This window comes from Pongo abelii, chromosome 1, assembly GCF_028885655.2.
Source record: "Pongo abelii isolate AG06213 chromosome 1, NHGRI_mPonAbe1-v2.0_pri, whole genome shotgun sequence".
NCBI classification, from domain to species: domain Eukaryota; kingdom Metazoa; phylum Chordata; class Mammalia; order Primates; family Hominidae; genus Pongo; species Pongo abelii.
The window spans coordinates 41,252,079-41,540,436 of NC_071985.2; the positions used below are offsets into that span (position 1 = coordinate 41,252,079).

The 288,358-nt window shown below is 47.2% G+C and overlaps 1 protein-coding gene and 1 long non-coding RNA gene across 3 annotated transcripts; one reads left to right on the forward strand and one right to left on the reverse strand.

Annotated features, from left to right (window-relative positions):
• Positions 1 to 22,180: 22,180 nt before the first annotated feature.
• PLXNA2 (plexin A2) lies at positions 22,181 to 241,963 on the forward strand. 2 transcript variants are annotated; one of them, XM_009238345.4, is made up of 33 exons: positions 22,233 to 22,929; positions 24,547 to 24,622; positions 48,584 to 49,851; positions 56,087 to 56,269; positions 123,807 to 123,941; positions 162,984 to 163,084; positions 167,271 to 167,394; positions 169,317 to 169,470; positions 170,074 to 170,170; positions 173,295 to 173,409; positions 181,576 to 181,776; positions 183,617 to 183,713; positions 186,617 to 186,807; positions 205,280 to 205,431; positions 214,342 to 214,459; positions 216,410 to 216,546; positions 217,453 to 217,620; positions 217,774 to 217,867; positions 222,741 to 222,980; positions 223,645 to 223,788; positions 224,113 to 224,347; positions 225,651 to 225,793; positions 226,487 to 226,755; positions 228,797 to 228,863; positions 229,088 to 229,234; positions 229,872 to 230,031; positions 230,381 to 230,484; positions 234,233 to 234,332; positions 235,318 to 235,508; positions 237,028 to 237,197; positions 239,745 to 239,957; positions 240,618 to 240,768; positions 241,449 to 241,963. In XM_009238345.4, exons 3-33 carry the CDS (start codon positions 48,619 to 48,621, stop codon positions 241,542 to 241,544), a joined length of 5,730 nt encoding a protein of 1,909 aa, XP_009236620.2. In that variant the 5' UTR covers positions 22,233 to 22,929; positions 24,547 to 24,622; positions 48,584 to 48,618; the 3' UTR covers positions 241,545 to 241,963. The 2 variants fall into 2 exon arrangements, with proteins under 2 accessions (XP_002809562.2, XP_009236620.2); XM_002809516.6 differs by lacking the exon at positions 24,547 to 24,622 and having other exon boundaries at positions 22,181 to 22,929.
• LOC129048121 (uncharacterized) lies at positions 40,673 to 52,868 on the reverse strand. Its single transcript, XR_008510192.2, has 4 exons — positions 51,995 to 52,868; positions 49,868 to 49,951; positions 41,905 to 41,963; positions 40,673 to 41,113 (listed from the first exon to the last, which is right to left on the reverse strand). It is a non-coding gene; the product is annotated as an uncharacterized LOC129048121 (long non-coding RNA).
• Positions 241,964 to 288,358: the final 46,395 nt, after the last annotated feature.

Here is a 288,358-nt window from a genome sequence, read left to right on the forward strand (position 1 = left end):
ACAAACAGTAGTCAACACTATATATACCTCAATTGGTTCAGCTTACACAATTCTAACCAAAAAATTAAAGTTGAGCAAACTGACTATTGATGGGTGTCAAAATCGTTGCACCCAGATTAGCTGCAAACAAGTGCAGAGCTTTCAATGGAAATTGTAAAGCTCAGTGGATCTTGATCCCCCTCGTTTCTTCAAAGCATTTCTTTGAAGAGTCTTAACTAGGGATAAAACATGGCTTTACCAGCACAATCCTGAAGACAAGGCACACTCAAAACAATGGCTACCAGGAGGTGGAAGTGGTCCGGTCAAAGCAAAGGTGGACTGGTCAAGAGCAAAGTTTATAGCAACAGTTTTTTGGGATGATCAAGACATTTTGTGTGTTGGCTTTCTGGAGGGCCAAAGAACAATTGCATCTGCTTATTATGAGAGTGTTTTGAGAAAGTTAGACAAAGCTTTAGCAGAAAAACACACAGGAAAGCTTCACCAGCAAGTCCTTCTCAACCACAATATTCCTGCTCCTTCCTCTCATCAAGCAAAGGCAGTTTTGTAAGAGTTTTGATGGAAAATCATTACATATCCACCTTATAGTCTTGATTTGTCTCCTTCTGACTTCCTTTTGTTTCCTAATGTTAAAAAGATATTTAAATGGCACCCATTTTCTTTAGTTAATAATGTAAAAAGACAGCATTGACATGGTTAAATTTCCAGGGCCCTCAGTTCTTTAGGGATGGACTAAATGGCTGGTATCATCACCAACAAAAGTGTATTAAATTTGACGAGACTTATGTTGAGAAATAAAGTTTCTATTTTTTATTTTTATATTTAATTCCATTTTCCATGAACTTTTTATTTTTATTTTTTTTTTTACTTTAACAGTTATATATTTATTTCTTTTTTTTCTTTTATTATTATTATTATTATTATTATTATTATTATACTTTAGGTTTTATGGTACATGTGCCCAATGTGCAGGTAAGTTACATATGTATACATGTGCCATGCTGGTGCGCTGCACCCACCAACTCGTCATCTAGCATTAGGTATATCTCCCAGTGCTATCCCTCCCCCCTCCCCCCAACCCACAACAGTCCCCGAAGTGTGATGTTCCCCTTCCTGTGTCCATGTGTTCTCATTGTTCAATTCCCACCTATGAGTGAGAATATGCGGTGTTTGGTTTTTTGTTCTTGCGATAGTTTACTGAGAATGATGATTTCCAATTTCATCCATGTCCCTACAAAGGACATGAACTCATCATTTTTTATGGCTGCATAGTATTCCATGGTGTATATGTGCCACATTTTCTTAATCCAGTCTATCATTGTTGGACATTTGGGTTGGTTCCAAGTCTTTGCTATTGTGAATAATGCGGCAATAAACATACGTGTGCATGTGTCTTTATAGCAGCATGATTTATAGTCCTTTGGGTATATACCCAGTAATGGGATGGCTGGGTCAAATGGAATTTCTAGTTCTAGATCCCTGAGGAATCGCCACACTGACTTCCACAAGGGTTGAACTAGTTTACAGTCCCACCAACAGTGTAGAAGTGTTCCTATTTCTCCACATCCTCTCCAGCACCTGTTGTTTCCTGACTTTTTAATGATTGCCATTCTAACTGGTGTGAGATGGTATCTCATTGTGGTTTTGATTTGCATTTCTCTGATGGCCAGTGATGGTGAGCATTTTTTCATGTGTTTTTTGGCTGCATAAATGTCTTCTTTTGAGAAGTGTCTGTTCATGTCCTTTGCCCACTTTTTGATGGGGTTGTTTGTTTTTTTCTTGTAAATTTGTTGGAGTTCATTGTAGATTCTGGATATTAGCCCTTTGTCAGATGAGTAGGTTGCGAAAAGTTTCTCCCATTTTGTAGGTTGCCTGTTCACTCTGATGGTAGTTTCCTTTGCTGTGCAGAAGCTCTTTAGTTTAATTAGATCCCATTTGTCAATTTTGGCTTTTGTTGCCATTGCTTTTGGTGTTTTAGACATGAAGTCCTTGCCCATGCCTATGTCCTGAATGGTATTGCCTAGGTTTTCTTCTAGGATTTTTATGGTTTTAGGTCTAACATTTAAGTCTTTAATCCATCTTGAATTGATTTTTGTATAAGGTGTAAGGAAGGGATCCAGTTTCAGCTTTCTACATACGGCTAGCCAGTTTTCCCAGCACCATTTATTAAATAGGGAATCCTTTCCCCATTTCTTGTTTTTCTCAGGTTTGTCAAAGATCAGATGGTTGTAGATATGTGGCATTATTTCTGACGGCTCTGTTCTGTTCCATTGATCTATATCTCTGTTTTGGTACCAGTACCATGCTGTTTTGGTTACTGTAGCCTTATAGTATAGTTTGAAGTCAGGTAGCGTGATGCCTCCAGCTTTGTTCTTTTGGCTTAGGATTGACTTGGCGATGCGGGCTCTTTTTTGGTTCCATATGAACTTTAAAGTAGTTTTTTCCAATTCTGTGAAGAAAGTCATTGGTAGCTTGATGGGGATGGCATTGAATCTATAAATTACCTTGGGCAGTATGGCCATTTTCATGATATTGATTCTTCCTACCCATGAGCATGGAATGTTCTTCCATTTGTTTGTATCCTCTTTTATTTCCTTGAGCAGTGGTTTGTAGTTCTCCTTGAAGAGGTCTTTCACATCCCTTGTAAGTTGGATTCCTAGGTATTTTATTCTCTTTGAAGCAATTGTGAATGGGAGTTCACTCATGATTTGGCTCTCTGTTTGTCTGTTATTGATGTATAAGAATGCTTGTGATTTTTGCACATTGATTTTGTATCCTGAGACTTTGCTGAAGTTGCTTATCAGCTTAAGGAGATTTTGGGCTGAGACAATGGGGTTTTCTAGATATACTATCATGTCATCTGCAAACAGGGACAATTTGACTTCCTCTTTTCCTAATTGAATACCCTTGATTTCCTTCTCCTGCCTAATTGCCCTGGCCAGAACTTCCAACACTATGTTGAATAGAAGTGGCGAGAGAGGGCATCCCTGTCTTGTGCCAGTTTTCAAAGGGAATGCTTCCAGTTTTTGCCCATTCAGTATGATATTGGCTGTGGGTTTGTCATAAATAGCTCTTATTATTTTGAGATACATCCCATCAATTCCTAATTTATTGAGAGTTTTTAGCATGAAGGGTTGTTGAATTTTGTCAAAGGCCTTTTCTGCATCTATTGAGATAATCATGTGGTTTTTGTCTTTGGTTCTGTTTATATGCTGGATTACATTTATTGATTTGCGTATATTGAACCAGCCTTGCATCCCAGGGATGAAGCCCACTTGATCGTGGTGGATAAGCTTTTTGATGTGCTGCTGGATTCTGTTTGCCAGTATTTTATTGAGGATTTTTGCATCAATGTTCATCAAGGATATTGGTCTAAAATTCTCTTTTTTTGTTGTGTCTCTGCCAGGCTTTGGTATCAGGATGATGCTGGCCTCATAAAATGAGTTAGGGAGGATTCCCTCTTTTTCTATTGATTGGAAGAGTTTCAGAAGGAATGGTACCAGCTCCTCCTTGTACCTCTGGTAGAATTCGGCTGTGAACCCATCTGGTCCTGGACTTTTTTTGGTTGGTAAGCTATTGATTATTGCCACAATTTCAGCTCCTGTTATTGGTCTATTCAGAGATTCAACTTCTTCTTGGTTTAGTCTTGGGAGGGTGTATGTGTTGAGGAATTTATCCATTTCTTCTAGATTTTCTAGTTTATTTGCATAGAGGTGTTTGTAATATTCTCTGATGGTAGTTTGTATTTCTGTGGGATCGGTGGTGATATCCCCTTTATCATTTTTTATTGCATCTATTTGATTCTTCTCTCTTTTTTTCTTTATTAATCTTGCTAGCGGTCTATCAATTTTCTTGATCCTTTCAAAAAACCAGCTTCTGGATTCATTAATTTTTTGAAGGGTTTTTTGTGTCTCTATTTCCTTCAGTTCTGCTCTGATTTTAGTTATTTCTTGCCTTCTGCTAGCTTTTGAATGTGTTTGCTCTTGCTTTTCTAGTTCTTTTAATTGTGATGTTAGGGTGTCAATTTTGGATCTTTCCTGCTTTCTCTTGTGGGCATTTAGTGCTATAAATTTCCCTCTACACACTGCTTTGAATGCATCCCAGAGATTCTGGTATGTTGTGTCTTGGTTCTCGTTGGTTTCAAAGAACATCTTTATTTCTGCCTTCATTTCATTATGTACCCAGTAGTCATTCAGGAGCAGGTTGTTCAGTTTCCATGTAGTTGAGCGGTTTTGAGTGAGATTCTTAATCCTGAGTTCTAGCTTGATTGCACTGTGATCTGAGAGACAGTTTGTTACAATTTCTGTTCTTTTACATTTATTGAGGAGAGCTTTACTTCCAAGTATATGGTCAATTTTGGAATAGGTGTGGTGTGGTGCTGAAAAAAATGTATATTCTGTTGATTTGGGGTGGAGAGTTCTGTAGATGTCTATTAGGTCCGCTTGGTGCAGAGCTGAGTTCAATTCCTGGGTATCCTTGTTGACTTTCTGTCTCGTTGATCTGTCTAATGTTGACAGTGGGGTGTTAAAGTCTCCCATTATTGATGTGTGGGAGTCTAAGTCTCTTTGTAGGTCACTCAGGACTTGCTTTATGAATCTGGGTGCTCCTGTATTGGGTGCATATATATTTAGGATAGTTAGCTCTTCTTGTTGAATTAATCCCTTTACCATTATGTAATGGCCTTCTTTGTCTCTTTTGATCTTTGTTGGTTTAAAGTCTGTTTTATCAGAGACTAGGATTGCAACCCCTGCCTTTTTTTGTTTTCCATTTGCTTGGTAGATCTTCCTCCATCCTTTTATTTTGAGCCTATGTGTGTCTCTGCACGTGAGATGGGTTTCCTGAATACAGCACACTGATGGGTCTTGAGTCTTTATCCAATTTGCCAGTCTGTGTCTTTTAATTGGAGCATTTAGTCCATTTACATTTAAAGTTAATATTGTTATGTGTGAATTTGATCCTGTCATTATGATGTTAGCTGGATATTTTGCTCGTTAGTTGATGCAGTCTCTTCCTAGTCTCGATGGTCTTTACATTTCGGTATGATTTTGCAGTGGCTGGTACCGGTTGTGCCTTTCCATGTTTAGCGCTTCCTTCAGGAGCTCTTTTAGGGCAGGCCTGGTGGTGACAAAATCTCTCAGCATTTGCTTGTCTGTAAAGTATTTTATTTCTCCTTCACTTATGAAGCTTAGTTTGGCAGGATATGAAATTCTGGGTTGAAAATTCTTTTCTTTAAGAATGTTGAATATTGGCCCCCACTCTCTTCTGGCTTGTAGGGTTTCTGCCGAGAGATCCGCTGTTAGTCTGATGGGCTTCCCTTTGATGGTAACCCATCCTTTCTCTCTGGCTGCCCTTAACATTTTTTCCTTCATTTCAACTTTGGTGAATCTGACAATTATGTGTCTTGGAGTTGCTCTTCTCGAGGAGTATCTTTGTGGCGTTCTCTGTATTTCCTGAATCTGAATGTTGGCCTGCCTTGCTAGATTGGGGAAGTTCTCCTGGATAATATCCTGCAGAGTGTTTTCCAACTTGTTTCCATTCTCCCCATCACTTTCAGGTACACCAATCAGACGTAGATTTGGTCTTTTCACATAGTCCCACATTTCTTGGAGGCTTTGCTCGTTTCTTTTTATTCTTTTTTCTCTAAACTTCCCTTCTCGCTTCATTTCATTCATTTCATCTTCCAGGGCTGATACCCTTTCTTCCATTTGATCGCATCGGCTCCTGAGGCTTCTGCATTCTTCACGTAGTTCTCGAGCCTTGGTTTTCAGCTCCATCAGCTCCTTTAAGCACTTCTCTGTATTGGTTATTCTAGTTATACATTCTTCTAAATTTTTTTCAAAGTTTTCAACTTCTTTGCCTTTGGTTTGAATATCCTCCCGTAGCTCGGAGTAATTTGATCGTCTGAAGCCTTCTTCTCTCAGCTCGTCAAAGTCATTCTCCGTCCAGCTTTGTTCCTTTGCTGGTGAGGAACTGCGTTCCTTTGGAGGAGGAGAGGTACTCTGGTTTTTAGAGTTTCCAGTTTTTCTGCTCTGTTTTTTCCCCATCTTTGTGGTTTTATCTACTTTTGGTCTTTGATGATGGTGATGTACAGATGGGTTTTTGGTGTGGATGTCCTTTCTGTTAGTTTTCCTTCTAACAGACACAACCCTCAGCTGCAGGTCTGTTGGAGTACCGGGCAGGCCGTGTGAGGTGTCAGTCTGCCCCTGCTGGGGGGTGCCTCCCAGTTAGGCTGCTCGGGGATCAGGGGTCAGGGACCCACTTGAGGAGGCAGTCAGCCCGTTCTCAGATCTCCAGCTGCATGCTGGGAGAACCACTGCTCTCCTCACAGCTGTCAGACAGGGACATTTAAGTCTGCAGAGGTTACTGCTGTCTTTTTGTTTGTCTGTGCCCTGCCCCCAGAGGTAGAGCCTACAGAGGCAGGCAGGCCTCCTTGAGCTGTAGTGGGCTCCACCCAGTTCAAGCTTCCAGGCTGCTTTGTTTACCTAAGCGAGCCTGGGCAATGGCGGGCGCCCCTCCCCCAGCCTCGCTGCCGACTTGCTGTTTGATCTCAGACTGCTGTGCTAGCAATCAGGGAGACTCCGTGGGCGTAGGACCCTCTGAGCCAGGTGCGGGCTATACTCTCCTGGGGCACCGTTTCCTAAGCCCGTCGGAAAAGCGCAGTATTCGGGTGGGAGTGGCCCGATTTTCCAGGTGCCGTCTGTCACCCCTGGAAGGGGAACTCCCTGACCCCTTGCGCTTCCCGAGTGAGGCAATGCCTCGCCCCTGCTTCGGCTGGCTCACGGTGCGCCCACCCACTGACCTGCGCCCACTGTCTGGCACTCCCTAGTGAGATGAACACGGTACCTCAGATGGAAATGCAGAAATCACCCGTCTTCTGCGTGGCTCGCGCTGGGAGCTGTAGACCGGAGCTGTTCCTATTCGGCCATCTTGGCTCCTCCCCCCCGGATGTTCACATTCTAATCTCCATGAACTTTTTAAAGTCCTCTGGTATATCCCAAATATTTCATGAGACATATACTAAGTAATTATGTGTTGTTTATCTGAAATTCATATTTAAGCAAGGGTCCTAATGTTTTTGTTTGCTATATCTGGCAACCCTAATTAGGGGGGTTGCAAAATTGTCACATTTTAATTACATTATTCCTTATTTGTGTGTTAGTTGAAATATTTTTATAAAGAGCAACTTCCCCTCATCTACTTGATCATCCCAAGATATAGATCATATAAGAGAATCAAAATAAATGCTTGATTTTTTCTCCTTTTACTTAGTTTTTAAAATAATGAAAGTTTTTTCAATGACTAATAGAGGTATCATTATAAACTCATAAAGTGAACATATTTATTGTGAATTTCAATCCTTTGCAGTTATTATCCTTTCTTATGCTCAAAGTATTTCATGTTTGATCGGTAAGAATCTATTCAAGTACATTCCTGAGTCCTTTTGACATGACAGTAGTGTTTGATACTTACTCTGTTTTCTGGTATGACAAGACTTTCCAGACTTGTATATTTCTTTCCATGAATCTGGACTCAGACATTTCTTCAAGAAATTCTGGTTCCTTTTAAGAGAAAATGGTATTTAGAAAACATAGTCTGGGAGCTAGAGGTGTTCAGTACGACTAGGTTGTTCATTATTTTTGTTCTTTTTGGTAGATAGAGCCAGTAAACACATATTTTTAAAAAATAATATAGAGCTCAAGTTCATAATGATACTTCCAGTGCAAATGCAGAACCACAGGTTTTTCTTCACTTTGTCAATCTCACATCTGTATCTTTCGCCCATAAGAAAAAAATCCCGGCCAGGTGCGGTGGCTCATGCCTGTTATCCCAGAACTCTGGGAGGCCAAGGCAGGCAGATAACCTGAGGTCAGGAGCTCAAGACCAGCCTGGCCAACATGGAGAAATCCTATCTCTACTAAAAATACAAAATCGGGTGGGCATGGTGGCGCATGACTGTAATCCCAGCTACTCGGGAGGCTGAGGCAGGAGAATCGCTTGAACCACAGAGTTGGAGGTTGCAGTGAGCCAAGATTGTGCCACTGCGCTCCAGCCTGGTGACAGAGCAAGGCTCCATCTCAAAAAAAGAAAAAGAAAAAAATCCTCCTTCTCTGTGATGATCATATGATTACTCATATATAACACATGCACATAAAACAATATACATACCTAACATACTTCAAAACACTATCACTTCACTACCACCAACAATATGATTACCAAGAATAGCTTAAGATTTTGTTTTGTTTTGTTGTTGTTGTTCTTAGAGTATACCCCACTAAGGACATAAAAAAATACTTATTTTTTTACAGTACTTGAAATACTTCCCTGGTATGATTAAGCTGTAACTGGAAATACATTTAAGTACTTTATTTTTGCTTTCATTTTACTTTATAAATTTTTAGGAATTGCTTTTTTGTTCTTTGTTACAAAATTATGTAAAAATATTTGTATAGCTTCAAAAGCAAATCTATAAAACATGGTATATTTAAAGTCTAATCTCTATCCTGGTCTCTATTCCTTCTCTCTTTCTGAGGGTAAACTTGTTATTTTTATGATTTATCCTTCAATGGTGTATTCTTCCACACGTCACTCTAAGCAAATTCAGAGATATATTTGTATCCTTCTGACTCTTCGAGGTTCAGTTCCAATGTTGCTCCTCTGAGGCGTCACCACCATGAATGGAGTACTCATCAAACTGATTACAGCCAGAGGTGTACCCTGCCTGACAATATACTGGAATGGACACATTAATTGTTCATAGTTACCCTCCATTTTGATTGTTCACTCCTCTCTTGTAGTTATTGGTGCCTGAGTTTTACCCGATTACAATTCATTGCATTCATGCCTGCCTCCTTTGGTAGCAAAAATTGCTAGGATTTCCTAGAAAGCCAAGACCAGACCAGCCCTTACACAGTTTTTACATTCCACACAGCCACAGCCTCAATGAAAATTTGCTAAATTAAATGCATAAATCAGTGTCTCTCAGCCCTGGATAAGCATCCAAATTACCTTTACAGCTTTTTCAGATTTGTTAAAAGTGCAGGTTGCCAAATTATACCCAAAACTCAGTAAATCTTCAAAAGTGATCAACAAGAATCCAAATTAAATAATAAAGCATGCTTCTATTATGCAGCCAGTTTGAGCACCATTGATCAAAAGCATAGCCACTCAGCATAAATGCACTGATAGAGCACAGGCGCCTGCAGTGGATGTTTCTAAATAGATTCTCCCCTCTGCTGCTTGAGATGGTGCAATTCTGCTAGCACAGCCCAAAGGAAAATTTAGCTTGTCATTTTATTTTTCCTGATGGTTTTCTTCGGAGAAAACTTAAGAACTGTGGAGGGTGTGGTTTCTGCTTTTGAAAGAGAATTAGTCACATATAAAGGTTAACTACATTTTCAAGGTCAAACAGTTGGTCAATACTTGGGATGAACCCAGCTTTGTGACCCTCTGGCCCGGAGCTCTGTCCACCATTAGAGAAGCAGCTGCTTCCCTTTCCCAATCCTAAGATCACCCTAGAGCAGAGATGATACCAATCTTCCGATCTCTCTAAGGGCACTTTCTCCATCCACAGGCAGGACTTTAGAGCCAGAAGGAACCTTGGGGATTTCCCTGAATCCCTAAGGTAAGAAAAGTGTGGCCTGACTCAGAAAGACAGTTAGAGGCAGCAATAGGACTAGACTCAAAGTCACCTGCCTCCCTGACCAATCAGGCTTTTCACTTCCTGTGCTGCAGCAGTGTCAGTCTCACCTATTCTCGTGCCATCAGAGCTGATAGTGCACTGAAGCCTTGTGGTAAGAATGAAGCCAAGTTAGAGTTGCTGGCGTCTAATCGCAGCCAAACAGCCTAATATCACATCTCTGCAGCTATGTAGAAGGCAAGAATCAGACTCAACTCTGCTTGCCTAAGCTTTAGTGACAATGGCCATCCCCAGACCTGGGTCCAGGACATTACATCCAGTGCAAGTTGAAAAGAGGGCGGGGAGTGGGCTAAGAAAAGATTATCTCCTCCTACAACAACAACTTTAAATGAGCTCTCTCATTTGATTTTTCTTGATCATCCATCTAGCAGTGAAAGGAGGCAGTGGGTGGATGGGACGGCTGGGGGTAGGGGGTCCCCAGGAGTAGCAGCACTGTTGGCTTCCTCCAAGTCTGCCTTTTCACTCTTTTCACTTTTATCCCCAGGACTCGATAGGCTAGAGATTCTTTAATTGGTGTCCTGGTGGAAAGAGATGGCAGTTGGGTTCTATAGAAAGAAGGCTTAAGTTTTTCTTCCATTGTGCAGGTCCACATAATCCTCACCATTCCCTGTGCCCCTGCCTACAGTTTGAGCCAAAGGCAAAAACTGGAGGTGGTCCTCCTGGTACATCTGACTGTTTTGGAAAGCTCCAGGGAGGGAGTCATCATGGTAATCAAATGCATCCATTAAACCCAACAGACCCTTTTAATCATAGGCACTGTGCACGTGTGTGCATGCACACACACATGTGTGCGCGCGCACACACACACAATTGCCTGTCTCAGTGCACTCTCTCTGGGGCTCACTCTGGTCTCCCTGGCTTCCACAGTGTGAAGCAGGGCAAAAAACTATTCAGGTCACAAGGCCAAGGTTATGGGGGAGGAAGGAAACCCAAGGGGGTGGGCACACATGCTTGAATGTGTGCCAAAGAAGGGGACTGAAAGGCTTTGAAGGCAAAGAGTCCTATAGGGATGCTAATCATAAGTATTTTATTGTGATAATGCAGGGTCTCTTTCTCTCACTGGGATGCACACAAAACTGCAACGGGGAACAGGAGCCTCCCAGCTGCTCACTGTATTGCCATCAGAAAAGAGGTCAGTGGTAGAGAAAAGCCTTTTGCCCAAGGCTTTCGGAGAAATCATTGCTTTCACTGGATGAAAGTTCATAAGAAAAACTTAGCCTAGAATTTAAGAATCTTCTTGCTAAGAGAACTGTAAAACTATGACAGTATTCAAGGTTATTGGTAATATATTCTAGACCCTTTAAAAGTTATAAGGTGGTGAATGTCCTATTATCGGATGGATCCAAGGAAATAAAGAATGATGACTTGCTGAGTTGATGTAGGAGATATTCTTACAGAGGGTGGAGTGGAGTTGAATCGCGTTCTCTGAAAAGTTACACATGTTCAAATCTAACTCCTGGTACCCCTGCATGTGACTTTATTTGGAAATAGGGTCTTTGCAGACAGACATAACCAAGTTAAGATGAGGTTATACTGGATTTGAGTGAGCCCTAAATCCAACGACTGGTGTCTTTATGAGAAGACCATGTGAACGAACACACACACACAAACACACACACACACACACACACACACACACACAGGAAGATGGCCATGTGAGGACAAAGGCACCAACTGGAATGAGACAGCTCCAGGCAAGGAATGCCAAGGATTGTGGACAACCACCAGAAGCTGGAAGAGGCAAGGAAAGATTTCTCCCTAGAGCTTTCAAAAGAAGCCTGGCCCTGCTGAAACTGTGATTTCTGACTTCTGGCCTCCAGCACTATGAGAGCAAAAACCATTGTTTTAAGTTACCCAGTTTGTGGTCGTTTGGTATGCAACCTCGGAAACTAAAACTGAGGGTAAGACTAAATGGCCTGAAGGTTTTTTCCAACTATGTTAAGCTATAGTCCTAAATTGGTGGGGGTTCCTTTTTTGGGAGTTTATACAGAAACGTCTTTTTAGACTGATCCCCACACTGTCCTATCATGAGAGAGAGAAGTGTGGCTGTGAATGAGAAGTAGGGAGGAATGAAAGCCATTGTAGGCCCTTGAGGCAGAGTCCCAACCAGACCCTCCCTTCCTCAAGAAGAGTGCTGGTTCTCTCCATGTATGCTGCCTTCTCCTACCCCCGTGAAGAATAATTGCACACTTTGTGCTGGCTCCTGAGGCAGAAACCAGACCCCAGTCCCCAGGGTTGTCAAGTGGCATTCCTGACTCAGGAGCTCCATCCAATTCCAAACAATTAGATAATTTAATCAACATCGCAGAAGGCACACACTAATGCCATTAGAGGCAAGATCTCCCAGGACAGTCTGGGAGGAGCAGAAGGGGAGACAAAGCAGAGTGGACTCAGCCTCAAGGTCTGTGTTCTCCTCCACTGGGTTGCCTGAGAGGGATGGTTCTGAGGCAATGCTGTTGTTCCCAGGGGTGGACAGCAGTGCCCCCTTCTCTAGAAACCAGGGTCAAAAACCAAGATGGAATCTGCCCAGTGGACAAGAAATCATCCAGAGACTTGTAGAAGAAGCCCTGCATCTTCATGAATGGTGCATGGGATTAGGAATCAATAGATCTTGTTTCAACCCTGGATCCATCATATATCAGCTGCATCACCTTGCACAAGGCACTTACTCTCCTAAGCCTCAGTTTCCACATTTGAAAATAGAGACAATTGGCCTGGCACGGTGGCGCATGCCTGTAATCCCAGCACTTTGGGAGGCCGAGGTGGGTGGATCAAGAGGTCAAGAGATCAAGAACATCCTGGCCAACATGTTGAAACCCCATCTCTACTAAAAATACAAAAATTAGCTGGGCATGGTGGCATGCGCCTGTAATCCAAGCTACTTGGGAGGCTGAGGCAGGAGAATTGCTTGAACCACAGAGTTGGAGGTTGCAGTGCGCCAAGATCATGCCACTGCACTCCAGCCTGGTGACAGAGTGAGGCTCCGTCTCAAAAAAAAAAAAAAAAAAAGAAAAGAAAAAAGAAAGAAAGTAAAATGCCCAAATTAAGCACACTGATTAGCAAAAGGAGAGGTCAGAGGGAATTGCAGTCAGAATGCAGCATAGCAGAGGAGAAAGAATGCTGGACTTGAAATTAAAACACCTGGGTTCCAGTAACTTCTCTGCCATTTCCTGGACATGTGATCTACAAGCCACTTATCCTCTCTGAGTATCCTTGCTTCTTTCATTTCTGAAATGAGTTTCTTTTAAAAAAGCAGATACCACTAGTGAAAATATTTCAACATATATTTATAAAATGACTTATCTGTTACAAGCTCACAATGAAAAGAAGCTAGTGTACAAATCCTTAAAATTCTGTATGAACAGAAAGCGCCATGGCATCTTAAAAGAGATGGACCTTGAGAAGGTCCTAAAGATTGTTCAGGCATTGGATGACTGTGGGAAGGGAGGCAGGGGAATGCCACATTCCAGACTGCAAGATTAACATGAGCGTAGGTTCAGGGGAGTGAAATGAACTTAGTATCTTCAAGGAACCACTACGCCCCGGGGTGGTAGGGAGGGGGCTGTCAGAAATAAGATTGAGCACAGAGGTTAGTGCAAGATTATGAGAAACTTTGAAAGATGGCCTTTAGCCCTCTGATATTATGGTTATGGAGTGTAATTTTTATTCAAGGAGAAGGAAAAAAAAGAAAAGAAATGCATGCTGCTCACCCAAACATCAGGACATTCTGTTCTGTGATTGTGCTTCGTGAAAATGTTCTCCTGCAAAAAAGAAAGAAAAAGAATGATAAAGGCAAAAAAAGAACTAGAGCCACATTCATTTCAGCTCCACTGAAAGCACAGCAGGAGAAAGTAGCTGTGTTTGCCAAACTCCAGAAAGAGACACAATTGATGGGGGGTGGGGAGAGGGGAGGGTGAGGCAGGGAGTGGGAGATGAGGAGGAGCGGTTCTGCGTTGTTTTATTCCCCCAAGAAGATATTGTAAATAATGGAGAAGTATAGTACATGGAAGGGGAAATTACTCTGACAGGGCCCTTTTAGGGAGGAAAATGGAACTAAATACACGTTCCATTATTCCTGATCTTTCATTCAACTCCCCATTTACATGGGGGCTCCCCAGAGCTGATGTTTCCCTTTTGCTGTCATAAGTAGTCATTGACTGGAGCCGATCATTTCGAAATAACGGCCTGCAACTCTTCCACTGTCGTGATTAACACAGGGTAATAATTATTAACCACACTGATAACTGCAGAGGAGGGGGCAGCTGCCAGGTTGCCCTGCTTTCCTGAAGCCAGGAAACTTCCCTGTCATTCCACTAGGGGCGGGTGATGTCCTGGGGAGACCACAGAAGGCTTTCTGCGGGCTTCTCCAGGAGACCTGGAGCTGGGGCACCCTGGGCAATCGCCAAGGCTGGGTTTGCTGTCATATCAGGACCTTGTGCAACAATGCAAAAGTAGGAATTCCACAAGAAAAAGTGGAGGCTGGAGCTTGAGGGATGGGGGAAGAAGAGAGAAGGTAAAGAGACACTACGGGATTGTCCTAAGCTCTTGGCCTTTGAAACATCAGGAAATATTGCCAGCTGAATGGATTGAAGGGGCTATAGCCACCCATGACTCAGAAAGATTCATAACACCAGAGCCCTGAATGGGAGCGTTTATCAAAGACAGGCAGAGAGAGAAATCATCCGACTTGAGACAATTCAAAGGCAAAATCCTATTTCTCAGCTCTGTCCCTGGATTGCACTCCCTCGTTGATTTTTTAGGCAGTGAGTTTCTTAGGCATTAAAAGAAGACTTTTTTTTTTTTTTGGCGACAACATCCTTCCTCCGTTCTCCAAGGAGAGTTGGAAGGCCAGCAGTATGGCAGGCTGGCGGTTGTGCTGGGGAGTAGAGGGTGCATCAAAGCTAATTCCTACTTTTTACAGGTGGGGAAACCAAGGCCAGAGGAGGGAAGGTGACCTATGTGACGTCACACTGCCAGGGAGTGCAGAGTCAGGAATCAAACCCCGATCTCCTGACTTCCAAGGTGGAGTTTTTTTAGTTCTGTTGTTGTTGTTGTTGTTGTTGTTGTTAATGGAGATAGCAGCCCTCATCCTACCAGCATTGATTCTAAGTCAAAAGAAGCCATTCCAGAAAATCAGTGCTGCAGCCCCAGAGGGAAAGAGGAGGAAAGCCAGAAGGGAATGATGGAAAAAGAGAACTACTTTTGCTGATCTTTCTTTTCTGTCCCATATAGCGCTCATAATCCCCGGCAAGAGAGTATTTCACAAAAGGAATCATAATGAACTTAATATTAAACTGACTAAGAGGGGAAACCTAAACGTGGGCCTTTCCTTCTAGGAATTCGAAACTCAGAATATGGAAAACATTGTTAATGTGGTTATTAATTGTTTCATGATGTCAGCGCTGATGCAGTTGATCCCTGTCTGCCCAGCACTTGTGCCACTTCTGGATTTTTCTTTTCAGATGCTAGTAATTCACACCCTGTCCTAAATTTATAGCATGGGGCAGGCACTGTGGTTTGCACCTGGATGTCAGGATATTTGATTTGCTTAAACAGTGTGTTTGTTTATTTTTGCATGGAGTGGTGGACTTCACTCTCCCAGCCTCCTTCCTGGGCAAGTTCCCACCCACCCCTGCAAGGCCCTGGACCAGCCTTCACCTGTCTGGCTTGAGGCCTCCCAGATCCCCCCTAGGCCGCCACTCGGCATTGCCTCACAGTATACCGGAGACAGGCCCCCAGAGCAGGGACTGGCTCTTCAAACCAGCCCCTGTTCATCACTCTTGTCACACTCGGGGCTATAGTCCCAGGGAGAACCTGGCACCGTGTTAGGTACTCCAGATATGAGTCAGGAAAGAGAAGTTGGCGGCTGGGGGCTTAATGGGCTGTCCCTGAAGAGCTTGCAGTCAGAAGCAGGAAGAAATTCTTCTGCTATCATTCTTGTCTTTCTTTCTCCCCTAATTAGGAGGAGCTGTGAGTTCAATTCTGTTGGGGTTTGTAGGGCACAGATGCAATCAAGGCAAAGTCAGACACTGGCATTTTGCTCACCCGGCTCCCCGTGGATTTCCACAAAGACCGACTGGCATGCTCTCTTTAAGGGGTGGGGGTGACACGCGTTGCACCCAATTATCCTATTATTTTGAAAGGCAGGCGTGGCCACATATGTGGTGTTGTACAGGGCAGAGGTGACAGAAGCTAGTAGAGATTTGCATGTATTCGCAACTTCTTTCCTACAGGCCAATTCCCACTGTTAAACACACACCCACTATAAAATAGAGGAGAATTGAGCTCATTAGTATGATTGTTTAAAAAAATCATGAAAACAATTACAACAACATGCTCTCGTGTGTAAGAGAAAATGAGACTCCTGACCCTCAGCAGAACTAAAGCTCTGCAATGCTTTGCCTGATTCGTGATGAGTCTGGGGGCATTCTCCTGTGGCAGGGGCTCCAAGTCTTTGGCGGGGAAAATGCTAAGAAGCAGGATGAGGCCTGTTGCTTCCCACTTACTGGCTTTTGAACTCCCACATTGATGGGCCCCCACACTTTCATCACTTTCTCCTCATCAGAAAAGGGCAAAATTCGAGAAAATGGGTGCCAGATCAGCCTGCATTTACATTCTGGCCATACCACACACTACCTATGTGACCTTAGGACCATCATGTGACTTCTTGATCATCAGTTTCAGCATCTGTAAAATGGGATGATAAACCAGTCATGGTGGCTCACACCTGTAATCCCAGGGCTTTTGGAGACTGAAGCAAGAGGATCGTTGAGCCCAAGAGTTTGAGGCTGCAGTGAGCTATGATCACACCACTGCACTCCAGCCTGAGCAACAAAGCAAGACACTGACTCAAAAAAAAAGAGGCAGTGGGTGATAATAATTACTTAATTACCTTGTAAGATTAGAGTTGTGAGGATTAGGACTAGCACAGAGTAGGAATTCAATATATTTTAACTTTTACCATTATATTTTGATAATTATGGGCAACTGAAGAAAAGGTATTGTTTTGTCTCAGTGAAGACGCTGGGACAAAATGATTACTTCCTATCAGTTCTGTGAATTTCTGATCTCAAAGAAAATAAATGGCACTGATTTTGTCCAGTCTTATCCCCACCCAAGAAAGCCCTGGCAGGCCTGCCCAGGAGATATTGAGCGCTCGGAAAGCCTTAGAACCCAACTGTAGTTCTGGCAGCAACTGTCCTCTGAACCAGGCTATGCAGCAAAGACAGGAGGTCAGTGACTCAGCACAGGCAGGGGCTTTCTGGCCAGTGAGGGCTGCTGAGCAGGGGTGGACCCCAAAAGCACATTCGCATAATACATCTCAGCCCAAGAGGAATGGGACCAAGCTAATTTCTATGCAATCACAGCATGTTATCCGAGGCACCTCAGCCGCCCCTCTCTTCTCTTGCTCCCTGGGAGGGTGTGGGTGTGTACGTGGGCTGCTTAGTAATGAGGACCAGCTCCAGCATGAGTGTGCTTTGTGATTCCATAGTAGAAGGTTGGTGGACAGAATCTCTTTTTCTCTGCAGCATTTTTGAGTGGAAGAGTAGGAGAGAAGGAGGGACCCCGAAGTGATGGACAACAATGACCCCATAAGCAAAGGGACATTTCTGGTGAGCCCAGCTGTTTTTCCTAGAAAACCAACCAAGAGAAGAACTGCAGTTGTACACTTGGGAAATAGGTTTGCCTCCGGATGGAACTTTCAGGTTTTAAGAGAACATTCCCATGGATTTGTATAATGCTTTCTGGCTTGTGAAGCTCTTTCATAGTCAGCATCTTGCAAGATATGAAATACAAGGGATATTATTCCACTTTATAAAGGAGGAAACTGAGGCACCAAGAGATTTAGCCAGGGATTATGTGACCAAATGATTAGTTTCTCCTTTGGGGGGATTCTTTTAGAAAAAATAAGAGAGGAAGGCCCTTTTCCTGACCCTTAGTGCTAGGAATAGAGCAAAAAAAAGTCCTGAGCCTCAGCCTTCACCTTCCATGCCTGGAGCCCAGTTGTCCACACTCCCCTCCCCCACCCTTCCTCTGAAGCCTTCTGACCTTGCAAATGCCAGAGCCTTGCAAACTGTTCCAGGGACCTATTTAAGTAGGTTTGGGACTGCAGTTGCCTGGGCTTCACAGAGAATATTCTTCTCCCAGAGCAACACACTAGATGGATGGAGGAGGAGAGGGAGGGTTAGGGAAAGAGAACGAGGTATACAGGGACATAAGCTCTGCTCGTGGGAGGTTTAGTGAGAAAGGAGTGAAATCCTGCCTTGTTTGATTTGGAGCCTTAACAGGCTTGCTACTGTTTAAAGTACACAGGAAAGTGGGATTTGTGAAGGGAGGAGAGGAGAGGGGAGGGGAGGGGAGGGAAGGGTGACGTCTTTATGAATGGTACTGAGAACCCCGGAGCAGGTGCCCTGTTCCTGTGTCCTGGGCTGCCGGCCCCATTGCCTGGGCTGAGACCCACCACTCTGGCATCCCACAGTCTCTCTCTTCCATTCATAGGACTTGGCCCACACACTCCAGTCTGGCCTGTCAGACCAATCCCTTTGTTCCTAACAATGTAGGGGGTAAGGGGAGGCTGCTGTGCTGCTGGGGTTGCCTGACAGCGTCTGCTGGATGAAGGTGAGGTACCTGGTAGGGAGACAGAAGGGACCATATTCCTGCCTGTCTATAGTGGCAAGCCCAGGCTCAGGACAAGTGAAAGATGACATGCATCTTAGAGCAGAGACCAGTCAACTTGGTGGTGGCATCAGTGGTCTCAGCTTTGGGAGCCAGGTACAAACCGGGCAACAGCCAGTGCACCACCCAAACATTGCCCTCTGACACCGGCAAGCAGGAGCCCCCTTGGCTCCCAAGCACAGGTCCAGGCACACATCCTCCTGAGCCCACCTCCCAGCCGACTCAAGGCACCGTAAATATATGCATGCACACACTCGCAGGCAGCATTCCCATGCTAAACACTGATAGCTTGCCACCCCCCACCTCTAAAGGGAACAGACTTGATGCTGAAAGCCTGCCAAAGTGTGGCTGGCTTCCAGCACCAAAAATACCTCCTGTGATCCAAGGGGCTCCTGTACTGGCATCTATTTGTGGGGCTGGAGCTGCTGCTGTGACATAAAGGACTTCCCCTGGGGATGGGCTAGTTGCCCATTTGGGCCCGTGCTCCCCAAAGTCTAAGAGCTTGCTTTCCAGGGCCAAGGCCTGCTCCCAGCCTGGGAAATGCAGGTGGCAGCAGCTTAGCCAAACCTGCCTTCCACAGGAGAAATATTCATTCTTCACAGGAAACATTCTGTGGCATTCCAGAATGTTAGTGCCCTGTCCTCTCCCACTTCTCTAATTCTCTTGCTTAAATAACCCATCTAGTTACTTAGTTTGCTTCTTTGACAAGCAAAGAAGAGGCCTGGGGCCTGGAACAAGAATGCAGAAGTGACAAATGACTTTCTAGGTGAGGTTCCAGGAATATCTTGACTAGGGAAGGTAGGTAGGTTAGGGTGAGTGGAGAACCCTGTTGAGTGTGCTACGATTTTCCAATGAAGAGGATTTGGCATAAGATAAACATTTCCCCATTTATTCATTTGTTCATTCATTTGATAAATATTTGTTAAATATCGACAGCCTGCTCACAAATGTGTTGTACTACGTCTATCCTTCCAGATGGAAATGAGGACGAACTACAGTCCCTGACAGAGGACTGGTCAGTCCCGAGGGCTGTGGGCCTGATATCAGATGGACAGAATGAGGAAGAATATAGTGAAGGGCAGAAACATACAAGAAAACCAGAAACCTCAGAAAGAGATAGATCTGAGGGTATAGAATCTGTAGGGTTATTGCCATGCTTTCTTTAAAAATATGTGCCAAAGCAGTAATTATGGACTGTATATAGTTCCATTAAAGGAAGAAATTTAGTAAATTTGCTCTTCATAAATATTTGCATAATAAATGAATGAACACCCAGATCAAAGGGAGAAGGTTAATGAGCAGATGTAAAGACTAGAGTTTCAGGTGTACCGTTGTTGCCTCAGAGGATGTCAAATCTAAATACGAACCATGAACCCAAGGTTTTTTTTTTTTTTAATTCTCAGAGCATGTTATGATAATTAGATGTTTAGCTAATAAGATCCATATTTGTTCCAGCCTATTAGGACTAAATATAACAACAATCTTTCCGTTTTGATGATACTGTTACTTCTTCCAACACTCTTACATATATCTATTTTAATTCCCCCAGTTGTCTGGAGAGTGAAGACAGAAATTTCCATCTTACAGATGGACAAACTGTGGCCTAGAGAAGTTAGAGGTACTTCATCCACGGTACCTCCCAGTAGATCAAGTTAGCGCTCTTTCCATTGCTATGCTGACCACTGGCTCTTCCTTAGTCTCACAGGACTCAGATCTTAGACCCTGTTCAGTGGCAATGTGGAATCTGGATGGCAGCGTGCCACCCTGTCAGCCACAATGTGTTCTCCCGCCTGTGTTCCCTCTCTCTCCCTTTATTCAGGAAAGAGAGGGGAGGTGTGGGGATAAAAAGACGGGGTGAGGGGAAGAGTCTGTTTCATTTTATGCTTCCTTGCTCTTCATTCTAAGATTTATTTCTGGACCACAGGAGTGGGGGGGAGGGGTGTATGAGAAAATTATTTAAATTGTATCATAATCTTCCCAAGATGTGATTAAATTGAGGAATAGGGAAGAGAGGTGACCTCTTCCAGAGTCAGACAGCACTTTATTTAGAACCAGAGGGCCCTAATTTTCAGCTTGGAGCTTCATCAATTAGATGTCTCCAATCCTACCACTGCTGGTCTTAGGTGTAGCTGGCCAAACTCCATGAACAAACAGGGGAAGTGTTCCAAAATCTTCTAGCATCTTCTTCAAATCATCTTTCTTAATAAATTGTGGTTTAGATTCAGTCTACCCAGAGATAAAAGGATCGACTAGACTGTCTGCATGGGGAGACAAGATCTACTTATAAAAATAAATAAATAATAATACAGGGTAAATATGATAATTTACTGGTGTGTTACCAACAATAAATGCTAAAGAAGTTTGAAGGAAAGAACAGGTATGGATCAGGCAACACAGCTTAGACAGATTCTTTGTGGTCCCACAGGACAAAACTAGCAGTAGCCAGTGAAAGTTACAGGAACACAAATTTCAGCTAATTACAATGAAGAACTTTTGAAGAATTCGCTGATTTCTGCAGATGTTGGAGTAAAGCCTGGACCCCCCAGTCCTGTATTGAATGCGCGATTGTTCGAGATGACTGGTTAGTCTAGATTTCCTTTTCTTCTCCCTCTCTTTCTCTCTCTCTCTTTTCTCTGGCTCCCTTTCTTCATCCCTCCCTCCCTTCATTTCTTCTGCCGCTACTGCTCTAAGAATTTGGTGCAATTGCTTTTAGGTATTCGCAGTGATTTTTGTTGTTTTTTCGATTTATACCACTGAGGACTGTGGCCACGAGAGGGCAGTAGAGGAAGCTTATCAGAATACTTGGACAGGAGTAAACTCCTGTGCGCTCTAATCGCGAGCAGGGACTACGCAGATCCTGCGAACTCGCTGGGGTCCAGCTTGCAGGCCCCTTCCGGAAAGCAGTGTCTAGAGGCTGCGGAGTTACTGAGACTGTGTGGCGAGGAATCAGTGGCCTTGAGGGCACCGAGGCATTGTCATCCAGAATCCCGAAACCTCTCACCTTAGGTTATTAAAATAAGTTATCTTATTGCCACCCCTCTGATTCCCCTGCCAAAAAGATTCTCTGAATTGGATGTAGAAAGCTCTTCTCCTGTCCCCAATGCCCCCATCCAAGTCGGGACTTACCAGATGCCCAGGATCCCTATCAGGGCTGGAAGTTTGAGATTCAATTCAGAGCAAGGTTCATCTTCTCATTGCAATAATAATAATAACAACAACTTCAAGCCTTGACAGCTTGTTGGCCTTTTTTTTTTTTTAATTTACAAGAAGAGGAAATTTGCTCCCACAAATTCCAAGACTCTAGTCTCAAACCCACCAGACAAGCCCCGTTCCTCCCCACTCACCCCTCACTCAAATTAAAGATGAAGAGGGAGGTGTGCAGGATGTGCGCGGTGACAGGTGATGCGAATGGGGGGGAGTCCTGTCCCTACTGCCCTCACCCACTCTTCCTGTGTTCTGAGCTCCCCTCTAACCCCAAAGCTCGACCTTCTATCCCCACCGGGGGCCAAGCCAGCTGGGCTCGCAAGGCCCCACTCGAATTCCCGGGCCCTGGCAGCATTTTCCTTGCCCCCTTGGCTACTTAAGGTGGCCGATGGGTCCGGGCTGAGCTGGGCGCGGGACAGGCAGCCGAGCGGCCTCCGGATGCCAAACCTGCTTCTCTTTTGTTGACAGCTTGCGGAGGAGGAAGTCCGCGCGGGCGGGGGAGGGGGCAGGGGGCTGGCGGTGGCGGGCGGTGCCAGCAGCGGGCGCGGCCCCTGCCCGGGCGGACGCTGCCGGCGGGGAGGGGGTTAACAGGCGCGGCCTCTATGATAATGAGCTGCATGGTAAAATAGGGAGGCCGGCGCTCAGGGCTCCGCCGCCGCCGCCGCCGCCGCCGCCGCCGCCGCCGCCGCCGCCACCGCGGGAGCCAGAGCTGCCGGGCGGAGCGGCATCCGCGCCAGACTGGAGCGGGAGGGCGGTGGAGGGCAGTTGCTGGGAATTTTTCAGCCGAGAGGGCTAGCGATCCGGAGAGAGACCCCGCGAGCTTGGGAGCGGTAGGGAGCGCGAGCGCCGCAGCCAGCGGAGCAAACCTCTAAATAGATCTGGAAAGCCAGGCTCCCGGAGGAAATGGGACTGTGAACGAACCGGAGAGCAAGAAGGGAAGGAAGCGCCGGGATTGCTGATGTCAGAGGAGCCCGGAAAGTCGCGCTGGAAAAATCTGAAGACAGCCGGGGCTCTGCTTCTTCCCCACGAGAGACACCGCCGGTCGCCCCCACACGCCCCCTCGGCGCCTCCGGGTGCCCCCCGCGAGCCGGCGACAGCGCCCAGCAGGGCTGCTGCGGGGCGACGGAGGACTGAGGGGCGCGCGGAGCGGTGACCGAGGGGCGACTTCAGGAATACAGATAAGTGTCTGGTGGCTTGACGTGGATTTTAATGAATTTGGACTCTATGTGGATTTGGTCGTGTCCCTGATTCCGAGCTGCGGGCAGGGAGAGGGGCCTCGCGCCGCCCTCAGCAGCCGGCGGCTGAGGTACACGGAGCGGGGACGGAAGGACAGACCGACGTCGCCGAGCTGGGTAAGCGGCGGCTGGGCCGGGCGCTCGGAGTCGGCAGCGCCCTCCGCCCTCTCCCCACAGGCGCGCACACCCGTGGCGGCTCTCCCGCGCCCGCCTCTTTGGGGTCCCGGCCCCAGGAGACCCGGCTTGGCCGCGGCGGGCGAGTCCCCGCGTGGGCTCGGCGACTTTCGCGGGCTGGAGCGCGGCGTGCGCGCGATCGCAGGCTCACTGGAGCCGCTGCCTCCCGCCCAGGGCTTCCCGGCCGCAGGCTGAGGGCGGCAGCAGCGCTCCGCGGCGCGCCTCCACCGCGCACCTGCCCGCGCTCTGCGGCTCTGGGGAGCTCGGGGCGGCAAGGCTGCCCCGAGAGCTGGAGCCCAAAGAGGGCCTCGGTGGCACCAGCGAGACAACCCAAAGCCACACTGGCCAGCGATCGATTTGGGGGCGTTCACTCCACTGCCGGAGTCCCTGGTGGCCGCCGACTGTCCCTTCCGATCGGGGACTGGAGATCAGGGGAAGGAGAAAACATCATTTGCGCGGGTTCCATAAGGCTCAGGGAGAGATTCCTAGGCACTGAATGGGTCTAAGTGTTTCATCTCCCGGGACTCCCTTTGCGGGTGTATCGCCCAGCAGGGGTCCAGCCCCACAGTCTGAGCACCACAGGAGTGCTGGGGGTTGAAATGGGAGTTTGCTTAGGGTCCCAGAGGCTCCTTATGAACCACTTGAGGATATTACTTTCCATGTGCTCTTTCTTGCCCCACCCCACAAGTGAGGTAGGGATCCTAGAAAATTCTAGCCATTTTTATCCATCCCACAGGTAGTCTCTATAATGCCAATCATGGTCTAGATGCCCAGAGAGTCACCAGAAACTACCATTTTAGGTCCCGGAAAAATGTCCACCTGTTTGGAATGACCCTTGCCCTAGTGGGAGCTACCTACTCAAACTCAGCTCTGCTCAGGAGGGATAGAAATAATGGGGGAGAGGAAGTTGAATAAAAGATTTGGGGCTGTAGGTCAGTAAGGGTCTAGAAATGAGAGCCCCACGAAGTAGGCAATGGAAATATGAACAGGTCTCCTGTAGGAATCTAAGATCTTAGAGTGACAGTGGCACACCAGTAGAAAGTACACAAGCGACATGAAGACAGCGTCAGTTTGACGGGACTGGGATTGCCAGTCGTAGCTTGAGGCAGTCACTTGGGGGCCCATCAGTTTGGAGGAACCCACAGAAATTTGGGGGCACATTCATTTCCTTCCATTCACACGCATAGTGGACAAGGCTTATGAGTGGCAGGCCAAGAGTATCTTGGCCGGCCTGGGCTGGAGGCTTTGAGAGCAGGAGTCAGGTTTAGCTCTCCTCTCTCCCCACACAATAGCAGTCTCCCTCCTTTGCTGGGTTTCTTTCCCAGAACTTGAAACTTCACTCTTCCCTCTGTGTTGGCTTTGGATTCTGGGGCCTTCTACTGAGTGACAGAGCCCCAGGAAGAGATAGCCTTGGCTGGAGGAATTCAGCTATTCCTAACTGAAATGTACAACTTTTATGCAGTCACCCCAGAAAGCTCCCAGAGTTGCTTGCAGCCCTCTCCCCTCTGACCTCCAGGCAAGAAAAGAGAACAATTCATTAACTTCTCTCTCTCTTCACAGAGCACCATTTGAACTAATTACCTGGGATCTCTCCTCGGTGGTGGCCTGGAGGCTGAAGGGGCAGTGAGGAGAAAGGGTAGGGAACCAAGGAAACAGAGTGGAATCTGTCAAAATACCCTAGCGAGGTTGTTTTTCATTCCCCTTTTTCCACCTGGCATCACCACGAACCCCTCCTCATCCCAGAACTTGCCCCTGCTGCCACCAGCCAGCATTACCTAAAGGAGCTATTTCCCTCCACTCCGCAGGCGATCCTCTTCAGGGACCTGCTGATAAAGGGAGGGCAATGCAGACTGCCCTCTCTGCTCCCTCACTGTCCTCAGCAAATTGCATTAGGATGGGGGCAAATTGGCTTGCAAAGCAGTTAAATGGAAATGACATTTGGAGCGATGTGCAGGGAAGATGCTGAGGAGCAGCAGTGGTAAAGTACCAGGAGATGTCTATCCAGGGACCATGAGTCTGCCAAGGAAATCCCAGCTGGTCTTTCTTTTTGGCGGGGCATAAGGACAGGGGTCCCTCAAAGCCTGGAGCAGGACAGGGGGGCTGGCTAGCTTTTAAGCCCAAGTCTAAATGAAGAGTATGGCAGTGTCTTATGTCCATCGCCCAAAACCATGTCATTACAAGGTTGGTGGCCCCCCTTTCAGAGCTGGTCTGAATACCTATCCCTGTCTTCAGAGTACTAGGGAACATTCACCCTGCAACTCTCTTGACCGTCAAAAGCTGCAGATGCGGTGAATGTAAAAGTTCATTCACCATCTGTTTTACTGAAGTCTGCACTTAAAATAAGGTTAAAAAGAAAGCCCTCAAAGAACAGCTACCTGTTTCCTAGGTCCCTTTCCCATTTACCAATACTTCTGATTACTCGGCTGGCTAATCTTTATTTCATGGGCAGGTTACAAGAAAACACAGGAACAGGAGGGAAAACCAGTGACATGGTTAAATATACAAGGCAGCAGCTGACAGCAGCCTAAACTCACCACTTTAGGTGCTATGAAATATTTATGGTGCTGGAGTTGTCACTGTTTGGGGGTTTTATAGTTTCTATCCTACCTCATTTTCTATGATTGCCTCCCTAAGATATAGGGTTTGGTGTGGGGGAGGCAATTCCTGTCTCCAGCAGCACCTCCCCACCACCACCAGCTGTCTCCCTGCATTGCCACACAGCTGTCTCTGCACACACGAACTGAGGCACAATATACTTCTGTCCATCATGGCAAATGGAGAGGCAAGGAGCGCCTAGCCAAGCCCCCACCCCCCACCCCCATTCTGATCATAAAGAGACTGGAGCATTGTGTTACAGTCTGTTAACTAGAAATAATTCAGGACCGTCCATAGGGAAACTGGTAGAAACAGGCTTTGAGGTGCTGGGAGTTTTACAGCTCATGTGCATTCCCCCTTCAGCCCCAATCACCACCGCCCCACCCAGGGGCAGTCTGTTATCAATTCATTATATGTGAATATTCTATTTCTACCCTTCACATATGCTCAGTTCAAACAATGATGAATGGAACCAGTTCCCTGAACAGTTTTTTCACTTCGTTACAAAGATTTCATGCCTGATTAGAGTAAATGAGGGGTGGATGTGCATCCACTTCTTTTTTGGTCATTTCTAAAGGTGAGCCCTGTGGAGACAGAGAGAAAGGCAGTTCTTCCCAGGGTCAAACAGCTGGTCTCAAGTCACGAGGGAGGGATGGCTGGTAAGAAGAGGATATCCCCGTCCTCCTGGGCTTAGCCCTGAGGCTCTCCTGGGCCTCATTCCCTGGCATTTGGGCATATGGAACCTCTTTATCTAGCTCCACACTGCTCCATCTGGAATTGGAGGGCAGAAATAGAGGCGAGAAAGTTCTTTGTTGGGGAGCAGGGTCCTTGCTGGGTAAGAGTGTAAGGGGAGAGGAGGAAGGAAGGGCACAGAGCTGAAAGAAATGGTGAGGCCTGAGCAGTGCAAAAGTTCTCTGCTCCTACAGTTGGTTAACCATTAACCGCCTTCCCTGCTCTGGTTCTGCCTCCCTCTTGGGTGAAAGAATATCTCTGGGAAACTCAGAGGACCAGCAGGTGTTCCCCCATAACCCCTTCACCCCAGCTTAACATTTGCTCTGTCTCCACTGTCCTGCCACAGCCCCAGGCTCAGCCACTGACCCCCACTCACCTCTTCCTCACCTTCTTCCCCTGCCCTAGCATACTCTTCCCACCCACTGCCAGTTGTCCCTTTACCCAGGCATTGCCAGTTTTTTGCAGGGAAGGGCGTGTGTCATAGACTGGGAAGCAGGCAGGGAGGTAGGGAGAATCTATTGAAGGGAGCGACCGGCTTCACACAGGATTCGGAACAGGAGCTCTGAGCTCAGGTTATAGACAGCTCTATAACTACTAGGATTTTCCTAGTGCTTCTCACTGTGGATCTGGCTTGTGGGTGGCTGTTTTGGCCGTCTGAGGTGAGTCCATGTGGTCCAAGGCCTAACCAAGGCATTCCTAGCAAGTCAGACCTGGAATCCTGAACATCAAAGAAAACCAGCAGGTGGATGGAAGATGTAGATCAAGATGCAGGAGCAAAGGCACACGTGGAAAGACAGAAGTCAAGATGTGGGCACAGGCTCAGATAAATGGAGAGAGGGAGGGAGACAGCAAGGGAAGATAAAGACAGAGAGACTGACAGTGTGAATAGGGGTGGACAGAGCTCAGAGCGAACACAAAGATAAAGTGGGAAAGAGAGCCTTGCAGGCAGAAGGGGGTTTTCTGAATCTTCACTGGCCAGGGAGGCTCTGGGCTGAACTGAGAAGCCGAAGTAGCAGGTTGTCTCCACTAGAGGGGACTCTTGAAAGCCAGGCTTGGCCCAAAACAGTGGCTTTTTTGCTTTTTTTTTTTTTTTTTAAAGAAGAAAAAAATATTAATAGATGAGATATATTCGAAACTCCCAGCTGTCACTTCCCAGAGACCACAACTGGTAGGGTCCTATCACCAGGGGGACCTTTGGGCCTCTGTCTGTTTGCAGAGGATGAGAAAGCGCCTGCAGCATTAAGCAGGGGTGCATGGGTTGTGAGCAGCTCTGGAGAGGCCTGCCCCAACAGGTCACGTCTAGGGCTGGGTGGCAGGGAGGGAGTGCATTCTCAACTTAACAGGCAGTCCAATCTGCTGGCTGGCCCACCAAAAGGCCCTTGCCGTTCTTATCAGCAACAGAAATTTCTGGCCCAACCCCGAGGGGCCTTCACATGCTTCCCGTCTCCCAACTCCCTAAATGCAGATTTTTGAGACTCTCAGGTAGTAGTGAAACTGCTCCTGAGGAGACCTTTTTATAAAGAGCTTTCAGGAACTGAATGCATGTCAACATTGTATCGCTGATTTAATCTTTTTCTTCATATTCTCTGTGGGAATCTTTCTCTGAATTATAATTCCCCCTTTCATTTCAGCAGAGGACAATATTGAGAGACAGCAGAGTCCAGAGGCTTTTCTCATCTAAGGAGATAATAACTACCTAACAGGGGCATGGAAAAATATTGAAGTTTTGGGATGGGCAGGAGACCAGAGAGCTTAGCAGCATCTCTTCCAATCTGATAGCATCCCTTCATAGTTCATCTTGGTTTGCTTTAGCTCAGATGTACCTGGAGGTCAGGGCAGGGGAAAGGGAGGATAGAGAAAAGAAAGAAGAAAAACAAGATAAATGTATCGTGTTATGAAAGTTTAATTCTGCTTTTCCTTGGCTAAAATTACTTTGAGGGTGAAAGATAAAAGGTAGTGGAGTTGCCCTTGGAAAGTTCAACTTGTCTTTCAGAGGGAAGAGGAGGAGGGATCCCAGGGCTCCCAGTGAAGAGCTGGTGAATGAGCCTGTCTCCTCTGATCCCCCCAAAACACACATAATCTCTCCGAGGCTTTAAGAAGACAGCAGCTTCTGACAGAGGAACCCTAGCACCTCCCAGCCCTCTTGGAGGAGTTGCTCTCCCAGGCTTTCTCTTGTTCTATCTAAACAGCCTCCCTCTCAACTGTAGTACAGAGGGATAGAAGAAGGAGAGATTCTTGCCCTTTGCACTGAACCAAATAGGATGACACTGAAAGCGGGAATTGGAATTCATTTAAGTTTAAATAAATAGGGATCGATCACCTGTGTGGTGCCAAGAATGTGGTAGCTCCCTCCTAATACAAGGATGAAAAAGTAATAGATCCTACCTTCAGGGCATTTACAGTACACTCAGGGAGTGGAGGAAGAAATTGCATAAGCCAAGTACCCCCAAATACCTTTAGTAAAAGGCAGAATGGCATTAACGGTGTGTACTAGGGGGTCAGAGGAAGTGAGAGCAGACAGCTCCTCAAAGCCTTTGCTTTAAGTCATGGGAGGTGAAGATTTCCAGGAGAGACTCAGAGGTGCTGGAGAACTTCACAGTTTCTTGTGAAGAAGGATGACTATTTAAATGCTCTCGCAGGCTCCAGCCTCTCACAGCTACCCGTACCTACCCAATTTTCCCCTCGTTCTTCTCTGAGGATTTTAAACTGGACAGCGCTGGAGTTGTTTTCTATTAGTCAATATCCTAGAGCAAGGACTCCAGGGTGCACACTCCCAAGGGTTTTCATGTTGTATTCTATGTAAATTGCATCCCTTTCCGGTACTTCTGGAGCTGGCGTGTAGAGGCCAGTGTGGTGCCTCAGGAAATATTATTACTCATCCACATTCACATTTAAGTGTCCAGAATCCTGCTATTATGCATCTACTCTTATCTGAATGAAGTTATTAAATGGAAGGACCTGAGAGGGAAGATTTGGATTTTATCCCTACACCTTGGCTGTCCACTCCTCGGGCTGCCTCTGCCATGTGCTTGCTACCTGGAGAAGGAGCCAATCTCTTTAAAGCTTTCTGTCCATAAAGAGGGTAGAGGGATACTAATAGAGAAAGGTTAGAAGGATGAAGATTTCAACTCAAAGAGAAGGTAGCCATTCTCTTTTAAGCTTTCTGTCCATAAAGAGGGTAGAGGGATCCTAATGGAGAAAGGTTAGAAGGACGAAGATTTCAACTCAAAGATAGTCTCTAATCCTGTAAAGGAAGGTCATGCTCTCCCTGCACCTTGTCTGAGGCTGGGGGAGCCACATCAGTGATGCTGTCAGGGAACTGACCCCTGCACTGGGAAGCGCAGAGCTAGGGCCATACTTGGGCTTCAAGAGGCCTGGGAAACCTTGGAGATTCTATATCTTCAAGAATGATGTGGGTATGTGTAGTCTTGTATTTCTGAAGAGAAGGAGTTCTTGCCCCCTCCACAATGTAAAGAGCCACTAGATTCCAGTCTCTAGAGCCTTTCCTAGCCATCATTTCCGCTTCTGCTCTGGTGGTGGAACAGGGCTTTGGATGAGGAGCTGTAACCCCAGTGCCTCTGAGAGTGGTAGACAACTCACTGAGTGGACAAGAGCACACCAGGGACAGCTCAGAATGTCAGGGGAGCCTATGGATTGTGATTGCTCTGTGACTATGGGCAGGTCTTTTTACCTTTGAGCAGGTGTTAGAGGGAGCAGCCGGCCAGGCAGTGTGCTCCACCCTTTAAGGGAGAGAGGGTGGAAGGTTCAGGGGCAGAGAAAGGGGTGTGTAGAAAAGCCCTGCCTTGCCTTGTAGAGGCAGCAGGACCAGCGGGCAGACAGAAGTGGCAAGAGGGGATGTTGCTGCTTTGAAGTGGTTTCCTGCTTCATAAAAGCGAAAGGCCTCGGCTGGGCTGGGTAAATATTACGTTGGCCTCTGACCTCCCACCTCCCCTGACTGCTCCCCCGGTTTCCCATTTTTTTCTCCTGAGGAACAAAAATACCTGAAGGAGAAGAGCCAATTTTTTGAATTTCACTGAGAACAGGGTTCTTAGTGGGAGCCCAGCCCAAGCCAGACAGGAAGACCCAGGCTCCTTCCCTGTCCACAGACAGGAGGCCCCTCGTGAGTCAGCAAAGCTCTCGTTCCAGGTCTCCGCTCCATGTTTTAGGGCAGTGGTGTTTTCCAGGAGCAGGGCCGGCTGGGGATTTCACAGTGCCCTGATGACGCTGACGCCCCACCCTCACTCCAGCTGCCTAAAACTTTCTAACAAGTCCCTTCACTCTCTGTGACATTAAAACCCAGGCTACCAGGTTTTCTGTAAGGCAAACACCCCACCCCCTGAGGTTTATCTGTAAATGAACAAAATTCGAGTCTACCGTCCCACTCTGAGTGACCCACAGGGGTCAAGTTCTTCAAGTTCTTCAGCTTTCTTGGCCCACAGACTTAGAGAGAAAGATCTGAACTGCATGGGGAGCTGGAAGCCCCTCCCAGTGCCCTCCTGCAGGAGGTTTAGGCCCCACTGAGATGGTTGAGAGCAGATGGTCAGGAAGAGCCTGGTGTCAAAGAATCAAACAGGAACTAAGTGCCTGCCTTCACACTTGTAGCCCTTTCCATTTGCTAAAGATTTCTCACCTGTTGACCGGTGCTCACCCTCCATTTGTTCCCTGGTCCCAGGAGGGAGATAAGAGGTTAGTTACGCTCTGGCAGAATTGGCTCCTGCCGCTTACCCAGCACCTCAGTTTCTCTATCTGTATAATGGAATGAACACTCAAGCACCTTCACTTGTCTTTGTTTCTGGAGCCAGGCCCAGGAAGAGGGTGTTAGGAAAGTTGGAAAAATGACAAGTGCTGGAAACAAGGAAAACTATTCTAAATTTTGGAACAGGTATAAGAAGCGAAACTAGGGTTATTTTCCCCCTCTCTCTCCAAATTTGTTTGGAATTTTCTGAGAAAAGTAAGATTTTATTTAAAGAAAATCTCTATGCTAAAGTATAAAGGGCTGAAGACTTGGTGGAGATGGGACATAGAGAAGAAAGCCAATGGTGGCCCTGCAAAGAGACCACATTCAGGGCTTGTAGTCAGCATTTAGCCAGTGGGATTGGAATCTGAATTCTGACTTTGCTGCCCTTGGGTTTTTAGTGCCTTCAGAGCTCTAAGAGTGGACATGAATGACACTGTCATAGGATTGGTAGGTTGGCATTGCTATGGGAGTCAACACTTCATGGAATAAGAAAATGCAGAGCTCATGGGCGTCTGCCTGGCTGCAACAGGGCTTGCATCTCTCCTGCACAGAGTAGCTTTTACCCAGGCCCACATAGTGGATGTGAAACCCAAGTCCAAACTGGGTAAGTGCATTGCCCTGAATCACACAGCAAGCTGCCATTCACTGTCCTCCAATTGCTAGGAGGTTTGTTTGCCCCAGCCTCACCCACCACACTCTTTTGATCTGCCCACTTAGCTACCTTTTCTTTTCAGTCTTTTGTCCCCTGCACTGTGCCCAGTGACCTCTCCCATCTCTGTCTCTTCCTTGGTTTTGAGCAGACAGGCATCTCATGAGAGCTCCTACGGGCAGGGACATGGATGGAACAGACACATCACAGAGTGTGTTAGCAGGAGTGGAGTCCAGGAGCCCAAGCTGGACCCTGGGGCTCAGGGATCAGATCCTTGGTAGCACTGATCATCGGTCAAAACCTAGCAGGATGTCTGGGGAGAAGCATCAGCTGTCTTCTAGTAGGCCAAGAAGCTCCCCAAGCACCACAAGGAGCTTTGTCCCTGTTGGAAGTGCAGAGTACGGGATGGGGCCTGTGAGAGGAGAGTCCTAAACATCCCACAGCACTGTCCAAGAGCCTGCTGCAGAAAATGGGGGCAGCAAGAGCCCTTGATTTTCCTTTCTAAATAATATTTTTTTAAGAAAGAGTTTGAATTGCAGAATAAATAGGTGTTTGGTGTAGAATACTTGGGAAATGTTTTTGAGTGTTTAATAGTAGCTTTTACCCGGGCCCACATAGTTGATGTGAAACCCAAGTCCAAACTGGGTAAGTGCATTGCCCTGAGTCACACAGCAAGCTGCCATTCACTGCCCTCCAATTGCTAGGATGTTCGTTTGCCCCAGCCTCACCCACCACACTCTCTTGATCTGCCCACTTAGCTACCTTTTCTTTTCAGTCTCTTGTCCCCTGCACTGTGCCCAGTGACCTCCCCCATCTCTCTCTTCCTTGGTTTTGAGCAGTCAGGCATCTCATGATGAAGCAGTATTCCCTGTGAGAACTGACCTCTCCTCTTCTCTTCCCATCTGCCGGCCCTTAGCACACACCACAGCACTTCCATGATGCTGGGCAGTGTGGTGTCAAAAGACCCCCCCCTTTTAAATAGCTCCAACCAGCTTTCCTCCATCCACAGCAAGCCTTGATATTTGCACAGTCAATGGCTCTGGCAAGGCCAAGCTGCCCCTCCCTCCCCGAGAGGCACTGTGGGCACTGTTTGTGTTTCAGTCTCTATAGACTCAGCATTCACAACTTGAAGAGGCTGAGACAATGACCCAAGCAGCTGCCTGCAGACTGTGCTGGCTGGGAGGCGCAGAGAGCTCCAGTCTCACAAGGCTGCGAGGGAATGAGAGGCAGGGAGGGTCGCCCCAGCCTGGATTTGCACACCATGCACCTGGGAGCATTCTCAGGCAGCTGTGGCTGACCTGGAGGAAATGAAGGGGGCTGGGATCCAGAGAACCTGGTCTAGGCCACCCGATTGACTTCCACTGCGAGCCCCCAGCTTCCTTGGCCAAGTTTTCCACCAACTGTGCAGTCCCTGGGGGCCAGGAAGAAAAAGCAGGGCCCTGGGGAAGCAGCCATGTCTGGCCTGGGGATGGGAAGAGGCAACATTTGTCTGCATAGAGAAAAATAGGAAGCTTCACCTGGGAGAAGAAAACAAGATACATTCCTTGCAAGAAATTTTAAAGTTGGTGCAGCATAATTTCATTTGACTGAACAAGTGTTTATAGGATATGCATATACTGAGTATGATAGAGGGGAGACAAGTCATTGTCCAGGCTCTTGAGGAGGTTTCAACCTGGCAAGAGAGGGTATGCACACAAATCATCGTCCTACAAGTCACAAATAAGTAGTACAAAAAGACAGAAGGAGAGAGATTAGCCAGAGCTATCCCAGCCTGGAAAGGGCTACTTAGGGAGGGAATGGGCTCTACAACATTTAGGGAATTCAAGCAGAGGCTAGAAGATGGCCAGGTCTCAAGAAGAGATTCCTGCATAGAGCAGAAAGATATTGTAGCTGATAGCTGAGGTCTCCACCCACCCTAAATCTTCTAAGCTTGAGTTTCCCTCTTTGCTGCTAAGTAAATCCAAATTCAGTGGAGGAAAAGGCTGTGTTATGAAGTGGAGTGTCAGGTCCATACGATTGAATTCCAAAGTAAGTAAAGTTGGTTCTCACACCTTCAGGCCCATGGCAGTCTCCTCTGAGCAGGGTGCGAGGAAGGCTAGGCTGGGATTAGCCCTGGTCTCCTCTGGAGCCAGAATTCTCCTAATCATGTTAAAATTAACACTCCCTCTACAGGCAGGAGCAGACCCCTCTGAACTGAGATTTGGTCAATTCTCTGCTTGCACAGCTCTAACTTCTAATCATTGTCATAAACAGGACGGAAGCAGCTGCTCACTCCAGTCTATTATCAGCTTGGTTGGAGACAGAGAAATTTAAATGACAGTAAGATGCTTAGCAAAGAAACGAAAGTCAGTGTTAAAAATAAAGAAAACAAGATAGCTTGTTTCATCAAAATAGAAGGGTTATTAAACAGGCCTGAATTAATCAGTGATCTGCCACTGTCAGGAATTGAAGAGCAGCAGGGCCAGGGCTGAGAGCTGGGAGGAGATGGGTAAAGAGAGGAGTCAAGGCAGATAGGAGCCTTCTGTACTCTTGGGCTGGCTGCAGGGACTGCAGAGGTGCTTGGTCTTCAGAGGGGTTGCTGGCAGCTGCATTCTTTCCCACAATAAAGGGCCGGCTGGGAAGAGGGAGACTGGCACAGTGGTCTCTCCTTACAGATTTGTGCTTTTGGATCCTTTCCATCTGCCACCACCTGTGCAAGCCCCTGGGGCCATGTCCAGGCCTCAGCCCCTCCCCAGCCCTCCTTCCCACCTGCCAGAACTGGGCAAGAGCCAAATGGCATTCAGTGGATGGCCAGCAGCTCCCAGCCCCAGGCCTTTTCCTCTAAACATTCGCAGGGGGGTCCCCAAGAATTCAACTCTGAGTCACAGCTCCTTAGACCCCACATCCATTTGCAAAGAGTAGTAACAGGATATCCCCAACTATGGTCCGAGTATTGCTTATGTGCAGGCAGAGAGTATCCTCTTGAGTAAGTGATCTCTTCCAAGATATATCTGTTGGTGGCATCTGCAACGTCAGGCAGCAGAGAAGCCAAGTGACATGTTTAACTCCAGGACCCCCCAAGTCCGAGTCCCACTTTCACATCTGGTGCCTTTGCCAAACTATTCAACCTCAAATATACCTAAGTCCTCTCACCTGTAAACTGGTGATGCGTATGCTGCTCTCAACCTCACCAGCTTGAGTAAGGGGTACATTAGCAGGATGATGCATGTGAAATTTTTAGGAAACTATAAAATCATTGCACAAATACTTGTTCATATTACAGTGAGGTCCCTTGCACACTCGGAACCAAACATCAGAAGAAAGGTTTTTCCAAAGGGTGTGGAATGCATCTGGGAGGAGAGCAGACAGACGTGCTCACACCTTCGCAGGGGCATGGAGGGGAGGGCGGGTGGCCAGGCACATCTGTGTGCACATGTGCCTTCATCCGGTGCGGAACATGTTGGATCTTGAGTCAATCACTCCAGGAGCATTTTCTTTGCTCCTTGACCTCCACATTCTTTCTCCTCACCCCTCCCTCCCGCTTCCCTCCTGGGTCCCTCCTGGCTGTTTACCCTTTTCCCGGCTTCTCTCTCACACCCCATTCATCATCCAGGGCCAGATTCTCACTCAGGGAGCTCTTTTCATCTCCTGCCCTAGGTCCTTCCTCCCCGGCCTGCCATTCCCACCCTTCTCCCCATCAGCACATTCTTCTCCCTGTCTCAGCGTCTCTGAAAACTGCGCCCTTCACTCTCCCTTACAGTGGGCTGAGGGATCCGAGAGGTCCGGGGCTGGGCTGATAGCACCTCGAGGGTCTCAAATGTCTACTTCCTATGCTCCTTCACCAAGGGGCTGATGCCACTCCAGGTGCTTAAGGGTCCTTCAGGCCGAGTGTCTGTACATCTTGGCACAGAAAAAGACTAAGTGGTCAGACCTCTGCCCAGAGTTCCAGCCATCCCTCAGTTTCCGCATGCCCCTTTAATCCAGCTCCATGGCACTCCCCTTGCTTGGTGTGTGTAAGTGTGAGCGTGCCTGTTACTTAGGAGAGGCTGTCTGACAGCTAAGGATCTCTACTGCAAGAGCTGGGAGTCTCAGACAAAGAGAGAAAAATAATAGAAACTGCAGGGGGGAAGATACAGGGTGGGGACATAGCCTGCTTAAGAAGCTTCCTCCTGAAAAGGAGTTAGAGCTTTTTTTATTGGAAGGCTGGCTGTTGGTTCAGAAAAGCACTAGAGAGAAAGAGAGGCAGGGAAAGACAAGGAAGGAAGAGGAACTTCAGCCTGTGTACCAAGGCAGACCTGTATGGGAAGGGCCCAGAGAATGCGAGGCCCCAGCCTAAGGAGCTGGTATCTCAGCATCTTCTCCTCCTCCTCAGGACCGGTTTTCCTCTTTCCTCCTCCACGCCCTTCTGTGCTGCCACAGGTGCCTGGATAAACCAGCAAGAGCAACACAAGTGGTCCTAAATCACCCAAGGGCCATGAGAGGTGGGTGGCCTGAAATCGTGGGACCACTGATAGAACTGGTGGGAATGACAACTCAAGACCTCAGGTCAGCACGGGGAGAAGGTGGGACTAGCAGCACCCTGTTTGCTTCTTCCGAGAGGACTGGGTCTGGGGAGGCGGGTGCTGGGTCACCATGTTCTGCTGCACAATGATCACCGCTCTCTTGAGCTAAAACAGAACCCTCAGAATTTGTCACCATCATACAAGGCAGCCAAGGAGATGATGTCCTTGTACAGTGTTTCTCCAAAAGCAGAAACAAGAATAACTGGTGTTTACTTAGAGCTCTAGAGTTTACAAAACAATTTCACATCCATTATCTCATTGATTCTCACCACAACCCTGTGAGGTGTCATTTTAAAGCTGAGGAAAGTGAGGCTTCAAAAGGTTAAATAACATGTTCAAGGTCACCGAACTCGTAAGTGATAGAATGAGACTTGAGCCCAGGTCCATCTCCAAAGGCCAAGGTCTTTTCTCTGCGCCATCCAGCACTGTGAATTTGACCTCCTTGTTGAAGACCGTGTTCTGGAACCTTCCAAGGGGACTTCCCTCACCGCACTCTGTTGATAACTTTATATTGTGAATTTGTCATTTTTTATTATTATATGTTTTTTATGTGATCCATGATATTATATGGTTAGCGGCTCTGGAGCTCTCTTGCAAAGACTTTTCCTGCACAAGTCTGGATTATACATTCTTCAAAGACAGAGCTGGTATCTTCCCATTCTTCTCCATCTTTCTTCCCACCTCACCCATCTAGCCTCACCCAGTGGGTTCAAGGCAAATAATAGCCAGGATCCTTCCTAAATCATTCACCTCCTTCTTCACTACCTCCTGAAGATCAGTCATGACAGATCCCTGATCCAAGTGTATTAGTTCAAATCATTTCTTGAGGCCGACTAGCAGGGACAGTGTCCACTGAGGAAAAGCAAATGAGCACACCTGGGCACCCCCTCTCGCTGCTCTTGACAATTCAGGCTGAGCACAATACTGAGTGAAAGTTATCATGCTAGCCCTGCACGATACCAAGAAGCACGATATATTGTTCCTGCCTTCAAAGACCCTCTAATTCAGTGGGGAGATAGGAAATAGTCACATAAAAAAGACAGCTCAATGCTGCAATGTAGTGTGTGCTAGAATCAGTGTGTGATTCTAGCCTCTCCACCTCCAATCTCCTTTCTCTCCTCCAAAGTCAGTTAAAAACCGGCAGTTTTTAGAGAGAAAGAGAGGCAGGGAAAGACAAGGAAGGAAGAGGAACTTCAGCCTGTGTACTGAGGCAGACCTGTATGGGAAGGACCCAGAGAATGCGGGGCCGAGCCTAAGGAGCTGGTATCTCAGCATCTTCTCCTCCTCCTCGGGATTGGTTTTCCCCTTTCCACCTCTACTCCCTTCTGTGCTGCCACAGGTGCCTGGACAAACCAGCAAGAGCAACACAAGTGGTCCTAAATCACCCAAGGGCCACTAGAGGAAACCATTCAAACCAGCAGTTTTTAATTGACTTTGGAGGAGAGAAAGGAGATTGGAGGTGGAGAGGCCCTAGAGGGTTTATGAGGCTTTGAAGGATGGGCTGGGTTTGGATAGGCAAAGAAGGGAGTGGAAACAAGCATTCCAGGGCAGGGTGTTTTGGGGACTCAACAGACCAACCAGTTTGTTGGAAGAGGAGTCACTCTGGGAGAGGTGGGCAGTGAGGTTTGAGAAAGACAGAAGAGCCAGCTGGGAAAGGACTTGAACTTGGTGATTAGCAGTGCTGAGTCTATCTGGGCAACAGCCCAGATAGAACAACAGAAGGTGTTTCCATAGGTGAATTTCACACTTCAGCCATGTGCCTGGCAAAGTCAGACAATGGGTCTGAGGCACAAGGAATGAGGCAGCACAAGGCACAACTTGCAGATCTGTGGCTGGATCTTGGCTGCCAGTGGGTTTCACCAGGGTCTGTCTCAGAGGAAGGCCTGGATGGTGACAATGTCACTGTCTTACAAGCATTATTTTCAGGGAGGCAGCGAGGGGATTCCTGGTGAAGAGCCCCGCCCTTTGAACTTTCGGGAACCCTAGCTTCTGGAAATGAGCAGTGCTAAAAAGTGCACATCATCTGGCACTAATGGCCACTCTCCCTGAGATAGAGATGAAGCATCAGGGATTGGGAGTGATCCTTGTCCCTAGAGCACTTCAATGGCCAGCCATGTGAGGCCACTGGAGGTAAAAAGGAAGGTCTGCAAAAGAAAGCAGGAAGTTCGCTCACCTGGGTCTCCTGGGAGCCATTAACATTTTTCTTCAAGAAGGAAAAGATGTGGACAGCTTCAAAGGAGAGTAAGTGGGATTTTAGGGTCAGTTCATGGACCGAGAGTTGAGATGAATACCTACTGCTTTGTTCTGGCTTTTTCTTCCTCCCTCATTGTTCCTCCTTTTTCCTCCCAGTAGTATAAATTAGAGCAGTGTCATTATTTTGAAAACATTATGTTTAATGGCAGCACAATATGCCATTATATGGAGTAACTGTAATTTATTTAACCTTTTAGTTGAGTACTTTTTAAGCTTGCTCTCCTGCCCCATTTCAACCTCAAAGAGTCCCTGGCTCTCCCTTGTACAGTGAAGATTGGATGAGAGACATTTCCAGGCTCTTTGAAAATATCATTTGGAATTGCTCTGAAAGGCGGCTGCCAAGCTAGCAAGGCTCCTGCCACAAAACACCCCTGGATTCCACCTGGTGCTTGATAACCACGACTCCTGTGTGCCCTACCCCAGCACTGCCTGGTTACCAAAATAAAGGATCAGCTCAGGGTAGACATAAATGGAACTGTGGAGCCTCAAGTTTTGACCTTTAACATAAAGTACTTGCCAAGTCTTACTAAACATTCTGGTGAGTTCTCCCAGACCAGTGATAAGAAGGTTTGGCTGAAAAATAAGTCTTAAAAATCTAGGCAGTGTAGAATAGTAGGGAAAGCATGGGCCTCGGGAATCTTGGCTTCTTAGCTGATACCCGTCACATTGGGCTTCCTGAGATTCCATTTCTTCATCTGTGAAATGGGGATAGTCATGCTCACCTTGCAAGCTAATCACACAACTATGGATAGCATATACAGGGCATGTAGCATAGCATGCCATGTAGCAGGTGGTTAATAAATAACAATAATAGTAGCTACTCTTCATTGTTTTTTTTCCAGAAAATAAGTGAGAGTTGCTAGTAATTTGCTACTCGTGGTCATTAGAGTATGAGGTCTCTTAACATGAATCTTGACTTGGCTTAGCAAAGCCATATGCCTACTTTTATTTCCTTTTCCTGCCTTTGGAAGGAGCCTGAGAATTCCTTTTTTTTGTCCTTTAATCCCATAATGTCTACCAGAACAGCAACTCAATTGATAAGACGGTTTAAATAGGGTCCTGTTAGAATCAGGGAAGAGGTGGGATGACCTTTCTCGGACTCCCTTAGCACAGAAGGCTGGAGTGCTCCCATGGCCTGCTTCTCCTAGCATCAGAGCCCTGCTAATTTGGAGAAATTCTTTCTGACCCAGTGGGGAGGTGGCCATGGCAAAGCAGGGCTCCTTCCTGACCCTCCCCCAAAGGGGGTTGAAGAGGGCAGAGCCTAAGGAAGGGGGAGCAGGGGATGGGGTGGCAGGGAAGGCAGCTGCTTGAAATTGATTGCTCTTGTAGTTTAGTTTATACCATGCGGCTCTCTCAGCTCTGCCCGGGTGGCGACCTTTAGATAATAAAGGGAATTCTGGGAGATTTCTGACAGGCCCATGACATATGGGGCAGGTCTGCAGGGTCAGGCGGTGTATCTCCCTGCTCCCGGCCCAGGGTAATGAATCTTGTTTTGACTTTGCAAAGCCAGCTCAGCCAGTGCCCCAGAAAGAAACAGAGCCCCCGCCAGCCCCTCAGATGAGTGCACATCTTGGAACCCTTCATAATTCAGGGATACAACTCCAAACTTTTATAGCCTGTGAGTGGAGAGGACAAACACTACATGTTTTGCTAAGGCCCTGGGAGAGCTGGTGTGGTTTCCAGGGCTCGATCAGAGCCTACTGGGAGACCTGGGGAAAAAAAAACAACAGAAATCTCTCCCTGATGTTAAAAGCAGTGGTCCCAGGACAGGGCTTGTGCCTGGAGGAGGAGCTGGGGTGGGAGTGGGAGAGATCTCTCCTTGGGGTCTCGCAAGTGGCAGATTCACTCTTCTGGGCAGGAGAAGCATAAAAAGGGTAGGGTCCACTCTGAAGGAAAAGCAGAAATCAGCACATCCTAATTCGCATCCCAAAGCTATCAGGGGCAGAGCAAGTAAGTTCTCTGGGCTACTGTTTTCTGGGCTGGGTGAAGGCAGCAGGAGTCAGCAGCTCCTGACTGTTGATACCCGCCTATCTCTGCAAATTTGCGTGTGCGTGCACACCCATACCCCTCTTCTTTAAAAGAACAATTCCTGAACCATGAAGTTTGAGTGCCTTTCTCCTCCCTGCTGTATTAGTTTGCCAGGGTTGCTGTAACAAAGTATCACAGAGCAGGTGGCTTAAATAACAAAAATTTATTTTCTCCAAGTTCGGAAACTGGGAAGTCCAAGATGAGGATGTGGGCAGAGTTAATTCCTTCTGATGGCTGTGAGGGAAGGAGCTGTTCCAGACCTCTCTTCTGAGCTTGTAGATGGTCAGATGAGGATGTGGATGTCTCTTTACATCACCTGGCCTCTGTGGGTGTCTGTCTCAGGCTCCACATTTCCCGCCTTTTTATAAGGCTCCACATTTCCCCCCTTTTTATAAGGACACCAGATCACACCGAATTAGAGCCTACCCTAGTGACCTCATCTTAACCTGATTACCTCTGTAGAGACCCTGTCTCAGGGATGGGTGCCATGGCTCACACCTGTAATCCCAGCATTTTAGGAGGCCGAGGCTAGAGGATCACTTGAGCCCAGGAGTTCAAGACCAGCTTGGCCAGCATCACGAAACCTCATCTCTACAAAAAAATAAAATAAAAATTAGCCAGGTGTAGGCATGTGCCTGTGGCCCCACAGATCCCTGTGGTTCCTAGGGCTGATGTGGAAGGATGATTTGAGTCCAGGAGATGGAGGCTGCACGGAGCTGAGATCGTGCCACTGCACTCCAGACTGGGAGACAGAGCGAGAACCCGTCTCAAAAAAACCAAACCAAAACAACAGTAACAAAAGACACCGTCTCAAATAAGAACACATTCTGAGGTACTTAGGGTTAGGCTTCAACACAGGAATTTTCAGGGGACACAATTCAGCCTTTAACACAATCCCTTGCTTTCTTGCTAGTACCCAGCCCCTGCACTTGTGCCTCATTACCCTGCCTCTGTCCACCATTGCAGAGATGGAGGGTCCCTCACTGTTACGCACATATGTAAGATCCAAGGGCCTTGTCCAAAGCTGAGAGCTGCACACAGCTCCTCTCTCACAGCCCCTGCTGCCTCACTGCCTGGAGTATGGGTTCTTTCCTTATTACTGATCGGGATTGTGAGAGCCTCCCCAAATTTCCATCTCTTACTCTTTGGTTATTGGAGCATGGATGTAGTTTATCCTACCTGTGAAAGGAATCACATATATGAAGATAAGCAGGAGATCCACCTTCTCATAGTAAGAGATGGTGACTGGGTAGAAATTGTCACCCAAATTTGTCTTGACACCTCCTGGAGGGGCCACAGTGTCATCTGTGTCACCTTCTCAAAGAAGGCTGCCAAGGGTGCATGCAGGCAGAGACCTGTTTTCCTCCCCTCTCTCCTCTCACCTTCCTTCTTCACTCTGGGGCAAGGTATAGCCACTTCACTTCACATAACCGCACAGAGTCTAGGGAAAAAATGACATTCGATTAATGAAGCAAACGCAGCTGGTACAGAAGTGACATCTAAATTGTTCCTTTGGTCCTGTTATTTTCCGTAGGAAATTCTTTATCTCCTCACCCCCCTCCCCCTTTTCCCTTTAAATCGCGTGCATAAAATATACTAATAACAATCTTCGGTGTCTGTGCATGAGTGACAGCTGAAATAAGAAAAGACTAATCGTACCTCCTGCAGCCCTGTCACATGGAGATTAAATGAGTCTCTCTCCCCACCCTCTCCCTCCTCCCCACCCCCTCGCCCCCACACTCTCCTCTCTCGGTTCTCAATGAGAATCATGGGCATTTGAATAATAATATTATAGACGCCATCAGGGTGACAGTGGGGAAAAAATCAGCTCAAACCCATGATTATTCCTTCACTCTAATAATTATTTAAATACCAGATAACTCCTTTCACTCTAATTGAGGCCTTTCAGCCGTCGGCATTACCCAGGGCTTTTGCGATCGCCCTCTTGCTCACCTTGTGCTACCCAACGTGCCTGGACTACCTCTAAGGTCGGTGTTAGACAGAGCAATGCTCAGAATGCTTACACGTACAGCTGCACAAGGGATATGAAGACAGGTCGTTCAGTAGCATTCCACCCAGGGGGACAAGATGGGGCCTCAGATTCTCACATTTAGACAATTTTATTCTCACAGAAATCTTAAACCAAAAGGAGCCTTCTGAGATCATTGGGACCAATCTCCTGCCTCTAGGTAAACTGATTCCTAGGCAGCTTCCAGGAAAATTCAATATCAGAAAATTTCAGAATCTCCTTGGCAGGATGCTCTGGAGATCTTCTCTAGACAGAATGTCCCCCTTAATATCTAACTTTGGTCCCTTCTACTGTAGCTCTAACTCTTTGGGAAGAAGGAGCTTTCTGTGCATAGACTAAATCTGACCTGTCCGTGGGGTTGTGGCAGAGGACACCATAGCCCCCAAGTTACAGCATAGGTGACGGTCCTGAGTGTGACATTTGCCTGGGCCTGCCTGGGCCTAGAGGAGGACAGAAGCAATCATTCTCCCCAAGGGGGAAAGGAGCCATTCGGACATGTGTCTTTCATTCATTCTGCCCCTTAATCCACTCCTCTTTGAATCTGCCCTGAGCACCACCTCGTTGTCCAGGCCAAATGCCACACTCACTTCTGCGTATCAAGGGGCTACCATCAAAGGTATCTACTTTCCCCAAAACAGGACAGCCTGAAGGCAAAACATAACTAACTCCCAGGACCCTTCCACCTACAATGGAGGGAGTGCCTGCCTTTTTGTCACGAGGTCTGGGTTCTGACTGTGGCCTATTTCTGACTCATTTTGAGTCGCCCTGGTCAATTTGTTTCCTTTCTGTGGGCTGTGGTGTCTTTCATATTAAAAAAAAAAAAAAAAACAGTGGGTTGGAATAATCTTATAATCTCCCTCAGCATTCATCCAAAGTTCCTGCTTTAAAGGCACTACTCATTAGAAGGAAGAGCTGAAGGAGAAGACAGACTCCTCTCCATCATGGGAAAGGAAGGAGGCTAAGTGACTTCCAACAACAGCTGCTAACTTCCCTGATTTCACAGCCCTCATTTTCATGCTTATCTTTTCCCTACCACCATCTGGCTCCTCAGGGTGTGTGAGCTCCCTAGTAGGTGCAGTAGTAATAGTAGGCACCCTTTGCTGTTATTGTTATGAAAACTATCAGCTCCAGGATGGTGCTGGAGGTGATGATGATGTTGATGACAGGGTTGTTAGGAATGGAGTTAGTGGCGACGGTGGAGCTACAGATGGGCCCACGGGTATGAGAGCTACTAACAAGAACTTTGACTCAATTTGGCAAAATCGTATTTCAAATCTAAATTCTCTTTCCACCAGCTCCTTTTGCTATAAGGGGAAGCCAAGTGAAAACATAGAGGCATGTGCACCCAGATCTCCTGAAAAGGGCAATAGGAGAGGGTAGCAGGGAGGAGAGAATCCTCTACTGAGCTGAACTGGAAATGCCTGATTGTCATTTCTTCCCTGCTTTGCCACTGACGCCCGCAGCAGCTGATCAGGAAGGTGTCAGATGCCTTCACTAGCTGTCACTAACACCTGCCTCCTGAATCCTGATCGGGGAGATGGTGTCATCAGGCCCTCCACATAAAATATTTAGTGGCACTTGCTTCCCAAAGAGGCAAGCGTGGCCTCTCCTTGGCATCAGGAACGCTCCAAGTTACATGTTCTGGGAGACTCTGTTGTTCAGGCGAGAGTCCTGGAGCAGCATACCTGGTTTGAGACTTGGAGTAGGAGAGAGGGGAACTGGTAGAACAGAAACTAGGCAAGTTTTGGCTCTTGAGAATGCATGTGACAAGTGACTTCACGCATTAGACAGAGAGGGATGTGACAGAAAGAAGAAAGCATCATTATTAAGAGAAAACTCCTGAGGTTGACACTAGCAGAAAATTGGGGATAGGAGGAAGTCATACTGGGTATGCAAAGTCATATGCATGTTTGTTTACCAGTGTCTACCAAACTGAGGATGGGAAATTCATTCTAAGACAGATGATGGGATGGATGGAGGTGAGGAGCTGGAAATAATGACAAATAAATTGCTAATAACAAAGGCTAATGTATCTTAAACACTTAAGATGGCCATGAACTGTTCTAAGTGCTTTATATGTATTAACTGATTTCATTGTAATAATCCTATGATGTAGCCACTAGTACTAAACCTATTTTATGTAGATAGTTAGATAACATCATAGAATGGCTAAGTACCTTGACCAAGTGTACACAGCTATAGTCTCCATTTGCTTCCAGGCACCTAAGTTCAGAGCTCATGCATTTAACTGTTATATCACACTGCCTCTCACCAGAGGCACAAAGGTGGGCTCCGTCCCCCCTTATTCAGAATGTGGATAGGAGGCCTGATCTTTGCCCGCTGGGCTCTGCTTGGAACAGCCACTTAGTCACATCAATTTGGCATAGAAAGATGAAGGCTCTCAACATGCCCTTGAAGTCAGCTGTCTTTATGAAGGCCACACTTCCAAGGTGGGGTGCAAACCTCCCCTCACTGCAGGAGACTGTGCCTCCTCTTGACTCCAGTGTCCAGTGACAGCTGCTCCCAGGTGGGCGGTCCCTGAGTCCTGTGAGATGAATTCACTTGGCTGGTTATCAGGAGTGGCCTGTCCCAAAGCAAATGCTCCATGAGGGTGAGAGGAAAACAGCCCAGCTGGAGTGGTCTGTTTAGAACTACTGGCCTGAAAAAAAAAAAAAAAAAAAGCTCCTGGCCTAATCAGCCTCTCCAGGTTGGAGCAAAAAACCTCAGCTGCTATTGGAATCACAGACTCCAGGAACTGAAGGAACTAAGCTTCGAGGTAGCATTTTATCTGAAAAAGGAAATCTTATAGGTTGACTAATTCAAATACCTTTTGTTTTAAGATCAAGAAATAGGCTCATGGAAATGCTCGACTGGTCTAAAGTGAGTGACACTGTAATTCATGAGTCACACAGGCAGAATGTGAACCCAGGGTTCCTGAGTCTCCCACCTTTCTTCCTGCCCTGTGACCTCATGCCTTCTAAACATCAGGACAGTTTTCTCATGCTCAGTCTAACTCTCAGGATCATGTGTTTCCACCAGCCTTCCTGCAGTCTGTGGAGAGGCTATATTGGGACTTGTGCAGTAGTATGACAAAGAAGATCACCTTGGATCTATTTCTTTCCCCTTGCCACATGCTTCCCAAACTGAGCTCTGTCACTGGGTCAGGGAGGCTTAGGGATCAAAGGCACACCCACAATGTTCATCTCATTGTGGGTGGGAAAGGAAGAATATAAGCAAAAAGAGAAGTCAAGAGCTGTGGCAGGATTTCAGAAGTGCCATCTCCTGTGGAGTCTTCAAAGACAATAACAGGCCAGGTGCAGTGGCTCACGCCTGTAATCCCAGCATTTTGGGAGGCCAAGGCAGGTGGATCACAAGGTCAGGAGATTGAGAGCAGTGTGGCCAACATGGTGAAACCCTGTCTTTACTAAAAATACAAAAAAAAAAAAAAAAATTGGCGGGTGTGGTGGCACGTGCCTGTAGTCCCATCTACTGTGGAGGCTGAGGCAGCAGAATCATTTGAACCAGGGAGGCGGAGGTCTCAATGAGCTGAGATCATGCCACTGCACTCCAGCCTGGGTGACAGAGCAAGACTCTGTCTCAATAATCGTAATAATAACAAAAACTAACATAAGTTAAGTGCTCACTGTGTGTCTGCAACCATGCTAAGAGGTTGGTCTCTATATTGTCTCATTTACTGTCATGACAACTTGAAAGGTACATACTGTAGTTATTCCCATTCTGTCAGAAAGGGACATGAGACTTGACTTGCCTCAAATCCCAAATTTGTTCCCAAATTCTGTCTAACAACAACAAAAGCCACTCACTATTCAAACTGTGTCTTGGGAGGATACCAAGCAGGGAGGTGAGGTGGCTGATCTTAACCGCATACTAAGTCCTTCCATGTTATCTCTGCTACTAGGACCCCCTTCCTCCCCTCGCGCCTCCTCAAGGAGGAACCACTCTCCACCTGGAACCCAAGGAGATTTTCTTCCCAGAGAAGGGCAGAGAATGGCCTCTTGCAATTCCCCATCCAGCTGGAGAATTTAAGGATTCTGTTATTTCCTTTCCACAGCTCCTCTTCAGGAATTCACGTCCTGCTACCGGCCTCAGGACATAGCTAAAAATAACCTTTGGTTTCCAAACTGAAAGCCCTGTCTGTTGGGAGGCTTTGCCGGTGTGCGCCTGGGGCCGGAAGGGCTGTGTCGGAGTAGCTGAGGTCAGCCTGAGTCTAATGCCGGTGTTGCCTTCCTCTTTCCAAGGAAGCCCAGGGCCTCATGAGTCACCCCGAACACCCTGGGGGAGTCGGGTTGGAGGAGGGAGTTAGGTGGGACCTACTGTGGCCCCACGGTGGCTGCCAGGCCGAGGATGCAGAACTGAACAAGAGGAAGGGTCGTTCCTAAAGAAACTCTAGGGGATTCTCTAAGTGGTGTCTGTTCTAATCATAACCCAATCCAGCCAGAATGGGGAGTTGAGGGAGAAAGGCCTCTCCTAAGCTGCCTTGGAGCAAACTCTTCATCCTTCGGGTGTTTCCATCCCTGCCACCTTATGTGCCCAGAATTCTGTCTGGACTTGCCTGAGAAGGTTGCTGGATGATCTGTCCAGTTGAGAAAAGCTTTCTCTGCCAGACAGCTCGCTACCTTCTCCTGGTGCTGCAGTCACTTCCCACTGTCCCTCTCCATAAGTCAGGACAGTACCTTGATAGTGATGGAACAGGCCCTGCTCTCTGACCTCCATGTCCTGCTCTCTGACCTCCAGGCTCTGCTCTCTGACTTCCTGCCCCTGGCCCAGCCTGCCCCTGGCTACAGGCTGTCCTCAGGAGCCCCACCTTGCCCCTCTGGGCAGCTTCCTTGGAACAGGGAAGAGTAAGCACCAAGGCTCTGGAAGCAAAGGAGCTTAAAAGCCTGGGAGTCAGGAGGCAGGGGAAGAGTAAAGGAGTCAGGGCTAGAGACTGGGCTTTGAGCATGGCCCACTGAGTCCCACTGGTGATTTCATGGATGCTGAAACAGTCAGGAGGCCCCAGCAGTGCCTGAAATGAGACTGAACCTCACCTCACCCCCTTTGCTGCTCCCCACATTCTCCCAAACCTGGTACCCCTGCGCCAGGTGGCTGAAGCTGGACTCAGCCAGCCAGTAACCCCTAGCAAGGAGACTGGTTCTCTGTGTGTCCTGGCTTCCCATGTGCTCTGCCTGCAGAGAGGCAGAGGTTGAAGCAATTTCCTGAGGACCTGGCTGCCTGGCAGCAGCTGGGCGTCCACCTTGAGAAGGATGGGGGGATCTCAGGAGATCTGCCTGTCTCCCGAGGCTTTTCCGGCTCCGGAATGGCACATGTGGGAATCCCAGTCTTGTTGGCTACAACATTTTTCCCTTTCCTAACAAGTTCTAACAGCTAGTGATCAGGGGTTCTTCTTGCTGGAGAAGAAAGGGCTGAGGGCAGAGAGGGGCACTCTCACTCAGGGTGACCAGCTTCTTGCCTCTTCTGTGGATAACAGAGCATGAGGAAGTGAAGAGATGCAGCGGAGTGAGGTGATGGAAGTCTAAAATAGGAAGGAATTTTGTGTGCAATATCAGACTCTGGGAGCAGTTGACCTGGAGAGCCTGGGGGAGGGCCTGCCTAACAAGCTTTCAAAAAACAGGAGCGATTTCCACTGGACTGGGATAAGACGTGCTGGTTGGGTGGAGAAGACTGGATTTAGTCCTGACATCAAATTGACTGGCTGGGTGAACTTCAACAGCCTTTTAACCTCTCTGAGAGATGAAAACGATGGCTTAAGAGGCCAGAAATAGAGATGCTTTGTGAAATAAAATTTTTAAAAAAGCAAGTATTTTATAGCGTAAAGCCTAGAGACCAAAATAGATAACAGGATTCCCTGAACATTCCTAAGAGGGAGAAAGTATGTTAAAAATAGAAAAACCAAAATTCAGAAGGAGGAGACTCACAGAGCTAAACCAGGATGGGGACCCTGGGTCAGGCTAGCCTCTTAGCTCCTCCCAAAACTTATTTTTGGTCTGACCACTCTGCCTTATGTTTTGCAGAATCATGTGAGGGCCAAGCGGGGAAGGTGGAGCAGATGAGCACACACAGGAGCGGTCTACTCACCACCGCCCCTCTCAGCATGGAACAGAGGCGGCCCTGGCCCCAGGCCCCGGAGGTGGACAGCCGCTCTGTGGTCCTGCTGTCAGTGGTCTGGGTGCTGCTGGCCCCCACAGCAGCCGGCATGCCTCAGTTCAGCACCTTCCACTCTGAGAATCGTGACTGGACCTTCAACCACTTGACCGTCCACCGAGGGACGGGGGCCGTCTATGTGGGCGCCATCAACCGGGTCTATAAGCTGACAGGCAACCTGACCATCCAGGTGGCTCATAAGACAGGGCCAGAAGAGGACAACAAGTCTTGTTACCCGCCCCTCATCGTGCAGCCCTGCAGCGAAGTGCTCACCCTCACCAACAATGTCAACAAGCTGCTCATCATTGACTACTCTGAGAACCGCCTGCTGGCCTGTGGGAGCCTCTACCAGGGGGTCTGCAAGCTGCTGCGGCTGGATGACCTCTTCATCCTGGTGGAGCCATCCCACAAGAAGGAGCACTACCTGTCCAGTGTCAACAAGACGGGCACCATGTACGGGGTGATTGTGCGCTCCGAGGGTGAGGATGGCAAGCTCTTCATCGGCACAGCTGTGGATGGGAAGCAGGATTACTTCCCGACCCTGTCCAGCCGGAAGCTGCCCCGAGATCCTGAGTCCTCAGCCATGCTCGACTATGAGCTACACAGCGATTTTGTCTCCTCTCTCATCAAGATCCCTTCAGACACCCTGGCCCTGGTGTCCCACTTTGACATCTTCTACATCTACGGCTTTGCTAGTGGGGGCTTTGTCTATTTTCTCACTGTCCAGCCCGAGACCCCTGAGGGTGTGGCCATCAACTCCGCTGGAGACCTCTTCTACACCTCACGCATCGTGCGGCTCTGCAAGGATGACCCCAAGTTCCACTCATACGTGTCCCTGCCCTTCGGCTGCACCCGGGCTGGGGTGGAATACCGCCTCCTGCAGGCTGCTTACCTGGCCAAGCCTGGGGACTCACTGGCCCAGGCCTTCAATATCACCAGCCAGGACGATGTACTCTTTGCCATCTTCTCCAAAGGGCAGAAGCAGTATCACCACCCGCCCGATGATTCTGCCCTGTGTGCCTTCCCTATCCGGGCCATCAACTTGCAGATCAAGGAGCGCCTGCAGTCTTGCTACCAGGGCGAGGGCAACCTGGAGCTCAACTGGCTGCTCGGGAAGGACGTCCAGTGCACCAAGGCGGTAAGGAGGCACACACCTCGCTATGCTCCTGCTCCATGACACAGGTTCCAACCTTCCTGTCCATGCCCTGGGGCACATCTGCTCCCACACCACCATGGACCTGAAATGAAAGAGGTTTTCAGACTCAGGTTATCAGGTGGTGACCAGTAACGCAGGGTCTTACGTACACCAGATACTTGGGATATGTGTGTTGATTCGTTGTCATTTCAAATATATGTATTGAGTGCCTACATCACATCAGGTGCTATTGTAAATGCTGCAGGCTTCAGCTGTGAACCATACAACCCTACAAAGCTCACTGCCTTCATGGAGATTACATGCTAGTTGGGTGAGACAAATGAACACATTTAGTTTGCCAAATGGTGATAATGGTTATAGAGAAAAATAAACAGGAAAGGGGGAGGAGAGGCAGTAGCTGAGAGGACTGACTCACTGAGAAAGTGGTGTCTAAGCAAAGACTGAGGATGGGAAGAAAGGGAGCCACGCAATTGTCCAGAGAAAGCATTCCAGAGAGAGAAAGGGTGAGGAGAATGTGCAAAGAATTCAGGGCATGCCTGGAGTGTCTGAGGAACAGTAAGGAGGCCACTGCAGCCAGATCAGAGTATGTGAGAGAAAGAGCAGCAGGTGATGGGGTCCATCAGAAGTAATGGGGACCAAGTCATGTACACACAGAGCTGCCACTGTGGTTCCCGGTGAGGGGGTCAAGTGGAGATCGGAAATCTAAGTCAGAGGAGAGGGAAGGGAGTCTGGCTTGACCAATTGATGGAAAACTGGAGAAGAATCAGGAGTGTGGGCAAAGGCAAAAGAGGAGAGGATGAAAAGCTCAGAATCCAGACCTGAGGAAAGCAGAGACAAGAAAATCAGTGGCAAGCACTGCCCTGTCAGAGGCTCATGGTGCTTCCATCAAAGTATTCATGATCCACTCTTCCTTCCATCATTCATTCAACCATTCAACCATCCATTCATTTATCCACCCATCTCTCCTGCATCCATCCCCTTTCCTTCCCTCCTTTTATTCTCCTATCCATCTCTCCCTCCTTCCTCCTTAGCTCTCTCCCTCCATGCATCTCTCCATCCATCTATCCATCCATCATCCATTCATCCATCTATTAATCCATTTACCTATCTCTCCATTCATCTGTCCCTGATCCTTCTCTTCATTCTTTGCTCCATCCCTTCATCCCTCTCTTTATCCACTCATCCCTCTTTTTTCTCCCTTAGTCTATGCCTCTATATCTTTATCTATCCATCATCCATTTCTCTACCTAGCCCTCCATCTATCCATTCATCCCTCTCTTTATTCATCCACCATCATCCATCTACCCATCCCTCCATTCATTTACAAGTAGTATTGAAGATCTTCTGAGTACCTGGCACTCTACTAGGCACTGGGGATGCAAACATAAAAAGACATGATCAGCTGGGCGCGGTGGCTAACACCTGTAATCCCAGCACTTTGGGAGGCTAAGGCAGGCAGATTGCTTGAGCTCAGGAGTTCGAGACCAGCCTGGGCAACATGAAAAAACTCCGTCTCTACAAAAAATCCAAAAATTAGCTGGATGTGGTAATGCACACCTGTAGTACCAGCTACTCTGGAGGCCTGATCATGGGAGGTGGAGGTTGCAGTGAGCCAAGATCGCACTACTATACTCCAGCCTGGGTGACAGAGTGAGACCCTGTCTCAGAAAAAAAAAAAAAAAAAAAAAAGACATGATCACTACTCTCACAGATCTTATAATCCAGTAGGGGGAAGAGAGAGAGAGAGAGCTAGAGACAGCTGGCAACATAATGTAGTGGCTCAGAGTTTGAGCTTCTGAGACAAAAGCCAGGCTTCAAATTCCATCTGTGTTTCTTCCTGCCTTCTTCAGAAGCACCTTAGCATCTCTACATTCTCATCTGTGAGATGGAAATGGTAATGCCTAGCTCATGGGATGATCACATGAGATAATACATGGAAAGATTAGCACCATGCCTGGAAATGTTAGGCTTATCATTACACAGGGAGTTAACAGGGAGTGTGAGAAGTGCAAAAGTAGGTTTCTTGTACACAGTGCTGAGGGCTCTGGATCTGCAGCCTAGAAAAAAATATATGAGACCAAGGGGCCCATGTGGCTACCTTCTGAGTACTCTAAATTGAAGGTACCTGCCATTGGGACAAAACACCAGTACTTGAAGCAAGAAAACGTCATTCCAAGGCTACGCTTCTATTCCTGTCATCATTTGCTTGGTGTGGTAGAAGAGTCGTGGTTAAGGCTTTGAAGTAAAACAGATGGGGATTAAAAATCAGTCCTACCACTTACTCCTTGTGTGACTTTGGGCAAGTTATGTACCTGGTGTGAGCTGTAAGTTTTTCATCTTTAAAATAGAGATAATATTATCTTCTTTTCATGGTTATTATGAGGATCAAATGGAAAATTTATGTAAAGTGCTTAGCACAATACCTGGAACATAATAAGCATTCAATAAATGGGCAGCTATGATTATTAATATTAATCACAGTGGTAAAGAGCAGGTATTTTCTTAGTTATCTTACTGTTGTAAAATGAGGAAGCTGGACTAGATAGTCTCTAGTTTTTTTTTTTAACACCAAAATTTTATGGCCACTGGCCCTAACCAGTGGGGAGAGATGGAGAGGAAATGTAACCCTCTGTAAGGGTTAAACGCTTGCAGAGTCCAGCCTAGTTCCCATAACCCAGAGGGGGCCTTGTCAGGAGGAAACTGCTGATTCCTGCCTGCTTCTGAGCCAGAGGAAAGAGGAAGATGACACTCTTCTCTGCTCCAGAGCAGAGGGACAAGCCTGGGCTAGTTACAAAAGGATAGCGAAGGCACTGGGAGAGAGGTGACAGTGAGTGGGGCCAGGACCTTAGAGTGGAGAGCCCCTTGCCTCCACCCCTTCAGCAGCACACCCTTCTGGTGCAAGGGCTTCAAGAGGAATGGCCCCTTAAAGACACTGACACTCCAAAGAACCAAGACCCGGGGACCCAGAAATATTTTGGTGGCCTTAGAGGGGAATAAGGATAAATGAAGGAAGCTGTGGTCCCAGAGCTTGATTTTAACATGACTCTGGAATAACATGGAAATCTCAGATCAAAAATTTGAGCTCTGATCCCAGAAAAGGGAGGAAGAAGGGGCCTATCACTCATTGAATAGCAGCTAGTCCTAAAGGCTAAGCTTGGCAATTTAAGTGTTATCTCACTTGCTCCTCACAATGACCCCATAAAGCAAGAGTTATCTTCCCCATTTTACAGATTAAAAAACAAAGGCTCACAAAGACTAAGTTGCTCAGATCTCCACAGCTATAAGTGATAAAGCAGGGATTTGAATTTAGTTCGGCTGTATTACTTCTTAGTCCAGTCTCCCTCTATTGAGCCCTTCTGTTTCCAAGGAAAGCCATACCCACAAGCTCTGACCATTTGAGCTAAAGTAAAGGTGCATCAGGTGTTTGGGAACATCTGACAATATATTGAAAAACAACTTGAGGAGAAAAGAAATTCCAGCCAATCCTAAGGGCTTAAGCTGAGAATAAATCTTTTTTTTTTTTTAATAGTTCTGGAGATTCTAGAATCAATAAGACAGTAGCAAAATCCAGGATTACCAGGTTTTTGCTTCTGTCATCATTTCTCAAAAGCTGACTTGGGCTACACCTGTGCCCAGACTCTGTGGCCTTACCAGCCCTGCAGAAAGTGGGAAAGAAATGGAAGCCATGAAATTAAGGACTTTTAGAGCTCAAAGGAAGCTTGACAATTACCTGTTCCAATACTTTTACTTTACAGATGAGAAAACTGAGGCTGAGACATGGTACATGACATATCAAGGTCACACAGCTGGTTTCAGTAGAGAAAGGACTAAAATCTGGATCACTTTCATCTTAGCCAGGGCAGTAGCTGCCTATAGTGTAGGTATGAGATGAGGAAGAGAAGTACAAAATGTAAAAAGTGTAGCTGATAGCTCTGACCTGCCTTTCTAGGGAGCTAGAATTCCCGTGGTTGGCTCCAGTGATGTGCTGGTAAATATTAAATAACTGGCTCTATGCAGGCAGGGGAGGGAGAGGAATGCTCCGGTTTGTAGCCTCTGCCAATTGCCGTGGTATAAATACACCTATCCTGACTGATTTCAAGCATCATGGGATGTCACTGAATGCACAGTTATTCCCTATCAGCTGGCTTCAGCACACCACAGCTTCACTCCCTTTCTGAGAAACTCATTCCTTCTGCTCTGTGGGGCTCCATATTATCCCGGGTTCAAAAGTCATCTTAACCTAAAAATTTGTTTTGTTTCCTGAAGAATATACACACACACAAGTGCAGCACCATCATTCCTACCAGTAACAGGAGCAGCAGCTCTCTACAAAACACTGTGGAACCACAAAAAATGAGCCTCTGCTCCTTTTGGGACTGAGAAGAGAAAGGAAGGGAAGTCCCTGGTCTAAAAAAAAAAAAAAATCACATGCCATAACTTATAAACCAATTATTCCAAAGAAATGAGGCTGTCAACGAGTGATGATGTGTCAGCCTGCTCTTCCCTGGTGAGGGTGAGAGGAGGCTGAAGGGAGCAGGGGGGCAGCTTTCTATGATTTCTACGACAGCCATTTCCTTCCTCCTCTGGGATGCCTTCGCAGACCCAGAAGGAACAGCTGCCACAGGATGCGGGGCTCTTTCTGGCCCAGAGCCTGCAGCCTTTGCCACAGGATTCCACATTGTGCCATTAACGGGGGCATGTCAGAGCACCCATTCTGACCCAGCCCCGTGCTGAGCACTGTGTACAGAATGCAAACCTCTCAGCAGCCCCTGCCTCAGGAAGCATTATGGTCTTTGTCTTTCATTTTTAGATGAGAGACCTAAGATCTTTCTTGAGATCTTAGAAATCATCAATTTAACATTCCCTTTAAGAGCCCTACAAGAGGACCCTACTTGTCCAAGTTTTCACAACCAGTTAGTGGCAGAACAGGGGATAGGATCAAGATCTTCCTAATTTCTTTCCAGCAATTTTTTTTTTTTTTTTTTTTTTTTTGAGACGGAGTCTCGTTCTGTCGCCCAGGCTGGAGTGCAGTGGCGCGATCTCGGCTCACTGCAACCTCCGCCTCCTGGGTTCAGGCGATTCTCCCGCCTCAGCCTCCCAAGTAGCTGGGACTACAGGCACACACCACCACGCCTGGCTAATTTTTTGTATTTTTAGTAGAGACAGGGTTTCACTATGTGGCCAGAATGGTCTCAATCTGACTTCGTGATCTGCCCGCTTTGGCCTCCCAAAGTGCTGGGATTACAGCCGTGAGCCACCGCGCCCGGCCACAATTTTTTTTTCACTTGCTCAAGGTGATCTTCTTTCAAACATGCTCCAGTCGCTGCTGACAGATACATTATGGAGCCACACCACCACTCTCCTTAAAGGCTGGAAATATGAAGGACACCACCTCCAGAATTCTCTCAATTATATTTACCCAAACATTGTTGAAGATCTATAATGCACAATAGTGGAAAGAGTTGGACAACTTAACACAAATCTTTTGCATGCATTATTTCATTTGTTCCTTCACAATTCTATCAGAAAGGTGGGCAGGTATTATTCCAAAGGAAGAAACTGAGGCATAGGTAGATTAACTTTTCCAAAGTATAAGGTACTATTCAATATTATTATGACACTTCTGATATCTTTCCAGTATGGAAAGATAGTAGGGAGCTAGAATTCCCATGGTTGGCTCCAGTGACGTGCTGGTAAATATTAAACAACTGGATAGTTGAATGGCCTAAAATTTCTTGCACCCAAAGGGAGACCCTACAGCCCAAGAAACAAACAAGAAACCCTTTCTGGGCTGGTAGAAATCCTGTAATGTTGCCTTTAGACTGATTATCCACTGAAGGAACTCTTGTCTGAAACAGAAAGATCCCCACAGAATGCCATGGTCCTGAGGGACATTAAAATAAATAGAAAATGAGTTCAGGCACTTAGCTTTACAAATTGATCCTGGTTCTCCTGGCAGAAAGGTAGATGCAGGTGACTCCAGCTGAGTGGAAGGTTGCTGCCTGTTCTTTCATCTGGCTTCATAAGAACCAACATGGAATTTGTGGGTGAGCTGGTGAGAAGTTTTTGTCTGCAGCTTGTATTAGGGCCCCTGAACTCCCATGTCTGCCTCTCTGAGGCCTGGTGTCCTAAGGCTGGAAGTTGGGGATATGGGTTATGTAGAGACTTCACCAAGCCTCCACTGTTACTCACCCCAATTCCTTCCCCTTCCCTCCAGCCTGTCCCCATCGATGATAACTTCTGTGGACTGGACATCAACCAGCCGCTGGGAGGCTCAACTCCAGTGGAGGGCCTGACCCTGTACACCACCAGCCGGGACCGCATGACCTCTGTGGCCTCCTACGTTTACAACGGCTACAGTGTGGTTTTTGTGGGGACTAAGAGTGGCAAGCTGAAAAAGGTAAGAGTCTATGAGTTCAGATGCTCCAATGCCATTCACCTCCTCAGGAGAAAGTCCCTCTTGGAAGGTAGCTATTGGTGGAGGTTTAACTACAGGCAACTTTATTTTCTTGGGGAACAAAGGTGAAATTGGGAGGTAAGAAGGGGTTAATTTTGTGACTTAGCTTCTAGCTACTTCCTCCAGCCATCAGTCATTGGGTATGTAAGGAATGCAAGCATATTTCAATATTTCCCAAACTTTAAGAAAAAACTTTAAGAAGGTACATCTGCAAAAGCAAAAAAAAAAAAAAAAAAAAAAAAAAAAAAAAAAAAAAAAAAAAAATTGCTGTTCGTTCCCAAATCAAGCAAAACTAAGTTTTTGATTATGTACATTATAAATCTCCAAAATCACAAATCCCTCCCTAGAACCTGTAAAGTTCATTATACTGGTCTTTGTTGAATTCAGAGAAGTTGGTTGAAGCAGATTACTGGTCCCAATTCTAAGACCTAGGGCAGACGGTGGGTGCTGCTCTCTGATGGTATATGATGCCTGAAGAAGACACCATTCTCCAGTCTTTCCTCTTCCTACAATCACAGATTCTTCCCTTCCCAGCTCCCCACCCAGATGTAAGCTGCCAGGTGGAAGTAGACATTTTACCTTGTGCCTCCCAGGGCACTTCTGCCAGCTGGAGGGCACAGGCTGTCTGGGGCTGGCAGCGTGGGAGGCCTCTTGTGCAGCAGGCTGAAGCCAACAGCTTGTACCGGCTTGTCTAGTGCCTAGGGTGCAGAGAGGGTGCACAATCTGGTTCATTATGTGGGATTAGAGCAGCCACATTCTTTCCGGTCTCAGCTTATCCCCTTTTCCCAAGCTTACCCTCCTGCCACCTTTCCCTGGTCCCAGCACCTGTGGATCAAGGAACATGCAAGACCTCACTGCATCTCACCCTTTGATGTTGACATCACCCTGGAGCTCTTTCCTCCTAATCCATTTAGAGCCTTGGCAGGGATGTTGTTCGGAAATGTGGAAGGAGGGTAACCTGGAGTGAGCCCAAGGAAGAATTTCCATGTTCTGCTTGCTTGTTCTGAATTACTGCCAGGGGAGGTGAGAAGAACTGGTCTGGGTTCACCTAGCAGTGCTAAACCCTCCAGGCTTCTTCTGGTTCTCATGATACCAAAGATATTTAACCATTTGCTCACTTGCTGTAGAGGTTCCTACATGTTCCTCTTCTGTGCCATCCACTCTGCCTGGGACTAAGGATCCTAGCTTGGCTTTTCGGCACATGGAAGAGAGAAGAATGTGGTCCTTGCATTTGCTTTTCCGAAATGGGAAGGGAAGGAGTTGCTCTGTGAAATTCCGCTAAGATTTAAAAGTGGCTTCTACCAAGAAGCAATTCAGCTTGGAACCCTAAGGCTGGCTACTTCCCTGCTCAGCCACGGTCACCACATCCAGTTGGGCAAATTGTGCCTGGCCTAGGGGGATTGTGTTAAGGGGCCTAGTGGAAGTTGAAATCCAGCCTGAGCTCTCCCTGTCACATCATGTACCCTGTGGTATAAACATGTGCCCAGTGGGACTTCTCTTACTAAGTCATCTACCCATAGGGACCACCTTTTCCTAAATGGCACACAGGCTCTCTAAGGGCCAGCAGAAGCCACACAGGCTTGTGTGAGCACCTTTCTCCTACCTTCAGTCACTGCTCCAGGTCATGTGTGTCATTCTGTCTCCTTGATTCTCTTGAAAGTTCTGTGAAAGGCAGGGGTCATGCTTTTTGAACTGTTCCCTTCTTCCCCTTTAATCCTCTCACCAAGTGTTCACTCATGGGATAGGCTTCAAAACTGCTTTGAAAAATAGAACCATTCTTTAAGGAACCTTAGAGATTGCCTGGCCCAATACTCTCATTATTTGACAGGGAAACTGAGGTCCAGAGAAGAAAATTGACTTGCCTAAGCATAGAGATCTAGGACAAGTTGCTTCTTGCCTTGACACCCAATTTGGCACCATTTTTACTTAAAGAAGCAGCTCTAGAGCCCAGGGAGGGAGACTGAGAATGATCTTCAGGTCCAGGCTTGCTACAGAGGTCAGCTAGGGGCTAGTGCTTTCACTCTCTTCAGATCTAGATATGAATTAAGGAATCAGTGTTTGCTGAATGGACGGATGAGAAGTGAATAAAGGAAAAGGGACCCAACCAGACACAAAGGGACCTTGAGTTGACTTTCCCCATATCTCCATGCATCGTGCACAGCACACACCAGGGGCTGCTCGGCATCTATCCAAGTCACATACCTGAGCTGGCCAAGTTCTCCTGGCCTTATTGAAACCCTGACGGACAAGTTACTGTGGAGACAAGTCAGCAGGTTCAAGGGCAAAGCTGGGGGCGTGGTTACCCACAGCTTGTTCTGACCTGTGATTTGGCTGCTTCTTCTCATTCTTTGCTTGGCCTTTCTTTGGCGGTTTCTATGAGCTCATGACACCCCTCCTTCCTCCTCTGTGCAGCTCAACCTTCCTTCCCACCCACGCTGCTTTGAGGTACTTGACATTCATACCCAGGCCCCTGCTGGCCTCCCGTCTACCAGCTTACTTGCTCCCACCCCTCTCCAGAGAAATAACTCGTGAAGAATTTATGGAATGTCCCCAGGAAACCCTACGATGGTCCAGGCCCCATAGCTCTTTCAACACAGGAAGGAAAATAAAGAAAAAAAATAGCTAAGAGTTTGGAAAGGGAAGGGAAGCCGGGTGCGTCAGAACTACTCACTTCTCCCGGCGTCTGTCAGGCTGTCCAGCCCTCATCTACTGTGGCCTGTAGGAACAGGATGTCCCTGTGTATGTAAGTTTAGAGGAAGCAGAGACTTGCTAGAAGTGATAGGACCACAGGGCGCTCTTATGTGCTGTGTCCACATAGCTGCTTATACACTGCTCTCTGCAAGATGCATAGAGAGCACCTTAGACAAGACCACTGCCTTCTGAGCTGCAAACATGTGGAAGGATCAGACAGAATAAGGTTAAGTCCCCAAAACCTGTATGTGAGGCCAGGCGTGGTGGCTCATGCCTGTAATCCCAGCACTTTGGGAGGCCGAGGCAGGTGGATCACCTGAGGTCAGGAGCTCAAGACCAGCCTGGCCAACATGGTGAAACCCCGTCTCTACTAAAAACACAAAAATTAGCTGGGCTTGGTGGCACGTGCCTGTAGTCCCAGCCACTCGGGAGGCTGAGGCAGGAGAATCGCTTGAACCCAGGAGGTGGAGGTTGCGGTGAGCCAAGATCATGCTACTGCACTCCAATCTGGGCAACAGAGTGAGACTCCATCTCAAAAGCAAAACAAAACAAAACAAAAACAGGAGTTTGAGACCAGCCTGACCAACATGGTGAAACCCTGTCCCTACTAAAAATACAAAAATCAGCAGGGCATGGTGGCATGCACCTGTAATCCCAGCTACTCAGGAGGCTGAGGCAGGAGAATTGCTTGAACCTGGGAGGTGGAGGTTGCAGTGAGCCCAGATCGTGCCACTAGCCTAGGCGACAGGGCAAGAGTCTGTCTCAAAAAAAAAAAAAAAAAAAAACTTATATGTGCAAAGCTGCATAAGCTAAGGGTCAGTGCATTGCAGGTGATAAGAAGACATGCAAAGATTCACCATAAGGGTGGAAAATTTCGAAGAAAACAGCAACTATAGTGTGATCAATCTGCAAAGCTTTACTGAAAAAGAAGATTACCAGGGTCTGCTTATAGACTAGATGAGACAGAAGAACTGATGAACTGATGAGTTGGAGGAGAGAAGGGCATTCTAGACCTTGGGTGCCACACTGAGAAGGTACAAAGCATATGCAATGAAGGTCCAACATGCAGAGGAGCTCAGAAGACTTGGACAGGTAAGAGGGGAGGGAGAGCCCTGTGAGGCTTTAAGCCCTAAGGAGATCAAGCGAAAAGGATCTTGGGATTTTAGCAAACCGTGAGGTTGACATGAGCCAACTATGTGATATATTGCTTCAACAAAGTTAGTCTTCATCATGATAATAGAAGAACAGCTTCTATGTCATGAGACACAGTGACTCCACTTTACCTTGGAGATAACATCTCAAGAGGGTGTTAAGGAAACTCAAGTGCCAGATAAACAAGAGCTGGGTGGATGTGGGAATCATGCTATGTGAAGGGAAAAAGAGTGAATAAAGCAGGACATAGAAGAGCTGTCTTTAGATAACATAATTTACTGAGTACTTATTATGTGTCACATGCTATTGAAGAGCTTTATATCTGTTAACTCATTTACTCTTTATATAACTCTATGAGATAGGTGCTATTATCACCTCCATTTTAAAGATGAGGAAATGGAGGCCAAGAGAGGTTGAAAAATAATAATAAAGCCACACAGCAAATAAAATGGCAAAGCGAGGACTTGAACCATGATTACCTGGTTTTACAATCTGCAGGCTTATCCATTAAGCTATGGAAGATGAATTAGGCTTATTCAGTGTGGCCCCAGAGGGCAGAATAGAGCCACTGGGTAGGCATTACAGCAAAGCAGCTTTCCCCTTCATACAAGGAAGACGTTTTTTACAGCCAGACTGTCCCGTGATGGAGAGAGCTGACTCAGGAGGGAATGAGGTCCTAGTCAGTGGAAATATGCAAGCAGAGACTGGATGGTCACCATCCATGGGTGCTGTCAAGGGGACTCCTGCATCAAATCTCATGATCTTCTCAATGATGCTGCCTGTGTTTCTCTGGCTCTGTCAGCAAAGTGTAAGATGAAGGAGGACAGGCTGAGGCAGAGAAGAGGAGCAGAAAAGGGAAGACCAAGGTCCCCTGGATGTGGGCTTTGGAATGAGGCTGGTTTTGAGCCTGCCCTCAGTGTAGCAGAAAGCCCCTCAGGGTCAGGTAGGAGGGGCTTGGCACAGACAGGGCAAGGCATGGCCAGGATGATGAGGATAGGCAGGCCTGGGGCCAGATGTAGGGGAGAGAAAAGCAGGTTATCCTGGGATCTGGGTCCAGTTCCTCATGACAGCATCCCTCCTGGTTAAGAATAGGCAGTGGGAGTCCGGATGATAGAGATTGAGTGCGAACACCGAAGCAGATGGAGATGGAGGAAGAGTGGCAACAGGAACTGGAAACTCATTTTACATGATTTTCCAGGTTTCAGGGTGGAGACAGGAGGCAAATCAAGCTCATGCCATGGGGCAAAAGAAGGAAGAAGTCAAGCTGAGCAAGTGAAAGATGCCAGGACAATGGAAAGAAGGACTATCTTGGGTTAGGGTGAAGTTCCTTTGGTTTCTTCCTTCCATTTGCAGCTGCTAAACTGCCGCCTCAGCCCAGGTTTCACATCCCTGCAGGGCTCCTCACAGAAGCTGGAGGGTAGTGTTTTGCCAAGGCTCTCTAGCCTCTTAGTCCCAGGGACCTTAAACAGCAGCAGAGGCTGCTGGCTCTCTTTTCCATCCCCACCAGAAACCTCTTCTGCTGCTCAAGCATTGTGACATGTCCTTTACCCCTGTCCCTTCAACCACTATGCATGGCACCCTCCTAGACCCCACAGCATCTGGCAAGGGAGCAGCTGCTAAGGTGTCTACCCCCCTTGAGATTCACAGATCCTTGAGGGCAGGGACCTTCCTTTTCACATTCATCACCCCATCCCCACTGCCAGATACACATTAGGTGCTCATGAAAGTGATCTCAAATGTATTGGGTGCCTATTCTATGCCAGACATCTATTTGTATGAATTGAAATAGAATCAGACACCAACGGTGACTCCTGTTGATGTGGCTGGTTGCGAAGGAAGGAAGGTATGATGTGTTGGGTAGGTTAGTGAGGGGAGGAGGAGGGTTGGCATGGCAGTGGCATGAGGAGTCAAGGAAACAGGACAACTTCTGGTGGGTAACAGGAAGGAGTTTGTTTTCTGGTTAACAACATCTGGAAGAGGGTGGGGTGGTAATCTCAGAAATGTAGGCTGGAAGAAGGGGACAGCATTTACACTGTTGCCTGGAGGGCTCCAGAATAGTACAGACAACCATCTGCTTCACCTGGATCAGATGCAGGCTTGTGTATAACAGGGAAGCAGGCAAGAATGCCCAGGGAACCACTGCTTCCCCCACCAGTCTCTGTTTGTATGACTCCTGGGAAGTTTTTGCAAATCCTCAGAGACTTTCCAAGCTCTGGGGAGGGCCCCGGCCTATTCTGGCACTACCTTATTTCCCATTAGCTAATGGTGGCCGCTGAAATGCCTGTGAAATTCTTAAAGGAAAATTCTTTCTGCCTTTCCCTAAGGGACATACCAACCCAAGGTCTTCAGTCCCCAGCCCACAGGAAGCCCTGACTTCCCAATTCTATTCTTCTCTTTGTAATCACACAAACGATTTACTAAGCAAAGCCAGGAAAACTGTGAGCTTCTTGCAGTAGCAGCTTAGGCATTGGAAAGAATCCATCAGGAGCACCAAAGTATTAACTCTCCTCAGCCCTGAGGTTATTACCAGTTATTTGATAACACTGACTGTTTACAAGATACGTTTCTGTGGTTCTTTTCCTCTTCCTCAAATACTTCAACTGAGGGTGCTGATCGCCCCTGCATCTTTACCCCATTTTACAGATGTAGGAAACTGAGCCGTAGCTATACTAAATGTCTTGCCCAAGGTTATATGCTCACCCCCACCCTCCAATGCCAATATTGACATTGGCGTTTAGACTTTCTCCCCAAACACACTAACCTGTTACTTGGCTCCTCTCGTGGGGTGGAGTTGTCTTGACGGACGCAAGGCCAAGTTGGATGAAAAGCTGAGAAACATGCCTTTCTCTCTGTGCCAGCCCCACCAAACAATAGCCACTCATTCCTCTGAGTGGAAATGATTCACTTGTCTCTCAGTATGAACCCTTGATTGAGTAAACAGCCGGAGCTGCAGGTCCACATCTAAGAGACTTAGTGGCTCTCCTGGGACCTGAGACCGCCCATCTGATACCCTAACTCTCCCAGGCGTCTCAGCAATGCTGGACACTGGGGTGGTGGGGGGTAGAGACCCTCTCCCCTTCCCCAGAGCCTGCATGGAAGGGGTGGGGTGGTGGTTCAGGGAGCTCACCACCACATCCCTAGTAATGAGTTTGGCTCCCTGCCCGGGCTCCCGCCGCCAAGCTCGCTGTTTGTTTTGTTGTTTTATAGGCCTCTTGGGTCCCCAGAACCGGTCTTCTGAAAGCTGGGAAAGGCTGCATTTGGTTGGCACAAGAAAGGGGCATATTTACAGAATGCCCCACTCCCACCAGTCTCGACACACACACTCCGGCCAGCACATCTCCTTGCTTGACCATGGCAGGTGTAGACAGGGGATGTCGGCTCTATCCAGATCCCCAGCAGACCCCAGGGAAGGAGGTCCTGATCTCCCAGAGTCATTCTGAAAGGGGAGAAACTAAAGACTCATTTATTTTTTGTACTTTTTGTGTAGTTTCTAATATACTTCAATCTTGGACAATTCTTGTATGAGGCATCAGGCTGTGTATTCAGCTGGCTGTTTTGCAGTCTTAACGCTGATCTCCTGCAGCTCAGGGCTTTATTGCAGAGCAGGTGAAACTCAGAGAACTGTGTTTTGGGGGCGGGGAGGATGGGCGTAATGATTCAAGCTCACAGTATCCAGGTGACCTAAATAGGCTATGCAAAATTTTCAAGAGGCCAAGGTGCTGGTGTTTACAGAGGTCTTATCTTTAGGAAAATACAGACCCTTTTACACCATTAAGCCTTGCCTGTCTGTGGATTTGGTACATGGACCTAGATCTCTGAGTCAGAAGGGACTTACAAAGACCACCTGGTCCACTCTCCTGCCTTCAAGTAGGGACCAATTTGCATAACAAAGAGTATAGGGGCTTCGGAGAGATTCAGTCCTCACTCCATCCTACTAGCTGTGTGACCTCTGAGCTTTAATTTCCTCAATGTAAAATGAGGACAGTTCTGGTACCTGCATCATAAGATTACAATAAGGATTAAATGACGTAATTCATTATTGAACTGATATTTATTGAATATGTACTGTGTGCCAGGAGCTTGGTATAAAGCAGTAGAAAATAAAACTGTCAAAAATGGCTGCCCTGGCCAGGTATGGTGGCTCACACCTGTAATCCCAGCACTTTGGGAGGCCAAGGCAGGCTGATCACCTGAGGTCAGGAGTTCGAGACCAGCCTGGCCAACATGATGAAACCCCATCTCTACTAAAAATACAAAAATTAGCCGGGCATGGTGGCATGTGCCTGTAATCCCAGCTACTCAAGAGGCCGAGGTGGGGGAATTGCTTGAACCTAGGAGGCAGAGGTTGCAGTGAGCCGAGATTGCACCACTGCATTCCAGGCTGGGGGACAGAGAGAGACTCCATCTCAAAAAGGAAAAAAAAAAATTCTTGCCCTGATGGAAATTATCTTAATGTGGGAAGTCAGACAAACAAAGTAAGTAATCACAATATATATTATGTTTAGTGGGTGATAAGTGCTAAGGAAAAAATAGATCATAAAGAAATAATTCATGGAAGGGATGGAGTGCAGAGCTTGGGCACATGGGCATATGTGCACTTAAATATTACTACAATTGTGACTTAACTTCTGAACTTCGATTTTTTTTCCTGTGGAGTGGGGTAGCAATAAGCACTTTGCATATTTGTTGTAAGGATTAAATAAAATCATGTGTAAAAAGTGCTTAATATAGTGCTTGGCATGCAAGTGCTTTCCATTATTACTGATATCTTTGAGGCTTCCCCAAAACCCCACTTCTTCCCTGGCTCCCTGGGGTGGTGAAACTGTCAGATCAGGCTCCTTTTCAGTGACATGTTTGCAAGGTCAGATGGAGGAAGAGAATCCTGTTCCCTACTCCCAGCCGTGAGTCATGGGAAAAAAATACTTAGAAGACGGGACCAGCTGAGCCGAACTAATCTAATCCTGCTGGACTTTGGCATCCAGTTGCATTAGTCACCAGTGAGAGGTTTCCCAGTCTCATATCACCAAACAATATGTACTGACCACCTCCCCAGGGTGGGGCTGAAGGAAGTGTCAGTTGCCCTGTTGTAGCTTCGCAGAATTAACTAAAACAGGCCCATTCTCCCCCTTTGCATGTCTCCACACCAACCAACCACAATATCCTGTGCTGCACAACTCTGCCTCCGATGAATTATGTGATCTGAGGGGACCTCAGTTTACTCATCTGGATCACCCATGCCTGCCTGGCAAGATTGCTATGCGTATCAGACATGGAGGATATATAATATCTAACACAGATCTTGACATAGGAGATGCTTAATAAATGGCAGTCATTGCTGCTATCACCTCTGTTGCTGCTAGAGTGACTCCTCCTGCTAGTATTACTACTACCACTCCTGTACTATTACCATGTTTTTCTGCCACAGTCCCAAATTCTCTTTGATTCTATTAGTTCGTTAGTCCCATATACTTTTCAGATGATCAAGAAGGATTGGAGGCCAGGCGCGGTTGTTCACGCCTGTAATCCCAGCACTTTGGGAGGCCGAGGCAGGCAGATTGCCTGAGGTCAAGAGTTCGAGACCAGCCTGGCCAACATGGCAAAACCCCATCTCTACTAAAAATACAAAAAAAAAAAAAATTAGCTGGTCCTGGTAGCGGATGCCTGCAATCCCAGCTACTAAGGAGGCTGAGGCAGGAGGCAGGAGAATCGCTTGAACCCGGGAGGCGGAAGTTGCAGGGAGCCAAGATTGTACCACTGCACACCAGCCTAGGTGACAGAGCAAGACTCTGTCTCCAAAAAAAGAAAAAAAAAAGAAGGATTGGGATATTTCACTGCTTGTTGCAGATGGTGATTCTGAAATTCAGAGATTATGGACTTACTTGGGGTCAAGTTGTAAATCAAGGGAAGATGTGGAAATTGGAACCAGAACGACAAATACTTCAGGGTGGAGATGGGCCCAGCATATACCTAAGTCACTTGTGTAGCCCAAGATGATCAAGCTAGGAGCTTATGGCTACTTTAATATCGCTTTCCTTCTTGCTAGCATGTGCCTCTCTGTCCAGGGAGGCAGGAAATACATGGAGATGAATGTGGTGAAAATGAATCTGGATCTCTGGCCTTGTGAGTCTCTTCCTGTGGATCTACCCTTCTCCTGGGCTCAGCCCCCAGAAAGGTTTCTAGGCTCCAAGGTGGGAAAGAAGTTCAGGAGCTGGTGCCATTGGGTTGTCCCAATCAGCCATCCATCCCCGTCCTACCCTGTGTTCTGGTTTCTATGGCAAAGGCTGAGTGTCCCCCAGCTAATCTGGAAGGAGAAATGGCATCAACAGGCCTTAATAACAAATCTGGATTTCCCACACTTGACAATTCAGGGGAAGAGGCTGGGGAATTGGGTTTAAGGCCCCCAGGGGATAAGATTGACACTATCAAGCAAGATCAAGAGTGTTCCCTTAAATGTGTATCATAGATTTAGTAGCTGGAGGGGACCTCAGAAAACTGATCTGGTCTACTGACTTTGGACAAGTAAGATGCGTATTGTTCTGTTTTATGAATGAGATAGCTGAGGCCTAGAAACGTGGAGTGATCTGCTGAAACTCACCCAGGTTCTTACCCACAGAGGCAAGACTAGAACCCAGGTTTTTGAATTCCAATTTTGGGGCCCTTCCCTATGTCATTTTAAAGGACTTTTTTTTTTTTCTTTTTTTTTTGAGACAGAGTCTCACTCTCACCAGGCTGGAGTGTAGTGGCATGATCTCAGCTCACTGCAACCTCCAACTCCCTAGTTCAAGCGATTCTCCTGCCTCAGCCTCCCAAGTAGCTGGGATTACAGGCTCGTGCCACCACACCCAGTTAATTTTTGTATTTTTAGTAAAGACAGGGTTTCAACATGTTGGCCAGGATGGTCTCAATCTCCTGACCTTGTGATCCACCCACCTTGGCCCCCCAAAGTGCTGGGATTACAGGCATGAGCCACTGCGCCCAGCCTAAAGAACATTCTTTCTGCACAAAACATCAGACTGACCTTGGCCTCTCTAGCATGCAGGCATTTCCTATGCAGAACTAAAAATTGATCTAGGTACTTTTTTCCCTGGAGCAAGAATCCAGCTGAGCTTCTTGTACCAGGCCTGACCATACAACCTTGATCTAGGGTGACCAGGATCCCTGCGCCCTCACTCCACACGTCTCAGGGATCTTACCAGAACCTGCCCAGCAGGGAGACCTACTTCACTTCTGGCCTCAGGGCTAAGAAGTTCTGACAAATCAGAAGAACACTGAATAGGGACCCTCAAGTCTTGCATGTTAGTCTTCTCTCTAGGAATGCCACATTTTTGGATGGGAATAGGAGTAAAAGATCCACTATAAATTAAGCACTTACTATATGCTAAGCCCTGGGCTAAGTGTTTTGTTTTGTTTCAGTTAAGCCTCATTAACCCTTGCAAATTGTAAAAGTCATTAGTCTTATTTCCATTTTACATATAACAAGCTGAGGCTCAACAAAACTAAGTAACTTGGCAGAGTCACACCGCTACTAACTGGAGAGCTGGGATTTGAATCTAGAGCTCTCTGACTCCAGACCTGTGCTTTTAACCCCTAGCTTTTTAGCATTCAATTGAACTTCTCTACGCTTCCATTTGTCCACGTGTAGACTACCACTTGCCTGACGGAGAGCTGCAAGAAGATGCACGAGAGAAGAGGGGAAGGGCTACCTCTTTGCACTCTTTTGAGTGAAGGTGCCCTGGAAACTCGGGACATGGCAGCTGTCACCTCGGCACACGCTGTCTTGCTTGTGTCCCTCTCCTCAGGCCTCCTCCTCCACCTTCCCATCCCTCTTGGCCTGGGTCACAATGCACGGGGTGGCAGCCTTTTGTGCCACACACGGTCCCCAGCTGACTCCCCTTTCTCCAAGCATCATTGTTTGCTGTGAGCTTTCTGAAGGAGAGACAAAGGAGTGTTGCTGACAAGGCCAAAAGCTGCTGGGTAAAGCGTGGGGCCAGGGCCCATCACCCATGCATCCCTCGGAGCCCCCGGGCTCTTCTTCAAAGACATTGTCTGGGATCTTTTGTGTGCCAGTCATACCCATTCAGAGCTGGCCAGGCAAAGGTTTCAGTGGGGAGGAGGAGAACACTGAGAAATGGAGTCATTTTGATCTGGCAAAATTGGAAGAGACATTAATGCAATAGTTAACAGCAGACCACTGCTAGGGGGATGGGCCCAAATGCTTGTTCTCTGTTTATGGGGCTTATGCAATTCCATCAATATTGATGCCTGATGCCTTTGATTCTGACACTAATCATTGCTATGAATTAAATTTGCAGCCATATAATTAGGATTGCTATTAATAGGGCCCTGAGCTAAGCACTCCGATGTGGCGTGTCTTTTTCTTGATAGAAAATGGCATCCTTGGAACTCTGCTAATGGGGCGCACCTGGGATTTGCCAAGAATGATGTGAAAATTATACATTCTATATTTGTATTGGGCCTTTTACTGAAATACCAGCAAGCAAAGGTGAGGCTGGAGGGAGGGTTCTCTCCTACCCAGTGCTGTGGGCAGCAATTAGGTGTTTCTGCTGCTCTTTAAAGTCTTTAGGAAAGGATATGCCAGAGCCAATGTTGGTCGCTCATGGTCAAGCTTCAGAGAGCTTGTAGCCAGGAAGTTCTGCTTTATGTCTAACCTAATGGGAGTCAGTTTAGGCTAAGACACTAGCCAACTAAGGGAAGAGGAATTTTCCTCATACCCTAAGCTTATTTGAAAGAGGCTGAGCCAGACTCCTACTGATGGGCCCAGTTGGGCCTCATTTCTAGGTGGATGATTGGGCAAGACCCCTACTGACAACTGATTCCAAGGGTCCCCATCCAGAGAGCTCCCTGGGCCACAGACAACCCGTTAACTTCACACACAAGGGTTAGCTCTCTTTCATGTTGAGATTCTTTTCCAGGTAAATTTGCAGCATATTTAGTCACTGGGAAACCCAGTCTCTTCCTGCAATTAGCCCCCAGTTCAGCTAGGGTGATTGTCAGTGCCCCATTCACCCTCAGCCTGAGTAATCACGTGTCATCATGCACAAGGGCTATCTAACCCTTTTCCAACAATGGCACATGTGGTGACCTCCGTTTATCACTTAGAATAATAATTTTTGCCAGTTGGCACAAGGGATGCACTAGTTCCTGCTCTTTTGATCTTCGGACTGAAAATAATTTTTCTTCTATACCATCACTTATTGGTTTTTTCTTTCATTGTTTTATATCACTGAGATAAGACAAAGGTTTGAGTTCAAGTCCCAACTCTACTATTTACTAAGTACGTGACCTTGGCCAAGTTATTTAACCTCTCGGCAATTCAGAGTTGAGAGTTCTTGTCTTTAAAAAGGTCATAATAATACTTACTTCAGAAGGATTATAATAAGGTTCAATAAGCATCTAAATCTCTTAGCACAGGTCTAGTACACCTAATAAGATTCCCTACCTTCCGCTTTTTCTTTCTCCTCACATATACCCAGATACAGAGGACAAAAGAGATAGCTTTCTTTTCCAACATCTACCCTGGCCCTTGCCACCCCTTCTTCTGCATACCACTTTATTTTCCACCCATTCTCAGGGACAACACACATAAAATTAATTTCTCCAAAGCAAATGGTGCAATGGAATCTGAATTCCAAATGCCTTCAGTCTTTTTCTCCCCACCCACTGCAAGGATGAACAGGAGCTTCTTGCCCCCATTGCCATGGTTTCTACTGTTTCTCTTTTTTCTCGGTTAACCCAGGGTCTTAGGTAGACTGAGTCCATTCTCCATTTCAATTCTCAGGACCCTACCACAAACTCACAGGTGTTCAGCACCTCCATGATAGGGAGAAAGGAGCAAGAGCATCTCAGCACCACCCAAAACCAAGGCTACTTGAACACAGGATTTGCATTCACTTCTGTCATCTGCCCCACAAATACACTGTACATTTACCCACTTAGTGTAAGTGCATGCTTAAAGGCAAGTGTGTGGCTAGAAAGTAATTGGCTAATGGTCAGTATTATCAGAAAACATGGGGTTTTTTTTTGTTTTTTGTTTTTTAACATAAAACCCTAGGAAACAGTGTGTTTGGTTGAGGCCTCAAGTACGTGAACTTTTTGTTAATTACCAAACAGGTATTTTACTTTTCATTCCTGAAGCTGGGCAGGGATGGGATTCCTGTTGGGTGATTGTTGGTGTTGGTGTTGTTTTGGCTCCTACTAAATAGAAAACATTAATCAGTTCCTTCAATATTGGAAATGTGCCTGATGTTGGGCAAGTTCAGGGTTACTCGTAGATGCATTCAGTCATATGCCCAACATAACTATACTCACCCCCTTCAGTTATCTTGTCACTAGCAAGATCTTGTATGGCACAACCAAACCCCAAAATTAGACTCCCCCTGAGGCCATATAATGTACCCCCACCTCCCTTGTACCTTCAGTCTTTCCAGTAGTCTAATGGCTGCCCCTCTTGAAGCAGTAAAATGTTGGGTAATTTCAGTCTCAGACAGATTGGTGGTATCCCCAGAGGAATGGTCAGAGACAGAGAAATTAAGGAAAAAATATGCCCAACCTCCCCCCACCATCAAATCAAAGAAATAAAAAATCTGTCTCCTTGGTGCCTCCCCAGTATTTGTGTCTGAGCTCAGCAGACACCCCTGGGCTGCAGCCAGTCTGTGTATTAGCATTAGTCCATTACGCTTTTTATGATGCATGTTACCCACCCCTAACCCCCCCCAAAAAATTTTATGACTGTCCTTTTCATTTCTGGAAAAAGCTTCACAGAATGGCAGATGCCTGAATCTCCCCACTCTTTGGGGAGCTATTTGTAGGCAGCCTGTCCCAGGCCATAAACAACGGGAGATAAACCACAGCCACTGGCAGTAAATGCAGCTAAGGCCATGGAGGTGCAAAAAGTAAGAGGTGGGATAAGCTTGGTGGAGTCTTGTACAAGCACAGGGCCTGGTGGGTCTGTGGGTCTCCCCTACTCACAGGAGAGTCAAGAGACTGGGGCCAAAGTGGTTGCCACCCTCCCGGATCTCCACAAAAGCTAGAGGGAAATCTTACCACTCTCCCTCATGCCTGTCTTCCCCAGTGAAGCCATGCATCCCTTAACTGTGATCAGAACCTGTCAACTTTCCAGTCAGAAGGAGAAGGTTCGCTTTGGCATCATTTTCTCCTGCTAGCGCATGCTGCTACCTAGATTACTACATGCCACTCATCTCCCACAGATGCTTCTAGATCTTGGAGCAACTTCTTGGAAGTTTCTCTGCCTTCTCCCACTCACTCTTCTTGTGACACCCACCCCTACCTCTTCCTGCTCCACTCTCTAATGCTCTTCTGCTCCCTTGTTGTCAAGCTCGAGTCTTACCAATCCATCACCACTACTTCTGGCTTATTAAAACTTCAGCGTGGACTCTGGTGGCCGTGGTGGTGATATGTATTTTTACCACCTTTTGAGCTGTACCCACAAGCAAGTCACATAGGACACTGCAGGAAACAGCACCTTGAGCCAGCTTTGCTCCAGAAAAGGTGCCCTTGGGAAAAGAAAACCAAATTCTGAATGAATACTAGAACAGTGGAGATTTCCGATTCTTCCTACACACACGAAACAGCAATCGAAAGCAAAGAAGGAGATGGAGGGGCTGGGAGGTGGAGAAGGACAACAGCAAAGCCCTGAATAGTTAGTGCATGGCGGGGTTTTGTTTCTCATCCGCCCTATCTTGGTGGCAGGATGTATAGATAGGATGGAGGTAATGGTGTTCTTTTTCTTTTCCTTATTTGGTTTTGGACTCCACATCAAATGGAGACATGTAGATGAAAGTGGTGTGCATTTAAAATGTATGTACACATCAGACTGCTGGAGATAGTAGCTATTATACTGCATGTATTTTTTTTTTTTTTTTTTTGCAGTAAGCTGCTAAATTATTTATTGGGCACTGGGCTTTAATCTCATAAACCTGCCTTCAGGCCTCAGGCACCGGCAGCCTAAGCACTGCATAAAACACATACATCGGGCGGGCTGCATGGAGCACTCCGGTGACTCTAGGTAGTGATTGTTCATTTTCACTCGGCCTTTTCCCCCAGATCAGCTCATTAACAGCAGGCAGACCCTATAAAGAGCCTTCTAGTTTTCCCATCACTGTGAACTTGGAAATTGATTTGCATCTAGTAGCAGACAGGGGCTCCCAACCTGAGCACAAAGTACCAGGGGAACTGTGGCAAGAGGCTATTCTCACAGTCTCTTTCCTTGGCTGAGGGATAGGCCTAAAAAGATGGAGTAAACGACTCCAGGATTACAAACCATTGCTGGATTGTCCAGAGCTATGCGCCCTAAGCTATGAACCCCCTTAAGTTCCCACCCCCAGGACTCATAGGTGAATGATCCTGGACAAGTGTTTTTTATTTAAAAATAAAAAAAAAATTTAAATAAAATTTTTAGTTATTTATTTTACATTTAAAAAATTTTTTTAGAGACAGATCCCACTCTGTCACCCCGGCTGCAGTACGGTTGTGCAATCATAGCTCACTATAGCCTCAATCTCCTGTGCTTAAGCAGTCCTCCTGCCTTGGCCTCCTAAAGTGCTGGGATTACAGGTGTGAGCCACTGTGACCAGCCCAGACAAATTTTTTATATTTTGGGCATCAATTTGCCTTTTCTAAGTGAAAGAGATCTTTATTATCCTCCCTGGTTCCAAGGCCTGAGAGCAACTCTCTTGATATAACTCTCCTTGTCAGTCTCTTAAATGCTAAGATAATAATAACACCCTTAAACTTATTCATTGGTTTCAGTTATATAAAGAGCTTTCATAAATTTTATATATATATATATATATACATGGCCCATTTTTATCTCATTTTGTAATCCTAACAGCCCCATGGGCTGTGATACTATGGATGAAGAAACTGGCCAGAGTGGTCAAGTGATTTGTCATTATCACTCAGTAATGACACTGAGATTAGAACCTGGATGTCCATCCTTTGTCCACACTAATCATTGCCTAGATGTGTGAGCTAAGTAGCATTACACGAGTATGGAAACCGAGGCACAAATCATCTCTGGCACCAAGGGGCCCTAGGGCTATGAGGGAGTAATGTTAACACCAATGCTCTTGTCATGGAAATGTGAGCACAAAAAGGGTTGTGCTTTCCAAACCCTGGGCCTCTGCTGTCTTTGAGCAAATGAAGCAATGCCAGGACTGTCTGGGTTTCATCATTCACTGTGCTGCAGCAGCCAAAACCTTATGACCCTCCCTTACAAAATCAGTAAGAAGAGGATATTGAGGTAGTTGGATGCACAGCGTTTTTCATCTATGTTCCAGGATTCAGGGGGTCTGTGATCTACCAGAAAAATGTTCTACAAACATTTGTATATTTAGTTTTTTGTGTAGCGGGCCCATTGCTCACATTAGATTCTCAAAGTTGTCTATGACCCTAAAATATTAAGACCCTTTGTCTAATGGTTTTTTTTTTTCTTTTTCTTTTTCTTTTGAGATGGAGCTTTGCTCTTGTTGCCCAGGCTGGCATGCAATGGCGCAATCTCGGCTCACTGCACCCTCCACCTCCTGGGTTCAAGCGATTACCCTGCTTCAGCCTCCTGAGTAGCTGGGACTACAGGCATGCACCACCACGCCTGGCTAATTTTTGTATTCTTAATAGAGACGGCGTTTCTCCATGTTAGCCAGGCTGGTCTCGAACTCCTGACCTCAGGTGATCCGCCTGCCTTGGCCTCCCAAAGTGCTGGGATTACAGGCATGAGCCACCGCACCCGGCCTGTCTAATGGTTTTTAAAAAGTGTGCCTTTGAGCTCTAGGTGGCCACTCCCAACTCCCAACTCCACCCTTCTTCAATCAAAGTGTCCTACTTTCATCTATTTCATCTATTTCTTCTAGTAGGGCTAGGAGTATGGTTTTTTTGTTGTTTAAAAAAAAAGGTTCAAATGGCAGATGATGACATTTTAGGTCTGTTTGATCATCACATGTTATGTACCCTGGGTAATAGGCATACCTGCACTACAGTCACCACCTGCCATATGTGTGCACGCACACACACACACACACACACACACACACCATCCCCAAACCTGGTGTCCATGGCAGCAGGACAAGACAACCCTGGAAGAATTCAGATCAGGGCCCAGAGGTGGGCCAGAGGAGCCAGCGGGCCCAGGCCAGGAGAATTGATCAGGGCACATGGAAAGAGTGGACTCTTGAAGGTTACACTGGGAGACAAAGTCAGGGTCATGGTCTTGGTTGTGACACCAAATCAGGCAGCACGGGCTGAGAGAGGAGGCTGAAGAAGTAGCTCCAAATCAGTATTGAGAGAACCAAGTCAGGCCAGAAGGTAGGAGTCCCATCAGCTGGTTGGGTCTTAATCCCACATGAGGCAAGGGGAGGGAGTCCACTCAGGGAGGGTAAGAATCGCCTTGTGGATCCCTGACCCTGACACGTCTCCATGCTTGTTCTCACCTCGGGGCTTTGTGTGCAGTGTTCTCAGACTAGGAACCCCTCGCCCTGCCCTCTGCCCAGCTAACACCTCCTCATCTTCCACATGCTGATACACCACCTCCTCTAGGAAGCCCGCATGTGCTTCATAGCACCCCAATTATGTGGCTGTCAGAGCAGGAGAGCACCATGGTTAAGAAGGGTCCAGGCCCTGGGGCCAAAGTATCTGTGTTTAACTCTTGATTCTCTCCCTCAATATCTGTGTGACATAGTGACAATAACCTCACCTCTCTGTGCCTGTTTCTTCATTTGCAAACTGGAAGTAATAATAATTTCTGCCTCCCAGGCTCATTGTGAGGGACATGTAAACGAGTTAATACATGTAAAGCACACAGATCAGTGTCCAAAATAGAGTGTGTACTCAGGAAACAGTAATATTATTATTGTATGTACTATTATAATTGTCCTTTTTCTTTTCTCTCTCCCTCCCCTCAGTACATGCTGCGATTTTTAGGATAAGGGCTGCATTCATTATCTATCTATAGTACCAGCTAATGTAAAAGACATTCAATAAATGTTTTAAAAGAAGAAAAGGAGATGAGAAAAGTGAGGAGGGGGAAGAAATCCTAGGACAGGAGCCATCTCTCTGCCCCAATTTTGAGGCACCTTCTTGATGTGAGTCAAAGGCGCTTGCAGGTGTGTGCTGTATTTCCAAGTGAGGTAGGACCTCAGGGATTCCTACCAATGTTTGTTGCTGGCCACGGGCAAAGAACAAGGTTCTTGGGGAGTGCACATGATTCAGGCAGTCACATCTCATACACAGAAATTCAAGCCAGCAGTGCTGCAGCCAAATCCTTTTGGGACTGCCCTTTTCCAGAGGGAAAAATCCTTTAGCCTCACTTAGCTCATAGCCTCCCTCACCTGTCAGTGCCCCATCTGCAAATCCCAGCAGATGCCAGGTCTGCACTGAAAGACAACTACAGAGGATTCCATCAACCTTCTGGTTTCCAGGACTGAGTAGACTGTACTCCTGACACCAAAGGTTCGAAGACACAGAGCAATGCCCATTATTAGTGTGTTCATTCATACAATTATTTACTCACTCATTCAAAAAAAATGACAGTTACATATGGGCGTGCTATGTGCTGTCAAACATATTATTTGTTGCTAATATCTGTATTAATTACATCAAGCTAGTGGTTTCCAACTGGAGGTGATTTTGCAGACATTTTGCAGGATCTGGTGATGTCTTTTGATTGCTATGTCTTGGACAGAGAGAGCTATTGGCATCTAGTGGGTAGAGGCCAGGGATACTGCTAAACATCCTACAATGGACAGGACTTCCTCCCCACAATGAAGAATTATCTGGTCCATGATGTCGATAGTACTGAGGTTGAGAAACCCTGATGAAGGCAACCAACATTTCTGGAGCGTCAACCATGTGCCAACCACTGTGCTAAGCACTCTTCATTTGATCTTTCTAACAGCCCTGCAACATAGGTACTATATTTTTTGAGATAAGAAAACTAAGACTTAGGGAGATTAAATTATTTTCCCATTTATTCACGTAATATGTAGTTATTAAACAACTCAGTAGGTAGTGGATTTGAAAAGCAAACCCAGGTCTTCTAGCCCCAAAGTCTACTCATCTACAAAAGCATGCTAGCTCTCTGCACAAGGTCAGAAAGGAGAAAACATGAAATAAGTAAGTGATGGAGAAGCATGAGTTTTGGGAGGAAAATGCTGTTCATAACTGCCACTGGGAATGAAAAAAAAATCCCTTTTCTGCCTCCTTCCCTCCCAGTCTCCCATCTATACTCACATACACACACATACACAATCGAACAAAATCCTTGAGGCCCCAGTTTGCCTTCAGGGTTACTTTGGTGTGGGTGGAAATTTTAGCTTGAGATTCCACCCTCCTTCCCCCACCCCAAAATGTTTCTCATCTTACACATACAACCACACTTTTGGCTGGGAAGAGGGTGGAGATATTTCTCCTGCTCCTGAAATGTCTTGATAAAGATCTTCTCTCTGCCAACCTCCAGCTTCTCCTCGTGCTGATTTAGTGCCTGCTGTAGGAGGTGTGGGATTTTATTTGTAGCTCCTGACTGGCGGGCTGTTGGACAGGAGCTGTGTGTGTAGTGAGAAGAATATGGACTTTGGCATCAGACTATCTTGGTTCAAATCCTATCATCTAAGGGGATGATATTGGGTAAATCAGTTAGCCTTATTGAGCTTTGGTTTCTTCATTTGCAAAATGAGAATGATGATACCTACCTTGCAGGTTGCTCCAAAAGTTAAATGAGGTCAGTTGTGTTCATCTTTTAGTGCAGTACTTGGCAAAGAGGGAATACTCAGGAAATGCTAGCCAGTATGCTCATCCTTCTGCCTCAGCCCCAGGTTCGCTTTTTTTTTTTTCTCTTTGTCTCTTCTCAGGAGCTCAAAGAGAAGAGAAGGAGGAGTCAGGGTTCCCTTCTGGTGGGCCTGCTGGACCATGCTTCCCTCCCTATTCTGGGCCTGCTGTAGGGCCCTGTGTATAGCTCAGCCCAGGCCCTTGAGTCAACCATAAGATCACTATCTTTGCTCTGCCTCTGTTTAGAGTCAGGTAACACAGACCACAGCTGCCACCACCTCCCCAGGCATGATCATGTGAGTGACAGTCATCACCACAAGACTCTCCCACTTCATCCCTAACTTAGCAGAGATTCACAACATGGCTGGAAGTGTTAAGCAGTGGTGCTGGTTCACCCTGTTAAAAATGTAGCCCGAAATCATTCAGGATCTTGAGGCTGGGAGGAATCCCCAAGATGTTTTGTCCTTGTGATTGTCCTCATGACTGTCTTTTTGCCCTTTTCTTTGTGCTTCTCATAGAGAATGTTTTGGAATGGATAGAGACAGAAGGGAAACTCATTCACAGAGAACCTGCCGTGCATCAGGTCCTTTCCATCCTAAGGTGGCTTATCCCTTTTCCTGGGCACACTACATCCAGCTCATCTGGGGCTGGAGTACATGAGCATTGCTCTACAGAAGAAGAGGAGCTTCCACAACCCTCTGCCATCTTATCTTTGGTGACTTCTGGAACCATAGGGTCCAGAAGATCCAATTTTACACATTGCAGTATGCAGTATACTTTCACATTTCTCCTCTCATTTAGTTCTTATAGCAGCTTGAGAGGTTGGGATTCATAGCTCCATTTTTTTTCTTTTTTTTTGAGACAGAGTTTCATTCTTGATGCCCAGGCTGAAGTGCAGTGGTGCCATCTCAGCTCATTGCAACCTCCACCTCCCAGATTCAAGCAATTCTCCTGCCTCAGCCTCCCGAGTAGCTGGGATTACAGGCACCCACCACCATGCTCAGCTGATTTTTGTATTTTTATTAGAGATGGGATTTCGACATGTTGGCCAGGCTGGTCTTGAAATCCTGACCTCAGGTGATCCTCCCGCCTCGACCTCCCAAAGTGCTGGGATTACAGGCCTGAGCCACTGAGCCTGGCCTATATCTCCATTTTGCAAATGGATTGAACTGAGATTATTGAGTCAGTAAGCAGTGGATCCTAGGCATAAATCCCTAGTTTTGTGGCTCAAAGTTCACAGCCTCCATGAGGGCTCCATACCCTTGTTGTGTCTTTTCTTTTATCTTACCTAAAGCAGGCATTCAGCCTATCTTGCTAGAACCTCTGTGACATGTAATCTCTGTAGGTTTTGGGCTACGGTAGGTGTAAAGGACGATAGGACATGGGTTCTTTCCTCAGGTGCCTAGTTGAAGGCATGAGATAAGCTTGCCTCCTTTGTACTTCCCCTCAAGACATGATCTGGGAGCTCCATTCTCATAAATATTCGGGCGTGCGGCACTGATGGTGGTGCAATGTGGAGCTGGGGGAGAGAAGCCCAGAAATCGGTCAGGCTGAGCTCAGTCCCAGCTCTACAGCCACTGACCTTGGGGAAATCACCCAAGTTCTCTTATCCCTAAAATGAAGACATTGATCATTTCAGTTCCTCCTTCACAGGATGGTGGGGCAATTTAGTGAGATGATACGTGTGAAAGCAACAGTAACTGCACACCACTGCACAAATGTAAGGGTTAGTGCTGCCTTCTCTCTGCCACCTGACCCATCTGATTAGCAGCATCAGAAAGAACCTAACACCTGCAGGTTATATCCCGCAAGTACATGGCCTGGTAATGCTCTGAAGGTGGAGAAAATACTTGCCAGGGACTTTTACAAGATCTTGGTCATTGTGCTAACAGTAAGGGAAACAACAGTCCAGATAGGACAGAGTACCTTGCAGACGTCTTCACATAGCACTGGCTGGTTTGCTGTCTCTAAAAAATTTTTTAGCTTGTGAGAGTTTCAGGTTAGCTTTAGGGAACTAAGCTGAAAGCACAGTGCAGAAAAGATTTCAGAGCTTGAGTGTTCAGGAGCGCATTTGTTGGTGTTCTTTGGAGCGCATTTGTTGTTAAGGCTGTTGCTCCTGCTTCCCTCCCTTCCAAATCCAGCCTCCCTACGGTCTTTCTCTCACACACACTACAGAACCAAGATCAGCCTCTCTGGGCTATGTAACAAAAACCATCTTTCTCTTCCTGGTCCATGACATACCCCTGCCAATCTGGGAGCTATTACCTTTTCCAGATGTGGAATAATTGCAGGGCTAATCACCCCTGGAGACTGCTGGGACCCTTCTCTAAGGGTCTCCAGGTCCTTTCATTTAATCCTCATGACAGTCACTAACAATAAAGAAGAAAGTGGTAGATGCCGAGTGAGGAGCTAAGATATTTGTCCAGAGACACAGCAAGCTGCATGTAATTCTGGTTCAAAATTCTTAGGTCTGTAAAAAAACTGAAAAATGTCTCTTTTCCCTCCCCCTCCCTTCCTACAGGAAGGATTTTGTACAAAATAACATTGCAATTCCCAGGGCAGCCCTTCATTCCTTAGCTACTTCTCTACAGATGTGGGGCCACCTACTCTCCCCGTATCCCATTTTCTCCATCACCGCCTCCTGCCTCCAAGCCTACCTTTCTGAAAGATGTTCTTGACACTGTCATTAAACAGCTGCCAGCAACACCTGCTGGCATTCTCTGTTGCAAAGATAACAACCCAACTTTAAAAAGAGAGAATACAAAACAAGAAAGGCTATGGGAGGTGTAGTTGTGGGTTTTGGTTTTATTGTGTTTTTTTTCTGTTTGTTTGTTTTTTGCCAAATTACATTTTGTACATTTCTCTGATGATTCTCTTATTCCTTTGCATTTTCTATTCTCTATTTATGAACACCCTCTCCCAACCCCCACTTTAAAAATCAAGAAAAGGAAACCTGTTTCAGGATTAAATATGGTGTCAACATGTGACTAGGATCTGAATACCTCAAAGAAAAGTCACAGGGGTTGTCTCCACCTACCCAAGCCTTTAATGGTGGAGAAAGAAAGATGGATGTAAAAAAGATGGAGGAGCCAGCCTTTTCCTCCTACCCTCCTGGGCCTCCTTCCAACAAATGCTGATGTAGGGTGATGAAGATAGCATTCTCAGAATCTGTGCCTAGTGATAACTCCCTCAGAAAGTCATGGGGATGCTTTCCCCACCTGTGCGTGTATACTGGTGTTTCTTCTGTTTATGCAAGGGGTCATTGCAGGGAGGGCTACTGTCATTGCAGGCAGTCTGCTGCCCCAGTGGTTGCTGCCCAGTGGTTGCTAAGTCTTGATAGACACCACCTCTATCCGCCCCGCCCTCCTGCTCACCCACAGAGATGTGGCCCATTCTGAAACCACCAGCACCTCTTCCTTGCCACACCTGTCTCTAAGTGCCATTGGATCCCACTGCACAACTAATTCCCTTTTGTGGCCAGCTGGAGGAACACAAAGCTTATTATTCTCTTAAGACAATAGCTCAAAAAGCGATAGTTTCTTTTTGTTGTTTTTTTTTTGTTTTTTTTTTTTGTTTTCAGAGACCAACAAGGAATAAAGGGGCAGCTTCAGCTTCAGGAAATCGAGTTGTGTTTTGTGTTGCCAGGGGTTTGGGGGCTGGCAAGGGCTGAAGAGGTTGGGTTACTGGAAGCAAGATTCAAGGGAGCTTTGCAGAGGTCAACCCCAAGCAGTCTTTGTGGGAACCATCAAACTGATGACTCTGCTGATTTTCTATAGTGTCATGGAAAAGGATTGTAGGGAATTCTTGCCAAGTCTTTAGAAGAAAAGATATATATAGCTAAAGACATGTATATTTATAGAGAGATATATGGATATATTTATGCCAGTCATGCCAATGAGCTCTGCAGCGAGAAGGAGAGGCCTCTAGAGAAGAGCAGGGCACCGGGATCTCCCTGCAGCACTTTCTGGCCCTTGGGAGAAGGAAATAACATCATCGAAGGTACCTGGATCTGTGGCCTTAATCCTGAGAGGCCCCACCTCCTGGACTGAGAAGGCCTCCTTAACAAGGCCAAGCAAGGAGTTTTCCTTTGAACGGTTCAGTCAAATCCCTGCAGCCTAGAAGACACCTTAGAAGGAAATCTTTCTGGGAGTCTTTGATCCCTGAGGAACCTAATGTTCAGAGCAGAGTGTGAGAGGCAGGGATTCCCTATGGGCCAGTGCCAGGGGTAGGGAGGGGGTTGATGGGAGGGCTGAGCGCTCCATGCCTAAAAGAAGGGAAGAATGGCCCCAAATTCATTTTTGCTTCCACCTGTGGGCAAAAAGCTTAATTGGACTGTTGGGCTTGGAAGGGTCCAGACCCTGCTTTTAGAGGAACTGGGAGGCTGGCCTATTTAGCTGGGACCATCTGCTGGCCCCCCACTTAAGCCTGGGGGAACAGCTGAGGCTTACTGAGAAATTGGGCTAAAGATTCTTTCCAGAAATCTCCCTGGAACTGCATGAGGCATGTGTGTGTGTGTGTGTGTGTACTCTTTGTGATTTCTCCGCACCAGCGGATCTCTTGATGTGAGTAAAGCAGCGCAGGCTCAAGGGTGAGCTGGGCGGGAGGCTTTGCTGGGTGTGCCCAATATCTGGCTTTAACATCTCTCATTCCATCTCCATCATGTCAAGAGCTTTCAAGATTGACTGAAGCATAACTGCTTGCCTCATCCCCAGCCTGTGTGCCCCTTCCATTCCTGCCTACACCTACCCCAGTAGAGGCCCTGGGGTGTGATGAGTAAGGCAGGCTAATGACACCACACCCACCTTATCTAGGGCTGGCCTTGGTATACTTTCTTTGGTTTTTTTTTAAGCTGGGGGTGGAGATGGGAGGCAGAATATGATTGCAAAACCTGTTTGGCTGTAGCTACCACCTGAATTCCTCCTTTGCTACAGACAGCGTCCCCCTCTTCCCCAGGCAAGTTAAATTGCTTAGGACTGGCAAAGAGACTCAGAGTCTAAAGAAAACCTTTGGGTTGGCACAATAAACATTCTTACCCGTCCCTTCCCTCCTCCCTGTCTCAACCCACCCCACATCTATCCTCTGGGCCAGTTAGCCCTCATTCCTAAGGAGCAGGCTATCATGTGAACATTTGGGGAAATCAAGAATGAAAGTTACACTTGAGTAAAAACTTCCTAGAACAGCACTGTCCAAAATAACATTCTGTGATGAGAAAAAACTTTTATATCTGTGCTGTTCAATACAATAGCCACTAGCTACATGTGGCTATTGAGAGATTGACATATATATGTGTGCCTGAAAGGCTGAATTTCTTATTTTACTTAATTTTAATTAATATAAGGATAAATAGCTACCTGTGGCTAGTGGCTATTATACTGGATGGTGCAGTTCTAGAATATGAAGTAGAAATAACTTAGAAGTCTAGGGTACCATGAAAGCCTAAAGGAAAAGTCTCCATCTCTCAGTCCCAGTTGAAAAGGGGGCAGTTTTGTAAGATGCTACAGTGCAATTTCTTTTTCATCTGCCCCAGAATAAACCAAATTCCCAGCTTAAAGCATCAGACAGGCCTCTCTTGGTGATCTGTTTCCCAGGTAAAAGAAACTGAGGGGTGGATAAGCAGGAGTGGGGCCCAGCACTGCCCCCCACCCCCGAAGACCCCCCCTCTCCCTCTCTGGCACCTGGCTCTGGCTTCTCATCTACAGCAGGGACCCCAGTGGGGACGCTGCTCAGAATGGTGCTGCAACTGCGCACATCTGGTTTCCCTCCCATCTCTGCCCCTTCATTTCTTTTCTGTCAGCAACGGCTCCTGGCTGTGGATGGTCAGCAGAGTCAACGAGGCCTGCAGACCTCCTTTCCGGCTCCCTCTACTCCCCCATCCCCTGCTGAGGAAGGTTAAGGGGGAAAGAGAAAAAAAGAGACAGGAAGGCAGGGTGAGGGTGAAATGAAATGTTAGTGACATTCAAGAAAGTGACTTCATGGGGCTCTCACTGCCCTCCCTCCAGATTCAGGATGAACCTTGTCTGGTTTATAAGCCATCAGTGGCTTCTCCCCTGTCTGAGTTGCCCCCACCCTCCATGGCTCACTGCAACACATGTGCCTCCTCCCATGTCATGGCAGGTCCATCTGTGACCTTCGTTCTTCTGACCTCTCCCCTAGACGAGGGGGGAGTCCCAGAAGAACTTTCCCTCCCTATCCCAGACTGAATACATTCAACCTGCCTCTCTGTACAGCCTTCCCCAGTCCCTGTGGGTAAACAGGAGGAAGAGAGAGGAAAAGCTTTCTTTCTTGACTAGGAGATTGGCAGCCCCAGCTAGATTCCACATGGGAAGAAGCTGTTCCTTTTTCTGATCTTGGCTCCTTGGCTTTTACTGTCCCCCACCCCTAGCCAGGGATGTGACCCCCCTGTGAAGCTGCATTAATTCACCGGGTCACTCAGCAGCCAGATTCTCCTCCAGGAGAGGCTGAGCTGCCCGTCCTAGGAATGGGCTAGAACCCAACAGTACTGGATGCAAACTTCACGCACAGCTCTGCCCAGCTGAAAGGCTGCCCTTCAAACCGCTTTTCTTACTCAGAACTGCAGGGGAAAGCAGGAGAGCCCCTGTTTTGCTACAAACCAGCAGAGTGATGGCAAATACGCCTCAGTTTTCCTATCTGCAAAATGAGGAGATGGCCTCATAAGGCCCTTCCGGAGCTCCATTCCATGAATGCAGTGTCCCAACATTGCCACTCGCATGGGCAGAGCAAGACGCTTTCAGTAGCTATGGAACTGCCATAAAATTCTCTTGCAGTTTTTTGGTGATTCTGATTTCTTTTTTCTTTCTTTCTTTCTTTTTTTCTTTTCTGAGACAAAGTATCACGCTGTCACCCAGGCTGGAGTGCAGTGGTGCGATCTGGGCTCACTGCAAACTTCACTTCCCTCGTGCAAGCAATTCTGCCTCAGCCTCCTAAGTAGCTGGGATTAGAGGCAGGCACCACCACGCCCGGCTAATTTTTGTATTTTTAGTAGAGATGGGGTTTCACCATGTTGGTCAGGCTGGTCTCGAACTCCTGACCTTGTGATCCGCCCGCCTCAGCCTCCCAAAGTGCTGGGTTTACAGGCTTGAGCCACTGCACCTGGCCTTTGATTTCTTAAGGAAGAGAGATGAACCCATTGCTCATCTCCTTCTACTGGTTTGATTCCTTGTGTCTTGAGTTCTAAGCTCTGGAGCTGAGCTGAGCTGAGCTAGACTGAACAGGCCATGGTGAAAGAGACAGGAGAGACACTAAGTCAATTTGCCTTTGTATAGCAGCTAGAGCAGGGAGGAGTTGAAATGAGAAAATAGAAAGAACTTCCTAAATGGGACAGGGTCTCAGAGGAGTGTAACATTTCCTTTCCTAACAAAATTTCAAAATAAGAAAGTTGGAGGAGAACATTTGCCTCCCAAAAGCTATTTTTCAGGACATGATTTAAAATTACAGCTTCTCCTCCTATCTCTCTGTATTCCTCTACTTCCCATCCCTGGACCCCATCCCTACATTCATGGTGAACTCGGGCCCACAACGGCCTGGTCTACAGATGGTGGAAAGAGGTGGGCAGTTTTGCCAGAGAGCAGGGGTGAGATTCCCCTCCCAGCCCCTCTCTGACTTCTGACCTCTGCACCTTTCTTGCTAGTGATCCCTAAATTACTGAGCTGTCTAACCCTCTCTAGGGAGGAGGGAAGCAAACAGGGCTGACGGGAGGTGGAGCAGAGAAAGTATGAGGTGGAGGTCAGGGGTCTTTTCACAGTGTGTTTTGGCAAAGGAAGCCTGTGGAGCTGCCAGTGGGATCAGACTTTCATCTCCTGAGCTAGCCCCCTCACTGGGAAAGCAAAAGCTGTCACTGGAGCTGTGATTTGGAGCATGTGCTCTGGGGAACTAGGCTGCACCCCTCAGGGTCTGGCCCCCTGAAGTAAAGACCAGAGAACAGACAGGGCCTTCCCTGAACCCTCCTGCCACCACCCTCCTCAGCCTTAGGAGGTGACAGCAGTGCCTGGAAAGGGGCTTGCTCAGAAGGAAAAGGCTTGGTCTGGCCTACCTGGGTCGGAAAGTGGTGGATGGGATGGTCCTCAGGGCCCCAGCCAGCATGAAGCTTCTCTGATGCTTCTTATAGCCCTCAGTGTGTTCCTATCACTCCAGAGAACCTCCCATATGAATTTGTCTCCCAGCCGAGCAAATTAAAATCTGAAAGGAAGGAAGAGGTCACAGGCTCAGAGCCTGGACACTAGAGGTTTCTCACTGAGTGAGCATTGGAAGGCTTGGAAGGCTGAAGTTTGGGATCACAGAGGAGCCAGCCTCCACCATCCCCTCTCAAACTTGGGCAGGGGGAGACTCCAGAAGCTTGACATGGCCAGGGCCAATAGCGGTTACTCCCTTTCCCTCCTACCTCCATTTCCCTCATCACAGTCCTTTTTACCCCTCCTGGGATATCTTCCATCCCAATTCCCCTCGATTGCTTTAGGGTATGGGGCAATGACAGCGAATACTCATGAGGGGCAAAAACTTCAGACAAAATCTCTGAAGGCTCACCCGTGTCTCCACACTTCTTCCACCCCTTGCTAGCTGTGTAAAGTTAACCACTGTGACTCTCAGTTTCCTCATCTGCCAAATGGAGTAAATAATAGTGCCTTTCTGGGATGGATGCCAATGTTGTTTGGATTCAACATAAAGCAGATGCAGAGGGTGTAACGCAGTGCCTGATACATGCAAGTTAAGCATGAGCTCTTGTGTTTTTGTTTCCTAGGTGTCTTCTCTCTTGGTGGCTCTTTAACGAATAGTGACAGTCCATACCCAGGCAGCCATAGCCACAGCCACTGCCACTGCCACATCCAAGGCTCAGGCTATGTGATGAATTGTTTTCTCTGCCTTCTGCCCCTGCTCCCAGCCATCCCGGCAGAGGTGCCCACTCAGGCCTCCCACCGGAGCCCCTCTCCCACTGCTTGAATGCAGAAGCGTTTCTTCTGCTGACAGCCTGAAGACAGGCCATTTTTCTTCTCGTCCCATATAATGGCCTTTACTCCCCTACCACTCCACCCCCCTTTCCCAGCCTTAATGACTTTAACATACACACAGTTCTTTAAAAAAAAAAAAAAAAAACAAGCCCCCAGTGAGCTGCTCTAAACCGCCTGTTGTGGAGGAGGAACAACCCAAGCACATGTTCACAAGTGACTGCATGTGATGACAGGGGGCCTTGTGCTAATTTCCTCGTGTTTGAAGCCCCAGGGTGGGGGCGGGGCAGGAGGCAGCCAGAGGGGAGAGACCCAGGACTTGGGTATTTGCTTGTTCCCTTTGATCCTCCTAGAAAATGCTGTAGCATTTGGGGAAGTATTTCATCCTGGGAAATCTCAAAGAAGAGTAAGAAAGATGCCTTAGGCAGGGGTTGCGGGGTGGCAGGGGATACTGTAGAAGGAGGATGCTACCAGATGACCTCTTCTCTCCTTGAGATTCTGAATCCCTGCTCTGGCTTCCCTGGGCAGCGGGAGAGAGGACAGGATCTCCAAGGGGAGGCTCCAGCTCAAGGTATTTATGGATTTGCTGAAGCCTCCTACCCTAACACTCACACAGTTTTTGCCTTCCAGTTTCTCTTTGTGGCTTATCTGAGAGAGGCTAATAGAGCCTCCAGGGCCCTCCCTCATCTGCTCCCCCCTCCAGCCCCCTTCCCCCCATAGCATCTAGGATGAGCCTCTCCCTCTGATCTTGACCTCTAGGGCTGACGTGTAGTCTGTGAACCAAGGGTTGATCTGGTGGGGGAGAAGGGGAGTGAGTGCTGCCTGCCTCTTGGCAGACCATTGTGCCAGAAGGGAGGAGGTGCCTGACCACAGGACAGGTCCAGCAGAAGGGAGGGAGGACAAAGAGCCAAAAGCCCCGGCTGCACCCCCTAGCATGGAAATGGAACTGGCTGGGAGCCAGGTTTTCCTCTAAATCAGAAGCAAATGCACCAAAGCTGCAACCTTACCCCTTGACCGAGGACAGGAAAGTGCCTGTCTGACCTCAGGTTATTGGTGCTATTATCATCATTATTGGTAATATCACCATCATCATCCTGTAATTTACCAGCTTCAATGACGAGGATACTTAGGCCTCCTCTGGGCTTTCATGTTAAGAGAAAATGAGTTGTGGCAGCCTCCCCACCTCTCTCCTCCCCATAACCACCCACAGGGCCTCTGCCCCTGTCCTCATCACCAGAGACTCTCAGTAGCCAAGGCCCAGTGTACTGTCATGCTTGTGGGGATGCTGTGTGTCAGGGCTTACATGCTAGGGCAAGGGGGAAGGCCCCTTTGTGTGGTAGCACATGTCCCTCCTCTTTAAAGCAAGAAAAATACTTCAACCCACACCCTAAACTAGTGGTTCTCAAACTTAAGCTTGCATCCGAATTACCTGCAGAGCTTATTAAAATACAGATCACTGGGTCCCACTCCCAGCATTTCTGATTTAATGGATCTGAGATGGAGCCTGAGAATTTGCATTTTCCAAATGCTGATTTTGTAAGTTTCCAGTTGATGTTGATGCTATTGATCTGAGTACCACATTTTGCAAACCACTCCCCTAAGGGTGAGTTATTGGAACTCTTCTTCTCCTCCCATCCTCCTGGATGCAGGTGTTTACATTGTCCCTCATTCGATACCTTCCAAATTGGGTTCCCAACAAGGAGGCCAAGGGCCCAGGTGCAGTGTGAGGTGGGGGAGTGCTAGCTCTCACACATGGGAACCCCTTGGAGAGAAGGCAGAGGCAGGCAACACCCCCGCCCCTACCCCTGAAGATTTATTCTTTCATTTGGTATTTTAGGCCTTCCTCAAGGGGGTGCTGGGGCCAGCCTGACTCACTGTGTAAACCTTTTTCAGGAACACTGGGCTGCAGCCAAGCTCTCCTCCCTCAGTTAGGCCCACCCTCATTCTTCCCCACCTGTTCCTCTAGCTGAGCTTCAGGCTCAGCAGAAAGTGACAATGTCCCTGTGCACACTGTCCCCACGCCCTGTAGGGAACAGGCACCTGGCTGCACATTGTGTACATTAATTTTCAAAGCAAGGCTTCTCATAACTCTTTGCCATAGCTTTCTCCTCCCCTCTACTCCAGAGCTCAGGAATTCCACAAAAACAGTGCCATGGGAGCGTGACCTTTGCTCTTTTTTTTTCTCCTCTTGGTAGGATAAAGAGGAAAGAAGGTAGGAATGGACACTTATTATGCTCCTATGGAATGGCAGAGGCTGTGCTAAATGCATTGCACATTATTTTCTATTATCAGGAGTGTTTTCTGCCTAATGTTTGTTCAAGTCCTCAGGGTAAGGCCCCTGTTTTGCAGTAAGAGGTTTGAAATCTCCAGGTACACACTATACACAGATAACAAGAGATGGGCAAAGTCTAGCCCAGTGATTCTCAAACTTGAGAGTGCATCAGAATCACCTGACTGCTTGTTAAAACACAAATTGCTGGGTCCCACCCCCAGAGTTTCTGATTCATTAGCACTGGACTGGGGCAGGTCCCAAGAATTTGCATTGCTAACAAGTTCTTAGGTGGAGCAGATGCTGCTGCTCTGGGGACCATGGGTTGAGAACCACTTATCTAGTTCTACAGCCCATTGGTTAGACTTTTGCTGGCTGTTGTTTTATGTTTCACTCATCAGAACTGTATTTCCACCTCTAGACCAGATTATACTCTTTCTGAGATCCCTTGAGGTCACTAAGGAAAAATGTGATCAGCTTGCTAATTCCGTGTTGTTTATTCATTTATTCAAAAGATAATAATCATTATAGTAAACACTCATTTAGTGCTAAGTGCCACTGTCCTAGAGCTTTGCATGTATTAACTCTTTTAATCCTCATAAATAATCCTGAGTTATCTGTAATTATTATCCCCATTTACAAATGAAGCAACAGAGACACAGAGATGTGAAGGTTACACAGCTGATCAGAGGTGGAGTAGGGATTCAAACCAGGCAGTCTAGTTCCAGAATTTGTTTTGCTAATCAGTCCTCTGCTTGGTGAGTATCTGTTTTGAGTTAGGCACTATGCTGGACTCTGAATGCATCAGGTAGGAAAAATACAAAAATGTGAAAAAGTCACAGCCTTTCCTTTAACAATTAACAGTGTCTAACAGTTACAGCCTTTCCTTGTATGAACAATTGGAACATCATAGAATAGTACCAAGACAGAAATATGTATCCAGTGCTGAGGCCATAAAGCGGGCAGAATGAATAACTAGGTCTGGGAGAGTCAGCAAAGGCATCAAAGAAAAGTGTGCATGGAGCTTGGTTTGTAATGCAAGGAGTTTTGAGCTGTGAAAGAGGCAAAAGGCCATTCCCTAGCAGCAGCCAAAGCAGTCTGTGCAAAGGCACCGTGGTGAACTGGGCACAGCAGGTTCAGGGGACTATGAGTGTTTCAGTGCTAGAGGAGCCCAGGACTCAAGGAGGAAGGGAGTATGGCAGAAAGGGAAAGCAGCTGACAGGCAGACTAGGGCTACGTTGTCAGCGCTCAAGAGTGTGAACTTTGGTTATCAAGGGGAAACTCTTTAAGGTCTTTGGAGCAAGTGAGGGACGTAATCAGATATGTCATTTTGAAAGATAATGCCAGGTTTTAGCTTTTAGTTCAGCATGGGCTACATGAACAGACACAGCAGGAGCTGGCCTTCCCTTGCATCCTCAGTCACTTATATCTCCCTGGGTAAAATCACCCTCTTTCCCTGGCACTTTCTATCTACCTGGACAGCATCCCCTTATTGTCTGTTTCTCCCTGTGGGACTTTTTCTAGTTGATCTTTTCCATTCTTCTCGAGGCTTTTCCAACCTGTACCTACCTAACTCTGACCTTGTAATTCATTAATTTTGCATCTTATTCTTCATGACCCCAAGAAAAAATCTGTAGCAATGTTGTTCGTAGCCTGGAAACCCATGCTTAGGTTGGCCACGGCTCCTTGCTCTGGTAGGTAAGGGCAGATGTGGATACTTGCATAATTTGAGGAGTAAAGAAGGGGTGACAGCTTCTTCCTACCCATGCCCATGGAAATGAAATGAATGAGTCTAGAGTTAGTTGCAGGCCACTGGGACCCCTCTGCAGGGCTTACCTGTCTAACCCAGCTCTTGTCATCTCATTGGAAAGGCTGATGGGAACCAGTGCTAGAAGCACCATCCTGGGACCTTTATTTTTTCATCTGTGAAGTGGCAACAATTCCTTACTTGTTTATTCCACAGTTATTGTGACCTTAACTCAAACCTGACTTTGAAAACCTATTGTAAACTGTAAAGCACCAGACAACTATGAGAGAGAAGGAGGGTACATAAAGTTGGTTGGTTCCAACAGAAACAGAATGGAGCCATCCATCAATTCACTTCAGACAAAACCCCAAGATACCACACAATGGGAAGCCGGCCCGTGTCCAACCCTATAACCAGCCTAGTGAGTCCCTAGGCGTCATTTAACTATGGTTTGAACCACACTGTCTTCTTTCTCTGGCTGTCAGGTTTTCTTAGGCACTCTCTTAGGAAGACTGCCTTTCTCCAGCCTGACCTCTGCCCACCAGGGCCTCAGGTTGTTGCTCCCAACCCCCGCTCAGGCTATGGATGACCTTTCCAGATTTCCAGCCCATTCCCCTGGGGAGCAGTGATTCCTGTTGCGGAGACAGCTGGCCCCAGGACTCCAGCTCAGGCCTCTCAACAAAGGACTGGACCAAGAAGAACATAGTTCCAATCAGATTGCCTAGACTGTCACAGGACACAAGCAAAGTTTGGTCTCCTTTACCCTAACAGAATCCTTTGCAGGCCATTTTACATTCTTCCTCTTCCTCCAGGCCAGGTAGCCTCTAGCTCTTCTCACTTTAATGCTGGAGCCTTTGTGTCCTTGTTCAGAGGGTGTGCCAGCCTTGGAGGGATACAGTGGGGGAACAAGAAGGGACCTCCCCTGGGAAGGAAGGACTCTTGCCCAGTGACTGGCTGTATTCCATACTGGAGTCCACAGTTCACTGTCTGGTGCTCAGCTGGGATGAGTGGACCCAGTTGGAATGTAGGAAGACTCATGCTTTGTTCTTATCACATCCCTGCCCTCTCCCCCTCCACCCTTTAGCCTTCTTTCTCATCCTCCCTTAGTGGAGCTCCCGAGTGCTCTTCAGGTACAGAGTCTCCAGGTGTTCCAGTTCACTTATCATACACCTTCTCCCCCCAAAGATTCCTGCAGGATCAGCCAGTCTGCTCACTGCTGTTGAGTTCTGTTTTCTAAGGGGTACAGGAGCTCCCACAGAGCTGCTAGTGTGCAAAGTCCTAACAACAGCTGGCTCCCAGCTGTCCCAGCTCCCCCAAAGGCAGCAAATGGCCAGGGCTGGACAGAGAGTTCCCAGCACCAGGGCGGTATCAGATCAGCAGGGGCCAAATCTAATTTCCCTTGCATTCCAGAGGCATTGAGGGAGACCAGGAAACGCCAGCTCATTTCCTCGGGGAATTTCTCTTGTATCCACCACTGTTGTCACTTTGCAGTCATGAACTTGAGGATATACAGGTAGGGGGACACGTAAGGAGGAGAGAAGGCCTAAGGGCTAGTGTGGAGCAGGGGGTGCATTGTGGGGTTTGAGTTTCAGAACTGAAACCAGAGGAACTGGGCTGAGCCTTGAGCAGAAGTGCCTGGTGACCCCTGTGGCCCTGGTGCATGGACCAGCCTATTGGGGGCATGGGAGCTCCTCCAGCTTCCCACTCTGATGTCTTAGGTCAGCAGCCTTCACCTGCCTCTTCTGCTCTTCCCACTCTCCTCCCCTCAGTTTGTCTTCTTCCCCTTCCTGCATACCTCCAGCCCACCTCCTCCATATGGTCTCCACATCTGGCTGATGACCATCCAGAGAGTTTGACAATGCCTTCTTCCCTCCCTCCACAGCCTTTACCTCCTCCCACCCCCACCCGCGGTGTCTCCTTATGACTCTGCCTTCTGTGTTCCTCCCTGCCTCCCCCAGGTGCCTCTGCAAGAATAGAACAAGCAGGCAGGCTTTCCAAAGAGTTAGCCCTTCTCTCTCCAGCCCCCAACCCCACATACAACCATTGGCTACCAAGCCATAGCAAGTCCCCACTCCTCTCTTTTCCATACTCGAAGCCCCTCACTGACAGGAGCTGAGGTCTGCCAGTGGGCAGGACCCCTCCATGACCAGGCAAGTGGCCTAGACACATTTGCAAAAACCAGTCACGTCATGACTCAGAGATTCTGCCTCTGATCCAAATACCCTTCTCAGAGGGGACTTGGCACAAGGGAGAAAACCCACATATTCCACCAACTTCTCTTCTTTTCAAAGCGCTATCTCAGCGGGCTCCTAATTCTGTCTCCAGCATATGTGCTTCTGTGTGAGTGGGGGTGTGCACATGCACCACATCTCAGCATCCTGGTACCCGCGTGGCATTCCCAGGAGGGGCAGAGGTAATGAAAGTCGAGCAAGCAGCAGCAGATGTTCCTGGAGTTCTTCTTCCTGGCTTGGTGCTGCTCATCCTTCTGCAGGTCAGGCTGGTAATGAGAGGATTAATTTTAGTTCTCCTTCTTCTTGGCCCCAATATGGCTGGCCAATGCTAGTTCAGCTGGTAACATTTTCATTGGCAAATCCTCCACTCACCCTTGAGACAGGCTCAGCATGCACAGCCCCAGAACTAGGGGCTGGGAACAGGAGCCTTGGCCCTTATTCTTGGACAGATATGACAGCTTGGTAGCAAAGAACTGATCCTTTGTCCCCTTGCTTGTAGAGTGGAAAGAACGATGGGCTGTACTGCAGGTGAATCCTGCTTGGCCGTGTGCTAGCTGTGTGATCCTGAGAACTTCACTTAGATTCTCTGAGCTCCAGTTTTCTCAGTTCTTAATGAACATAATAACATGGGATGCACAGGGCTTATTGAGAAGATTAAATAAGATAATATATTCATATGTAGTAAGCACTCAGCAAATGCTAGATTAAGTGTGAAATCTAAACGGGGCTCATAGTGCAGGGAAATAGAACCGCAGACTTTTTAAGAGACCTTCAAAGGCTCACTAATCCAACATCCTTGATGTGGCAGTAAAGGCATTAATACTAGTGGCTGTAATACTAGTAAACACAAATAATGTTTTCTGTGCCATCTACTGTTCCAAGTACTTTATTTATATATATTAACTCTTAATCTTGCACCAACAGGATTTGAAATAAGGAAATTGTACAAATGAGGGCATGTGGCTTATAGAGGCTGAGAGCCCTGCTCTCGTTAGTGGTAAAGCCAGGAGTCCAATCTAGCAATACTGGTTGTAGATTTTGCTCTTAATCACTACCCAACACTGCATCTCAGATATGCCAGTGAGGCAGCTCCAGCCTAGAGAGCAGTAACTTGCTCACAGTCACCTCGCTGTTAATCTTCTCCCTCTTAGGCCTGGGCTCTTTCTGTGATGTTGAGCTGATTAGTCATGTTCATTGGGAGCTGCTAGAAGGACCCATCTTCTGCAGCCAGCCAGCCGTCCCCAGAGTATTCCAGTTACCCCTTTCTTCTCTAATGCTGCCCAAGTGTCCCCTGAACACACAAAAAAAACAGCTTTGTGCAGGCTCCTGCAGGGACTCCCAGGTAAGGCCTGAGTACTCTCAGCCCTCCCTTCTGCCAAGATGGATAGTACCATCCAAGGACATGATGAGATCGGCTCCCTCAGCCCTCCAGAATCTGTTATAAAGAGAAGGCAGCTTCCTTGGGATAGTTGCCACCCAAGAACTCAGAAGCCAAGCTTTCCAGCGGTGAGATAAGTGTCAGGGCATGTGCTCGGCTCAGCCTGCCCAGAGCTGAGATCAGACCCTTGTGACCCCCAGGTGTCATCTGCAGATGGGGGCAGTGCTGTGGCCACAACTAGCAGGCAGAGGAGATGGAAGAGGAGGGGGCAGCGATAACTTGGAAGTACTTAGGAGTTGTTTTTAAAAGCAATGTCAAAGTAGAGAGCTAGAAATTGAAGGAAGAACAGAACACACTTTTTACAAAGCAAAGTCCAGGGATCCCTGGTCTTTCACAATATGACCCCACCAACCTTTTCAATTCCACAGTACTTCCTCCAACCCAAAACATTACCTCTGCAAATAACAGAGCCCCAAACAGTGGTTTTCACATAGGTCTGCAAACAATATGTGCATCTTTCCTTTGGAGCCACTCTTCAGGCTGCTGTTACATTGGTGCAAAAGTCATTGTGGTTTTTGCTTGTTTCCCCCCAGCTCTCTATTTTGACACTGCTTTGTGCTTATCTCACTGCACAACATTGGTGCAGAAGTAATTGCGGGTTTTGCCTTTTTTTTTTTTAATGGCAAAACCCACAATTACTTCTGGACCAATCTAATAACTGCTAAGATGTACTGAGCACCTACTATGTGCCCCAGGCACTATGCATCATATGCATTTTCTTAAATTAATTCTCACCACATAATCCTATTAGGGTAAGAGCTATTATTATCATCTTAAAAAAAAAAAAACTTTCTTTTTATACAGGGTCTCACTGTCACTCAGGCTGGAATGCAGTGATGCAATCATGGCTCACTGCAGCCTGGATCTCGTGGGCTCAAGCGATCCTCTCACCTCAGCTTCCCAAGTAGCTGGGACTACAGGCACATGCCACATCATGCCTGGCTAATTTTAAAAATTTATTTATTGTAGAAACAGGGTCTCACTCTGTTACCCAGACTGGTGTCAAACTCCTGGCCTCAAGCCATCCTCCCGCCTTGGCCTCCCAAAGCATTGGGATGAGGCATGAAGGTGTTGGGATGAGGCATGAGCCATCTTGCTAGGCCTATTACCAACATTCAATAGTTAAAGAGATCAGAGGTTAACGAGTAGCTTAGGTAACTTAGGCAAGTTTCTTAAACTCCTAGTGCCCCCATTTTCCTTCTGCTACAATGGGGGACTAACTCAGAATTTTATTTTGAGGATTAAATGTATTTTGAGGATTAAATGTATTTTGAGAATTAAATGATAGAGTACATATCAAACCTTTAAAATGTATCTGGGCTGTAGTAAGCATTTAGTAAAAGTTAACTGTTATTATTATCATTACTGAATTAACCATCTCCTCTGACAGAAAGTACCCCTGCCCTTCCCTAGCATGCTCAAATCTCACTAGTCCTTCAGGTTCAAGCTGTGACAGTGCCAACATGGCACCCTGCACTACCACCACACTGCTCTTCTTTGATAAGGACAACTTGCCTCTTCCCAAGTTTGTCAAATGCTAAGGAAGCTTACCTGCTTACCTTTAATCTATGTCCCCTGGTTCAGATTGGAGCCCATCATGAGATGTTACCACTCGTTACAGCCTGCGTTGGGAATAATACCTCTCCAGGAAGTCTTCCTTCCTCAGCCTCCACTGATATCCCTGAATTCCTGCAAGACCTCCTCTATAATATTCAGCATTTGCTCACTGGCATTACTTCTTATTATTTTTCTTCCTCTGTCTTGACCTCTTCACTGGATTATAGGATTCTTGAGAGCAAGGACTGTATTTTATTTTATTTTATTTTATTTCTGTTTATACTGCCAGGATATTTATCACTCCGGAGGCACTTAAAACACTTGTTGGTTCATGCATCAACCAATAATGGTTAATTGTTCATTTAAAACAATGTAGATTATAGGCTAAAAGGCAATTTTTGACAGTACTTATTCCTACTTCAAAGGCCAGAATAACACTGGGGTCATGAAATCATACCATGAAACCTATTGGGCTTTGATCACATCAAATTCATTCCATTTTCTTGTGCTTGGTTGAACTAGCCCCTTATGAACATGCCCACAGACAGCTCTTGCCTGCTAGCCAGCCTCATGCCCCGGCTCTGGCAGGCATCCAGCCCCACAGGGCCTCCTGCTCCCCTGCCTCTGTGGGTGGCTGTGCCTCTCCTCCTGGCCGTGGTTCAGATCCACCCGCCCCTGCTTCCCCCTGTCTGTCAATCATCAGTCTCTGGAGATGGTCCCCAAGGCCCATGCTAGTTCTCCCCAGCCTCCAGTCACAAATGACTGCTTCAAGGCAGGCTGGTCTTTGTTTAATGCTTCTTTCATTTGACTTTGGGCTAAGAGGAAGATAAATGACACTCTGTCTCTTTAAGGTAAAATAGAGGCATTTAAAAAGGCCTATTTTTTTGCCTTTTAAGAAAAAAAATCCTCCAAGTTATTAGCGGAAAGAAAATCATTTGACTTAAGCAGCCTCTGGCAGTCTGCTGATGCTGAGAACAATATACCTGTCAGCATCTATCAGGTTTGGAAAACAAAGCCATCTGCATATGGGGAAATGAAGGGGGGCTGGGGAGTGAGAAGAGGTGGTGAATATCTAATGAGGGATGCACAGAGCACCCCACTCCTAGCTGGGAAAGTTCTTGGAGATCCTGGTGTCTGTGGTCGTCAGTGACTAGAAAAGTCTAGACATTTAGGGAGGGAGCATTAAGTTTGGACTTTGAAACTTTTTCTTAATAGTCAATACGGATTTTAGAGTTCATCCAATCTAAGTCATCTTTTTTTTTTTTTTTTCATTTTATAAACTCAAGACTGTAGAAGATAAGTGACTTGCCCAAGGCCATACTTGATTTGCACCATAATCGGGGCTAGAATCCAGGTTCCCTGGCTTTCTCGGATTGGTTATCTTGTCTGCTGATAGAAGCCCCTTTTCTCACCTGTTGAACATGCTGTTTCTCTTCTTCTGCCCCAATCTTTCTTCCATTCCGGAATCTCTCCCTGTGGACCCCAGTGTGACTTTCCTATCTGAGTCTTCTGACTTTCTGGTGCTCTAGCCCTTTGTCCACTTGCCCACCAGGCATACCTTCTAGGACAGGGGCTCTGTTTATTCCCAAACAGGGCCACGTAAACCCAAAATAGACTTTTGGGTGCAGCAGTAATTTGCCCTGGGGCTAGGTCCCAGCAACATCAAGTCTGCCATGGAAGACAGAGAAATATTCATGACGAGTTAAAGTTATGCCCACAGACAAGGCTGATGGTCCAGACTTGCTGATCATGTGTGACCCATCTGAAGTCTCCCTGTGTCTTGTCATCACTCTGTTAATCTGCACTGTTTATCAGTTTTTGAATGTGTGCCCTGTCAACTCCTGCCGCCCCTGACTCCCAAAGGTCAGCCTCAGAGCCTCTTTTTCCCTTGAGCTCTCTCTTGGGCACACGGAGGAGCTCAGTGCAGGGAGGAGTCTGCCCTTACCCCAGCCCAGCTGTTCCATGTTCAATAACTTGGTCTGAGAGCATCCACAGGCCAGAGTGAGGACAATCAAGACCCTCTCTAGGGAGTTCATGACAAAGAGTGCAAGCCGGGTGGATGATCAGCTTGGCCTTATAGAAAACCATCGAAGGGCTGAGTATCTTTTGAAATGAATATGGGGGTGGGAATATGGGGGTGGAGATGAGAGTCCATGATCCTGGAGAAGCCTGGTATTCTGACTCCCAGAGGTCCCGCTTCTTGTGCCTGCTGAGAAGTCCTGTTTCTCTGGCCTCATATCCTGGTTGAAATTGGGTCTCACTGGGATAGCATGACCTGGCCACAAATGGCTCATTAGAACTGTGTTGAGCCATCAGTCTCTCAGGAGCACTACCTGTCATTCTAAAAAAAAAAAACAAAAACACGCATACTCTTTGTCTTCTTTTTGTCTTTATTTTCCCTTTTAGAGACTCCCTAGTCTCTTAGGACCTGCTGAAAGCAGCAGATAGAACATTTGAGCCAGACACCTGAGTTTATATCCCAGGCTAGCTGTGTGCCTTGGGCAATGCACTTAAGCTCTCTGAGCCTATTTGTTCTTCGGCAAAGTGGGGGCAATAGACTCCCCTTCATGGCGTTATTATACATATTGAATAAGAGATGGAATATCACTCATTTATTCAGTAAATATTTCATGAGCACCTCCTATGTGTTGGTCACTCTCCTAGATGTTAGGGATACATCAGTGAACAAAACAGATCAGCACCTGTTGCATTCTAGTGCCCTGTTTTAAATTGGAATGTGTGTATTTTAACTGAAATCTGAGGGAAGGTATTGCTACATCCTCATAGTCCATTCCTCTTCTCTGGACAGAATACCTCTACTCGCTATCCAGATGTGGCTATATGTGAAGAGGGGAAAAGAGAGGGAGACAAATATGAACATTTAAGGAGAACCACTTCTCCTAAATTACACCTTTTAGTTCTCATAGATGGTGTAGGTATCACTGTCCCTACTTTCCACATACGTAGATGAAAGCCCTAGAAGCTTGCGGAACTTGCCCAAGGTTTCACAGCCCATGAGTAGCAAAACCAGGATTTGAACCACAGTCTTCTGACTCTAAAGACCTGCCTTTGGGTTCCATCAAGCTGCTCCATATAGCACATTCACTTTGTCACCCATCTCAGTATTAATAACTCTGGGACCCCAAGCCAGAGAGCAATTCTGTAATGGATTTGTGTTGGGTGGGGTGAGGAGTGGCAAATGGGGGGGGTCAGCATGCAGGTGTTTGTGTTTGTGTCTGCTGAGTCTGTGTATGTGTGTGGGGTTTCAACGACAGGGATCTCAGTAGGGAATTGGTATTTGGGCTGCTAAATAACCACAATTTGTATTAAGCAGAAACATAGTCATTATGCACCACGTGCGGGCTGTTGCTGCTCACTCCCATTAGGGAAGAGCGCAGCTGATGGCACTTTGGCCTGTGGTCTTGTGAAAAGCTTCCACCAGGGGTCCTGAGATGGCCTTCTGGGGACAGGATATTGGGAGGAGGTGGTAGGGGAGTAAGAAGAGCAGGGCGCTAGGGCATATGGACCTCAATTTCAGGAGACGTGCTCCTTGCCTCCTACCTCTATGGGCCGCTCATCAGTAAGGCCATTCTGGTTCTCATTAACACAAGTAAATACGCATCCCAGCACTGGGCAGGGGACACATGTGTTGATATTTAATTATATAGTGTGCACTGAGCATATTATGGCTCCTCCAGGGAATGGCAGCTGCAGACAATGAGGTGCAATGGAGTACATTCAAAACTACTTAGTTAATTAATGCATTAGCGGCCTGCTTTGCTGTGAGGGGGGTGTAGGAGAGAGGGCAGAGATTTTCCTGGTGTTCTTTTCTCCCTTCCTGTTCCTCTCTTCCTCTCAGCCTTTTCTTCCAGAAAATATAAAATCGCCATAGTCAGGGGAGTCCTCATTAGGAGCTGTGTTCCAAGATTTACTGAGTGAATAAGGTTAAAATTCAGCACTGAGATAAGTGAAGCTTAGGAATCATACATGGATTTCCTTTGCCTGGTTGATGCTTATCCCCAGCGACCTAGAGATGCTGGCAGTCAGCAAACTGACATTCCAACGTAGCCCCAAGCTCTGCTGTCTATTTTGGGAACTCCCTTTCTCATTCAGTAGCCCCAGGTGCAGACTCAGGTGCAGAGTTGCAGCAACACACAGAATTCCATTGTGCTGGGAGCTTCATGGTTTGGGGTGAGGAGGAAGGAGTGCTATGCCTGAGCCAGGTGAAGTGTGAGGAACCAAAACCAGAGGTTTAGAATCCATCTATTTACAAAGAGACCCTTCCTTCTAGGTTTCTTTCAATATGTGTTCCCCCCTCTCCTCCCACTCCACACACCGCCTTTAATTCTTACATCAGTGCATGAAGTTCTCATTCTGTGTTCTTTGCAGTTTTCATTGTTATAAACTTTGTACATTTGTTGATTTTCCTTTCCTCACCCTGGAACCCACGGACTTTATCTCTCATTCTTTTGAACTCAGAAGCATTTTCCAAACTGCTCCATGTGCATTTGTCATTAAGCCTCATAGTTACCTGTATTGCTCCCTCTCAAAACAAGCTGCTAAGGTCAAAGACTAGGTCATACTCAGCATTCTGTGCATAGCACCATACTTTGCACAGGAGGCATTCAAGCTGTATTTGAATGCCTTCCTTATCGGATCTTCAGGAAGTACCTGCAGGTCAATGATCATGTCTTTTTGTCTTTTGGGATCCCTGCTGCCAGCTCAGTGGGCTGAGCCTGCTGAGGGTTCCAGCAATGCAGACCAGTTGGCTGCCTTAGGTCCAAGCCAGCCTAACGTCTGCTCTTAGGGCAGTCACCTAAGCCAGAAGTCTCTCGGAGAGAAGGTGTGTTGTAGCAAATCTGTGACTGGGAATGGAACTCCCATCACTAGTTGCTGATGTTATAGAGATTTTTTTCCTTTTTTCAAAATCTCACTATTGTGGTTGATTCCTTTCTATGTTGTGTTTAATATGAGAAACATAATCTGCCCTTACGATTTCTTTGTAGAGGTGGGGTGGTGGGGAAGGAGGGGTTCCCTTTTCAGAGTTCTCTCTCCTTGGACCGTTAAGAGATGAGGCCTATGCATGGGAAGTAACTCTCAGTTCATCTGTATGGAAGAAAGAGCCCTCAGCTGCAGCAAGAAGTCAAACCTTAGTGGGGAACTTTCTGAGCAGGAGGGAGGAGTACAGTAAGCACTGAATCAGTTTGCCAATGGGAGTTGTAGAACATTTGTTCTCTCTGATCAAAAAATGAGACCCAGATGTCCTGACCCACGTGGGAGAGGATGAAGTCAGCGGAGGCTTGAGGCCGCTCTCAGTCCTGGAACTCTGTAGTTCTGAGGTGAGGCAGGGACGCCACTGCTCAAGCTGCCTTCTGGTCCTGAGGGAGTGGAGACCAGGGACCACAAGACCAGCTTAGGGTTGGACCAGCCCCAGACCACGTAGGGGTAGCTGGGCTTGTGGGGTTTCAGATGCAGTTGAAAGAGGCTACTGAGGAAAGCTGCCCCATTGGTGTTTTCCTAATGGGAGGGTTAAGGGGAACAAAATCGTGGAGAGAATGGAGGATACAGGAAGAGCCCTAGAGAGGACATCAGAAAGCCCTTACTGAAGTCCACGCTGCCACTTCCTAGATGTGTGACTTTGGGCAAGTCTCATAAACTCTCAAAGCCTTGTTTCCCCAAATATAAGACCGGGGTAATAATCCTCACCTCACAGGCATGCTGTCAGGCTGCAATGAGGTGTTCTATGTAGAAACACTCAGACACAGTACAAACATTCTCTAAACACAGGGTACTATTATTTCCTCCCATATGAGACTTAGTTCCTTTTCCTGGGTAAGAGAACATAAGCTATAAGATGAATGAGGGCTTGGGTGCACCCACCAGAGATCTGCTGGCATGCCAAGGATGCCCAAGCTTCAGGCTGAGAAAGAGGGAGGCCAGGTGACTGCTATGGTCCTCATTTGCTACATGGCTCCCAGGCCTTAGAAAAGAGGCAACATTAATCCCTCCATCTCCACAGGCCTTTGCCAATCGTTGAGGAAAATTCAAATGGAAGGCACAAGAGAAGCGGAGGGTCCAGCAGCTTTGGTTCCGTCCCTGACTTCCCGCCCCAGAGGCCTCTCATCACTGTAATTCCCCTGGCAAGGCCCCCACCTAAGTCTCTTTGCTAACAGAGTATTTTTAACCTGCCACCTCCTTGCAGCTTTGCCGATCTGCAGACAAGGGTCCCAGCGAGATAAGAGAATCCATTAGTGCCGCTAGAGACAGGCAGCGCCTGCTAAGTACATCCTCAGGAGCTCCCTCCTCTGCCCCCAGGGAGCCGCTGCCGGACTAAAGCCCAGGGATCTGAAGGTGAGGAGGGCTGGGTTTGGCGCCTGCGTGAAGGGAGCTCCAGCTTCTTCACTCAGCCCAGCCTCTGAAACAGAGTTTGTATTATCTATCTTACGTGTTTTCAAAGATGGTCCCTGCCCTGGCTTTTTAAGGAGCCAAATTATTCCACTTCTAAGGGTATCAGATACTTTCATCTTCCCTTTTCCCTCCAAATTCTGCGGGGATTTGGAAAGAAAGTGTTTCTTAGAAGGTGTCTGGAACTGGCCCTCAATGGAAGACACCACCAAAAAGCAACTGGTACTAAACCTCCCTATGAGAGGGAAGGGAAGGAAGAAGGCTCACCTCTGCTCTTACCTTTTGCATTAGGGCATGTGGAGCAAAGAACTGCAGAGTCCTGAACAGGGTTCAGGGAGTAGGGGCATAGCTCTTGTTTCTCCTCTTCCGCCTCCTCAGGTGGATGTTGGTGGTGAATGGAGCAGAAGAGGGTTTTGGGGAACAAAGAAGAGGCAGAGGTGGATTGGGCTGGGAGGGGCTTGCCCAGGAAGGGGAATCACAGAAGTCTTCCCCTGCAGCCTGCAGGGCTAAATGTGTCCCCTAACCAAATGCTCTCTAATGGGGCACACACATGCCAGCCCCTTCCTGCTAAGGTCAGTTTCCATGCTAAATTGTTCATTATTGCCATGCGGCAACACTGTATGGAAGCGTCAGAACCCACAAGTGTGGGCAGAGTGGACAGGTGAACACATGAATACATCTGCCTTCCTGTGTTCCATGGGGGGAAGTGGCCCTTTTGTGGGGGGTGGTGATAAGAAGCCCCCCACTTTCTGACATCCAAGAGTGGGAGAAGGGCATCCGGCCCAGAGGCAGAGATCATCAATTTAGCAAGGATTTATGGAGCATCGACTTGCCAGACACTGTGTTCAGCACTGGGGACACCGAACTCAACAAAACGCAGGATGGTTGGGAGAAAGGACACCAGCAAGTGGTTGCACAAATAACTGCTTATTACGTGGCTGGCCAGTGTTGTAGAGATGTCCAAAGTTCAATAAGCAGCATGGGAACCTGTAACTAGGGAACCAGAACTACTGGGAGAAAAGGGATCAGGAAAAGGTTCCTGGGGAAGCAATATTTAAGCTGAATTGTAAATGCTTTGTCAGCCTCTCTGTCTCATGCCTAATATAAACAGTTTAGAGCTCCCTACCCCATGCCCCTTGGGGCCACCCATCCACATTTCCCACCAGCCATCCCAGGCAAAGGTGAGCTCTCTGACTCCCCTACTGCTCCCTCTCTCTCATTTCCCACGTTGAGTTTGTTGCCAAATCTTGTCTGTTCATCTTTTCCCTCACCTGCCCTCCTTTCCACCTCCCTCCCCCAGCCCAGGCTGAGACTTTTATTATCTGTTCTTGAACTTGTGCTGGCTCCTGCCCTGCCTTCTCTAAGTTAGCTTTCACATTTTTTATATCATTTAATGGCTCTCCGCAGCTTGTAGGTAGGGTATAGCTGAGTCTCTTGAGCAAGGTCTTGGCATCCCTCCACCAGAAACACTTCATCCCTCCCTACATCCCTTCCCCATGCCACTTCTGCCACACTCACGCCCTGTTCTTCCAGCTTTGCCAATCCCTCCCTCTTCCCTAAGTGACCCTGTGCCTTGGCTCAAGGCTCAGTCCATGCCTATGCCTTGACTCAAGCTGTCCCTTCCATGCCTCCCTACTCTCTGCCTGAGGAAGTGCCCTGTCCTTTCAGGCTTAAGTTATATCACACCTCCTCAGTGAAGCCTTCCTAATTTGCCCCTCTATAATCCCACATTTCTTATCATTGGTTACAGCAGTTAGCAGAGTCAGCCTTGTATGCGAGTTGCTTGTATGTGAGTTGCTTGTATTTCTTTGTTAGAGGCAGTGTGCACAGTGGTGAATGTCACAGACTTTGGAGTGGGATTATTTGAGCTCAAAACCTGGCTCTGTTCTTACTAGGAGTATGACTTCGGGCAAGCTACTTAACCTCTCAGTGCCTTACTTTCTTCATCAGGCATACAGAGATAATAATAGGACCTACCTCATAGAGCTGTTGTAGGCATTTAGTGTCTTCATACAGGTAAAGCACACAGAACAGTACCTGTTTGTTATTATGTTTATTTCATAGTTTATCTGCCCTCCTTGCCTGATTATGAACTCCTAGAGATCAAGAAGCATGCAGGATTCATCTTTGTACTCCCCTAAAAAGATTCTGCTTCTCCCCATAGTCTCCTCAAAGAAAGAAGCACAAAGGGCCAAAGCTAGAAAGGACCTCAGAGCTTACCTTGAGTAAATGCTAATTTTATATATCAGTCAACTGAGGCCCAATAAACTGAAGGACTTGCCCAAATCACACAGCTAGAAACAGCTCTGGAAACTTAGCAGTCAGGAATATAATACCCAGGTCTAGCTCACATCTCTCCTGCTCCAATACAAATGCTATTTCTATCTCCTCTTTGGAGAAGAACAGATGGTCAGTGTCATCTCCAGTCTTCCCTTGGCATATCACTGAGCCACATTTTCCAATCACCCTCAGCCTTCTGCCCTTCCTGCTAATGGATGTCAGGTGTCCTGAGCCCTTTGGCCTTTCCTAATGAGGCAGGTTTTTCTAGCTTCCCATCAGGGTGCTGTGCTTCTACACAGGGTGCTGCATGTTCTTTAAATAGAGAGCTCTAAGGAGCTACAAGCAGGATTTGCGCTTGGCCTCAATGGAGACTCCAGGGCGAAGAAGGGGAGAGATCAAGTCGAGGCACACACAGGCTGGCTCCTGCTCCCCCTCTCCTCCCAGCACCTACCCTGCCAGGCACCCAGGCCACATTCAGACTCCTCCTTTTACTACGAATTCAATACAATCTGGAAAATGCATTAAACATGACACAGAGTAGTTGACGTGTAATTAATAAAGTGCAGATTTTGGCTGGAAGCCTCAACTTAAAATAGCACCATGACTGTGGAGAAAGGTCGGGCAGGGAAGAGAGGCTGGAGATGCACGTGATGAGAACCAAGACCGTTATCTCTGAGAGTAACAGGACAACTTCTCCCTCCAAAGCACCCTGAAATTAGGGAGGAGAAAGATAACAATTTTTTTATTATTATTAATGGGATGAAGCTGAGGCTCAGAGAGGCTAAATGTCCTGCCCAAAGACACTCATGCACCGCAAGACAGAGCCTTGGCCACTCCTCCGTGCCCTCAGGTGGGCAGAGTCCACCATTTGCGTATTAGTGATCTACTCTCTCGTGAAGTTGCACATTTCAGGGCTGTTTTTAATTTGAGAGATGTTTTAATGGCATTTTGAGACAGACTGTTCCCTCGCTGATTCTCCAGAGAGGCTGGAGGGAGCTTCGCATTTTCTTTGAAGAAGCAAAAAATAAAATAAAGCCTTTTCTTCCGCAAGCACATTCAGAGAGCCCTTTGCTGCAGTTCACCAGCCTTCTGGTGTGAGGGGAGAGGTGAGAAGGGGATTGAGGAAGGAGAAGGAGAGGGCAGAAAAGGCGTCTGTGGTTCATTCAAATGCTTGGGCCTCAGGGGCATTCTCTATTGAAGCTGGATCCCTGCTGCTTTCTGCCAGAGATTCCAGACTGGTTTTCTGAAGCAAAATGCAAATTTCAGCCCAACTAATCAACCCTGATAAGGCAGCATCACCTCCAGCCTGCCAGTCATTAACAAAGGACCCAAGGCAGACCTGGGAGACTAGGAGCAGCAGCTCTGGGTGGAGGAGGCTGAGATGGAATGTTCTGGAAACTCCAGAAGCAAATCACCAGAAAGCAGAATTTTGATAACAAAGGGGAAACTGAGGCAGGAAATCCTGATGTGATTCCCTCATGCCACTCGCAGTAATTTCTTCCTCTCTCTACAAGGTAGAAATGAACTTGATCTTTTTAAAATAGCAGTGGAGAGATGGGGACGTGTAAAAGTCTATTATAGTACAAGGCCCAGTGGGCCCTCTCTGAGAATAATTAATCTATGAATTATGTGACATAGGAAAACAGCACTGGTTTCTGTGGCATGATCTGTGTTGCATTTGTTTCTGTGCCCCAGAGCATGAATGCTATCCTTAGCACATAGTAGGTCCTCAAAAATGTTTATGGCAAGATTCAGGAGACCAAAACCAAATCTGTGCTCTAAACCTCCCAGAGCCTTAGTATATCTGTCTGCAGAATGGTGATAAAGAAGGCTTGTCTTTCTTCCAGCCTGTTGGGCAAACTGAATGAGATGATGTTCCCATGTGGAAGCCACACAACAATGAGATGCTGTTGGGTATCAGATGTCTGACTGCCGTGTTCTACCTAGTTCTGTGTTCTTCCCTCCCATGCCTGGGTCAGGGCCAGCTAGACTGATCTGGCAATCGGAGGGACACAAGGAGTTTCTCCTCCACCCCCGTGGCTCCCCTTACAAGCACACTGTTCTCAAATACCCAGAACTTGAACCCAGAACCTTATACAGCTACTCTTCCCAGGGGGAAATAGTTCAGAGCTCCAGAGCCAGAGGCCCAGCTGTCAGCTAAATTCCCTGCACTAACCCTTTCTACTTCTGGGCGGGGGGGTTGTACTAATGAAGGGAAGAAGGGACAGAGAAAAAACATGCTATCTATCTCTGGTAGCAGAAGGAGTGAGGGAGGCTCTGGTGGGAGAGACGGGTTGGGTTTCACTGGCATTCCATAGCAGGCCTTCCGCGTGCAGCTGAATCAGAGCTGAGGGAGCTGCCGAGACCAGAGGAGCCTTACAGTCGACTGTGGGCAAACCTGATAGCCCATCTGGAATCCATCCATGGCCTGGCTCTCTCCCCCATGTCCTGAGCTCACTGCAGAAGCCATGGTGGAGGAGCAGGGCCAGGCGCCTCAACCAGCAAGCTGGACAAATCCTCCAAGTGCCAGCCCACCAGCCCCTGCTGTCCCTCCCTGGCTCTGGAAGCACAGGTTCTCCCTCCCACTCACCAGCCCCTGGCTTCAGTTCCTGCCCCTTCCTCTCTGAGAACCAGAGTGAATAATCTTACGGCTTTGAGTAGTACAGAGATGGGGAAGCAGCATCAGAGGTCCGGCCCTCCTGAGGTTATTTAGAGGGCCTGAGAATGCCAGCTCCAGTCCATGTCAGCAAGAATTGCAAGTGGGTGTCATGGTAGCACCAGACTTTCAGATCTTCACAGAGGAGTTGACCAGCCCTTGGCTGTCAGAATCCTAAATCCCCTTGGACGGCTGGTGTCCCCAGTCTCCCATGACTCCAACATCCTAAATGCCCAAACTCTCAAGACAGAAAGAGCATGAGCTGGAGAACATGGGATTGTGCAAAGAGCAAGGGCCGCCATCTTCCTGGAGCCTGGTACTTTAGCATAGGCTCCGCAGCAGTTTGCTTGGTGATTTTGAGGGAGCTGTGTGCTTTCCCCAGGACTCAGTTCCTCTTCTATGGGAAGATACTTCCCCCCACAGGATGATCATGAAGATCAAAAAAGAAAAATTAGGTGGTAGAAACAAACAAAATGTCATTACCTTCAGCATACCCTCAGCCTAGCAGACGATAATGCAGTGCCTGTTATATGGACAAAGGACAGCATTGGCTGGGAGAATCAATGCCCAGCTCTGAGGAGCCCTCCCCAGAGCCTCTAGGGAAGGGGTTTTCCCATTTTCCTGGCATTTCTCCCACTCCCTGGGTTGATTGGAGTCATGGTGGTTTTGTTGTCACCTGCCATATTTTAGTAACCTTTGACCATCGCCCAGCCAGCCTGTGGGGGTGGATGCCTATGCGGCTCTCCCTCCCTCTCCCATGCAGAGAAGCACAGTCCTCCCCGGGAGTAGGAAGGAATGTGCTTCCTGGGAATACTCCTTGCCCCATGTGCTGGAGATACAGCCCACTGCAGGGCTCCACCACAGAGAGGATCCTGAAAGCCAAGAAAAGCGACCCATTTGTTGGAGAACCCGACAGGGTCAGAGGCAGCTCAGACCACCTGTAGGGAATCAGGCCCTTTTGCCCACCACAAATCTCTTTCAACAACAAACTTTGAGAACAGCCTGTTTTCCCAGTGCAGCTTCCTGCATAGTGTTTGCCTAATCTTTCTGTCCAAAATCCCTCTCCAAACAGGAGGTTTCCTGCCCAGCACTGGCAATCAGAGAGCTAATTATGTGGGATTAGAGATGGAGTTGGGGGGGGGATTCCTTTTAATTACAGGAAAAAATTAGTCCAACTGATGTCGGCAAGGCCACTGGGATTAGAATGAAACTCCAGGTTTGGGCACAGGTCAGTTTGGGAGGTGGTAGAGCCCCCGTGCTCTGGGGCTGGTGTCTTCTGCCCTTAACTGCCTCTGGAGTCTGGGGCAGACGGGGAAATGCAGGTCTCTGAAGAGCTTCTCTTGTGGGGATCTTGGAGAGGTCATGTGTATGTGTGAGAGAGGAGAAAGACACAGGAAGAAAGAAGTAGAGACAGCACAGAGAAAGAAACAATGTATATGGAGAGATTTGGGGATTGATGGGAGAGAGACAAGGAAGGGAAGGAGAAAGAGAGAGGCAGGTGGGTGTTAAGAGGAGATTTTGAGTAAAAACAGACAGAGGGACACATGTTTAGAGACCACCATTTCTCCCCCCACACTCACTGTGGGCTAGTATTTATGTGACTGTCTCTTTCAATGGGGAAAGAAGAGAAAGGCATCAGAAGCTATACCTAGGCTTCTGTCCTCCCTCCTTCCTACCTTCCTTCTTTCCCACTTCCCACTCTCTTTGCTGTAGTGTCCAGCACACTGGCCTGGTTTCACAGCACACGGTGCAAGTGAGGAATGCTTTGGCCTGGCTGGGGACAAGGATGGCGTGGAGAGCTTGGACTCCGCTGGGCTCCTAGTGATCTTGAGTCTCCTCTGTGGCCTGAAGATGGGGCTTTCTGCCAAACAGTCTTGCCTTCTCTTCTATGAGAAGAATCTCTTGGCCAGAAAAGCATTCATTCATTAATTTATTCATTCATTCTTCCATTTTACAAATAATTACAGAGCCTTATTATGGGCCAGACCCATAGGAGTTTCTCATCCACCCCCGTGGCTCTCCTTACAAGCACACTGTTCTCAAATACCCAGAACTTGAACCCAGAACCTTATACAGCTACTCTTCCCAGGAGTCTATGAAATTTTATTAGTGCAGTGGAATACAAATCCACCACTGGCTTTCCATTTTGAGTGGTATCTCCCCACCTCACCCCTGTCATCCAGCCCCTCACTTACAACATACTGAGAGTAGCCCAGACCCTTACTCAGAAACATCCACTGGCCAACTCCTCCTTGAAGAGGCAAAGGATATAAGCACAGAGTAAAAAGACCTGAGAATATTTTGAGGCAATGTACAACAGGTACAGATTCGTAGGGTACAAAGAAAAGACCTGAGCATAATTATTTGTGTGTATTCATGTCTCACTTCTTTCCAAAGAAGGAATTAAGATGACTTACAATAAAAGATTTGGCCAACGTGGAATGATAACTGTCTTAGAACTAGAAAAGCCAAGCCATAAAGGGAGTAGAAACACATATGTTACCAAGAAGGTCAACACAGGCACCGGATCCAGCATGAGATTTGGCCTGAGTGTCCCAGCAGCCAAGTCATAAAGGGAAATGAAATGAGCCAGAAATCTTTACACTTTGAGAGAAGGCAGTGTCCCTACTTTTCAGGACATTTCCCAGACATTACATTCTGTAAATGATTTATCATGTGAGACCTGTACAGACACCAGGACAAGAGTTTGACATCCAAATCAGATGCTTCTTTTATATGGCAATTTCTTGTATTAGCTCCTGACAAAGTGCCAAGGCTGTGACTTTCATGCAACAAGCAGCATTCAATGTGTTATTCTCATGGAGTAACAAACGCTGAAAAATAAGCATACGAGGCTGTGAGGGAAAGGGAAGCTTGCTGGTTTGGCTTTTGTGGTCCAAGTTTACGGCTTTCTGGAGCTCTCACTTGATTCAAGTATAGAATGCAATTTTTAAGCACCCTGTCATGCTTGGCACTCTGCTAAAAGTTGAATAAAATGAACTATATAGATTCAACTTCTACATCTGGGAATTCATAATTTATGTTGGCACTTAGATGAGGCTCAGACAGCAGAATAAGAGCATTAAAATGACAGACAGTAAGTTGTTAACATTATACACAAGACAAAGGTGAGTGTATTTTAGGGAAGTAAATGGATTAATAAAAGATTTTATAATCAAACTGACTCAAGTCTGCATGCCTTTCTACTACTGGCTGGCTGTGTGGCCTAAGGCAGTTACTTAACCTCTTTGAGCCTCAGTTTCTTCATCAGTGAAATGGGTTTTGGGTTGCATCAGTGAAATGGATTTTTTAAATGATTTGCATGTAAATCATTTACATAAGGTGCCTGGCGTCATGTCCAATTCATAGTATGTGCTCAATAGGTATACCTATGCTTACATTCTAGGATTGTTAAATAGGGATGAGTTCCTAGTGGGGAGAGAGGAGCAAGAGTCTTCCAGTCCTCTCCAGGGAAGCTGAAGACTTATTGCTTCTTTCGATGAACGCCCCCAAAGCTGTTCGCTTCCTAATAGTCAGGATGTCTAAAGCTGAACTGGAAATATTCCAACATAGGTCATCTCAGGAACCCAAGAAACCTCTCCCTTTGATCCGTTTATATCACAACTTGACTGGGAAATCCATAACCCTCCTTTCTCTCACCCTGCTTTCCCCACTTAGGAAATGCCCAGGACTTGGATTTTGCTGCCCCAGGGTCATTATTTAGGCCATCCTCCCTCACCAGCCACATAGGCTCTCCATTCCTTAAGCCTCAGGTACTCCTTCACTGCGCTGCTTCACACGGAGGTCCTGGTGTCAGGCACAATGAAGGGCATTAACTCCCACCTCTCCTGGAGGGATCCCTTTGTCCAGATTGGTTGTCAGCCAGCCCCAGGCAGCCTCCAGGCTATAGCAAGAGGGGGTGAAGGTGGGAAGCCATGTGACGCTCCCCTGCACACCCCACCACACCCCTGTGACAGCTGGAGCCCAGCATCCCATGAGCCAGAGCTGGGCAGGGAGGGTGGGACAAATCCAGTGCAGCCGGATGTCAGGCCAGGAGTCAGGCAGGTCCCAGGCGGGTCCTCCAGGCACATCTCCTTGGTCCTGCCCTCCCCATCCTCACCTCCACTTCTTTGCAGCTTCTCTGGTACTTTCCAACTTACTGCCAAATTGTCAAAAGCTATGAGAGGCAAAGTGCTGTTCAGTTAATGATTCCAGTCCCCGGAGAGGTGGAGCACTCTTTTAAGAGAAAAAAATTCTAGAAGAGTGGGGGGGTGGGAGGGGCAGAATGAGGGATGCTTTAGTACTTTACACAAAAGCCAGGCTATAGCTCCTTTCAGTGCTTTTTAAGGAGCATATTAGCAGTGGGTGGGTTTGCCCCGAGCTGCCTTCTCTCTTGTGGGTGAAGGACTGGGGCCTCCCCCTTGCTTTTCTCTATTTCACAAAGTGAAAAGGGTCTGAGACAGAAGGCTGCCATCCTTTCGGCCCAGGGGCCGCGGCCCTCTGTGTCCCCAGCACTGGTCCTGTGGAGACCTTTGTCAAACGACTCCTCCTTGCTCTGAGAGAGGCTGCCTTCAAAAGCAGGCTGGAACTGCCACTATGCAAGGGGTTCCCGCTCCACGCACCTGCTAACCCTCTGCTGCCTCCCCCTCCTCCTCCCCGCAATCCTGCTCCCTTGGAAAGGACAGAGGAGGAGGTACCAATTTCCTCCCATGTCCCCCTGAAGAATTTCCTCCCTGCCCAATTTTCCTCCTCAGTCTGGTCCCACCCAAGTTTATGAATCAGAGATAAATCAATCCAAAATCCCTCTCCTTCATGCTTTCCTTTCCAGTTTCCCAAATGCTTTCACATTCCTTATCTCATTTGTTCCTGCCGCTGCCTTGTCATGCTGGCATGTTGTGTTACCAGTTTTGTAGATGAAGAAAGTGAGAATTAACTCCCTTGGCTGAGTGCCCCTGCGTGGCCTCCACCCCAGTGAGCTAGACATCAGCCTTCACTGGACAATCAACATCTATCGGAAGGGAAGATGGAAGTGCAGGCCTTGGAAGATCTAGAAAGGAAATCAAAAAAATCTGTAAGAGACTGCCCAAGGCGAGACTTGTACAATCTCCCACTTCCATTGTCTCTTGCTGTGATCTGGCTTGGAGAGGGGAGAATTTTTTTAAGGTTATTTTTGTTTTGAGTTGGCCCTAGTGTAGCTCCCTTGGTCTTAGTCCTTGGTCATCCACGCACATCCTCTGCAGCCACTGCCACTTTTTGGGTGCAATGACGTGGCGTGGCTGTCCAGGCCCAAGAGCACATGAATCCTAGGTAGTGCCAACTATCAGGGGCCAGGAGGATTTGGGGAGTCCTGAGGAGAAGAATAAAGGCTGCACTTTGCCTACCGTCGAGCCCACTGGATATTCTGAGAATGCTCAGAGAAAAGGCAGGACAAAGTTCCTTCCTCACAGGGCCAAGCCCTGCTTCTCTTCCTCCCGCTCTGCAGTGAGATCCGGGCACCTGCTGTACTGTACCCAGCACCAGCAGAGTCTTCGCGCTGGCACTCTGCCCAGCAGCTGTGGGGCGTTAGCACAAAAAGGGGGTGGGCATTGAGGACAAGCAGGTGTCCAGCCAAAGAGAACAAGGTGACCGGGGAGGGCCTTGGGGCAGTGATGGCAGGGAGCAAAGAGAGTCCATGGAAGAACAAGCAGATCAGGACAATCCTTACTTGCCACCCCACCCCCACCCCACCTTGATTAGAATGATCTGGCCCCAGAAGAATAGCAATGAATTAATTAGGGGCCTGTTTTCATGAAGCAGCTCATTATTAAACCCCCTCTCCTGGGAGGGGAGATGGGAAAAGGTGTGAAGATGACAGCTATTCAAACAGAATCTTTTAAAAGAGCTAGACCCTCCCCCAGCTATCTGTTCTGCCCTTGGGCTCTGCCAAGCAGTCAAGCAGACCAGAGCACACAGGGTACCCCTGGGCTGGCTGCTGGGGACTGCAGGGGATGGAGGCTTTCTGGCTTGGCTTCCCTTCCCTCCCTTCTCTTACCCTCTTCCTCAGACCCCAACTCTGACCTCATCTTCGTAACCTCAATTCTTGCTTTCCACCTGTCTGAGCCAGCAGGGTTTCCGCTTAGTGGTCCTGGAGTTCTTTTCATAGCAGTACCTTGAGTGTTTATACTACTTTCCTCCTAAGAGCTCTCACCAGTCCACTGGGGAGCCAGAAAAGATCATTTCGACAGAAACAAATGTGGATAGGTATTTACACGCCAGGTTCCGGAAGATTTCGGGTGGGTGGGATGGCATGGAACAAGATTCCCTCTTTCTTTACTCATTTTTCTCTAGTGATGGAAAAACAGAGGCCTAGAAAAATGAAGACCCAACAGAGTTCAGATCCTGGCTCTTTTGCCTACCAGCTTTGTGACCTTGGGGAAGTTACCTCACCCTGCTATGCCTCAGTTTCCTCATCTCAGCCTTAGGGATAATAGTAGTGCCTACCCCATTAGGTTGTTGTGAGGATTAAACGAGAAAATGTGCATAAAGCCTTTAGCATGACATCGAACAATAATAGGGGTTCAATCAATGTGAGCCGTGAGTAAAGTTCTACTCCTGCCCAGTCTCAGCAACAGGGATTCCTTCATTCCATCAGCCTGTGTTATTGACAGCCTACTGTGTGCAGGGCAGTACCAAGTGTAGTAAGGCATATGAAGCTGTACAAAGCATGGTTTCTTCTCCAGGAGCCTGACTATCTTAGGAAAGATGACCGCATATGTTTACAAGTAACTATGCCAAGAGACATTCTAGGTGCTATGGGAGTTCCAGGGAAGGATTGGTGCAGGCTTCATGGAGTAGGTGGCATTTGGATAAGGCCTTGAAGGATGGTTAGGATCTAGGAGGTAGAATAAATTGTCAAGCAAAGGCATGAAGACCAAAAAGCTGGGGATGCAATTGGAAAATAGTGAGAAGGCCATGTTAGCTAGACCCCTGAATGTCAAACTGAGGAGTATGAACTCTTCTAAATTATTAAAGGGGACAATTGAAGGTGGTGTGTGTGTGTGTGTGTATGTGTATGCATGAATACATGCCATGATTTACTTTTTTCATTATTCCAAAAGTAGTGTATGTTCATCATAAAAAAATTAGGAGACTGAGATAAGCAAGAGAAAGAAAATTACAAACACCTGAAATTTAAGGATTTTGCATACAGAAAAGGCAGGATCGAACAAGTGTTTTAAGAAGATTAATCTGGCAGTGTTTGGTAGAATAGATTAGAACAAGAATATGCTGGAGGCAGGGAGATTTCTCAGGTTATTGCAGTAGCCCAGATAAGAGGCAATAAAGACTCAGCCCCAGCGCACTAGCAATGTGAAGAGAGATTCAGTGGCATGGTTGTAGGCTCCATTTCTCTCGGTTACCATGGCTTTTCTGCACCATGGTGGGCACATGCCACATGTGTGTGTGTTTTTAATGACTTCTTTTATAATCTCTGGGAGTCTCCTGCATTTAGGCACAAGTCCAGTGTCAGATAATGGTGCTCAGCGCTCTCGACCTCCCTTCCCATCCCTACAGCTGGAAATGCCGTCCTCAGTGTTAATCAAAGCAAAGATTACTGTTCCAGATTATAAAATGCAAGGCAATCTCAGGCCATAGAAAAGAAAAGAATGAATTAATTAAAGAGAGTAATAACCCTCTTAAACACCCCATCCTTTTCTCCTTTCTCCAGACTGCAGGTGGCCTTCTTTGTCACAGTGGAGTCACAGTGGAGGAGACAGCTATATGATCTATTTTTTTTCCCCAGGACTTATCTCCAGAAGCACCCAGTGCTTTTTAAATGTAGTTTTTAGTCCTAATGTAGGCATTGTCCTCCTGTTTAACTTAGAGAAAGCCTAGGCTCTGGAGGGAGGCAGAATAAAAGAGTTCAGGCTTTGGAATCAGACAGATTCAGCTTCGAGTTTCGCTCTGCCACTTTCTAGCTGTGTGATCCTGCAATAGACACTTAACATGTCTTTTTCTATAAAATGGGAATGCCTACCTCAGAGTTTTGAAGAGTATTCATGTCTATATCCCTAACTTTTTGCACACTGGTTGACATAGAATAGATGCTCAATAAATGTGTTGAACTAAACTTACAAAGAGAGAGAAGCTATTTGAAAGCACCATGTATATCCAGTCCCAGGAAGTGCTAGTTTCCTTTTCCTGCCCCCTTTTGAGGAGTGAGACAGGCATTTCCAAGGTAGTTAACCTGTCGATATGCCTAATTCCATCAGTTCTCACCACACCCTATTCCAGAGCTTGGTGAGAAAGGCTGCCCTGCACTCCCCATGGACCTGAAAGAGTGGCTCTAAATCATTCCAGTTCCAAAAGCCTAAGAGGTTCAATTCTATCCTGAAACAACCAGGGCATCTCCAGGAAAGGAATCTGTGTGCAGTGCCTTGAATGGAGATTCCGAGTGCCCACACTACTAGAACTTGGGGTAAACAAAGGTTCAGATTTGGCAGAAGTTCCTCATTATTCTGTATTAATTCCTCCTACCACCCCTCCAGCTACACACCCCCAACTCTGTGTGCTCCATGTGAATTATTGCTTTGCTTCTGCATGATTTGATTTCATCTGAGGCTGCTTAATGCTTCGGCTGTCTCCGCTATGTTTATCTTATTGTTTCCCAGAACAATCAAATGCTTCCTTTGCCCCTGGCAGCTTCGTCTTGTTCCCGGAGCCTCCTGACCTGCCCAAGCCTAAAGCTGGAGCAGTGTTTAAAGGTGGGGTTGGACTAAGGCCTGAGCCCCGTGTTCCTGAATTACCCAATGTAATTCACCTCTCATAAGCTCTTGCCCTGGCCCTTGGAGTTCAAAATTCTCCAAGAGTAGGACCCAGAGGTCTGGATTCTTTTTGCTTCTAGCTCTTTGTGTCACTCTCTCATGAGTAGCAAAGGGAGAGGCCCCAGGGATGGGATGCTTGGTGCCTTTGTGAGTGTAGTTTGTCATTAACTGTAGGAAGGCATGGAGCAGAGGCCACTCCTCTTAGTTCTATGAGCAGCATAGACCAGTGATGGCTTGGCCATCCTCATCCACCCTTGTCTGATGAGGGAGCAGAGACGCCACAATTTAGAAACAGAAAACTGGTCTCCGGAGATCCTCACCAGCCAATCTCCCCACCCTAACCCTTGAATACTGACCTTACTCATAGTAAATGCTCAATAAATAGTCATTACATCTACTATCCTTACTAGCCAGGCTATTAGTTCTTATACTGTCCCAAGATGCAAAAGTCCAGAGAACAAGTGAGTCTTCTGGGGACTCCTCCCTACATTCCAGGAGAAAGATCTCCATGGCCTGGCCCCCTGAAATCCAGGACTCTCTAGCCCCATGCACCCTGCTGTTAGCTCCACCCACCCCTAGTTGAATATCTAGGGCAGACTCTTAACATGGACAGAAATAGAAATAATTGTACATGGAAATGTCAATCTCCGGTGTCAACCAAAGATTCACCGACAACTCATTGGGGACCAGTGCTGGAAGCACTGTGTGTGTGCATGTACGTGTGTGTGTATGTGTGTGTGTGTGTGTGTAAGGGTGGGAGCAGCAGAAATTCTCAAAGCTTAGAACATCTTAACAACCTCCTTCCCCTTCATGGACAAGAGAGACCCTTATCCCTGTTTCCCTTCTTCCTCTCCTCTGCTAGCTCAGTGCAAACCACAGGCCAAGTTTTCCAGGCTCCTGCGTCCCCCTCCAATTAGCCAAGCATTTAGGGCCAGGCTCCTAGCTGTCCTCCAGGGAGCCTCAGCCTGCTGAGTTGTGACTCTGCAAGCTTAGTTAATGTTTTCACAGCTCAGAGGGCGGGGCCAGCAACAGGCACCCTGGACTGCCACCGCTGCTGTTGCTGCTGTTGAATGTGTATGTGAGAGAGTGTGTGTGTATGTGTATGAGAGTGTGTGTGTATGTGTATGTGAGTGTGTGAATGTATGTGCAGGATAGAGGGAGGAAGAGTCTCAGAGACAGAATTTACCAAAGACTTAAATCTATAAATAATTCGGGTCATGAAGCTCTACAAAAATAATCTTCAGCTCAAATCTTCTCTCGCAGCACCAAATGCTCAACTGCAGATACACTCTCTCATGAACTCACTCCCAGAGTCAGCCTAGCAGCACCAGGCCCTCTCCACCTTTCACCTCCTTAAAGGTCTGAACACACACACACACACACACGATATACACACACCACACTTATACACACATACTGCATACACACACCACATACAACGCATATACACCATACTCATACAACAGACTTACACGCACCACACATACATACACATACCATACTCATACACACTCACAACACATACATACCACATTCATACACACAACAGACTCATACACACATGCCACATACACACACACCACATGCATATACATACAACACATACACACCATACTCATGCACACAACAGACTTATACACACCACACACATACATATCACACATACAACACACATCATATACATACAACAGACTCATACACACACAACACATACACATCATACACATACACACAACAGACTCATACACACACCACATATGCACACACACCACACATGCCACACACATACACATTCACATGCCACATATATGTTAATAGACCACAAATCATAGGGTCCTTAGGTGAACAGAGGTAGAAGCAAGTGATAAAGGCCTCTTCTGAAGTGAATTTGAGGACGTCAGATGCTGAGACCTGCTGAGAGTGATGTTGAGCCCTCAATAACTCTGTGTCAAAAGTCTCATCCTCTCCAAATGCTTAGGTCTGAGAGACCAAGTTTCTAAGAAATCTGAGCTCAGGCATAACAAGAACAGCTTTATATTTATATTACACTGTACGTTTTCCAAAGAACTCACATTTCCACTCATGCATTTTGGCTTAGGCCTCACCTCGTCCAGGAAGTACCCCCTCAGGGCCTCCTTCAGGCCAGGTGAGATGCTGCTTCGCCCCCCATGTTGGTCTCCCTGGGACCCCCATGCAAACCTCTTCTCACAAAGGGTGACCCCTGTGTTCATGAAGACCAGATAAATTGTCCATTTCCCCATCCCCGGGCTTCCTGAGGGGATCCTTATCCTTTATCACGTATCTGCAGCTCCTAATGCAGGCGTAGCTCACGGTAGGCACATAATAAATGAATATTGGACAGTACTGACATTCATAGCTAATAACTCATTTTACTTTCACAATATCTTTTTTGAGCTAAGGACCATTAAGTCCCACCATTATGGGACAGCTACAGAAACTATTACATAAACAAGTGAAATGACTCACCTGAAGTCACACAGCCAATTAAAGAAAAACTTGGGATTAAATCCCAGCCCTGCAGACATGATCCAGTGCTTCCTTCTGTGTGGTGATGCCTTTCAAACCAATCTCTTTGCTATTAAGAAACCCAAGAAGAAGATTCCCAATTCTACTGCTCTTCCACAGCTCTTGCAAAAAAAAAAAAAAAATATATATATATATATATATACTATTACTGCTACTGCTACTACTAATAATAATAACATGATATTAGAGTACCAAAGGGCTCCATAAATTAGGGCTAACTAGAGAAGACATCGAAGCACAAGAAAAGGAGTTTAGAGGGGGTTGCGGGTAAGCGAGTTAATTGGATATGCTGATTGGAATTGGATATTCAAGAAAAGAGGCTGACATTAATTTCTGTCTGGACATAGCTGTGATTTAAAGGAAAGGTACTAATAGGGTTACTATTTCATTCTCATTTCAACTGGAGGACTGGACACTAAATCTCTGCTGGATTTTACCTCACACGCTCCTGCCCCAAAGCCAGCCCTGACAAACTGAGTTTTATCCCCCAGGTAAGGCCCCCAAAAATTAGGTTCTGAGTTTACTGTTGTCTCCAGGAAATAGGAGATTGTCCCACTTTGAACTTGGGATCCTAAAGGGAGAAGAGTGGATGAGGGGGAAATTTGGACTTTTAGATGACCTTCTACTCTGCTCAGCAGCAGGGGCAGCTATGTTTGCCCATTATTAGCCCCCTCTTCAGAGAATTCAGGCTCTAGCTGTGAATCTCAGTTACGCCACTCTCCAGCTGTGTGATCTTGAGAGAGTTGCCTAACTCTCCTGTGCCTCTGAGTTTTTATCTATAAAATGGGATTTAAAATAGTATTTACCTGAGGAATGCTTGGAAGTGTTAAATGAGTTCATTTTTGTTAAGTACTGTGACAGCACGTAGCACTGTGGTAGCTATTATTAAATTCTTTAGGTGGACAGAACCTTTCAGAATCCAAGTCTATCTTACTGCCTTCAGGCAGGGCCACATTTAACCATGAAGCAAAAGGGGTTATCCTGGGTTTAAAACCCTCCTGAGAAGAAGATTACAGTCTCCTATAGTCACCCATTCTACAGTAATGTCTCTGGTTCTTACTAGAGCTAGACTAAATGTCCTCATGTCATAGTTTAGGCTGGGCATAGTAGCTCACACCTGTAATCCTAGCACTTTGTGGGGCTGAGGTGGGAGAATCACTGGAGCTCAAGAGTTTGAGACCAGCCTGGGCAACATAATGAGACCCTGTCTCTAAAAAAAAATTAAAAAGTAGCCAGTTGTGGTGGTGCACACCTGTAGTCCCAGCTACTTGGGTGACTGAGTAGGAGGACCACTTGATCTTGGGAGCTCAAGGCTGCAGTAAGCTGTGATTGCGCCACTGCACTTAGCCTGGGTGGCACAGAGTGAGACCCTGTCTCAAAATAAATAAGCAGTTTAGGCACATTTTGTCTTTTGCTGGTCTCAGTAAAGACTGTCACTCTCTTCTGTACCTTGTGCTATCTGGCTGCTGAGCCTTGTCCAAGCAAAATAGCCCCAGTAGCTTCTGCATTTCCACCGAGGTCAAGTCTTCCCAGAAGAAGAAGATCCCAAATAGAAAAACACACTCCAGTGACTCATTCCACCTGTCCCTGTCACCTCCCTCCTTTGCCCAATCTCCAGTATCCTCTGCTGCCTGGTTGGATTTTGGGACCTGTGCATCTTGGTGTTGCACTGCATACAAGGGCTGGTTTAATTTATTGCTGTCACTTTGTGGGACACCATAGAATAGACTCAATTAGTTGTCTATTAAAATCCCACTCTTGTTTTGGGACTCCTTGACACTCCCCTCACCACTGGCCATCCTGTTTCTGGCAAAGACAGAGGACAGCTTTGAAACCCAAAATTTCCTATCCAAGACAGAGACATGCAAAAAATCACAGACTTGAACTACATTAGCAGCCTTCTTCCTAGTCACTTCCAAGGCGTTCTCCCCATCAGCCATGTGCTTTCCTCTGGACCCCACCAGCTGGGGCTGGTTTGAACCCCAGTTCCACCATGGATTGGAAGTTTTGAATGGAAGAGTTTAGACAAGATTAGCTCCAGTAATTTTTATGTCTATGATTCTCCTGTGATAGGCACCAAGCAGATTGCTTCTTCCAGTTATTCAGAGAGGAACACTGAGGCTCAGAGAGGTAACTCACCTAAAAGTGTGCCATTAGGCAGAAGTCAAGCCCCAGGGAAGAACAGAGTCAGAATGGAAACCTGGGATGCCTGAGGCCCAGACTTATACCCCGCACTCATTGGTGTGTTGCCTTAAGGGAGCAAAGGGGATCAAGGGAGGGGAAAGACCTCTGCTGCCCAGGGGATCTGCTGCCTTCTCTCTGCCAGCCCCTGCTCCACCTTTTTCTCCTTGACCTGGCCTCCTGGCCCCTACTCTCCATCTTCTCTGACCCCCTATAAGTATCTTGAAAGGTGACTCAATCTTGGGGCAGTTAGCATGGATCGGGGGTGAGTGGGGGGAGTCACAGACTTCTTGGCCAATACCACATTTCTCTCCAGGGATTTAGACTGAATGAAATAGGATAGCTTAGTTTAGGTTCAGTACCAACAACATTTTCTGTTCTGGTTTGGTTTTAGCTCTGACATTTGAGACTTATGTAGGTTTGATTCTGGCTTCAACTGGTTTATTAAAAGATTGGGGTTGCAGACAAGGAAAAAGAAAAACCTTCAGATTAGGTCTCTGATTCAGTAAAATATTAATGGTTGGGATTGGTCCTGACCGAATGCAGCAGACAATGTGATGATAAGTTGTCTTTGGTTCAATTCCAGCTCTAATCTTGCCACGGGTACCATCTGGTCCCAGGGACCACAGAGGAAGGGCCATCACCATGGCATTCGTTCACTCTTCTGACTTGGTGTGCAGGCCTTGCTGAATCCACGCAAGTGCCCAGGCTCTGGGAGAGGGTAGAGGCCAACATGTAGGAAAAGGCAGATGAAGAATATTGAAGTGCCATTAGCGTGAAAATAGCAGACTATTCCAGCCAGCAGAGAGTTAACTGGCCTTCTGGGGCAGGAGATCCCAGACCAGGCCTGAGGGAGGGGTCTGGCTCTGCAGCTCCTGGGACCCAGCCCTGCAGCTGCTGAGAGGCTGCCAGCACCTTGAGGAGGCTTAAATCTCCCTGGAGAGGAGTAGCTGTCACAGGGAAGGTGGGAGAAGCACTGAGACACTTTCCCTTCAGAGGAGGGGCACAGTTCAGACTCAGGCAAGAAGCAGGGCCTGAAACCCCCATTTTATGGAGACAGAAAACTGAGACCAGGCCAACCAGAAGTCATGGCAATCACATCTGCCCTCTACCTCCTGCAATAGCCCAAGAACTTTTGTGACTAAAAGCTATGATATTTCTGTAAGAATCTTATGGAAATTTGGGTCTGTCTATCTAGGGGAGAATGCTGCTGGGAATGTCAAGGGGAACCATTTTAACTGTGGGGCATTTTCCCAGACAGAGACTCTTATTCTTCCTTCTGCTTGAATCTCATCATCAGAATTGCTCCAGGTTAGAGGCTGGTGGCCTCAGCCGTGTAACACCACTGCTGACTCTTAGAATCCCCTTGACCCTGTGAAAATGAAACAAATGGGCTTCTAACAACATTTCTGGAAGGAGGGGCTTTACTGATAGGTGACAAGGCAACAGCCTTGAACAGCAGGAAGCCCATTCACTAGGGAGAAAGAGGGCAAGAGTGGAGCATAGGGGAAAGTCCCACAAGGGGAGTGATGAGGGATAGGAATGGCTGAGAAGAGTTTATTTGGTTCCATTGAGGTTACCTCCTCAAGTTCAGGCCCAGAAGCCCCCAAGTTGCCCAACAAAGCAGGTGAGGAGGAGAACATGGTGTCCTTGCCTCTAGACCCTGACCTACCATTTTCATCCGTGGGGTATAGCACAAGGGCCTCAGGCAAGAATCTGCTGTTTCTACTACCAGGGACCCCCGGGCCACAGCTTCCCACCCCACAATGGACTCATGGTCTGTTTCCCGCATACATCAAGTCCATCGCAACCCAACAGGTACAGACCAAGCCCTGGTTCAGGCTCCTCAAGGATGTAGATTCTCAGGACAGTAGAGAAATAGGAATGGAAGCTCTTCTCCCACTCCCCTAGCTCTGCAATCAATAATGCTGTTGACCTTCCCCACTCGGCCAATAAGAACTGAAAACACATCCATCCATCCATGCTAGTGTACTTGTTGTGGTATCAGGCATTGAGCTTGGCACTTGGGATGAATAAGTCATGGTGCCTTGGCCTGAAGAGCTCTCAGTGTGGTGGGGAGAAACAGGCAGAGGGAGATGATGATGAAGGGCCCAAGAGAGAATCCAAAGTGTGTAAGGGAGAAGAAGCCTTAGTCTTAAAATCTTCCAGGGAAAATGTCTTTTAACCTCACTTTGATTCAGCCCTAAGGAGTCTAGGATATGCTGTCAGTTGGTGCACAGTTCACGCTCTTTCAACAAGCATTTCACAAGCATTCCCTTTTATCCATCACCGGCTATGTTCCCAGTCGCATGCTAGTTCTCAGAGGATTATAAGATAAATAGAAAAGATATCCCTGCCTTCAAAATGTTGACAGGACTTACACACATCTGAAAAAATTAGAGAACAATTCGATTAGGTAGTCAATACATGTTAGCTAGTATATATACAATGAACAAATCAATTGATTATAATCCTAGGACAAAATGTCTGGCAAAAAAAAAAAGGCATCAAAGTGGGAGCAATTAATTAGCCATTAGAGAAGATGGGGAAGGCTTCATGGAGGAGGTGGGGCTTCAGCTAGAGATGGGCAGAGGACAGTGAAAACAGGCTGGGCTCATGAATATTGGTCAGCAGTCAGCTACTAGAAAACTAGAAAACTAAAAACTAGAAAAACTGGGAGTGGGGCACATTCAGACCAAGGGCTCCTTGCCACCAACTTTTTGTATGACCTTAGGGAACTCTTTTCTTTGAGGTCAGCATTCAGCATAAGGGCCTAGATAGTACTTTTCAAACCCTTATAGTAACAGCATCAGCATCAGCTGGTGAATTTGTTAGAAATGTACATCCTCAGCCCTCATGCCCACTGAATCAGAAATTCTGGGGGTGGGCCTCGCAGTGCATTCACCAAGCCCTCCAGGTGATTCTGAGGACACACTAGTGTGAGAACTGCAGGACTACCTCGCTGCTCCTCAACCCTAGCTACTCATTAAATTCACCCAGGGAGCTTTTAAGCTGAAGAAGATGCCTGGGCCCCACCCACAGAGATTGTGATTAATGGATGTAGCCCTGGCATTCATATTTTTTAAAGCTCCCAGATGATTCTAATGTGCAGCCAGGGCTGAGAAGCACTGGACTAGATGACATCTCAGTCCTTTTTGACTGATTTTCCTAGGATGGGCTTGGAGAGGCTAAGCCAGGATTCCTGGCTCCCCACCTCTCACAGGGTGGATTTGTGGACAGTGAGGGCATATGTTTGGGGGCTGAAAGACCCTCCTGGGATCCAAAAATCTTTAATCTCTTAATGAGCAGCTTTTTGATGATTTATATAAATTGTTCACCGTTCCTTCATACTTGTCTGAGGCTAAGATACTGTGAACAGATGTTGACTTTCCCACCCCAGCCACCAGGAAGGAGTGTGCATAAGCATACACTCACTTACACACACATACAATACACAGTGCTATAAATAGATGTACATGCACACAAGAATAACCGCATAGGGATATTCAAAATCATTCCCAAGGGCATATATGCACACACAAATAAATCCACTGTCAGAAATCCCAGGCCCAGAACACTCAGACTGCTTGGGAAAGGATTCCTTTTGGTGGAAATTGGGCTGTTTAAAAGAAGTGGCACTTCAGTCTATGGAGTAGTGACTGGGGGTTAGCAATGGTCTTCTGTAAGCTACCTGCTCTGGGCGGAGGCAGGTAGCCCACAGGGGAATACTGAGGGCAGATGCTGAGGACATCCTTGTTTCTCATACAGATTCGGGCCGATGGTCCTCCCCATGGTGGGGTCCAGTACGAGATGGTCTCTGTGCTCAAGGACGGAAGCCCCATCCTCCGGGACATGGCCTTCTCCATTGATCAGCGCTACCTGTATGTCATGTCTGAGAGACAGGTAAGTGCTAACACCCATCTCTGCTTTCCAAACTCCAAAAAACTGCTGATAATCTGTCACCTTTGTTCAGAAACTGTTCAGTCCAAGAAGAGAGACCTCTGGGCTTGCAGCACAGGGGTCTTGAGAGAGGCAGAGTTCCTGTAGGCTTTTGCAGGGAGCTAGAGAGAAGCAGCCGGGAGCCAGCCACTTCCCGGAGGCTTCACTCTAGGCCACAGCCCCTGTCTCAGCAAGTGATGAACAGCCCTGCAAGAACAGGCCAGACTGCGCGGAGCAGCTTGGTGTGATTAGGAGGTAGATTTACTGCTCTCAGGCCCACAGAGTCTGCTGCTCAAGGGAGCCAAAGAGGTGTAAATAATCCAGGCCTCCGGGCTGCGCCCACTCCTGGGAGAGGCAGACCCAAGATAGGGCCCCAGAAGGAAATAAAAATCTTGGCATGAGTCTTAGACTGGTGCAGAGTATAAGCTGGTCAGCTGTGGGAAGCTGAAACCAGGCCTATGGAGATGGGGAGCCCTGAGAAATAGACTTCTATCCTCTGTAGGGAAACAACTGAGCAAGTCTTCCACCCTCTGGGATGGATGGAGACTGTATCTCCTGTGAATATGTGTGAGTAGAGAGAAGGCAAATGCAGAGAGAGCCATGGTGAAGGGAAAGAGAAGCAGGGAAGGCAGGGGATTCATGAGATCAATGGAGACCCAGAAAGCTAAGCAAAGACCTTAGCCAAGCCGGGCACATTCCATTCACTCAGTCAGTGGGTTAATAGTTGTTCAGCAGCAGCAGCAGGGGTCTTGTCATTTTTCTTAACAGGGTAAGTAAAATAAAGGCCAAAGAAATGAGGAAAAGGATTGCCAGTCTGTCCCAGCAGCTGAGGACCCTGACTTAGGCTAGAGAAGGATGCTGGTAGAGCTGAAGGCCCAGAGAGCTTTTACAAGTTGCTTCCCGGCTCATGTCATTCTCAGAGAATTCTGCAAGAGTTCCAGGTGTCCTTGATCAAACTTACCCTTTCCAGAGCTCTCCTTACCTCCTTTCTTTTCAAATGTAAGGAGTCTGAATCAGGGGATGAGGGATGAGTGAAGAAGTAAGGAAGAGACAAGTGTGCACACGACAGCATTAAGGGAAGCAATGATGCAGTTCTGACTCGAAAATTAGTTCTTGAGGACAGATGATATAAATCATATGATAATTGCATGCCAATTACATCCAGATCCTTTTGAACCCACCTGTCTTTTTCACCTTCTTTCATGTGGCCTCTGCAGTTAAGTATAAACAGGTCCAGATGGGAATTTCGTGGATCTGTAGACCGCTTTGCCTAACCTAGAGTGGGTAAGACAGTCTTGGAAATAAACACTGACCTATCATTCCAATGAAACAGTCAGTGGGTCTAAAAAGAACTATTCCTGGGCACATATTTATTGGGAACAAAGTGCTGGGAATCATCAAAATGAATGAGACTTAGTCACTACCTTAAGTTGATTGCAATCTAACAAGAGAGAGACAGGTACCCAAATAGCCCAATAACGTCAGATTGAATTCTATACATACTCTTTTATCCTGTTCTTCTTTAAGGGAAAACATTATTTGTTTAATAAAAATGGTGGACGCTTGTTATACAAATTCAAGCAATGCATACAGAAAAGAAAACAGCAGCAGGTCACCAAATCTCACTACCCAAAATACAACACCATGTTAACATTTGATGAGCACTATTCCAGGCACTTATGCAGATATAGATACAGATAAAAGGACAGATAGATAGATGACAACCTATATAGGTGGATAAAACGATGGGCAGAGGTTAAATAGACTCACATTTTATGCAATATTTTCAAGAGGCACTGTGGTAGCAGAGGACCAGGCAGGTAGCTCTGGGTAAGAGGTCTTTCTTAGATTCTCTGAGCCCAGCAAAGTGGGAAAGAAAAAGTGACCAATGAGACCTTAGTGGGACTGAGAAGGTACCAAGGCATATATTTTAGCTGCATATCTTTTTATCCAATGAGACACTTTCTGAAAATGCGTTCAAAATATATCCAAAGAAGAGGGGCTGGGTCAGGGCTGGAGGCAGATGAGTGGGTTTCAGAGAATATAATCACCTCCTAGATCCATATCTGACGCCACCTCTGAGAGCATCAGCCTGGCCACACCAAATGTCCACACAGCTTATCTGTAAATACCCCTCCTCTGTCCCACCTTCTGCTTCAGGTACCCAGTTCTTGTTACAGTCTACACCAAACAGAGGGGTTTAGCGGTAGCCAGCCACGATGCAGAGATAGGAAGAATTTGGGTTTCATGCCATGGGCTGCCTCTGGTCAAGTGAGATATTAGTAGGGGAAGCTCCCTGTACCAGATGGAGCTGTGATAATGAGGCAAAGTCTGAGGGGGATTTGTGGTGCTCTGAGGCCTGTCACCTGGAGAGCCATAAATTGTGTAGAAATAGGTAGCCAGGTGACTTCATCAGGGGCTGAGTCCAAAGATGAAAGCCAAGAACAGCTCAGGAGGCCCATCTGTCGGAGGCTGGCTGTGAGTTAAGTGCTCACAGACAGCTCAGATGTCTTCAAGGAAGCAGTTGAATGTGTGGCAGGAGAATAATCTGTCAAAATGAAGTCAGATGTCCTGGGTTCCAGTCCAGCTTGTGCTATCACTGATAGTAGAATCAATCCTCTGACAGCTTCGGTTCCTCTTTTATAGCTGAGAGGAGTTGCATCAGATAACAGGCTTGTCTCTGAAGTCCATGGGTCTGATTTGGACTTCATTTCACCGTTCTTTTTCTGAGTGGCCTTGCACAAGTCACTTAACCTCAGTGTTTCTCACACAAGGTCAGTGTGAGGCTCAGCTGAGACAATAAAGGGGGAATTTCTTTTTATACTGCCCCACATGCCACATTCTATATGGCCCATTCTAGCTCTCATGCCTCATGATCCCATTTCTCAGGAGTATAGAGATGGTGTGTGATAAGGAGGGGGCAGGGGGATATGACACACCCAGTCATCCTCAGCCTGAGCCAGGAGATCTGTGTTCTAGGCCTGGCCCCACCTCTGACTTCAAGGGTAACCTGGGCCCTCAACTTCTCAGAGTCTCAGTTTCCTCATCTGTAAAGATGGAGATTATAAATCTAACTCTAAAGTCTCTTTCAGATCTTATGGAAATTTGTTTAAGGTCCTAGGATTGGGACTCTGCTCTGTCTCTCTCCAGAAGATGACACTAAAAACACAAAAGATGGGCCTGAGACTAAACCAAAAGCAGTGTTCTCTTTTTCAATTTTTAATTTTAAAATTTTTTATTTTGTTTTGTTTTGTTTTTGAGACAGAGTCTCACTATCGCTCTGTCACCGAGGCTGTGGTGCCGTGGCATGACCTTGGCTCACTGCAACCTCCGCCTCCCGGGTTAAAGCGATTCTTCTGCCTCAGCCTCCTGAGTAGCTGGGATTACAGGTGCGTGCCACCACACCCAGCTAATTTTTGTATTTTTAGTAGAGCCGGGGTTTTGCCATGTTGGCCAGGTTGCTCTCAAACTCCTGACCTCAAGTGATCCACCCGCCTTGGCCTCCCAAAGTGCTGGGATTACAGGCATGAACCACCATGCCCGAGCAAATTAAAATTTTTTTTATAGAAATAGAGATGGGGTTTCACCATGTTGCCCAGGCTGGTCTTAAACTCCTGGGCTCAAGGGATCCGTCCACCTCGGCCTCCCAAAGTCCTGGGATTACAAGCGTGCGCCACCGCGCCCGGTCAGCATAATGTTCTTAAGGAGAGATTTATAAGGCCACGTGTGCTCATATGAGCATCTTCGCTGATGGGTCAACATTGTAGAGAAAGCTGGAATGCTGGTTTGGTTATGGATATGTACACATGCTCTCGACTTATGATGGGGTTGCCTCCTAGTCAAGCCATTGTAGGTTGGAAATATTGTAAGTCAAATACATATTTAATACACCTAACCTACCAAGCTCATAGCTTAGCCTCACCTACCATAAACATGCTCAGAACACTTACCTTCGCCTACAGTTGGGCAAAATCATCTAACACAAAGCCAACTTTATAATTAAGTGTTGAATATCTCATGTAATGAATTGAAGAGTGTACTGAAGGTGAAGGAGAGAGTGGCTGCATGGGTACTTGAAGTATAATTTCTACTGAATGTGTATTGCTTTCACACCACTGTAAAGTAAAAAAACCATAAGTTGAATCATCGTTAAGTTGTCTATTTTCCTACTTTGAGGCAGCAATTTAAGACTTTCGAGTTCTCTAAAAGTCCTAAGACCTTTTAAGATATCATGGGAATGGGTTTTTCATCATTTCACTCTAAAACAAATCTCTGGGTAACCTACTCTCATCCCTGTCTTCCACCCTGCCCCCAACCCTTGCCTCTCTGTTCCCCCACCCCTCCTCCAAACATGACACATGTAATATTCTTGGGGCCGTGAGAGTGGAACACATGGTGAGAGTAAAACCAAGTCTCTGGTCTTACATTCTGCCTAGAAAGGTTTTCATCTCCCCACAGAGCTAGAACAATCCAATATAGCACTCATGTATTCTCTTTCACTCTCAATTAATTAATTAAATGTAATTAAGAAATAGGACTAGTAAGTGTTGGGTCGTTAGTGTCACTGCCTAACAAGTCAATGTTAATGTACTGTTAATAGATCTAAGACTGGCCAGTCCCAGGGGAAAATTTGGGAACTGATTCCCCAATCCTGTTAATTGCCCAGGTGCTCCACTGAGAGGATGCCTGGCTCTTTCCTAGAAAGTCTGCCCCAGCTTCACTGACAGCAAATCAGCAGATGTTATGGGCATGCATACAAGTTGCTCCCATATCCTCAGTGTGTAATGGAAGTCAGACAGCGAGTCCAGGGAAAATCAGGCTATGAGCCAAGTGAAAAACCAAGCAACAAGATGAAAAGAAACTTGATAGCCCCAGTTTTCACCCAACTTGTCAGGCTGGCCACTCCTAGAAAAGGACTATAAATCTATACACAGGGTGGATGGGAAAAGAGTATAGGGATGGAAGCAATTATTCTATTTTATACTTTAATTAGTTTGAATTAGCAGAGGGAATAGAGGCATAAAATGATCCAGCGAAGGGTGAAATGGAAAAAGAGAGTCACCGTGGAGAATGGCTCTGTACAGACTGGAAAGGGCCTTGGGAACAGCAGAAAGGATGGTGATGGGTGTGTGTGTGTTTGGAGTGGGTGGTGGGGCATGGGATTCTGTTCTCTATTTCTAGGCCTAGAGAGGCAAAATAGCATAGATGTGAAGAGCTGGCCAATGGGAGTCAGGCCAACCTCCATTCCATAGACACTTACTAAGTATATGGTTTTGATAACGTTATTCAACTTCTCTAAACCTCAGTTTTATCATCTGTGTAATGGGCCTAATGCAATTGTTGTGAGGATTGAGAGAATATATATAAATCACCCAGCATCATGTCTGACACATAGTGTTTTCAAGAAGTGGTGGTAATTATTATTACTAGTAGTATTCTTAGAACTTCTTTGGAACTTCAGAAAGGGCTAGAAACATCTCCATCACAAATTATGGCTGGCACAGTGTTCCCAGTTTCAGGCAGTGGCCTCCAACTGCCATTCCTCCTGCTTCCTCCCAAGCGCTGCCTCAGAAGCCTCTGGCCCAGCCAAATGACAGCACTGGGCTGAGTCTCTCATAATCTGGTATTTATTTTAAAAATCCAGGAATGTGCCTGGCAGACTAAACAGTCCCGCTCCCCTCAATACAAAGGCAGGCAGCCCCAGGCCGATGTGTGAGGCCCGAAGGCCAGGATAGCAGGCAACTGTGGAGAGAAGGGAGGGGGACCCTGTGAGCCTGGGGCTGCATGCGTGGACACCGGGCCAGAAAGGGAATACCTATGGGGCTTTTCATTTCTGGTTTCTCCAGGTAAGCAACAAAGTCTCACGCTCATTGTGAAAGATGGGTCTGCCACTCTCCAGGTAGTGAACATTCAGACCCCGGTTCCGAACGTCCTAGATGTGCTAGTAGTTGGCACACTGTTCTGGTTATTTACTGCTTTGTAACAAACCACCCCCAGGTTTGGGGATATTTTAAAAAAAAATTTTATTATGCTCAAAGATTGTGTAAGTCAGGAATTCAGATAGGGTGCACCGAAGATGGCTCATCTCTATTCTATAATGTCTGCAGCCTCTGCTGGGATGACACGAATGGCTGGGGCTGACTAGAAGGACAAGGGGCTAGAATCATCTGGAAGATTCTCCTCCTACATGTCTGGGAAGTGGAAGCTGGGATCAGCTGGGACTATTGACCACAGTGCCTTAGACATGTCCCTGCCATGTGTGTTGGGCTTCCTGACAGCAGGCGGCCCCCAAGACAGTCAGAATTCTTGCTCATGGCAGCTCAGGACTCCAAGAGTGAGTACTCCCTACAATAAGGTAGAAATTGCATTGCCTTTTTGTGACTTGGCTTTGGCAGTCACGCAGTCCGTCTGCTTGCCTCTTCCTTCTGCTGCCCAACACCCATGTGATTCTGATGCGTGTGGCCCAGGAACACACATTAAGAACATGATTCCCTGGCTACCAAGGTAATGGAATCACAGAGCATCAGAGCTGGTAAGGACTGTAGAGAGCACTCATTCTGACCCCAGATGAGAAAGACAAGGCCCAGAGAGCACCCCGTTTAGCTGCCCCATCAGCATTGTGCAACACCCAACGCCCAGCTTGAGTCATCAAAGCTGGATTGATTGCTTCAAACATGTGGGGAAGCACCGACAGCTTTAAAGCTTGCTGTTGATTTGCTGAAGGTTGTGTAAGTCCTAACTGAGGTCTATCAAATGTCTATGGGCCCTGAAAATGCTTTCAGGAAGGGTTTTCAGGAATCCATCAGTAGCAGGATCACACTGCCTGGAAATTTTCCCGTCGCGGGTATGCTGCTTATAAATAGCTCTCCAGGCAGTCTTCCTGTGGCAATATTGTCTCATCTTGCACAGGAGCAGGCCTCTCAGTGACTTACCTTCAGTATGTGGGGGAATGGGACCTCATCCCCATGGATTACAGGAAACTGGCTTTTTAACCACATCTGTTTAACATAATTTAAAAGAGTTGGGGCAAGGAGACTGTCAGCTTGGAGTTTTCAGAAACAAAAATTATTTGGAAAGATTGTAAAGCCACCCTTTCCTGAAGGTCTTAAATGCAGGACAGACCCCCCACCACCCCCTAAGAAATTCTCTGCATTGTTTGAAGACCCTATGCAGTATCTGGGGAGAGATGGAAGGACAGGCCAGACCCTTAGCATGCCATCCACCAATGTCCAGCAGCTGCACCAGAAAACTAATTGTGGTTTCCTCGGTTTGGAGGAGGCCCTGTCAACTACCAACCCGGATCTAGAACCAAAAATAAGAATCCTTTTCAGAGGTGCTATTGTGATACATGGGGCAGTAAGTCTTCTACCTGTAGCCAAAGCTACTGAACTGTTAAGTCCCTAAGGCACCTAAAGACCTTGGGGAAGGGAAAGAAAAAGCCTGGGGAGCCACACTTCCAGATGTCCCCTGCTTATTTATTTTGACAGACTATTATTTTGATTGTGCACATTTGTTTAGTCCAGGCGATAAGGCTTCCCAGGGTGCAGGCAGAGCATGCCAAGGTGTATTTTTACAAGGCAGGCAAGGTCTCAGTAACAGGAGACCTCCCTTCTGCCTGGGCTGGGAGGCCTTGGCTGAGCCTCTGGGGAGGAGGGAATGTGAGGGGGCAGGGAGGAGAGTTGAGCCTGAGGGACTTTGGGGAGAATTACAGAGTTTGCGGATTAGGAAAGTGAGGATAAGCGAATTGCTGCTGCACTTTTGTTTTAAAATGTGTCACTTTCAATCCAAGCCTTTGATGCACATGTGTTTCTGGTTAAGGATGCAGGACCCCAGTGTGGCCCAGGAGCTGAGCGCTCACATCAGTGCCTTTCCCAAAGAAAGGGCAGAATCCTGCCTCCCACCTCCTGGGGCTGTGGGTGCAGGCAACAATGACCACCTCAAACCCAGGTTTTGATTTTTTCCTCTTTCTTTCCCCCATTTCAAATGTCAAGGAAAAAAGAGGCTGATAGGGAGCTGATTCTCTGGCTATTAATATTCTCATCGGAGTATTTTTTTTTAAATAAATATTTTCACATGAGGGAAAGGCAATGCAAACCCACCCTATTAATCAGACACTTGGCTTGCTGTATTTAAGAGAGAAAACTCCAGCCTCTTATTTTGAAATCCTTTGGTTTGGAAAGAAATGATTGAATACAATGCCCAGGCTGGGAGAAATGGTGCCAAAAACCTCATTTCTCTAAATGGGCAAGGGGGTTGGAGACTCTCTAATCCTTGACGAGGGATTTGATTTTTCTTTCTAGATAGGTATTGCTGAAGGAATGCACTGACTGCCCAGAATCATGTTCCTATGACCAGGAGATGGGAAGTTACAGTGTCTCACCAGAAGGAAACTTACCCTCCTTCATTCTTTTAAATATGGGGAAACTGATGCCTCCAGAGAGGAAAGTCATTTGCTTAGGCCATCATCTGAATTACCAGAAGAATCAGGGTAAATCCTGAGTAACCTGGTCTAGCCCAGCATCCTTTCCCAACTTGACAACAGTTGCACTCAGCACAGACAAGAGTGAACACTGACTGTGTTTAAAAACTTTTAATTAGCAACATTAAAACAACCTAGGCCCAAGAGAGTTCCTGAAGATGTTCCGAAGGGTCAAATTAAAATAGGGAAAGATTTGCATATTGTTTGCATATGCAGACTCATTCTTTCAATAGACCATTAAGTGTTGACCATGTATAATGCATAGAGCTGTCCACTGACAAGTCATTTGCATATGTAGATATAGATAGGGCTGTCTTTCTAAGTAATATTCCAGCAAAAGTCTCCTTCTAAATAGGGCTGCCAGGAAGATAAGTACCTTCTTGATTTCTTTCTGTTTTTCAATGCAACAATAGCACTATTACGTATACTTTTGTATAGCAAAAAATAAAATAGAATCCCTGCCCTCAAGGTGGTCAAATTCTGGAGGGGCGCAATGATGTATAGATAAATCACAAGATAAGGTTATTTATTTGTACATCAGAGCAATGCTGTAGAAGAGATGTACTATGTATTCAATGATTAAAGTAACTCATAAACGCATACCACCAGGAAGGGACCTGTCCTGATTCCCTCCATAATTGGGGTCACTCGGGGGACTCACCCTCTCCCTAACACAAGAATCCAGAGCTGGTTTATCCAGAGATTCTCTAGTGAAGAGCAGCCCTTTATTTTACAGAAGAGGAGATGAGAGATCTGAGGGGGCAGTGACTCCAGAGAAGAAAGGGTATACCAAGCCGAATGTGGAGAAGCAGGCAATGATTGACTATCAGTAGTTTCCTGACAGCCATGGGGAGCAGCCAGCCTGGGTTCAAGTCCTGGCTCTACCGCTTACTGCCATGTGACCTTGGGCAAGTTGCTTCACCTTTCTCTGCTTCAGTTACCTCGCCTGTAAAATGGGCATAATTATGGCATCTGTTTGAAGATTAAATTAAATTAATTAATGCATAAAAAGCACTCTGAAAAGTACCAGGAACCTACTACCTGCTTAGTAAATGGCAGTAGTAGTAATTATATTTTTACAGTTGTGCCCTCATACATCGTCATCAGGCCAAGCCCTGCAGATCATGCTTTGCAAACAGCCACACCTAAAAAAAGCTTAACCACCCTGCCTTGCCTCTCAGCCCTACCTTATTTAAGCTGTGTTGAAATCTAACTAATATTTTTGCCGTGTTTTTATTTTAGTTTACAAACATGGCCTCAGCTAATACACCAGTCCCATGAGATAAGTATTATTGTCCTTGCCTTTTTTTAACAGATAACAAAACTGAAATTCAAGCTGACTAATTTGCCCAGGGCCACCAAGCTGTCCAACAGCAGGGCTGGGACTCCACCCTACACCTCTGAAGCCAAATCCACACCTCTTCAGCTTCCTAAGACAGCGCCCCCTGGCTGCCCTGTAGCTGCAGAAGGCTCCTCCCCTCCTGCTCTCCCCACACCGGGCTCCCAATTAGGAAAAGGGTTCAGAGGCGGCTTTCTGGGCTCCAGGAGGCCAGCACAGACTCAGTAACTCCTCATTTGACACCTTCAAGGAGATTGGAGTAGTGCACTGTTTTGTTTAAAAAACCAATAAAGGAAAGCAAGCACTGCCCCAGGCCCTACATGGACAGTCAGGGGAAATGCCTCTGCAGGTGGTCAGAGTGCAGGGAGAAAAAGCCCCACGCGCCAGGAGGTTACTGCGGAGTTTCTCCTGCGCAGCCGGCCAAGCGCCTCGCGAGCATGATCTCCCCTCTTCACAACAACCTGGGAAGACAGGTATTACCTCCCCCGTTTGACAAATGAGGAAGCCCAAGTGCAGCAATGTTGAGGGATCTGAGCTAGGTGTGTCTATGACTTTTAGGAGGCATAGCCGGGAGTGAGGATCCTGTCTGTGTGGCTGCAAAGCTCCTGCACTGCTCGCCCTCCCCCAGCACCAGGAGAGCCCGTTCAGAGACCCCAGCGGGAGACATCATGACTCCCCTGCATATTTTCTTACCCCCATCCAAAGCTCGTCGGTCTGGCAAAGGAAAAACCTTTGCAAGGAGGGCAGCTGCAGAACACATGTGAGGCATTGAAGCCCCGATTCAGCTTCTCTGGTGCTGTTTCAAGTGTGAACCATGCAAACCCATATCAGCTCAATCCCTGGCCCTAAGTAAGAGGTTCTCAAGCTCAAGAAAGCCTCCTGTGTTCCCCATCTTAAGTCTTATCCTGCCAGACACAGGGGGCCCCGGAATGACACCCCAGAGCTCTGCAGCCTGCTTTTCAGCTCCTTCCAGGAGCGCTCCCTTGTGCTCCCTGCGTTGAGTTTCAGTAATTGAATGTGTTTTATTTAGACCATAACATTTAGTGCCACTTTGGATTTCCAATTAGGCTTCAATCAGATGCCGAGAGTCTGATTCGTTTTGTTGTTTTGATCAACACGAAAGATGGCAACATCAGAGGAGCCGTCATGGAAAGTTACTTCCATCCACGGATGACTAGGACAGTTTCTGTAGTGTGAAGATGCAGGTTCAGAGGTGTCGAGAGCGGCACCATGCATCAGGGAGAGGGGCGGAGGCAAAGGGGAAGTCAGTGAACCCCTGGAGACAAGCGCAATTGGAAGTCCTGGGGTACGTGGCCGGGATTTGGCAAGGCCCCTCTGTATGTGGCAGGGCTCTGGGTGCCCCTGAGGGAGGGGAAAGGTGTTGGTCTCCACCCCAGCAGGTTTCTCACACAAATGGTTCAGGCTTGAACAGCCCCTCTCAGGCCTTTTATCCAGGGACATCTTTGTGAACACAGGGTTCCCATGAGGTGGCAAGCTGACCACCACCTGTTGATTTCTTTAGTGAAGGCCTCTGAACTCCTCAGCCACAAATGACCAGCTGTACTCGTTTACAGAAATATGCAGGGGCTTTTTCTCACCACCTGTGAGTTCTGGCCAGCCACTGACACATGTTGCCTGTTAGGTAAGTTTTCTCAATGGGGTTGATCCTAGGGACAAAATTTGGAATCCAACTTTGAACTGCCAGGGAGTTTGTTGCAGAAGGGAGGTGGCAGGATGGCAGAGGGGTGATGAGAGAGTGGCTGGGGAGGGGTAGGTAAGAGTCTGCCTGTGCCAATTATCAAGAGTCATTCACCACGCATCTGAGTCAAGGCCAGCTGGATCCTCATTTTCCCCATTGATAAAATGTGTTTGAATGCCCCTTACAGCCATGTCATTGGGTGCATTCCTTCTAGCCATGAATGTGTATGGAATGGAGGCTGTGTGCACAGCGCTCGGAGGCTGACCTGGGTTCGAGTATGCATGTGGTTGTGAGAACAGAAGTTGGTGGGGTTGGTGAGTGAGATGAGAGCAAACATTCCTGTGTGTTCTGGGGGTGTTAGTGTCTACACTATGTTAGTGTTAGTGTCTTCACTATGTTAGTGTTAGGCTCTTTCATATACCATTGCATGTACCCACTGGGGGAAATGTATGTTCGAGCCCTTCTCCTCCCAGCTTTATGCTGTTTTTAGAGCCAGCTTGGCTGCATTTCCAGCTGGCTCTTTGATCTTTCTGTAGCAGGCCAGCTCAGGGACTCAGCTTTTCAGCCGCAATGTCCACTTCATAGAGTGCTTGCCTTGGGGTTAAGTTTCCTGAGCCTTTGCCACTGTGCCTCAAGTTACCTCCCTCACCTCACCTTGTTCCCCCCAGTTATGACTGGTCCCCACCTTGCAAACAGGTTGGGGTTTGAAACTCCCACCAGGTGGTGAGAAAGCTGACTGTGTCATCAGCTGTTGGTGGCTTAGCAAACAGTCTGGGTTCAGCCTCTGTCCCTCAACTAATATTTAATTATAAGAAAGAGATGGGCAGAGATGCAAGCCAGGTAGAAGGAAGACAGGAGAGGGAAAAATGAACTGAGATGAAAAAAATGTTCTAGCCACTTAGCCATTAAATAGCTCATGAAACAGCCTTTGAGGACCTACTGTGCTCACAGCAAAGAGCTTATGCTTGCACTATCACACATACATATGGAAAATAGACAAGTAAGTAGTGAGTTACAATACAGTATGCAGAGTGCTGGGATTACAGGAGAGGACGCCACCCAATATAGCCTGTGAGTCAAGGAAGACTTCCTGGAGGAGGTGATGCTCTAGCTGAATTGTGAGAGGGGAGGGGCTCACCCAGTAGAATAAAAAAGCAAAGAAGTATTGTTCAAGTTAAGGAAAGCTTGGGAGTGTGAGAGAGTTTGGTATATTCAAGGAATATTTCCCAAAACTTGATACTGGCAGTGCTGAAGGCAAGGATTAGGAAGCATCCATCCTCACAGAATTTCTACAGCATGCAGGTGAGCAGCCTTCAGGTGGGCTTGATCCACCCACCTTTCCTAAGAGAGATTCCCCCAGCCCCAGCTGCTACAACATAGAACTTGGTAGGAAGCCATCATGCACCCAGACCCTGGTGCTCTCTGTGGCAAGCTCACCAGTAGGTCCTCTGGACTACCCTGGATCTAAGTAACATCATCAAGAAAAAAGATGCTAGCTCTGGCAGAGCTCCAGTGCTGAAGCCCGTTGTAACCTTGCCAATCCCCTCCCCTCAGGACAGCCATTTCTCTGACTGTACAGCAAGGAAGACCTCTGCCCATCCCAGGTTCATGGAAAGAGGATAAAGGAAATGAGATAATGCACCCATTTCAGGCATTCATTGTATCATTTCTGCAGCATTTATTACAGGCAGAGACCTTGCCAGTCTGGGCTGCTTCTATCTCCCCAAGAGATACCACAGTGTTTGGTACTTAGTAGGTACTCAAGAAACACTTGGGCTGGGCACAGTGGCTCACGCCTGTAATCCCAGCACTTTGAGAGGCTGAGGCGGGTGGATCACGAGGTCAGGAGACCATCCTGGCTAACACGGTGAAACCCTGTCTCTACTAAAAATACAAAAAATTAGCCAGGCATGGTGGCGGTCACCTGTAGTCCCAGCTACTCGGGAGGCTGAGGCAGGAGAATGGCGTGAACCCAGGAGATGGAGCTTGCAGGGAGCCGAGATTGCTCCACTGCACTCCAGCCTGGGGGACACAGTGAGATTCTGCCCCCCCAAAAAAAAAGAACACTTGTTGGAGCTTAGGAAGAAAGAGAGGAGGGGAAAAAAGGAAACAAAGGAAAATATCTATGAAAAGGAGGCATTCTAGTTTACTGTAAGGCCTCATCCTGGGAGGCACTTAGAATTGTATTCAAATCTTGGCTCTATCACTCTTTGATATGGCCTGGTGTATCCTCTCTAAGCCTTGGTCTTGTCTTCTGTAAAGTGGGGATAACAATAATACCTACCTGATAGGACTGCTGAGAAGGTGAAATCCCTATACAATGCCTGGGACAGAGTGAGAGCCAAACCCTCGGACATGGCTCTAGCTGAGCCCTGTGTTTTCTCCCTGCCTCCATGGTAATCTCCCTCTCTCGCTACCATGGAGTCCCCCAAAACTAACACGTTGCCCATTTTTCATCCTTAAGTCATCTGCCAGTTGCATCTATTTCTAGTCTCTGTCTTATGAGACAAGAATAAGGAAGGAAAACAGATAACTGTGGAGACTCATTTGCCAGTTGTCAGCTCCTGCCGTCAGCTGGGCTCTCTTGTCTGCTTCTCCCTGGGTGCCTGGAAAAATCATTGTGACCTTTTATTTACTGGTTGATCTAGTCAGCTCTTGGCTCCGGATCTCTCTGCCCGCCCCTCAGGCTCCCCACAGCTCTCCCAGCCCTCCATCAGCCAGTGTGGGTTCCCTGACTCCCAGGCAGAATCATGCTGCAAGACGGGCAGGCTGTGCTGGGCCCTCGGAGCCTGCCTGTCTTCATGATCAGATTCCTAAAAACCTGTGGGCACAGAGAGGAGGGGCAGCCAGAGCTATTGATCTTCCCTACTCGCTGCTCCCACCAGGGGGGATTTCTGCTGCAGATTCTCTCCTGCAGGCCTCTTCTTCCCACCCCATTTTACTGAGCAGCTAAACTGAGCTTGAGGCTAGCGAGTGGCTGCCCCGGAGTTACTTCATAAGTCAGCAGCATACTCTCTCTCTTGGCCCCTCATCCAACTTTTTGAGCTTTACCAGGTTCTTTTCATCCATTTCCCTTCAACCTCTTCTACTCCCTACATCAGCTCCCAGCCTGGCTGGCTGGCCATGGCCAGCAGCTATTCCTGCTTTTCTTTCTCCTTCTCCCTGGGCCCAGCCATGCATTTCTCTGCAGCTCCTCTGAGCCAATTGGACTGAGGTGTGCACCTCGGGAAGTGGAAGGTGGCTGTTGGGAACACGGACAATTGTAGTGGTGACAAGGAGACAGAGGAGGCTAACAAGTGTATGCTGACAAGAAGACATGCCACATTGGTCCCTGGAAGGCCAGGAATGAGCCAGGCAGACCCAAACTATGTCTTGATTGGTTGCAGGAGTTAATGGTGTATACAGCATAAATGTGACCTTTTATTTACTGGTTGTGAGTAAATAAAAGGAGTGTGTGTATGTATGTATGTGTGTGTACATGCACACATATGTGTATCATACCCAAATCAGCGTCTGCAAAAACAATCATCCAAGGTAGAGTATGGCTTTCTCACTCCATTTTCTTCAGGCCATCTCCTTGGACTTCCCAAAGTTTTCATTGCCCATGTTGGAATTGGCAAGCCTTATGCCTCCCTCAAATTTGGAGAAAGGAGTTTTAAAAGCCTCTTGTGCGAGTCAGCTCCCTGCTTCCCAAGCTCTCTTCTTGGCCCTTGCTGTCAGCATCAATTTTCTGCAGGGAGTGATTTAACCTTCATTTATTCATTAATTCCTTTTTCCTCTTAACTTCATTAGGTAAGATTTATAAAGGTGCTGAATTGGAAAGGTCACCTGTCCCTGGGCCCAGGACACAGTGTGCCTGCCTCTCTTCTTGTGTGCTTCATTTCAGGAGTGCTTCTGAGGTAGGGAGGTGAGGAGAGTAGCAGAAGAGAGAGTGAGAGCAGAGCCTGTGCTCCAGGAAGGCAGGGCAGGCAGGCAGATACCATAGGCTCTGAACACGCTTCCAAATTGCCTGCTTACTGTTGGGAGGCAGGATGGCACGGTGGGGAGGATAGGCTCTGTGTTAGGCACATCTGGAGTCCTGGCACTACCCTTCCTAAGCATCAGCCTTCCCCAAGTTACCTGTCCTCATTAAGCCTTCAGTTTCCTCTTAGAAAAACTGTCAATAATGCTAGAATCCACTCCATCAGGTTCTTGCAAGGATTAAATGAGATGCTTCATGAGCATAGTGCCTAGAACACAGCAAACATTCAACAAACAAATTGAAGATCTTTTTAAAAAGAGCTTCAGTTTTCCAATACAAGCCTTGGTAGCACTGGGCAGTCATTGGATCACGGACCACTAGAGACTAGTGTGCAGGAAGTCTATTTGATTCCCCCAAGCAAGCTAAGCCCACATAGTCTGTGACTGATCCTATCTCCAGAACCATAGAAAAAGCCTGTGGTTTCCTCATGGGGAGAGCCAGAAAGAACCAAACCACCCCATGGGGTCAAGGTTGCTTCCCAGGGTCTAACAGATTTCTGCAGAGAGTTAGGGTAAGCTAGCCTCCTGCTCACTGCTGTCACCCTCTGAGGCCTACCCACCAATCGTTCATGGTCGTGGGCCTTTTTTCAAGTCCCTGAGGCCTGCTGGGCTCAGCTGCTAACCATTTCATCTTAAGGAGCTGTCTCTCTCATTGCCAGCCTCTCTGGAAGGAGGGGATGCAGTACAGACTAAAGAGCATGCAGGTGTTTTGAACTTGCACAAAGGTCAGAATATCCGCCTGCTGCCATCTCCATGTTGTCTTTCCTCCTGTGACCTCAACAGAATTCAAAACCATCTCAATCCACCCCAATCACAGTGAATTCAGTCCTCTGAACTTCTCTAACTCTTATGGTAAAACTGCCTGTCCAGATCTATCTATGTGGTGTCTTCCCCCATCAGGCTTTAAGCTACTCGGGGAGCGGATGCAGGTCGGAAGCAGCCTGTCCCCTCCCAGGGCCATTTGTGCAGCCAGAACTCAATCAGGTGTTTGAGAAAATAATTTTAATAGAAAAGCACAGAGGAAAGCGGGCAGGCAAACCTGTTCTGTGTGCCAAGCTGAGAATATTGGGTTTGAATATGATCACAGAGGATTACAAGAATTAATTTTATTTTATCTAATATGCTTCGAATTGGGCTTCTGGAATTCAACATGCAAATGTATGCTCCTAGTGCAAATTGGAGCATGCCCAGATTAATGGAGAAAATTCTCGTCACCTTGCTTTTCTCAGAATGCGATTTCTTTCACCTGAGATCACTTATTTGTTTGCCAAGGATGAACCAAGGGGTAAATTCTGATGGAGGAAGGAATCTGAGGGCTGGGTGAATCTAACCAGTGCCTCCCCCATGGCAGATGGAATGAAGAGAGATGCTGAGCAGTGGATGACAGCCCTTCAAAGAGCATGGGGACTTCAGGGCAGTAGCCATGGGAAGTCCAAACTGCTCCTCTGGTCCCAGACCAGCCTTCACTGGTATAAAGATCACTTCAAATGCATTGTGTTAGTTCCTACTATCCTCACCTCCCAGATTTAATGAGATTCTTGGGCATCGTTAATAAACAATGCCTGACCTTTTTAGAGTGGCAATATTATATTATTTCATGAAATATGGCCCTACACAAAAGGCCATTTGGTGTAGTTATTGTTACATTTTGAAGTGAATTTGGGTCTAACAATGAATTTGGTTCTGAGACTTTCACAGTATCCATTGAGAAAACTGGAGATACTAGTCACTGAATAGCCTAAATAGAAAGTGACCAGTGTTTATACCCGAATGTCATGGCTATACCCCATTCTCTGAGCTTCTGCCCTCATTCTCTAGCTGTGGCCGATACCATTACCACCGTGCCTGGCCGCTAAGGATGCTGTGACACCAGCTTGGCCTAGCTGTGGACAATTTCCTCTCCCTATAATTCAAGCTAAATCAATATTTGAATGTATAGGAAAGAAAGAAGGCCTCACAAGTATAGGAAATTTATTTTCTCAACCCTCTTTAGTTGGGCTTGCCTAAAACATAGGGTATCTCTGGTTCTTTTTTTTTTTTTTTTTGAGACAGAGTTTTGCGTTGTCGCCCAGGCTGGAGTGCAATCACATGATCTCGGCTCACTGCAACCTCTGGCTGCCGGGTTCAAGGGATTCTCCTGCCTCAGCCTCCCAAGTAGCTGGGATTACAGGCACCTGCCACCACGCCCAGCTAATTTTTGTATTTTTAGTAGAGATGGGGTTCGCCATGTTGGCCAGGCTGGCCTTGAACTCCTGACCTCAGGTGATCTGCCCATTTCGGCTTCCCAAAGTGCTGGGATTACAGCACTGTAATCCCAGTGCCTGGCCTGGTTCTACTTTTTAAAACAACTTTTATTTAAGGTTTGGGGGTACATATGCAGGTTTGTTATTTAGGTAAACTTGGGTCATGGGAATTTGTTGTACAGATTATTTCATCACCCAGGTACTAAGCCTAGTACCCAATAGTTGTTTTTTCTGCTCTTCTCTCCCTTCCCTCCCTCCACCCTCAAGTGGGCCCCAGTGTCTGTTGTTCCCTTCTTTGTGTTCATGAGTTCCCTTCATGTAGCTCCCACTTGTAAGTGAGAACATGTGGTGCTTGGTTTTCTATTCTGACAACCACTGGATTGGTTCTACTTTTTATGAAGTTCAGTTTCTTTACCAGTGACCCTAGACTAACATCTAGTGGCCATGGGGTAATGTTGGTAGACATCAGTGCAGAGTGAAGCTGCACATACAACGTAGGCTTTAAATAGTGTCTCTCTCTGGGGTCAGCTAGATGGAATAGATACCTGGCCATTTCTGTAACTCTCCAAGTAGCTTCCCTTAGGGACACATCTCACTTCAGTTATAGAAGAAAGGTGGTTTATGTTTTCTAAGTCCAATGACTAGCTGCATCCTTTTCAATCCAGATTAGAAGCTCCTCTGACCTCAGAAACTGCATTTGGCCCAAGGGTACTGCTTTCTGCTTTCCTGCATCCTAAGGCTACAGTCTTAACATATAAAATTACTTTAAACATAAACAATGACAGATAACCATTAGAAGAGAGTCATTCTTTTACATTGTAAAAATTGAACTGGGAATTGTCACTTTTAAGAGGTAAGAGAGAGACATATGGACAGACTACCAGGAGACCCTTATTTGTCTCTTAACATTAAATCTAAATCATAAAAACCAAGAGACAAGAGACTCTTACACTTGGAGCCTATTTCATTTTCTTTTTTTCATGAGAGGTGTGTGGAGGGTGCAAAAGGCCCACACTCGAAAACATCATTTCACTGTGCTTCGGTTTCCCCGATGGTAAAAGAATCCAGCTGCCTGATATCTTAAGTCTGAATATTAATGACTAAACTGAATCAGTGGGATTTCTTGGGGTGAACGGTGGGACAGTTTCCATCATGACACTTGCTTATGTGGGAGGATATTAAGCTCCTTTCTTTCACCTTCTTGATTCTGAATTAGGAAATTTAGGAAGTTACTAATATTGGCTACAATATGGTTGAACCTTGAAAACATTATGCTAGAAGCTAGTCACAAAGGATCACGTATTGTATGATTCCATCGCTATGAAATGCCCAGAACAGGCGAATCCCTACAGACAGAAAGTCGATTGGTGTTGCCTAGGGCTGGGGCAGGCAGGAGGGAATGGGAGTGACTACTAATGGGTATGGGGTTTCTTTTGGGGGATGATGAAAGTATTCTGAAATGGATTATGCTAATTGTTGTACAGTTCCTGAATATACAAAACACCATTGAATTGAGCAATCTAATTTGGTGAATTTTATGGTATGTGAATTATCTCATTAAAGCTCTTATATTAAAAATCTTGGGAAGATCATATCCTAATTGTCTGGCTACTCCAGCACCTCTCCTTCCCCTGGCAACTACCACCCAAAGAGGAAGTAGACGCTGCACCACGGATGACATCAATGTGTGCATCTGAGGGCTCTGCCATCCTTATTCTCTGTTCCTCTTCCCTTCTTCCTGCTTTCTTCCCCCTGCCTTGTTCTCCTACTCTTTCCTATTCCTTCTATCTCCCTTCTCCTTTTTTCCTTATTTTCCTACTGATCTCACCATCCAATGGGTGCATCTCATGGGTTTTCCTTAACCCTAGGAAGCTGAAAGTGGCATGGAAGAGGGAACAAGAGAGAGTGAAATTTAACAATCACCATAATAATTAAGTGTTAATATTATTATAAATTATTATTATAGGTGTCCAGGACTTAATTTAATCTTCACAACATTCCTATTAGGGAGATAATCATCCACATTTTATAGATTAAGAAGTTTTTATGGATAAAGATGAAGAAATACACTAACATGCTCAAGAAAACCCAGCAAGTCAGAGGCAAAAACAGAATTCAAACCATGGTCTGTCTGGCCTCAGAGCCTATTCTCCAAAGCATGATAGGACCTTAAATATGAGGCTGGGCCTGGTTATTTATTGATGAATTATAATAGAAGTAATTTGATGGGGTTCCAAACTGCAGTATCTAGGATCTCATCTGTTGGTCTGATATTTATGTCCGTTTATGGGTGATATCTGTGTGGCTCTTCCATTTATTATGGTTTTCATTAAGACTCTAATCCTGTTTAGAAGTCTGTTTGTCATTTTTAACTCTCCTGTTTAATCTTGGGCAGCCCTAATCTTTTTTTCACTACCAGCCAGAGACAGACAGCTCCTGATGGCTCTTTTCTTCTCACAATTGTGTGCAGGTGGGGGTGTGAGGGGAGATGAGTGTGGTGGGCCTGCCTGTCCATGACTGTGTGGGACATGAAGGTGTGTATGGTGTATCCGTGTGAGCTGTGATGTGAGCATGTGTGAAGTTCGTGCATGGTGTCACTGTATTGGTGTGCACTGTGAGTGTGTGGTATGGATGTGTGTTTGTGTTCATGAATGTGTGTATACGAGTATAGGTATGGGTTTGTGGAGTCATGGAGTACATATGTGTGTGTGTCAGGGGCTACCATTCATGATATTTGTATTAGTCTTCTCATGCTGCTATAAAGAAATGCTCGAGACTGGGTAATTTATAAAGAAAGGAGGTTTGATTGACTCACAGTTCCGCACGACTGGGGAGGCCTCAGAAAACTTACAATCATGGTGGAAGGCACCTCTTCACAGGGCAGCAGGAGAGAGAATGAGTGCCAGCAGGGGGAATGCCAGATGCTTATAAAACCATCAGTTCTCATGAGAACTCACTCATTAGCACGAGAACAGCATGAGGGAAACCACCCCCATGATTCAATTACCTCTACCTGGTCCTGCCCTTGATTACAATTCAAGGTGAGATATGGGTGGGGACACAGAGCCAAACCATATCAGTATTCTTTTTTCATAAGCATGAGAATTCTTGAGTGGAAACCTAGCCATCTGCTTCTAAAACACAGAGACCATTTCGCCTCACATCTGACCTTCCCTGGTGGATAAATCCTCCTGGGGTGAGAGGGTTTTAGGGAATTCGGAAAGGGATAGCGATTGACCAGGCCCCCTCCCCTAAGACAGTCTCGGAGCCCAGCTCTCACTCATGGTGGACCTTACTTAGGTTTCCCTGGGCATGGAAATCTCCTTCCCAGCAGCACTGGTTTACAGAGAAATTCTTCCACTGGTCTCTTCATCCTTGAGGGAGGATTAGATTTGTTTTACTTTTTCAGTTATTAAGCATCTACTCCTAAGGAACGAGCAACAAAGGAAATCTACATGGGTGACATCCCATATTGTGTCCTTCACTGGCCCCAGTGCACACCCAAAGCTCATTCTCTCTGCTTTGGTTTATGGCGTTTTCATGCCCAGGCCACTTTTCACCCTGCCCCTTTTCAAGTCTTGCCTCCTCCTTGGAGCCTTGCCTGCTCTCAGACCCAAAGGTGATTCCCATCTCTCTGTACCCTCTGACCTCCCCTCACAGACATTATAGGAGGGCCCACAATATTTAGTACTTAAAAATATTCTGTCTCTGGGTCCACCAGGCCAGAACGCTGGGAGACCCACCAGCTATATTTCAACTCCCTACTTCCCTAGGGACTTCAAGGCTGAAATGATGGTTCAGGAAATGCACTACATAAAGGCATCTGGCTGAGGGGCAAGTAGGGGCTGAAACAAAGTCCTTATTCATCTTACCAAGGCATGTGCCTAGATGGGGCACCTCTTTCAAATTGCACCAAAGTACCGCATTGGCAAGTGGTAGTCCTGAAAGGGAGTCTCAGAGAGTTCAATTTTCTTGTCTCAGGGCCTCTAGTAGCAGCCAGAGGAATGCTTAATGAAGAACCCGAAGAGTGCTGCCTGCCCCTCCCCATGCGTCAAAGATGAAGTCTGGCCTCACAGTCTGTCTTCAGAAAGCTTCACCCCCTCTCTGATTAATCCCACCCCACTCTAATCACCACTTAACTCCACATGCCCTTGTCTGGCTCCAGCTTAATTTTCACATCTCAGTATCTGCCTTTTAAGAGTCCTGAATCTTTTTTTCACATCTTTGTTATGTCCTTCCAACTAGTTAGCAAGCTGTAGGAGGGCAGAGAGCATGTTTTCATTTCCTTTGGTTTTGGCCACCCTTGTGACATCCATCAGAAAACTCTGCACCCAGCCGGGGCTAAATCAGTATTGTTGACACACAGAGTCACCAGCCAAAGGTGCAGAGACACCAAAGCCCCGTGCTTAGAGCTAGGAGCTGGGCCAATGACCCCTGTCCCCAAAAGCCAGCTCAGCCAGGCGCCTCAGGGGACACAAATCCATCCACTCACCTCCCTCTGGTTTTGGACCTTATTACCCAAAGAAATGTCCCTAAGGATTAGAAAGTTCTGGAGAAGGCCAGGTGCGGTGGCTCATGCCTGTAATCCCAGCACTTTGGGAGGCCGAGGCAGGCAGATCACTTGAGATCAGGAGTTTGAGACCAGCTGGCCAACATGGTGAAACCCCATCTCTACTAAAAGTACAAAAATTAAATTAGCCAGGCATGGTGGAGCACACTTGTATTCCCAGCTACTTGGGAGGCTGAGGCAGGAGAATCGCTTGAACCCAGGAGGCAGAGGCTGCAGTGAGCTGAGACTGGGCCACTGTACTCTAGCCTGGGTGACAGAGCAAGACACTGTCTCAATAAAATAAAATAAGAAAGAAAAAAAGAAAGTTCCAGAGAAACTCAGCCAATCTCATGGTCTCTTTCTGTGGTGACATAAAGTGCTGGACAGGAAGAGGAAGAAGTGGCCCTAGCCCTTCACCAGACTCACCTTTCCTTATCACTTAGTGAAGGATTGATTCGATTTCTTGTGTTCAGGGGCTTTGCAGGGACTAGAGCTTCACCCCTCCCTGAAAGTGTGTTTGCTTTGGATCAGGGACAGGCCTGTTTGCGGACAGAGCATCCGGAGACCTTTCGCTGGTTCTGTGATATGGTGGCTTTGTTGCTCTCCTAGACAACAATATATATGGCACGCCTGGCCAGTGGCATCAGGGAACATATCTCCTGCCACTTCTTCCTGGAGACCTCCAACCCCGAGCCCCTGGCTGACCTCCTCCACTTTCACCTTTCAGCCTCGTACTCCCATGCCACCTCAGCACACTCTCCTGCTCTAAAAAAAAGAAGCATTCAGGCAGTCACTAAATAGCAGTATTGATGCCCCATCCCCACATGCCCTGGAATGATAATGCATCACCCGTGGTGTGTATCCAGACGGAGCCAGATTACGCTCAGGTGGTTAAAAGTCCAGGTCTAATTAGAGTTCCAGGAAATCAAGCCATTGTATTATTAATGATTCTCCGGCAATGTTCTGATTAAAACAGTAATTTTAATAAGCACAGCTCGACGCTAAGTGTTCACTGAGCACCTAATTACATCAGTTATCACTCCAAAATTATTTAAAATTCCGCTTTTTTTCCACCAGACCCGGCATGCACCAAATCAAATAGAGACTCAGACAACTTGGTGATTATTTGCTCTAATTAATATCCTAAGCACCTGTTTAAAAAAAAGAAAAAAATGTATCTTTGTCTCTCGTCTATCTCCCCCAGGTTCCTCCCAGTCTTGTGACCCCTAGAAGTTTGATGACATTGGCTACATTTGAGGCAGCCATTCAGGGAGGTCAGGAATAGAAAGCCGTGATGAAGGTAGATTGGAACAGTCCCCACACTGACCTCCAGGTGAGGGGAGGCTGCAAAGTGCTAATCCGCATTGATTGCCCAGGCAGGACAAAACCCTGGGGTAGGGGAGGCAGAAGCACCCAGAGAGGGCTACTAACCTGGAGCCAGTTCCTGACTGCAGCCTTATATTCAGCAGAACAGCTTCAGTTGTCACATTTAACCATCACACTTGCATCTCCTGGAAGAGGGTGGCCAGTGGGTCAAGGGGCTTCCCTGTGTGGCTGTTCTCAAATTCTTCTGGCCACTTTCCTTGCAAAAGAGACTGCCTGATCTATTCACTCCCTGGAAGGACCCCAGGATTTCAGGAAAAATGGTCTGCTGAACCATCTGAGAGTTGGTGTCCACAGTTTTCTTTTTTTAAACAATTTTATCAGTAAGTTATCCATCTGTACGCAATAAGCCTGAGAGTGAACAACGCGGTGCTGAAGCTCTCACTTCTTGTGACCCTCATGACGATATGCTAGTGAGGAACAGCGGTCCTTAACATCATTGCGCCCAACCCACGTGCTGGGAGATCCCATCACAAGGCAGCTTTCTGCTGTCTCCTACTGTCTCTTCAAGACGTTTATCATGAGTAAAGTTTTGCTTGGATGTCAGGCAGGTGGCATAGCTTCCCTGCACACTTGTAGATAATGAAAGCCCTTTCGTCACTCCAGTCTCAAACACAGCCTCAAGTCGGAATGATAATGTCCAGTTCCAGACCAGACTTAACCTGTGGACTGATGTGCAGATTTTTTTCCTCCCCTTGCCTGAGCCTGCTGCACGGTCTCCAGTTACTTTTGTCTCTCTCTTTCTCATTGCTTTCCGCCAAATGGATCCACTTTTATAGATCCATTGTAGAAAGGAGAGGGGTCAGAGGAGTTCTTTCTCACATGAACTGGAATTGGCAGCAGATAGCCTCTGTTCTCAGGCCTGGTGGATATTTCTGACTCTTACACGGCTGGGTTCTTCCTGGGCCTTCGAAACTCCCCTGCTGAACCATTCCACGGCTGCAGCTCTCATCAAGAGGGTGGTGCTTCCTCTTGACTGGACACTGTCCTCTTGGCCGTGATTTTCCAGTTCTCTCCATACAGATGTTCGCAGTGGGGTCCCAGCACCACCTCCAGGGGGTCTTTTGGACAGGTTGTAAAATGCTCCAGGCCAGCCCTCCCTCCTAAGGTGTCCATGTCTGCTGCAAGGGAAGTACTTGCCCATCCTTAGCCTGCCACCATTGTGCGGCTGGGGTGGGAGCAGTGACCTCCCAAGTTCCTGCTTCGCTCTGCCTCCTGCGGGTTTGCAAGCCTACCCTCTGGGTTTCCTCCTGCATCTTCCTATCCATTTCCAGGTGGTCCTGTTGAAGGGTGGTTAGGTTTCAGCCTTCGAAGGCCTCCCTCCAATAACTCACACAGTTTCTTCTTTTTCATTCCTTCAACTCTTTTTTTATTTGAGACAGAGTCTTGCTCTGTCATCCAGGCTGGAGTGCAGTGGTGTGATCCTGGCTCACTGCAACCTCCACCTCCCAGGTTCAAGCTAGTCTCCTGCCTCAGCCTCCCGAGTAGCTGGGACCGCAGGCGCGCGCCACCATACCCGGCTAATTTTTGTATTTTTGTAGAGACGGGGTTTCACCATGTTGGCCAGGCTGGTCTTGAACTCCTGACCTCAAATGACCCTGCCCAGCTTTGCCTCCCAAAGTTCTGGGATTACAGGCGTGAGCACCTCGCCTGGCCCCTTTAATCCTTTCATTCCATTCATCTGGGTCAGGGGACCCAGGGTCAGGGGCAGAAGAATCATGAAACTGAATCTTGAGAATCTACTCTGAAAAATTGTATGGCAGTCTGCACTTTACCTTAGAACACAGCATTATTGTATCATGGTGCCTTCGTGGATGCCTTAATTTTAACATCCAATACTATTTAACAAATGTGAAAACTGAGGCCCAGGGAGGTTAAGGGACTTGCCCGATACAGTTGAGTATGTGGTGAGGCTGAGCCACGTTCTTCTGACCTTAACAGCTATGTCCTTTCCATGACACCAAAAGCCTCTGCTGTGTTATAAACATTGACTATTAAAAAATTTTAAAAGCCCTCAAGTCACCAAATGGATACTTGCAGAATACCAGGGGGTCTCAGCCACACCTAGAGAACTTCAGCATAGTGCATTTGATTAAAGGGCTTAAAATAAAACCTGGATCATTGGGCAAGTATAATTAGCTTCTCAGCAGGTATTTATAGACCTATTTTGTACAAGAAACTGAAGTGGGAGCATACAGAGATATCTCATAAGAAGAAATAAAAAGAAGAACCCTATAAGTAATCTAAAAAGATAACTACCTAAGAAGAGTATAAAAAGTACATTAGACTCATGCCAATTGGATAGGCAGTCAGATTCTCAGTTCAGAGAGAGAAGTAACAAAGGTTGATCAAGGAAGGCTTCCTGGAGGAGGGAGGGCCCAGGGATTTGCACATGAGCGGGAGAGGGGAGGATATTTGGATTAGCGGGAATGTATGAACAAAGGCATGGAGGCAGGACTGCACAGAGCAAGAGAGGAGGCCAGCCTGGCAGGAGTGGAGTTGACATTGCCCAAAGGGGTCAGGAGTGGAAACGTCAGCCTGGGTGAGGAGCAGAATTTAGAAGTCTGAAATGTCACACTGAGGTGTTTTCACTATAAACTGCATGAGATAGGCAGAGTTTTCTTGTTGTTTTAGATTTTATTTTTATTGTTGTGTTTCTTTAGCTGAAATTATCGGTACAAAACACTAACTCTTGAAAGCCTTCCCTGATTTATACCTCCCTTTTGCTCCTATAGCTTTTACCATGTCTCAATCATATTGCTAATATTTCATTATAGTTTGGGAGGTGTGTCTGTCTTCCTGACAACACTATGAGTACTTTGGGATCAAGGTCGTATCTGTTCATTCTGTGAACTTAATATCTACACAGACTATATTGTAGGTGTTTAATACATATTCATTAATAATAACTATCAGCTATCAGCAAGGTACAGAGCTTAGCATTTTCTAACCCATGCCATCCTTCATGTCTAAGAGGCGGTATGGTGTCAAAGTTGAGAACATGGGCTCTGTAGCCAGCCTGCCTGAGTGTGAGTCCCAGCTGTACAACTTACTGACTACATGACTTTAAACAACTTCACTGTGACTCTCTGTTCCTCAGTTTCTTCTTCAGCTGCAGATAAGTTTTACGTAACTTATATATATAGCAGTCTGGTGGTTGGATGGATGGATGAATGGATGAACTCATAGTAGATAGACTAATGATTGAGTAAATGAATGAATAAACAAGCAAATGCACAAAATATATGTGCCAGGTGTATTTCTACCACATTCAGGTCTACTTGGTGATAAATCAAATATACCGGAATGCAGATTCACAAGGCCACGCCAATCAACCCACACTGACTAACCCCTGGGTGCAAAGCACTGAGGCCATGTGGTCATTGCTGCCTCCATGGAATGGTCTTGGTCCAATTGACCAGTCTATAAAGGTTCCCAAACCAACACAGAGGCACGGGATCCAGCAAAGCCTAGGAGCTTTCCTGCCTCATATCACCACCTTGCCAGGGCTGAATGAATGAATGGCGGGAATGAATAAATGAGCTCTATACCGAAAGGAAATTAAAATGTTCCAATGTAAGTATAGGAGACTTTTGTTTCCTCTTAGGCAGAGATTTAACACATATTCTTATCCTCCATCTCCCTCCCGCTCCCTCTATCCTTCCTTCCTTCTCTCACTCTCTCTCTCTTTGACACACATACACACACACTCATCTGCTCACTCACTGCCTCCTAGGAAGCTGTGATGGACAAGACAATTCTCTATCGTTCTGCCCAAGGGAACCAGTCACTCAGCATACCAAGAAAAGTCAAATAGAATACTATCGGGGGGGTCTGATGTGTCAGAGAGGACAAGATGCCCAAGTTTTGGATGGTTAGAAAGGAAAGCTGAGAGACAGTGAAGAAGATGCATTCCATGGTGTTTGCTGAAAACCAAAATTCTGTTTTACAGCATGAGGTTCCAGTGGCTTCTTACCTACTCAGAGTCATACAACAGTTTAGGCAGAGAGATAGAGGCTGGTCTCAGATCCGGCACCTATGGATAATGCTGAGCTAGCTCCCTGCTTCCTTGTGTATACAGCTGTTGACCTGGTGCAGTGAAGAAGGCCTTGGGCAGTCAGGCTTTGCCAAATCTGATTCTATGTCATGCCATTTGATGACACTGTCCTCCTTTTGTAAAGATGACCTGAGAACATCAACGTGGGGTCCCTTCATAACTGGGGAAACAGATTCTAAGGGAAGTATCAAGGATGGAAGATTAGAAAACAAGGAGTCCCTAAGAACCCACACATATTATCAATAACCACAAATGCCAACAGCAGAGCAGGAAGTGTTGCTGTGGACCAAGAGGCAAAAACTAGAGCTCTGTTGGGAGGCAGTGCCAGGGACTTTGGCAGAGGGAGCTAATTTTTATAGTCTCTTTCAGGAGCAGTGATGTCCTAAAGGCCCCACTTTCCCTATTATAAAAGGATTCTCCCAAACATAAATTCTGAATCCTCATCTCAGACAACACTAAAGGTGGCTTCTACCTTCTATTCAACAACAGCAAAGATGCTTTTACCCGAGCTGTCTGACCAGCTTCTTCTTGGGCTCTTTCCCCTGATGATTTCCACTCCAAACCTCACCTTCTATGCTTAAAAAGGCCATAGGCACTTTACATTAAAAAAGGCCATTTGGGGCTGGGCACAGTGGCTCACACCTGTAATTCCAACACTTTGAGATGCTCTGGTGGGCAGATCGCTTGAGCCCAGGGGTTCAAGACTGGCTTGAGCCACATGGCAAGACCCCATCTCTATAAAAAATTTGAACAATTAGCCAGGCATGGTGGCACATGGCATGCCTCTAGTCTCAGCTACTCAGGAGGCTGAGGTGGGAGGATTGCATGAACCCAGGAGCCTGAGGCTGCAGTGAGCCAAGATCATATCACTGCACTCCAGGCTGCAGTGCAACAGAGCAAGACCGCATCTCAAAAAAATAAATAAATAAATAAAAGAGAGCATTTGGGATTAACTGGAATTCCAAACCCTTCTTTCATGCTCTCTTGGAGACTGGAAGGCAAGGGAAGTAGAAATCAAAAGGGCAGGGCCCTGAGATGGGGGCCTGTTAGGCAGATGCCCAGTTCTTGGAAGAAGTCAAGTTCTGTGGTAAGGCTAGACTCGGGCTCTATGTGTCCAGGGGCCTCACTGGAACCATGTCTGGGCAAACAACCATTGTGGAATGAATGAGTAGGAATGAGTAGGTAGGGGGCATCCCTGCCTTGTCACCCCACCCCATGCCATCATCACCTTTCCCCCTCCTGGGGTAGGGCAGTCAATGTGGGCCCTATAAGGAGCTTTGTAGGACCTGGCTAATCCCAGGCATATGGTCCCCAGATGAGAGGTCTGTTTTAGTTATTTCTTTGGCCCTAGTTCCCAAATCCTCCTCATCCCCCATTTCCTATCCCAGCTGCTTTTTCTAACTGAATAAATCCACTGTTGTCATGGAGACAACACAGTATCAGCATCTCTGTTTTTTTTTTTTTTTTTTTTTTTTTGTAGGTCCTTCCAAAAACCCGAACTTCCTAGAAAGGGTCCTACTTCTACCTCCCTAGTATTTCTGGCACGGGAGTCTTCTCTGATAAAATATGGTTTGGTGTTTGGAATATCTGCCTTGCCCATAAGATTTCCTACCCTCTTTGTAGTTTTACCTTGCCCAAGTTTTACCTTTATCCTTAGCAAGCTAAGCTTAATTTGACTTCTTTCAGCCAAGGATCCTGAGTTTCAGCACACTTCCAACATTGGGATTATTAAATAAGGACGGCAGTTACAGGGGCTGGATGGCTCTTCATGCAAAAGGGCAGACATAATTCTCCCCTTGTCATAGATAAGCAATCTTAGCTGCAAGAGGCCGGTGGCTTCTGCAAGGTCACCCATCATAGAAGAGCAAAGCCAGGGCCCTCTGCAGCTTTTCCATGCAAGCACTGCCACCTTCAGTGGGGTCTGCATCTAGAGACTAAGTGTGGTAACTACCACTATTGAGCACCAGCTGTGTGCAAGTCTGTATGTACAGACATCACGTAAGCCTCAGAACAACCTTGTGAAATTGATATCAATGTTGTCACCATTTTACAGAGAAGGAAACTAAAGCTCAAGAAAGTCCAGCATCTTACTTAGTGTCATACAGCTGATAAGCATAGAAGCTGAATTGGAAACTGAGGGCTGTCCCCTTCAAAGTGCAAAACCAGTGCAAAATATGGCCTCTACCTAAAAACACGTTTCAGGAGCAGTCACGGCCCCAGCACTCATCCAAGGGTTGAATTCCACTGTATGGGGCCAGAACTTTCTTTTCGTATTGTCCTCTCCCCTTTGACTCCTGCAGGACCTCTGCTGAGGAGAAAAAAATGTCATTGAAAAGTTCAACCAACTTTGGACTCATCTCTCTGAGTGATAGATAGGTTTAATTACTCCGAATTACTCAACCACTCTACTCTTCTCCCCCAAGTCATTAAAAATAGATTTTCTCTTTGAACTGCACTCTGCCCTCAGGTCTCCAGATAGTCAGGAGTTCTTAGGAGACAGCCCCGGGGTCAGCTTCTGGTCAGAAGGTTGTGCGTTGCTTTAGTTGCAATCATAGTCTCCGGAACCTCCAGCTGGTTTTCTGGGGTTTTTGTGCCTTTTTCCTTAATGATGTTGATCACGTGACTTTCACAGCCCAGAGGACAGGCAGGAGGCTGGGTTGGTATTTACTTTATGAGAATTTAAGGGGATCTGGATGCATGACTGTTGATTGTTAAAGAAATGGATCTAACACTGAGAACAAACAATAATGAGTTCTTCACATTAATTACTGTGAAGCTGATTCATAGGAAAAACCTAAGCTGAAAGTGTGGGCTCAGAGGTGTTCTGCTTCCTGATGAGCCCCAGAGATAGGTGGGACAGGTATTGTCTTTATTTCAAAATAAGGAATTGAGGGCTTGAAGCATAACCGAAGTGCCCATGGCGACACAGCTGATCACTGGCAAGACCGGGACAGAAAACTTCTGCTGCGGCCACTACCCAAGCTGTGCTAACAGAGGCCTCGGTGACATTCTGTAGGAAGCTCAGATGGAAAACGTGGAGCCTGCTCACAGCCTCTTCCATTATTGTTCTGGTCCTAGTAGGCTTAAAAACAGAAGTCCAGCCAGGTGCAAAGGCTCACACCTGTAATCCCAACATTTTAGGAGCCAGAGGCAGGAGAGCCCTTGAGTCCAGGAGTTTTTGACTAGCCTGGGAAACATAGGGAGACTCTGTCTCTCCAAAAAAAAAAAATAATAATTAATTAGCCAAGTGTGGTGGCACACACCTGTAATCCCAGCTACTCAGGAGGGCTGAGGCAAGAGAATCCGTTGAGCCTGGGAGGTAGAGACTGCAGTGAGCTGTGATTGCACCACTGTACTCCTGCCTGGGTGACAGAACAAGACTTTGTCGTTTAAAAAAAAAAAATCCCTTAGGGAATCTTTCACCCTCCCCAATCTATGTCCCTCTTCACCTTCTGGTATCACCTCTCTTGCTGTCTGGCTCCTGATTCACCCAGCTGAATCACTGTTAGAAAACAGAGGGGAGTAAAATGAACTAAGAGACTTGCAGTGGTCAGGCGGGTGAACATAATTGCAGCGTCCAGCAGCTTGACTAGGAAGCAGAAAGATGTTCTTTCTAGGAAGAAGAATGGCCCCGGTGGCTGCTTTTGGGGCAGGTCCAGGAGAATGGGCCTTCCCTCTGCAGTCCTTGCCTCTGTCTGTCTGGACCCCGCTGCATCGGTGTGGGAATTAAACAAACTTAGACTCCAATTTTGTTTCTGTTACCCTACAAAGGATATGACCTTACCTGCGCTACTTAAGCTGATACTCAGTTTTCTAATAGGTAAAATGGGACTAAGAATACCTCCCTGGAAAGGTTGGTGTAAGGATTAAATGAGGTAATCTATGTGACGTGCTTGGCATGCAGTAAATACTGGATACATGCAGCTGTTGTTATTATTGTTCCTGCTGCTTCAATCCATTCAACAAGCTCGGTCCACTGCCCAGCTCAGGGCAACATGGGGCCAGCCAGGAGACTGCCAGCTGTCAGGAGACCTCAGTGCCCATCACTTCCCCCAGAACCTTAGGCAGCAGATCCAAAGGGACATGATTTCCTTGCTGCCTCCCTCACCTGCTCCCAGCAGGGGAGATTGAGATTAAGGTGTTGCTTCAGGCATCCAGTAGACATCAGCTCTTTCCTGCTGAAGGACAGAAAGTGGTGTGGGAATTTTTCCTTGGAGACTTGCTGAGCCAAAGAGGATGGAGTAAGAGGCATGTCAGGAGGGAAGGGGCCTGGACTTTCCCCAGAAGGTCTGCCTTGGCTTCTCTGCCTGAGAGAATAAGGCCAGGGCCAGGGGCAGGGCTGGACCTCCCCGAACATTGGCCCACATTTCTCTCCCTGTGAGGACTGTGAATGAGTGTCAAGGAAAGGATAGCACACTAGGCTACCAGGCAGAAAATCCACAGAAAATCAACATCTCCATGTTAATTGCACCCATTTACAGAAGGGCTTACAAGATTTGGTGCAAGCCTGTGAAGAAGAAAAACTCCACCCACCCATTTATTCCATCAGTTAACAGCTACTGGGTACTAGAAGCTGTAGGGTGCAGAGAAGCAGAAGCCTCACCTGCCTTCAGGTTGCTTCAAGCCTCCTGATCCCTGCTCTGCTCTTGCCTTGGATCTTGCAATGGACTCCTGGGCTACCTTCTCCTTCCTCATCCCTCAGAAAAAGCCCATGCAGTATATCTGAGAAGAGAGAACGGTCGGTCCCATCATGGGCTGTGGAGGATTCTCCTCCAGTTGGCCACTTTGCCACTCACTGCAAGTGAGGACTTAAGCACTCTTTGGGAGCCTTAATTTCTCAGTTGATCCAATGAAAATCATAACACATAACAATACTTGTCTTCTCTTCCTCTCTGGGGAGTTGTGCAGATCAAATGAGATAATGTGTGTGAAAGCATTTCAAAAATGCCAAAACCCTCTGCCAGGATTGCTGTGACTGCGTTATTGATCTCTGTCCATACAGCATCCCCAGTGGGGGTCTCTCTTCAATCCACCATCAGCTGTGTGTGTAAATGAGTGTCAGATCTTTTCTTGAAAACAGGTTTGGATTGGGGGAAAGAGAAGAAAGTGGCTCTGAGACCCTACAAACCTGAAGGGGTGAAGGGGTGGGCCTGCAGGGAGGGACCACCAAGAGAAGGTACAAAGGAAAGGAGAGAGGCCCAGGGACCCAGCTCCATCAGCTTCAGCTGCTGTGTGCTCTGCCCTGAGCCCTGGGGACCAGGAGGCTGTTGATGAGGCCAACTGGTGCTCCATTCAGGCAACCGTGCCACCTCCCACCCCCGCCACCTGGCTCCCAGCCACTGAGAAGGCCTCTGTTTCTTCCCTTGTGTCAGGAGCAGGGGACACGTGTGAGGACAGGTGTACCATCTGGCAGGGCAGATTCCAGGGAAGATTCCAGGGAAGAAGGGGATTAAATTCTCAATCTCAGAGGGGCCCACCAGCCTGGGGAACAATTTTCCCTTGTTCCTTTCATCCCTCTGTGTCTCTCTTGCATGATTGCAAAGGAATCTTGCAGATCACTTGAACACTGAGTGCTCCTGCCAGAGCCCCCTGAGGCGAGCTGCCACTCTCTGTCCTCTGAGCCACGACGGTCCTGGTTCTACTTCTATTGTGGCATCTGTCCTACCATACTGAGATTATCTGTTTCCTTGGTTTTGTTCTCAACTGAACCATGGGCTCCAGGAGGGAAGAGAATGTAGCCCTGATGCCTAACAGAGGGTTGAGTACAATGTAAGGGCTCAGTAGATGTTTAAGGACTAAATGGGTCTCCAGCATGATCCACTGTCAGAATCATGTGAGGTTTTCTGTTTTCACCTCAAGTGTTCCTCCAGAAGAGCCATATAAGTGCTCAGAACCGTGTGGGTCCTTCCAGGTGTCCATATAGGGTGGCAGGGATGCAGCGTTGATTCTCTGTCCCCAGGCTAACTTAGCAAAGGGTGTTTGTTCTTATGCCTACCATTGGGAAACTCTTCTGTGGAAAGGGTGATGTGTCTGCTCCTGATGGGAGTAACTGCCCAGGGGCTCTGTCCAGGATGACTCACTCTTAGGGCCTCTGAGGCCTTCCTGGCCTTACCTTGGATGATCCAAACACTACAGGTGTGCCATGCTTTTCAAGACCTTCAGGAAAGAGGCTGGGTCCAGCGGCTTCCCTCAGTGACTTGTCCCCACTGCCTGTAATAATTATCTGATAACATGTCTGGCTGTACTCGGCCTGACACTCTGTGGGCTACTCGTGTGCTGAATTGAGATAGTCGGTCAGGGAAAGAAAACTGCCCCACACTGCACTCCCTGCCAAGTCCCTCCCACATGTATCTTCAGCCCCACTGAATCAGGCCAAGGAAGGCACCAGAGACGCGGGGCCCCGGGGCCAGGAGAGCCAAGAACACAGTGTGAGTCACCTTTCATTAAGAGTATTTCTTAAGTAAATGACTTAACAGGACAGTTATATTCATTAAAGGTGTAATTACAAGCCATAAGATCAAGCAGAAAAGAATGTCAAGCATGAGGGTGGAATCCAGTTTGAAGCAGCACTGCGGGTCCCGGGGAGAAGGCCATAGGGGGGCAGGAGAAGGGCACCCTCCCATTGTATAATTCCCATCGCCACACTCACCCACCAGCCCAGCCACCCCCAGATCCCAGCACTCAGAGTGGAGGGGGCCAAGGAGCCTCAGGCATAATTAAAATGCAATAATAATAAACAAATGCGGATTAAAGCATCATAGAGTGTCCTATTAAACTCTGAGTCAGTCCTGATAGAGGGCGCCTGATGCGGTGGACACTCTCCAGGAGAAAGCTCCCTTTCCTTCTTGAGTTTCTGAAGACATATCCCTCCCCACCTGACCCAGCCCTAGAGCCAGTGCTGGACTGTCACCTGGGGTGCACACAGTGAAGTGGCTCCTGACTGCAGAGGCTTGAACTTGGTCCTTCATGGACTTCATAGACGCAGAATGATTAGAACCAATTTCTCACTGGGCATAAAGTAGTCCCCAGAGTACTGTTGCCTTCCCCTACACCCCTAAAATCCCTCTAATTCCTTCCATAGTCCCAAGGAAGAGTGATACTCTGTTTCTTCCTGGCCCCAGGACGTAACATTTAAAAAGACCCACTCGGGGAGCTGGAGTCATCTGTATCAGTGGTTGGCCTGCATAAGAATCAGCTGGAGAGTTGTTAAGACCCATTTCCTGGACCCCTTCCCCAGTGTTTCTGATTTAGTGGACCCTGGATTTTCATGTTCAGTAATCTCACAGGTGACACCAGTGGTGCTGGTTTGAGAACCATACACTGAGGGCCATTGCTCCTTGACAGCCCCAGGCCTGCCTGATGGAGGACATTGTTTTGGCCAAGGCTAGAAGGTTTGGAGGCATCACATATTCCAGCTCTGTGGTCTTCGCAGTTCTTCCCATGGTCACCCAGACCCACATATCTGGAATTGCACCGTCCCTCCCTTGCCCTCACCAAAGGTGTTTGAAGAAACCCTGCTTTCCAATGTCTGCTTATATGATTCTTTCAACCTGGAATGCTCTTCATCTGTCTAAATATTCTTCACCTTTTAAGGCCTGGACACATACTGTGTATACTCGGTTTAGGGCAGCACTGTCAGATAGAAATAAAATTTGAGCCACAAGCATGAACTAAATGTGTAATTTTAACTTTTCTAGTAGACACATTTCAAAAAGGAAGAAGAACAGGTAAAATTAATAATACATTTAACTCAAGATAGGCAAAATATCTTTTCAACATGTCAATAAAAATTATTGATGTAATTTTTTCCCTTTTTTCTTTTCCTCACTAAATCTTCCAAATCCAGTGTGTATTGTAGACTTACAGTACATCTTAATTTGTCCTAGCTACATTTCAAACTCAATAGCCGCATGAAGCTAGTGGCTATTGTATGGGGCAGCACAGATGCAGGCAGTGTTTTCTCCTTGCTCTGAATTCCCTCAGCCGTCTTTGAATACTTATCTTAGAACACGTATCGCTTTCTTCTTTTTATTGCTAGCCTGTTTGCAACTTGAAGGTGCTAGTTGTGTTTTAATGCTGTCATCGTTTTTATTCTGAAGTGCCTAGCACTGGCCTGGATGGAGGACACGACCAATGAATATTGGCTGACAAATGAATATAGAAGCACATGAATATAAGAGACAGAGAAGGCTCCTGGGAACATCTGACTTTGAGGGTCTCCCCCTGGTCACTGTGACATTTCTTTCCTCTGGTTTGTGTGTGGCTGTTACATCTTAGAGGAGAGAATAATTCAAGTTTTAGACCACCCCCCTCCACCCCTGCCAACTTATAAGTTTCCTGTTTCACTTTGCTCTTCAACTCAGTGCATTAAAAAAAAAAAAAAAAAAAAAATCACCAGGAGGGCCCAGGAAACAGGAAAAATAGTTGTGCTATTGGTTTCATGTTTGGAGAAGAACAGGGTTTCACTATCTCCGTGGCACTTGGCGTGAAAGTGGGCTTTGTTGCTGGAGACACTGCTCCCATTCAGGGCCCCTTTTCCCAGCTGCTGAGGGCTGGGCTGTGTTTTGACAGACGGGCCGAATGCAATGCAGACGGTTGTTTTAATTTACAGCCAGATGCAGACATCACTCACAAGGAGCCCGAAACCCAAGAAAAGGAGGCTAGGCACTGGACCACGGTTCTCAGGCCTCAGAGAGTGGTTTGGAGGGGGCCAGCGGAAGCCTCCCAGGCAGCCAGGGTCTCTGATATCCCAGAGGGCTGATGGTCACCAGGCCCGGGAGAGGCACACTAGAAGGTCTCCTGCAGATACCTGTCTGAAAGGTGTTTCTTGTAGGCATCATGGGCCGTGAGGCAGGGTTCAAGGGTTATTCTTTAAGGCGGTGTGAAATCAATTGGTGGTGGTGGTGGCTGCATGTTATCTTTTAACTGTAAAGTTGTACCAGACAAAAATCATCAACAGTCTCAAGGAGGAGTTAGGGAAACTGTGGGAAATAGAAGGCTGGAATGTCAGAATTGGCAGGGACTAATGTAGCCTTCCTCTGAGGGCAGAAATCCTTTCTTCCAGCCTTTGGGACAAATGTCACCTTGACTGCTTATGCATCCCTGTGATAGGCGTTCCTTTGGAACGCCAGGTGGTTGCATGATATTGAGCTTTTCTGAGCTTTTCACCTGTGAGTCCTGCTGCAGCCATACTGCTCCCCTTCAAACACTGGAAAACAGCCTACATGACTACTTTGAGACTCTTCATTGGACTAAATAAACATTCCAGGTTCATCTGCTTACCTCAGACACCACTTCTGCATCCCACCCCATCCCGGCCACCCTCCGGGAAGGATCTCTGGTTGAGCAACGCCCCTCCTAGGGCAGGTTGCGGAGACCTGAACTCCGGACTCCCCAGTAAGGGGTGGCTTCTCTCGACCCTGATGCTGTGTGTCTATTTATGCAGCCCATGGTCAAATTAGCTTCTTTCGTTATCACCTCACCCTGTCAGGTTACATCAGATTTTGAGTTGAGTTGACTTTGAGTCAACTCAAACCCTTAGGTCTGTTACACTTGAACTATTTCAAATCAGCTATCCCCCATCTTAAACTTAGAGTACCAGTCTTTTTAAAGCTAAATTGCAAGATTTTACACTCATCTCCCTGCATTTCATGTTTTTATTATTAAAGGGAAGTGAGGGATGTTTAAAGCTGATCATGTCACTGACTTACAGAAACGCCTCGTAATATGGAATGTTAAGTGTGATGATGTAGGAAGGATTGGTGGGGACACCCAAGACAGGAAAGGCAGGCTCATCTCTCTCCCCTCCCACCCACTGTACACCCTACACTTAAGTTTATACTGAACTTATCCATGATCGCTTTTGCTCATCACAATCCTTCAGCTTGACATGTCTTTCCAGGTCTCTGAATCTGAGCCCCCTCTTACCCTTCAAGGCACCCCTCCTACCCCACTGGTCACCTCTTCGCTAAGTTCCCCAAACCTTCAGCATTCACACCAATCCCACACAACAAAAACTCAGCACAATGTAGAGCAAGTCTCGGTTTGTCATTATCAACTCCCACTGGACTGTAGGGTTCAGGGAGGGCAGAATCTGTGTGCTGTTCACTATCGTTTCTCTGTTGCATAGCACCAGAGCTCCACAGCGTTGACATCTGATAAGTATTTGCTGAGTGAACAGTGTTAGGATCCATCCTGAACCTCTCAGGAGGATGCCGTAAAGGTGTCTCCATATATCCTTTGTCCCCCTGCCAGAGGCAGAACACTGTGCTGCTGGACCACAGGTTATGTTTTTACTTTTTGCACATCTGGTAGGTGGGGGACCTCTATGCCCTAACAAATAAGAACCCATTCCCAGCCCAGCAAATGTTTTTGCAGCCCAGCAGCCTCCTGCCTCAGCCAGCAACAGATACCTAGGATATATCAACTGGAACACTTCAGTCCTCTGGCCCCCTTGCCTGGTCTTTATTGTCACCCCTGCTGTGCAAGTAGCGGTGAGTAATATCCAGACAGGCCCAGCTCAAGCCCCTGCAGGGCCCCAGCAGAAGACCAGGAGGAGTGTGCAAGGGCTGCACTCTCTGGGGGGCAGGGTCTTGATCTGCAAATTCCCACTTTCCAGGCAAGACTGAATCAGGCAGCTCTTTTCTGTGGATGTTCCCATTTAGCCAGACTTTTCAAAGGATGGGAGATTTACTAGAGAAACTGAATGCAGACATCAGAGAATGGGATAATTGGATCCAGGTGGTATATTTGGTTGGCTGTAAAGAGTCTGTGCCATACTATGAATATTATTTGATGGGAAAAGTTTCTCCTTTCCCTTTTTGAATGTTTTCTGTGTAGGCAGGATGTCTTAGCCCAAGCCCAGCTGAAAGCTCTTCAGAGATGAGTTTGTGCCACTCAATAGCCTTTCAACAGAGTTAACCACTTTCAGTACTTGCCACTGGCTTGCCCAGCTCTCGGGAGGATGCTAGTGGAGGGCAGAAATAGATGGAGCCTTTGCTGCTACCTCTCGCGAAGGCAAGAAGTCTTAGGGCTGCCACTCAGAGACACATTTGGCTTAGCCTACCTGCCTTATGCAGGTAAAGAGATTGGGGGCATTGAGGCCATGACTTGCCGCCCAGTGTCACCTCTTTAAGGGAGTTGACAGTGCAAGTGTGAGTTCACGTAGGACTGTGTGACACACACCTGCTAGTCATCACAGCCTAACCTCACTGTACCCTCTTTCCTCTCTCTGCCAGGTCACCAGGGTCCCCGTGGAGTCGTGTGAGCAGTATACGACTTGTGGGGAGTGCCTGAGCTCTGGGGACCCTCACTGTGGCTGGTGCGCCCTGCACAACATGTAAGTTTGGGGTATACTGGAAAAGGGTTTGGCATGCAGAAGACCGGGCCTTTCCGGGAATGATGGGATATGACAGTATTTTGCAGAGAGAGAGAGAGGAATCGTCTTCTTCAGAGCAGTAATTCTAATCGTGGCTTCAGTGTTGAGAGCAGGAAGAGGCAAAGAGGCCGTGGGTGGGCCTTCTTTCTAAGTGCAGGGTCTTTGCCTCTCTTCTTTCATTTTACTTCCAAATTCAGCCCTTCAGCTGCTCTGAAGTGAGGTGCTTATATCCTTGTGTCTTTGAAAGAACTCACAAGGGATACTGTAGTCTTTAGGTTTCCCCAAAACCTCTTCAGTGTAGCCTGAAATAGGTGTCCTTCTGTGCCAAGAGTGTGCAGATGGTGGTGCACTGGCATTGGGATGTTTAGACTCCAGCTAGCTGCTGTGTGACCCTGGATGGGTCCCCTGACAACTCCAGGCCTCTGTTTCTCCATTGCTGTTTAGGGAAAATGCCTATTTCACAGGTGAATTGTGAAGACTAAATGAAATAATAAATGCTTTGGTAATAAGGAAGCCCAGAAGAGGCTACACAAATCAGAATAATTATCATGGACCCTATACCCTTGGGAGGACCCTTCTGGCCTCATTATTTCATGATTCCAAGAAGTTCACATCTCACTTCGACTGGCCTCATCATCTGCCATTGAATACCAACTCAATATAAATGCTAAATCACACTTAAACTTCCTAATTTAAAGAGCCCCAGGGGAAGAGAAAGGGTGAAAACCCCGAAAGACAGGCGCTGGCTAGGAATTCTGTTGCCCAATGGAGTTGGAAACTCCAGGGCTCCGTGCCAGCCAGCAAAGCATCTCCGTGAAATGAGCTGGGTTTGGGGTGGAGGCGGAGGCGGAGGGCCAGAGTTCAGGGTCCTGCACAATAGCTCTTGGCTTCCAGCCTCTGCAGCAGGTGTTGGGAGGGCTCTGGAGGGAGGGAGGGAAGCTAGTGCCTCACAGATGCAAAATCTGGACTGGATTTGAGCCCGTGAATACTGGGTTCCCTGCTTGGGTTTTGGAGGTAAAAGATTGCTCAGAAAGTTTTGCAGAAATGCTCTTAGCAGACCTGGACAATGTGTCTCCATTTAGGTCAGACAAGTGGTAAAGATGCTAATGTTGTGCCCTAGGAATGGCAAAAGGGGGTAAATTTTGGTTCCCTGCAGGGAGGCTGACCCACCAGCCAGCAGGCAGGGTCTTTCCTCGAGAGAATTTCTTTCTCCAAAGAACCTGACAGCCTGCTGCCAGCTCTGTGCAAAGGGCCCTGGGCGGCCTGCCCTCTAGCTCTGCAGTGGTCATGTCCAGTGGTACCTCCTACTCCCCATGCCTCCGCCACTCTGTCCTCCCAGCTTCAGTGCCTGTGGCACTTCTCCCATGTCGAACACACCAAAATTATAGATTGGGGATTATCATTTATTCAACAGCAAGGACGTCTGCTTTCCCCACCTTGAACAAGTGCCTATAGATCTATCAGCAATGCCTGGGCCTCCCCGCTGCCGCAAACCACCCCGTCTTCCTCCTGGTGCAGGTCAGCTGTGACTGCTGGAATGAGCCACATCAGAATAGTCCCAGGTTTCCTCTGTCCCCTCAACTCCTTAACTCTTTAGAGAATCCTCCCTACCTACCAGGGTACTCATCTCCCCTCTTCTCTGCCCCAAGAGCTCACGGAGAACAAGATTTTTGCTGTTTATACCCAGAGGTTTCTCCACATCTGGTCATTCTCTTCTTCACCAGACCCTCCTGCTGCGCTCTCCCACCTGCTAAGCAGCAGCCTGGTATCAGGCATGAGGAGAGGGGGGAAGCTGCAGCTTCTGGATCCCCACGGAGGCCTCTTTAATGGAGGCCGAGGGCTGAGGAGCCTCTGAGGGGTTGGGGGGATTTGAAGCCTTGCTGTCTCTTCTGTATGCCTTGCTCTTGCAAGTGTGTTATTGTCTCCAAGGCTATTTATCTCTGTTAGGGCTGTTGCCATAAATAGTATGATAAAAAAGAGCCATTTCAGTGAGTCAATGAGATAAAGGCTCCAGTCAAGAGCTCACTTTAGAGCTATCTTAAGGATTCACTTAAACCTCAATAATTCTTTTCTTTGACAGCATTCATATTTAGATCCATTATGTGCCTGAAAAGGAAGAGGGGGAGGAGTTTGGGGGGACTTAGGGTGCGAATCACTGCTTGATTGTGAAATCGCTAGTGTCCCAATGGCTATTTGGTTTGGACACACTGGCACCAGCCGTGGAGCGGGTTTCCATGTGACAAGGCAGGCAGCAACCTGAAGCTCCCGAGTGCTGGTGTCACCTGCCCACCTGCCACTGTGGGCAGGGGAGCCTAGAGCCCGAGATGAAGATGTTGGGAGAAACAGCCAAACAAGCTTTCTGACAGAGGCAGCCCTGGCTGCAGTGCCTTGTCTGTCTCTCTGTCTCAAGGCATTATTTCGTGACACAAACATTTATTTAAAATATGCCATGTGACAGGTAGACTATCCCAATGAATAAAACATGGCCACTGCCTTCGAATAGCCATTAATCCACCCACAAGATCATATGCACACTGTCCCACACTGCCAAGACCCTCTCCTATTTTCTTAAAAATTTCTCTGAAGGAAAATGATAATATGAATCATTATCAGCATCATTAATATTAATATTATAAAGGCTAACACTGTCATGGCACCTACTATGTGCCAGGCCATTTTCTAAGCACTAACTCCTTTAATTCTTACACCAACCCTGTGAAATAGGTATTATCATCATCATCCTCCTTTTTTTTTTTCTTTGAGATAAGGGCTCACTGTGTCACCCAGGTGAGAGTGTAGTGGTGCAATCACAGCTCACTACAGCGCTCAAGTAATCTAACCAACTCAGCCTCTTGAGTAGCTGGGACTACAGGCCTGTGCCACCATACCCAGCTAATTTTTTATTGTTGTTGTTGTTTTAGAATGGGGTCCCACTGTGTTGCCCAGGTTGGTCTTGAACTCATAGGCTCAAGCAATCCTCCTCACCTTAGCCTCCCAAAGTTCTGGGATTACAGGTGTGAGCCACCATCCCTGGCCAATCCTTATTTTTTTTACAGTTGAGGAAACTGAGGCAGAGAGCGATTAAGTAGCTTGTCCAAGGGGTCGCAGCTAGTAGGTAACAGGTCTGGGGTTGGAACCCAGGCTCTTTGGCCCCAAAGTTCATTTGCTTTTCCATGGCTGTGCTGCTTCTCAGGTCCCGCAGGCTGCCCTTACTCTCTGGTCTCAGCATCCCACAGTGCTGTAAAGAGTCATTCTAGGGCCAGGCATGGTGGCTCACACCTGTAATCTCAGCACTTTGGGAGGCTGACGTGGGTGGATCACGAGGTCAGGAGTTCGAGACCATCCTGGCCAAGATGGTGAAACCCCGTCTCCACTAAAAATACAAAAATTAGCCAGGCACGGTGGTGGGCGCCTGTAATCCCAGATACTCAGGAGGCTGGGACAGGAGAATTGCCTGAACCCAGGAGGCAGAGGTTGCAGTGAGCTGAGACCCTGTCACTGCACTCCAGCCTGGGTGACAGAGCAAGACTCTGTCTCAAAAAAAAAAAAAAAAACACAGAGTCATTCTGAGGCAGGAAAACAGGGTCTGGAGGCAGGGAACATAAGGCTGATTCACACTTCAGCTCTGACAGAAAATATCCTCTCCATAGGCGTACACTGGCTGTAAATGACGTAACTTTATTTCATCCTCTTCATTTACATAAGACGTACTCCAAGTAAAGGGTATTTAAACTCCCCAAAATTCTGTAACAGGGCCTTTGAGCCCCTATGCTCAGGCCCACTCCCGCACTGTGGAGTGAACTTTCATTTTCAATAAATCCCTTCATTCTTTCCTTGCTTTGTTTGTGTGTTTTGTCCAATTCTTTGTTCAAGGCATCAAGAACCTGAACACCCTCCACTGTTAATTCTTTATGTCGAAACTGCATCTCTCATGTTGGGGATTAATCCTCTTCCCTCTCGGTCTGTCCTTAACTGCGACAGAGACTGTCTGAGAGTCACCAAAGCCCTCCGGAGTACAGTAAAAGTCTTCCTGAGAAGACAGGACACAGGCCTCAGGGCAGCAAACTCCCATCCTGCCCACGGGACAATGGAGCCAAACAGATGGGTCCCAGAAGCCTGACCTCTTGTGAATCTGTGTTTATGGCAGGTGCTCCCGCAGGGACAAATGCCAACAGGCCTGGGAACCCAATCGATTTGCTGCCAGCATCAGCCAGTGTGTGAGCCTCGCAGTGCATCCCAGCAGCATCTCAGTATCTGAGCACAGCCAGATGGTAAGTAACTCATCCAGGGGCATGGGGAGAGGGAATACAGTGCATGCACCTGTGTGGGTGTGCTCCATTCACACTTGCACAAGTATCTGTAAATTGATCAGACTTTAAATCCAGTAAGGAGACTTTATGTTTATAGCAAACGTATGGCAATGCCTATTGTAAAGAGCATAGTCATTCTCCAGTTTCCCTGCAAATTCATTACCCATTGATCTAGATTTTGCATTTAGTAACAAACATCTGCAACATAATGCAATCCAATACCAAATAACACATTCTTTAGTATCTGCTGTATTTACAATTCTCCACTCACTGCACTCTTACAGAAATCTGCGAGTTGCGCGCGCGCACACACGTGTGTGTGTGTGTGAGAGAGAGAGAGAGAGAGGAAAGAATAAGAGCAAGAAAGAGACTCCCTCAATTGGAAGTCAGTGTATGCTTAGAATAAAATAGCCTTTAACTATCTGTCAAGGTACAACCCAAAATATTTCATGTCCTCAGGCCCTGCATTATTGTTTCATTCTGAAGGTTTTATGAGCATTCACGAATGTTAATTAGTTAATGAAACTTCCAAGATTTCAGTTCATTCATCCCCACCAGGAGCTTTTGGCTCCAAGGGAGCTGAGGAAACAAACAGGGGAGTTTGTACCTAAGTCCCTTGGCCCCATGGAAATGAAACTGGGGCAGAGATTCAGCAGCAAACAAATGTATGGAAAGGCTAGGTGATGCCCACTGAGACTGAGAAACCCACTGCAAATAACAGCACTGGGTATTGATAGGAAGACAGAGGGAAACCTACAGGCTGGGCGTGGTGGCTCACGCCTGTCTGTAATCCTAGCGCTTTGGGAGGCTGAGGTGGGGAGGGTTGCTTGAGCCCAGGAGCTCAAGACTAGCCTGGGCGACATAGTGAGACCCTGTCTTTATTAAAAATTTAAAAAATAAAACAAAGGGAAACCTACCTACGCCATCATGGTCCTCAACTTGGAGGCCACCGAGCTGTCATCACCATGAACCCTATGGGCACACCTCATGGGCAAAGGAAACCAGTGGCCTTTCTTACCTATTCAAATACCATTTAGATGCTGTATTGTGGTAATTTGAGTACAAACTCATTTAAAAGTGCAATGGATTTAGAGCAGCATTTTGCCATTGAATATTTTCTCAATCAGCAGATTCCTCAGAGAGTCTGTGATATTTTTACTATTAAAAGTAGGGTCTTCAAATTCAAAAAAGCTGAAAACCTCTGGCCTAGATAATTGGAACCCATAGGTAATAGCAGACATCAAGCAGTTGGTGGCCACTTCTCTGATCCCCTGAGCTCCTTATGAACCTACTGGTCCATTCCAAGGGAGCTGCTAGAGAACAGAGAGCCCACATGGAACAGAGAAGCACAAACTCTAGGGAACACGCAGCCTTTAGAAGCAACCTCTTGGTGAATGACAGCCAAGGTGAGGAGCTAGGTATCTTCCACCAACCTAGTGAGCTCCTGGTAAACCTCCAGGTTGGTGATATTTACTCCCATGAGCCATGGCTAAGGCCTTGTCTGTGAAGGGCTCGGCTCATGACTTGCTTTCAAGTTTGCGTGGTGCCTTGCAATTAATTTTCATGTCAAAATGAACAGGGGATTAGATGGATTTTGGTACCTTTCCCTCTAGCACCCTCACCCCTAGGGCTTTCTAATGCTGGAGAAGATGGAAAAATTAATTAATAATAATATTAATAAAGACCATTGACCCTGCACACATTGAATAATTAATGACTGTAACTTCAGTGTTCAAAACTGGAAGACCACTTAGACCAACATCCTTCTTTTATAGATGAGGTCAGGGGAGATCAGTGAGCAAAGTGGGTAACAGCAGGGCTGGGCCTGGAGCCCAGGTCTCCTGAGGTCTTTCTTTGGCATCATCCCTTTGCTCCTCCCACAGCTCAGCTTGGTAGTGAGTGATGCTCCCGATCTATCTGCGGGTATCGCCTGTGCCTTTGGGAACCTGACAGAGGTGGAGGGGCAGGTGTCCGGGAGCCAGGTCATCTGCATCTCACCTGGGCCCAAGGATGTCCCTGTCATCCCGCTGGATCAAGGTAAGAAATATCTGCCATGAGAGCCACAAATGAGGGGCTTCTCTATACTGAGGGAGCTGGAGGTCACAAGAACTAGGCATAGAGTCTTCTTATACCAGATACTAATATTGGCTTAGACAACTTGTTTAAGTTTGAAAGCAAACTGTCATGCCCCAGAGTGAATTTCCGGAGGGAAAACACTTGCTCTGCTTTGAGTTAACGCTGCACAGAACACAGCGTCTTTCCAGATAGCTCGTCCCTCCTAGGAATGGAGTGGCTTCCATCAGTAGTTTTTTAGCAGGTCTCTCCACAGAACTGGGGGCTCAGACCTAATATTTCTGAAATCCTTTCAGTAATGGAACATGGCTGACCAAGGCAAGGGGCTCTGTGGAATCTGCTTCTTCCTCCCTGCAGGCAGAGGAAGTCTGGGTCTGAGGGGTGGGCTGGTATTTACCCAAAGAGGCTTCCTTGGGAGGAGAAGAGATGATTCAGGCAGGTTCCACATAGTATCTGCATCCTAAGAGAGCCCTGTGGTGGCTTCATGACTTACATTTTATTTCTGTGGCTGTCCACTGGGTCCCCACATTGTTAGCCAACCCCGTCCTTTTTTGTTTGTTTTTCCAGACTGGTTTGGGCTGGAGCTACAGCTGAGGTCCAAGGAGACAGGGAAGATATTTGTCAGCACCGAGTTTAAGTTTTACAACTGCAGTGCCCACCAACTGTAAGTGCTTATTAGAAAGGGTCTTGCTCTGGGTCTGGATGTGGGTATGGGGTTTCTTCCCCTCGATGCTAAGCTCCTTTAGGGCAGGAACCATGTTGTAGTCACCTCACAGTTTCCCCATGGGGCCTGACACTTTGTTTGGATAGAGTACACTGTACATAAATATTACCATATTAAACCAAATGGTATTTACTCTCTATAGTCTCTGAATCCTTGGATGCCACCCCAACGCACCTAACCCCCAACTCTCAGACCAGGATAGTAAAAAGAGAGTCAGAGAACAGGAACCATAAAAAAAGTTCTTCATTTTCCATCACTTGGTGGTGACTTTGAAGGTAGAGGCTGACAGTGAGTGGAGTACAGATATGTCACCCACAACCAGATGAAGAGGGACTCCGAGATAGCGACTCGGCTATGCACACAGTCACCCACAGAGGAGGAGCAGGGAAGGGGGAAAGTAGCCTCTCTCAGCACATGATAAAAAGACGTGGATGGGGAGGTGGAGCAGAGGCCTTCACTCCATCACTTTTTAAATTCATCCTTCAATATTTTCAAAAGGAAGAAAAACCAGACAGGCCAAACCACAGCCTTCGGTGGGGCTTGACTTTAGTTCTACGGACCTCACCAGCCATTCTAGCAGCTGAATGCCTGCCAGTTGGTGCCCACACACTATGAGACCCCACAACTGTGTGAGAAGCTGGGAACATTTCACAAGGAAAAAGCAGAAATGGAGGGAGTGAAACCCCTACTTAGTTTCTGCTGATCCTCTCTGGTAGAGAAACTGAGACCCTTTCCACAGAAGCTGGGAACTCATACACCATTTGGTTTAGAAAGAAGGAAACACAGGCCTCTGTAATAGAGCCACATAAGGGTCATAGGACCAAAAACCCTGGACATTCAGCAAAGGGAGAGGTCAATCAACAGCTCCATATCAGAGGAGGTAGTGATTCGGAATGTTACGGACTCATCCTTCCCATTGCCCAGGGCAGGAACCACTTGGGATCCACATCATAGTCAGGTCTTCAGGGGTATCCAGTCTGTAGGGTCTAAGCTATGGCATGAAGGACTCAGCAATCAAGATGGAGAGAGGGTCTGTTTGCAGCTAAACCCTAAAGGAATCTTAGTCATTAGAAGAGGCAAATAAGCTAGTCCTCCTTATTCTCCGTTTTTCTGAACTTGATTTTCATAATTAGAATAATCTTCTGGAGTTCTTTGGTCTCTACATTAGTCAAGGAAGGAGCCCCATTGGGACAAATAAATAGATGTACTGAGAAAGACAGAACAAGTGATAAAAATGGCCTGGTGGGAACCAGGGAGGGCAGAAAGGGACTGAAGCTGAAATAGACAAAGCTGCACTCTAACCACTGCATTTGAATCCCAGCAAACCCTGCTTTGGGAATGGCAAGCATCTTGGTGACAGAACCTCTTACCTCCTTCTCAAATTCCAACATGGTGGTGATGGAATCCATTGTTTGTGAGAGCAATCTTATCTCCATGACAACACAGTATGATGTCACCACTTTCAAAGATGTATTGCTATGGCAACACAGATGCTGTCACAGGCAGCAAGTTTTAACAGAAAAAAAAAAAAAAGCAGGTCTCCTTGACAGCAAAGATTCCATTTTAATGCCAAACACTGCCTCTCTTGCCCTTCTCTGCTGGAATTCAGTTAAAATTCATGGAATCAAGTATAGTCCCCTCCTTTTAATAATTTACTTTAATAAAAGTAAACTGAGGCCCACAGAAAGATTAGTGCCACAATGAAGGTCACAAAAATAGCCAGCAGAAGAGCCACATCTAGCTAGAGCCCCAATAACCATCCTCCTTAGGCCCTTGGTCCATTTTCATTATTTACTTGCTGAATCATAAGATGTTACCAAGAACCAGTCTATCTGAGAGTACATGAGATAGCATGAAGCTCAGAAACTAAAAAAGTCTGGGCAATGGAGAATGGGATTAAAATGCTATGCGTGGGAAGATGAAGTGTAAATGGGCTAACCAACCTAACATACTGTTGCCTGTGAGCTGGTGACCCCTGGATCAAGCCCCAACCACCGAAATGTAATCAGAGCCCCAACAGGTGGCGCCAGACTGCAGACCTGGTCCTGTCCATTCCAGGTTGGCCTAGTTGTGAAAGACTAGAGTAGGGGGGCTGCGAGGAGGAGCAAGACTAACCCCCCCTACAAAACCCATTTCCATTACAATGACCTGATCACACACAGAGAGCCAAAAGAATATACACAGTCTCCAGGTGAAATTGGAAGGAAAGAAGTGCTCACCCTGGCAAGAAAAGCACATACCACACACATATCCTACTGTTCCATGCCTGGGGGAGTGGGAAAAAGTTACTGCTTAATACTGTTAGCTCCCCCAAGCCCAATAACACAGATGATATGAACCAATTGTTAACACTCAAATGTTATTTAAGAGGTTGAAATAACGGGTAATTTAAGCGCTTGACAATAATACTCACGTTTAGCATGGCATTTTTCAAAACCATTTTCTATACATTATCTCATTTGATACCAAACAGCCCTGTGGCATAGACAGGAATGTTTTATTACAGGCAGATGAAGATACTCCAATTCAGAGGGTGAAGTGACTTACTCAGTGTGACCCCAGTGGCAGCGGCAGAAGCAAGTCTATAATCAGATCTGCCCGATTCCAGTCCCTGTGCTCTGTCGGCTACCCTGTCTTTACAAGCAGGGAAATATTGGGAAATGTTTAGCTACCAGCATTCAGAAGAAAACCTAGTTTGCAGCATTGCCAAATTCTGTGGCGCAACTCTTTCCAGCATGGCCAATTTCAAACTACCACCATGATGTCTATCAGCTTGCAAAATTCCTGGAAACGTAAATAATCAGTTCTCATGAGCTTATACAAGCACACCCCTGCTTTGTAAGTTATACTCTTATCTGGTCTCATTTTCTTTCCAATTTTCTGTTCCCATGAATATCATGGATGGAGAATCCACAATTCTTGGTGCTAGAGGATGGCCCACCAGTCTTCCCTCCTGAGAATGAGACTAGGATTTAAACACAGGTTAACAGACTTCTATCATGACACATGCCACCTTCCCTCTTTGTTCTCTTCTCTTTGCCTCTCACCATCTCTGTCCTTGCAGGTGCCTGTCCTGTGTCAACAGCGCCTTCCGCTGCCATTGGTGCAAGTACCGCAACCTCTGCACTCATGACCCCACCACCTGCTCCTTCCAGGAGGGCCGGATCAATATTTCAGAGGTAAGAAGGGCTTACCCTAACATGGCAGTGTTCCCATTGAGTCTGAGTGGCCCCTCCCTCTTTAGATGGTCAGTCCAATGGATTGGCCATTTTCTTGCCCTGGCCCATCTTGGCTGTCTTGCCAGAAATTCTGCATGCTAGAAAGGCCTGTTATTATAAAGCTCAAAAAAGTAGCAGCAAATGACCTCAGAGGCAGAGGCTATGTCTACTAGACTCCTAAGACTCTATGCATTCAAAAGCTTGAAGGTAACTGGGGGTTGAGACTGAAAGCTTAGAGGAAACATATTCAACCAAACAGACTCCCTGGTCTAGAAGAGTGTAGTGAATGGCATTTATTCTTTGAGTCTAGCCCTTTGCTTGGCTGCAGACATAGTCTAGTTCAATAGAACATTCACTCTGAACCATTCTTTCATGCCAACTTCTCTTCCAACTCTACAATTCAATGATTCTTTGACTCTGATGTATAACCGGGTGGGTGGCCTTGTAGAAAGTGAGAAAAATTCAGCTAGTGAAAAGAACCAGGCATTGCTAAAGTCCTGTTTTATTATACAGTCGAAGCTCCATCCCTAAAGCCTGACCCACCTTTGTTATTAACACAGTGAAATATCAAATTGCTTATCTTTCTAATGGATATTCCATTCAATGATTATTCACTGATGTCAACTTTCTTACATATTCATAGCATGTCTCAGGCAGTGAAGCCGGCTTGCTCAGTCTCCCTTTCTTGTGTCGAAAGCTTTTCATACCCCAGGGTGGCCAGTTGGATTTGAACAACTATGGAGACCTTACGTAGTCGCCCAAATGCACATGTGCATATACGCATATTTCTTACTCTATTTTTTAGAAAATCCAAAAATGGTAATAAGTGACAATGTAGCATTTTTATATACTACTATAGTTTTGTTTTTTTTTTTTTGATACGAAGTCTCACTCTGTCGCCAGGCTGGAGTGCAATGGCATGATCTCCACTCACTGCAACCTCTGCCTCCCGGGTTCAAGCGATTCTCCTGCCTCAGCCACCTGAGTAGCTGGGACTACAGAGGTGTGCCACCATGCCAGCAAATTTTTGTATTTTTAGTAGAGACAGGGTTTCAGCATGTTGGCCAGGATGGTCTCGATCTCTTGACCTCATGATCCACCCGCCTCGGCCTCCCAAAGTGTTGGGGTTACAAGTGTGAGCCACCGCACCCGGCCTACTATAGCCTTTCTATACACATCTTCCTCTTGCACTAGACTACAAGCTCCTTGAAGGCAAGGACTACATCTTATCTTTAAATCTTCAATGTCTTATTTAGCAAATGTTTGTAGAATGCATGCATGAAAGAATGGATGAAGCAATGACCTCTCTATTTAAATCCCATTGATGGCAATTGTGTCAACTTGTCTAAGATTTCAAGTAATGGAGTCTTGTGTCTTCTAATCTTGATAGCAGTGCTGGTTGCTTCCATGGCTAAACATAAGAAAATAGACTCTGAAAGGTTTCTCAAACACATACCCCTTTGAACTCTTCTTAGTTTATGAAACAACAGGTGTTATGTTCAGTCTGAAAAATGGAATTTGCCTGTCTTGAAAGGGAGAAACATAGATACCACAGGTGGCTTTTCAAACAGACCCATCTACGGGTGCCTCAGCATGACGAAACCAGGCATCTAGTGCCCTGAGAACCTTTCAGAAAAGCATTTTCCTCTAGCCAGTTGGTATGCTTTGATGCAGCTGGCCTAAAAACCCTACGCCAGCCTTCCTGGACGCTGGAGATTAACTCCAGCCCTGGAATTCTGCAATGGTATGAAACTGCTCTGGGGGCAGTCCTTTCACTCACAGAAAAGGACAGAGCTGCAGGGAGAGGTGGGAGTGGGCACCACAGCTTGGGAGCCAATGGAAGAATCGCTTAGAGGGGCAGACCTAGCCAGGAACAGCAGAGCCACCATGGGAGGCCTAGGCAGGGGTGAAGACTGGGCAGTGAGAGAGTATGAGACACAGTCTCAGAAACTAAACTTGACATGGGCCACTTTGAAAGTTCCTTAATAAAATAGATTGAGGTGGCCCCCAGGACACAGAGAGATTGGGTGAAGTACAAATCTAGACAAGAAAGAGCAGCTGCTCCACTTTCTCCTGAGGCTACCCACCTCAGGCCAAGAGAAACCGAGAGCCAAGCCTGAAAGCGACCTGCAGCTGAAGCAAGGGCATGCGAGTGTCACTCAAAGCAAGATAAATAAACTCTGCTGTGGTGTGTGTGGAGGCCAGAGAGCTGAGCCCCTGCAGGCTAATTGGAAGCAGGCCCAGCCTTCCTCACACCATTCAGAAGTCACTGAAATACAGCCCCCTCTCAGCCATGGATGAGAGATTCAACATTCCAGAGCTGGGCCAAGAGAAGCTGTTGCCTCCCTGCAACTCGGGATTAAATTAATACCAAAAGGGACCTGGGGGCAAACTCAGAGACTCTCCACCTCCTTTTTGTTTCATTTTCTGTCCTTCATGTCTGTGCCTTAGGATTGGAGAAGAGCAGTCCCCTTTGTCTCCCTTCATCTCCCCATTGCCCTGAGTAGGAATGGTGTACATCTGCTCTCTTATGCTCGTGTGCATTGGTCCCTGGCATGGCCCCAGGGATTGGCTGTCCGGAGGACTGTGAGGGAAGCCCAGACTCCATCCAGCTCCCAACTTTGCTCAGGAAAGGAAACAGGATGCAGATTCCCAGGGAGGTTGCCAGGGCCACTTCCGGGGCTTCCTAAAATACTGCTTTAGCTCTTAACCACAGCCGGCCACATGTTCCTTTTCAGCAAACAGCAGCCAGGCCCCACTCTTTTCTGTCTAAAGTTCTGCTTTAGGAGAACCCCATCCCTGAAAATTTGAGGAACAGCAAAGATGCACATGCCCAATTTGGGTAAGGTTTCCCTTGCTCTCTCAGGCGTCCCAGCTGATATTTTCATGTAGTTTGGGGAACTAGAATCCCCTGGATTTCCAGCTAACTGGAAATCCCTTAGCTGTCTCTTTAGGGGTTCCTAGAATATCTCTTTTAGAATTCCAGTAAGCCTCCCTTCCCAACTTTGAATAAAAATTTTATGTCTGTCTGCTTCCTAGAAACAATATATAACTGATTAGCTCCATTGATTAATATAGCAACATTAATGTATCACACATTTGTAATTTCTTCACATGTGCCAGGAGGTCTCAAAGTGTGCCCGGGGACCGGCAGCATCAGCATCACCTGGGAACTTATAGAAATTCAAATTCTTGAGCCCCATCCCAGATGAGGCTAAAGATGGAGAACCACTGACATCTGGCATTTCAATGGATTCTCACAACAGCCCTGCAATTTCATATAATTTATATTTGACATCTCTAGTAACCAGAATGCTAAAAATTTCGGGTTTTTTCCCAAGGCTACAGAGAACTCAGACATCCAAAAAAGCTGAGTACAGTATGTTTTCTACAGAAAATCAGGGCCCATGAGCTTTGTTTCCATGGTCACAGCCACATTTGCTGGCCTGACTTCAACCTGGTCCTTTGCTATTGGTCATGAGGGTTCAGGCTATGGATGGGCCAGCACAAATCCATCTCCACAGATGGAGAAACTGCCCATAGAAGATGGGTCAGTGGTGCCATTTCCAGATAAAAAGACAGCCAGCATATGAGGTAAATCTGCCCACATCTTTCCAGAAGGCTGATGGACCAATTCCATGCTTAGGCTTGACAATGAAGAACAGCTGTGCTAGAGCGAATGCAATTCAAAAATAAAAATATTAGTACTTATTATATATGCAGCATATATATAATTTAACCTTAAGTACTCTATGAAGTGGATTATATTATAGATGAATAGACTGAGGCTTAAATAAGTTAAACAGCTTTCCTATGATCATCAAATAAATGCAGAAATTAGGATTCGGAGACAATTTTTCAAGCTGACCTTGAATAAGTGAAAGTCCACTGATTCTGCATTCACACACACATGCACACACACAACAAATAGGCGGTAATATTAACAATTCTTAATCCAGCATATTACCACTTATGACACACATTGATATTCCTCTTTCATGCAATCTAGGTTTGTCAGATATTATTGGCACCATTTTATAGATGAGGAAACTGACTTTCAGTTAAACCATTTGTCAAGCTCTCTTAAGGTAATGAGTCAGACCTTTCCAGCACTCAGAGCACAGCAGATCTCTGATGGGGGCCCCCCAAATCTCTTCCTCCCTGAGCCAGATCAGGCTGTGACATGGTGTTAGCAAGCGGGTGTGCATGGGAGGATGTATGGCTTTCAGCTTTTAAAGCTCATCTCCCTCCATGGCTAAACCAGGCCTAGTGAGATGTAGATACATAAATATCTCCTTTATGCCCTGTCCCAGGGGAAAGATAGAACCAAATAAATCCGATTAGCTTCCCATGATGCTGGCTGCTCTCTCTTTGAAGTCCAGTGGGTGAAGATAATGCCATTTCCACATGGGAGAAGTCGCTTCAGAGGGCTAAAGGGTCCCCAGCACAGAACGCTGGCAGAGCACAGCTGAACAGGTGGGCAGTGTGAGCCCAAGACTCATAGGGTTCCTACACCAGGTCCCTGCTCTCCCTGCAGCTATGTTTCCTCTTCCCCAGCCTACCGCCACCCCTAGGGTATTCCTACAAGTTTAAGTCTTGGTTTAAACTAAGATTGCTGCTGAGAAGGTGATCCTGGCTGCAGTTGGCCTAGAGACAGAGGAGAAAGAAGATGACCCAAAGAGATCACTCAGAAGGCTGTGAGGATCCGCGGTAGCAATCAGTATTTTAAGAATGTGAACAACAGTCTTAACATTCTGCAGGAAAAGCATCTTAGGATGATTTGCTTTCTTGTTCATAGGACAGGTACTGTATGTGTATGTACACATGTGTGTGCCTGTGTGTGTGTGTATACCCATAGAAGCAAGCAGGTTGGAAGGGGCCTCATTGTATCTGATTAAACCGTTCACCATCCTCAAGCCCCACAGATATTGAAGTTTCAACAACTTGGCAATTGTATGGGATGCCAGTCTCCTCCACCCACTTTCAGCCCTTACCACTGCAATTTCCATCCAAGGTTCACAGATCCTTCATGAATATACTCACCAGAATCATCTCACAACCCGAAAGGCCTGTATCTTCCCATTTCCCAAGATGAAGAAAGCATACCTGGGGCACCAACCGCTTCTTTCCTTTGTCTTAGAGAATAGAAGGGAAAAAATCCTATTCCGTCTGACCTGAGAGCAATTGCCAAATAAAGAAACAAAGCATAAGACATTCTTTTTCTACTAGGGCAATCTTGGGGCCTAGTTCAGCATTTGGGAAGACCCTAATTGTTACCCTTAAATTTGATTCTAAAAAGTCTGAAACAGCAGACCATGGGAAATTTCCTAAAATTCTAGAATCCCTTAAAAAAAAACTCATATAATAGTACTCATAAAGTCTACTCATGATTCTCCAACCTCCAGGCTGGACTGGACTTAGCCCAGCCTAAAAGATGAAAGTGTGTGTGTGTGTTACATATAGGTAACATATGTGTTATATATAGGTATTACACATAACATCTATATAAAATTATACTTTTTCTGATCCACATTAAAAGGATTCAACAATCTTTTTTTACTAACCCCAGACATCATACTTCCAAAAGCACATCTTTAAGATCCTGCTACTGAAATTTGAATTTGTTGTCTAAGCTCATTAGAGATGAAAAACAACTGCTCATCATTTACAATTCATCAGCTGGTTTGGAGTAAGAAAATCTCTCTCTCTTTCTCTCTGTCTCTCTGTCTGTCTGTCTGTCTCTCTCTCACAAACACACACACACACACACACACACACAGAGAGACAGCGAGAAAGACCATTATACCCCAGCCTTATTTCTAACTTAAATTCTAACATTAGATTTGATGCAGATTTTTTAGCTGCTAACAGGAAGTGTTATCTCCTTTTCTATGAGATGCCTGGGCTTCCCTAAAGTGGTGCTCATCTTTTTTTTTTTTTTTGGCTATAAATATATGAAAGAGTCTGTCAAGAGTGCCTGCAGGGAATGAAAGTAAAAGTGCAGTAAAGAGCAAGTTTATGAGTTGGCAGCTTGAGTGACTGGCTCCTAAACAGGGACCCATCTGTTCTGGGGTTGCCTTGTGATTCTCTCTCGTGGAGGCCCTGCCTGCCTGGAGTCCTCACATGCAGGTGGCCAGCTGACAAGGGATGACACTGGTGAGCCTGCAGGTGTGTCCAGACCCTCTTAGGCAGGTTTCTGTGCAGAATTTCCCCCAGATCCGGCTCTTCATAAATTGTCAGTAGTAAATCGTCCTTAGTAAATGTGGACATGCCACTTTAGAAATCGTGTGACTTCGAAACCCATGACTATTTCCAACTCCAGCTTTTGAGAACCAAATGCCTTCTCAAGTCTCTTCAAGCCCAGAAGGCAGGCTTTACCTCATCTCTAAAGAATCTACAAAGTTGGAGCTAAAAAACAAACGATTTTTTCACAGGTTGCTTTATTTTATTTTCTATTTACCCTGCCACAAGCAATGACTGTGTCCATTACATGTCAAGCACTGGAGAAAGGCTGGGGAGATGGAGGTGGGTAAGATGTAGCCTAATCCTCAAGTGAGGAAAGCAAATCAAGAAATTGTAATTCTATGGGTCAAAAGCAATCATGGGTGAATATTCATAACCCATCCTGAAGCCAGTGCAGGGACAGGGTCAGGGACGGCCTTGCAGAGAAGAAACTGGGCTGAGTTTGAAGGCTGATTAAGAGGTAATCAATTATTAATTCTCAGAGAAGGTGATGATTAAAAAAACCAAAAAAGTAAAAGAAGAGGTAATCAACTAAAAGAGGGGCTGAAGCAGGGCAGCAGCAGGAGAAAGACAGGCAGGAGTGAGTATTTCTAATAGACGGAAAAGCATGTTCAAAGGGCCAGAGGCAGATCCTGTAAGGGAGACGGCATCTCAGAGTTAACCATACATTCTTTATGGCTGGACTATTATGTGCAAGAACCACAGAGTTCAGAGGGAGGTAGGCAAGGGCCAGATGCTGAACGGCTTGCAAGTGGAGCCCAGAGAAAAGAGGCAACAGCCTGAGCCACGCCGTGACAAGAGGCAGCCACAGGAGATTCCCTGTGTGAGGCTGTGCCAGCATTGCACAAGGCTTCTTAATTATTGCATTTGCCATTAGGAGGACAATATTTTTGTCATTGAACACATCCTACACCTTGTAGGAAGTCCAGCAATCCTGGCCCCTGGCATCAATGCCAGTAACACCCTCTGCAGGCCCTGTAGCAGCATCAGCCGCCAGACATTCCCAGAAGTTCCTCCTAAGAACCACTGACCAGGAGAAGGGGACAGAGAAAGGGGAGCCTCCTGTGAGAATTTCCCTAGTGATTCCCTGTGGAGGTGGTTCCCACATCATCACTGCCAGGGGCTACCGGGCTCATCTTCCCGAGGAGAGAAGGAGAAAGAGGAGATTGGCACAGTGGGGTGGCCCTTTGACCTCTGGTGGAGAATCAGCATCTAGGGATGGAGCTCCAGAAAATCAATCTCTCTTTCTCACCGTCTCTCTCTCATGGTCCTTCCCAAAGCCCCTCCCTACCAAGACTTTCTTTTTTGGTTTTGTTTTCCAAAGCAACATGGCATTCACGCAGGGCCTGGTAATGAAATGAGATTAAAAAAAAAAAAAAACAGAGCAAGTGTTTAGAGTATTGCTGGGAGGGCTTGATCCACCTCCTGGAAAGCCCAGCTCAGTCAGGGCTGGGAAGCTGAAGCTGCTGATAACGGATGCCCCGGGCATCGGCATCGGACAATGCAAGGGGCCGAGTATCTGGAGCTGGGAAACGAGATGAAACCCAGAGGTAGGGGTGCCACGTTGGGGACAGGGACACATGGAGGCTCTTTTATCCAGTGTCTCAGGAGATAAAATCCACAGCTTGCCTCACTGTGCTTGAAAATTAATTCCTGAATTGTAACACACACAGCAGATACAGGACAACTTGTGGGACGGGGATGACAATATCAAAGCCCAGCAGCTAAGAGCGATTCCATTTTCCCTGCCCATTCCACGGGCCTTACGTGAGGTAATATCCTGCTCTTGGGCAGCCCACCTCATACAAGAGGGGCCTGCCTGTCCCAGACGTGTAGGACAGCATGAACAGGGGACAGATAGAGCCTCTTCATTTGTTCCCCCAGGACTGTCCCCAGCTGGTGCCCACAGAGGAGATCTTGATTCCAGTTGGGGAGGTAAAGCCAATCACTCTTAAGGCTCGAAACCTGCCCCAGCCGCAGTCCGGCCAGCGAGGCTATGAGTGTGTCCTCAACATACAAGGAGCCATCCACCGGGTCCCAGCCCTGCGCTTCAACAGCTCCAGCGTTCAATGCCAGAACAGCTCGGTAAGAGAACTCAGGCTGGGCCCTGCCTGGAGCGGGGCTTCCTTTCACACTCGTGCTGGAGCCTCAGTGTGGCCAGCCCTGGCTTCCGGAGCCTTCCAGGTTCACAGGCTGAGCCTACATCCCCAGGGATGCAGGAGCCAGCCAGCACCCCAGCCACTCAGCCAGAGCAGGGCAGGTGACTGGTGCCAGAGGAGACAGTTCCGTGAGGACCCTAATGGCAGACACTGAGATCTTTGTGCCCTTTCTGAACTTGATTTTTCAAATTTTAAATTTTTTTATTTTTAATTTGTGTGAGTACACAGTAGGTGTATGTATTTATGGGCTACATGAGATGTTTTGATACAGGCGTGCAATGTCAAAGAATCACATCATGGACCTTTCTGAAGTTGAAAGAGCACCTCTTTGTCTTCAGTGAAACTTGAACCAGAGGGAGTCAACTACACCCTACACCCCATTCCACATCCCCGTTCAGGGAGTGAATAACCGGGAGGGTGCTCCACAGGCGAAAGCTGGAGAAGAGAGGGACAGGAAGTGAGATGGGAGGAGGGGAGGTAGGAGGGGAGGGGTAGGAGGAAGCAGTGAATTTCAGGAGCAGCAAGGGTTAAACCAATCCTGAATGGCAGACAGAGTGTGAGGTGTTTAATTATAATACTAACCCCAAGAAGATCTTTTTATCTGCCAGCTCCCTGTCTCTGACTGTGGGGGGTCAGCTGGAGATGCGGGAGGGGAGGATGTGACAAAGGTGTTGAGGGAAGCTAATTCGCCTGGGAGAGATAAAGGGAATCTGGGCCTCTTATCAGGGAGCTGTCAGATTCCCAGGTCACAGGCTCTTGATAGAATTTGTAATCGGTGGAAGGCCGCCAAGCGCAAGGGGAAGGCAGGATGAGAAAGAAACGGGACACAACAAAGGGAGGCAGGGGGCAGGGGAGGGCAGGAGCGGAAGGCTGACAGTGACATGCCCTTCAGAGCTGAAGAGTGGGGGGTCGGGGAGATGCCCCCGAGGTCTCTTTCACAGGGTGCCAGGACTGGCCACCCAGGGGTGTTATTTCTGAAGTGTGAAGGGCCTAAATGTCTTCTGTGGGATCAGCACAAGAGAGAAAGTCATAGACTCCTGGCCACAGCTAGAGGACTTTAATGGTAGGGCTGATGAGATCTGTGTCCAGAAAGCTGTGAGCACTTCTCCCTAGTGGACCGTTGGCTAAAGTAAGGCTCATGTGGAAATAGAGGGCCACGGCAGGGGTTGGCCAGATGACTGCTCGATGAGACTCTCGGCCTGGCCTTACAAGAGTAGTAAGAGGGCATTAGCTCTGCCTCTGGAGACATATGGACTTTTTAGGGAGACACGTGAAAAGAGGCACAGCAGATCCTGGAAAGTGCCAGTGCAAGACGGAAAGTGGCAACACCAGGGGATGGACAATTTGGGGCAGATCTGCAGGGTGGTGGGAGAGGACTCTCGGGGAAAGTAGAGCTGAGCTGGGCTAGAAGAATACGGGTGGGTTTAAAGGATGGAGGTTATAGGGAGAGGGTTGCATTCCTTATGAGATAGGAACTCAACAAAGACAGAGAGGGGCTTAAGAAGATGTGTTTGGAGAAAGGTAGATTCAAAGCTTTCCACAGGAGAGCAGTGGAGGAGAAAGCTGGAGGAGTCAGTCTGCATCTGATTATGCAGGGCACTGAATGCCAAGCTAGGAGGCTTGGGTGGGATTCTCTTGGCATTAGTGATTGGGATTCAGGGAAAGGGTGTCATAATAATCTGAGCAGCACGCAGGGTTTGCCTGCATCCCTGACCCCTGTGATAGAGAGCCACATGAGCCCCGTGCCTCTGCCCATCTCCCTATAGTACCAGTATGATGGCATGGACATCAGCAATCTGGCCGTGGATTTCGCTGTGGTGTGGAATGGCAATTTCATCATTGACAACCCTCAGGACCTGAAAGGTAAGCGGCTACTTCCAGGTAGAAGTTTGATCTTTTCACGACCCCAGGAAAGACTGGGGCTAGAGGGATCAGAGCCAACCAGCCGCTGTGCCATGAATAATACACTCCCTCTGTCAGCGGAACTCTTCAGAGGATCCTAAAGCAACATTTGGAGCCATCAAAGGAGTCCTGTTGGGAGCCCTGTTTTATTACAACCAGAGCATCCGCCGGGCGGCCGCCGGCCCATCCACGCTATTATTCTTTGGCTCCTGCAGGCTTTGAAGTGTCTGTGGAACCTGACCTAGGAGAACAGCAGGCAGGAATGTCCGGCTAGTTTCCCTGGAAATGGAGATATTGTTTCCAGTCAGGCTCTTGTTCCCCTGTCCTTGGCCCTGGTCACGATCACTGCACAAAGAGGGTTTTTAAGGCTGCTCTCATGTTCCTGAGGTGGGCAGGAGAGAGCAGCATGCAGAGTCCAGCTCACATCGGGAGCAAAGAATTCAGGAAGGGGATCTGGCTGAAGAAGGAGGGGTGCTCCATGAGGGTGACCCTTATTCATTGTCCTATAAACCCATGTCGAGCTCCTCCCATGTGCCAGTTAGGCCCGACCCTCAGTGCAGCAAATGCCAAGATTCCACCCTGCTCTCGAGAATGATAAAAGTGACTCCAATATGATGAGCACTCGTGATGGGTAGACACTCACTAAGTAATTTATTAGAGATTATTTTCCTTAAGCATCACAATAACTCTGAGAGGTATGTACTATTATTATTCTCATTTTCTAGATGAGGAAACTGAGACCCAAAGAGATTAAGAAATGGGCCACGAGTCAGATAGTAAGAGCTGGGATTGGAACCAAGACAGTCTAATTTCAGAGCTCGCAAACTGAGCCACATCACTGTGAGGATCTGCTACTTAGGCCACTGTAGGATTTAAACTCCTTCCCCCCTGGAATATATTCCTACCCCCCACCCTCCTCCTACCCTCAGCCACAAGCCTTGCCACATTTCAAGTAGCTAGGGTTGTTACAAGCCTCTGCTTCCACCTGACAGGTCAGCCAATGGAGATGGGGTAGGGGGCAAGGCCATAGCAGGGGCTGCAAGTTTTTCAGCATCTTTAGGGCTGTAGCTCCCTGTCCCAAGTGCTGCCATTAAAATCGAGGCTACTTAGACTGGGAGAAAGGAACTGAGCCAGGAGGATTATTTTTTTCCATTTCTCCTCATACCCAGGCCAAACTTTCTCACTGCTAAAACATAGGAGACACTTTCCCTGCTGGGGATCTGGGCTTAGATCCCAGAGATTGCCTTAGCACCTGGAGCTTAGAGAGCAGCCACATCCGAGCTGTTGCATCAGAAACTCTACTTGTGACTCTCGCAATGTTGAAGAAGCTCTGAGAGTGCACAGACAGCGTTGTCTTCACATTCGTATCACCTCCACCCACCAGCCTGAGTGTCACTGCCGGCTGTGCGTTGGGCTGGGTGGAGAGGACCACACCGTTTAAAGACTCAGAATCCAGCAAAGCGGGGTTCACCTGCTGGCTCTTTCACTTTCAGCTGTGTGAACTCAGATGAATGACTGTTCCCCTTTACATCCAGTGTCCTTATCTGTGAAGCGGAGGGAAGGATGCCCACTTCTCAGGGTCAACATGAGGATCAAATGAGCTCATGGGTATGAACCATGTGGTACCTATTTATAGATGCTCAGTGTGTACTCATTCATTTTAAGATTCCCATTTCCTGCCCTCTACCTTACAAAGCGATAAGCATGAGAGTATTTAAATATAGGCCCTGCAGCTGGGACTAAAGGATGCTGGACATAGCAGAGGAACAGGATGAGGACCTATGGGAAGAATTTTAAAATTACCCTTTCCCTGGGGCATGTATCTCACTTCCAGCAACAGCATACCACCTGGTCCTGAAAGCTTACATGTGCTTGACCAAAAGAGTGGAAAAATGACTTTTGTGTGTTTTGCTTTTGGAGAATTGTACTTGTAACTCAAAGTCTCAGCAGGCAAGGAGCTAAGACCAGGTTCCTGAACCTGAAGCACAGTTCCACTAATTCGCTGGTTATACTAGCACTTTTAAGTCAGCAGGAGACAAAAGCAAAGACAAAGGGTTTGCACACTCCAAATGTTACCATTTGGGCTGGGAACAGACTGTGTCACCCCCTTTTTTTTTTTAATCAGCAATGCTTCCCTCACTGCTAGCCACCTGGCCTTTCTTTAACCCCAAGCTGACTCCTGTCTCAAACCCATGCAATTTCCAGTTTGCCAGACAAGATTCCTCTCTTCTCAGGACCTACCATTTAGCAGCACAGCAAGTTGGAGTTTGAAGACTCCAGTTTGGGGCTAAGTTCTAAGAGTCATTATCTCTCTCTGAGCCTCATTTTTCCTTTAATGGAGGAAAGCAGCCCTTACCTCCTGTGTGAGGACCATATGTGAGAGTGGAGAATAAGAGAGATGGCAGCATAAGAATATAGCACGAGTTCAAAGAAAAGATAATAAACATATATAGGGCATCAGATATGTTACAGGCACTGTGCTAAGCACTTAATATACAGTATCTTATTCCAACCTCACAAAAAAACAATGATTATCTTCATGTTAGAGATTAGGTAAGTGAGGTTCAAGGAGGTGGAATCCTCTCTCACATTGCTGGGAAGTAGCGAAGCCACAATTAAAGCCCTAATCGGATTCAATCTAGAGCCAGAATTCTTCAATAATATTATTCTTCCTAGTGCCCTTAAGTGACTGGTAAGAGGCTCAATTTACTAATTCCTCAGTCATTCTTGCAATGATAATGATGATCAGTGGTGTTATCCATGGCGGGGAAGAGTTTCTATCATTTCTATCACACCTGCAAGAGGAGGGCGCATTGTGAGCAGCCCTTTCTGGTTTCATCTGTGACCACCTGCTCTCTTTGCAGTCCATCTCTACAAGTGTGCAGCCCAGCGGGAGAGCTGCGGCCTCTGCCTCAAGGCCGACCGGAAGTTTGAGTGTGGCTGGTGCAGCGGCGAGCGCAGGTGCACCCTCCACCAGCACTGTACCAGCCCCTCCAGCCCCTGGCTCGACTGGTCCAGCCACAATGTCAAGTGCTCCAACCCTCAAATCACAGAGGTAAGTCCTCCAAGTCCCTAGAGCAGGAAGGGGCGGCCAAGAGCTGACCCCAAGACAGTGGGAGAGGAGTGCAAATTGAGACTCTGTGGACAAATTATTGGCGTAGAGTGAGTTTAATGTGGGGGGGTGTAGGAAACCTCTCGCGTGTGTCTTGACGGCCCCTGTCTAGGTATAAGAGGTAAGTGTATGGAAGCGCATCCTCATGCCTGCACATGAATGTACAAGCGCATTGGTGTGCACGTGCACACGACAAGGGAGGCAGAGCCAGCCCAGTCTCCCTGCCAGGCTGGCTGAGCCAAGCGAGGAGGAGAAATTGGCTCCATGGTGGGTGAACATTTCAGAAAACAGGTTTAGCTTTTCTCAGCAGAAATGTGATTTCAGGAGCCGCAATTAGCTCAGAGTTGCAAAGCTGAAAATGGAAGAAGAGAGTAAAGGCAGGCACTACATTAGCCACCGTGCCATTTCCCAGGATTTACTCCCTGTCCCAATTTTTTCATGCATTTTAATGGAAAGAAAAGGAAGTTAATTATCCTGGGGAAAAAATGATGTTTCCAAAATAGCAAATTTGAAAGGAAGATGAATAGATGATGTGGATGAAAATGCAATTGCTTGGGTTTCAAATGGCCTGGGAGAGGAGTCGCTGTATTTAACTTTGGTTGTGTTCTGTGCTCCCTCTTCACTGCTCCCTAGTCTGTAACTGTCACTCATGCTTTGAAACTAACTGCACTTCCCTGATGGTGGCTAGGAATAAAGGCCCAGGCAGGTACTCAGTGGTCTGCATGTTTAAGAAAGGAGGAAGAGGCTGCTCCTTTTCTGCCTCTTCCCTGAGCTGCTGCACCATCCTTTTCCCTGCTTCGTTTTCCATGCTGGCCAAGGAAAGCAACTCTGGTCCTCACCTATATCACAGAACATTGGGAAACTTCTAGAACATCTCTATGATTATATCAAAACCCCAGATCAGTTTTAAAAAGAAACCCTCAAGATAGAATGGGTGCTGCTAACCTACAGATAGGTTATTGAAGAGGTAGAAATTATTTATTTAATGTGCGTAAATTACATTTAATCCTCACAACCACCATGGGAAATAAGTATTCTCACCCCCACTGTACAGATGAAGAAATGAGGCTCAGAGAAACTGAGTGACATGCCCAAGTTTATACCGCTGATAAGTGGCAGAGCCAGTATTTGAACTCATATTTAATTATAAAACCATTTTTAAATTCTTTACAGTATTCCCAAGTAACATAAAAGAAGAAGTGGTGCTTCCCCTGCCTTAATATCCAGACCTTTCCTAGACCAGATAGATGCAATCCATCCACAAGACAGCATATCCCCGACAATGCAGGGCTGTCGGTGGGAGAGCGCTTACTGCATCCAGGCCCTCATTCATCTGTGCAGAGAGGAGTTAGGAGAGCGCAGACACTGCCTTTCAAAGACAGAGCTGCTTCAATCCCATTTTATTCTTGATTGTGACCAGGGATGGTGCCTCCTGACTTTCTCCTGTGTCTTTATGTCTCTGGAAGAGAATGTTTGCAGGGGCTGCTGGCGGTGCCCCAGCCTCTGCCCTCGGACAGCTAGCTTCCTGAGCTGCTCAGGGCTCCGTGCCTTCCCCCTGATTCGAGTGATTTCCGGCCGCTGCTGGCCTGAGCACTTGCACTGTTTTGTAATTCTTGCTGCTGCAGTTGTCAGTCTCTACATCTGTGGGCACCCGTGGTGTGGGGGAGCTTAAATTAGTCAGACTTGCTTCTATCAGCACCACCCGCCTCTGCCAGCCCCAGCAGCTGCACCATCCACTCCCCAACTGGCTGGGGCCCCTTTCCAGCTGAAGGCAAGCTTCTCACTGGGAAACCTCTGCCTCAGCCGCCCCTGCTCGCTGACCGGGGGCTGACGGGCTGCTCTGTTCATAGAGGACACCCAGGCTACACGAGGCTAATTAACCCCCTGAGGTAATTAGGCTGTAATTGATTTTCCCAGTGAACATATCAGCAGGCATTGGAGGCCCCAATCTCCTGCTGGTACTTTTCAAGTCAAGGCTGTTGTGAAATGAAGGAGCATCTTTGGAGAGAGACAAATCCATGCTGTGTCCCAAGCCACTCGGGGGACATCACTCTGAACAGGACATGGAGGAGGGAGCATCCAGGCCTGGAATGTTGTGTTCATGATTATCTGGAATATTTTCTTTCATTTCATTATTTTCATTTCAATATTTTTTTCTTTTCATTTTCTCCCACCCCTACCCCGTCCTCCTTTCCCTGTAAAAGTCATTGTCTCTTTCTTTAACTTTTCATTCTTGAAATAATTTTAGACTTATAAAAAAGGTACAAAAATAGTACAAAGAACTTTCATATACCCTTCACCCAGATTTCCAAAGTTAACATCTTACATAACCACAGTATAATTATCAAAATCAGGAAATTAGCATGGATACAATAATACCGTCTAATATACATGCCTTATTAACATTCTGCCAATTGTCCCACCGATGTCCTTTTTCTGGTCTAGGATCCAATCCAGGATCCCATGTGGCATTCTATTGTCATGTCTCCTTAGTCCTTTAATCCTCAGTCTTTTTTTGTCTTTTATGACTTTGGTACTGTTGAGAAGTACAGGCTAGTTATTTTGTAGAATGTCCCTCAATTTGGATTTGTCTAATGCTTCCTCATGATGAAATTCAGGTTATATATTTCTTTGGCAAAAGTACCAAAAATACCTGTATGGTACCTATCAAAAGGGCACCTGACACAACTTGAAGGGGATCTCAGAAGCCGAATCTGGGCCATTTGAGCAAGAACATAAAAAATGACAGCCGTGGATTGCACCAATAGAATAAGAATCCATGGTTCTTCCTGAAAAAAAGAAACAAGTAAATAAATAATGGGGGGACAGCTGCAGTGGCTCACGCCTGTAATCCCAGTTCTTTGGGAAGCAGAAGCTGAGAGGATTGCTTGAAGCCAGGAGTTCAAGAGCAGCCTGGGCAACATAGCAGAATCCTGATCTCTAAAAAATAATAATAATAATTCTAAATTTTGCTGGGTGTAGTGGTGCATGCCTGTAGTGCTAGCTACTCGGGAGACTGGGGTGGGAGGATCACTTGATTCCAGAAGTCCAAGGCTAGAGTGAACTATGATCATGGCATTGCACTCCAGCCTGGGCAACAGAGCGAAACCCTCTCTCTTTTTTAACTTTTTTTTTTTTTTTGAGACAGGGTCTCACTCTGTCACCCAGGCTGGACTGCAGTGGCGCAATCTTGGCTCACTGCAACCTCCACCTCCCGGGTTCAAATAATTCTCGTTCCTCAGCCTCCTGAGTAGCTGGGACAACAGGCGTGCACCACCACGCCTGGCTTATTTTTGTATTTTTAGTAGAGGTGGAGTTTGCCATGTGGCCAGGCTGGTCTCAAACTCCTGACCTCAAGTGATCCGCCCACCTTGGCCTGCCAAAGTGCTGGGGTTACAGGCTTGAGTCACCACGCCTGGCCAAGACCCTGTCTCTAAATAAATAAATAGAGAGAAAAGCTGTTCTTTACACTAGAATTCCAACTAAAAAATGTAGAAGGAATTACGGAAATAGAAATCACCATTTGTCAAAGTACACAAGTAATAATTGTTTCAGGCAAAGAATGGTCAATGAACACTAAAATTAGTAGATGAAAGTATGATGAGAAATAGGATATTTACATAACCTTAAGCTACCTTCCCATAAGATACTTGTTAATTATGACAAGAACAATAGTAACTGGGCAGTGAAGAAACGTGGTAGACCTTACCTAAACCAGTTGACGAAAGTAAACAAAGCCAGTAATGGGAAAAATCAACCTCATGTACCTTTCAATAGAATGCTCTGAGAAAGACACAACCTCATTTCTGTGGTGTTTTTGGCAAGAATATGTAATTTGCTAAAAGCAACCTTTAAGGAGATTTTCTTTTCTTTTCTTTTCTTTTTTTTTTTTTTTTTTTTGAGACAGAGACTCACTCTATCGCCCAGGCTGGAGTGCAGTGGTGTGATCTTGGCTCACTACAACCTCTGCCTCCCGGGTTCAAGGGATTCTTCTGCCTCAGCCTCCCGAGTAGCTGGTACTACAGGCACGTGCCACCATGCCCAGCTAATTTTTGTATTTTTAGTAGAGACAGGGTTTCACTATGTTGGCCAGGCTTGTCTCAAACTCCTGACCTCAGGTGATCCGCCCGCCTCAACTTCCCAAAGTGCTGGATTTATAGGCATGAGCCACCGTGCCTGGCCAACTCATTTTCTTTACTTCAGCTTTCTTGGCTAATCCCTTTGCACTGGCATAGATGTTTTCCCCAAACCTCTGAATCATCGGACTTCCATGAGGCCCATACCCTTTTGATGCAGACCTCCTTGTCCCCAGCCTTCATCTTCAGAATGGGTGCCCTCCTTAGTGCAGCCACTCTGTGCAGTAAATAGAAGCCATTTACTACAAAGATCCTTCTTGAAGGATGAAAAGAGAAGGATTCTAAGATGGCCTGTGATGGCAGTTGGGGGTGGCAGAATCTCCAGTCCTGGAAATAAGTGGAAGCTGGAATGGATGCTGTCCTTCCTGGGACAGCAGAGAAATAAATGAGATGATCTCAAAGGAGTTCTACATTAGAAAAAGAAGTGGGCTCACGCTTAGTTAGATAAACAGCTGTGTTATTCCTTAACCCCTCCTTACCCCATCTTCTCCATGGCAACCAGGCCCACCCCGAGGGACCCATCTTTTATGGCAGCTTCATGTAGAACAAGTTGTACAGACTATTGAATTTCACAGTTTGCATAAACTTAAGGTTAGGACCCCCTCAGGACTCACCGTCTGCTCCTCAGCCAGCTCGTGGTGTGATAATGATGCTGTCCCCCATGGGAGGCCTCCTGAGCTGCTCCCATTTCCAGCTGTCATCGTGGGTGTCTGTGCACGTGTCACCTGTTCAACCCTAGGAACAGGAGACATGCAGTGGATTGGAAAGCCCATGAGATGCCTGGCCCGCCACGTTTCCGTTCCCCCAGCCTGTGCTTCAGGACCTGCTGGGACCTCAAAGAGGAGGGTGTTAGGAGCCACAGACTGGGAAGGAAGGCCCAGAGAAAAACATTTCTTAAGGAGCCATGAGTAGGCAGGATCCAGCAGAAAAGGAAGAGACTAAATATTTTCTCAGGAAGATAAACTCAGGGAGGGTAAAGGGATTTTGGAGCTCACATAACAGAGGTCTTCTTCACTCCAAGCGAGTGTATCAGTTTCCTAGGGCTGCCCTAGCAAAGAACGACAAACAGGTGGCTCAAACAACCTGAATGTATTTGGAGGCCTGAACTTCAAGATCAAGTTGTCAGCAGCGTGGGTTCCTTCTGAGCGCTGTGAGGGGTATCTGTTCCAGGTCTCTTTCCTGGCTTCTGGTGGTTGCTGGGAATCTTTGCCATTCCTTGGCTTGTAGAAGCATCAACCTGACCTCTGCCTTCATGTCCACATGGCATTCTATCTCTGTGTGTGTGTCTGTCTCCCTAGTTGTTTTTTTTTTTTAAATAAAGACCCTGTCATATTGGATTAGTGCCCACTCTAATTATCTCATTTTAATACGTTTACCTCTTTAAAGACCCTATATCCAAAGAAGGTGCCATTCTAAGGTACTGAATTAGGTCTTCACCATATGAATTTTGAGGAGACAAGTCAAACCATAAGAGTGAGCATTCTGATCAGAGGTGGGAGATGCCACCATTCCAAATACGTTAATTCACTCATTAAATGAATATTTAATTAATGACTGCTGTATGCCATGAACTACACTGGGCTTGGAAGTTGTCTGTCACATGTATACGTGACTCCTGGTTAAGGAGGCTAGGTTATGCAGCCTCTTCCAGTGTAGCCCCAGCCTATGCTTGAACATTGGCCACCTGGAAGAGGCTGGAAACTGACTGCCCTGCAGGCCGTTGTGCTTCCTCCAAAAGGCCTAGGGCAGACTTGTAATCTCCACCCTCTGCAGTTGTGTCCTATATAGAAGGACTGAAGCAGGGATACAGGTCTTCTGTTAATGAGGACACTAACCTCAGGACCTCAGGCAAGGGACATGAGCAGACCAGCCAACATTCTAATTCTGGGAGTCTTCATGATAATTGCTTCTCTTAAACAAGACTCTCCCATCTGCCAGGCTCTGAGCCTACTCCTTCAAACAACCCTGCAAGATGGCTATTATTATCTTCACTTAAGAGTTGAGGAAACAGTTCTTAGAGAAGTAAAGAATTAGCCCAGTGTCACACACACATCTGGTTAGCAGCAGAGCAGAAGGCCAACTTCCTCCACCACACCATGGTGAGGGGGATGGAGGGCTATTCCTTGGCTATACATTTCCCCACCTCATCCCACCCCAAGAGTACCCAAAGTGTCTCTGCGTGCAGGATCAGAATCCTCTTGGAACTTACCAAGAGATGCCAGACAAATTGGGAACATTGGCTACCCTTTATACTGAGCCTTAAAGTAAACTTCACCTAACTGTCTTCCTAAACATAATGAGGTCCATACTTACTCCTATGAGTGGGAGGAAAAACAAGAAGGGGATATTGGGGTGCATGTGAGCTTGGGGCAGTCACTTCTTGCCTTTCGGGGGAAGTATTATTCTAACCTCTACCCCAGTTATTCCTTGAAGCTATCACATTCAGTTGGGTTGTTTTTTTGGCTATGCCCACCAATGAGATGGCCATTAAGCTAAAGTGCAAGCCGGATTCCCTGGCCTGGCAGCTCTGACCTCTCAAGCATCTCAGCCTAATGGGAGAGGCCAGACAATGGGGCCCAGGTAGTTCACACCTGCAGGCAAGAACAGAGCTCAGGGTGAAGCCAAGGCAATCAGGCTTAAGATGCAGGAAATGAACACCAGAGTTGGTGTGACCAGGAACCCATCACCCTTAAGATGTGAAAGAACATTCCTGTGTGTTCCTGAAGTCACCTGGCACATTGCACCATAAGGCCACATTGATGCCAGGCAGTGGGGGTGTTAGGTTTACAGCTGTTTCTCCATTGAGCACCATGTAGCTTTTACTTTATGAATTTTTCAGCCTCAGTAACTTCTCCAACACCTCCCTAGTCCATGCTGAGGGAATATAAATTCTCTTTAACATTATCTTACGTATCTTAGGTACATGTAACTGAGAAAGAAAATCAATTATAGAAAACCATGTACACTGGCCTCCAAAACCAAGCTCAAATAATTTTTGATACCTTAATAGTTTGAGATGATCCATCACTCCTGCTGGCTCCTGTTCTCCACTTGCACAAATAATTTAAAGTAGATTGGTTTTGCCTGGATTCTCTCAGATGCAAATGCATTTGTGAAACTGTTTGGGAAACTGTGGGACATTTACAAGTATTTATCTGCAAGGCTGCACCAAATCTCTGCAGGAAAGGCCAAAAGCCGCCTGCCCAGGACCAGAGTGGCTCACTGCAAAGTTCCCCACAAATAAATAAATAAGTCAGCCAGCTTTCCTGAGAAACAAGCCGGCACTCTGATCTTTCGTTCGTTTATTTGCAGGCCTCATTAATATAACATCACTGCAACAAACAGCTAACGGGGGATGGTGTCAGGATGAATAATGGAGTTACTCTGCTGAGATAACAATTAGGTTTTGAATGTACTATCAGCTAAGACAGAGCCAGCAAGGATTCACGCCGGGCAGGAGAGCTGGCACCGCCAATGCCATAGATTCCTACAGAGCTCATCAGCTGGGCTCTAGCCTACTGTGAAGAGTGCAGACACAGGTGCACACACACAGCCACACACACATATACTCCAAGTGGAAAAGGATGCCACAATTTGCTTTCTCAGACCCAGCAATCCAGGTGTATTTAGAAGCCAGGAGGGAATGAAAATGTGCAGCCACAAAGTTGGCATCACTGCCCTGTAAAGTCAAAGGAGTGAGAGGATTAGGAAAGAGAGCAGAAGCTGTCAACACATCCTCGACTTGTCCTCACTGGTTGGTCCTGATTAGGGGGCTCCTCAGGGCAGAACCCTCCTGAAATCCCAATCTCAGACACAAAAGCTTTTAATACAGAGTATGAACATCCGCTGAGGATGCTGATGGGACTGAGACCATTCTGGGGTGGCTTCTTTGGCACCTCTTCTCCTTCTGGGAGGCTCTGACATTAGTTTCTCCTGTATCCTTTCACAAATCCAGTGTGGGGGACTGACCACCTGCTGGAAACCATGGTGAGAGCCGTGCAGGCCCATCAGAGGGGCAGCCAATGCCACGCTGGGCAATGTCCACAACAACCACCTCCCCTTCTCGAGTCAGCCTGTCTGGCCCTGCCCTGAGTCCCCACCAAGAACAGTACCCAGAGGCTCCACCTGCATAGGACACTCGTGAAAACAAAGCTACTTTTCCTTTGGACCTCAGCTAACCCAGCTTCCCCCTGGACTTCTTCATCATAAAACAGTCATGAGAAAAATCATAGCTAACTTTCACTGAATGCTTAGCTTGCAACTTAGCTCAGCACCTCCCATATGCCATCTCATTTCGACCTCAAAACAACTGTTTTGAAATAGAAGTTAGTATTGTCATTAGACCCATTTTACAGATGAGGACACTGAAGCACTATGAGGTTTGATAACTTTCTTGAAGTGACATTGAGAATAAGTTTTAGAACTGAAATTTGACCTGCAGCTAGCTACTTGACTCAAGAGCCCCTGTGTTTGAGCAGTGTCAAACCAGTCCTTCATCTCTTTCCTGAGCTCACTTGAACAAATAGAACTGTCGATCTGCAGAGCCAGAGGAGAGAAAGGAGCTGGCACCTAGCTCTTCCTCAAGCCTGCTGCAGAGATGGGAAGAAAGCCAGTAGTCCCCAATCCCAGCATTGTTTGGGGAGACTAGACATGCACAGGAAGAGACAAAGGGGCAAGGGCAAGAAGGGAGTGTGGATATGGCCTGGGTGAGGTCAGAGACGAGTGGGGATGGATGCTGAGAAGTTCAGGGAGCCAGAGAGAGCAGGAGTAAAGGCAGTGACCAGCAAGGCCAACTCCAGAGCTCCTTGGAAAGCAGCAAGGCATGGCCTTAGCCATGTCTTAAGTCCTGGCCATGCACTGCTTGATCTGTACATCTTAAGCCTGCTGCAGAGATGGGAAGAAAGGGAAAGGGGCTGGAGTGCCTAAGCAGACAGAAGTGAAGAGCAGGCCAGGGCATGCGTTCTCATGGTGGGTGACAAAGGATGGGGGTCTCCCCTGGGGCAGTGCTGTGTGAAGGCAAAAAGCAGCGTAGATAAACCTAGCTGGGCTCTGCCACTCACTGTGGAACCTTAAACAAGTTACTTAACCTCTCTGGGACACTATTTCTCATCTGAAAAATGGGAAAGATAATAACACCTCATAGCTTGTTTTGAGCGCTTAGTGGGATAAAATATGTAAAACCCCTGGCACAATTCCTTACTCATTATAAGCACTTAACAAATGTGAAAGCAGCAGCCATCATTCTCAGAATCTTCAATACCTTGGAGCTGAAGCCCTGCTTCTGGCGTCTTTCCCGCTATCTCTATCAGCCCGGAGATACAACCAGAGGAAGATAGGGTCTCTAGAATGGGAACTGGGCTTTGTGAAGCTCCCACCAAGCTCCTCTGCCCCGCTAAGCCCCTACTCTGAAGTTGGCCCCAACCCTGCCATGACAAGGCTCTGCCTGAGGCTGAATCTAGGAACAGCCCGCCTGAGGCTGAATCTAGGAACAGCCCACCTGAGCACTCACTCCCCAGGCTGCCAAGCCCCTGGGCCTTCCAGCACGCCTCCCCGGGGCAGCGCTTCGCATCTCCCCAGCTGTAATTAATCGGCTGCATCTGCTCTCGCCCTTGGGCTGCTTTGTGGCACAGTTCCCTCCAAACTGTTCAATTAGTGACTGCAAGAATGAGGTCGGGTGCAGCATCACAGCGACTGCTTTCCAGGTCATGGCACCCATGGAGGAAAACAAACATGACAGGGTCTGGCAGGAACACAGATTTAGCTGGGGTGCCCTGGCGCTCTCCTGGGTTCAGTTGGGCTGTGCAGCTGTCAAGATGGGGTCTGAGCAGGTGGAGAAGTGACTCCCTAAACCAGAGGTTCCTGGAAGCTTTGAGAGGGCCTCAGCAGAAGATAGGAGTCTGCTACTTAGTCCCCTGCCATCGTCATATGTGCTATGACCTAGGCATGCCTGCCTGATCCCACATCCTGCTGGCCTAGTCTTCCTGGCTTAAGATGTACAGATCAAGAAGTGCATGGCCAGGACTTAAACCAGCCACCTTTATACCTGGGCGTGGTCACTGACTGCTCCTGGGGCAGGGTTTAGGGCTGCTAGCCTGAGCTATCCACCCTAAAGTGTTTCCCTTATTTTCCTTCTGAATCCTGCAAACGATATACACACTTTTTATTCTACAACCAGTCAATAGATATCAGTGCTCTTAAGGCCAAGTAATAACACTTAAAAGTCCCATTAAGATGCAAATACAGCTTTCTGTACTTGCTGTATACAAATACAGAAAGGGAGGAGGGAACAGCTGAATGAAAGGTGCCTAAAATTGGGGAAAGAACCCCAGGGAGGAAAACACAAAAGAACATGGGAAAGATACCAAATGTTTATCCTCCACTGGGTTTTGCCCAGGGCCAGCCTGGTTAATGGCGTGTGTGACAAGCAAAGGAAGTCATCTTCGCAGGCCCTCCTTACTGCACATCAATCAATCAGGCCTTTGCTGAAGGCACGACCCGAGTGTGGGTCACTACACTCTCAAAAGATGCATAGAAATCCGAGAGTCCACAGAAAAGCATCCAAAATGATCAAAGGGTTTAGAAACCAAGATCTTCGGTGAAAAGGCTGGAAGAACTGCAGAAGCAAAGGCCAGGGGTGACTTAATTGCTGTCTTCAGTAGCTAAAAGATGTTTGATGAGGAAGCAGCTGTTCAGTCCTCCATTCGATGAAGAATCAAACCAGAAACTGGCTTAAATTAAAGCAAGGGAGATTGCAGGAAGAGCTGTTTAATGATCCCGATGTTAAAATACTACATCACTCTCAGGCAACAGTTAGGTACCTCCACTCCTCCAGTCATCATTAAAGAACACAGTCTGTTCTAGTGTCTGGTTGAGACTAGCATTTCCTTTTAACAGAGAATTGGGGATATTTATTGACAGTTACTCTGTTCCAGGCAGCGTGCTAAGGATTAGTTTGCTAAGAAAAGCTAGATAGTCCCTTGTCCCAAGATAGTTATTGTCTTATTGAGGGAATAAGCAGTTACAATGCAGTGTGGCAATTGTGGTCCTGGAGGTGTTCATAGAGGGAAGTGGGAGGGTAGGAGAAGGGGCTACTAAATCTACTAAGGGAGTCCAGGGAGGCCTCCCTGAGGAGGCATCTTTTGAGTAGAGACTTGAGGATGGGTAGGCATTTGTCAGTGGACATGCTTGACCAGCACAGGGAACAGCATGTCAAATGCATAGAGGCTTTATACCTTTATACCTTTATAGCTGCGGGGGCCTTTCAGCTCTCCCAGTGAGCACATGTACAGTCATGCATCGCTTAACCATGGGGATACATTCTGAGAAATGTGTCATTAGACAATTTCATCCTTGTGTGAACATCATGGCGTGTACTTACACAAACCTAGATGGTATACCCTACTACACACCTAGGCTGCAAACCTGTACTGCATGTGACTGGTCCTGAACACCATGGGCGATTGTAACACAATGGTAAGTACTTGTGTATCTAAACATAAAAATGGGATGGTAAAAATATGACATAAAAGATTCAAAATGGTACGCCATGTAGGGTATTTACCATGAATGGAGCTTGCAGGACTGGAAGTTGCTCTGGGTGAGTTCAGTGAGTGGTGAGTGAATGTGAAGGCCTAGGACATTACCATATACACTACCACAGACTATAAACACAGGATGCACTTAGGCTACACTAAATACATTAAAAAATTGTTTTTTTCTTTAATTATAAATTAAGCTTAGTTACTCTAACTTTTTTTTTTTTGTTTGAGACGGAGTTCCACTCTCGTTGCCCAGGCTGGAGTGCAATGGTGCGATCTCGGCTTACTGCAATCTCTGTCTTCCAGGTTCAGGCGATTTCTCCTGCCTCAGCCTCCCGAGTAGCTGGGATTACAGGCATGCACCACCCAGCCTGGCTAATTTTGTATTTTTAGTAGAGACAGGGTTTCCCCATGTTGCTCAGGCTGGTCTCGAACTCCCGACCTCAGGTGATCCCCCTGCCTCAGCCTCCCAAAGTGCTGGGATTACAGGCGTGAGCCACCACGCCCATCCAGTTACTATAACTTTTTACTTTATAGACTTAATTTTTTAACCTTTTGACTCTTTTGTAATAACACCTTAAAACACACACATTGTACAGCTGTAGAAAAATGTTTTCTTTCTTTATATCCTTATTCTATAAGATTTTTTCTATTTTTGAAATTCACTTTTTTACTTTTTAAACTCATTTTGTTAAAGACTAAGACACAAAGACACACATCAGCCTAGGCCTACCCAGGGTCAGGATCATCCATATCACTGTCTTCCACCTCCTTATCTTGTCCCACTGTGAGGTCTTCAGGGGCAATAGCACGCATAGAGCTGTCATCTCCTATGATGGCAACGCCTTCTTCTGGAATCCCTCCTGAAGGTCCTCCCTGAGGCTGTTTTACGGTTAGCTTTTTTTAAAAAATAGAAGGAGTACACTCTAAAATAACAATAAAAAATATAGTAAGTACATAAACCAATAACCTAGTCATTTAGCATCATTATCAAGTATTATGTACTGTACATACTCGTATATGCTAGGCTTTCCTATGACTTAGGACTGCCACAATGCCACTAGGTGGTAGGAATTTTTCAGCTCCATTATAATCTTAAAGGATCATTGTCGTATATATGGTCCTTCATTGACCAAAATTTCAATATGCAGCACGAGACTGTAGTCCATAAGAGGACAGGGCCAGGACTCTGGGGGTCCCAAGTATGAGGGGCAGGCAGAGAAGGGGCACACAGGCAGTATCAGCACAGCACAGAGGGGAGAGCCTCAGTGACCCCTTTCGCCCCAACCCAACAGCAGCAGGCTGCTTCTGGGATATTCTTTCTCCAATCCCCTCCTTCTAGCTCTCACTTCTGAGGTCCACATGGGGAGAATTCAGATAGACTTCTAGTCCACAGTATAATACGGGGTGAAAAGCTCGAGGCTGAAATGAGTCAGTATCCAAAGATCTTCCCTGCTGATTTGACAGGTTTCACTTCCCTTCCCTCTCTCTCCACATCCCCACCACACACACTCTCACTCACACACACACACACATACACCCCCCAAACTGTCAAATCATTTGTTTGTGTGGGTGTCTCATTCAGAAGTACTTCCCTGAAAGAATTAATTGAGTTCATTGTGGAATGCTGCACCTACCCCAGAATGGCTGATAGCCAGGGAAAGAAGAAATGGCCAGAAGGGAGGGAGGAAAGAATAAAGAACATCTTGTACAGGGCCAGTGTTCTTCCAAACTTATTTTGGGTGAAAGGATGATGTCTGGCTCTGAATCTGCTTCTGTGCAGGGCCCAGAACTCGCCAAAGCCAGGGCCCTGCTCTGGCGGCATCACTACTCCCTGCCTAAGCTCAGGCTTCGGGCATTCTCCAATCGGCCCATGAGCAGCTCTTTGTACCTCGGGTCACACCAGAGTCTGTGATGCGCTCCCTCATCCATGTGTTGCCCTTCCAGACGGCTAGGAAGACTTCCATCATCTCTAACCCTGCCAATTCTAACATCCCATGTTTTAGTCATCTAGGAAGACAGAGGTGCAGGGAAACACAGGGAAGGAGATTATCAATTATCAAGACCTACTCTCTAAACCAGCATACTAAGAACTCTCCAGATGTTATCTCACTTAATCTTCACATCATCCCTGTGAGGCAAGCATTATTATCTGTTTTTGAATGAGGATATTGAGATTCAAGGTCACATAACTCGTAAGTGTCAGAGCTGGTATTTAAATTCAGGTCTGTCTGATTCCAGAGGTTACTCTCTTCCTTCTGCAGACACTGTCCCAGCATCAGATGGTCTTTCTTCCCTACCCGAGTGTAGCCAGCAGCATAGAGCTATGTGAAACTGACCAAGATATGGATCTGCCTAACATACTGGCCGTACTTTGGTTTCCCATCTGTCACTGGGGCACTCCATATTGACTCCACCGCAGCCTCTCATCCTCACCTCTGTGGGAGAAAAGCTCTCCCCTCCCCTGCAGCCTCTCAGCTCCATCCAGGTCTGGAAGGACTTGCTTAAAGTCCTGCAAGCAGTAGCTGGGGATTCAGCCAAATTGCCCCTCTATAGATCCATATAGAAAGGCCAGACTTGGCTTCCAGGAGAGCCAACTTTGTGGAACAGAACCCTGGGTGCCCTGCAATCAAAAGCTGCTTTTAAGAGAGAGCCCTGGGGACACGGTTTCTGTGTGTGTTGGGCGGGGCAGGTGGGGGTCGGGGGATTGGGACCCTGTGGCTTCCTGGTCTAAAGTGGTGTCCTGCAAGATCCTGCTCACTCCCTCTCTGGAGAAGAAATTCTTTGTCACCAAGCCTCCCCTCCCTGGCCATCTTCGAATACTTGATCCTAAGAAGAAATACAGAAGGCAGGATGCAGGGTCCTTGCTTCCCGGGCCCAACACAGAGATGGCATGGCCCTTAGACTCATTCTCAGCTGCCTGGAAGGCTTACAGAAGCTGCCTTCTACAGAGTGCCTCTCTCTGTTCCTTTGCACCCTGCACACAGACCTCCACCTTGAGCCACTCTGATTTTTAAGCTGGAGGTGAATGGGTAGCATGTCCAAAGGCTCAGGGATTTTTAAAGAGCATGATGTAGAAAGGAACTACCGATTGGGCAGGGCATGAAGAATGTGCTATTGAATGGAAAGTGTGGCAGAAGGAGTAAAAGGGATCAGAACCAGAAAGACCACACCTGCCAGGCCAGCCTTAGGAATTAGGGACTTTGCCTTGGCAATGGTCAGAGCCATGGAAGGTTTTTAGAGCAAGTGACTAGTAACCTGGTCAAGTATGTGTTCATGAAGGTCACCCTGGCAGCTACTGGAAAGTAGATTTACATGCAAACCCTTGGGGTTAGTGTGGGTAGGAGATGATGGAGTCCTCCTGAACACCTACTCTGGAACACATGGACTCAAAAGACACCTGGGAGTGAGAACTGATAGGGCCTGGCGACTTTCTTTATTATTTGTGGTAGATGGAAGAAAGAAACAGTTGAAGGTGCTTACAGAATTCCTGGCTGGGTGCATGGTGGGTCCATTAACCTTGAAAGAGGATCTGGGAGGGTAATTGGCTTGGGGGTGGGAGGAGGAAAAATTAAGAGTTCATTTTCAGACATGGTGAAATTTGAGGCGCCTGAGGGAGATACATGGGGAAGTGGAGATGCCCAGTAGCAATTGGATATATGGCTATGGAGCTCAGGAGAGGGGCCTGCGCCAACCATATGGATTTGGAAGTTGTCAGTAATGGAGGCCTTGGGAATCCACTTGCAAATCAAATAATCACCACTTCATCTATGTTTTGGAAATTCAGGCTTTTACATGTCAGTTTTGCTTTAGGCAAGGAAGCTATAAGCTGCCTCTCCTGTAAACCCCAGAGCATGACAGTTGCTTAGTTGTCCCCTGAACTCCCTTGCCACCTACCTCGGGTGCTGGCAGCATGGTACACAGCATAGAAAAAAGACTCCCATAAAGACCCTATACTCCCCAGGTACTTTCTAAGCCCTGTGGACCTGGTTTAATGACCCACAAGGACACTGATTCTCCCAGCTTGGATTCCCCCAGCTGCTAGCTGGAACTACCCATCTCATTTGTATCTTCATGCCAAGATTATAATGCTTGCCAATAATTTACCCAAAAAGAGTCTTCTTCTCTAAACAATATAAGCTGAATTATGCTTCTGAGCAGCTCTGTGCTAACAAATAGACCCTACAGCACCCCAGTGCCCACGACCATGTGTCTGCCACTGATCCTTGAATGTTGGAAGGGAAACACTACAATGATTTACCAGCAGGAGGAAGCTACCCCGTGGAACATGCCAGTGCCGCTGAGGATCCACAATGCAGTCCCCACATGCTACCTGCAAGACAGAAATATTTTTAGGCTTTCCAGAAAGATTTCATTTCACAGTTTTTCTGAAAGGTTGTAATTAACTGCAGCGAGCAAAAGAATGTTTTTTAAAAAATAAAAGTAGGGGAAGGAGAGGTTTTGTCAGTTCCTTTGGGTAGGTGGGTTCATGTCATCCGGGTGGCTAGGGGAGGGGACGGAGGGGCTGGTGAAGCTTATTCCAAGTGGATTAAAAGAGAACCAGGAACTAAAAGCAAACTGCCTCCTACTGATGCTCTCCTGCAGCAGGTAAGGAAGCAGCCCTTTCCATTTCTCATTAACAAGGGTTCTTTTCCCAGAGCCCAGGAGTCCCAGGTGCCTGAGGAAACTGTGCCAGGGGAGACTGGAACAGCCAGGATGGATTATTGTTGGATATTTTTAGAGTGCAGGGACAGATGAGCTATAGTGGCTGTCAGTTCCTCATGCCAGCTCCTTCTTCCAAGTTGTCCTCTCCAAGTTGTCCTTCCTTCTCCCACCCTCACCCCCAGCATACAGAGACACCTCTGAGCCCCCTTGACTATATCTCCCTTGATTCATTTCATGTGTGCTGTTTATTTTTATTCATAAGCGGGATATTTTATTTTCAGACAAGGGAGTCAGAGCCATAGACAAGGTGACTTGGGTAAAATGAGCCTCCAGAGAAGAGCATTCAGGGCCTGGATGGGACAGAGGGAAGGAGGCAGCACCATCTTTGGCCTACGTAGGAGGATAGACAGGCAGGAGGTCTGGGTTCAAGTCCTGGCTCTGCAGCCAGCTTAGCGAGAGACCGGGAGTCTGAACAGCATATCAGCCAGACAGTGAGGGAAGGAGGCATCTTTTCTCTGCTCACTATCACTTGGTGGTTGGTGGCTGAATTGGCAGCACAATTCATGGTGCCCACATCACAGGAAGGGATCAGTGCACCTGCCGAGAAGCCAGGAGATAAGAAGGGTCTCCAGATCTCTCTACAGCATGCTCACCTGTACTCATCCATCATCTCCACCCGAGGGTACGCTGACCCTGCCACCCCATCGGATGCTCCACCAGCACATACAGGGTCAAGAGGGAGACTGTCCAGAAGTGTCCAAAAACAGAGAGGCTGTGGCTCTGCCCAGGTATCCTCTTCTGGGAGATTCTAGAGGACCCTCGATCTTCATCAAGTCCCCTTTTTTTTTTTTTGCTCCTTCCTTCTTCCATCCTGCCCTCCCTATGGTGTAGTAAAAAGAACACTGGACCTTTTTACAACTGTGTATACAAGTTGTTCAAAGTTTTGGATATATCCCTGACTTCTCTGGGTCTCATTCATCTTGCTGTAAAAAGTAAGGATCTTAGAATAAGATACTCTCAAATCTCTTCCAGTTACGAAATTCTGTGTTCCTCTGCTACCTAGGATTGAGTTCACTTCGAATTATTTTTCCTACTTCAGATAACTATTGGCCACAAAGTGTGAACTTACTCACTGGGATCTGTTGGATCCCAAAGAGCTACATTTTTCCAAGAGCCTGGTCTGTTCCCAGATAGAACTTTATTACATCTTGAGAGACCCAGATCCTGCTATTCTGTTTCCAGTGTTTGGGGGCTGAATTAAGGAATGAATAAATAAGCAATCCTTGCCAACAGGAAGCCAGCAAAGATTTGGAAAATCCTAAAGTTATTTCTTCTTGGTCCTAGCATGTGTCACAGGATGTTTTTTGCAGAACAGTGTCAAATGCACTTTCCATCTTTGATCATCTCCCCTGCAGCCACACCTACTCTCTACTCCCCACACTCCCACTGCTTTCCCTCTGTATCTGTCTTATCTGTGTATACCCCAAATCAGTGGTATTCATGAACTGCATTTATCTCATCCTCCTTGACTCTAAGTTTCTTGAGGGCAAATTTCCTGTCATATTCATCATTGTACCCCCAACAGGCTGTAGCACACAGCAGGGGCAATAATAACACTGTCACAATTACAAAGCCCTCTGGTTTCCAAAGTGCTCTCAAGCACACCTTCTGTTTGGTGCTTCCAGACTCCCTTTGAGGTTGGCAAAAATGATTATACCCCCTTCACAACTAAGAAAACTGAAGTTCAAAGAGATTATGTGACTGATCGTAATCAGGCAACTAGTGAATTAGAGACATGTCTCCAACCATGGTTTTCTGCCTTGAGTCTAGTATTCTTTCTGATAATTTTTTAAATAAGTAGATGAATGAATGACTGACTTAAAGAACCGAGGAAGCAGTGTAAAACAGAACATGATGTCAAGATCCGAGATAAGCTAAAAAGTGGACAAAACACACTCACTCACCAGAATTCCTGGTGTCCATAGGTTCTTAAACCTCCCTGGGGGAGGGGGAAGGGTGCTGCTGTTTCTGTTCCTGTGACCAACCCAAATTGCTAATCCCATTTCCCTCCTGCAGATTTTGACGGTGTCTGGACCGCCGGAAGGAGGGACGCGAGTGACCATCCATGGTGTGAACCTGGGTCTGGACTTCTCTGAGATCGCCCACCATGTGCAGGTGGCTGGGGTGCCCTGCACGCCCCTCCCAGGGGAATACATCATCGCTGAGCAGTGAGTCCACCCTGGCTGGCCCTTTTCCCATGGGAGCTTCAGAGTGGAGACTGGAGACTCTCCCCTCTCCCTTCCCTGGGCCTTTTCCATGATTCAGCTCCCATTACATTCTCCTCCCATGGACCTGCCCCAGAAGCCTCCCCAGGGCCCCCTCCTCCCTCACCTCCATCCTCAGGGGGTCTCATCCTGTTTGATTCCCTGTTCCCTGACTCTTCTGGCATCAGGGCCCCGGCCCTGACCGTCCCTCATTCGGTCTTTGCCTGCCCGCCAGTGTGACTGAGCGTTTCCTCCTAGGTCTCCCCCAGCCCTTCCCCTGCCAGCCCCCATTGGAATGCATCCTGCACGGTGGGCTGCGGGCAACAGTTTGGTGCATGGGGCTCTGACAGCAGCTTAATCCAAGCAGGGCCTCTGCCAGAGCAAATTCATTTATTTCACTAAGGGAAATGTCAGCTGGAAATTAGAAAATAGGCATGTAGTGGCAGACAGGCAAACGGGGCTCCAGGAGTGACATATGTTCCAATTTGGGGTGTTCTTTTGGCAGTGGCGGCTGCTGTGGAGTTGGTGGGCAGGAGGTGGGCACGAAGCTGGGGGTGGGAGGATGGAAAAAGGGAGGCTACCCCTTCCAAGGAGAAAGCCAGGGAGCAGCCAAATCATTCTGCATGATTTATCAGGGAAGTTGGGTCAAGCCATTCTGATTCCACTGTGAACACAGCTCTGCAGGGGGTACTGGGAGCATGAGCAAGAGCATGACTTTGGGGCCGGGACTTCCTTCCCTTATCCTCAGCCCTCTGCCAGGTCAGGTTGTTTCCTCTGATCTCCCCACCAGAGCCAGCCTTTAGTGGCAACCATAAAAATGACATCGCTTTATCTTCCATCAGCACTTTGCAGTTAACAGAGCACTTTCTCATCCACTATCTCATTTTTAATTGGTAAGGACTCTGACAGGTAAATATTGTTATCATCATTCTGCAAAGCAGGAGAGAGCAAAGGACTCATGAGAAGTGAAATGACTTTCCCCAGTTCATTCAGGGCATAAGTGGCTGAGGCAGAATTAGACCTTGAGTCTCCTGACCCCTAATGCGGGGCTACTTCCCTTCCATAACAGTGATGGGGCACGGCTCCTGGACAGGAGCAGTCTGAAATTCCACGAATCGGTGTGTAGCTCTGAGGCTTAGAGGCCGTGATTCTCGCAAGGCCCAGAGAAGGGTCAGAGTCCGAAGGGGTGAATTCCCAGACTCTGAGGGCTGTGTGATGCCTGCCAGCCACAGCAGGGAGAAGAAAGAGCTGGCCTGATCTCTCAGATCCTTCAGGTCTGATCCTTCAATGACAGGCTTATTCCTGCAAGGAATGAGTCCTGCAGGAAAGGCTGGCTGGGCCTATAGGAAAGAGATGAGGAAGATGGAAAAAGGGAAAGGAAACAAATAGTGCTTCTGAGCCAAAAAAGAGGTGAAAGCTGTTGTGCCAGGAGAGGTCCTCCTGGCAGACCATCTTTACAGAGCCCCGCACCCTGCCAGACTGGGTAAGGTGCTCAGTTACATGACCCCAAATCCACCTCAACCTCAAGGACCTCCCTTGGGCCCCTGGACACAGACCTGTATCCAACTTGGTGAGATGCCACAGGAATCCAAAGGAAAGGGCTAGGGGTGAGGGTGGGAGGTAAGGCTTTTAGCTGAGAAGTGCAAATTCATGGGCAACTGGCCCTCAGAATCACATGAGGTTTGGAATGAAACCGTGTTTTAGACCTGCCTCCTCTACTGACCAGCCCCAAGATCTTAGCAAGCTGTTCAGTCTCTGTGACCTTCATTAGCCTAATGTGCTGCCCAAATGTAAGAAATTTCAGTTCTATTTATGAAATGAAATGTACTGCACTCGCCCCACACCCAGGTCCATGGGGAAGAAAGTGTCGAGAGAAGCTGTAAGTGAGGCTATGAAAGGAGCCTGGGGAGGGGAACGATCCCCATGCATTCCTGCAGAGGCTGGTGGTCGCCCCAGAAATCCACCACCTCAGGTATGGGGTAGGCAGAAGACAGCACACCCCATGCCTCGCTGGATGCAGCCCTGGTTTCCAGCCGTGCCAGGCTCGTTACCACTCCCGAGGTTTCAGAGTTTGCTAACATCATTAAAGCCTCCATCCTGGGCAGTGAGCAGCAGGCACAATCGTTACAGATGTCTGTGAGAGATGAATTTGGCTAAAAGGGCCCGGTGCAGAGTCCCGGGCGCGGGCAGGATTTGCCGGCACAGTAATGATTCACCATATGCTTGTGCCGCGCCATCTATCACTCAGCAATTAGGTTAATGTTGGTTAAAGGGCCCCGCTTAGTCCTGCAATCAGCACCCCACAGATTTGTGGAGGGCTGGATGATTCAGTCACAGGAAGTTTCCTGGACCATGGGATACAGGTTGAGGCTGCAGCTCAGCCCCTCCTGGGACAGGGGCTCCACATGGAGCAGATTCCCCTTAGATCCTCAGGCTGCTTCCCTCTCATCTGCTGTACCTGTGAACTCAGTCACTGCGGGATGGATGTGAGATGTGTGTGTGCTGCCATCCCAGGGAGCGAGGCACCATCTATGCAAGTCTATGGGTGGTGGTGTAGTGTGGGGCAAGGATACTGGGCTGCGTTTCAGGAGACTGGTGCTCAAGCCTTAGCTCAGCTGTGGATGAACCAGGTGACTTCGAGCAAGTCACTTTGCTCCCTGCTTCTCAAACATCTCATCTGGAAAATAGGTATTTAGGAATAGATGATTTCTACATTTGCTTTGGTGGTCCTTTAGATGTCCAAACCAGTAAATGGTATGCCCCATGGAATCTGCAGCTCCCATTGTAAAGATTATCTGTGGCACTAAGGTGCCTCCGGAAGCCCCCTGCCACCAGGAGGAGTCAGGTCTTCAGATGTCAAAGCTGGACAGCTGTTTGGCCCAACTTCCCATTTTATAAGGAGAGAATCTAGGCATCTCCAGCTATTGTCTCCTAACTACATAGGGACCCCAGAGCCACCAGGGAGGAGTCAGGTCTTCAGATGTCAAAGCTGGACAGCTGTTTGGCCCAACTTCCCATTTTATAAGGAGAGAATCTAGGCATCTCCAGCTATTGTCCCCTAACTACATAGGGACCCCAGAGCCACCAGGGAGGAGTCAGGTCTTCAGATGTCAAAGCTGGACAGCTGTTTGGCCCAACTTCCCATTTTATAAGGAGAGAATCTAGGCATCTCCAGCTATTGTCTCCTAACTACATAGGGACCCCAGAGCCACCAGGGAGGAGTCAGGTCTTCAGATGTCAAAGCTGGACAGCTGTTTGGCCCAACTTCCCATTTTATAAGGAGAGAATCTAGGCATCTCCAGCTATTGTCTCCTAACTACACAGGGACCCCAGAGCCACCAGGGAGGAGTCAGGTCTTCAGATGTCAAAGCTGGACAACTGTTTGGCCCAACTTCCCATTTTATAAGGAGAGAATCTAGGCATCTCCAGCTATTGTCTCCTAACTACATAGGGACCCCAGAGCCACCAGGGAGGAGTCAGGTCTTCAGATGTCAAAGCTGGACAGCTGTTTGGCCCAACTTCCCATTTTATAAGGAGAGAATCTAGGCATCTCCAGCTATTGTCTCCTAACTACATAGGGACCCCAGAGCCACCAGGGAGGAGTCAGGTCTTCAGATGTCAAAGCTGGACAGCTGTTTGGCCCAACTTCCCATTTTATAAGGAGAGAACCTAGGCATCTCCAGCTATTGTCTCCTAACTACATAGGGACCCCAGAGCCACCAGGGAGGAGTCAGGTCTTCAGATGTCAAAGCTGGACAGCTGTTTGGTCCAACTTCCCATTTTATAAGGAGAGAATCTAGGCATCTCCAGCTATTGTCTCCTAACTACATAGGGACCCCAGAGCCACCAGGGAGGAGTCAGGTCTTCAGATGTCAAAGCTGGACAGCTGTTTGGTCCAACTTCCCATTTTATAAGGAGAGAATCTAGGCATCTCCAGCTATTGTCTCCTAACTACATAGGGACCCCAGAGCCACCAGGGAGGAGTCAGGTCTTCAGATGTCAAAGCTGGACAGCTGTTTGGCCCAACTTCCCATTTTATAAGGAGAGAGTCTAGGCATCTCCAGCTATTGTCTCCTAACTACATAGGGACCCCGGAGCCACCAGGGAGGAGTCAGGTCTTCAGATGTCAAAGCTGGACAGCTGTTTGGTCCAACTTCCCATTTTATAAGGAGAGAATCTAGGCATCTCCAGCTATTGTCTCCTAACTACATAGGGACCCCAGAGCCACCAGGGAGGAGTCAGGTCTTCAGATGTCAAAGCTGGACAGCTGTTTGGCCCAACTTCCCATTTTATAAGGAGAGAATCTAGGCATCTCCAGCTATTGTCTCCTAACTACACAGGGACCCCAGAGCCACCAGGGAGGAGTCAGGTCTTCAGATGTCAAAGCTGGACAGCTGTTTGGCCCAACTTCCCATTTTATAAGGAGAGAATCTAGGCATCTCCAGCTATTGTCTCCTAACTACATAGGGACCCCAGAGCCACCAGGGAGGAGTCAGGTCTTCAGATGTCAAAGCTGGACAGCTGTTTGGCCCAACTTCCCATTTTATAAGGAGAGAACCTAGGCATCTCCAGCTATTGTCTCCTAACTACATAGGGACCCCAGAGCCACCAGGGAGGAGTCAGGTCTTCAGATGTCAAAGCTGGACAGCTGTTTGGCCCAACTTCCCATTTTATAAGGAGAGAACCTAGGCATCTCCAGCTATTGTCTCCTAACTACACAGGGACCCCAGAGCCACCAGGGAGGAGTCAGGTCTTCAGATGTCAAAGCTGGACAGCTGTTTGGCCCAACTTCCCATTTTATAAGGAGAGAACCTAGGCATCTCCAGCTATTGTCTCCTAACTACATAGGGACCCCAGAGCCACCAGGGAGGAGTCAGGTCTTCAGATGTCAAAGCTGGACAGCTGTTTGGCCCAACTTCCCATTTTATAAGGAGAGAACCTAGGCATCTCCAGCTATTGTCTCCTAACTACATAGGGACCCCAGAGCCACCAGGGAGGAGTCAGGTCTTCAGATGTCAAAGCTGGACAGCTGTTTGGCCCAACTTCCCATTTTATAAGGAGAGAACCTAGGCATCTCCAGCTATTGTCTCCTAACTACACAGGGACCCCAGAGCCACCAGGGAGGAGTCAGGTCTTCAGATGTCAAAGCTGGACAGCTGTTTGGCCCAACTTCCCATTTTATAAGGAGAGAACCTAGGCATCTCCAGCTATTGTCTCCTAACTACACAGGGACCCCAGAGCCACCAGGGAGGAGTCAGGTCTTCAGATGTCAAAGCTGGACAGCTGTTTGGCCCAACTTCCCATTTTATAAGGAGAGAACCTAGGCATCTCCAGCTATTGTCTCCTAACTACATAGGGACCCCAGAGCCACCAGGGAGGAGTCAGGTCTTCAGATGTCAAAGCTGGACAGCTGTTTGGCCCAACTTCCCATTTTATAAGGAGAGAACCTAGGCATCTCCAGCTATTGTCTCCTAACTACATAGGGACCCCAGAGCCACCAGGGAGGAGTCAGGTCTTCAGATGTCAAAGCTGGACAGCTGTTTGGCCCAACTTCCCATTTTATAAGGAGAGAACCTAGGCATCTCCAGCTATTGTCTCCTAACTACACAGGGACCCCAGAGCCACCAGGGAGGAGTCAGGTCTTCAGATGTCAAAGCTGGACAGCTGTTTGGCCCAACTTCCCATTTTATAAGGAGAGAACCTAGGCATCTCCAGCTATTGTCTCCTAACTACATAGGGACCCCAGAGCCACCAGGGACACAGGGAGGAGACAGGGAAGACAAGAGGCCTCAAGAAATCAAACCACAAGAATCAACCAACCTTGCTGACTTGCAAGGCTTGAAGGAGGTCGTGGTGTGCACACCACTGCCTATGGTTGTCTACAACCAAGAAGGTAGAGGGGACAAGTGGTTAGCTCTCAGAACCTGAGGAACCCAGCTCAGCCTTTCTCACCACCCCTGCCAACAACCTCACCTCTAACATTGCTGCCATATCCATACTGTCCCTTCCTTGAAAGACATACAGAGCATCCCACTGAATCTATTGGCAGTAGAGGGGAGTGGTCAGAAGCGTGAGCTCTGGAGTTGAGCTGACCTGGATTTGAATCAGGGCTCTGCCACTTACCAGAATTGTGGCCATAGATAAGTCACTTAGCATCCCTGAGCCTTAGTTTCATTGTCTGTACAATGGAGATAAGACCCGCTCTGTAGCAGAGCCTGAGGATGGCATGAGATCCTGTCTTGTAGAGTGCCTGGCAGAATCAGTAAACTGTAGTTCTTCTTATTATTAAGGTCTAGAATTTGCTTTGGCATAATACTCCTTCCTCAATATAACCCTTTCCACTCCCTGCAGCTGCCCTAGCTTCTTCCTTTAACTCCCTGTCTTCCTGAACTCAAAGAACAAGTGCCTGCAACAAATATTTTCAAGCCGTTTCCACCCTTGCCTGCAGGCACTGGGTCCCAGGAATGAAAGGGAAGAAGAGTTGAGGTGATTAGAGTTTGCCTACAATGCTGCCTAATTTTCTTAGGACTCTCCAGTTCTTAGATCTTCCTGCCCAGACCCTTTTCTACAACCCACTGCTGACCACAGCCCTCTGCCCACTCATTCCACAGCTGAGAAGGGGGCTCAGCTGATGCCCGAGGAAAGGGACCTATGGCCAGCTCTGATTCCTCCCCAGTGCAGCCCCTGGACCCCTGCATCCTGCCTTTCCAACTACAGGTGCCCTTCCTTGGACACTTGGGTGACATCCATCTCTCAGTCATTACTCTTCTCCTAGGTGCTTGAATATACTGCTTTTCTTTTGAAACATAAGCCCCAAGCAGGAAAATGTCCTTGAAGAGACAGTGTGCCAAGAGGCCCTGGCCCATCATTAGCTCCACATGGGGGCAGGTGACCAGGGCTGTTCCAGGCCTTCTCCTTTCCTACACAGACCCAGGGCCCAGGGAAGAACATTTCCATGCTGCCCATGACCTTCACATGTTCTCTTATTTCTTTTTTCCTTAACTTCAAGCCTGTGATGATTTCTTCCTCCTTTTCTTCTCTAAGATCACTCCAGCAGAGTGTCCGAGGGTGATGACTCGGACAAGCAAACCCTCATTAGAAGAGAGGGAGAGAAACTTACCTACTCCCTCCTGTTCTCTTCCCTCCTCTTCCCCAACACTGCCTACAATAGCGAGTTGATTCTCCTCTGGAGCTCCTTGAGCATGGTGGGCATCATTTGCAGGATGTCAGGGACCTGAAACAGCAGCAGGTTGCCAGGGCCCAGGAAACAGGATGGGAGAGTCGTTAACCACACACAGGTAGCAGCATGAAGATAACCACACGGTACCTTAAATTGAGCTTCTCGAATGCTCCCCTAACGGGGTTTCAGGAGACAGTTACGTGTAAAATATTAATTGATCATCACTATCATGTTTACTCAGGTTCATAATTAATTGATTGATTCATAGAGAAAGGGAAGAGAGACTATTCTTCCATATGCATTCAGTACTTTCTTGTTGAATCGAATATGCTAAAACATAATAAGACAGTTATTGCATGTTAAGTAAATATTCGCCAGGAGTGAAAGTAGTTATTTGGGATTAACTGTTATGAAGGAGATGGAGATCAGTGGCGTGCCGTGTGTGTGAGCATGCAGCGTATTTGTTTAATGCAAGTTTTATTACATCGAAATGAAATCTCTGTTTAGTTACCTTCCTTCCTAGAGAAGCTGTTGAGATAAGCATCGCTCGGTTAAACACGGATCTTCCCCACCGTGCCAGGATAATGCTGGGGATTAGTGGAGATGGGGTCTGTTTTTCTGACTCCCCACTAAGCAAACCTACCAGGAGCACCAGACTGCTCTGAATCTCCGAAATGATATTGGGAGGAAAGGAAAAATCCTTCCCTCCATTCCCAAGCTCTTTTTTGCTGAGCTGTCAGGGCCCTCTCCCACCCAGCCCAGGCCCAACCATTCCAGGCAAGAATTTCCCCAAGCCCCTGATGCCTTCATCTCTCCCCATCCTCAGCTGCCTACCCTTTCTAGAAGGGTACCATGGCTAAGGCAACCAGTATCTAAATGTGCTTGTGTAACTGTTCTCAGGCGCCAGGGAAGTCATCACTAGGGGTATTGATCTGGGCTGCTTGAGAGAGAGCGCTGCACACTTCTTCCCTCCAGCTCTCCCATTAGTGTGAGACATGACTTTCGCTCAGGGCCATGTCACTGCCTCTCCCACTAGGTGTGCTCAACCCTTGATGAAGTGAGAGGCCAATGTCACCTGCTGGCCTAATGAACTCATCCAGCTCCCACCCCTTTGCCTACTGCCGCAGGACTCCACCCCTCCCGTTCTGCAGGGAGCTCCTTCTTTGAGCTCTCACTATCTCACCAGATTATCTCTCCCCTTTTTAAATCTCACTACAGGAAGCAAACCACAATTGAATCAGCCTGGCAAACACACCCTCACCCACTCCTTTAGGGAGTGTAGCAATGTCAGCTTGTTACATAGGAGAGAGTGTCAGCTAGATTGCTGCCCCTAGATCTCTCTGTTAGACATTCCCTTTATTCTACAAATTCTGGGTTCCTACCCAATGCTAGGCACTGCGCTAGGCATGGGGAACCACAGAATTGGCCACAGAATTAGGCAGCAGAGCATATCAGAGGCACACAGGGCTTTAGAGATGATCCGGTTCAACCTTCGCACTGTGCAGATGAGACCAAAGCCCAGAGAGGGAAAGCACTGTGCCCAAAGTCACACAGCAAGATGGATGACCAAGCTGAGTCTTGGTCTGGCATTACTGCAAGACTGTGATGAGTGATTTGCCGTGACTGGGAGAGCAAGTGGGCAGCAATGCCAGCCCTTGCCCTGTCCCTCACCAGAAGGTTTGCTTTCTCCCCAGGATTGTCTGTGAGATGGGCCATGCCCTCGTGGGAACCACCTCTGGGCCAGTACGCCTGTGCATTGGCGAGTGTAAGCCAGAGTTCATGACCAAGTCCCATCAGCAGTACACCTTCGTGGTGAGTACTGGGTCCAGGGCCAGGTGCAGGTGCCCAGGGAGGGCACACACATGCTCCAGACTCCTCCCAGAAAGCCCCCACTCCCCTCCACCACCAGGCTTCTTGCAGACCGAGGAGGAGAAAAGGACCCCCCAGATAAGGCAACTTCTGGTCTTGCTGTTTTGAGAGCCTGTCTTTCCAGGATGAGATGGGCATGTGATAAACAAAGCTGTGGAGTCTTGGGAGTCCCAGAGGGCCACAGGTCAGAGTTCTAAATAAGGCAAAATCCAGCCTTTCTTAGAAAGTGGATCCTAGACTGGGGGCAGGGAGGAACTGCCTCTTGTCCCGCTAGTGAAATATCTTAGTCTAATTCCAGCCTAATGAAGACGCGTAGCCTGAGGGACCTAATTAAATAAGTCTATATTTATCCACATACTTTGTTTTCTGCCAAGGATATTTTAAGTGGGAGTTTAGAAGAGTCACTGAAATCTGGCAGGGATGTGTATCTGTGCACAGGACCACCAGAGTCACTCTGTATGCTACTATAGTTACACACACACATTCACACAGTCACACCTGAAAACATCTCTTTATGCGCAGGCAACAGGTAGTCAAATTGCAAAGACTTTCTTTCTGTAATGGTGCTCTATTCCTACTGAATCAATAACTCTCTTCTGGGGCCCTGGAGCCACCCAGGGCTATATTCATACTGAATCAATAACTTGGCTTCTTCGGCCCCGAAGTCTCTTTTCTGACACCTACATTGCTACATCGAGTATTTCATTAAAAGGCATTAACAGTAGCAGATGGGGTCAAACCAGCCTTGCTGAGAGTTTTAAAAAATCTTCAGAGCACAAAATTCTATTCTCTGTAAAGCGTTTTACTGCTTATTTCAGGTTTTCTAGCCTCTTCCTTCTTATCTTGGCATCGCCACCTTTTTCTTATACTCTCCTCTCTCAGATTGGAGAGTACCTTGCCCTATCTGCAGCCAACCTACTCCATCTCTTACCCAGGGCAGGAGCAGTGGGCATTTGTGTGAGAAGCAAACACAGGAGAACTAGCTGGGGAGAATGTCAGTACTCTGACAATCTGGAGCAAGTCAGAGCTGAGAGGGGCTTTAGAGATAAGCTAGCCCACCCTCCTCACTTGACAGAGGAGTAAAGAATGATCTCAAAACTTGCCTTAGGACGCACAGTGGATGAATGACTGATGCAAACTAGGATTCATGCCTGTATAGTTGCTCAGTTAAATGCATTTTCCAATTCACTCCACTCCACTGCCCTCCAGGCAGAAGCAATTCTTTTCTGATTTAGGTCAGCCGCCTGATGCTTTTTAAGCCAAGCATTTCTTTTAAGCTTCAGGCTGAATTTTACTACTTAGTGAGCTTAGTAGAAAGCCCCAGCCAGTGATGCACCATCCTCCTGATGAGGGTCTGAGAAGCCATCCTAACATTTACTGACAGCTCTCTGCACCAGGTGCCCTGCTGTGCCCTTCTTATGCTTAGGGAAGGACAGAAGGGCATGTGCATGGGCCATTAATGGAGGACTTTAACCTCTTGGTGGCCCAGCCCAGGCAGGGATGCTTTATTCAGCCCTATCGATTTTGTGCCCAAAAAATCAGTACAGGCTCTAGATAGAGAAGCATTTTCAAATGGTTCTCAATTTGTAAACTAATTGATAGATTAGTCAGTGTCACGTCTACTTTCCCTTCATTGTTATGAGCATGAGACTCTGGGGAGTTAATTAATTTCTCCCCATGTGACTCTTCTGCCTTCCCGGCCATGCCCAGAGATGATTCTTAGAAAGGGTCTCACCTCTGGGGTATGCAGAGAGAGCATTTAGGATTGAAAAGGACGGGACAAGTATCACCACGCCCAGAATGAAAACAATCTCTCCCATCCTTAGATCTAACCATGGTCCATCCTTTTGGACAAAACCTAAGCTGTAGTCATTTCTCTGCTTCTTTCCAAAGAACCCTTCTGTGCTGTCACTCAACCCAATCCGAGGTCCTGAGTCAGGAGGCACTATGGTGACCATTACCGGCCATTACCTTGGGGCTGGGAGCAGCGTGGCAGTCTACCTGGGCAACCAGACCTGCGAGTTCTACGGGTGAGATAAACTTGAAGGGCCACCAGAAGACTGCACATCTGGGACATGTGCTGTTCACATGTTACTGTGCATGTTCATTCATAGGCCTGCCCCATCACCTCCATGTTATTTGCTACACCTAGACCCAAATACCATACCAGTCACTGTGAGAAATATATGCCACTTGTCAGTTTATATCCCATATATCAAAGGGGCTGGATACTTCTAAAAATAATGAGAAGTGAGGGCCATGAGAACACCAGATGAAGGAGGCTCCTAGGAGTTCCCCAGTCACCACTAGGATCAAGCATTCATTAAGTCCTCACTATGGTGACTTGAGAAACATGGAGATTGTATAGCCTCAGTTCTTAGAAAGCACAGACTTATGCTTAGGGAATCCTCCGTACATAAAAAATTGAACACCTACCATTTGCCAGCACTCCCCTGACCCTGAAGATGTAGAGAATTCTGAAGGAATCCATGGATGAGAACCTAGTTTTCCCAGGATTATCTACTTGATAATCTCCTTCTTGGACCGTAAATTCCACAAGGGCAAGGACTGTGCATTCACTGCTATGTACAGCAGGTGCTCAGTGAATATTTGTTGACTGCCTGACCAGATTCTAAGCACTGGCTAAATAGTTACATTCTAGAAAAATCCAGAAAAAAGGAGTTCCCCCAAAGCCCATGAAACCCTATCCCTGCCCCTCATTTTCTAACCCCCGTCTCCAATTTGCTACCTCCCTAATCCACTGGGGCACTGATCTATACTGATGTGGGATGTGTTCCATCGTTGTAGAATATAAAAGGATGAGAGAACACTTCTGTGGCCTTACCCGCAGACCAAGGAAAGCCCCTTGTCAAGCCAGTGGGAACCTTTTGTTGCCCGTGCCTTTCTTCTCAACCCTCCTGCTGTCTCCCTGTCAGGAGGTCAATGAGTGAGATCGTGTGTGTCTCACCCCCATCATCCAATGGCCTTGGCCCAGTCCCTGTTTCTGTGAGTGTCGACCGAGCCCGTGTGGATAACAACCTGCAGTTTGAGTACATAGATGACCCTCGGGTCCAGCGCATTGAGCCAGAGTGGAGCATTGCCAGGTGAGGTGGAAGGTGGGAGGGAGACACCTGGAAGCCACCCAGCATGATCCCTGCAGCCCAAGTCTGGCTCATGAGAGGGATCCCTAAGGTGGAGGTTCACCATGCCAGATTTGAGGGGCTTTTTTACCTAACCGAGCCTCTGCCTGTTTTCAGTGGCCACACACCCCTGACCATCACAGGCTTCAACCTGGATGTCATTCAGGAGCCAAGGATCCGAGTCAAATTCAATGGCAAAGAATCTGTCAATGTGAGTAACTGTTGGTCTGCCCCAGCCTTTGGTAAACACAGCTCTGTGTTGATGTTTTGCAATGGGATGAGCTCTGGGTTAGGCACTGGAGCCTCTGAATACTGGAGAGGAAAACTGGCTTAAGACTCTGAGCATGGAATCATGGTCCAAATACCTGAACCTTACAATTTTTTTTTTTTTTTTAAGACATGGCCTCACCCTGTCACCTAGGCTGGAGTGCAGTGGTGCAACCACAGCTCACTGCAGCCTTGACCTCCCGGGCTCAAGAGATCCTCCCACCTCAACCTCCTGAGTAGCTAGGACCACAGGCACATGCTTGGCTAGTTTATTATTATTATTATTTTAGAGATGAGGTCTCTCTCTTTTGCCCAGGCTGGTCTCAAACTCCTGGGTTCAAGTGATCCTCCCGCCTTGGCCTCCCAAAGTGCTGGGATTATAGGCATGGGCCACCATATTCAGCCCTACAATGATTTTTATATTATAATGACAGTACAATTTCTTGTCAGAAGGTGATATAGTGAGTGTATCAAAGTACTGCTCCTGAGTTTATGATACAGCACAAAAGGACTCCTGTTTTATGACAGGTTGACTTTGAGGTCCGATGAAAACCCATATTGGAAGTGGTTGGAGAAATTCTGGCTCCAGATTCAGACATGTCTGGGGAGGAAGCAGGGTTCTGCCATCTATTAGCTGTACAAGCATGGTCAAGTCATTTAACCTCCGGATCCTCCACCCCTCAGCTATGAATGGTGACAAGCAGACCTGCCTCAGCTTCATAACCTGCCAGCCCGTGGCTGGCATAAGGTTGGCAGTTGATAAATGCTAGTCACTGCATCAGATAACTCCATCCCGTTTGCTAAGATGATAAGTTTGGGCATTTTATATTAGTCTTCCATGCACAGCCATGTAATTTTTATAATTTTTAAAAAGTTGTCTGTATCATAGGGATAGAATATCTGATATGTTGTAAATTTTTTATCATTTTTCTAGGCTCCATCTCACTCTTTCAGCCAATATTTTTTGAAACATGATTGTATTCATAATTATATTATAGCAGATGCTACTATGGCCATTATTTTTCATAGAAATTACTATTATTACTGCTTTGACCTTCAGGGGCTTGACTAGGCTAAGATGGAGATGGAGAAGATGGTGTTATGTCTCCCCTCTTACCCCTGACACATTTCCAGGGTACTTGAGGCTTCCATAAGAAACACAGAGATACATAAAATGACAGAGTGTTAGAAGGTTAGATATGGAAAGGTCTCAGGGATCATCTGATGCAACCGCTTCATTGTGTAGCAGAGGAAACTAAGGCCAGAAAGGTTAAATGACTTGCCCCCAGTCATAAAGGTGGCTGGTGGAAGGGCCAAGGTGGATCCCAAACATCCAGACTCTTCGTAACTAGGCCACATGAAATTCTGGTGGGCTTGACATTACCATCCTGCTGGAGATGTGGGGGCACTTGTACCACACCTTTAGTATCCACCACGGTCACTCCTTTTTGGGCTAGGTGAGCGCATGCCTCCTTCTGCCAGGTGTAGAACTTGATCCATGGGTAAAAGAGCCTAGGCCCCCACTCTATTTCCAGACTGAAGCTCAGGGTCCCCAGAAACTCACATGTAACTCCAGAGTCTAGGGTGATGTATGGGAACAAGAATGGTAAGTTCACACCCAGGAAGGATTAAAAAAAAAAAAAAAAGCAAGCAAATTAGGTACATGTTTTAAAATATAGGTTTTATTGTTATTCAGGGATGGCAAGGCCAGAGTATCACTTGTTCTACTCATAGATCAAATCCCAAGAGAAGAGGGAAGCCCATGCCCCAGGGGTCACAGGGGGAAGCACCAGGGTTGGTCTGCCTGGAGGCGGAGGGAGAAACCGTGGCAAGAGTCTTTATGTGGTTTCCACAGGAAGGAACAGGCACAGCAGGGTAAGCAAGTTTAGGATCAGCTAGTTTGAGTCATTTTAGCAGGCCCTGGGGCCCAGGGCTGTCCCTAGATGTTTGGTGCCTGGTCCCGGAATGATTAGGGCATGAGGATAGTGTGGAAAGGGGCAGTTGAGCTGTGGGGTCTGGATTGGTTTGTGCATATGAAAGGCATGCTCACAGGCAAGTTATTTGCTATCTCTAGGATTTTGCCCTGGGAGGGACATTCCCTCCCCAGTCAGTAAGGCCCCAGATGTCAAAGCATCGGCATCCAGAAAATAAAAGACATAATTAATACAGTCCAGAGAAAATTTTGGAGAGTGAGTATGTGACCTCCAAAGGCTTCAGCCGTAGTCCTCAGGAAACCATTGAAGAGAAGCCTGGGCTGGGAAGCCCCTCTCCTTCCCCACACTTGACACCTGTGGCCAAAGACTCAGGTCCCAAGCCCCCTGCCCCCTCACCAGGACTCATTTACAGTCCTGGGCAGGAATGTTCTCAGCACTTCCTCCAGCCCCATGCACCATGATCTCAATGTTCCAAGGACTTAAGAAGCAGTTCTGCCCTCTGGGGAGCTGGGGGCCCTCAGTTTCAGTGGTGACCTGCCTGGTATCTACCGGCTGGCAGACCCGGAGGGAAGGATGCAGGAATGTAGCTTTCCATCAACTGGCTCCAGAATGGGAGCCTCAGAACCCCTGCCCTGTGCTTCCGCTTTCAGGAAGGGTAGGAGAGAGGCACTTTGCACCTGAAGTCCTGCCTGGTTGGGCCCCATCTCATCCTCAGCACACCTGGGCCTACCCGTCACCTTTGGGTTTTCAAGCTGCCCCAGTGGATAGCTAGGAGGGCCAGAGTGAAGCCGCCAAACCCAGAGGAATGTGTGGCAAACAAAGTGCCGATGCAGCATGGGGCAGGAAGCGTCCAGAGGCCTCTTGCTTGGGAGTGATTTGCTTATTCATAGAGGAGCCCGGTCTAGGGAAGCTAGACTGGGACCAGCAGAGAGGAAGATGTTGGGGTGAGGCTCACCAAGGCTCAGTGTCTTCTTGCAGAACCCAGGAATTGGGACCCCCTGGCTCAGCTGTACCCATTTCACCACACCCCTCAACCTCCCCATGCCTCATTGTACCCTGCTGGAACATGAAAGGGGCATTAGGTTCATAAGAGGCTGCTGAATTGCACCACAAAAAGGGCAGGAATGTGTACTCCCTCCCACTACAGCATAAAGGCCACAGTGAGCCATTCTGTTTAAACTCTTAAATTCCCTCTGGAAAGGAAGGGTTAAGACTTGGACTTGAAGCTCTGACATAATCTCTATGCAAGTGTCAGCTTTTCTTGCAATTTCACCCACAGTCTTGTTTTCTGAACATGAAGCTCGTGTGTGTGTATGTTGGCCAGACGGATAACATGTGTGGACCTGCCAGGACAGTGTGTACTTGAGCAGTCTGAGTTCTCAGAGATGCCCTGGCTGTTGCCGGGACCCCACTGCTCCCAAAGCTGAAACTGAGCTGTGCTGTGTGGCAGCCAGGCAGAGAGGGAGTAGGAGTCTGGGTTTTTCTTCCCAAGCCCCACGTGGGCCCTTTAGTGGTTTCTGCAGTCTGGCTGCTGTCTTGGGCAGCCCCAGAACTAAACCTCCACAGGAGAGAATGGCACAGCTCATGCTAAGGAGGGACTGGACCAGCCCAGCCAGGATTTTAGTTGGCACCAGAGTCCTCCAAGAGAAAAATGATATCATGAACTGTGTCAAAACCAAGCTTCTGTCCCAGTGCAGGGTTAGGGGACACTTGGTTAAAGAAGAGAGAGAGGTCCTGCATAAAACATTTAAAGAGGGCTGGGCCCAGTGGCTCAGGCCTGTAATCCTAGCACTTTGGGAGGCCGAAGCGGGCGGATCACCTGAGGTTAGGAGTTCAGGACTAGCCTGGCAAACATGGTGAAACCCTGTCTCTACTAAAAATACAAAAATTAGCTGGGCGTGGTGGCACATGCCTGTAATCCCAACTACCCAGGAAGCTGAGGCAGGAGAATCGCTGGAACCCAGGAGGCGGAGGCTGCAGTGAGCCGAGATCACACCACTGCACTCCAGCCTGGGCAACAGAGCAAGACTCCATCTCAAAAAACAAAAAAACAAAAAACATTTAGAGAGTTGCAGAATCCTATTTTTCATCAGTATTCAATCAACATTAACTGAACACCTACTACATACTGGGCAAAGTGCTCATCTCGTACCACTTCCTGCTCCACACTCTACACACACACACACACACACACACACACACACACTATGTGTTCTGTCCTACTTTTTTCTCAAACATCCCATGCTCCCTTGTCCCCAGGCCTTTTGGTGCTGTTCCCTCTGCTTGGAACTTGTTCCCTTACCCCTCCCTCTCCTTATCTAGGTAAGTCCTACTCATTCTTCAGATTAAATTTCATTCATTTCTTCCATGGGAAAACCTCCATGAGTCATTCCTACCCTGCTTCAGGCCATGCACACCCACATACACACACACACACTCATGCACACACACAGACACTCCTAGAGTAGCTGGTACTTCCCTACCAAGGCATTTATTTTTCCCATCCCTGCATGCATCCAACAGTGCCGTGCGCCCCCCATGCCCCAGGCCCTCTTCCAGGACTAAACTGTAATGCTTCTTTGTCTCCCCTCCAGACTGTGACTATTTCGCTCTATAGCCCCACCTCCTAGCACAGTGCCAGCACAAACTAGAAACTAGATGCCCAAACAGCGTTGGTGTATGAATTAATGAAGAAGCTAAAATGCCCCCCACTCCCCCAAAATTTCACTGCCCTTTTCTGGAGGGCTTTCCCATGGAATGGAGACAAGCAAGTAAACCCAGTGAGGAGGCACAAAAGCAGGGAGAGGGTGGGAGAGCGGCTGTGGGCCCCTGGGCTCTGTGCCAGGCACTCCGTGTGTGAATGCTGCACTCTGGATCTCTTAGGTGTGTAAAGTTGTGAACACAACCACCCTCACCTGCCTGGCACCCTCTCTGACCACGGACTACCGCCCTGGCCTGGACACTGTGGAACGCCCGGATGAGTTCGGATTTGTCTTTAACAATGTCCAATCCTTGCTAATTTACAACGACACCAAGTTTATCTACTACCCCAACCCGACCTTTGAACTGCTCAGCCCTACTGGAGTCTTGGATCAAAAGCCAGGATCGCCCATCATTCTGAAGGTAGGAGTGCCCGCCAGAGTGGAGTGCCACCAGAGGCAGCAGTGCCAGAGGGTGCCCTGCGCTCCTGGCCTGATTTTCTTTCTTTCTGGCTCTCCTTTCTACGGAATTGAACTTGCTCAGCTGTCTCCTTCCTACAGAAGGAGCTCATGGGTAGATACCGACCCATCAAGTGATATAGCTTGCACCCAGGCTTCTCAAGAAATACTTTAGAATATTTCTGTTTGTTCTTGTGAGCTTTGGGAACCAGAGGTACTGCAGTGAGTTGGGAGTAACTGTTTCCTTTTCTGTCCACTCTGTGGCCACAGGAACCCGTACACACATTTCAAGAGGTCACAGTCCCTGGCACTGTCCATCCAAGTGATTTGGTACCCCACTACTTTTATGATCCCATACATCCTCCCCCAGATTTTCTCTTGTTTAGTGTTTTGCCTCCCCTGCATTTTTCCCACTCTCTTCTTCATTTTCATTCTCTCCTGCATCTGTTTTCTCTCTTTCTCTCTAGATCATGGCTGTTAGAAGTCCCCTCCACAAAAACTTGCCAAGGAGTCATTTCCTGGTTTTTGCACTGCTGCCCTTCCCCCTCTCCTTAATCTCTTTTTAAGTAGGCAATTAACTCGTGCATGCATGTGTCAATTATGCCTATAAAGACCGCTATTCTCTACAGGGCAAAAACCTCTGCCCTCCTGCCTCTGGAGGGGCCAAACTCAACTACACTGTGCTCATCGGAGAGACCCCTTGCGCCGTCACCGTATCTGAGACCCAGCTTCTCTGCGAGCCTCCCAACCTCACTGGGCAGCACAAGGTCATGGTGAGTGAGCCCTTCGTCTGTAATGCCTCCTCCTCGCCTCGTGGTGCATGTGTGATCTGTCCTAAGGAAAGGCTCTCTTCTGTCTCGTTGCCTGACTCACCCCCTCCATATCTCCTCATCTCTGGGTCCTACATCAAAATGGGTATAAGCTGAGAACACAAGAAAAGAAAAGCAGATGCCGAGGCAGGAAATTGCTTTTTATCCAGATCTGCACTGTGTGGTTGTGGTCTGTCATGTCCTTCCTCGCACTGTAAGGATCTGCTGGCATGCCAGGGCTCTACACCTGTGTGCATCCGTGTGCGTCTGTGTGTGTACAATGCACAGGTTCACGTGGGCGGGATGGTGTTCTCGCCTGGCTCGGTGAGTGTCATCTCAGACAGCTTGCTGACCCTGCCAGCCATCGTCAGCATCGCGGCCGGCGGCAGCCTCCTCCTCATCATCGTCATCATCGTCCTCATTGCCTACAAGCGCAAGTCTCGAGAAAATGACCTCACTCTCAAGCGGCTGCAAATGCAGATGGACAATCTGGAGTCCCGCGTGGCCTTGGAATGCAAGGAAGGTTAGTGGAAGCACACCCTCATTTGCTGGGTCCCTCTTTCTCCACCTGCCTTATTGCCCTTCTCCCTGCAGACAACTCCTATCTTTACTCCCATCACTGCCAGCCATGCCTCTGCATTCCACTTTCACCCCTGTTTTCCCAGAACTTCTTTTGCTCATAGGGCCAGAGATGTCCAATGAAGAATGCCCACTGCATGAGGACCCAGGTCCGATTGCATTGTTCTAGTCCCTTCTTTGCCCTGACCCATCCCACAATCTGGCCAACACTTTCTCCCTCTCAGGGCCTCAATGTCGCCACAGTCAGAGCCCCCAGGCTCCACAGCCCCACACTCTAGATCCCCCACTGGAGTGTCCAGCTCCTGTTTTTTGCTATCTTCGCAGCACGTGGGAGCAGCGGCAGGAAAGGCAGAAGAGCACCTGCCTCATCTCCCCCAGGGTTTGTTTTCCATCAGTGCTGCAGGCTGAGCGCTCTGAAGGCCGCCACTTGCTGGTGTCCTTGGCTGTGGACGTGTGTGGGAGTGCAGATTGTGTTTTCTCCCATGTCCCATGCAACCACAGCCTCGAGGTGATGAGTGTACCTGGCGTCCTCTCAGGCTGAGGACCTGGCAGGCTCTCTGGGTATACAGCTCAATTAGGAATGAAAACATTTCTCCTTTTGCTGCAAATGTCAAGATCAGAAACAAGCCCTCTGCTGGATGACAGGGAAGAGCTGGGCTGGGAAATAGGACACATGGAGCCAAGGCTCCTCCTGGCAACAGGGCTGGTGAGTTTGGCAGAGGAAGGAGCCAGGAAGGCAGGTGTGCCACCACCAAGGTAAGGCTTCTGAAGCCCTTCCCTTCCCAAACTCTGCTCTCAGCTGAGCGTCTCATGACCAGGCCTTCCCTAGGCTTTTGCATCTTCATTTATCGTCTTGATTGGAAAAGGGCAGCACTTTGTCTGTTCTGGTCTTTGCTGAACCCCCTCAGCCATGGTCTCTCACCTGCCTCCAGCATCTCCGGGAACTTTACTAAACAGCCCAATCATGATACTTTTTTTTCCTTGTTGAAACTACACTTGTAATATGTAAAGAGAAAATTTGAAATTATAGATAAGTATAGAGGAGAAAATAACATAAAAATCACCCATGTCCCCACCACCTAAAAAGGATAGGCTGGGAGTAGCCCCGCCCTCTGGAGACACACTCCCGTAATCCTCAGAGTCTCTACAAAACGTCCTCCCCTCCTCCTTTGCAAACTTCTTCTCCCTCTTTCTCCTCCCCCAACTGGGGCTTCCCCACGAGCCTCTCTGTCTGCTTATTCTCATAGCTTTTGCTGAGCTCCAGACGGATATCAATGAGTTGACCAGTGACCTGGACCGCTCGGGAATCCCTTACCTGGACTATCGTACCTACGCTATGCGAGTCCTGTTCCCAGGCATCGAGGACCACCCCGTCCTGCGGGAGCTGGAGGTAATGCCTGCCTCCTGGGCCCAACCACCCAGCAGGGATGCAGGCCCAAGGTATCCTAGGAAATCCAGATGAGACTCAGCAGCACTGAGTAAGGTTAGCAGTGAAGACGGGTCAGTAGCTTGTAACAGCATCTCAGCAACAGAGCTATCAGGAAGGTTACGGCCGAGGGGGCACCCAGGCTCCTTGGGATGGTTCCAGGGTAAAGCTCATTGTTTGTCATTTTTTAATTAATGACTGAACTAATTAACTAAGATCCTGCCTCATTCTAAAATGGATTTAAGATGGCTTAAAGAAATACACAGGATTCTATGAGGTTTGTTTGTTCATTTGTTGGTTTGTTTTACTAAAGATAATAAATCAGGCAGAGGAGACTAAGGGGAGACTAGTAAACTGAAGAAGTTTGAGGGGGCATCTCCTATTCTATCCTTGGGAAAATCAGGCAGCCTCCCCTCTGAGAGCTCCACATGAAGCCCAGCCTCCCCAGGCCAGTGCAAGGTCAGAGCAGACTGTCGACCTCAGAGCCAGTTGTTCCTACATCATCACGGGTGGGTGGAATGGGGTGGGGGTGGTTATAGGCCTCAAACATAGGGTCCTACAGCTAGTGTCATCGCCGGCAGGCCCTCAGTGAGACCCTAGGTAGGAGGCCCGATGCCTGTCCTCTGAGGGCGTCGCCTCCACCACGCCCCACCCCAGGTACAAGGAAACGGGCAGCAGCACGTGGAGAAGGCCCTGAAGCTCTTTGCTCAGCTCATCAATAACAAGGTGTTCCTGCTGACCTTCATCCGCACCCTGGAGCTGCAGCGCAGTTTCTCCATGCGCGACCGGGGCAACGTGGCTTCGCTCATCATGACCGGCCTGCAGGGCCGCCTGGAGTACGCCACTGATGTCCTCAAGCAGCTGCTCTCTGACCTCATCGATAAGAACCTGGAAAACAAGAACCACCCCAAGCTGCTACTCCGGAGGTCTGGCCCGCAGCAGTGGGTGGAGAGGGTGGCAGGAGTCTGAATGGGGACAGAGCACCTCATTATAGCAGGCCCCACAAGCAGCATGAGAAGGCCCACTCCCCAGAAGGGGCACCCATTCAGAGCAGCCTGTGTCCTCACGTCTCTGCAGGGCAGAATCTGACTTTCCCTCAGCCCAGGGAGACTACAGAGTCTGAAGTCACCCAGGTGTGATGGATGAGCTCAGACCTTTGCTCGGATCTCAGCTGGAGTCCCAGCTCTGCCTCCTGCTAACTCTGTGATTTTTGGCCAGTGTTGTAACCTCTCTGTTGTTTAGTTTCCTCCTAGACACAATGAGAAAAATAATTCCTATCTCACAGTCTCTTCCTCCCCATGCCTCTAGAGCTGTGCTGTCCAGCACAGCGGCCCCTAGCCACAGGTAGCTGCTACAAATCAAAATGAAATAGAATGTAAAATCCAGCTCCTCCATCGCCCGAGCACCTAGCCGCATTCTAATTGCTTGGTCGCCACGTTGCAGCTAGTGGCCACCATACGGGACCGCACAGATAGAGAACATTCCCATTATCGCAGAAGGTTCTATTGCGCAGCACTGAGCTAGGGGTTTGGACAGCCTGGAAGGCTGTGCCTTCTGAGCTCAGCTTCCTGGATCTGAATCACAACATCCACTACACATGCCCACTGCATTTTCCCTGGCAGGGGAGAGGGTTGGAGACCTCAGCATCCCCTGAGCCCACCCTCTCTAGAGGCCGTGGGGAGCTGGGCACAGCTTTGGAGTCCTCTGGGCAGCGGGGGCTGGAGGGCTCCACCTCCATTCACCACCCCTCCTCTTTAGCCTTCCCGTAGCAAGGTCTCAGGCTTCCAGGCCCCGCGTGGGGTGAGGAGGGAGGAAGAATGGCTTTGTTTTATGAGTACTGAGCCCCCATCCTGCCAATCTGAGCATTAGAAACTCTCATTAAGAACTGTTGTATTTAAATTAGAGCTAATCTCAAGCACAATGCAGGGAGAGGGTGCTGGGAGGAGCCACGGGAGAAAGCTACAATTTTTTCTGCCATTGTCACTCTCTCCCAGCCCAGATTGCTGAGCAGCCCTGGCAAATGCCTGGGATTTACTGCAACCAGAGGGTATAATTTGCACCACGTGCAGGGAGTTAAAATACCCCTCCGGCATCCCCTTCACTGAGGGTCTGTCACAGCCGCTTTGTTCCTTCCCAAATCCCCAGATCTGTAGCCCTGGGACGGGAAGGGGAGGGGGGCCAGCCCTTGCATGAGCAAATCCCCTGTTGGCAAAACACTTAAGCACTGCTCTCTACCTGAGGGCTGGGATCCAAGACCCCACATGACAGCAATAATGACAGCTAATGCATAGTGCTTAGCAGGTGCCAGGCACTTTTCTTAGCACTTTACAAATATTAACTCATTCAACCCTGACAATAACCATTGGGGGTGGATGTTATTATGACTGTCTCCATTTAGAGATAGGAATACTGAAACCAGAGAGGTTAAATGACTTGCCCAAGGTCACACAGCCAATGTATGGCAGAATCAGGATTTGAACCCAAGAAAGTCTAACCATGAGTGTGTTTGGAGGGGAAGGGACCAGGCATCTTCCAGATAGGCAAAACAGGGTGCTCATGCATGCAAGAAAGCCCAGAGGGACTGGGAAACTCTCTAGTTATCACTTTGAGGCCAGAAGTGAGTTGGGAGAACCGGTTCTTTATAGCCCTGTGGGATAGTGAGGTGCCCTTATCCACAGACCCTGTCTCAGATGCATCCAAAGCAGTTCAGAGCACCACGGACCATCAGGGCTGAAAAGGCCAACCTCTCCATTTTCATAGGAAATTGAGGCCCAGGAAGAAGCCACCCCTACCCCCAGGTCACAGTCTAGTTACTGGGCAAGCTGGGCTGGGACCCAAGTGTCCTGACTCCCGCCCTGCATTCTCGCATGCTCCATTGTTCTCTTGGGAGACCTCACGGCAAGCCCAGGCCCCACCATGGAGACCCCTCTGTGAAGGACTGCCCCTTACCCTTTCTCCCTTCCCCAGGACAGAGTCTGTGGCTGAAAAGATGCTGACCAATTGGTTCGCCTTCCTCCTGCACAAGTTCCTAAAGGTGAGAAAGGGAGTGAGACGAGAAATAGCGTCCAGGGCAGGATGGCACTGCTGCTCAGATCCTGGCCACAGGGCTGCATGGGGACCCCCTCCCTCAGGAGCAGGAACCTAGACTGGGTGTGCTAAAGCCCCTCATTCCACTGGCCTCGCTCCGAGAGAGAAAAGGGAAAACGTGCAAACCTGAGGAGGCCGTGACCACACTTCCTGCCCTGCCTGTGCCCACAGGAGTGCGCGGGGGAGCCACTCTTCATGCTATACTGCGCCATCAAGCAGCAGATGGAGAAGGGCCCCATTGACGCCATCACAGGCGAGGCCCGCTACTCCCTGAGCGAGGACAAGCTCATCCGGCAGCAGATCGAGTACAAAACCCTGGTGAGGAAGCCAGAAGCTCCGGGCCCACATATGTATCTTCTGCTTCTGCCCCTTACTCTGCCTTCTGTCCATAAAAGCAGTCTAGGGGGTCAATAAAGAGGATGGGAGGCTGGTCTGGGGTGAGCCCAAAGGGCAACTTAGTGTACCAAGAGCAAGGTGGGCAGGCCTGCCCCCCTATCCCAAGCACTCTATGCCTTGGTTTATCCTAGATAATATTGGGGGAGAAAAAAGTTCACCCATCATTAGTTATTGGGTAATTGGTATTATGAGAAAGATGTATGTTGGTTCCTAACATAGAGGCTTTGGGGAAGTGCATGACTAGTCTCTGATACATGTAGAGCCATCTCTAAACACCGAGGGTACCTCATTCCAGGCCTATAGTCTCCCCTAATCCATCCAGGAGCTAGAAAGTAGAGTCCTGGTGCTTTGAGAAAGAAGAAGTGGACACAATGACTCAGGCTCTCATTTGGCAGATGTTAGGAAGGTGAGGGAAACTGAGTCACAGACCGGAAAAGTACCCTTATTTCCCCTATAAGGAGGGTGAACTTTGGAAAAAGAAGATTCTGAGGTCCTGACCCTCTCCCTCAAACTATTCCTTCAACTCCTGTCCTGCTCGCCCTCTGTCTCCTATTTGTAGATCCTGAACTGCGTCAACCCTGACAACGAGAACAGTCCAGAGATCCCAGTGAAGGTGTTAAACTGTGACACCATCACACAGGTCAAGGAGAAGATTCTTGATGCCGTGTATAAGAATGTGCCCTATTCCCAGCGGCCGAGGGCGGTGGACATGGACTTGGGTAGGAAGCCTGGACTCAGAGTGTGAGGGCAGGGGTTGAGGGGTGAAAGAAGGGAAGCTGCCCTGCCCACAACCCTTGCAGGGGCATGACTGTGTCCTGGCCAGGTGAGGCCCATGTGAAATGCTTCCGCTTTGGGCACTGTCTGTTCAGATGTGGCTGTCTCTGGGGAGGTCCACGTGTTTCCTCTGCTGCCTGGGCCCATGGAGCCCTAGATGTCTCTAGCCTCTGTTATTGGTACCAGCTTGAGGGGGCCGGGTTGCCACGTCCCTAGAGAAGGTGCAATTGGGAGACACTGGCTCACAGCCCTCATCCCTCTCACGCTGCTCCCTGCACCACCCCCTCCACCCAGAGTGGCGCCAAGGCCGGATCGCCCGGGTCGTGCTGCAAGATGAGGACATCACCACCAAGATTGAGGGCGACTGGAAGCGGCTCAACACACTGATGCATTATCAGGTGAGGGGGGGTGTCTCTTCCCCTCTTCAGCTTCCCAGAATGTTCCCTTCCCGCTAAGCCTTGCTCTAAGGCCTCAAAAGTCTGAAAACGATTTTCCTCTCCCTGCTTTCCTCCTCCTGCTGGAGCATAGAACAGGGATTCTTAGCCATGGCTGCCCATTGGAATTACTGAGGGAACTGATAAAAAACGTGAGTGACCAGACTCCACCCTCTGAAACAGATTTAACAGGTCTGGGGTAAGGCCTAGGCATTTCTATTCTGTGTACCTCCACATTTGCAAAAAACAAAACAAAACAACAACAACAAAAATCAAATGCATATTGCAAAGCCCTCCACATGGACAACTACCTTAAGGTACCTGGCACTTTCTCTCTTTAGCATCTTACTAACACAGCCCACACCTCTGACTTACAGTGGAGCAGGGTATTGGATAGACTTCTCTTCAGGTCTTACATTCTTCCTCTTAGTAGCTGGTGTCCTTGGGAAAATTACTCAGGCTTTCTTTTCTCTCATGTGTAAAATGGGGCTCCTGGTGAACCCTGCTCCATACAGTTTTATGGAATAGATTCAAGACAGAAGGTGAGGTGTTTAGCACACAGGCAGACACACTGAATGAGCAGTCAAAAAAAAAGAAAAATCCCAGCAAAAGAACACAAGATCAAGGAGGTATCTACTCCCGCCTCTTCTCCCCTCCCATGGTAACCACTCGCAGCTGGGGGTCTCTGTAAGATTAAGCACAGGTAGACAGGTAGGGATTCAGAAAAAATACTAAAATAGAAACTGGAAATAAGAGACACCAAGGGAAATTAAACCAACCAGAGGAAGCGCCTCAGGCTGCAAGACCCATGGGATCGTCTGATTAATAACATCCTCCCATGTCGCTGTCTCGGAAAGAAGGATCTGTAGAGGGGCTGGCAGGCTGGGCTGTCAGGCACTGAGCTGCCAACCACCAGGCACTGGAGCTGGCAGGAGCCTCCATGGGCACAGAGGAAGCTGGGGCACAGGGGTCCCCAAAAATGCTCTTCTCCAGGCTCCATCCCCCTGACTCGCCTGCACCTCCCATCCTAACACCCTGCCTGGACCCCTGCCCAGAGGACATGAGTGTGGTGCAGTGGAAAGAGAAGAGGCTTTAGAAGCTGTATTTAACCCCTGCTTCCCCACTCATTGGTGGTGTGACTTTAACCTCTGCACCTTGGGCTCCTCATCTGTAAAATGGAGATAACAACCCTGACTTGTGAAAGTGTGAGGTGCCCAGGATTGTACTTACAGATAAGGTAGCTTTCATCACTCCCTGTTAATTCTGTACACATACACACATGCCCAAACACCACCATTTCATATGGTGCTTAATGTATCCAGTAGAACAATTGTAATGAGCCAATTAAAGCTGAATAAGAAAGTACAAAAGAAAATAACATGATGCCCCCAAATCATGAGTTTCTAAAGGGCAGGAGTGGGGTCTTTCTGCTTCTGTCTCTGACACCCTAATGCTTGTCACTGGGCTTTCCAGCCTACGGCTCCCAATCAGAAGAAGGGACTATTTTGTTCTTATGGTGCTGATCATACAAAGCACTTTCAATTCCCTGATGTCATTTATCATTCATGTATGCATTCAGTCCTCAAATATTTACTGAGTTTTACTGAGTGCAAGTCACTTCCCACATGCTAGCCCTGAGTGACAGGGGACAGCAGGGAGTATTCTTCCCTTTGGGAGACTGTGATGATGATGATGATGATGATGCTCATAATAGCAACACTAATACCAACACTTACTGCATGCTCACTGGATACCAGGCACCGCTCTCAGCCTTTCTGTGTTTTAACTTCTTTAATTCTCACCACAAACTACATGCAATTATTATCCCCACTGACCACTAAGGCTCAGAGAGGTTAAGTCCTGGAGCGAGTAAGCAGCAGAGTCAAGGTCAGATCCAGCCAGGCATCTTGACCATGGACTTGCACCACCTGTTGGTTAAGACAGAGAAAAACCAAGGACAAGAGAGGTTTAGTGACTAGACCTGCAATTGAGTTGAACTGTGGTCATTTGAGTCACCTTGTGAATCTTTCATTAGGTGACAAGAAACTATAAATGATAATGTAATCTGTTCTCCCTGGGAGTGTAAACTCCTGCCCCTGCCAAGCTTTCCGGGTATCACTTCTGGGCTGTCAGTTGTAAGGAGAATTCCTGAAAGACAGAGGTAGAGACTGCCCCCCTCCCAGTCCTAGTGCTGATGGTACCAACGGCTGACAAGTCCAGGGAGCTACTCTACCTGGGAACTAATGGAGCCTTGGCACCTTCTAGGCACAGGACCTTGGAGCTTTATACCATCAAGTCAATGCACTGCCCTCTTGTTACCCTCTCTGGAGTCAAAGGTCCTTGGAGCCCCTGCAGAAGAAAATCTGCATAATCTTAATTAACAAAGAGATGTTAAAAAACTTCCCAGGCTTCTGCAGATTTATAGGGAGGGTAAAATTAAACACCACCACTAAAACCTGCTATCAGGGAATCTCGTTAGCACTAATGTTCATTTATAGTTTGACTTCCCCACATTTAATTCTTTTTTGGTAGGAGAGAGGGACTGACAATTTAAGACCCAGAAAGATGGTTTTATGACTGGTGCAGCTATAAATCAAACTTATAAAGTTCATAAAAATTGTGAAAATAAAAAATGGTTTAATAGGAATGTTTTATGGTCCATAACATTATTATAGCTGTTTTATTCCCTCTGCATTAGGGGTTTAATTGGATCGCCACGATTCTGGAGATTCTCTGTTTTTACTGGATGGAGGGTAATCTTAAATCAAAATGGCCCCAAATGTCTTCAATATGGCTCCTCATTTATCAGCCCTCTCCCTGCAGGCTGGGTGCTGAGCTGGGGCGCCCTCATAGAGGATAGGACAAGACACCATCTTTCTCGCTCAGTCCCCAAGAGTGGCTGCCCTTTTGATGAAACTATTTGAAGTGATCCAGGCATTATAGGACCCAGGCCAGAAAGAAAGCAGAGCCAAAAGGAAAATGGGCCTCAGACCAGTGTGACTCGAAATAAAATTCCAAGTTAGAATATATAATGAAGAGAACATGTGCTCTGGAGCCTGACAGACCTGGCTACAAATATTGGCTCTACCATGTATGAATTATGTGACTTTTAAGAGGTTGCATAGCCTCCCTATGATTCCATTTTTTTTTTCATCTGTAAAATGGGAATACTTGTGCATAGCTCGCCAAGTGGATGGGAGACTGGGTCTAGCCCAGTGCTGTCCAGTAGAAAATTAATGCAAGCCACATGTGCAAGCCGCATGTGTAATTTAAACTTTTTGTATTAGTCACATTAAAAAGGTAAAAATAAAAAGATCAATTAATGTTACATGTTTTATTTAATCTAACTGGTCTAAAATGATTATCATTTCAATATGTAATCAATTTAAAAATTATTAATAAGATAGTTTATCTTTGTATTCATACTGTCATTGAAATCCAGCATGTAATGTATATTTATAGCACATCTCAATTTAGACACAGCTCATCTTAGGTGGGATTAACCACATTTCCAATGCTCAATCAAATATTGGGTTATGCAGCTCTAACCGATAAAAGCTCAAAAAACAGCAGTAATGGTTGTTTCTGGTATTCCTGTACTCCTTGCTCTCTACCCCACAGCTATCTTATAACCCTCTAGAAATACTTGACTATCTAACTTCCCAAGACACCTACATTCACCTTTGTACTGTACCTTTTGTACCCTTCTCAGGTGTCAGACAGGTCGGTGGTGGCTCTGGTCCCCAAACAGACCTCCTCCTACAACATCCCTGCCTCTGCCAGCATCTCCCGGACGTCCATCAGCAGATACGGTGAGAACCATGAGGGCAGACTGGGCAGCTCAGAGCAGAGTCTTCCGTGACCTAGCAGGGCCCACTCACTACCCCTTCTAACAGCAGGCAGCCCTTGCTGCTGCTGGCCCAATCACAGGCTCCTGCCAGTTGGTTTCTGTCCTCCCTAGTCCAGGCATTCCCAGGCAGCCAGCGCCCTCAGAGCCGTGGGAGCAGGTGGCACCATGTGCCCTTTCTTTGATATCCCAGCCTGGTAGAGGAGTCAGAGTGGCCCAGAACCAGGAAGGCACCTGGCTGGGGGTTCATATATCCCAGGTTGCCTGGGCCAGTCCAGTTTATGCCTGTTGTCCCGGCTGAATTATTAAGAGTGCCCCCCTTTACTCTCAAAAGTGTCCCAGTTTGATCAATAAATTAGTCCGAGGAGTACTGGGGCCCCCAGGCCCTCTGGGCAATGAGGTTATGGCACCTCCTTGTCCCTTATTTTATTTGCTCTGGTTTCATGTATGCACTAAGGCCTTGGGCTTCCCAACCAAAGGGCACCACAGGACTGAACCCAGCAGCACCAAAAAGGGCTCAGGAAATTCCATACCCCAGGCCCCATGCAAGAAGAGACCCTTAACTCCCAAGAGGAGAATTACAACTTGCAGCTCTTTAGTATCCAGATTTCTATTAAAGCACCGACGAAAATATCCTATTGACATTTTACCTATTAATTATTCATTGCTGGGAGTGTCAGAGTAGAGGGGACTCCCAAATTCCCAAGGGTGTCTCTAATTCACAAAATTTATAAATCCTCTTCTAAAAAAGCCTTCAGGCTCTTCTGTCCTCATGCCAACCAAGGATCCCTAAAATAGCCTGCCATATATGAGGTCCCAACGGTCCCCTTTCAGCTGAAATGAGTTTATTCTGAGTGTATGCAGCAGGCGGGCAGGGATTCTGGAAGGATTCTACAAGCAAGGCCGGTGACTCAGTTACTCACAGCCCTCCACCACCCCCTTCTCCTCAGACTCCTCCTTCAGGTATACGGGCAGCCCCGACAGCCTGCGGTCCCGGGCCCCGATGATCACCCCAGACCTGGAAAGTGGGGTCAAAGTGTGGCATCTGGTGAAGAACCATGACCACGGTGACCAGAAGGAGGGTGACCGGGGCAGCAAGATGGTGTCCGAGATCTACCTGACCCGACTACTGGCCACCAAGGTAACTCCCGCTCTGCCCAGACCAGGGAGTGCTCGTTAAAGGAGCACGTCCTGCCCCTCCACAACACAGAAAGGGTGTCTGGAGTCCAGGTACAGCCAGACCTGGCGACTCATGCCTATAATCCCAGCACTTTGGGAGGCCAAGGCAGAAGGATGGCTTGAGCCCAACAGTATGGGACCAGCCTGGGCAACATATCAAGACCTGATCTCCACTAACGAAAAAAAAAAAGAGGAAAAAATTGGAAAAAAAAAAAAAAAGGGAGAGAGAGAGAGTCCAGTTCCCTGGGCAGGGCTTCCAAAGGATCAGGCCACTGCTATTCTCTACCCTTTGGCAAAAATAGCAAATGTATCTTTGCTTTCTGCGTACTTCTTGAGACTACTGTTTCGCTTCAGAAGAGTAACTCTCTCCCTCTGGACCCCTTAAGCTTTAGGAAGGCAGTGGGGTTTCTTGCTGATATTAGTTGGATAGATATGCTGGCCTTTCTATCCCCTTTCTGGCCACAATGGGAGGGAAAGCACAGAGGCCTGGCCCTGCCAGTAATCCAAGGGGTGGCTTCTTCCCATCCCATCTCACCCCAGCTATCCCCAAATGTTGATGGAAGTGAGGCTGCATCTTTTAGCCTTCCTAGCAGGTAACAAAATAAGCCTGTAAGTATGACAATCAAAGAGCCAATGTTTTCCAGGCGGGGCTAGATTTCAAATACTCTCCCCGATGGACCTCCAACAATGGCACTGAAGTTTTAATACAGTGGCATCCAACTTACAGCTCTCAGACTTGCTCCCAGAGTGGCCCAGAAATATTCCATGAGACCCCATGTCTCCATTTTAGCTTTGCCTAATATGCTCAGCATAACAACAAGAGACCAACAAAGAGATAACAGAAAAGGCTAGAGGTTTCTGCTGACCCTCAGAGGTCTGCCATGAGCCTGTAAACTGTGGGAGCCAGGCCCAGTCTTATTCCTGCCCCAGAGACCCTCCAAAGCCCTGTGGATCAGCACTCTGCCTGTGGGGAGGTGGTTCTTGAGTCTAGACCCTTCACCCACATTCCACATTCCAGATACCACTTGTCTCAGGCCACTAACATCCTAAGCCTCTTCATACCTTCCTAACAGACTCTCCTGGTCCTGCTGTGCTCCTGCCAGGAGGCACCCAGTCCTCCAGCTTGTTCCTCGGATACTGTTTCCAGACTGGCTTGCAGCCTGTGCCCCCTCATTCACCCATGGGAAGCCCGGACTCAGGGCACTTCCTGTCTTCCTATCAAAGACCTTGAGCCTACACCCTATGTGGAATGTGGCTGCAGGTTGGAGGAGAGATTCTTCCCCAGGATTCACAGCGCACCCAGTTTCTCCCACCTCCCCAGCTAACCAACAGTACCCTTCCCCACCCCGCAACACTGCCTGCACAGTCTCGTGTCCCAGACAAATTTCCAAGGCAGGATGGGTCCAAGGCACCATCTGGTATGCCTGTCTGCTACCTGCCGTCACCCCCCTCCATCTTACTCTCCCCCACCCCTCCTCCAGGGCACCCTGCAGAAGTTCGTGGATGACTTGTTTGAGACCTTGTTCAGCACTGTGCACCGGGGCAGCGCTCTCCCCCTGGCCATCAAGTACATGTTTGATTTCCTAGATGAGCAGGCAGACAGGCACAGCATCCATGACACAGATGTGCGGCACACCTGGAAGAGCAACTGGTAAACCCTCGGGGAGCGCAGCAGGAGGTGCAGCCTGGAGAGGCCTGGAGCTAAGAGGGATGAGGACCAGGAGATGGGAGGGTGGGAGGGTAGCCTATTCTCAGCTGGGGCTGGGTGATCCGAAGCTCCTGAAACAAACAGTGCACATATGCTCTGCAGAGCCCACACGGTCCCCAGCTGCCTGTGCCAAGTGGGGCCTGCCTGGCTTGAGGCCCAGCCATAGGATGTACCCTTGAGTTCTGCCCTTCCAGGTTGTGACCAGTCCCCCAAGAAGAGCCTCCTCCCCTGGCTCTGAGATCTCTGGTTCTCAGGAGAAGGGAGCTGGGGGAACCTATGCAAAGAGCTGCATTTGAAGCCTGCAGCGGAGCTTCACAGCCAGGCATCGTGGGGCATTCTGAGTGGGGCAGTTCTAAGGCACTTCCTGAGATGGGGAATCCCTGAATTAAACTGAGACCCCCGGTGAAGTTGGTCAGCACTGAAGAGGGAGTTCACACCTGCTATAGACTTGAGCCCACTGACAGGGAGGATTTCATTGCAAACTTGATCTCTTAAGGCCAAGTGATTATCCTGGCGCCATAGCTTTCAGGAAGCAGCAGGCAGAATGCCCTGCAGGCATGACTCTCTCCCCTAAAGTCACCTCTGCAACCAGACCAGCAGTAGGAGAAGCCCTCAGGCCCCTGGTATGAGACTTTATCCTCATGGGTTTTGAACCTGGACCACAGACCAAGCTAAGGACTGGCTTTCAGTTCAGACAGGACCCGGCCAAGAGCTGGCATCAAAAGGCTTTCTTTGGGAAAGAGCACAGAGAGGGGAGAGGGGAGGTCCAGGCATTTGGGTTGGGCAGGCAGCCCATGCAGCTGTCTGGAGTCAGCGGTCTCCTCAGAAAACAGAGCTGACACAGATGGGCCCAGGCTGTTATTTGGGAATCAAAAGTCCTAGCAACCAACAAAACACTATGGAAAAAGCCAACCCCAGCCCCATCTCTTCCTTCCTCCTCCCGGGTCTTGTGGTCACTGATCCTTCCTCAGTCTGCAACTTTGATCACAGTGGAGTGAAACGGACAGGCTGGGGTGGCCCTGGGGTTAAGAGCCCACAGTCCACTTTGCCAGGACAGGCCTTCCATCTGCATTCCCTGGACAGCACATGCCTGTCCCCTTTGCTTTGGAGCATCCCCAGCCCAGTGCTGGGAGAGGGCAATTTAGGGGAAATCACGAGAAAGTCCAGGGTTATCCACATCTCTGTGCCTTCTGTGTGCTGGCCAGATCCAAGTAATAGAAATGCACTACCCTGGCATCTTGGTGTGGAGAGAGTTTCCTTATCCAGACCTCAATAGCAAATGTCCAGGGAAAGATTACCAGAAACTACCCAAGGCTGCCAGAAGAAGGGGAGGGCAGAAGAGATGAGTCAGCTCTCAGCTGCAGCAGCTTCTCCCAGGCTAGAGGAAAGTGAGGGATCCTGTTGTGTTTTGGAAGATAGGCAGAAATCATGGTGGAAGGGCTTGAGGCTGCGTAAAGCAGATCTTCCCCAAGACCTGGCACTACTGAGACATTTGGGAAAGTTTGGGGCCCATGAGAGTCAACAGAAGATGAAGAAGGGGAGAGAAGAAGAAGCTGGGGAGCTGGGAACGTCATCTCAGGCTGGAGGACAAGCCTGCGACAGGGCCGGTTCCACAGAGGAGTCAAAAGAGTTAAAGCCCAGAAGGCAGCTGGAAGAGAAGGCAAAGCTGGAAAAGGAAGTAAAACCAGCAGCTGTTCTGATTTTGAAGGAGAGTAAATGGGCTTATCTGCTTTATGGTCTAAGGAGCAGAGAAAACTCATTCTCCTCTGGTTATAAATTCCCGAGTTGCAGAAGGAAGTCTCCTAACTACTGATCGGTTCCTCTTGGGGTGGGAAAATCTCTGAGCTACAGTGAGTCATTCCCAGGATGCCAACAATGGCCTCCACTTCTCCCTCTGCCCCTGCCCAGATACAAGAATGCCCTGGGGAGAGTCATGAAAGAACTTCCCCCAGGGGAGCCCATTCCTCGGCCCAGCCAGGCCAGGCCAGCCCTGGGAAGTAGCTTGGGCAGCCGGGCTGGGCGGGGAGCGCAGGTGGCACCCTTTGTGCCCGCTCTGAGGCTGAGCCTGGGGCTGCTGCCTGCCTTCTTCCGGACAATGGCCACGGGCAGTGTGAAGGGACTCCAGGAGCCTGGTGGCTTTGTTTGAAGCCCTGAGAAAATGTGCTGTCCTCTGTACTTGGGCTTGCCTAGGGGCACAGAGGCCTTTAGAAAAGTCTCCCAGAAGGGAACAGAACACACCCAGGCCCACCCCTTGGATGTTAGAGATCAGGGTCAGTGCCCCCATTAGGGTACAACGTGCCTCTCCTTCCATTTCTCCCAGGTCAGTAACAGCTTAGGCTAAATTAACCCTGGCTGTACCTATTTTCTTCCATTTTACTCCTTTGCCCCTTCAGGTGGACCATTTGACCTTTGAGGGGGAAGAATATCAGTGGGCAGCAGAAGGGGCACGGCCCACGTGCATTCTCAAGTCTGCTCTGCCTTTCCCCACAGCCTCCCTCTGCGCTTCTGGGTGAATGTGATTAAGAACCCCCAGTTCGTGTTTGACATCCACAAGGGCAGCATCACGGATGCCTGCCTCTCTGTGGTGGCCCAGACCTTCATGGACTCTTGTTCAACGTCAGAGCACCGGCTGGGCAAGGACTCCCCCTCCAACAAGCTGCTCTATGCCAAGGACATCCCCAGTTACAAGAGCTGGGTGGAGAGGTCAGTAGCACCCTCAGGACAGGCCCATACCCCTGTCTCCCTACCCATTCCCCGCTCTATAGTCATCACTGACTGAGGACTCAGACGACGGAGTCTGTCATCTCTTCAGGACCTCCCACTCCCCTCCCTGCCCACGCCCCCTGCTGCGTGGCTTTGTGCCCTTGGAAGTCCGATGATTATCATCCTAATTACCATTCATTGAGCATGTGCTAAGCATTCAGCATTCTGATAAAGATTTTGTGTGTATCATCTCATTAAAATGTCCAGCAGAGTTGTGAAGCCAATATTATTATTATCCCCATTTTACTGATAAGGAAACTGAGGTACAGAGAGGGTAAATAACTTGCCCTGCGTCACACAGCTAGCAGGTAGCAGAGCTGGGATTTGAACACAAAGAGCCTGGTGAAAGTCTGGGCTTTTAACCACTCTGTTGGGCACCGCAGCCACAAGCTGTCAGCTAGATGGAATCTACTGAAGAAACTCTGGCCTTCAGCCTCAACCTCAGCATGAAGCAAGAGGCCAGAGGAAGCCACATCAGAACAGAAATAGGGAGGCAGGAGCAACTGGGTACGTCAGTGCCCTTGAAGGACCCGGCCCGGGGTAGCTATAGGTAAATGTTTGCTGAGGCCTCCATCAAGGTGCCTATCCTGTCTCTGGCAGATACTACGCAGACATCGCCAAGCTCCCAGCCATCAGTGACCAGGACATGAATGCCTACCTCGCCGAGCAGTCCCGCCTGCACGCCGTGGAGTTCAACATGCTGAGTGCCCTCAATGAGATCTACTCCTACGTCAGCAAGTATAGTGAGGAGGTAAGACAGGGCCCCAGCAGGGACAGAAACCAACAGGCAAGGAGCAGGAAGCCTGACTCAGTCCTTAAATAACAATAGATGGCCATTTAGAAAACACATTCAGGGAGTCAGAAGCCCATGAGCTCAAAAATTATCATTCCTTTGTGAGGCAACTCAACTCCTGATTCACTGAAGGCTTTATACGCTTCATTGTCTTTCACTCATTGTTAACACAATAAATAACACTTTTAATCATTTGTTTTTCGGTTCAAAGTATTGTATAATTAATTTCATTCTCTCTTAATGAATCAAACTATTCTTTGCACTCGGGCAGATCCTGTCAGTTACATTTCAGATAGACAGGTGGACCCTAATACGAATAGAGGTTGAATAGGACAGCTTTGGAAAACTCACAAAGCTTCTTTAGCATGGAACCTGAAAGTAGTAGTAGTAGTAGCAATAATTAACACTTGCATAGCGCTTCCTATGCCAGATAATGTTTTAAACACCATACATACATACATATATATATATAGGTGTGTGTGCATGTATTCATTCAGTTAATCATTTAAATTATTTAAGGTTATGTGCATGAAGGCAGAATGGAAAGGTAGACAGAGGGCAAAGAGGGAAGGACTCCGGAAAACGGTGTCTTCTATTCTGAGTCCTGAAGTCTTCCTGCCTTTGTTTTTGCTCCTCAGCTCATCGGGGCCCTTGAGCAGGATGAGCAGGCACGGCGGCAGCGGCTGGCTTATAAGGTGGAGCAGCTCATTAATGCCATGTCCATTGAGAGCTGAGAGGAGGAGCCTCGCATTCCTGGGAAGAGGGACCTGTCCAAGCTGTCACACTGGGAGTCTCAGATGGAAGGACAAGTGATGGGGATCAGGCCCCAGAGCTTGCTGTCCCCTGAGACCCCATCCTGGGGAGAGGGGAGGGCCCCTCTCCCTATGCCAGCCAAGTTTCGTCACAGCCAGTTCCAGCTGGGAGAGACAGTGGGCATCATCCATCCTCAGTGAGAACACCAGAGAACCCGGGGCCAGGAGAAGGTGGTTCTTCAAAGCCGAGAGGCACGAGCTGGGGACAGTTCTGCCTCTGTGACTGCTGCTTTGCATGAAAACTCATTTGATGTATATTGGGGAAATAATGAGAACTTTATTTAATTTTTTTTAAGAAAAAGGGAAAAAAACAGAAATAAAACAAAAAGCCGCCCTGTTAATCCCGTCCAACTTTTGTTTAATTCTGATTTCTGTCTCCCTTCCTTCTTTTCTCCCATTCCTCCTTCTTTATATAATGCCTATTTCCAAATGCCAGAGAAAGCAAAGAGATGCTGAGAGACATTGGAGAGAAAATGACTGTCTCCTTTTCCTTGAAATTAAAAAAAAAAAAAAAAGAGGAAGAGGAGGAGAAGAAGAATGAGCACAAGTATGCACCAAACACTTCGCAAAAACAGAGGCCAGTAAAACCTGGAATTATCCCGGCAGCCAGAAGAGCATGGAACTTCCAGAACTTTGCACAAATTGCAAAGCCATCAAGAGCTCACCCTGGCTGACTGGAAACTGAGCTTTATCTACCACACACCTGTATATTCTCATCTTTTGAGAGGAGATGTGTACCTAGATAGTACCAATGCTTTTTGCTACTGTTTTTTGTTTTGTTTTATTCAATCCTAAACCTCAACAAATGAGGAGCTGGTCTTTGATATGTTTCCTTTCAATTTCCCTAAAGTTACTATGAGAAGTGGTGTGAGGTGGGCTTCTCCCAGACCAGACACCTGGCAGCCCTGCCTCATATCAATCCCTGTCATAAACCAGGCACCCTGGGGAAACAGCCTGGAGGTGTGTGGGCCAGGCCTCCATGAGGTTCCATTTGAAAGTTAATTTGGAGACATGGGTGTTTGACTTTGGAGTTCACTCCAATCATGCAGTGGTCCCTGGCAATTAAAAAGAAAACAAAAATCAAACACTGTTTACAGCAAGCAATACTTGAAGAGCATAGGTTACAGAAGCTGCAGTATTTATTATTATGCTTTCTTTCTTTCATTCTCTTGTGCCTGGAGAGGGGAGACCACCCTTCGCTCATATACGGAAGCTCCTGACCATCTGGGCCTACAGCACTTCCTCAGTAGAAATGACTGTGGTATGCCCACGTTACTACCTTCTGCCTCTCTTTCTGCCTCTCACGGACTTGTGAGTGTGAAGGACAAGTGGATGACTTCTCACTGGACTTTCCTTCTCTGTCTCTTCTGATGATGCCTAAAACTATGGATAACCAATTCTCCTGAGTGTAGTTTCCAAACAAAGAGACCAAAGCTCCATGCCCAGGTCCAGAGGCCCCATAGAAGCCAGTGGGAGTCGTCGAGAGGAAAGGCGCTCTGTTGGTGTCAGGACCTTGGTGGCCAGGATAGCCATCAGAGTGTCCAGGCCTCCCACATTAGCTTGGATCTGAGCAGCCAGCTCCAACTTTTCTGCAAGCAGCATTGGAGTCAGGGGGTAGGAGGACAAGTGGAAGCAAAGGGGTGGGACTGGGGAAGACAAAGAGGAAAAAGCTGCCCTTCCTCACTTTTCAAAGGGTTAGGAATCCTAGGCTATGATGCTGGGAAGCTAGACCAGCTCCTCCAAGAGAGACTAGACCAGGGTCATTTTCTCTGTTATTAACTCTGGGCTCCAGCTTCTCCGTGCCCTGCTTTACCTCCAAGTGGTTCCAATTTCCAAAGGCCCTGCTGACCACATGTGATTCCCAGGAGAGGGCTGGGGAAGGGGAGCGAGTGCAGAGGGCTGGCTTCCATCCTTGGCGTGTAGCTTTGGATCTCTGTCTAACCACACAGCAGACGCTGCCTGGTCTCCCCAGCTCTGGTTTCTTGCCTGAATGCGGTTGACAAATGGGAAGAGAAAAGCATTCAGCAAAATACTCAGGAAACTTGCTGTTTTCATTATAATTCACAACCAGCCATGCCAAGGCCACTTTCTTTTGAAAATCCACTTTTGTTAAAGTTTCTCGGGCCCTATTAATAGCCTGAAGGAAATACTAATGACTGGCTTTCCGCACTAAGCCAAAGTGTTTGCTCTTCATAGCACTCAAAGCTTATCAGCGCAGAGCCCATAATTTATGGAGATAAAAGGAAAGGAGATATAGGCAAGAAGAGTGTGACCAGGAGACTTTACGCTACTCATAAAAAAGTCCAGCCCACCCCATCTAACTTCTGAGCTCTGTTTGGGTGAAGATTTTCTGGCCGCACGGCTGCTCAGACTGGCATCCAGGCTTTGCTCCACCAGGAAGTTAAAGGCAGTCGGACATCTCAGCAGCATCTCTACCAGCCCTTAACTCGATGCATCTACCTGGCATCTTCCAGCAGTTACTTTTGGAGATGATTCACTGCCCCTGGGGCGTTTCCTTGAATATTTGTGGAGAGCGTGGAGAATGATGGAGCAATGGCCAATTGGAGGGTGGAGAGTGAAGAGCCAGAGCTGGCTGTGAGTGGTTTGGCCACATTTCTCAGGATTCCATGAGAGAGTTGGGGAACTTGGGCTGACAAAGGAAGTAGCCTGGGGCATCCTTAAGGAAGGAATTAAGAAAAGGGAAAAAGCTGGACTCAAGCCATGCCATGAGGGTGAAAGGTTATAAGGCCCTGCCCCGTTTCCAGCTGCCCACCTGTTCCTCCTCCACACCTCTTCGCTTTGGGCCACCAAGAACCAATGAAGTCCACACCCTTTGGATGAGAAAAAGAGGGAGTTGGTTGGCCTCTCTTCTCCCTGTTATCCAATTTAAGGATATTTTGACCTTGGGTAAGGATGAAGTGTTAAAGCCACAGCTCCTCTCCACAAGAAGCCATTCATCTTGGGGGAGGCAGAGAGGGAAGTCTCTCTCCAAAGTCTATCCAGCTTTGCTTCGTTTCATTCATCTGCACAAGAGACAATGCTCTGGAAAAGGAAGAGGACCCCAGAAGGGTGCTTGGCAAGACAGAGGATGCTAATGGGCAACGGAGAGCACTCCCTCCAGCTGGCCCCTGCTGCTGCCTCCCGTCCTCTGCATGGGGTCAGGTGCTTCTGTGCTTGCCGTCCTACCTCTCTCCACAGCACGGCTCTCAAAACCATTTTGATCCCCCATTGGCAGAGGGTTCTCCTCTTTACAGAGTTCAGTCATTAAAAGCATGGATCAGCTGTTAATCTCATTGGAGGAGGGAACTGTTTCCTGCATTCATTCATCTGGGAACCTTCTTGAGTAGCCACTGTCTGCCAGCCACTGCTCTAGAGATGGGAAAACAGCGCGGAACAAAACCAAGTTCTTTCTTCCAGCGAATTTATATCCTTCAGGAAGCTAAGTTGCCACCAACTTAGCAGGCAACAGTTCTCCTCCCCTAGTGGCACAGGGTACCAGTTTTGTAGGAAAAGTTGTCCAGCAAAGGAAGAAAGCAGACCAATCCAGCTGCCTTACCTTATTCTGGGGCCATTCCCCCAGCGATGAGAGCTGCTCTTGTTTCTACTGCCCGCATCTCTTCTGGCTGCACTTCACCTGCTGCTTGAGCTTCTGACCTTCCTTCAATTCCACCAAACGAGGACAGGAAATAGCAGTCAAGACCCCTGGCCCTGCTGAGCATGAAACAGAAGCAATGGATGAGTGTGCTGGACGAAGAATGGCCTGGGCAGAACAAATAGGGAGCATTTGAAAGCTTCTGGCTGATAAATCTCCAGGTGCATCCCGGTTGCCACACCTGTCCCCATTAACCTGCTCCTGGTAAATACTGATCCAGCAGCTGCTCCAGGAGAGGCCATTTTTTTCCCAGCCACACTGTGTCTTGCATGAGACTCCTGGGGCCTGGGCACAGAGAGAAAAGAATTGAGACTCAGGAGGCTCGGTGGGTGAGAAAATGCAAAGTGGCTTCATAGACACAGGGCTGTGGGAGCAGATCGACGGGGAACTTGGGAGATGAACTTCAGGGCCTTCCGACGCCTTGTCTCAGGAACATGCTTTGAGAAAAATGGTAGCATCCTTTCCATAACTCAGTCTCTCTTCCCTAGCTTCCCTGAAGTGTGATGTTTTAGTATCTGGAGCTCAGTGATCCCCATGAATGAGGGATAAAGTTTCACTCTTGGTATTTTCTAACTAGTGCTAGGGAAAGTCCTGAGACACGATCACAGCCACTGCTTGGCATACAGGGCCTCCGCCCAATAAGCAAACTGGAGATTCCTCAGCCTCTTGTGGACACCCACATCTCATTCTTCTCACCGCAGAGTAGCTCTCCCTTCAGCCTGAGCTGTCTTCTTTCTGCTGCAGTGCAGCCTGCTCCTTCCTACCCTGGCCTCAAGGAAGGTGGGAAACATCTTCTGCATTTCAAAGTCCTCACTTTGACTTATTTGGCCTTCGTCTTGGCATGGAAGGTGGCAGGCAGAATGGAAATGGTCCCCCCAAACAGAACAGATATTCTTGCGTGTGTAAGGGCAGAAGGGACAAGCTCTCTATCCCATGAGACTAGGGGCCGGAGCCCACCTGCCTTTCCCCACAACTTTTCCTGCTCAAACCCACTCCTCTTGACACACTGGAATCTGTAGTATATATATTTTTAAGAAAATACAATGATGGTTGTCTGGTTTTGTTGTTTTTACAGGTGTTGTGGAATAAAAACTGTAAGAAAATTAAGTATTTAAAATGTTCCAATAAAGTGGGGTTTTTTGTTATTCTAATATATTATTGTGTACCTATTGTAAATATGAAACACTCCTATTTTGCAAGCTGAGGACACAATTTGTACTGTTGTTATATATAAATAAAGTTTACTGTATTAAAAAAACCTTAAATCTTTAAATAAACCCGATTGTTCAGCAGCATATATGCAGAATAACATTTTACGGGCATATTTAAGAACGGTACTCATGGAAAGATGAGCTAAGTTGTTTTGAGGGAGTTTTAGAATTCTCTCTGGAGCCAGAGCTTATTAATGTACCAGTCATCATCATCAACATAACACACACACACACACACACACACACACACACACAGAGGATATATACACACACACACACACACACACACACAGAGGATACTCTGGCTTATACCAGCAGGTGAACACTGCCCCCTAGCCCCAAGACCTCAGAATACAGCTTTCCTCCAACTGGAGGCAGCTAGTGCACTCCATGAGTTAGGACCCCTTCCCAGGAGTGAAGGGAGGTCTCAGAAGAATGAGATCCTCCTCTGCCTCCATGCTTAATACATGTTCTTCATGTGTTTGTACATTCATGTATACAAAGTGCATTCTTGTGTTTGTACAAAACGTATTAAGCACGGCCTGGCACTGTGGTAAGTGCTGGGGGATAACATAATAAATGAGAAAGACATGATCCTTGTCCTCATCAACCTTGTAGTGTAGTGAAAAGCATAAGCATGCTTGAAAAGGAATATTTCACCATGCATTGAGAAGGGGTTTTATGGTTGCTTTTTTTTGGTCATTTTCAGTTAAAGGATTAAAGATAAATAAAGGGAAAGATGCCAGCTAGTGTGTGCTTTTAGATCCAGTGCAGGTAAGACAAGAAGGCGGGCCCTGCCTAGGGGAGAACTGTAGCTGGGCAGACAAAGTCCAGAGGCAGAAGAAACATCACAATTCCGCAGTAAGGCTGAGAGGTAGGGAATTGATCTTAGGACTCCTAATCCTTAGGGGTCCCTTAACCCTAAGAGGTCATGTCTCCTCTCCTCTGTACTTTCATCTTTCTGTTTTACATTCTGGTGTTCCAACGTGTGTGGGTGACACTTCTGCTCTCTGGTAAGAGAAATAGATGAGAATAACTCAAGTATCCGTCTGACATCTCAACTGAGCATGCAAGCAAACTGCTCCTCACTATTTCCATGATAATGGGACCAGGAGAGTTCTGGGTCTTCAACCTTATATCAGGCACTAAGAGTAGAGCTTCCTGAAGGATGAGGTGCAGGCCCTGCCTTCAGAGTGCCTCCAGTCTAACATGGACAGCCAGCACACAAGGGAGAATGGGGCCTGGGACTTGTAAAACAAAACATGTAAACAAGTGCATGTTGGTAAACATAGTGTGTGCTTAGAGCTTCAAAGAGATCATAATTGGGAAGATTGTTAGTCCCGACATAGCAGCCTCTGAGTTCACAGTGTTTGTGGGTCCCCCATCCACACCGCACACATGTACACACACACCCTTCCCAGATGGAATGGAGAGATGCAAAAGCTGGTCCTGAGGGTGAGAAAAATGCAAACATAATACCATGAGGAGTCAGGAGGAGAGAAGAAGAGTGCAGTGCTGAGGCCTGCATGTAATTAGTGTGTCATTTTCAGCAACACAGTGGGCCTCAGGCCTGGGGAGTGCACCGGAGCTTTTTACTAACTTTAAACCATCCTCCTCTTCTCTCTGAAATGCAAACCTAGAACCCTGGAGGCACTCGAGTGTCTAGCAGTGAAAAATGTGTCTTTTCTCAGTAAAAGCAACAATATGGCCCCGGTGAGCTCCAATGTGGGACAGAGCAGTTAGATGAGTCTTGCCTCTGTCACTGCCTGACTGGGCTCCTGGCTTCACAACAGGCTGGGATACAGGGAAATTTGGACAGAGGAGGACGTTTCTCAGTACAGGATCCTTACTTCCCTGAGTTTTCCCCAATCTTCTTGTTGCTCCCCTCACCCCACCGCCATCTGTCCCCTCAACAACTTGGACTTAGGGTATCCCTATTATTAAATACCTGCTGCAGAAACTACCATCCTCTGGCAAGGAAGCAAAGGAAGAGGATGGAAGCTACCAGGTGGACTGTCTTGTTCACTATTGTATTCCCAGAACAGAGCACAGACCCTGGCCCACAGCAGATGCCCCTTAAGTATGTTCTGAATAAACAGATGATTGAATGAATGGAACTTGGGAACCACCTACCAAATGCCAGGCTCTGGAACATCCTCCCTTTTAGGCTTCTCATGCTCACATGATAAGAGTTTTCCATTTTTTAGTCTGAGATTCAGAGAGGTTAAGGGATTTACTTAAGACTGCACAGTTACAAAGTGGTAGAGCCACAGAGGTGTGATTCCAGACTTCACATTGCACAGGCTTTTTCCACTGCACTGTACTACCTTCCATTAGCTCTAGAACGATTGAATACTTGGAAGTCCACCCCAGAAATGGATCCCTCCTCTTGCAACAAGAAGATCCTATGGAGACACTCTTCCTCATTCACTAATAGTCATATTTGTTCAATGCAATCGGCATCTCTTCCTCACTTGCTATGAGCATGACAATAGACTAGGTACTATTAGGGACACAAAGGGGAAGGAAAAGCTAAGTCCTGAAGTTGCAGCTTTCCCAGGATTTACAATCTAATGCCAATACCAAATCATTATTCTATAAGAAAAAGATTCATCCCTTTTATTAGGGGTACTTCTATCTCATTTTTACCACAAATGCAAAATAATTTTGCCAAACTGCGTCAGTAGAACTCTCAGAGACCTAGTTTCCTCAATTTGAGGGTAAAACCTGCATGATAAGACACCCAAGAGAATTTAGGGAGATGGGTGCTGCTGATTATCTGCGCTTGATCGTATCAACACCACGAGCTGCCAAACATCTCTGCTCAGCAAGTGAGCTGAAAGACAGAGGAGGCTTCCACCTGTTTTGCGTTGGCTGCTAAAAGCTTAGAGCCAAATGAGCAGCCCACCAAAGCACATGCACAGAAATTTCTACTGCGTGTTATTGCATTCATCTTATTCCTGGCTTTGCTTTATGTCTCTGTCTCATTTATCTTGATTCCTCACCCCTACTCCTTTCTAATTGCTAGGTTTCATGTATCCCCGGCTAAGAGCATAGGCTTTGGATTCCAATTGCCTCGGGTTGAATTCCATCCTCAAGCTGTATGACCTGGGGCAAGTTACATAACCTCTCTGTGCACCAATTTTCAAATCAATAAAATGAGGATATTAATATGCATCCAATAAGATTTTAATATGGGTTAAATAAGGTAATGTATGTAATGGACTAAGTATTATAATAGGTAAACGAGCAGGAGAAAGAATGAACCATACATCCTTCCTTTTTTCTTTTTTGAGACGGAGTCTCGCTCTGTTGCCCAGGCTGGAGTGCTGTGGTGTGATCTCGGCTCACTGCAAGCTCCGCCTCCCGGGTTCACGCCATTCTCCTGCCTCAGCCTCCCGAGTAGCTGGGACTACAGGTGTCCGCCACCACACCTGGCTAATTTTTTGTATATTTTTGTATTTTTAGTAGAGACGGGGTTTCACCATGTTAGCCAGGATGGTCTTGATCTCCTGACCTCATGATCCGCCCGCCTCGGCCTCCCAAAGTGCTGAGATTACAGGCTTGAACCACCTCGCCCAGCTACCATACATCCTTCTTTTACAGGCGGCCAAGCAGGACCTACAGGCAGGAATTGATGAGCATCTCCATCTGACTGTGGGAAGAAGTTGAATTAATAGACAGAAGTTTTGGAGATGAAAGTTGGTGCCTGAGAGTTAAGTCCTTAGGAGACTAGTCATGGACGCTAACATAGGAAAATAGAAGATGAATCAAGGTTTCACCCAATGGCAGAACCAGCTATGAACCTGCCAGTGAATATGCTACAGGTAAATGGGAAGTGGCAGATAGAAGTGGATCAAGCCTAATTTCCATGTGCTAAGGCCACAGACAGGGATCAGTTGGCTACAAGAGTCTGTCGATGGCCTCCTGAAAGCATGCCCAGGTCAAGGGTCTGAAAAGGATTTGGGGCCTACTAGGAAAGGTAGTTCTTCACCCTGAGAGCCAGAGGGCAGGGCCGGCCCACAGGCAGAGGATAACAGCAACAGAGGGGAGCAAAGAGGCTGGATGCAGAGGGCACAGACCCCAGAAGGACTATTCCAAGCAAGAAGTCAAGGAAGTGGAGTAGGAAAAGGGCTGGAGCACTCACCAGACCTGAGAGGGGGATTCACCTGTCTCCCCTCAGGAAGGAGTCTGGGCACCTCCACCCTGAGCTGGTTTTAGGTAAGTGTATTAGTCAGGGTTTTCCAGAGAAACAAAACAAGTAAACCAATAGGTTGTGTGTGTGCGTGTGTGTGTGTGTGTTTGTGTGTGTAAGGGGGTGGAGATTTTAAAGAATTGGCTCATGCAATCATGGGAGCTAGCAAGTCTGAAATCTGCAGGTCAGGCTGGCTGGCTAAAAATTCCTGCAAAAGTTGATGATGCAGCCTTGAGTCCAAAAGCAGTCTAGGGGGAGAATTTCTTCTTCTTCGGGAAACTTCAGTCTTTTTCTCTTAAGGTCTTCAACTGTTAATGAGGCCCACTCACATTATAGAGGGTGAACTGCTTTACTCAAAGTCTACAGATTGTAAATATTAATTACATCTAAAAAATACCTTCGTAGAAACATCTAGAATGGTATTTGATCAAAAAACTGGGCACCTTAGTCTAGCCAAGTTGATACATAAAATTAACCATCACAGGGAGGGAAAGACCAGTCAATCCGTTCATCAGACGCTGAAACTAAATGAAGTGCCTGTGATCCTTAAATCTATTCACTTTGATGATTTCTTGTCTGGTTTCTTTTACCCTTAGTCTCTGAGTAGAAGATGCTTTTGAAAGATCCTAATCTTCGCTGGGTAACCAAAGAAGAAGAGGAACAGACATCAGTGGGTATGGAAGGCCCTCGAGAGGCAGAGAGAGTACTGGCTCCAGATCAGGGAAGTGGACGACTCTCGGACTCATCATGGGAAATAATAAGAAGCAAAATCTGGAAGCCATCCCCCATCTGGTTTTCTTCCAGAAATCATTAATGTCTGAATTATCCCAGCCCATTTAGGAGAGCCCCACCTAAGAGGCAAACACCAGAAAGCCAGTAAACAACAAAAACATATGGCTGGGTTATTTAATCCTCCCAAATCGGGCAGTATTCCAATCTTCCTGATCCATCCTCCCAGGCTCCTCTCTCTTTGGTTCTCTCATCTTCATGTGGCTCCATTTTGCAGGTTCTAATTGCCATCACAGGTGCCCCTAACTTCCATGACCCATTTTTAGAAAAGCTCACCTAGAATTCTCCTTTTGCCGCAATCATTGTCACCATCCTCTAGCATGCTGCAGCATCCAAAAGTGCCCCTGGCCCCACAGAAGAGCCTACAGTGTCACACACTGGAGGGTAGGAAGGGAGTCTCCCCAGCCTGACGGTACCTGACTTCTCCTCTGCCTGGCACTGACCCTGAGTGATTTTAAAGGCCACAGGATCTTTTTAGAACTGAGATCTGGGTGACTGCATGAACCCTGAGCTTCAGTGGCTGTGGGAACCCAGCTCATGCCCCTCCTCATTTGAGGCAGCCCTTGGTTTTCATTTCAACTCCATTTCCCTGTTCGAACCGTAAGGATGCTGAGGGAGAATGGAAGCACACATTGTCACTCCTCTTGGCCATTTCCCCAAACATGTTTTTCTTCCACCTTAAGGAGTCTCCCTGGTCATTTGTTTATTTAACTAAATCTTTAGCAAGTCACTTACATGCTCTGCTGTGTGCTAAGCAGAAAGGTCCAGGACCTCTTACTCTTGTGAGCTTCCCTGGCCGTGATGTTCATCTGGTAGCAATGATTTAGTGTGTCTATTGCACTTTCATTGTGTAACCAGCACTGTTGTTAGCACCTCACAGACATGATCTGATTGACTCCTATGAAGGCCAGAGGAAACAACTGGCATTCACTCCCATTTTAGAGATGGGGAAACTGAGGCTCAGAGAGATTATATAACAAATCCAAAATCACACAGAGGTCAGCAACATCCTTAGGATTTGACCAGATCTTCACAAGCTGTGGATTCAGTGGCCATGAAGAAAGGCCTGTTGCTCTTTGGGGCTCAGGGTAGGGCTGTTCCCTGTTTCAGCACATAGTGACCAAAGCAGAATGGCCCTTCCTGCTCACAGCCAGCCTGTGACAGCAGCACTGGCCCTCAGGCCCCTCCCAGCCAGAGCTAAGACAAGACACAGAAATCCACCAGACTCTTGGAGAGGTGGGTCCTGTTGCTGAGTCAATGTCCTCAGCATTCGGCCCCTGCCACTGGGCCTGTCTCCTCCTAAAGCCCTATCTGCTACTAAACCACTTGAGTGGCCTTGGCAAAGCCTTTTTCTTTGCTCAATTTCAGCTTTCTCCTTCATAAATTGAAGGGACTTAGAAAAGATCAGTAGTTTCCAACTTTGTATCAAAGAAAGGCTCATACAGAATCCAGATCCAAGTGCAGTTACACTCATGGAAACAGACAGGAAGGCAAAGCCCTACTCACTCCACCTTCCCTTCCCACACCAGCCCTCCCTTGACCTTGCCCCCACTCCCTGTGTTGGGCCCTGTATGCCTCTGCACAACCCTACGGCTCCATGGAATGCTACTGGTTCTCTAAGGTCCCTCCTGGTTCTGAAAGTCTACCACCGTCCCTGTCAGGCAGGGGGCCTCTGACCACAGCTGAGGTATAGGCCACATTAAGAGAAGTGTCCAGGTCAAACTGGAATTAGCGTCCTAGGGTTCCAAGCCACACCCTGCCCCGGTTACCCTTGCCCCCTGTGCATGTGTCTTGGTTTGCTTTGAGTCTTCTGTGAACTGAGACAGAAATAGAGCAAGGTGATGAGATAATTACGACAGGCCAAACAGTCCACAGACTCTGCCAGCACAGAATAGCAACATGGTGATGACTCTGGCCTGTTCCAAGAGCAGCTGAAAGGAAGGGTCAGCTCAAACAGATGGAAAAGGTAAAGACATGAGGAAGGAGTCCTGTGAGTCAGAAACAGGACAGCCTCAGGGCTCAGGGGGGCCTTCGTGGCCCTTCCTCTCCCTTCTATAAAGCAAGATCAAATAGGCCCCATGGAGCATCCAGAAGCAGAGGCACGCAGCAACTCCCTAGATGGAAAAACACGCCAAAGTCTCAAGTTGGGCTGGGCATGGGTCTTAACGAAGGTTCTCTCTGGGCCTTTCTTCAGAGGGCCAAACCCTCCATCTCTGACCTAATTCTCCAAAACTAGGAAGCTGGTGGAGGTGATGTCCACAGAGGCACTGGCTGACTCTGTGACCTTGGGCAGGTCACTCAACCTCTGAGGAGCCCTGCATCTCTGTGCTTTTGTGACTCCTGTGATTATCAGAACAGTACAAATAAAATTTGGGAACCTGGGAAAGAAAGCATCTCACAAAGAAACTCAAAGTAAACAAAAGAAAAAGTCAAAGTCAGAGCCAGGTGCTTAGATCCCTAGCCCAAGGTTCTGTCTGCATAGGTGGAAGACTCTACGAATAATACTCTGTGCTATTTCATTTCCCAAGCCCCCCAAAATGATAAATTACCCCACAAAGCAGATCTGCCTTATACTCCCACGACCAGACCCTTCCCTATCAATCTGTTCATGTGTTGACCCTTTCAGACAGCATTTAAAATACGTTTTCTTAATTTATGAGTTAACATGATGGAAAACTATAAGCCATTAAAAACTGAGTGGGACAACTGTGTCAATATGTAAACATGTGAGTATGGGGTAACTTCAAGTGGAAACGTGGAGACTCCACCATACGGAGTACACAGTTGTGTACATGTGTAGAAAAGCAACCATGTGCACGTTATTTATTGACCAAGATTAGAAGTAAATTGAGATTGTGGTTTTTATTAGGAGATATTCAATAAGTGAGTGCTTATTATTTTCAGATTCTGGCTGTTTCAGCCCTCTCAACCACTGTTTTGATAGAAGGTGGCCAGGCCCACAGAACCCTTTTTAAAGCAATGGGCTTCTGCCTGTCTTCTTCCTACTGCCGCACCCCGCCTTACCCTGCTACATACACAAGCTCTCTCCCCTACACCACAGAACCTTGCACCTGCAGGTAACAAGGAATCTTGCCTGCCTGACTGGGACGAGGAAGGTGCAGTGGTCTGGGGTGAGGAAGGGAAGCAGAGCTCCCACCCCCACCAAACGTGGTATGGACCCTACTACCCTGGGTAGAGAGATGGCCACTTAGCTCTGGCTCAGGTGACCAGCTTCAAACCTCTGTCCTCACATCACCATATTCTGTTACCACGAGAGCTGAAGTTGGAGACAAAGCAAAGCTCAACAAGCCTAAATCATTTTCTCCAGGGGAGGGGCTGTGGTGGTCGTTCTGGCTGAGTCAACTACCAGTGGCTCGGAAGCAATGATTGTGGGTTTTGGAACTGGACACAACTGGGATGAAAAATAAGCCACTTTGTAGTTGGATGATAAGTGATAAGTTCCTTACTCCCTGTGAGCATCTTCTAATGTGGAAAATGTGGTTAGCATTAGCTCAGGCAGTTACGGTAAAAGTTAGAACTAAGGTATATAATGTCCTCATCGCATGCCTGGCACAAAGCAGGCAGTTGAGAAATGCAGAAATTTGTAGTATAGCATTATTATCTTGTACACCTCTCTGAAGCTTTCTGGGCCCTCACTCTTGCCTGGGGAGTCTGGAGTCTGGGACCCCCTTTCAGCCAGCATCTGGCCATACTGAACTGAGAGAAGGACAGTGGCAGGGATCAGGAATCAGTCTCCATTGGCCTGGGTGTTTTCTGAACTAAAACCAAAGCCCTGGCATCAACCTGCTCCATTGGAGTGCCTTGAGGCACTAAAAATCTTCCGAGCAGAGGCTCTGACCAAGGAGCTGACTCTGTATTCAGGAAATGAATCCTGGTTTTGCAGAAAGCAGGTAGTGACTCCGAGAGCCATCTGGAGGGGGTGGTACTTCCCTCTAGTACTAAGACAGACAGACAGTAATCAGATCAATGGGAATAGATGGCCTAGAAACAGACTCTCCTATATATAAGGACTTAATAAATGATAAAAGAAACATCATAAGTCATTGGAGAAGGTGTGAGTTGTGTAAAAACTGGAGTTTGGGAAAATTTACTAATTGAAAGGGAATTAATTTTGATTCTCATCTCACAGTATATACTAAAATCCCATTTAGATCAAAGAGTTAAAGCTGCAAAAACAATGTAAGGGGGGAAAGAAAGTAGCATGTCATTATCCTGAATGGTAGGACTGAATAGTATAAAGATGCAAATGCTTCATGAATTAAGATATATATTTAATTTAATCCTTTACAAAATCCCAAATGAGATTTTTTTTTCTAGGCAGCATGACTCTAAAATTTATCTGGAAAATACATGAACAGAAGTAGTCTTTTTTCCTCCTAAAAAACAGAGTAACTATGGGAGATTTTTCTGCCAGATATTAAAATACTATATTTCATACACAAATATGTTGTATTTTTAAATGTGTGAATGAATAAAGATACAGTAATTAAAACAGTGTGATTGTAATAGAAGAACCAACTGAACAGAATAAGACAGCTCAGAACAGTCTACTGTATATATATGTTTAAAAATTTAGCATAAGCCAAAGGCAGCATCTAAGCCAATGGGGAAAGGAAGCCTTGTTTTTTTTTTTTTAGACAGGGTCTCACTCTGTCACCCAGGCTGGAGTGCAGTGGCACGATCTCAGCTCACTGCAACCTCTGCCTCTCAAGCTCAAGTGATCCTCCCTCCTCAGCCTCCCACGTAACTAGAACTACAGGATGCACACCACCACGCCCAGCTAATGTCTGTATTTTTTGTAGAGATAGGATTTCACCATGTTGCCCAGGCTGGTCTCAATTTCCTGAGCTCAAGCCTTCCACCCACCTTGGCCTCCCAAAGTATTGGGATTACACGCATGAGCCACCACACCCAGCCGAAAGCATTCTTTAATAAATGATTCAGGGATAAATGATTAACTATTTAGGGAAATATCAATCTAAATCCTTACCATGCAACACAGAACAAAATAAATCCCAAATAAACTAAAAAATTAAATGTGAAAAAATCAAACCTGACTGGGCAGTGGGGTCGCTCACACCTGTAATCCCAGCACTTTGGGAGGCCTAGGGAGGAGAATCACTTGAGCCCAGGAATTTGAGACCAGTCTGGGCAACATAGGGAGATATCACCTCTACAAAAATAAAAGAAAAAACAATTCTAAACCTTCTTAGCCAGAAGTGGTGGTGTGGGCCTGTAGTCCCAGCTACTCCAGAGGCTGAGGTGGGAAGATCACTGGAGATCAGTGAGACGTGACTGTCCCACTGCACTCTAGCCTGGGTGGCAGAGGAAGACTCTGTCCCCGGACCTCAAAAAAAAAATCATAAAATACTTAGAATAAAATATTAGTATGTTTATCTCAGTGTGGAGATGGAATTTCTAAGTATAAAAGCAATTGGAGGAATCACAAAGAAAGAATAGATATATTTGGCTGCATAAAATTCAAACCGTATCTATAAAAAACATCATAGAAAGTAAAAGCAAATAGCAAAATCAACCTGAGAAAAAATGTCTTCAACAAAAACATCAAAAAGTTAATGTTCTTAAAATACAAAATAGCATTTATACACATAAAAAACCCCACTAAACCCAAAAGAAAAATGTGCAAAGGATGAGAATAGGCTATTTGCAGAAGAAATACAAATGATTATTTAGACACACAAAGAAATGTTTAAGCTCACTAGCAATCAATATATGTGAATAAAACACAATAATGAAATACAATTTTTGCCCTATTAAATTAGCAAATACTTGTAAAAGTCAATGTGGATTATTGATGAAGGAAGGTGTACTACAATGCTGGGCCCTCTCACACTATTAGAAATTTGTACAATATTTCTGGAACACAAGATGGCAGTAAGTCTCAAGGGCCTTTAAAATATTCATTCTCTTTGTGGTAATAATTTCACTTCCATTCTGGGCAGGCAAAAACAAGGACAAACATATATGTACATGTCTTTTATTTAAAATAATAAGTAGAAACAAATTAAATATCTGCCAATATGGGAAAGTTAAATATAGTATTCCACAAGATGAAATATTATATTCTGATTTAAAAATTATGTCCACAAATAATTTTTAATGATTTGGAAAACTGTTCACAGCATGTTACAGTGTGGTCTAAATAGGGGAGTAGGATTATGTGAGAATTTTCCTTGTTACTTTATTCTGTTTCCCAATCACCCTCCCAAATATCTACAAGTGTAATGACAATTGTAATAAAAAAAAATACTGTACTCCAATCAGCCTCATCAGCCACAATTGCTCCTCATCAGCCACAATTGCTTTCATAGAATAGCAGAAGGTCCTCTCCCATTCCCTCATCTCAGGGAAACTCCCCCCCCACCTCCCATGTCCTAAACTAAATTAGTGACGTCTTTTCCTCCTCTGAGGTTGCCAAGCGAAGAAGGTAGATGGTGACTCACAGTGTGGGCTTTGTAGGAGGCCACAAGACCCCAAAACCTAGCACTCAAGAAAAGGAAAAGCAATTCCCTAGACTTTGGCGTTGGTAGAACCTGCCTGGTTTCCTATCTTAGCCCAGCCAAGCATGAATGTGGATTAGCGACCTTGGGACCATCTCTGCATTGAGCAGGAACGTAGGCTCCAGGAGGGTAGGTTCTGCCTTGTCCACCACTGTGTCTCCGAGGCCTATCTTATGATATGGGATTCAGCAAATATTGAACGCATGGATGCACAAGTTTCTTCTTCTGTGCAGTGGATGAAATAAGCCTGTTTCACAGAGTGGTTTGATGTTTGTAAACAGTCAGGCCACAGTAGATGCTCTGTAGAGGTTGGTACCCATGCCACACCTAGTTGACCACAGCAGAGGCCTCAGTCTCCTCACTCTCATAAAGTTAGACAGCTTTGCTGGAGGTATAAATGGTTTAGCCCTGTCTCTGAGTTTTCTCAGATGGTCTGAGACACGTGGCTTTTTTTCCCTTTTCCTTCTGGTTTCCTCTGAATCGATTCCACCACTGGTGAAGGGCAGTAAATTAATAACTAGATTTCCCCCCCATGACAACAAGCCCAACAACTAATTGGCTCGATATCTCCCTGTTGCTGTAACACTTTGGGATTTTTCTAGGTGAGATATAAATAAGCCAATTCTATTAATAAGCCATTTGGCCAAGGGAAGAAAATACACTTCTGAGATCCCAAGGGGCCTGGGGAAGCCGCTCAGTGGCCTGTGGAGTGAAAGACTTGATTACAGGAATGAAGTATTCCGCCTCTGTGCCCTCCTGCCTGCAAATCTGTACTCCCTGCAGACTCCTCTCAGGCCTGGCGGGGGAGGGGGAAGTGAAGCTTTGTTAAGTTTAAAAATTATAATTTAGATAAATCTGTGCAGTCATTGGTGTAAGCGTGTCTCTGGAAAATAATAGTTAGCAGGGTAGAACCTGCCACATTTCAGGGGCTTTATTGTCTCCTTATAATTAAGTCCTGCACAGAAATCCAATTACAAATGTTCTGAATCGCCCTCCAGCTAAGTGCTAACAGAGAGGAGAGGAAGGCTCCTGGACTTAAATAACTGGGTAAAAATTAATATCGTGGCCGTGTTGGCTAATTAAAAGTGCCGCCTCTATTAGCAGGCTTTTATATTAATAAATGAGACTATTATTATCATATCCGACAACCAGGGTCCTTATCAAGTCTGCTCTGTCAGCCCCGATCTTGAAAGCACAAGTTCGTGGCCCCAGGTCTGGGCTTTTGTGGGAGCAGAGGGGACAGCTCCATCCTATCCAACAGTTGACTGAGGTGGGAGCATTAGCACCCGCTGTCTTGTGTGGTCCTCATACCAACCCTGTCTAGTGTGTGTTACAGTTCCTGCTTCACAGCTGAGTAAACTAAGACTTAGATGTTGAGTAACTTCTCCTAATAAGAAGCAGAGCTCAAATTCAAACCTGCAACCTCAGGACCCTGGGTCTAGCACTCATTCTATTACAGCAGCTCATTGGCCTTACTGTGGATGGGCTGGGTGGTTTGGAGGGGTGGCAGATTTTTACTATGGACCAGTACCTGGATGGTGGAAAACTTCCCTTCAGTAGATCTTCAACATCCATTGTGGGCCAATCATGTATTTACTGATCCCCTCCCATGGGTTAGGCACTGTTCTAGGTGCTGGATACGATGGCCAGCCCACTTTCAAGAAGGCAAGCAGGTATTCACAATGACAGAGCAAGTGTAGGGTGCCGCAGAACCACACCAAGGAATATCCAACCCGGGCTTGGGAAATAGGAAAGATTTCTCAGGGGAGATGGCATGTCAGTTGAGTTTGGAAAAACAAAGAGAAGAAACCCAGGCCAAGAAGTGAGTTGAGGGAAAGAGTTCCAGGCAAGGAAATCCTGTGTGCAAAGGCACCAGAGAGAGAGCAGCTATAAGCGGTTTACTGTGTCTGAAATATAAAATTCAAAGTGTGTTGTGAAAAAATTATACAGCTGGGGAGGTAAAAAGGGCCAGATCACGTGAGGCAGGACCTTGCGGCTGTGCTCACAGCTTGGGCAGCTTACCCCAGGGGTGACTGAGCATCTTTGAGTGGTTTTTGGCAGAATGATGTGAACAGAAGCACTTTGTGTGTTCATCCCTCTGGCAGGAGTGTAGAGGATGGACTGGCCAGAGGCCACCCTAGAAGCCAACAGCCAGTTAGAAGTCATGCAGGAGAGATGAGAGTGACAGTGGCGATGGGGAGATGTGGCCCCTTCCAGAGACACCCAAGAGATAGAACCGTCCAAACAGTGACTGACCACAAGTACAGTGTGAGGAAGAGGTGGGAGCCACGTCTGACCCCATTTTTCTGGCTTGAGCAAAGCAGAGGGATTTTAGAAGGTGGGAAAGAGAGGATGAGGGAGCAGTTTTGGGTGAAAATAGTAAGTTCAATTTTGACATGAAGAGCTTTCAGTTTCTTAAGAACATTCAAGGTCAGGTGTCCAGTGAGTGGTTAGATTCATGAGTCCAGAGCTCCAGAGAAATAATGGCCTGGAGATAATGCTTTGGAAATTATCAGGTCACAGATGATGACTGAAGTATGATCATAGATTAAATCATCCAGGAAGGGGTGGAGTGGCCACACAGGTCTTAATCTCTGTTCATCATTTCAGTCCACAAGTGCCATGCATTTCCTGTATGCAAACCACTCATCTCTTGTCACCAAGCATTTTCATCTATTAGTATAATATTTCCTTAGCGACAATAGATGAGGAATGTCATGTCCAATTTCCAACCAAGGCTAGACATCCTCCAACCCACACAGAAACATGGAATTTAATGTGAGTCATCAGTATCTGTTGGCAATCCAGTGAACATGAATTGAAACCTTGGCTTGACCTCCAATTTACTTCAACGCCTGACCTATCATGAAACCAGGAGTTCTGAGAAAAAGTAGCCAAGTACTCTTTCAGTTTCACAGAATATTTACCCTAAGTCACCAGAGCCTGGTAATGAAATCCAGACTCAATCATTTTAATGTTCTAAATTCCAAAAATAATGACAATAATGGATGAAATGCTGACTGGACTTAAAGAATGAAAGCTTTTAAGTGAGGCAGAGGTGGAAGGAAGAGGAAGGAAAGAAAAATATCTGAAAACAACATCTTGTTTTCACAAAGTAATGGACCCACTATTTGCCATCCATCAGCTAACAAATGCAGGAAAGTCCTGATTGATAGGCACGCTAAGAGATTGGGGTGAAAGTTACAATGTGATGAATTTTCTCATGATAAGGAGGTTGTTTCAGCTTTCACTGAAAACCTTGCCAGGGTGTCTGGTTAAGCTTTCTTGCTCTAGTAAGTCAGCTTATTTTCTGATCCTGCTTCTGGTCAGACCTGGGGCAGGTGAGAGGCAAGCCTGGCCAGGGTGGAATTCAGGAGGTAGTTCCTTTTTTTTTCTTTTTCTTTTTCTTTTTTTAGAGACAGGATCTCTCTCTGTCATCCAGGCTGGAGTGCAGTGTTAAGATCATAGCTCACTGTAACCTCAAACACCTGGGCCCAAGCAATCCTCCTGCTTTAGCCTCATGAGTAGCAAGGACTACAGACACACGCAACCATGCCTGGCTGATTTTTAACTTTTTTTTCGTAGAGACAAAGTCTCTCTATGTTGCCCAGGTGGGTCTTGAACTCCTAAACTCAAGCAATCCTCCAGCCTTAACCTCCCCAAGTGCTGGGATTACAGGTATGAGCTACAGCGCCTGGTGTCAGTAGGTAATTTCTTACACAAGATTATGAAGTGTGAAGTCAGAAGGCAGATCCCCAACATTATGTCTGGGGAGGTACCAAGTTCAAAGCCACATGATAAGGCCAAGACCTGACCAGCCATTAAAGCCATTAGAGAAGGAGCCTAAAGGAGGCTACGGGAGGGATGGGAACAGTCAGGAAGCTGGAGGAAAGGACATAGGGACAGTGGTGAATAGGAAGGAGTCTGAAAGATCCCCAGTGCTCAAGAATTGGCAACATCTGGGGATATTCATTATCCATTGCTACATAACAAATTACCCCAGACCTGAAACAACCAACATTCACTATCTTGCAGTTTTTGTGGAGAAACTGGGCATGTCTTGGCCGGATGCCAGTGGCTCAAAGCCTCTCCTGAGGATTGAGTCAAGGTGGAGATGGGAGTTCTGCCTCCTCTAAAGCCTCACTGAGGGGTGGGAGACGGAGGATCCACTTTTAACCTCAATCACGTGATTGAGGAAGGCCTCAATTCCTTATCCCATAGGCCTTCCCAAAGGCTGCCTCAAACATGGGAGCTGGCGATTGGAGAAAGAGGGAGAGGAAGAAACAGTGAGAGAGAAACCAGGAGAGAGCAAGTGCTCCAGGTGGAAGCCACAGTCTTTTTATAACCTAATATTGGAAGTGACATGTCATCAATTCTGCGTCATTCCATTCATTAGGAGCAAATCCATAAATTCAGCCCACACCAAAGGGGAAGAGATTACACAAGTGAGTGAACACCAAGGGGCAGAGAATGCTGAGGGCCACCCTAAAGGCTGCCAGCCACAATGGGGTTACTTTTCAGGTCCCAAAGGCAGGACTGAGTGCATGGGCATGCCAGGTCTATTAAAAAGGCTATCAGGCCAGGCACGGTGGCTAACACCCGTAATCTCAGCACTTTGGGAGGTCGAGGTGGGTGGATCACCTGAGGTGAGGAGTTCAAGACTGGCCTGGCCAATGTGGTGAAACCCTGTCTCTACTAAAAATACAAAAATTAGCCAGGTGTGCTAGTGCATACCTGTAATCCCAGCTACTTGGGAGGCTGAGGCGGGAGAATCTCTTGAACCTGGGAGGCAGAAGTTGCAGTGAGCAGAGCCTGCACCACTGCACTCCAGCCTGGGCAACAAGAGCGAAACTCCATCTCAAAACAAAACAAAACAAAACAAAAAAATGGCTATCACACGCTGGACAGCAGAATGTGGCACCAAATTCCTCTTTGGTGGGTAAGAGTCTCACAGAATTTCTGGGCCACGTCGGTTATTATTTTCCATGACAGCAGGTGTCGAGATAGAAGGTATAGACAGCTAGGGTAACCATGTACTGATTCTCAGATATTCTCTAGGAGTTGACTTTTTGAGTAAATCACCGATGGAATCCTGACATCTGTCCCCCTTTTCCCACTGACGTTTCTTTTTAAAAAACTTCTAGGTCAGGCACGATGGCTCACACCTGTAATCCCAGTACTTTGGGAGGCCGAGGCTGGCGGATCACCTGAGGTCAAGAGTTCGAGACCAGCCTGGCCAACATGGTGAAACCTCATCTCTACTAAAAATACAAAAAAATTTAGCCGGGCATGGTGGCGACTATCTGTAATCCCAGCTACTCAGGAGGCTGAGGCAGCGGAATCACTTGAACCCGGGAGGCGGAGGTTGCAGTGAGCCAAGATTGTGCCACTTCACTCTAGCCTGGGCAACAGAGCAAGACTCCACCTCAAAAAAACAAACAAACAAACAAAAAAACACAAACAAACTTCACTATTCTTTTCTGTGCTATAGATTAGTCTCTCCTATAAAAGGCACTACCTTCAAATTTTCTGCACAATCTCACAGGGCTACCTTGATTGAGAAGTCTTCTGGGAACAGAGCTGCAACTCTGACAGCATAGTCAGTCACATTAGGAAAATAGAGTTGATTTCTCATGGTGCCTTGTGAAAGGCCTTTACTCTTTGAAAAGAATTTTAAGAATCAGCAAGTCTAGGAGGAACGTGGGTGTGATGTATGGTCATGATGACCACACACCAAGTCAAGTCTTATTCTGGGCTGCCCAGCCTGCCCTGTGGAGAAGTCTGACTCAGTCCTCTCACAATGCCTTGGGGAGACCGTGGAGAAGGGGGATCCTGGGAAGGTCCATGAAAGGAACACATTGGGACCCTGGCCACATATTTCCATACTGGGATTAGGACTTTTGGAAGATTCCCAGTGGAGAATGTATGCTATAAATACATCTGCCTGTATGGTTAAGAACAGCCAGTGACCAGGCCAGGTTTATGGAGAGGAAATAGAGAAAGTGAGAAAAGAAAAATGGAGGGTAGTAGAAGACAAAGAAGGGAGAGGAAAATAAACCAGATGAAAGAGCCCCCAGTAGCCACTGCGCCCTCAGGACCCACAGCGGCCGCTGCGCCCTTAGGACCCACAGAGGCCACTGTGCCTTCAGGACCCAGCAGCGCTACATCCCTCACGAGTGAATGCATTTTACCACCTTCACTGAGTTCCTACTATGGCCTAGGCCCGGAAGATACAATGATGAACAAAATAGACGTAGTTGCTGTTCTGTCCAAGTTCGGCATGGTGAGGGTAACAGACATGGAATCAGTGCGATAAAGCTTGCAAGGGAGATGGCAGGTCATGAGGATGAAATTGTAGGGCTAAAGAGATTGAGGCCACCCCACCAGCAAAGCAGGGTCTGGCTTGCAGCCCTTCTGCAAGGGGACATAGGTGGGGGAAAATGCACCTTCCTCACACCAAACCTGAGCCCTGGCTTTGGGCCACAGCCCATGAGTCTCGTGTCGACTGCTGCCCTGCTCACAGACCCACCTCTCCCTTGGCCTCTCACTGTGCTGTCCATCTCTCAGGATTTGGGTGTTTTTTATCTTGTCATTGCCTCTTCCTCCGTCCATTCTGACTCTTTGGAAATGTCAAGGGTACAATAAAAATCCAACAGCTGGTGTTTGCCATGGTTTTGGAAAAGAGCAGTATCCTCCAGTCTGGCTGACAGAAAGAAGAAGGAACTATATCCAACAGATCTCTACGTGGAAGACGTAGAGGGGCATTTGGCTTAAAATAGACTGAGACCCAGCGTCTGCTCCCACCTTACACATCTCTTAATGGCCCTGTGCCCCATTAAACCATGGGGGCTGACTCTCTGGGCTCGCTACCGGGAAGACTCTCAACAAAGGAAGAAAATGGTAGCTGGGGAGTCTGTAGCTCCAAGGTGGGCACCGACCTCAAATCTACCAAGAGAACCCTATCAGTCTTAGATTGGTGAGCTCCTTCGCAGCCTGCAGTGAGGCTGGCTACCAGCTCTTCCCCTTCCAGCATTCCAAAGTTCCAGCATGGACCATTGAGGCAACTCTTGGTCCTTTCTTCCAGTCCTCAACCTACTTTTATAAGTGAGAGTGTCTTCCTGATGTCTGCCCTAGATCCCTCCTGCTGTTATTTCTTTTCATAATTATAAGCAAAGAGCTAGAGTCACCCAAATGTCACAGATTCTGGACACTGCAGCACACTGTAGCCACTTGCCTGAGAGCACCCACCGATCACAGTGGTCAGCTGAGGGTGAGGCATCTCAAGTAGGACAGAGGGAAGCCAGGGTGGGGAGGGGTCCCCAGAGGCCCGGGCACCCCGAGAGTAGGGGGACGCATCCCAGTGGATATGTCTCCCACAGCCAGAGCTCCACTGACAGGCCTTGTGAATGCACTCCCAGATGGAAAGGATGAGTCCCAACCTGGGGGATGTCCCCAGCCCCAGTCCTGTCAGTGGTTAACCCAGAGCCCCTCTCCGGAGGCCCGGTGTCATGACTTCTCTGGCTCCTGCCTACCCACTTCCACCCAGAGCTTCAGCATGCATGTGGAGTCATCTTTTAATTTTCTGCTTGGCTGGGTAGATTGCAGATGCTCTCCCCCCAGAGCTCTGGGCCTATGCACAACTTCCATTTGTATGTGGCTATGATGCTCCCCTCTCTCCATTTTTCCCTGCTCAGCAAGCACCAAACTCCAACCTCCCCACCAAACAAGCTTCCAGACTCTCAGAGGCTACTCCTCTGCCCTCCTAATCCCAAGGCTCCCTCCTCAACCCCCAACCCTGAGACTCAGCAACGGGACAGCTCCTCAAGCCAAAAGGGGCGGAGAGGGAGCAGGAAGGGAGAGACTGGGAAATCAAAGCCGTGGCCCTCTCCACATCCGCCACCGCAATCACAGCACCCTCCAACCCAGAGCTGACAAAGCCCTTGTTGGAGCCAGTGGCTCAAATGCCAGCCAGCCCCTTGGAGCAATGACACCCATGTGCTACATTTGCCCAGTTCTGCAGCTGGGCTAATTACTGTGGTTCCCGAGCTTAGGGTCCAGCCCCAAACCAAACAAATTAGGACAAAAACCACAGGCTTCTTCATTGCCCTCATTCCCAGCCAGCAATTGCTGCAGGACCCCTATAATTGATAACAATGCAATAAAAAGCCCACCACCTGTCCTTTATCCCGAGGACTTGGCAGTCTGGCTGACAGCTAAGCACATCCTTCAGTGGCCACAGCCATGTGGAATTTAGCACCACCGCATCTCTAAATGCCGCATCACCCCAAGGACAACCTGAGACCTGTCGTATTCAAAGATGTGACCCAGACTGGAAGAAGTACCACAGCTGAATGACTGGATAGGCAGCCTAAGAGCAGGGGGGACTCGGGGCTAGAAGTGCCCACCGTGATGGGCCACCCCGTAGAGGCTGGAGCTGATGCTGGTGCTGAGGACTGTGCAGCCAGCAGATGCAGGGGTGTGGTGGAGAGAACGGCAGGAGCCGGTGGCCCAGGCCCTCCAGATGCATTTGGGAGGAGGCCACAAGGAACATCACAGTGGCTGGGAATCACCTCCCAGCAGGCCATGTTCAGAAATGTGGGGAAGCAGGAGTTGGTATCAATGAACTCTGGCCATCTGTAGGATCCTGTAGCACTCTGGCTCTAGCATCAAGGTTCAGGAATAGAAATTAAAACAAAGATCCAGTGATGTGTGAGGTCTGAGTACAAGGGAGGACCCAGCTACCTGGAAGGAGAAAGAGGCAAGGAAAGAGGCCCAGTCAGGGATAGAGAACCAGATTTTGAGCCCGGGTGATGTGGACCTATTCTCCTCCAGCTGGAGTCTAAATTGAGAGGAAGCAGGTGCTTTGACAGCTCTTGCCAGGAAACAGCAGGCACCCCACTGCCAATGCTGGACAATGGGGGACAGAGCAACAGCCTAAGGTCACCTCAGGATGCAAGAATCGGTCAAATCCAGGTAAAGGAAACAGAGAACACTTTGGAACCGGATCCAAAGTGAGGGTCCTACCATGGCCACAAGAGCAGCTTTTCAGGAAGGTGCCAGAAGGGTTCACTTAAAGCAGTGGTACCAGGACCAGCAGCATCGCATCCCAATAATGTGTGAGAAATGCAGATGATCAAGCCTCATCCCAGTCCGCATGAATAAAAAACTCAGGATGGGGCCCAGCAATCTGTGTTTTATCAGCATTCTAGGCGAGTCTGACTCTAAAACTTAAAAACAAAGTGCCAGTTCTCAAGGGAGGCATTCTTTTATTCAAGCAGTTGTTCTCAAACTCTACCTGAAGAGTTTGCTAAAACCCAGATTGCTGGATCTCAGCCCAATCCCTGATTCAGGAGGCCTGGGAAGATTGGGGGTGAGACTGAGAATTTGTATTTGTGACAAGTTTCCAGGTGAAGCTGATGTTGCTGGTCCAAGGACCATACTTGGACATCCACCAATTTAAATATCTGGAAACAAGATATAATCCTCAGGCTGAAAGATGGCTGGTCTCAAACCAAATTTCTGGGCCCAGGGGGCAAAAGGAAGCCCGAGGAGGAACAATTCCAGTGAGGCAGTTGTCTTAAGTCTCTTCGGGCGGCTATCACAAAATAGCATAGACCGGCAGCTTAACAACAGAATTTATTCCTCAGAGTTCTGGAGGCTGGGAAGTCCAAGAGCAAGATGTCAGCAGATTTGCTGCATGATGAGGGCCACTTCCTATTCCACTGTAACCTCACATAGCAGAAGGGATGAGGGAGCTCCTCTGGTCTCTTTTATAAGGACACTGATCCTATTCATGAAGGCTCTGCCCTCATGACCTAATCACCTCTCAAAGACCTCTGTCTCCTATCATATTCATCAACATATGAATTTGGGGGGAGGGGGGGAAGCAAACATTCAATCTATAGAAGTGATGTTATGGACTAAAAGTTCATGTCCTCCCAAATGTAATGTATTAAGAGACACGACCTGTGAGGAAGTAATAAAAGTTAAATTAGGTCATAGGATGTGGCCCTAATCCAAAAGGGCTGGTGCCTTTATAAGAAGACACCAGAGCTCTCTCTTTGCCACCTGAGGACACAGCAGGAAGGCAGCTGTCTGCCAGCCAAGAAGAGAGCCCTCACCAGGAACCAAACAGGTTGGCAGCTTGACCTCGGACTTCCCAGCCTTTAGAACTGTGAGAAATAAATTTGTGTTGTTTAAGCCACACAGTCTGAAGTATTTTGTTGTGGCAGCCTATGCAAACTAAGACAGCAGACTCAGGGACCAAACAACTTGATTTAATAGCAAAATTAAAATAATAGTAATAATAGAAAGGTCTTCATGTATACCCCCCAAGGTGGCAACACAGATGACTCCCTTCTGGCCCCCGGCTCTTTCAGACCCACCCTCACCTTCTAACTGATCCTTCTTTGTTTTCATGCCCAGACAATCCTAACAAGGGTGCCTTGAGAATTTCTTTCTGATCCCTGCTCCTCTCTCAAGTTACTGCCTGAGCCTTTAAGCAGCACTCTCTCCCTTTGCATCCATCTCCTCTCACCTCTGCCCTCAGCCCTGGCCTGGATTAATCATCCAAAACCATAGTTAGGAGAAGCAGGGATTGGGCAGATGAGGAGAGGATTGGCCCAGCCAGTGAGTTCCTGCAGAGACAGCAGCCACAGGTCAGGGAGGCTCAAAGATTTATTGGCTACTAAACTAGGCCAGAGAGGGTGGGCTAAGAAGGCAGTGCATAATCAAAGTGACACTTTATGTTGCTCCATCTCAGGAAAATAATTGTTCCACTGGAACATCATTACACTATCATTTTTCTACTCCTGTGCCACTTTCAAGGAAATAGAAACTCACTTTCTTCTTCATAATAAGCTGCAATTTCAATAACTCAAAAGGCCTTTTCTGAGATGGAGCCACTCTCCTACCCCCACCTCATCCTCTGATGATGTAGGGGAAGACAGGTGCCTCTTCCAGACTCTAGGCTGGGAGAAAGGCCTCACTGGTTCCTGAGCACAGCTGTCCCTTCTTAGTGTTCTTCCTGCCTGTCACTCAGGTGACCAACTGTCCTAGTTGTGTCCCAGGAGGCTGAACTTTCAGTGCTAAAACCAGGCTAATACAAGGAAAACCAGGACAGTTTGTCACCCTACCTGCCACCAGCTGGGGACAAGGGAGCAGCCCATCTTTCATGCATTTAACAAGGATTTGTTAAATACCTACAATGTTCCAGGCACTTTTCAGGTGCTAGGAAGTAGCAGGTTACAAAGCAGACCAAAATGTTGCCCTCGCTAGGTGTGGTGGCTCATGCCTTGTAATCCCAGTGCTTTCGGAGGCCGAGGTGAGAGGATCACTTGAGGTTGAGAGTTTGAGATCAGCCTGGACAACATAGTGAGACCCCAGTCTAAGAAAAAATTTTTAAAAATTAGCCAGGCATGTTGGCTTGCACCTGTAGTTCCAGCCGCTTGAAGCGGGAAGATCACTTGAGCCCAGGAGGTCCAGGCCACAGTGAGCTATGATCATACCACTGCACTGCAGCCCAGGTGATAGAGTGAGAACCTGTCACAAAAAACAACAACAAAAAAAAAAAAAAAAAAAGAAGAAGAAGAAGAAGCAGAAGCAAAAAAACAAGTTTGCCCTCAGAGACCTTACATTCTAGTGGAGAGCAAGCAATACACATGATACATAAGTGCATTGTATGACGTACTAGAAAATGACAAGTGCTGTGAAGAAACATGAAATGGGCAAGGAAGGTTGGTAATGAAGGGCAGGGGATGCAATTTTAAATAGGGTAGTCAGGGTAGGCCTCACTAAGAAGGTGGCATTTGAGCAGAAGTTTGAGGGAGGAGAAGGAAGAAGTCCTGAGATACCCGGGGGAAGGGCATTCCAGGCAGAGTGCTCTGCCAGTGCCGAGGTACAGAGGCAGAGCTTGACTTGCATATTCAAAGAGCCCCACAGGGAGGTCTGTGGGGCTGTAACACAGTGAGCAAAGAACAAGCAAAGGGGAGAAAAGTGCCAAAGTAATCAGAGAGGCCAAGTTATATAGGGGCTCTGTAGACCCTTGTAGGGTCCTTTGATGTTTTTTACCTGGAATGAGATGGAGGCAGGGACATGATTCAATTTATGTCCTAACAGGGTCACTGTGGCTGCTGTGTTCAGAATAGATGATGTGGGGAGAGAAGGAGAGCACAGAGGCTGGAAGAGCAGCCAGGAGGCTATAGCAAGGGCACAAATAAGCAAGGATGGTCCCATAGGCCAAGATGGTCACAGTGTAGGGAGTAGACGAAAGCTGGATTCTGGTAGAGCTGACAGGCTTTCCTGATGGGGCTTGGGTAAAAGGCGTGAGAAAAATAAGAAGAATCAGCATGGCTTCCAGTACTTGAACCCAGAGAGGCGAGTATTAAATCCTCAGAATAAATTATCTCCATTTCTAAGACCCATACTACCCCAAAGGACGTGCACTTGAGATATTCCTGGATTTAAGTTAGAGACTAAGATGCACTTCAGACAGGATCATTAAGACTCTGGAGAGTGGCCTTTACATGCAGAATAGATTTTCATTCATTCCTGGGCCTGGAGTGGGTGGGTAACATGGCCACACAGGTCAGCTCTTTAGCCTGCTGACTCCAGATAGCCCATAAGTTAAGAAGGTCGGACCTGCGCTTAAAGTCTCTGGAACTCAGTTTTCCAATGATTGGTGTGAGAATTAAACAGGATCATCCTCATAAAACACTTAGCACAGAGCCGAAACCTTAGAAAGCGCCTCATTCCTGGTGGAGGTAACACCCACTGATTATACTCTTAGAACGCATGGTGTTGAAGCTGACAGTGACCAGCAGAGGGCACCATCAGTAGACGACAGTGGAGCTGCATTGCTGGGGAGACTGGCTTATCTGCCTTGGCTCCAACTAGCTTCGCACAAATGAGGGATTGGAATTCACAGTTTTCCTCTCTCCTCTTTCTCCTCACTCCTTTTTGCTGAATTTTAAATTTCCTCTGGATTCTCCCCCTCATTGGAGAGATCTCCTGCTGTGCGAAATGGGTCTTCTGGTTTGAGGTCTCCCCTGCTCAAAACAGCCCCAAAGCCCTGGCATTAGGGGAAAATAAGGTAACCATCTCCAGCATCAGTCAGCTCATACCTCTGCTCCAAAACCCTGCAGGATACCTAGAGACTGGATGACTCTTCCAGTACCCTGGGCATGGGAGGATGGAGACAAGCGAAGATAAGGTTTGTCCAATTTGTTCTGGTCCCAGGAAATTCTGCTTCTTATCTCCTCTCCCATTGCTTCATCACATTGCCAAAATTACCTCTCGATAATATATTTTTTAATTTAAGAATTCATTTTCACTTCAAGAAAGAGGAACGCTGCAGCCAGATAAGAAACTCCATCTGTCTTCAAGAAAAAGGGTCGTGGATTTGGGTGTCACGAATCCTGTAATATCTTAAATTAAGGTGCCACTTCTGAATGCTTTCTTCATATTTATGAAATGATTATTCTACAGAGGTGCATTTAATATTGTTAAAATAATGATCATGCATGTTTAATACATCAATTTAAGTTATTATCTCCCATGCTATAAAATGCAGGATAATTTCATAAATAATTATAAAGCATTTACAAATGGTGACTTAATGCAAAGCGTTCTTGCTAATCCTTTATCTTTCACAAACACAGAAATAACAATTAGATTCATGGAATGAAAAAGGGAGGTTATGTTCTAGAATGTGTCACCTCCTCACTGAATGCAAATAAGAAGGCAAAAAAAAAAAAAAAAAAGACAGACCTGGGTAGAAACAGTGCTTCTTTCCTCTTTCTTGACAGATAGAAGATGCCTGTCCACAGTGTCATTATTCCAGGCTCAGGGACCCTTTCTCTGCAGAGACTTGGGATGGGGCATTGACTCAGGTAAGAAGAATTCTTTGAACCTCTTTGGAGGAAGGCTAATTCTGCTTTCTGCTATTGCCTTTGGGGAAATAGAGAAGCTGCAGTACAGAGGCCTGGCCATGTGGTTAGACTAAGAAGTACTTTTCTCCATGCACCTGACATTCTCACAACACATACATAGGCAAAGGATGGACGGGATAACCCTAGATTCCTGACACTGTGATCCAGACCTTCAACCCTTCCAGAGGATGAATGGAGTTACAAGTCACTAGGAGTTAAAAAAGATTTTTTTTTAAAAAATGCATGCATATTCATTCTTCAGTCTGCCTGTAAATAACACAGAATTAGAAAGACAAGGGATGCCCTCAAAGAGCTTACACCCTAGATGGGGAGTCTGAATGTTCACATTTGAAACAATTCGGTACTACTTACAGGACAGGATAGAACTGCAGTTAAATTAGCTCTATTAAAATTAGGTTGATGTTAAGTTAATCAAGGAAGACTTCTTGGAAGAGGTAAATTGGAGGCAGGTCAGATCAATGAAATCAAATAAATCAAAGATAGGCTGAAGATACTGAGACAATACACAGTTCCCTTCATACACACACACACACACGCACACACACACACACACACACACACACATATATATGCGGGGAGCACCTGCTGTGCACCTAAAGCAACTAGTGATTCCAGCAAAAGGGGTTCCTAACCAGCTCACGGGTCACCTTGCTGCTGATCCAAACCTAGCTCTGCCAAAACAAACAGCATCCTAATTTCAGCGATTGTGTTTAAGGCTGAGATATGGAAAAACAAAATAAGAGAGGAAAAACCTCAAAGGTCCTAACGCTGGTCTATCAGCTTTCTGTCACAGTCTATTGCCACTATTCACACACCAGCAGGTCCAAAGTGAATCCCAGCTGTTGACTGATGCTTCAGATCTGGGGAAGCAATGCGGCAGGGGGAGCTGATCAAGAACATACCATCAATCAGAGGACCAGCAAGTTGGGCTGCATGAAGCTGCAGCCCTAAAGAGGAAGCTGCTTACAGTTCCTGAGTGGGCAGCGGGGCAGGCTTCCACTACAGGTCAGAGGTAAGGCCCTTAAAGAAGCCACAGGGCATCTCCTTCAACCCTGTCAGTCCCACAGCAAAGCAAGGAAAACCATGGGACAAGGCAGCCTGAATCCTTATAGCTGACCAAATTCCTGATCCCTTCCCTGCAAAAGATGGCCACAAATTCATCACTAGAAACCAATGCTAATCGCACCTTACTCCTCCCATACCTGCAACCCGACCTGTTCCACCAGCTCCACAGCTTCCTCTCTTCACGGACTTGCCAGGTTCTCGACACTCAGTTCTAGTCCCAGCTCTGGGAACAAGTTGCTAGGTGATAAGCCATAGGCAAAAAAGGTTAACTTCTCTGGCTCTCACATATGTCTCTCATCCTGTGTCTCTCCCTCCCTCCTAAATATGTCCTCTGTCTTGTAGTCACAGCAAGATCAACTTACCTCATAATGAACCCATGAAAACAGGATATTTACATAGCCTCAAAGCATCTCCTCTCAAAATAGATATTAACTACTTGGGGATTTTAACATATCTCCATAAATTCTTTACTACTCTTTCCTGCAGGAGTGGGACTTTAATTTCCATCCCCTTGAGTATGGGCTGTACTTGGTGACTGGCGTCTAAACAAACAGAAGAAGGAAAAGGAAAATAGTAACTTTTCAGTGGAGAATCCAGACATGGTAAAGTATGCAGCTTTTCTTTCTTTTTTTTAAAATTATACTTTAAGTTCTGGGATACATGTGCAGAACGTGCAGGTTTGTTACATAGGTATGCATGTGCCATGGTGGTTTGCTCCACCTGTCAACCCGTCATCTAGGTTTTAAGCCCTGCATACATTAGGTATTTGTCCTAATGCTCTCCCTTCCCTTTGCCCCCACCCGCCGACAGGCCGCAGTGTGTGATGTTCCCCTCCCTGTGTCCATGTGTTCTCAGTGTTCAACTCCCACTTATGAGTTAGAACATGTGGTGTTTGGTTTTCTGTTCTTGTGTTAGTTTTCTGAGAAGGATGGCTTCCAGCTTCATCCATGTCCCTGCAAAGGACATGATCTCATTCTTTTTTATGGCTGAAATATGCAGCTTTTCTAAAGCAAGAAATCTTTTCTAGTTTATCTAGATAATAAAGTACATCTTAGGCAGGAATGCTAGATTATTCTGGAAAATTAGGCTGAATCTATCCCGAGAGAACCTTGCAGAGCTGGCTTCTGCAGTCATCTCATGTGGATGTCATGTGTCTCCTGATATGATAGAATGAGAAGGGCACTTCACCTCTGTCATATTCTTCCTAAAAACTCATCACCTCACTCAGATCATAAGAAGACAATGGACAAGCCCAAACTAGGGACAGTCTACAAACTATCTGATTGGTGCTCCTCTGAACTGTCAAGATCATGAAAAACAAGGGAAGGCTGAGAACTGTCATAAACCAGAGGAGATGAAGGATGACTACCTGTAACATGGTATCCTGAATTGGATCCTGGAACAGGAAAAAAACATTAGTGAGAGTACTACAGAAATTAGCAGAAAGTCTAGAGTTTACATAATGGTATTGTACCAATGTTAATTTCTTCATTTTGATAAATATATCATGGTTCTGCAAGACAGAAACCTTAGGGGAAGCTGGATGAAGAGTACATTGTAAGTCTGTCTTTGCAACTTTCTGTAAATCTAAAATTATTTCAAAATAAGTTTTTGGTTTTTAAAAAGAACTTATTGTTTTGCTTCCTCCTCATCAAAATAAAAAATGAAAAAAACCCTCCCCACCCTAACATTATTGTTGATGCTGATTTATTTCACAAAGTCAGCACTTGGAGTTATTTCCCTTTCCCCAACACAGCAGGCTCCCCCTGTCCTCTGGAGCTGAGCTCCTCCTGGCCCTCCTAGCTGTGGGCCTCCCTCTTAGCTGCCTTCTTGTTGACCCCACTATGCCAGCCTTTTGAGGCCAGCCCCAGGCTCACCTCAGTGGCTCTCCCACAGTCTACACTCCCTCCAATGGCTCTCTGGGCATTTGTTGTCCACACTACTCATTAGGATCTTGATAACCAGAGAGTCTTTTTGCAGGATTAACTCCCACCTTGGAAACATCCACGACACACCCTGCATGCTGCTTGCCCCACCAACCCCTCAAATGTTGCTCACCCCCAGCCCTGGGCTAAAACAGAGCAACAGTGCCTCCTGGTGACCAATCTGGAAATCTGTCTAACTCAGCGTCTCCTCCACATTGCCTAAGCTCCCTTCAGAGCCTGGGCTTCCAGACCTCTGTCCCACACTCCTTCTCAGCAATCACCCCTCATGGCTCAGTTAATTTCATCCTGGACAATCTCATTCCTGCAAAAACATACATCCTTGTCCGTGCTGGTTTTCTCCCCCCTCTCTCTCCTGTCCAAACAGCCCACAGTTTCTTTATTGTTTTTGTTACACTTGTGAACAAACTAATACCCTTAACTGAGACCAGTAAGAGCTGGCCTCTTTCTACAGCAAAAAGGGAGTGGGAGGAGCAGCCATGAGTTCTGAGCAGAACTTAGATCAAATAGAGAATCAGTCCCATCGACTTCTAAAACCCTGGAAAATACTCAGAAATTCCATTCCGATTTTCCATTAGTCTCTCTCTACTTGCTCATCCTTTTGTAACCATTTTTCTTCAAAACTCCAATATTCTAAATGAAACATTTTACCTATTTTTATTCAATACTATCATACTTCTCTTCTAATTACTAGCCTTGCAAGAGTATTGTTTTCTACTATTTTTCATGGCAAATGCACAGTGTTTAATCTATACTATGGGTTAAATAGGTTTCTGGCAGCCAGCCCAGGAGCCTTGCCAGCACTGATATCCTTGTTGTTACGGGAAAAACCTTCAGACAACTAACTCAAATGAATTTTTGGAACTAAACCTATTTATAAGTCAGGAACTGCCTGTACTGCCTTGGATGGTTATTTGATTGGTGCGGGGATGTACGTCTTTCTTGTTTCCCAAATGAATTCATTCAATGTGCAACAAATACATATTAAGGTCTATTACAAGCAGGCCCTACACGAGGCCCAGGGGATGCCGTGGTACACAGGACCCAGCTTAGTTTCTGTCCTCACATTCTAGTGAAGGAGATGGTCAGGAAAGCAGGAAAGTCCACAACCAGATGCAATGGGATATGTATCCATCGGGGTTCATCAGAAAAATAGAACAAATACAGACAGATAGATCTTAAGGAACTGGCCCATGCAATTGTCAGGGCTGACAAGTCTCAAATCTGTAGGCCAGGCCAGCAGTCAGAAACTCAGGTACGATTTCTATGTTTCAGTATTGATCCAGAATTCCTTCTTCAGGAAACCTCGGTCTTTGCTCTTCAGACCTTCAATGGATGAGGCCTACCCATGTTATGGAGGGTAATCTGCTTTATTCAGTGTATTGGTCGTCAATCTAAAAATAATCCTCACAGGCTGGGTGTGGTGGCTCACGCCTATAATCCCAAAACTTTCAGAGGCTGAGGCAGGTGGATCGCTTGAGGTCAGGAGTTCGAGACCAGCCTGGCCAATGTGATGAAACCCCGTCTCTACTAAAAATACAAAAATTAGCTGGGTATGGTGGCATGCACCTGTAATCCCAGCTACTTGGGAGGCTAAGGCAGGAGAATCGCTTCAACCCGGGAGGCGGAGGTTGCCGTGAGCCGAGATCACACCATTGCACTCCAGCCTAGGCAACAGAGCAAAACTCTGCCTCAAAAAATAAAAGTAAAAATAAAAATAATCTTCAAAACAGTATCTAGACTTGTATTTGACTAAACAACTGGGTATTGTAGCCTAGCCAAATTAACACATAAAATTAACCATCACATGATAGGAGCTTAGTAAGCCTCAGAGCCCAGAGAAGATGACTCCTAACCCAGTGCGTGTGTGTGTGTGTGTCTGTGTGTGTGTGTGTGCGTTGGGGGATGGGGTGTAATGTATAAGCTGGAGCCTGAAATAGGCTTTAGCTAGTAAATGGTAGCAGGGAGAAATAGCACATCCTTTCACATCCCCGGATGGCCCATTTGTGACAGGCTCATAGAATACTATGCTATATTTTACTCAGCCCCACTCTGCAACGTGAACATGCCCCCCACTGCCTCAAGATCCTAGGAGGGGTCACAGCCTGCCTGTCTGCTCTGATTGCTATCGGCAAGTTCAGCCTTGATCCCTGGGGCATTGATGTCAGGCCAATCACCCAACTGGACAACGAAGGAATGAACATCTCCCCCTTCCTCTCTTTCAGTGGGACTGGGGGCTCATTCCTGGCATCCACTTCACATTCACATTCAAGAATGTGAATCTCTCCATTTGACCCCTCATGAACCCAGTCCAGACCAGCCCCATGTGCACCAGCCTGCCTGGTGGCCCCCTGGCTGCCTCCTAGCCCTGAGGACCCCTCCCTGCCTGCCCCTGGCAGAGGGTGTGTGTGAGCATCTGGTGCTTCTGCCTGAGCAGTCCATCAGCCTTCACACCGCTGTCACCAGGAGACGTGGTGGAACGAAAACAAAAGACGTGACAAATTTGTCCTTTTCTCTTTATAATTAACCAAAATATCACAGCATGTAGCAAAGCACGGCTCCTAATTAACAGACAGGCGAGAGGCGATTAAGAAAAAAAAGCTGTAGTCCCTTCTCATCACCCCTCCCACATGCGCTCCCACCTCCCCATGTGGCAGCCCACCCCCCACCCCCATACACTCAGCCTGCTTCCCCTACCCCGTAATTATATTTGCAGGAGAGAATGATATTCTGGTCAGACACAACAGACAGAAAGAGCCCAGTCCCCAGTGAGGCAATTAATATTTCACACCTGCCAAAGCAAAGTGGCAACTGCAAGGGGAGGAAGAGACGCTGGAAGGCGACTCGCATTGTCACCAGGCCGGGGTTTGCAAAAGCCAAGTAAGGATCGTCCTTCTGTTGGGCTGCAGGAATGGGCAGGCCAGGCTGGCACAGAAAACAACTCTTTAGGGTCTGCATAGAGATGGGGCAGGGGAAGTCATTGAATAGAACAAAGAATCTGGGACTGTATGCGCTCCTACTTTGTTCCCTAACTCCCAGCTCACTTCCACACTCTGCACACATTCCCAGCCCTACTGAGAGTGTAGCATGTGCAACCCTAAGGGGATGGGGTGCAAGTGAATGCAGAGCAACTGGGCACAAAACACCCACCTGCACCCCCACCCCAGCCCCCACTCCCACTGATTCATATGCTGCCAGTCCTGCCTACCACCCACAGAACCTCACACCATCTCCAGTGCTCCCTATTGGGCATGCATGTGTGCACACACACTCATGCTTTTACTCACTCACACTTTTACACACTCCCATACAACCATCTCCAAGTCAAACAATCAAGTAAGAGTTACTGGCTACTTATTAGGGTCAAGTTCTTGGAACTGAGACCTTGAGAATCTAGCATTAGTTCTGGAAATAGAACTGCCTGAGATTTTATACAGAGGAACTAACAATACAGAGCCTTGAATGGTAAGGGACATGTGTGTGGTCTAGTAGCTTCCTAGCATGCATCGAGCACTTACCAATTGTCAGCCGTGCTCACCAGCCACTTCACATGCCTACAAAACTAGTAAAGGGCAGATCAGACCATTGTGTTCTACATCTAAGAAATCTGAGACTCCTGGAGGTTAGGCATCTTACCCAAGTTAGAAAGTTAACAAAGCTGGGATTTAAACTCAGTTCTGTTTGATGCAAAATGTGTGTTGCTTATTCCCAACGGCCAAAAGCTGGAACAACCCAAGTGTTCCACCACGGATGGATGAATAGATAAACAAAATGGGGCATATACGTACAACGGAATATTATTCAGCCTTAAAAAAGAACGAAATTATCATATATACTACAATAGAGATGAACAGGGCATTACACCAAGTGAAATAAGCCAGTCACAAAAGGAGAAATACTGTATAGCACTGTATATTGCTTAGATGCGGTACCTAGAGTAGCAAATTTGTAAGGACAAAGTAGAGTGGTGGTTACCAGTGGCTGTAGGGAGGAGGGGATAGGGAGTTACTGTTTAATGGGTATAAAGTTACCGTTTGGCAAGATGAAAAGAGTTCTAGAGATGGGTAGTGGTGATGGCTACACAACAGTGTCAATGTACTTAATGCCACAGAACTGTAGATGCCAAATTGTATGCGTTTTATCCCAATGTTTAATAAAACTTGTGTTACTAACTATCGTGCCAAGGGAACAGAGAAGGAAGAAAGATTCCTGTGTGCTTGGTGACCACAGCAAGCTGCTTGGAGGTGAGATCTGAATGGGACCTTAAAGAGTGGGGGGATGTGAATGAAAGGAGTAAGGGTGGATGAGGTGGCAAAATAAACAAAATGCAAGAGAGACATTAGTGTCTACTTGCAGGACGGAATCTGTGGAGACTATTTCAATCGAGGGAAAATAATTTTTTTTTAATTGAGACGGAGTCATGCTACAGCTGGAGTGTAGTGGTGCGATCTCAGCTCACTGCAGCCTCCATCTCCCAGGTTCAAACAATTTTTGTGCCTCAGCCTCCCGAGAAGCTGCGACTACAGGCGTGTGCCACCATGCCTGGCTAACTTTTTGTATTTTTAGTAGAGATGGGGTTTTGCCATGTTGGCCAGGCTGGTCTCGAACTCCTGACCTCAGATGATCCACCCACCTTGGCCTCCCAAAGTGCTGGGATTACAGGCATGAGCCAACATGCCCAGCCCAGGGAAAACAACTGTAACACAGGTGGTTCTACAAGGGATTCCTGAATCGGATGAGAGGCTGGATTAGGTGCCATTCGGGTATCTTCCAGAGTGAAGAGTTTAAGATTCCACGACAACTGAGCCCTGTCTGAAGATGGAAGTGGGTAAATGAGTCTGCTTGAAGTGTAGAGGAACTGAGGAGGAACAAGGCCACCGAGGCTAGAAAATAGAAGTAGGAGTGGGTGGGAGAGCTTAGCTGAGGCTAAGCTGAAGAGCTTGGATTGTGTCTCTAAGCAATGGCAAGCCCTTGCAGGCCCTGAGCAGGGAGTGGCTGATGACCTGTGGCTTGAGGAGACGCTCCTACAGAGAAGGAGGAGAAGATGGCGGGGGGCTGGAGTAGGAATTGGAGCGTGAAAAGGAAGGCAGCCTCACCCAAGAAGGCGCAGTGCTCCTGGGGCTACACTGGACAAAAGGGAGGCAAAAAGAGACTCCAAGGCTTTACTCATGGACAAACAGGAGAGTGGCAGCACCAGGGACACTATCACCTTGAAACAAAGGTGCACAAATAATGGAAGCTGTGTTTCACCTTGGACTGCAGTCCAGCCCAAATCCCCCAGTCAGGAATGATGGTAATCACCCCTTACACTGGCAAGCCCTGTTGATTCTGCCTCCAACACATGTCTCAATCTCATGCCTTCTCTCTAACTCCACTGCCACCACCCCTGTCCAAGGCGCAGCCCCTCTGCTTCCCTGTGGCTACGCTGAGGTATAGATGAGTACATCATCATCCCCAATTGACTGGGAAAGTAACTCTAGTGAAGTGATATTACTCATTTAAAAGATCACACAACTATTACTGATGGACGCTATTCAGAAATCTGAGTCTCCTCTTTCAGAATCAGAGCAGTTCTGGGGTTCAAGGATCTGTTCAAATGTTAGCCACCATCCATTCTCAGGCAGCTTACAATCAATTGTACCTTTTCGTGGCCCAAACTCATAGCTGGAATCTCAGTGTGCCCCTTTCCACAGTGAGGCCATGAGATCAGGATCCCATTAGTTAATAAGCTTCATGGATCTGCATAATGGCTATACATTCCTTCATTTATTCACTTCTTCCATTTGTTCATTCATTCATTCATTCAAAAGTAAACATTGAACAGATCCCATGAGCCAGGCATTGTGCTAGGCTCTGGAGATAGAGTCCTGAACATGACATACAAGGTCTGCTCTCATAGAGCTTATATTCTAGTGGGTAGGAGGCTGGAAGAGAGACTAGAAAGAGGCCATGCTGTAGTAGAGGCAGGAGAGGACAATGGCTTGGATTAGGGTGGTGGTCGTGGAGATAGAGAGAGAGAATGAATGTAAGTTATGTATCGGAGGTAGAGTCAGCAGGGCTTGCTGATAGATTGGATGTTAGAGCCAGAGGAAGAGAAGGGGAGAGGAGAGTAACTCTTATTATGAGAATTAGAAGAGTTGGGCACAGTGGCTCATGCCTGTAATCCAAACACTTTGGGGAACCGAGGTGGGAGGATCACTTGAGCCCAGGAGTTCAAGACCTGTTTGGGCAATATAGTGAGACCTCGTCTCTAATTAAAAAGAGAAAAAAAAATTTAAGAGAATTAGAAGCAACACAGGTAAGGTGGGCAGCATAGTACCTAGCACACAGTGGTGTTCAAAGATGGTCACTTCACGTATTATGAACACTGAGGAGATTAGAAATTAATCACAGAGAGGTTTCTACAAGTGAGGACAGAGGGGAAGAGTAATGGAGAAAGATTTCTGGAAGACGTGAATTCTCAGCCAAGTCTAAAGCAGGGGAGGGAAGTGGATTGACATGGGGGTGGAAGAGGAGGGTGTCAGGAATTTCTGGTGGGAGGCAGGAAGGAATAGATCAAACATAGGCTTGAAGGGGGAAACTGTGAGTCATCAGACTTCAGAATCAATTAGGGTTGTGTGTATGAAGATTCTGCTTATAAACAAGAACACTTGACCCTTGAACAATGAGGGGTTTAGGGGTGCCAATTCCCCACAATTCAAAATCCATAGAAAAGACTACACGTTAGGTACAGTGTACACTGCTTGAGTGATGGGTGCACGAAAATCTCAGAAATCACCACTAAAGAACTTATTCGTGTACCCAAACACCACCTGTTCCCCAATAACCTATTGAAATAAAAATCCATATATAACTTTTGACTCCTCAAAACTTTACTAATAGTCTACTGTTGACCAGAAGCCTTACCAACAGTCTATTGACACATATTTTGTATGCTATATGTATGATATACTGCATTCATACAATAAAGTAAGCTAGAGAAAAGAAAATCAAGAGGAAGAGAAAATATATTTACTATTCGTTAGGCGGAAGTGGATCGTCATAAAGGTCTGCATCCTTGTCGTCTTCATGCTGTGTATGCCGACGAGGAGGAGGAAGAGAAGAGATTGGTCTTGCTGTCTCAGGGCGGCAGGGGTGGGAAAAAGTCCTTGAATAAGTGGACTTGTGCAGTTCCAACCAGCTGTAATATGTATGTAAGATTTTACTGAATCCAGATCCTAAAACTAATTCCTATCTTCTCTTCAGATCCACAAGCCTAGATTGGGAGATGACTTCCTCCACTCACAGAGTCCCCCATTCTGTGCACCTAAAGGAGGAAATGAAAGCTCCCAGAGGCTGAGGGGTGAAGGCCCTGGACCAGGCAGGCGGGGCTGGCGCCCTGAGCCACCTCAGCACACCTACAGCCTGCAGGCTCCTGAGTAGCTTCTAAGAAAATAGCCCCCAACCCAGTGTCCATGCTGGGTTCCTCTTCTAGCAACTGCTGCCCCAGACAATCTCCCCTTTATTTTCAATCCCCACTCTCCACTGAGGCTGTGTCCTCCAACCTGCACAGGCTTCACATGAATGGCCTGGCCCCTGGCACACACAGAACCCCCAAACCCGACACTGGCCCACCCTCCTGCATGCTGTCGTCCGTGTGGGCAGCAAAAGCCCAGCCCCCATGAGGGGCGTGGGGCAGAAGCCGGAAGCAGCTCCTCCGGCAGGGGGGCCCTGCCGTCCCCAGTCTCATGCCATCTACTCCTGATTTTCTCAGTGTGGCTGAAGACTCCGGGGTTCCCCGAGACACTTTCAGGGGACCACGAGGTCAAAATATGTTTATAATAATACTAACACACGATTTGTCCTTTTCACGTGCTGACATTTGCACTGGGGGTGCAAAGGCATTGGTGGGTGAAACTGTTGACACCTACATCAACCAAGTGAGAGTACGAAGTCTAATAATAGTCATTTTATTTTCTCCTCACTACACACTCACAGTTTTTTTAAAAGCCATTTTTATTTATGAATATTCCTTATGAAGCAGTAGCAATCACTAATTTTATTCCATCTCAACCTTTGAGTACACATCTTTTTAATATTCTTCCTTAGAAGTACACACACGGCGTTTTTGCTGAAATGTGATGCTTGTCTCAAGGAAGAAACACTTGTGCAATTGTTTGAGCTTTGAGCTGAGCTAGCCACTCCTTTCACAGAACACCATTCTTATCTGAAAAAACAACTGACATGACACAGTTATTAAGACTTGTGTTTTTGGTAGAAATTGTCTTGAAAATGAACAAAGTGAGCCTGTCACTTTAAGCAAAACAATTGACAGATTTGTGGCCAACGATAAAATTTGAGCTCTCACGTGAAAATTAGAATTTTGGAAAATTTGTGTTCACCACCATGAACTTGATAGCATCCCAATACTTAAGATCTTTCCTGATGAGGTCAGTGGTAATAGTAACAAATCTGTTTTGGCTTTTTAAAAAAAAAATTTGTATAATGAAATGTGTCAACCTTTGGAAGATCTTCATAACTCAGTGAAATAATACTTTCCAAATGTCCAGTGCATGATTTACATATGGATAAAAGAATCACTGGAAGCTGTAAAACCACCAGTGTATTTTCATGCATTTCATACAGTACATAAAATCAAGTGTAAAATGTTCATCGATATGGTTTCAAATTCCACATTGTAAATAATCTTTAAGAAACTACCATTTATTGAGTTTAAGTGTAGTATCAAAGATAAATAGCCACAATTATCTGAAACAACTATTAAAAACTCCTACCTTTTGCAAATACATATCTGGATGAGGCCAGATTTTCTTCCCATATTTCAAAAAACAACATATCCCAACAGATTGATTGCAAAAGCAGGTGGTGGGAAAATTCTGCCAGACATTAGAGAGATTTGTAAAGATGTATAACAATGCCACTAATCTCACTGATGTTCTTTTGTTTTGGAAAATGTTACTTTTCATAAAAATATGTTATTTATATTAGTATCTAATATGTTTATTATTTTCTTTTATTTTTTGAGATAGGATCTCACTGTGTCACCCAGGCTGGAGCGCAATGGTGCAATCACAACCCACTGCAATCTCAGCCTCCTGGGCTCAAGCAGTTCTTCCACCTCAACCTCCTGAGTAGCTGAGACTACAGGTGCATGCCACCAGCTAATTTTTGTATGTTTTGTAGAGATGAGGTCTTACCATGTTGCCCAGGCTTGTCTCAAAATCCTGGACTCACATGATTCTCCCACCTCAGCCTCCCAAAGCGCTGGGATTACAGGCATGAGCCACCGTGCCCAGCAATTTTACTTTTTATTTTTTTAGTGACAGGGTCTTGCTCTATCACCCAAGTTGAAGTCCACTGGCAAGATCATAGCTCACTGCAACCTCAAACTCTTGGGCCCAAGCGATTCTCCTGCCTCGGCCTCCCGAGTACCTGGGATTACAAGCATGCTCCGCCATGGCTAGTTTTTTCCATTTTTTGTGGAGACAAGGTCTCACTATGTTGCCCAGGCTGGTCTCTAACTCCTGGCCTCAAGTGATCCTCCTGCCTTAACCTGTTTGTTTATTTATTTATTTATTTTATTTTATTTTATTTTATTTTATTTTATTTTATTTATTTTTTTTTTTTTTGAGATGCAGTCTCGCTCTGTCGCCCAGGCTGGAGTGCGGTGGTGCGATCTCGGCTCACAGCAAGCTCCGCCTCCCAGGTTCACGCCATTCTCCTGCCTCAGCCTCCCGAGTAGCTGGGACTACAGGCGCCGGCCACTACGCTCCACTAATTTTTTTTTTTTTTTTTTGTATTTTTTAGTAGAGATGGGGTTTCACCGTATTAGCCAGAATGTTATTTTTAAATTAATTGAAAATAAGTATTTAAAATTTTGTTGTCTTAATGTCTAGTACAGGAAATACTGTGTTTGAAATTCAACCCAATTAACGAAAGCTCTTTGGGGTCCTTCATAATTTTTAAGACTGTAAAGGGATCTTGAGACCAAAAGTTTGAGAGTCCCTGCTCTAGCTCACTGTTCCTCACCGCTATCTTCTTTTTCGCGGCTGGAGCCCTAACGTTTCTCCTGTGTCCAAGTCCCAGGGTTAAGTTTCTGAACCACAATGCCAGGCCTGGACAACTCCAGCCCCCTCCAGGGATTCCATTTTGGGGTGGCCCATGAGATCTTCAGTCTGCTGTGTGTCCCACTGTCCTTACCACCTGCCCCTGCCCACACAGACACACCTGCACAAACACACCGAACAATTGATCCTATATGGAGTGAAAATCAATGTCTTCCTAGTGGCAGCATTTTCGTCCTGGGCAAATCAACCTTTTAGGGCTTATCTTCCTTACCAATAATACATGGTTGTTAATACTAAAGTCATCCTCGTTGGGCTGTTGTGAGATTTAAATGAGACCTTGCTTGTGTACTAGATATTCTGCATCTGCCAATCTCCTCTCCTCCCTTCCCCACCCTGCTCTGTGCTCCTGGAGGCTTCCAATTGGGTCTGCCAGGAGACTCCAGAGGAAGAAGATTAGAGGGCTGATCACCCTGCTGCATGCATGCATGCGTACACATGTGTGCACACACACATGCACACACAGTTTGGCAACGCATCTAAGGGTTGGACAGCCCCGGTCTCATGCAGAGTAACTCCTCCTTCCCTGGTCCCAGCATGCCCAGGGATGGAACTTTGCTCTCGTCAAGGTGCCTTACCCCACTTGTTGGTTTCCTTTAATAGCCATACCTTCGTAAATAGCACTCCCTTAAATTATCCTCAATGGACTTGTCTGAGTATGTTATTTCTTTCCTGCAGCAACCTTGACTGATATAGGGTGTTCAATATTATAATCTTGGATGTGTCTGTACCAAAGAAAGACCTGTTTCTTTCTGAGTTAATGTCTTCTATGACCACTGGGCAGCCCCACTTCTGAGGGATGCAGGAGAAGATGGGGATTTTATTTCACTCGGCGCAGTTTATTCTTAGCACCACTTACGTTCAAGGAACTATTCAGAGAGTTTGCAAAGATACCCAAGGAATAATTCCTGCCCTGAAAGGGAACAAATGAACATCCTGCACTTTCCCATCTTTGAGCCTTTGCTCACAGTGTTCCCCTCACCCTGAATGTTCTCTTTCCATCAGTCTAAACCCTCCACTATTACCTTCTTAAGAAACCATTCCATATCCCCAAAACATAAATAAAGTCTTTCTCCCCCAAACACTTCTTTTAAAGCACTTATCTGTTTTTAGTTTGTATTATTCAATTTGGTTCAACACACATTTATCTGGTGCTTATTTTATGCCAAGCCCTAGGCCAGATGCTAAGGAGTGCAAGGAAAAATATTACACAGTTACCACCCTAAGGGAGCTCGCTCTCTAGCTGGAGAGACAGAAACATAAATACTTATGATGCAAAGGGAGAGAGGTCGTAACAGAAGTTTGTACAGAACTCTAAAGGTTTTAGTTAAGGGAAACACTGTGGATGCATCTATATAAATGTGGGGCAATCAAGAATATTAGAAGGATGGCACTACACTGTCAGGTGTAGGTTAGGGGAGGCTGGAAGCTTCAGCCTAACCGAAGTCCAGCACACAGGCACATCCGACATGGCACAGAGCATACAAGCAACCATTGGGCAAGCATGAGGCTGTGCTCTTGTTTCCCTGCTACATCTATTGATGGCCTGCAGGGGTGGTATAGGACCACCCCATGCCCTGGTGCCTGGTGGGCCATGGACCAGCTGAAGCTTGATGTATGATGAAAGGGCTCTAGCTGCTTCCCATCTAGAGTCACAGGCCAGACCATAAACTCTGACAGTGGTGCCAGCATAATCCCCCAAACAGACAAACCTCCCGGGGTCATGAGGCCGAGCACAAGCCCAGATCAGCCATTCTGCAGCAGAAAGCTGGGCAATTTGAAATGATGTAAATTCAAGATATCCTTCTCTCCACAGCTGCACAAGGTCTTGTAAACTCACTACCACAATGAAGAGGACCAGGGAGAGGGAGAAGACATTTCAAAGACTGAGCATTTACCCCCCAAAAGAATGAGTCATTGTTTTCTGACAAGATGGCCAGTGAGCATAGGCTACTGGCTCCCACCTCCAAAATTAATCTTGGAGAAACCACAGCAGAGAAAATATACCATGGATCTGATGATCCAAAGATAAAACAGTGAGAAATTCCAGGAAGACCAAAGGCTTCTGAAGACGGAGATCCAGTGTGTGTGAAGGAGATGGGTGGGTGGATGAATGGGAATAGAAAAGGGAGAAGCCCCAGTGGGATATTAGTTGCTCTAAAGTTGTGGTCTTGTACCCCCTCTACACACACACGCACACACACACACACGTGCAAGGTGACCATTGTCTATCTAGAACAAGCAGCATCATAACCAAGTCCTCAGAGATTCCAAGAATATAATCAGAGAAAACCAAAAACCCTATTAGGATAAGAGCTAATGGGACCAGAAATGGACTTCTGTCTGCCCTTGGGTATTTGTTCATCCATCCTACATCCCCTGCTGCCCCTTTAACCCTGAAGGCTGCTGGACCTACTAAAGGGATGGCCACCTCCCAAGTCTGCTTCTTTGAAAGGAAAATACTGGACAGGGGTTGCACAGTAAGAAAGTAGCATCTAAAAGGGATCCTAAATTGGGAAGGGGGATAGCAGGTTGCTGGAACATATCAAGAGGGTTTCTGTGGAACCAGGGGCTCTCTGGCTTGGAGCTCATTCCCTCTCCTCTTATTTAAATTCAGCAGGAAGTAATAGACTAAGATTTCAGATGCTCCTTCACTACACATTACTGAGCAGAATAACTGACAGCCCCAAGGGAACATAAGTTTATGGGCCAAATTAATTTGACCTCAAGGAATAAAACCACCTTAAAAGAAAGGCAACAAACTGAACAATACGCATCCCATGAACCAGGATAATTGAGACAGATACACCAAGATTTTAAACAAGCATAATAAATATTCTCAACAAAAGAGATGATACTAAAATATGGAACATGTAGAATCAATTATAAAAAGGAAACAAATAGAAATATTGTATATGAATGACTTGAAACAAACAGAAGGGATAAATAACTGGATGGACATCCCTAAAAGCAGAATTTCTAAGCTGAAAGATCATGTTGAGATGTTCTCCCGCAGGGCAGCAGCAGCAGATGAAAAGATAGAAAATATGAAAGAAAGGCTAAGAATGTTGTGGCTTACATTTACTTATGATATGGTTATAAGTAAACTGAGGTGCTAATATCCAAACAATGAGATTCCCAGGAGGTGAGGAAAAACATGAAGGGGAGGAAACATTTGAAGAAATAAGAATAAAAGACAAAAGACTTCAAATTGAAAGGACTTACACAGTGCCAACAAGAGTAAAGAAAAACCCACACCTAGAATA

What these genes read in the sequence shown, in the direction of transcription:
- PLXNA2 (XM_002809516.6), top strand. Translation starts at nt 48,619, where the DNA reads ATGAGCACACACAGGAGCGGTCTACTCACCACCGCCCCTCTCAGCATG. An exon ending in TTCAATGCCAGAACAGCTCG is followed by an intron (nt 181,777 to 183,616) that starts GTAAGAGAACTC and finishes ATCTCCCTATAG; the next exon opens with TACCAGTATGATGGCATGGA. An exon ending in CAACCCTCAGGACCTGAAAG is followed by an intron (nt 183,714 to 186,616) that starts GTAAGCGGCTAC and finishes CTCTCTTTGCAG; the next exon opens with TCCATCTCTACAAGTGTGCA.